Source organism: Plectropomus leopardus, chromosome 7 (genome assembly GCF_008729295.1).
Source record: "Plectropomus leopardus isolate mb chromosome 7, YSFRI_Pleo_2.0, whole genome shotgun sequence".
In the NCBI taxonomy this organism is placed as follows: domain Eukaryota; kingdom Metazoa; phylum Chordata; class Actinopteri; order Perciformes; family Serranidae; genus Plectropomus; species Plectropomus leopardus.
The window spans coordinates 26,516,311-26,725,826 of NC_056469.1; the positions used below are offsets into that span (position 1 = coordinate 26,516,311).

At 39.3% G+C, this 209,516-nt stretch overlaps 11 protein-coding genes and 2 long non-coding RNA genes across 21 annotated transcripts; 2 read left to right on the forward strand and 11 right to left on the reverse strand.

The window, feature by feature from the left end:
• Nucleotides 1-331: 331 nt before the first annotated feature.
• On the reverse strand, nucleotides 332-78,639 carry kcnn3 (potassium intermediate/small conductance calcium-activated channel, subfamily N, member 3). 3 transcript variants are annotated; one of them, XM_042490034.1, is made up of 10 exons: nucleotides 78,598-78,639; nucleotides 61,500-62,638; nucleotides 48,617-48,712; nucleotides 32,360-32,656; nucleotides 31,157-31,278; nucleotides 29,385-29,526; nucleotides 20,051-20,161; nucleotides 7,366-7,493; nucleotides 3,831-3,900; nucleotides 332-2,373 (listed from the first exon to the last, which is right to left on the reverse strand). In XM_042490034.1, the coding sequence occupies exons 2-10, from the start codon at nucleotides 62,610-62,612 to the stop codon at nucleotides 1,948-1,950; spliced, it is 2,505 nt and encodes an 834-aa protein (XP_042345968.1). In that variant the 5' UTR covers nucleotides 62,613-62,638; nucleotides 78,598-78,639; the 3' UTR covers nucleotides 332-1,947. The 3 variants fall into 3 exon arrangements, with proteins under 3 accessions (XP_042345968.1, XP_042345967.1, XP_042345966.1); XM_042490033.1 differs by lacking the exon at nucleotides 78,598-78,639 and adding an exon at nucleotides 63,232-63,337; XM_042490032.1 differs by lacking the exon at nucleotides 78,598-78,639 and adding an exon at nucleotides 63,225-63,337.
• A 3,353-nt stretch (nucleotides 78,640-81,992) lies between these two features.
• Nucleotides 81,993-102,526, reverse strand: adar (adenosine deaminase RNA specific). Of its 3 annotated transcripts, none has more exons than XM_042489509.1 (16): nucleotides 102,435-102,526; nucleotides 96,465-98,227; nucleotides 95,210-95,535; nucleotides 93,590-93,785; nucleotides 92,751-92,953; nucleotides 92,174-92,309; nucleotides 91,334-91,572; nucleotides 90,611-90,767; nucleotides 88,685-88,853; nucleotides 88,328-88,421; nucleotides 88,116-88,232; nucleotides 87,800-87,927; nucleotides 87,492-87,674; nucleotides 85,687-85,799; nucleotides 85,071-85,198; nucleotides 81,993-82,974 (listed from the first exon to the last, which is right to left on the reverse strand). In XM_042489509.1, exons 2-16 carry the CDS (start codon nucleotides 98,097-98,099, stop codon nucleotides 82,650-82,652), a joined length of 4,149 nt encoding a protein of 1,382 aa, XP_042345443.1. In that variant the 5' UTR covers nucleotides 98,100-98,227; nucleotides 102,435-102,526; the 3' UTR covers nucleotides 81,993-82,649. The 3 variants fall into 3 exon arrangements, with proteins under 3 accessions (XP_042345443.1, XP_042345445.1, XP_042345444.1); XM_042489511.1 differs by lacking the exon at nucleotides 102,435-102,526 and adding an exon at nucleotides 102,171-102,249; XM_042489510.1 differs by lacking the exon at nucleotides 102,435-102,526 and adding an exon at nucleotides 100,229-100,576.
• A 1,517-nt stretch (nucleotides 102,527-104,043) lies between these two features.
• On the forward strand, nucleotides 104,044-113,974 carry LOC121945979 (neuronal acetylcholine receptor subunit alpha-7-like). Its single transcript, XM_042490367.1, has 10 exons — nucleotides 104,044-104,115; nucleotides 106,314-106,453; nucleotides 106,965-107,009; nucleotides 108,272-108,381; nucleotides 108,458-108,537; nucleotides 108,743-108,910; nucleotides 109,300-109,494; nucleotides 109,990-110,076; nucleotides 110,174-110,283; nucleotides 112,998-113,974. Exons 1-10 carry the CDS (start codon nucleotides 104,064-104,066, stop codon nucleotides 113,871-113,873), a joined length of 1,863 nt encoding a protein of 620 aa, XP_042346301.1. The 5' UTR covers nucleotides 104,044-104,063; the 3' UTR covers nucleotides 113,874-113,974.
• An 8,406-nt stretch (nucleotides 113,975-122,380) lies between these two features.
• snx27b (sorting nexin 27b) lies at nucleotides 122,381-137,668 on the reverse strand. Of its 2 annotated transcripts, none has more exons than XM_042490764.1 (13): nucleotides 137,237-137,668; nucleotides 131,194-131,425; nucleotides 130,834-131,026; nucleotides 130,601-130,665; nucleotides 130,395-130,499; nucleotides 130,191-130,269; nucleotides 128,839-129,002; nucleotides 128,657-128,746; nucleotides 126,675-126,824; nucleotides 126,462-126,590; nucleotides 123,764-123,823; nucleotides 123,623-123,671; nucleotides 122,381-123,493 (listed from the first exon to the last, which is right to left on the reverse strand). In XM_042490764.1, exons 1-13 carry the CDS (start codon nucleotides 137,566-137,568, stop codon nucleotides 123,426-123,428), a joined length of 1,716 nt encoding a protein of 571 aa, XP_042346698.1. In that variant the 5' UTR covers nucleotides 137,569-137,668; the 3' UTR covers nucleotides 122,381-123,425. The 2 variants fall into 2 exon arrangements, with proteins under 2 accessions (XP_042346698.1, XP_042346699.1); XM_042490765.1 differs by having other exon boundaries at nucleotides 123,609-123,671.
• Nucleotides 137,669-144,160: 6,492 nt separating this feature from the next.
• On the reverse strand, nucleotides 144,161-144,997 carry LOC121945160 (ictacalcin-like). The gene is made up of 3 exons (XM_042489193.1): nucleotides 144,941-144,997; nucleotides 144,525-144,661; nucleotides 144,161-144,430 (listed from the first exon to the last, which is right to left on the reverse strand). The coding sequence occupies exons 2-3, from the start codon at nucleotides 144,654-144,656 to the stop codon at nucleotides 144,311-144,313; spliced, it is 252 nt and encodes an 83-aa protein (XP_042345127.1). The 5' UTR covers nucleotides 144,657-144,661; nucleotides 144,941-144,997; the 3' UTR covers nucleotides 144,161-144,310.
• A 5,567-nt stretch (nucleotides 144,998-150,564) lies between these two features.
• LOC121946236 lies at nucleotides 150,565-152,300 on the reverse strand. The gene is made up of 3 exons (XR_006106000.1): nucleotides 151,784-152,300; nucleotides 151,034-151,178; nucleotides 150,565-150,902 (listed from the first exon to the last, which is right to left on the reverse strand). It is a non-coding gene; the product is annotated as an uncharacterized LOC121946236 (long non-coding RNA).
• Nucleotides 152,301-163,962: 11,662 nt separating this feature from the next.
• Nucleotides 163,963-165,475, reverse strand: LOC121945331. Its single transcript, XR_006105953.1, has 3 exons — nucleotides 165,376-165,475; nucleotides 164,276-164,409; nucleotides 163,963-164,166 (listed from the first exon to the last, which is right to left on the reverse strand). It is a non-coding gene; the product is annotated as an uncharacterized LOC121945331 (long non-coding RNA).
• Nucleotides 165,476-166,530: 1,055 nt separating this feature from the next.
• On the reverse strand, nucleotides 166,531-200,062 carry LOC121945326 (protein S100-A1-like). Of its 3 annotated transcripts, none has more exons than XM_042489451.1 (8): nucleotides 199,972-200,062; nucleotides 199,003-199,168; nucleotides 198,726-198,800; nucleotides 196,140-196,258; nucleotides 189,768-189,864; nucleotides 171,827-171,904; nucleotides 167,021-167,160; nucleotides 166,531-166,911 (listed from the first exon to the last, which is right to left on the reverse strand). In XM_042489451.1, the coding sequence occupies exons 4-8, from the start codon at nucleotides 196,236-196,238 to the stop codon at nucleotides 166,792-166,794; spliced, it is 534 nt and encodes a 177-aa protein (XP_042345385.1). In that variant the 5' UTR covers nucleotides 196,239-196,258; nucleotides 198,726-198,800; nucleotides 199,003-199,168; nucleotides 199,972-200,062; the 3' UTR covers nucleotides 166,531-166,791. The 3 variants fall into 3 exon arrangements, with proteins under 3 accessions (XP_042345385.1, XP_042345386.1, XP_042345388.1); XM_042489452.1 differs by having other exon boundaries at nucleotides 198,993-199,168; XM_042489454.1 differs by lacking the exons at nucleotides 198,726-198,800; nucleotides 199,003-199,168; nucleotides 199,972-200,062 and adding an exon at nucleotides 190,670-190,755 and having other exon boundaries at nucleotides 196,140-196,224.
• Nucleotides 174,652-183,694, forward strand: LOC121945328 (protein S100-A11-like). Of its 2 annotated transcripts, none has more exons than XM_042489457.1 (3): nucleotides 174,652-174,665; nucleotides 183,084-183,220; nucleotides 183,352-183,694. In XM_042489457.1, exons 2-3 carry the CDS (start codon nucleotides 183,092-183,094, stop codon nucleotides 183,529-183,531), a joined length of 309 nt encoding a protein of 102 aa, XP_042345391.1. In that variant the 5' UTR covers nucleotides 174,652-174,665; nucleotides 183,084-183,091; the 3' UTR covers nucleotides 183,532-183,694. The 2 variants fall into 2 exon arrangements, with proteins under 2 accessions (XP_042345391.1, XP_042345390.1); XM_042489456.1 differs by lacking the exon at nucleotides 174,652-174,665 and adding an exon at nucleotides 182,359-182,419.
• LOC121945330 (protein S100-A1-like) lies at nucleotides 177,833-178,328 on the reverse strand. Its single transcript, XM_042489459.1, has 2 exons — nucleotides 178,197-178,328; nucleotides 177,833-178,066 (listed from the first exon to the last, which is right to left on the reverse strand). Exons 1-2 carry the CDS (start codon nucleotides 178,326-178,328, stop codon nucleotides 177,908-177,910), a joined length of 291 nt encoding a protein of 96 aa, XP_042345393.1. The 3' UTR covers nucleotides 177,833-177,907.
• On the reverse strand, nucleotides 191,775-193,003 carry LOC121945327 (protein S100-A5-like). Its single transcript, XM_042489455.1, has 3 exons — nucleotides 192,894-193,003; nucleotides 192,369-192,523; nucleotides 191,775-192,244 (listed from the first exon to the last, which is right to left on the reverse strand). Exons 2-3 carry the CDS (start codon nucleotides 192,513-192,515, stop codon nucleotides 192,056-192,058), a joined length of 336 nt encoding a protein of 111 aa, XP_042345389.1. The 5' UTR covers nucleotides 192,516-192,523; nucleotides 192,894-193,003; the 3' UTR covers nucleotides 191,775-192,055.
• A 1,987-nt stretch (nucleotides 200,063-202,049) lies between the features above and the next one.
• Nucleotides 202,050-204,740, reverse strand: s100a10b (S100 calcium binding protein A10b). Its single transcript, XM_042489458.1, has 3 exons — nucleotides 204,633-204,740; nucleotides 202,415-202,569; nucleotides 202,050-202,310 (listed from the first exon to the last, which is right to left on the reverse strand). The coding sequence occupies exons 2-3, from the start codon at nucleotides 202,550-202,552 to the stop codon at nucleotides 202,149-202,151; spliced, it is 300 nt and encodes a 99-aa protein (XP_042345392.1). The 5' UTR covers nucleotides 202,553-202,569; nucleotides 204,633-204,740; the 3' UTR covers nucleotides 202,050-202,148.
• Nucleotides 204,741-206,746: 2,006 nt separating this feature from the next.
• krtcap2 (keratinocyte associated protein 2) lies at nucleotides 206,747-208,600 on the reverse strand. The gene is made up of 4 exons (XM_042490375.1): nucleotides 208,445-208,600; nucleotides 208,160-208,223; nucleotides 207,394-207,460; nucleotides 206,747-207,277 (listed from the first exon to the last, which is right to left on the reverse strand). Exons 1-4 carry the CDS (start codon nucleotides 208,535-208,537, stop codon nucleotides 207,157-207,159), a joined length of 345 nt encoding a protein of 114 aa, XP_042346309.1. The 5' UTR covers nucleotides 208,538-208,600; the 3' UTR covers nucleotides 206,747-207,156.
• Nucleotides 208,601-209,516: the final 916 nt, after the last annotated feature.

Below are 209,516 nucleotides of genomic sequence, written 5' to 3' on the forward strand. Positions count from 1 at the left end.
TCTCTGCCTCTCCAAAACAACCGGACACAGTAATTAAAACCAACAAAAGCACTGAATAAAGCAGATTCACGTTAAAAATCTGTGTTTCTCTGATGCTGTCTGGCAGACGGGCCTCTGCCCCAGCAACTGCTAATGTCTGCTCCCCTTTTTTCTCTGATAACTTAGGATCCAGACATTCAAGAGGTTTTTACAGGGAGCCAAATTATCTGCAGAGGTCTCGTCCTCTTCAAAACATATGGACCTGGTGATTTAAACTGGTAAAATCATTTAATAAAGGGGTTCTATGTTTAAAAAAAAACAGTGTTGTTCTGACGCTGCTTGGCGTGGAGGGGCTGCTAACTATGGTGGCTGAAACTCAAATGGCCCTATCTGGAGCCAGTGTTTGGTTCTTCTGTTCTGGGCTTCTGTGGAAACATGGGATTGCAACATGGCGATTTCTGTAGACGAGGCACTGCTTCCTATGTAGATTTTAACGGCTCATTCTATGGCAATGCAAACACAATGATTCTTATTTTCAGATGATCATACACTAAATGAAACATACTCTCTATTATATTCAATTTCTGCCAATATATCCCCCTAAATCTTACATACTGGACCTTTAATAAATGTTGTGTTGTCATCTTCCTTCCAACAACCATCCCAGTATTAATGCACTTGATACAACTAGAAATCATTCTTTTTCTGAGGTTTTCACAAAAAACGTTCACAGAAATTAAACAAAAACAAACTCTTCAAAGTCTCATCTCAGCACAGCACATAAACATCAGTTCAACTCAACCTGTAATTAAATAAATGCAGTAATAAAGTCCTGCTGCAGTTGTGTTGGATTATTCTATCATCTTCGACCGTCTTCCTCGTCACAAACAGATGCTGTGATGACTCATGTTCCTTGGTGTCATACCAACTTATTTCGACCTCATCTGTAATTGGTGTAGTTCAGTGAAGGGTTAAGATTCTCCCGACTGAGTAATCAAAATGTCACAACTATGCATTGTAAGTCTAAACTACTGCATTAGCTCACACCCACGAAAGATAAGTCGTTTGGATGAACATTTTTTACAGTGTGTCTACATTGCTTGGCAGTGCTCTGTGGAGATTGACAGTGCATTGAGTGCTTGGCAGTATAGGCTTAAGTATTATCTTGTGGGCACACAGTTTCTTTGTGTGAGTGTAAATAGGGCCTGCATTGTGAAAGATTGTGTATGTTATTATGTTTGTGCTGTGTTCACTTGTATTGCGTGGAGGGTGTGTCGGTATAAGTTGTGTGTGTGTGTGTGTGTGTGTGCAGTGCATGCCACTAGTTTTTTTTTTTTTTAAATATCATGGTCGTATTGATCGAACCTTCTGTTAAAGGGATGCTCGTTAACACACAATTAGCATTCAGATAGAAAATACATCATAAGGATAAAAAGTCATGGTCATTAATTCCTGATGAAGGGAGAGAAAGATTGGGAGAGGGGGGAGGAAAGAGAGAGAAAGAGAGAAAGAAAGGGAGAGATAGAGAGAGAATAAAAGGCCCTTTTCAGTAATTGGAGTGGATTCCATTTAGGAGCTCTGAGTTCATATAATTATTCCTCGTTATTTCTCCTCCTCTCTCCTCCCCCCTCCTCATCCTCCCTACCTCCATTTCTCACCCTCTTGACATTCTTCCTCCCCCTCACACATTTTAGTGTCTCCATTTTTCCTCAATTTTTCTTCTCCTTTGCTCGTCAGAAAGGCGCCCCAAAGTCCCTTACATGTCTCATCATTCATACCGGCCCTCAATCTTAATCCTATTATTTCTCCTCATGGTCCCGTCTTCATCCCTCCCTCATGGAGCAGTGTTAGTTTCAGAGGATCACCTCACATTTCTTTCCTCCTCCTCCCTCCTTTCTCTCCTTTAGTACCCCCCCCTCCCCTTGTCTCCCTGTTTCCTTTCCACATATGTCCTCTCCTGAGCTGTCTTTAGCAGCTAGAAGTGCAGGTGTTGGGGTTGGGACTCGCCTCCAGGCTCCCCTCCGGGCTCAGAGGTGGGGGCGACAGAGGGGACTCCAAGGCCAGAGTAGGGACCTGGGACGGGGGCGGCGCTGGAGATGCAACCTGAACTGGAGAAATTGAAGCAGCGGTTAAAGACGCAGCTGGGGACAGTGGCACCACAGCGCCTCCCACTCCTCCACCACCACCACCTCTACCGTCCCTCGCATCCCTCTCACGAAGCAAGTGGACCAGGGCTGCATGCTGGGCGCTGAGGGTGGCTGAGAGGTGGGCGGGCAGGGTGTTGAAGCCGGCGGTGAGCTGTTCAACCCGCTGCTCCAGGGATAGCATCTGGCGCTCCAAGTCCTCACTGCGGTCATTAAGCTCCGACATGAGCTCATACATGACGCTTTGCATCTGTGAGAGGAGAGGAGAGGAGAGGAGAGGAGAGGAGAGGAGAGGAGAGGAGGACAGAGGTAGACAGATTGCGAATGTGTGCACATGTGTAAACAGTATTATGAGGGTTGCTTTATTAAAGATTGTTTAAGGAAGTATTTCACCAATATTAAAAGACGTTTCATTCGCTTTAGGTAGGGATGATGTTTTTCTTTAGGCCAACCTGGAAGCTAATAGTGCCCTGGTTCCCTGGTCAAAAAGCCTATTGGATTTTTTCCACTGGATTTTGGATCATTGCAGAAAATAATTAAAAAACTTTTGACTGAAATCTTTAAGCCTAAATGTAACTGCTACAAAAAACTACATTTTGGTCACATTGCCAACACTACGAAGCTATGAAGTCATGTTCCATGTGATGACTTTCTGTAGTCTCACGTAGCCACTTGTTAGCAACAGCCTTTTTTAAGAAACATAAAAGCTACAAAATTCACAACTGGGGTATTTACTGATGTTATTTATGTTGTTAAACAAAACGTAAAAACCTCTTAAGCTGGTGTTAACCACAGACCTTATTTATTCTGTGTCAGCGTAGGCAGCATGGGTGGCGTGCAATATGAAAATGTGGAAATATAGCCTGTAGCCCGAGAGCCAGCGAAACTCTGTCAGATGATACAAAGCCAGTTGAAAATTTAAAGTAGTATCTCTCTAAAGAAAATGATTGTGGACTAAATCAGAAGATACTGTGAAATGGGGTTAAAGAGTGCAGAAAAAGTGGAAAGAGGGCAAGAATGAGGCTAGATAAGAGTGAGTAAGACAGTGAGCAAAAAAATATCCAAGAGGGAGTAGAAGCTGGAGTGAAGAAGAGACTGGAGGGAAGTCTCTATGTGGGCGTTATAACATTGTGAAGAAAGTGAGAATAAGAGAGAGAGAGAATGAAAGGGAGGCGGCAGAGTGTCCCTGCCTTGCACATCCTGGCCTCGGTAACCATGGTAAACGCACAAGTGGCCAATTGAGATGGAGTCATTGAGATGGCATAATTGCAAAATATTTGGTGCTAAAGGCACTGCTCCTCGGAAAGACACAAACACACACACACACACACCCGCGCTTTATCTTTTTCTCACTTTTATTCACTCCCTCTCTTTCACAATCACACACACACACATGTGCACTCACATTCTCACTCAGACACCCACACAGTAACAGAAAAACATGAGCACTCCCCTCCCTCCTCTCATTTCCTCCTCGCTCTCTCTCTCAGTCATCCCTGTTTTAACACTTGTTCTGGTTGCTAGGAGACACAAAGCCACAGAAACGGGCAGGTCATCACTGAAACGGAGGAATGCTGTAGTATATTTTTTGGGGGCAAGGACATGTTCGGTTTGATGTACTAACCTGTGTGACAGGTGTGTGTCTGTGAAGTGGACGTCCCACATAATTGAAGATGTGTGTGTCACCTGTGTGTGTGTTTGACTTACCTTTGAGAGGTCTACTAGTGTGTTGGCCTGGTCACTGAGTTTCCTCTGCTCCATTTTTACACTGCGTAATCTGCAAACAGATACACACATATTAAATACACACACACAAAGTTGAAACCCGGTAAATACACAGTGGTCGGTCCAGAGAGCTAATCCCTGTGGGCCCAGACAACAACACAGTGGGGCGGTCACCTTGCTTAATTCGGCTTTATTTCTACCTGCATTGTGTCGCTGGATTTGACTGTACGAACATAATGTGCTCTAAAACACTGTAATTTTGTGATGCAGGTGAAAGTATACATATTTTTAATATTGAAATGAGACTGAAACTTTGCGCTCTAGAGTACATGAACAGCGTAGTTTTTAAGGTCCCTTAGTCTTGCGTAGCCAGACCTGTCTCAACAGTGCTGGCACAGCCCTGTGGAAATAGGTCTGGAAACACCATCTTAGCATTCTGATATAGGAGGAAAAATGCTCTGGCTTGTTTTGTTTCTCTAAACCAATCACAATTGTCTTGGGCAGCTGAGGATGCAATAACAGTTCCCTTGCAATATTTTCCTCGGGAAACACATACTGTGACAGGGCTAACTATTGGCATCACATGGATATAGTTACCAAACAGACTCAACAACAGAGGTGAGGCTTTTCGGTTTTGATGCGAGTTTGTTGGGACTGTTTAATGGCTCAGTGTTGGTTAGCGCTGCTAACTCTCTGGAAGGAGAATGGCTCATTTCGAAATTATAAAATAGTGCTTTTCTATCGGTGCTTTTGGTGTCAGTACACGATCCCAAAAGGAACCTTTCAAGTGCTCATGAAACGCTGCTGAAAATGCGTTTTTTACTATACGCTGGTGAAAGGCCGCATGACACCTGCTGTGTTCACATGATAGGGGCATGGGCAGCGTCACTTGGGAACGCTGCTGGACTTAGCCTGTAGCATATGCATGAAATGTGGCAGAATGGCATCAGGTTGAAACGCTGCAGTTAACAACATAATATAAGGAGTGTGAGGGCACCTAAAGGGTGGGCAGGGGGACAGGGGATGGGTCCCACAAACAACAGACTTTCATGGGGAAGTTTGTAGTTGATCTTTACAAAAATTTACCAGAAGAACAAAGTAGGCATTATTGCACAGTCCAAATCTTTGTCAACTTGCCTTTTTCAATGTGTTAAGTTGTTCGCTCAAAGGTTGTTGTTGCTGTTCCCTATACCGAAGGGGATTTTAAAATTGGTAAGATGTAGATAGCAAAAGGGAGGGAAAAAGACGGCCAAGATAGTTGGCCAATGGCAGGTTTATAGTCACAGTCTCATCCAGAGAGTCAGACGTTTAAACTAGTTGCAGCAAGAGATATTTCCATGTCTTTTCTTTTAATATAATAGAGAGGCGCTAAATTAATACTGCGAAAGTATCAAAATGCATAATCCACAGAGAAATGCACAGTCCATATTCAGGAACTGTGCCTTTAAATGAGACATAAAGACTTCTGTGAAGTTGTGATGTCACAACTATACAAAATAAAGACAGAAACTACCACTAAAGGGCCTTTACAGCCATTCCTCAGCGGCAATGTTGGTGCAGAGACAGAGAGATGTGATGTGGAAGACCCAGTAAAAAGGAGCAGACTGGGCCTTTTTGAGAGAGAGACTCAGTCTTTTTTTTTTTTTTTTTTACATTAAAACATATCCACATGTTCTAGTACAAACCCAATATACAAGAATGAACCGTGAAATGAGCATAACATGGGACCTCAAATATTAAGAGACCGTCAGGGAAATAAACTACACAGAATGAAATTTGATAAGATAAAATAATTCATCTTTCTTCAGTCCAATTAAAAACAGGACTTGGCCAACTCTCGAAAACACAATATAATTATTAGTGAACTAAAGGTCTAATCTGTGTTTTCATGAAATAACCCTTGTGACCTCCTCCATTATAATGAAGTGCAGACTGATTTCATGAAGCTGCACCTCCCGATGAACTTGTCTCCCCGTTAACAGGATTGAAGCAGAAAATGTTCTTTATCCCCATAAAATCACCCTGTTACTGTGTTTGCAGAGTCAGCCTCTCCTGCACACACCACATGCTTCGGGATTAGCCTTTCTATGTCACAATTAAAAGAGTCTTAGGTCTTTTGACTCTGGCTTTTGAAGGCACTTGTTTAATGTTCACAAGTCTAGACTGGAGCGTGCGAGATCAAAGGAGCGAGCGGCATTCAAGGGCCGCTTAATTGTGATGCTAGACAGAGGATAAACAAAAATCTTTGAGTAAAACAACCTTTAACAAGACAACTACCCTTGTGGCCATGCAAAAATAACCAAACAATGGCATGGAAGAACTGAATTACAATGCACTCTTAAAGGTCCAGTGTGCAGGATTTAGGGGGATATTTTGGCAGAAATGGAATATGATGAAATTATTGTTTTCTTTCGTGTATAATCACCTGAAAATAAGACGTCATTTACATTTACATGGGGAGTGGTTACTTGCCCATGGAGAAAGCCCAATGTAATTCTACTATGAGTGTTGTCTTTCTATTTAAAAAGATGATGATGATTATTATCTTATTTCTGCTGTCTGTTGTTTTATAATTTTGCTTTTTTTTGGGGGGGGGTTACAGCACATGGGTCAACCGTTGTTTTTAAATGTGCTTCAAACCTAAATTTGGATAAAATTAACATTTTTCCTCCGGCCACCAAAACTAGCAGCCCCTCCATGACAAGCAGTGTCAGTTAATTATTTATTTATTTTTAACATGAAACTGCTTTGTTTAGTGTTTTTTTTTACTGGTTGAAATCACTGGATTCATTTGTTTTGGAGAGGATGAGAACTCAGTGGAAAATTTGTCTCTGTGTAATAACCTCCTGACTGTCTGGATCTTAAGTTATCAGAGAAAAAAGACGCGCAAACATTAGCAGGTGCATGGCTAGATGCCTGGCTCCGATGTGCCAAATAGTGTTGAGAAAACACCGACTTGTGACGTGAAACTGCTTTATTCAGTGTTTTTACTGTTTTTAATCACCTGGTCCATTTGTTTTGGAGAGGAAGAGACCACTGTGGATAATTTAGTTCTCTGTAAAAACCTCCTAAACATAAACACTGAAGGGATTGTAACCAGAAGAAAATTTCAGCGGGTTGTAATCCTCACTGCTAAATGCCACTTAACCCCCCCCCCTTAAATCTTACACACTGTGCCTTTAAGTTCTGCTGTATGTATTTGTATCATCAACAACACTCCTAAGCAGAGTACACAATGCACCGATTATCCAGTCCCACAACTGTATTTGCCTGGAGTGAACCTGCCCTTTAGTAGATGATGATTCATTTTGTGTGTGTGTGTGTGTGTGTGTGTGTGTGTGTGTGTGTGTGTGTTAGAATTCATGCATTTATCTGATTATCAGCGTTGATTCAACTTGTGGGTGGATAGAAAGTACAGCTGATTTCAAAGGCTTCATCAGCTCAGCAGCACTGTTGTGTGCATGTGCTTGTGTGCGTTTTTGGTGTGAGTGTGTGGGTGCGAGGTGTGGCGTCTCACTGATGTATAGCCTGGAGGAACTTCCGCTGGTGTTTGCGGACTCTGGAGTGGTCGATCCTCTTCATCAGCTTGGTGTGTTTGTAGATGAGCCACGTTTCCCTCAGCACGTTAGCCGCTGCATTCTTTATCTGCGTGCAGACAATAAACACACATACGCACACGTTGTTAGCAACAGGTAGCCCTTGGCAACCGAAGCAGGCAACAGGTTTGCCCGGCCGTGGTGTCTCTCTCTTTTTCTCTCCATTCTCCATTGTCTCCCAGCAAAGAAAAAAAAACATTTTTTCTCCTCTTAGAGGCTGCCCTCATTCTCTCTGTCTCTCTCTACACATCGGCTTGCTTGCCAATGCTTTTCATGCGCGCATAAACAGCTCTCTCCTTAGGGAGATTTGGCAATGAGAACCAACGGGAGTCTCTCCCTCACACACTCTTCTCTCCTCTCTTGGTCTGTCTATATGCCACATTATATGTTAGACTAACTTAAACTGGCTGCATTATCTCGGCTGGCTAGGAGTAATTCACTAGAGTACAACTGTAGTTCATTAAAAGCAGTGATCTACCATTTAATTACGACAGCAACCGAAAGAAACAATGGCTGCATGAGTTGCTGCTCTTAAACTAGCTGTTAAAGATGATTCTCATCCCTGGAGGAAAGACATATAAGAGCCTGTGTAATGATGCTCACTCAAGGAAAGCCTGATAGCCATCAGAGTTAATAGCAAGATGGCCTATTTTTTTTTAAAGTGGGCACATGCTTCAGTTGTTTAATTTGCGCCATCTTATATTGCTGTGATTTAATAAAATACTCATTCAAAATGTCAGCACTTCAGGTCGATTTCTGTGGACAAGGATCAGGATTCTATTGCGTTAATTTATATCCATATCTGCTCCACTATGTTTCATGCGCTGTACATCTCTATAGGTTGCTATGTAATTACAACAAAAGGGTCTGACCAAAAAAAAAAAAAAAAAAAAAAAAAAAGCGCGGGTGGATACCATAGAGAAGGGAGAGAGAATCTGTAAGGACATAAATTGAATGAGAGACTTCAAAGAGATGCTGAGCACTGAACAAAGAACAATTATACCCCCGTCTGAGGAGCACAAAAGACTCCGGCAGCTTGGCTAATCAGCACCTATCCACCGCGGTCAAGGACTGCTCACACACATACACGCCTACATGTAAACACATGCAGACAAACACACACTATTGGCCACAGATGAAGAGAGTATGAGGCCCTAGGCCCTGCAGATGTGTTTTCAATGACATGGAGGAAGTCAAATCAAAAAGAGCTTATCCAACATACTATAGATAATATATAAAAACCCCTTCAGCTGTTTGAGTCATACAGCTAACTTGTCATGTTACCAATCACTCTAATGACAGCCAGCATACAAACTTATTCTTACTTTTATATAGTTGCTTACTGATTTAGTTAAATGTAGTATGCAAGTCTCATGTGACAACCTAACAAAATAAAAAATTATATAATATGTTCAGTTCACATGCCATGACCAATGGGATTTGGATGTAAATCTAGGGCTGGAGAGAGGTAAAGCCTGCCATCGCATGTTTCTCCCTCTGAGCCTCAGCCCCCAGTGTGTATCAACAGGATTATGAACTCCCATCCGTGTAGGAAGGACAGGCACCGACAGAGCTGCAAAGTTCCTGGAGAGGCATCATCAAAATGAAGACATGAGTTAGAGGAGCTATGGCTCTATACACCAACATTTTTGCTAATATCTTGATGGTAGCTTTGTGTTTTTTTAATTAATTTATACATTTTACAAATACAACATTAACAAAAGAAAAATATGTATATATGTATTTATACATGTCAAAATAAAAACCATGGACTGTATAAAGGACGTACGTCGCTATTGTGACATTACCCACTGGTTTCTGGACGCCTTAAGTTCAGCATTTTGTCTATGGCAATCTTGTTTTTTTTTTTAGAGCCAGAAGTGACCATTTTTTGTCAGTTATGGAGCTGTGGAGGAGCTGATGGGAATCTGACTCTTATTCCCCTTTCTGTCAAAATTAGCGTGTATGTCGTTTATTCAAACACGGGTAAACCAACTAAAAATAGCTCAAAGACTGCTTTCCCACTGCCAGTAGACCAGAACTGTGCACACAGCTCTGCAGCAGATTTGTGTGCCTTTCTGTGTGTGAGTGGGTGAGTGGGAGTGACGACACAGACAGTTATGCTGGTTACTTCTTTTGATATATCTCTTTCTTGTTCAGTCTCTCTTTCAAACTAATTTGGACTGATTTTTGCGTGCTGCATGGGTGGAAACAGATGGTATTTAGTGACGGCTCGTCAGTGCATCTCACCGGGTTAAGGGGCTACAATAAGCGCATTCACCTGGAAACTGTGTTTCCAGATCGGAGCTGGAGTTGATAAATACCCGTGACTACAGTAGTCATGTGATTTGAGGTGTGAATGCCAATTATTAGCATTCCAGTGAAGGAAAAAAGCCAGGTGTTAGCAGATATAACCAGGTTTTTTGTTCAGTGGAAAAGGGTCTATAGTCTGTGGTGACTCCTCACAGACAGCCTGTCACTTGGCAGCCTCTTTAATAATGTGTAACTTTAAGCCTTAACAATATGTAAACGTGTGTTATATAAAAAAATCTCCCTGTACAATTGTCATGAGTGGGGACATAGCTATAGAGACCAAAACCAGGCCGTAAACATGTTTAGTTTTGCTGTAAAGTTGGGCATTTTAGCATAGTGGTCTGCAGGGATTGACTTGAATCGGCAACCATCTTAAAGTTGTCATTTGAGGAACTGCAGTATTTGACACTTTCACACTGGCTCCAGAGGTTGCTGCTTTACATACACACACACACACACACAAATCCCACCCTGAATAGCTGCTGCAATATACAAAAATTAAATTGAAAGAAAAAATAAAAATATGTAAATATGTCTTTATACATTAACTGTACGGAAATGTGAGAGAAAATAAATAAATAGCATATCACATGTAGATGAAACAATCAGCCATTGCCTTCCAGTAAAAAAATAGGTCAGTCTCTGTAGCAAGGAGTGAAAAGGTTTCTAAAGTCTCCAGAATTTGTCTGATTATTGACTGAGCAGAGGGAGAAGAGCTGATATCGGTGATATTCATGTCGATCGTGGGGACCTGCAGAGCGGACATCTACTGTAAGATACACTTTTTAAGCCAAGCACATAAAAGAACTGTTAATAGAGATCTGATGTCCCTGTCAAAATGATCTCCCAAAGCATGGTTTAACAGGTAAAATAAAGAAGACACTGTAAACCATTTACCTCATAGATTACAGAATGAGCCTCTTTCCAAAATGCCTGGTTGGGATCACAGGACCAAATCAAATGCAGAATTTGAAATACATTTCCGAAGATTGTATTACAAACTTAGGTCCAATCTGCAGAATTAAATGTAACCTTTAGACCACGTTCAACTTCAGAGAATCACAAGATGAAGAATCAGAGTACTGCAGTAGACCATAAATCTCTGAGATTATTCCCATGACAGATTTTACTGAGACCACAGCAATTTCCAGTCCTGACAGTTTTAAGAAGCTCTCATTCGTTCTTAAAAGACATTCTGCAAAGTGATGAATTTTGAGATATCCGAAACATTCTTTCAATATCAAATTTAAAATCACAACTGCTCACTGTGTTGCAGAGGATATTTGCAACCAGACGTCAGTGATTGTAAGCAAAAAGTTAATTTGCCTGGATTATCTCTTATCTGCACTTCTTATCATGAGCTAGGTTACTGAAGAGCACATTTAATACCCCTCATATCTACAGGCCCTTCGGTAAATTGATATGTCAAATCCTATTTATCAGTTGATTAATCACTGCAGGGGGAGTGAAATATGATGAATGATGGCATCTTGTGTCTGTCCGGCCAACTCGCTGCGGAAGTTTTCACACAAACTCCCAAAATCTGGCCAGCAGTGAAGAGGGATCCTGTTGCGCTGCTTCAGGCCATTTAATTAAAGGATGCCAAAGCTTCACCCTTCATTTAAATACTAGGGACTTCTTCGCATGCAAACGGCAGGGACTGACAATACCAAACTGTTTGTCTTTTACAGGTAATCCCTCCACCAACCTCTTTATTTTCTTTCTCTCATCCTGAGAGTTTAAGTACTGCGTAAGCTGAGTCTATTTACAAAAATAAAAGACTCAACATGAACCACTAAGAATACTCCACAAGAAGCCAAACGACAGCAGCGGCAGCTATTCCTGGACCATATGGCCTGTACTTGGGCAACCATGTTGGAGCCATATGGCTGGTTTGGGTCAAAGATCTGTTCTGGTTGCTCCCCTACATGGCACACCTTATGGCAGGTACACAAAAAATCTGTTATGACAAGGGGTTCCCACACCTCAGCGTGTTGGGTGGTAGATGACATTATGGAGTATGAGTCAATCAGCACAAATAGAAATATATTTAGAAATGTCACATGTAAAACCACTATTAATAATATCAGTAATGTGTTTTCTTTTTAAATAAACAAATATTTAGATATCAGATAGAAAAAAATATGAATTTGGCTTTGACAATTTGTTGGGCAGTAGGTTTGGGCAGTATTATGGCATACTTGGGTATTTAGAATACAGGCGCTTCTTTTTCTATTACACTCATTGTATGTAGTGCACAGCACGCACCACTAGAACTCAGGCTCCGGTTTCTACAGGTGGAATAGGCAGCTAAGGTAAAAAAAAAAAACATTACACCTTGTGGTGGAGGGATAAATTACAGGACTGTAAACAGCTGGGGTCTAGCAACAACAACGATAGACCATGGGGAATAACGGCATGTTTTTACATACGGGGTTCCCACACATTTTCAGGGACAAAATTTCAAAACTTTTCCATGACTTTTCAAGGACCCATAAAAAAATTAAATTTTGGAAAAGCATGTCTTTCCACTGTGTCTGCAGCACTTGTCGACCCGGTTTCTTTACTTAATTACACACGCAGGAGAGTCTTATTTCCCATAACAAATGCTGCCACACTACATCAGACATATATATAACCTGTCTTAAAAACAAAGGCTTGGCCAGTCTTAGTCATGGAAAATTAAAACTGTGCAAATTTTCTGCAAATAAGGTGTTTTAGGTAATTTGTCTTACTTGACATTGTATGCCTTTCAACTATTGCACATTATTGATGAAACTACAGCAAAAAGTGTGAAGTCAACATAGGGACATTCAACTTTATATGGTTGTATTTTGTATTTATTTTAAATATCCTCAGAACCCGAAAACACACAAGTGGGTTTTAAAAACATGTTTTCTTAAAAAAAAAAAATCTACGAAATCACACCATTAATCATAGCCAGAGACTGTGAAATATGGCTCTTTATGATGGAAGGAGGATCATGCATTTTACCCAAGTCACTCAGGGAAGGTCAAGGAAAAAATATTTGTAGCTCCATGAAGGGTCATGTTAAAAAAAGAAACCCTACCAAGCCACCCCTAAACCCTACTCTGAAAATAAAGTACAGTCCCTTATGCCCTGGATTGTTTTCCCTTCATTTTCCGTAGTGATGGTGACAATTTTCTAACATCAGAGGAAAAGCCAAGGCGCCTGACCCTTTGCTACCCAGGAGACCCTTGATGACCTACGTATGCAATTAGCAATTAGGTGCCGTGGTGCTGGAGATACAATAGTGTTCTCTATGAGAGCAGAAAACATAAACAAACAGACCAATTACCTTGGCAACAACGTTCCACCTCATCCATGTGCCGCAACGACATGTGGCCTTACTTACTCTGACCTTCCCCTCACGGGAAGATGACACAGAGAGGCTCTCTCTCTCTCACACACACACACACACACACACACACACACACACACAGTCACATATTCATGAACAAACAAAAAGAGGGCAGCTCAAACAAATCAATGAAGTCATGAAAATAATAATTGGCTTCTTTTATACGTCATGTGTTTCCTGAATGAGGTCAGATCCAGACAGTGCTACATAAAAAAAAGAGTGTGCTCAAGTTCATTTGGTAAAAAACATCAGAGAGAAAAGGCAGTCACTAAGTGTCAAATTAATTTTCTGTCTATGTCACAATACGTCTGCATTAACAATGATGCATCCTGCTTGCGTGTGAATTAAAAGGCCGTCAGAAAAGGGAGTTATTTTTACTGTGTGGAGTGAAAGCTAGCTTCGTGGAGAAATCTTCGGGGGTTAGATTGCTCCCATTTGGCTAGTGGTGTAAACATTGGAAGGCATTGCAGCACCTCCTCCTTGGCCGAAGCCCAGAGTGCACTCTGAATATTCAGAGAGGGCGAAGCTCTGAATATGCCACAGGGACTTCTAAAAGTGCTCTGATTTAACCAATCGGCCAGAGTGGAGGCAGAATACACGTTCAGAGTGCAAATTTACAGACACATTTTCAACTTTGCAACACGACTTTAGAAAGCTTGAAATAAAAGCACTGGCCTCAGAGACAGCTATATTCACACACTCGATTTGTTTATTGCTTCAATGAATGGCATTTAATTGACATGGTAGAGCCGTCAAAAGAAAGGACATGCCACTTTGCTCCACAGACTTAACGCCTACACTAAGTATGTCCTGCTTTTTCAGCTTTGAGAGCATCCAGGGCAATTTTCAGACCAGATGGACTTTAGGTTGTCCAATATATGCTTTAAGTTAACCAATATATCAGCATGGAGCCACATTACACTGAACACAGTACACCAGTGATACTGAATGTGCAGCTAATTTTCTAGTCAGTTTCTAGCCACCTTTTGCAATTTGCGAGACATTTCTTGCAAAGTTGCTCATTCCCTTTACCCTATGTTCTCAAAGGAAATCAAACTGATTTTCTCAGGTCCCAGAGATTTAAATGCTTGTGAAAGGTGTAAACAAAACTACAGATATTATTGTATAAATTATTCCCCAATTCTACTCCATGAATGAGCTGTGCCTCGTCAACCTCAGAGCTTTTAAGGCAAGTGACGAAAACACATAGAAACAGTGCGTCTGACAAAAGTTAAGCTCCAAACAGCAGTGCTGCGTCCCTCAGGGCCAATTAAGAAATCTGAATAGAAAACAATAGTTTCTAACTGATGCTTGCTTATGTTGCATTCAATTAGGACACATGTTAGAGCAAATAAATGAACAAACAAATAAACAAATTAAGGATTCTGTTCAAGTTATCTATTTTTTAAGACAGTGACTGTATCCAGAGTACCACCAATTTCAACAGTAACAGTATACAGTTACTCATTTTTGTACCAAATACTTAATTTAGTTACTTGTATTCCATAACTCCCAAACCCTGCCTCTAAAACTGTGCATGAAAACAAGTCTTGACATCAAACATGAGTACTTACAACCTCACACACATGGTCGAATTAAGGGCTATGTTAACTGTTATGTAATTAACATCTGTATTAATCCTATCAAAGGAGAGGAAACACTTCACTTCACTTCACACTGCATGAAAATTAACCCTGCACACTGAACTTTAAAGGATGTTTTTTTTTGTAAAGCACATCATCCTCCTTGATAAGGTTATCAGGTCTTCCGCACCCCAATGTGCACCACACAAGATTTCAAGATTTCACTCATCAAAAAAAAATCTGATCTGAGGATGAAAGGAGAGAACACGCAAATGACGGAAAGCGAAAATATTTTGAAGTATGTGTCAGAGAGTGTCAAAAATACGGCACACATTTGAACTAAAAATGATCTGTGCGGTACACAGATAAGGAAGTTAGTTTGCTTGCAGTCTGAGGGCTCTACGACCACACCCATGACTTTTTCTTACACAGCACACATGTAAAAAATAAAGACACGACATCAAACACACATTACCAACAACATGGTCCACTGGCCTAGAGTGACACTGATTGGCATTTAATTGACATTCTTGGTAATCCTTCAAAGGGGAGGAAACGCCATTTCACTGATGTAGAAAGCCAGTGGGTGTGCTTGTGTGTGTGTGTGTGTGTGTGTGTGTGTGTGTGTGCACATACGATGACAGCAGGATGTAAAGTCTATTCCTGCATTATTCATTATAAAGCCTTGAGTGATTGTATTCTCTTGTTACGATGATATGGCAGAGAATGGCCCCAGCCATGTAAATCAATGTGCATACAACAGCTTCAATCATTGCTCTCTCAGTAATAGAGGGCATGAGACAATTACCACCGCATAAACCGGAGACCCTTTGAAGGAAATGTCACCAAGCAGCACGTCGCATTGTGTTGAATGAAACTGCTGTGTGGCGCCTCCCTTACTTGATGACGGGCTTTGTTAAGATGCTTCACTTGATTGAGGAAGACATCTGCTTTATAATTTATGGTATGATCTTCTCCTTTATCTGTGGGGTGATTAGCATCAGTTTGATCTATACGTATGCAGTGAATGGCATTGGAATTAATTAAAAAAAGAAAAGTACAAACTTGAATTACCGCCTTCCAGTTGTATGCCGTCGCAAACCTGTCTGGATGCAGTTATGATTTACATCCATATCTGTCCAAACTCATATGTAGCCATGACAGTAGACAATAGAGGTTGAGAGGTTATCGCCCAAAACGATTATCCATATTTGGCATTTTATAGATTATCTGTATCTGCGTTTTATTTTAATGATTGCCGATAAATTTAACTGAGAAAGTGTCAGCATGGAAAGAATTTTTACTTTGTAAAACCTCAGGGAGCTATTTTTATTTATTCATTTTTTATTTAAAATTTCACTTAACTTTATAAAAAAAAGTTGCCAAGTTTGCCAAAGGCATTTCAACAACGTTTTGTGTTGGAGTTTGTTACATTCCAAATTCTTAATCAATAAAAGATTTTAATTTTTATTGTATATAGGTTCCAAATATTGGTTATCAGTCTCATCACCTACTAACAATCAGTTTCGGCCCTGAAAGACCGATATCTGTTGACCCCTAGTAGACAATACTTGTTGCTGTTGATGTTGCTGCAAAGAAGCTACAAATACATCTAAAATCTGGATGCTTTACTCATATCTTTGACCTAGAAGCACAGAATCAGCACAGTTTCAAGGTGAACAAGCAAGATTAGTGTCACCAGTTCAGTATCTGACCACATGTCTCCCCTTCTGTTACTGAGATATGGCGGTGAAAAATGGACAGAAAACATTATGATGTCACGGTGAAGCTGACCTTTGACATTTTGGATATAAAATGTCATCATGTCATCATTTGCGTTTGAATTTGAATTCTTAAGTTCTGACCAAAAACATTTTTGAAAGGTTACAGTGACGTTTCACCTCCAAAATCTAATTAGCCCATCACTGAGTCCAAGTTGTCCTTTGTGCCAAATTTGAAAAATTCCCCACAAGGCTTTTATGAGATGAGTGCTCACAAGAATGAGATGGAACGGAAGGACAAATCTAAAACATAATGCCTTGAGCCAACAAAACAGACGGGGGACAAAACAAAATAAAAACCTGAATAAAACAACAGATATATATAAAATAAAGATACCTCTGTGCATCAGGGCTCAGTGAAAAAGGCTTTTTAACTGGGACTTTGACCCATGCAGATTTTCATTACCATTGTCAATTTAACCCTTCAAACCTGAGCAATTTTTTCAAAAACACGGTAAAAAGTTATCAGTTATGAGTTACAAGAAAATCACCTGAAATTAAACAAAAAAAAGAAAAGAAAAAGAAACAATAAATTTAAAATAATCAGTGTTTTTTCAATGCTCTTGTTAAAGAGAGGCTTAATCAACAGTGACCAACCAAGCGAAGATCTCACAAGACTGAAAATGAAGCCAATGCGGACGCGCCAAAAACTGCAGTTCCTTAAATAGTCACTCGAGGCTGTGAAGTGAGTAAATTCCCACAGACACTGAAGTTAAAATGCCCAGCTTTAGAGCACAAATAAACAACTGTTGACAGCCTGTTACAAAAAGTGCCTTTGGTCTCTATAGCTAATTTCAACATTCATGACAATTGTAGGGAGGCTGAATTTTAATACAATTCACCTTTTACATTTTATTAAGGCTCAAAGTTACACAATAGTAAGGATGGGCTACTTTGACGTCAACTCCTCGGTCAGATCAACTCCTTGCTCCTCCACAGCGTCAGCCTCTCAGCCAAAATTGGTTAACTTCAGGCTCCAAAAAACAATGCCAACAGCTGTAATGTCAAACTTAACACATTAAAACAGGAGTCCACAAACCAGTGGGCGATGTCACTGTACCTACACTCATTGTATTTACAGTCTATGGTTTAAACATGCGGCGCTGTGTCCTGTCCATGCTGGACCCTCTCTGGACTAAAGTGTGTCTGAGCGTCTCCAAGTGAGTAGCGGTGACGTAGGGTAGCTAATATTTGCTAATTAGCTCAAAACACAAATTGGGCTACAGCTGAAGCAACTTTCACGGCAATCCATCCAACAGCCGAAGATGTCCACCTGTTGGTGGATCTAGAGGAAAAGTCAGGGGATCACCATTAAAGCCATTAAGATTCAGTGTCTGGGAACCACAAACATCCTTAATATCATCCAAATCCATCCAGTGCTTACTGAGATATTTCAGTCTGGACCAGTGTTGGATTGACCGACCCTTGCACTGATAAAAAAAATGTTCCACTATCACTATAGTTACTTAAAAATACTGTAACAATATCCACTTTTATATAACTAATGTCTTTAAAATCCATCCATATGATAAATACACTGCATTTTTACAGCAATTTTAAAGTCGAATGTTAAAAGCACTTTACAAAACCATTCACCCGTTCACACACACATTCGTACGCTGGTGGGAGAGGCTACCATATGAGGTGCCACCTGCTCTTCAGATTAACACACTCACAAGCAATTTGAGGAATTTGGAGCAGTTTCGGGTTCAGTGTCCTGCCCAAGGACACTTCAACACATTTGGACACAAGGTCTGCAGGGGCCAGGGGTAAAACACGCGCGCAAACACACACACACGCACAGACACAGACACACACACACACACACTCACACACACACTGTTTAATGTGTTAAGCATCTTGTGAAAACACTTTCTGGTTGACCCGGCCCGTGCCCGCAGGAAGGTGAGGTGAGAGTCGGCTCCAACAGCGAGTCTATTCAGTTTCTGTGTCGATATTTTACCAACACTGAAATTATTGATAACCCTACCACGTTCTGTCACCCAGATACCCTGCTGCCATAATGTACCCTACATATTTGATATGGGAGCTATTTTTAAAACTTGGGTCTTTCAACTGTATGAAAAATTGAAAAGGAGCAGAGGAGGGAGGGAGGGAGTGAGAGATGGAGGGAAGGAGGCAGGGAGGGGGGCAAGGACAAAAAGGAAGGAGAGGAGAGAAGGTGACGGGGAGAAAGACGGAGAAAGGGATTTACTGTAAGAGAGACAAATGTCAGAGGAGAGGGGAGGAGGAAGGGTGGAGGGACAACCATGTGGGAGGTAAAAGACCGGATATGGGAAGATAGAGAGAGACTGTAAGTGAGGGAGCGGTACAGAGAGAGCGAGAAAAAGATGACCTTTTATTGCCGTCACTCACTCAAATAACATGGCACTCTGTCACAACAATACAGGGTGATAGTGTGATGTTGTAGTTGGGGAGGGTGAAGGAGGGACAGTGAAAGGGCAAGCTGTTTTGCTGGGCTCTCAACCACCTTGAAATTCACCTATATAGTCTGCTGGAAATTTATTGGACCCAAAATATTGTTTTCTTATAAACTTTTATGATTGAAATGTCATCTATTGGCTGAGTGGATGAACTTCAACTTGGTCGTTAAGAGTTGCATGTTGGGCAATTTGAGTAATTAGCATAACAAGCTAATGACAGGGTTCCTACAAATTTTCATGGACAAAATTTCAAAACTTTTCCGTAATTTTCAAAGACCCACATAAGGTGTTAGAGGACCAACAGAAATTTGAAAATCCAACAATAATTTATATCTTTACAGTTTCTGGCTATGATAAATTGTGTCATTTTGGTGATTTTATTTAAAGAAAACACGCCTTTCAAAAAAAAAAAAAAGTTAAAAAAAACAAACACAAATCAGCATTTTTTTCTATAGAAATCAACAAAAAAAAAAGAAATAAATTGCCAAGACCTTCTAAAACAAAACATGCTTTCCAAACCCATTTTCTTAAAAATAGAGAGAAAAGAAAGAAAGTTTTTTCTAAAAATATTTTCCAGAAAACAGGCCTTCAAAATTTTGAGAGATTAATTACACACAACACATTTCCATGATTTTTTCAAAAAACTTAATGATTTTTATGAATTCCATGACTTCTTTCAGGACTAGAAAATTTTTAGATCAACTTTCTATGTTATTAAAAAACAAAATGATTGAATGAATGAATGATGTCATTTTATTTTGGTAATTCACTGATTCGCTTATTAAGCTAATTACGCAAATTGCTTCACATGCAAATCTTAGGAACCAATTTAAATTTCATCCACTAGGCCGATAGATGACATTTCAGTAATAAAAGCAACAACACTTGGTTTATTGTTGGCTATATAGGGGCTTCCAGTACACTAATAGGATGATTACACATAAAAACTGTACTTTTATAAATGGAGTTCTGTTGGCGCTCCACATGTGTGTGTGTGTGTGTGTGTGTGTGTGTGTGTGTGTGTGTGTGTGTGTGTGCAGAGAGTGCTTTCTTTTACAAATGATAGTTTCTGTTCTGTAGTTTCATCCACACCACACACTCACCCTCTTGGTTAGCTGCGTGTCCATCATGAAGTTGTGTACGTGTTTCTCGGCCTTGGTCAGCTCCAGCTTCCTGGCTACCACGGCAACCACCAGAGCTGTACAGCCTGCACCCTGAGAGAGACGAGGGAGGGAGGGAGGAGGAGGAGAAAACAGAGCACTGAGTCAGTCAGTAAAGAGGAGGAATTGGTAAATCGGTGGCTTTTGGCCGGGGAATTAGCTCAGATGATTGAAGGGAACGAGGACAAATATGAGGAAGGGAGCCGCACGACAGAAGGAGAAGTGAATGGGAGAGAGGAGAGGATTAAGAGGGATAGCTCTGTTCCAGATCCACATTTCCTCATGTCGAGCAGCAAGCCAAGTCTATTTTAACTCCCAATCCATCTGGTGTGAGATCCCTTCTATATCGCTGCTATATGGCGCTGAAAAATATCTCCCTTATAGATAAAAAAATAATTATCAAAGATTGACACCACCTAATTTCGTTTAATTGGATGCTGTCAATCTGAATTATGTGGTGTCTGTCTTCTCCTGTCACAGGAGGCTTGAGGCCTGAAGGAAGTGTAAAAAGTACGAAACTTGGACCAGTTTGTCTGTATTCCAGCTCGAGCCACATGGGACATAACGGCAAATTCATTTGGGAGAGACTGACAGCGGTCTCTCAACCAAAAAGGCATGCTTGAGAGGAGAAGAGGAGCAGGAACACGGGGAGGAAGACAGACTTAATTAACTTTCAGATTAGACACTGTTTTGAATGGGGCTGTTGAGTGCTCACAGGTTCCTCTGAAGGGGCAGGCACCCAGAGAGAGAGAGGAAAAAAAAGGGAAGAAAAGATAAAGAGAGTGAAGAGCTATGAGTAAATATAAATGGGGAAGGGAGGAAACACAGAGGGAGGTTGGAGAGAGGGCCGAATGCAGGAGGCAAGGGTGTGTGTGCAGAATAGGAGAGAAAGATGGAGAAGAAGGCAATGTTAATGAGGTCACATATCTCCTGATAAGTAACGAATTAAGATTAAGAGTGTTTAATGAAAACGTATGAGTGCTCCTCCTTCCTGCGTCCAAGTGTGTGCAGAGAAAGGAAGAAAGAGAGTGAACAAAAGAGATATATAAAAGGAGAGGAGTTGGAGAGCCAGAGCGAGGGAGCATGCAACATTTTTGAAGCATGTAGGAAATAGCCAAGACTTCAGCGTGCACACTCTTGAACGATAAGACAGGTTTTCTTAAAATAACTTTGGCTGGGCTCAGTAAAATGTAACGCAAACAAACAGGCATTAGTGCCCACGTCTATACACTCATCCACTCTATTTGTGTTTATTCAAAAACTATGAATAAAATATGATGAGCGCCGATGGAAAACCCTTCGAGCGTTCATACATGTCTGTGCTTTAGGAAGAACAGCCTTTGATGAATTGCTACAGTACAGTATGTGCAAGTGCAGCCACATTGTGCACGCACCCAACTGTGTGTATGCTTTCAAAATTGTCCTCCTCGGTCAAAAACAGCAGGGTGCTGATTGGTTTGTTATGGCACGTTATGTGTGTATGTGTTAGTGAGTGAGTGCGTGTGAGCGCATGAGAGTTTGTTTGTGTACACGACCGCATCCATTTGATTTCAGCAGGGTTCCCTACGCAATCTCCACAGAGTGACACGGCTGATGATGGCTGTGCTGCTGTGATTTGTTTCCTACGCCGGGGTGTTTCCATCGCTCCCTCCACAACAGCAGCAGCCGTCTAACTCACAGTCGGAAAAAGGGGGAATCACCCATCTGTGCAACACCCACACTCTGCAGGTAAAAACTGTTGAGGTTTGTGCAGTGGAAAAAAAATTCCCAAAGAGGTCAGAGGGAACTCACAGAGGAAATAAACGGGGAGATTTAACACACAGAAACTGTGACATTTAATTTGCTCGATTAGAGTGCACACAACAAGCACTTAGAGCCACACAAAAGCATGAAGTGGGTTTAAAGGGAAAGCTACTCTGCATCTCTTTAATCTGATGACCATTAAAGATCAACACTGTATCAAGAGACTGCTGTAAATGAAACACAAGCACAAACACATGTTCATATGGTAATTCTTTACATTAAAAGTCCAGTGTGCAGGATTTCGGACTACATTGGCAGAAATTGAATATAATACAATAAGTATGTTTTTGTTTGCGTATATTCACCCGAGAATAAGAATCGCTGTGTTTTTTTTCACCTTGAAATGAGCTACTTGTATCTGCATAGGGAGCTAGTTCTAGTTTATGCAGATCCACATGATTTCTAGCCCAGAACGATGCACTATGGTGTGTAGCTTTTTATTCTGTGTTTTGTAGGTGATGTGCTTTTTGTGTAGTCACTTTATACAATATGCTACTGTGTGTTATTTGTCTTAAGTGTGTCTTTTTTTCTCTTGTACAACTTTATGTTATCATGTTATTGTGCTGTGTATTTGTTCTGACCTGCTGTGGGACTGTGGATGCGAATTAGTAATTAGTATGGTATGGTGTATCAAATGGTAACATTTATGAATAAAATAAATAAATAAACCAAACATCGGCTCTAAATAGGGACGTTTGCTTTTTCGCATATTTCGGTTATCGCACCAGTCACTGTGGTTTAGTAGCTCCTCTAAGACAAGCGATGTCAGAAAAAACACTTTTTTAAAAATGTGAAACTGCTCTATTCAGTGATTTTTACGAGTTTTAATAACCTTATCCATTTGTTTTGGAGACAAAAAGACCACTAAAGGTAATTTGGCTCCTAGTAAAAACCTCCTGAACAATTAAAACTTAAGGAATTCTACCAAAAAAAAAAAAAAAATCAATAAATCATTTTTAAATATATATTTTGCTTATACTTAATGATTTCTTTAAGAAATATACATGAAAGAAGTGTAATAATGTACAGAGAGCAGGTCATTGTTGCAAAAAAAATCACTTTGTTAAGGTTTATTTTGCAATAATGACCCCCTTCATCCTCTACATACACCAGCCTTCACTTACAGGTGCCGAAAGAGGGAGTTTTACTGCAGTTGTTTACAAAAATGTATTAATAATGAATCATATCTGCATACTACTACACTATACTGTAATATGTGTATTGGAGGGATAAAAGCACGTTCTGTAAACACAACATGCATGAACCGCATTATCTGATATAACTTGCAATTTAGATAACATACTTTTTTTGCATATAAAAACATTTTGTGGCCGTCTACCACCATCCACCCACAGGGACACACAAACGCACACATACACACGAACACCTGGCACACCCCCAGGTAGCCTCGGGGCAGTGGTATATTCCAACACTGTTGGCTTTCATCTGTTGTCATAGTAACAACGGTGAGAATTTCTCCTATGGAAGCTCATTACAATAATTCTCAAAGCAAGGAAAAAAACATCACATCCTGTTCTCAGCCTCCGACCTTTTCCCCCTTTTTAAAAATCTTCTCTTCTCTTCCACACTCTGCTTTCCCACGGCCTGCTGCACCTGCTTTCTCCCTCACCCATCACACCGCAAGCCTCGCCTTCTACCTGCATCCTCACTCCTTCTCTGATGATCAACGAAAATAAACCACTCTCAACACTCTGGAGAGAGTAGTGAGTGTGTTTGTGTGACAGGAGAGGAGAGTGTGTGTGTGGGAGTCACACTAAAGAGTGTATGTCAAGCTCTGTGTCAGTGTTGTGTGGAGGATGCAGTCTGTAACAGTGGGCTTGGGACGCTTTGTATCCACCCGCTGTTTTGTGTTTTTGTGAGTGTGTGTTAACATTACAGTAAGAGTTGTACTCCAAAACACCGATTGGATGATTCACCCAGCAAAAGGGGGTCTGTTGTGTGTGTGTGTCTTTGTTCATTAGTGTGTTTATTTACACTTTAAATGTTCGATACAGCGCAAAAAAAAAAAATAAAGTAGGTGAGCTGGTACAGAGAGGTTGGACTGATACAGTGAATTGGTTTTGGGGATGTCGGAGGGAAATTCAGGGCCCTATTTAAATATTTAAACATTTCAATAGTCAGTCCCTTCAGGATGTTGCAGTGTTACAATCACAACGCAAATTCAGCAAATCCCAATAAATTGTACTGTACTTGTATAATGCTTTTCTAGACTTCTGACCAGTCAAAGAGTTTTTACACTACGTGTCACATTCACCCTTTCACACACACATTCACACACTTGTGGCTGAGGCTACAGTACATGGTGGCACCTGCTACTTAGTAACCATTCACACGCACTCACACTCAGATGGCGCAGCATCGGGAGCAATTTGGGGCTCAGTATCTTGTCCGAGGATACTTTGACACGTTGCCTGGAGCCGAGGATCGAATCACTGACCTTCCGATAAGAGGACAACCTGCTCTACCACAGCCACCCCTCACAACAATGCAGTTGTGTCCAATCTCTGCAAATGTACCACAAATTGTAATATTTCAAATGGGTAAAATGCCGTCATATTGTAGAGCAGCATGCAATGTATTGCTTTGTTTGCCCTCTCTCTCTCTCTTTATCATTATCATTATCTGTGCAATTTCATTATAACAATGTGCAATCGTATTATTTCCATGTGCAATTAGTGTAATTTTTTTTAACTGTCGAGTTTTGTGTCTTGTTTTTTACTAATATATTGTTTTTTGCTTTATTTATCTTACATACATACATACATACCTGTTTTGTCTTCCCTTTGCTGCTGTAACAATACAAATTTTGCCGTTGTGAGACTAATGAAGGATTATCTTATGAGATAAATGCTGCATGATCGGAGCTCTACACCTGGGATAGGGTCTCACACACACACACACACACACACACACACACACACACACACACACACACACACAGTGACAGGGCTAACTGTAAGCATCACATAGCTATTGTGAGATGGTGACCGCTGCTGCGGGGCTTCTGCCCAAATGGCAAAATATTTAGAGCAGGAATCTGATCATGTTGTGCTGTGTTAGGTTATGTTAAACAGGAAGAGAGAGCAGGAGAAGAGCGATGGTCCTTCAGTGCTGCGTCAAAAGGTATCAATAGTTGATTGTTGGGCGATAAACTATTGCTGCCCCCCTACCATTGTATGTTGTAAAGCCCTCTGAGGCTAATTATGATTTGGACATTGGACTTTAAAAATCACATTGGAATTGAAATTAAAATGAAATTGAATTTTTTATGTGTCCTTTGGGGAATGCGGGGGAAAGTCAGTCGTTACAGGCTACAACAATCGCCACCACAGCCGGCGAAATCCTGGCGAGACTGAGTTTCTAAAGTGCATGCCGGAAGGGCATTTTGGGTATGTCAAAATACACATTTGCTGGTTAAACAGCACATAATCTGGGCGCAAAGTAAGGTGAATGGGTCAAAGGGGTTGTATTTAGTCCCTTCATTAATCATAGGTGTGTTTTGGGAATCATCAACCATTCCTGTTAAAAGCCAGGTGTGCCTGCACCTGGCACTCTACTATTTACATGGCACATTTGGCAAATTGCAGAAGCACTAAGAGCAGTAATGTCACGGTGCAGATATTGTGGAACATTTTAGCAGCAAAACCAAAATCTGTAGTTCTAAACTTTACAGAGGATGCAGAACTAAACATTAAGCTTTTGAAATAATCAGAAAAGTTACGTTGCTCCTTGTGTAAAAATGTGCACAGTGTCTCTCTAAAAGGGGAGTCGGACAGCAGCTCTGCTTTGATCTCTGCTATGTTCACATTTTAAAGAATGTAATTAATATTTTCCTCATTAATAATGTATTAATTCATCCACCCGCAACCCATCTGTGTGTGTCACATGCAGAGTGTATGTGTGTTGTGAACTATGTAGGCGCATCTTAATATCTGAATAACGTGCTCTTTAAATGCCATGAAAAGGAGACCTGTGCCGGGCTGCAATGAGCAATGAAAGCTGTGGTGCACTGTGCACTTCAATGTGTCAGACAGGGCTCATATACACAAAAATCATCTTTGTCACCCGAGTAGATGATCCAGCTAGTGCTACACACTCACACTACAGAGACAAATTGTTAGCATGTATTTTTAGGATGATGCATTCTCCATAGTTAGTTCAAGACTCTATGTCTACCTCAAGTAAATACCTACCTATATATGGTGAAGTCTGAGTGCCTGCAAGTTTGACCATGGATACCTGAGCTGCACCAGTGCCAGTAAATTTAGTTACACAAATACACGCCTCACTTCTCAAGGAACTCCTGTACCTGACATGTTAGTAATTGATACCAATCATCTGCGTCATGATGACTGTATAAATACCACTGTCTTTTCTCTGATCTATGTTGAACGGCTGCTTGCATGTTTCTTTTGTTTCTGTGTCGACCCGAGTGCTTGTAATAAGTTTTCCTGATTGAAGATTTAACTGGTGTCTCCGTTCCTCAGATTCATCACAGAAAATCATACTATCACTAATAGTGCAATAATTTCCAAAATGGGACTAGTAATCACATTAAAGGTCCACAGTGTAGGACTACTAGTTAGGTGAGGTTAGGTTTGTTTTTGGTCACAACAGTCTTTTCCTTTACTTTTTCTTTCTTGTTTTTTAAGGATATATCTCATGCAAAGTATTATGCAGGTTTCATATATCTTTGTATGCATGCTGATACACATGTTTATGTTTCTCAAATGTTACTAAATAAACAATATAAAAAAAAAGACTCCTCCAAATGCCAAACTTGTAGAACTATAGTGGCTTACGCAAAAGCGTGAATGGCCCTATCTAGAGCCAGTGGTTAGTTTGTATGTTCCAGGATACTGTAGAAAAACATAACAGACTCTGTGGGAAGAGAAAATGCGCCCTGTGTACATAATGAAATAATGAAAACACTAATGAAAACATAGTTATATATTATATACCATTGCTGCCAATAGATGCCCTTAAACTCCACACACTGCACCTTTGAGTGAAGTAACTCACTGATTGTGAAAAATATTAATGGACTTTTGATTTTCAGACTGATGTTGAGGGCTTCTCTATTCGTTCTCTTGATTTTTCTTTAACCATCATCGAGTAGTCCTTAAACTGCATCTTAAGGTACTTCTACACTGGCTTCAAAGCTCAGTCATGGTGGTTAGTGCTTGACTTTAGGAGCACTTCACTAAAATACACTCAGCACAAGTGCAAAACGACCAGCTGATGCAGCGATTACATTGGTATTATTGATATTTTCCCGATTAAACAAGAACGATTTAGAGGCACTCCTGCTTGTTTTTATAATCACTGAGCCAGTGGGTTACATTGTCACATTTCATGATATCTGACAGATCTGAGGACCATTAAAATTAAAATGTTAAGCAGTGTTCTTATTTTATATGAGAACATTGCCTTTATTTCTCATTAATTTCAACAAGCTTTACTACACAGCTGGCATTATTAAAGCTAATGCACAATCATTCCCCCATTTTTTAAAAACATAAAAAGGAAAAAAGTAGCATCATTTAGTTAATGTAAAATAACATTTAAACTGCCTCATGCAGGTCTCGTCTTCTTTTTATAGGAATGCCATGTTGAGAAACAGTGTTTAATGCATTACACAAGACTGTAATCCAGAGAAGAAAGATTATTACATAATTTATTTTTAAAACTACATTATCTCCATCTCAGGGGAGCACCTGCTGTGCAGCGAGATTCATCTTTTTTATCATCACATTTTTGAGTCTTATTTTTTTCTCTCCTGACCTTATAAAGAATCAGCAAAAGCCACCATACTTATTTGCACATTTCATTTGAATTTACGTGACATTTAGCTGTAGAGCTATTAAAAAAATCTATTTTTCTTGCATTTAAAATGACACTAATTTCCTCCCGCTATTCAGAACAGTGTTCGAGTGACTGCATGGAGAAAGATAAGTAGAGTCTACATTAAATTTTCTTAATGAGTTGACCGACTGGACTAATTTCCAAAAAAGTGTTTGGTAGACATAAAGGGGTACTTTGCTGACTTATATTAAAACAATGTGGGCAGTATGTGTCGATAAACTCTGGTAAACTTCCCTCCATCTAACCAGTGCCTAGATATCCCCCCAGGATTTCACCGGCTCTTGGGCTGTTGCTCGAACTCCATGCCGCCACGTTGAATGCAAAAAGTATAACCTTTAAAATGTGAGCAAATTTATTGTTTTGATTATCTTAAAAAAACATAGGTGAAGAGGAGATCAGCAACTTGGCATGACCTGTTCTGCAAATTGCAAAAAATTGGTAAAAGGTAACAAGAGAACGACCTGAACATTGGCTTGAAAAAAGAGAGAGAATAATTAGAAAACTATCAAATAACTAGGGTAAAATATCAAGAAAACTATATTTATTATTGTTGTTCTTGCTATTATTATTTGTAATTATTATTGTATTTATTCCTTTTCTTGTTCTTTTCCTTTTCTTTTTTTTTTTTTGCTAATTTCAGGTATTTTACTGATTTTTTGCTTTTTTTTGGTTAATTTCTTGCTCATTGCCTTTTTTCAATGCTTTTGAAAGAAATCAAGCCAATTTGCTGAGGTTTCAATGGGTTAACTTTAATATGAGACTGTTGGTACTGCCATTGTATAAACCGAATAACTTCACATTATGTCACCCACTTGCGGGAGCGTTTATAGGTCTGCCACGGTGCATTGCATTCTGGTAGTTGTAGGTTTTCTACCCCCTGAGCAAAAGCAAATGCCACAGCTCTTTTTCTCCATTTTCTCTGGTCATGAAGCAGATATATGCGTCATTTTTCTGCAGAGACAGCCTAGTTTTATGTTAGAAGCCTCTTTATATCAGTAAAAGACTTCTTTATGGACAGAAATGAATACTTTAAGGAGGGAGGAACACCTGTGAAGTGATGAAATAGAAGAGCAGTCGGCAGCTTAAACACTGATACTAACAGATGGACGGTAGATAGAAATAAACACATGGCCTCAGGGAAGGAGAGACGGACAGAGAGGGAGAGAGAGATAGAGGGATGAATAGAGAGAGAGAGACAGACAAGAGAGGGAGAGGTAGATAGTGGTACAGAAAGTAAATGAAAGACTGAGAGAGAGAGAGAAAAACAGTGAGTGGGAGGACATGGCACACTGAAAGGTGGGACCTTCATTATGCAATGAGGACAGACATGGGAATAACACACACACACACACACACACACACAAACCCCCAACGTGCTCTTGTTTGCACGCCTACACCCCTAAAACACACAGAGGCACAGATGCAGGCTAATTCAAGGAGGATTGCCCAAATTACACAAATGGCAGAATTTCTCTCGCAAACGACAGCATGCTCTCTAATCTGCTGACCTTTGAACGAGGCAAGGACAGCACCGAGGGGAGGGAGAGAGAGGGGGGGGGGGAGGGAGGGAGGGAGGAAACATACTGACCATGATTCCTGTGAGCAGACAGACTCCTTTGCCACAGTAGGTGTGAGGAACCATGTCTCCATAGCCGATGGACAAGAAGGTGATGGAGATAAGCCACATGGCTCCCAGGAAGTTACTGGTCACATCTTGGGCATCGTGATACCTGAAAAGAAATGTGTGCAGAGGATAAAGTCAGTCAATAGTAAGGTTATAAATACAGAAACCCAGCATAACTGGTCCTGTCTGCACATGTGGGCGTCAAACTTCAAACACATGACCTTTTTTATTTTCTTTTATTTTTTTGCTTGACACACAAACACAACACATAAACAGCAGCTCTCGCCGCCATTATTCCTGTGCACAACACTGTTGCCATAGCAACCAAACCGTGGTGCAGATCTGAAACAAAGTTGTTATCTCAAAAACTATTCAACAGAAAAACGTATCCTTGGTTGTTGGCATTGGATGTATTTGCTCTGAGTTCTCCATTCTCTGCCATAAAGGGACACACTTCTCAAATTCTTTCATTTGCACCTTGTTTGAAGCAAATTAATTGAGTTTTATGTCTTTTTTTCCTTCTGAAATTTGGTTTGGAGAGGAAACACCAATTAAACTTGGTTGTAGACCAAACAAGGGCTTCCCAGCAGCCGGGCGATGATGCATGTGATCAAGCTCCTTAACCAACTGACATTTTCCCATATTTCTTTGATTATCTCCCAAAGCACTCAAACTATTCGTATCAGGATGGCCACTTTTTGCTTTCCACTTGATTTTGCATCAATAGCATTATTTTTTTAATATCATGGAATTGTCACCTGCAAATTATTTGTACAAGTGTATGCACATTTAAACAATACATAATCATCATTATTCAAATACTGTACTGTGATTTTTGGCCATGTTATACTATGTTATCAATCATTAATACATAATGTTTATACTCCAGTTACAAATACAAACAGGAGAAGGCATGGTCAAATAAGAGTTTTCTTACATCTGCTTAAAATTACATTATAGTGGGCTTAAACAAATTAAGGGGTAAAGAAAAGTTGTTGTTATATCATAATCAAGATGCATATTCTTACTTTATATTATTAATGAATATTTCTTAATCTCTATGTCCTATTTTAACCTGAGTTTTTCAGTTTAGTTGATGACATTTTTAGATTACCGTGATGGGTTAGGCTGTCCTGCCCGGGGCAACCTGGCTTTGTCACGGAGCAAGGACATCTCTCGGATGATTTGGGGAATGGTGTAAAATCAGGAAGTGCGAACTTAGTATTTGTTGTGATTGGCATGTAAAAGGTCTCAGCCCCTTTTGAAAATTTATATTGTTATGTGAAGAATGATTTTTCAGCTAACTGTTTTTTGGCAAACTGACTCAGATCTTTGTTATTTTAATAAAGATCTTACCACGCCTCCGAGAAGTTTTATTAAGTTAAATTAGTTAAATAGTACACCACAAAGGGTTTGCATACTGCTTATAAATGCTGAGCGGCAGGGGGTTAAATAAAGTGTTGTCTTTCAGGACCCTTATTATATTGCAGTTTTATGAGACAAAATGGACAAACCAAGTAGCAACTCCATTGCCTGGATCAAATTAAGTGTACAACTGTTGAGAAAGCCTCATAAACTGAAGTCTAAAGATGGATTATGTTGCACACATGTCCCAGATTATATTTCCTGCCAATTGAATTTAATTGCTCAGTTGAATGCCTCGTCCAATCGCAGTCCGTCACTCTGTCTCATGCACACAAACACACACACATAGACAAACCAGCTTTGTTACTGACCTCTCGCACACTCGTACAGTCCAGGCAGCGATGATCCACAGAGAGATGCTGAAGACCAGCAGCACCGTTCCGGGGCAGATAGTCATGAGGGTTTTCATTACAAACCGTGTGTTAAAATGCACCTGCAATACACACACATGCACAGTCAGCATAGCAGCCGAATGACGCTGTAATACACATTTTTTCATGCGTTGTGCAGCTCTGAATCCTTATCCTGTGCACCGTTTCCCACACAGACTTGATGTTTTACTAATTAGTCTTCTGAGCAGCTCCTGATAGCGGCAGCACTCTGAGAATCTCCACTGTAATTGGAGTCAAGATCGGGGCTCGCCCTCCAACCTGGGTCAAGCGATACAGTGTCTTTGAGTAATTGGCCTTTTTCAGTGTAGTTTTTATCCGCGACTCATTTGTCATCAACTTCTGGTGGACGGATGATCTGAGAACAACTGCGAGCCCTGGAAGGGCTAAGCAGCTGATATATGAGTTGTCGCTTTAGAGCTGCTCTTCAATGGCAGCTTCACCTCCTCTCGCCATCACTGCAGCCTGAGGGTCAGAATAGAGCCATCGCAGATACACTCGCGACTAAGTCACCCGTCCAAAAATCTACTCCTCGCCTTCCTCCCTTTTTGTAGTTTGTATATTTCCACCACACGCTGCATCCTCATATTTTACAATAATGTTTGTCATTTAAAGTCATTAGAACGTGGCACAAATCATTTATTGCATGGCTTGTACACGTTTCTCCGCACTCGTATTGCAATCTCAATCGAGTCCTTTCTTTTCATGCCCCATTTGAGCCGTACGCAATATCTTGTTCTGATTTCACGCTCCCATCTCATATTGTATTATGAAAAATCCACCACAGCTTACATCTAAGTCTCCTTGTACGGCGATAACAAAAGGAGAGGAAGGGGATTTGAACTGGTATATGAAAAGGACCAGGGCGACTAGAAGGACGCTGCACGAGGAAGGACTTTAGATAGCTGGAGCCATAGAGGCCAGGAATGAAAGGGACGGGGTGGACACAGATTTAATTCTGAGGAGAGAGCTCTTGACCTTAATACCTTTACAACGCCCTCACCGCTTTCAGGCCAAATCTCTGACGACCACACTCTCTGAATGCACATACACACACACACACACACACACACACACACACACACACGCACACACACACACCTGCAAGCATGAAATGCTTCTGACCTTATTTAGGGCACCTATACTCCTGGAGGAGGCATCGGTGAAGAGTTTGCTGTGCAGAAGCATGACTCTGGCGATGAGGTAGAGGCGCAGGAACATGGGCACGCTCAGCACCATGTCCAGGTCGGCCTCGGCATGCGATGGCGCGTACGAGAAGGCCAGCCGCGCCCGCCACTGAAACTTAAAGTCCCCTGGCACTGGGTGCACCGCAGAAACCAGCAGCTCCAGAGCGATCAGCAGAACCCTCTCCATGGTCATGGCGATTCGCCAGTCGTCAGCTCCGTTGTCGATGACAAACAGCTGCGGGGACAGGAAGGAGAGTTAAAAGAGGGAAGGAGTGTTTTAATGTGTCGCTGTGCAAACTTTTCATCGTGATCCTCTGCTGGCACAGGCCACTCAACAGGACAGCTGACTGATCTGATGATTAAAGCAACGAGCAGCAATTTAGAGTAAATGTCTTTTTCCTGAGATGTAAAACACCATCCATCTAATCAGTAATCTATTCAGACTCCACGCAGTGCTATTGCTCATTTTCATATAACCTACAACTCTTACTAAAATTAAACCAAAGTCATCTGGAGCAGCTGCACTAAAGCAAAACAGGCTCCTAATGATCACAATGTTTTTCTAGAAGAAAAAGACCACTGTGCCCGTATTTCTGCCAGAGGCTCGAGCATGTGCCTAATGACGTTATCTTTAATTGCAGTTTTACCTCTCTGTTTGTTGATGTTTTGTTTTCCTATAATTGCTGTGGTTACTGCTAATATTGTCGCCAAAGCTGTAGTTATAAGGAAGTGGTAAGAGCAAGGTTTCATTAAAGGGTCCATCCTCCAGACGGTGCTGACAGGAAGTGGGGGGAGGAGATGTGGTTGATGAGAGGATAAGGCGGTGGAAAGAGATGGATGAAGTGCAGAGGAAATGAAGAGATAAAGATATGAATGAGGAAGTATCAGAGAATGGAGGATGCTGAAAATAAACTGCATCTTTTCATGTCATGCTGTTCTTGGTTGTTGATAACGTTCATATTTTTTTTTCATATTTCCTAAAAATGTTAAAATATTCACACAGCACTAAATACTACATATAGTCTGTGGAAAGTCATGCTCCTCTGCCTGCTATGTTGACTTGTACTGCTTCTAAAGGCCTTACTGCATTTAAAGGAAAACAACCTTTCAGAGCCGACGGGTCTCTAACGCAGCTGTCAATCACTGCTCGCCAACTGCTGTCAAACTGTAAAACTAGGCATTCCTGATCAAATATGAATCAAGATTCTGTTCCTGCATTGTTGCCACATGGTATCAAATCATTTCACCTGTTTGTTTCTAATATATCTTATCCTCTACAGCTCAAATTGTGATCTCAATAATGTTCAAAAATAATCGTGACTGTCATTTTGGCCATAAAAGTACGTCCTTACTGAACAGTACACTAAAATATGTTTCAGAAAACATTTGAGCTAAATTTCTGATTGTTTTTTGCTGCTGTGCTGCGCTCTGATTCGATCAAATGCCATTAAAGCAGTAGGAAGAGTGGGAGGCACATGTTTTTTTTTCAGACTATAAGTTTCATGTATTTCATCCAGAATATAGGGTCAAATTCTGCAAAAAAGACCCAAAGTTATTTTCATAAAAGTTACCAACAATAGATTTAAGGACATAAAGTACTTTTCCCCCTGAAATGAGGTATTCTGTTTGGACGGTCAAATTTTTTAACCATGTTTCAAGGGATTTTCTGGAGATTAATTTCTGTATCAAGCATCCTTTGGGGCTGAAAAATGAAGCCAACATGGAAATGCCAAAACCTGCACTTCTTTTAATGGCCACTTGAGACAGGCTCCGAAATCGAGTCAATCCCCATAGACCCCCATGTTAAAATGCCAAACTTTACAGCAGAATTAAATCATGTTTACAGCCTGGTACAAAAACGGTTTTGTTCTTTGTAGCTATCTCAGCCTTTATGATAACTGCAGGGGGATTAATTTTTATATAACTCACCCATTTACATTTTATTAGGGCTTAAAGTTTCGCATATTTAAGGGCAGACTACTTTGAGTGACAGACTATCTGCCTGTCCTTGGCTCCTCAGTCAGATCCACCCCTCACTCCTCCACAGTGCCACCCTCTCACCAAAATATGATCACTCCTGGCTCCAAAATACCAAGATGGCCAAAATGCCAAACTTGAGGCGTCTAGCATCCATATGTCAACTTTATTTTCAATTCTGCCATGTGTGTTAGACATACAAGAATCGAAAATTTGTTTCTCTTCAGATTGACGGTGCAACGAAAAAGTACGAAAATAAAGAGAAAATAAAGAATAAAAAATACACACATAGAATTAAATAAGTACCAAAACAGTACTAAAGACATACCAGAAAGAAAGTCATTTAAGTCAAAGTCAATATAAGACCTAATGTTTTTACATACACACGCTATAAATGTATTCACATATGTGCTATATGGTGCATGTGGTGGGTGCAAAGGGCAACATAATGCTTCAAAAAAATCAAGAAAAATGACTGCACTTGATTGTAAAATATTTCTCGGGTCATTGATTTACACTGGAAAGATGTTTGAATCCTGCAAATTATCTGTGCAACTGCATGTAGTAAAATAAAATCACATTCATAGAAGTCAGTTGTTAACAAAAAGGCCCGGTTTGGAGATCGTTGCAGTGGATAGAAAACGTTGAATAGAGAAAGAAGGAAGCACAACATACTGTAGTTCCTAGAGAGAGAGGCCGGGGCACAGTGAGAGAAATGAGGAACTCCCCTGCTGTAAATCAGCTCTGCCTCGAGTAACAGCCGGTGCTAACAATTGCTCTTTACCACATGATTCATCTCGAGGGCTTTTAGCCCACACAAACATTTATTTAGGAAAACAAAAAACTACAATAACAGGTCAAACGTCTGAACAAGCGGCTATGGCAGCTCGCCGCTCTGTGCCACAGCCAACTGGTCACTGTCAGACTGAAGTGCTGCCACTTCCTCAGCCACCTATGGACTCACACACACACACGCTACATGCTTCATTGCTATCTTTATCCAGCTCAGCAGGATGTATGTGTTTCCCTTGTTCTGCCGTTGTAACACGCGTGTGTGCACATGTAGCCGACATGTGTGCACACACGAATGAAGCCTACGCACATGCCTGAGTCATTGTGTAAGCTATCATTTGAACCGAGGGTCAAACGCTGCCTGTATTCTTTAATGATTTCAGTGAGCGTGCGTGTGTGTGTGTGTATGTGTACTGTACTTGTGTGTATTTGTGTATGCCTGAGTGAGTTTGAGAGAGAGTGTGCAGACCCAGCCTCGTCATGGTGACTGTTGCCAAGGCGACAACATCAAAGAGCAGCCAAGCTTAATTAGGATCCCCAGTGAGAGAGAGAGAGAGAGAGAGCGGGAGGAAGAGGGAGGAAGAGAGTCAAAAAGAGAGAAACGCAGTAAGAGACGAGGAAAGAAGAAAGAAAAAAGGGGATACAGGGAATAAGACGGAGAGGTGCGCGACAGAGAGTGAAGAGGTACAGAGAGGAGAGCAGAAGCAGGCTGTCGAACACTTGTAAAGGTTTGTGTGTGTGAGTGTGTAGTCACATTTTGGAGACAAAAATCGAGTCGCACAGTCACATTATGGGGACTCAAATTCTGTTTGGGGACAAAAAGCTCGTTCCCTTAAAATAAACTGCTGAATTTCAGGGTAAAGACTTGTTTCACGGATAAAGTTAGGTTTAGAAGTGGAGTTGGCAGTAGTTCTCCAGGCAATTAATGTAAGGCAATGCAATGTCCCAACTCAATTGTTAGGAAAAATGTTGGTATAATAATACATGAATTTAATATTGGTATTGTGACTTTCTGCAAACATTTACACGTTATTATGTAATGAACATGTTAAACGTCACTGTGGTTTATGTGTGGTTAGGTTTAGGCATGAAACCATGAGGTTATGGTTGAGGAAAACATCAAATTCTGGATCAAAGGGGGATATATTGTATGAAATTGAATATAAGTATGTTTTCTTTAGTGTATAATCACCTGAAAAAGGAATTCTCTGGTTTTTTAAACCTTAGAATGGTTTATATCTACACAGCAAGTTGGTCTTCGTCCACAAAGTCCATCAAATTGCATCGCAATGTTTCTAAAGTAGCCCTGAATGGACAAACCAAACACTTGCTTTAGATAGGGCCATATGAATTTTTTGCATTGGATACTGTAGTCAGCCCCTCTGTGACGAGCAGCATCGGAGAAACACTGATTTATAATGTGAAACTGCCTTTTTCGGTGTTTTCACCAGTTTAAAACACCATGCCCATTGGTTTAGAGGAGGAAAAGACCTCTGTTGATAATTCGGGTTCCTGAATAATGAACACTTAAGGAATTCTAACTGGGAGACGGTTCAGGTGGTTGCAATCTGCAATCCTTCATGCTAGATAGCACTTAATCCCCTCAATCTTACACATTTCTTTTTTAAAATACCTAACTTTGGGGACACAATCCAGGCTGAAAAACAACTGCTTTTCCTGTCTAAACAGCAACTGAAAACACAGCAACAGGACGCTACAAAACATCCACATTTGGTACCTAACAACAGCTGAAAACACAGCAATGACACACTAAATCTCAACCGGTTTAGTTATTTGTTGGTCTGAAACAGTGGTCTGCAGCTTTGCAGCAGTATTGTCTTGGTGTGTCAGGGCATCCATCCTCCGGAAGTCACCTCATATATTTCGGCACAAAAAATTGATATGCCACATATAAAACGTGCAAATGTGACATGATCTTGGTTTGCAAAGGCGTGCCATGCCAACATTTTCTTCTGTGCTCCCCTAGGTGACAAAAATAGGTTTCTGTATGTGTGCGTGCTTCTTTGAGCCACAGAGAAAGGCAACAAACTCCATGTATATTCATTCACACTTTCAGTACATTGCTTTTTGTCTGCAATTGAGACATCACTCCTTCTTTCACTCCTGTCATTCTCTTAACCTCCGTCTACCTTCTCATTTTTGTCTCCTTCCAAGCTCCCTCCCTGCGCTTCCTCCTTGCTCTGAATGACATCTCTCGAAATCATAACAGAGGTGATCCAGTTTCTTGCCACTGGAGGAAATGAGTGGCTCTCCCTTCCTCTTCCCTCCACTCTCCTGTCCCCATCCTGTTCTGTCCTCCCTCGCACTCCTGCTGTCGGTCTTTTCCTGGCTAAATCGCCATGAGGAAGGGATAAATAATTAAATTCCATTAGGAGAGTAATCTGTCAATGGGAGTGAGTGAGTGCCACTGCCCCAACAAGACCAGGACAGAGGGAGGGGATGAGGGAGGAAGAGGAAAAGTAGGTAGGGATTGTCTATGTGTGTGTCTATGTGTGTGTGTGTGTGTGTGTGCGAGCGTGCATGTGAGGGAGTTCAAACTGTCAAATCTATCAGGGGAGAAACAGGGAGTGAGGTCAGGGAGCAGCTAAACTAAATAACCCAGGACATAAAGAACAAGCCCACAGGGAAAAACAAACAAGATCATGGAAAATCTTCTGTTATTTTCTTAATTTTAACAAAATGTGGCATCGCAGGGCAGAGGGCAAGGGACGAGGAAAGACAACAGAGAGCCGACAGGACAGAAGGAGGGCAAAGTAAAAGAAACAAAACAAAACAGAAAAAACAGGCCAGTGGGAGGGAATGGAGACAAAAAAGGAGATATGTCTGAAAATGACAGCACCAAAGATTCGCTGAGGGCTCTTCACAGGTGGAGGTGTGAGGTCAAAGAAGAGTCTCTCCAACGCGACCATTCCCCTGTGCTACACCTGCAACCTGCTGGAGGAGTTTATCGCCTCTCCTCTTTAGCCATCCACCCGTGCCTCGACCCCTCCCAGTGCCCAGGGCCATCGTACCTTGGTAATCACGTTAAGACCCTGATTGCAGATGCCTCTCATCACGGAACCAGACACAGCACTGGGCAGACTCTGCCAAGCGTGCAAGCGAGACATGCAGAGGCAATTTCACACACATGCATGCGCACACACATCTAGACGGGGCTGTCAGATGCAGTACAGACTCTCAAAAAGAAGTAGTTGCAGGCAAATCAGCCTCAAGTCGGCGTTTCTCACAGGGGGGTAAAAAACTAACCTGGGACGGAGACGACCCTAATCACTGAGGAACACGGTGATGGAGTGAACACTAAAAAGCATGCACACATACTTTTACACACACACACACACACACAGTCGCACCTCTGGGAAATTTCTGCATCCTACAGCATGGAAATCCCTCGAAAAAAAAAAAAACTGGGGCGAGACAGACACACACACACAAGTACAGATTCGCAGATTCGTGAATATGCAGAGAGGGGTAACACGCTTTCCTTGACTGTAATTGCAGCTCTGAGGGAACACCCCTGTGGCTGTTTTTACACAGAGTAAGGAAGGGGAGAGAGGGTGTCAGCGAAGTGAAAAGGAAGCGTTGGAAGGTGCGAGAGATGAGGGAAGGTTCACGGCTTGCCACGAGAAAGTCTAAAAACAGCAGCTGGGAGACAGTGAAGAGAGGATTCCACCAGGAATCTCCTTTGTTCGATGCAAACACAGAAAGCAAACTGTGTTACTAAAAATGGCCAAAGGCTAACAAGACACAAATGGCATCTTATAAATTAACATTTCCTGGAAATATGTGAGTGAAATGCTTCCTTCATGTCAGTATAAGGAGGATGTTTTGCTCTACTTCGCTGTCATTTTCTCTTCCATTATAGTTCCTCGAGCGGATGTACATTATGCGCAATCTGCAGAACATGACATCATGAAATGAATGCCCAAGTTTTAGACTGACTTTGAAGAATCCTTTTTGGAAAACTACTGCGCAACACTTTATTTTTCCCTAATTCCATCTGCTTGTCTTTGAGTGGCTGAGAGTGCCAAGCTGGTGTCTTCGTGATCAATGCACTGCTTCTAAAATGCTCCAAAAGTAACCAAATAACACAGTTCACTAATGCTTAAAGTGCACTAATGGACTGGAGAAATATCCTTTTCTCACACACTCTCTCTCAGAGTTTCTATTTGATTAATTTCAACGACAATTCAATTTTGCCCTCTCACATCTGAATTTCTTGCAGGTTTACGAGCCAAAATGAATCCTTTCCTTTTAGAGTTTGTGTGAAGAAATGAAGAGAAGGCCAGTGGTGAGCTGGCAGTTAGAGTCACGCAACAAGCCAGAACATCAAATACAAGAACATGTATGCACGGACGTCCCTGGATGCTGCATGAAACACATGAAAAATACATTTGCAAATAGTTTTTTAAGCAAACTTTTATCCTGATTTTGACCATATGAATCATTTATCATCTGATTATTCACTTGGAAACTGTGGGTCATAATAGCAGCTGTGTTTTCTTGGTTTAGACCAATGAAATATTTAATCCTCCATCTCCATTATTCCTGACCAACCTCAGCCAATTGGACATAATGTTAACTCAAACTAATAGCGTGAGCTTGCACAGATTGGACAGTCAATCAAAGCACTCTCAAAATGTCTCCTGAGTTCACAGCGGTGATAACAATCTCTGCTCGAATTCTAATAATATCTGTACCATGATAGTCTCCATCTGTTTTCTGTTGTCTAAACATAGACACAAAGAATTATCTTTCAAAGCCGTACACAAAAAGCAAGGTTAAACCCAATTATAAGAAATGAAAGCAGCACATTGTCAACTGCCGTGATGAAACCAAGATTACAGAATCTCACAATACTGATTTATGTTGATGTTGCAGAGTTAAAAAAGCTAAGGTGTTCAAGCCGTGATCATTCTGTATTTATTCAGCTCTTATTCAGTGCTCAGCACAATGATCAGGCCAGTGTTCAGTGGCCCTTTTGTCCTTAAAATCTCTGCTAAGATGTCTTTTTCCGATCTAAGCTTGTGAGGGAAATTCTCAAATAGATTTTAGAGGTAGGTACACTGAATGAATTGTCACAACCCAAAAGCAAAGGGTAATTTTACATGTTTTAAAGAATGATCAGTCATCCAGATGGGTGGTAACAACATGACTGTTACATGAGTGCAGAGTGGTGGCATTTACCTAGCCAGTGGGATTTACACGCACATGCACACACATGCACGCACAGCCAGACCGTCTCTCAAAACAACAAAGAAGCTCGGATAACAACCCGCACTGTGTGATTTCAGGGAAGATGGGGCGGCAGTGTATGGACACAACAGCTTTTAGCTCTCTGATATGGTGTATTACCCTCTTTAATGTACATGGGCCTCATATTTTATTTGTTTGCATCGTTGTTTATATTTTTAATAGTTGTGCTGTTTCATCTGTAGCAGATATTTGTTATAGAAATGAAAAGAATTTCCATTATGAATCACCAATTAATTTTTCATTAATTTATAGTATTTAATACAATTGTAAATACCCCAAATCTAGATATTTTTGTACAGTTAATGTGGTAAAAGGTCTCAAACCCACCTGTGCTGCAACGCTGATGAAATCTAATGAGTAAATACTAAAAGATGATGAGATGCTCTTTTAGGGATAATATATTTTTGATTCAGCTAAAACTCCGGCTGCATTTTGTACAAGTTTAAAGAAGACTTTTTAGATTAGTTTGCTCAAAGAGGCATGTGAGTACAACCAGGAGAACGCAACAGACTTGAGAAATTTTGGTAAGAATCAGAAGCCATCCCAGAAAAATGTTGGAAAAATGTGGAACATGGCTGATAACTGTGAAAATCTAACATTTGGGTATTTTTTAACAGCAAACAAGTCACTGTTAAAAGATTAAGAGAATTTGGAAACACGCTTATTTCCTCTGATTTAATCTAAACCTACAGTAGACTAATGAAAATCAGTCACATTAACATTTTTTTCTTTTCCTTTTTGCACTTGTTTGAACTTTTTTTAACTTTCCAGTTTGCTATATTAAAAATGAAAAAATCAAAACAAAACCCAGTATGTCAATGTGGCTCAGCTGACTAAGCACAACTGAAAATGGCAGTGTTCTCACCCAGAATAAAAGACATTTCCTAAGTCTGATTTGTCATTTTTCACAGGGACAAACAGCTTTAAATCACACTTTTGATACTCGTTCATGTCATTTACAGCATGCCCCCACTTGTTTTACACACACAACAATTATCTCTCTTCCATTACAAGATCGTTCCTGTCTATGCTTAATAAGAACTCAAATTATTTTCTTTGATGGCAGTCTACATTGATTGGTTTTTTTCCTTATTTCATGCTGAGCTCAATTGGTTTGAGCCGACAGATTAGAAGAGACAGCGAAGATGAAGCGAGGGGAGGAAGAGGAGAGAACATCCACAAGAGGAAGGCAGAGAGGAAAGACGCGAGAGATGAATGAAAAGGGGACAAGATAAAAGTTTTTAAAAAAACCCAAAACAAAACAGTGAGGGTTTTTCAAGGGTGAGAAAAGCAGGCGAGTGCTGAAGTACAACAGGAGAAGGGTAAATAGGTGAGGAAGCTGAATGCTGAGTAACAAGGCAGGAGAAGAGTCAGAAAGAAAGGATGTGAAACTCAACAACGAAATTGAATTGAAGCCCGGTGGAGAAGAAGGGAGACAGATCTAATCTGATAATGACGAAGAAGCAGGAGAAGAAAGACAGAAAAAAAGAAAGAAAAAGAGAAAGACACTGATGGTGGTAAACAAAAAGTACTGCAAGATAAAAGACATGAGGAAGGAGAGAGAAATGGAGATCAGAGTGAGAGAGACAGAAAGGTGGTATAAATGCCAGCTAAACCAGATAACATCATTCTGATCTCTTGTGTCTCTGCCTCTCCAACATTTTGTGCAAATGTGTGTGTGTGTGTGTGTGCGTGCATGTAATATCCTGTTACATGCTGGGCAAAATGCTCCAGCAGAGTGTGTCGTAATCTGAGAATGAGATCTTTATTGAACAATGCCTTTCATTTCGCACAGCATTACTTCCCATGGTGTGTGTCTCGCTGTGTGTTTGTGTTCGAACCAGCCAACAATAAAAAGCAGAGACAAACTGGCACTTCTTATGCTGCTCATGTATATAAGCAAACCGGCTTTGCACCAGCAGGCAGGTACTCAATAACAAACTTAACACGCATGTAATGAAACATGCGTCTGGTTTCAGGTGGAGGCTGCACATATGAAAGTGGTTTTGCGTGCACTCTGGGATTCTGCACGCTGTCACTCTGCTGTTATCAAACTAAAATGGAAGGAGGCTATGCCTGTCTGTGTCTGTCCTTCGGTTTTCTCAACTGTTCATCCGATTGACTTCACACTTGGTGGTTGTTTTGCTGAGGACGTGCAGCGTTGAGTGTGAGCTCTTGAGATGTACGAGACATATCTGTAAGTAGAACATTATGTAGCCACACACTGTGCAGTGTATTGAACGGGGACGCTCTTGAACTGTTCTCGCTGTCCTCATGCACTGTTTGTATGCTTTCCTACGAATAGTAATGCACCAAAATTCAGTTCAGAGTTTTGGAAGGCTGCTATCATGTGACCAATGCATTTAGGTTGGGGCGATGGATGGATCATAAAAAACAGGACTTTTTGAATTATAAAATATATTAGTATAAATATATAGTACAATAGTTTAATATAGTATAAATAAATAAATTATTTTTATTTTTATTTTTTTTTAAAAAGGATGTCATTCGCGATTTGTGGGGTGCTAATTTTTAGGATATCATACGAAATGGTATGTGTGCACTTACATAGCATATCAAATGAACTGTGAGAAACACTGAGCTGTTACACTGCCGAACATATTGCTGGGTGAAGTAACTGGGACTGAGGCAGCGACGTGATCTGGACACCTTACCTACACATCAGTCCATGATCAGCCCTCTTTGCCTCTGGCTGTAAATAATTTGGGCAACAGCATCCCTGCCACTTCTGTAGCTTTGCTAACCAGCAAAGTATTTGCAAATGAAGCTTTTGAACACAGTAACTACACTAGCTTGTAACAGTAGCAAGTAGCAAATATTATGGAGTTTCTAAGCACAAAATCCCTACAAAACCCCAAAACAAAACAAAAAACTGTACTATGGCACCTGCCCGGCAACAAACAGCAGACGTACAAAGTTAGTGACCAGCTGATGAACATTATGGAGCTTTTAGCAGCTAAAGAGCCAGATGTTTCCCTCAGAAGTTGGTAGAGACCATAAACTGAGATAAAAGTGAGTAGAAACACAACTACAGATTTGCAAACAAATTTAAAAAATGTTACAAATGTCAATGTTGTGTCAAGAGCTTGTTTCTACTGCAAACAAGCTGCAAAAAAGATGCTAAATTCAGGATTAAGAAGCATTTTATTGAGTAACCAAACATTGTATATTCATTTCAGCTCATAGAATAATTACAGTTTACTCCTTTTAGGTTGTATTTTTGTAATCCTGGCCTTTATTCATGCTAAAAATTCTACGTTGTAGTCACAAACTTAATTTCTGAAGATAAATAGTTTCTGCAACGAGCCACAAGAGAACCTGTGGGCCTAATTTGTATTAAACATACTGTTTAAACTTTGACCAAAGACGATTTGTATGCACAGCTTTCCTGCTGCACAATGAGGAATTATAAGCAGCATTTCAGGTGTGCTCATCTTTGGTTTTATCTCCTAATGAAGTGGTTGAAAGCTGATTATCTGACTTCAGTGTCACCGAGTTGTGTGATTTTCATGAGCACAGTGTTATTATATCCAATAGAAATGATGGCAAGAACTAAGAAAATTAACACTCAAGCTGTCTGCTGCCCCAGGGTACAATGCTTATAAATAATCACCATCCTCAATCGAAGCATTATCTCCAACACCTTGCTGCAATTCCCTCCCATGCACTACCTTCAAAGCACACCTCCTCAAACTCCTCACTTCATTTAATCACAGAAATGATTAACAGAAGACCATTTTTCTCTCTATCGCAATCTTTCTTCTCCCGTCGGCATTAGCGTGCCTGTCACGTGTGGCAACCACAGTGCGCGTGGGAGGATGACTGACTCCGTATGCGAGTGTGACATCAAACTCGTGAGCAGAAACTGGGGCTCTTTTATCAATGAATGCTTAACTGTACGCACACATATCATTGTGAATCTTAATACACAGCAGCTGCCTATTACGGACTGATTACCAGTCTATCAGCCTCTGTGTATGACAGTGAATAAGCAACGGCCATCTAGCTATTGATCCACAGAGGGAGAGCCTGAACCTCAGAGCAGAATGCATCCATCGTCTCCATCACAGACCTGCTGGAAGTCTATTAGACATTTCCAGCAACATCTAAGCTGTGATGTAATAAAAAAAATAAAAAAAGTCACAGCATTAAACTAATATGTGGTGAGATGGATGAGTGTTGCTCCGTGGTTTAGTTGGTGGGAGTAATAGCTAGTGTGGGGGCACTCATTGGGTCCGATTCCCGCAAGGCTCCCATAAATAGTCAATGTGCATCGATTGCAAATGGCTTCAGATGAAAACCTCGGCTAAATGACCATGGTGCCATTATATTAGCGAAATGACAAACAGCAAAACAGATATCAAGAAGCATGAAAGCATTTCTGATTGATTGTTTCAGCCTTGCAAGAGGTTGAGGCTATTTGTGTTTGTGTGCCTTGCCTGCGTGTGTGTGTTTATGTGTTCATCGACTGAATGACAGGGTTGTTATTGTTTGAGTGTGTATTTAACATTCGGTGCGTATCTACCGATGCAAAGCCATGCAGACTGTTTTGTCGATCCCACTAAAACCCTCATTAAGGGTCATTAATTGGCTGGAGCTGACACACACCTGGGTCCCTTGGTCTGTCTCAGGAGCCTGAGGGACGACAACACAGTGTGTACACTGTGGACAGAGATCACATGATTCAATTTATAGAAAAATACTCCTCAGCAAATAGGCGAGGGCATTAAGGAAGTAGTAGTAGAAATATTCTTTCTAGCCAAGAATTGGATGAGAAAATTGATGCAACTCTCATGTCTGTCCACTAAATATGAAGCCGATATTGTTGGTTGCTGTTCTTCTTTGAGTTGGCTGCTAACCAGGGATGGGGATTGTTGATTTTTATTGATACTGATACCATTATCCAGACTCCTTAACGATCCAAGTCATTATCGATACTTTTCTATAATTTGGTGGAAAGGCGACAACACGTTTGCTTTGGACTGAGAGGAGAACTGGTTTTGCTTTTATTGCTTAAAAAATTACTGTTTCTGAACAGAACAAAACAGTTCACGCCTTCAATAATAGAAAGAAAATGTTTATTTGGGTTTTAAAAAAATATTTCATTTTCACACTTAAGTGTTGGTTATTGTCTCCTGTCACTTTTGGTCATGTTTTTAGTGATTAGGAAATAAATCATTGTATTTAAATTTAAATACTTTGAAAAATGATGGCATCAGTAGTTTTAGTATTATAAGATGATGAAAGCTTGTGATAGGACAGTAAACAGGTTGTAATTCCATCTCTACTGTCCATTTAATACTGCTGGGAAAACAAATTTCTCACCTAAACAAGATTATTAAAATTTCTCGCCAAAAACTAAATTTTCTTTTTCTTGATGGTACATTTGAACACATCATGATGATTCTTTTTTTTACCTTTGCCTAACAGTCATTTTTTGAGCCGACCTTGAACACATCACAATGAAACCTCACCTCACCTTTTTATTTAGCCAACTGGCACTTATCTCACCAGTTTCAACTTCGATTTCAACATTGGATTACTATTTTTAACTAACAGGACTTGCTACAAAGTTTGCTTACAACGGCTCCTTTGAGTGGATGATGATGAAGACGGTGCCGGCTGTGTTGCAGCAGCAGCAGACAGAGTTCAGGGAGTTTTTTCTTTTTTAACACGCAGACAGTCAGAGGTACCGTGTTTAGGTTAAATCTGATGTACAACTGATGTATGTGGACCAGTGATTGGATTTAAATGACGTAACTCGAGATGTTATGTTATGTTATAGGACCAGTGGGACTCGACAGCAGTATCAATGAGCTCAAACTTAATTGATTTTTGGGTTTTGAAATAAGCAGAACCAGGTCCTAAATAGAACCAGATTTCGATCTTTATCCCTACTGCTAACTGCTACTAGCTGCTTTTTTTTTGGCGGTGGGCTGCACACATCACATTGTCTAAACGTCACACCTGTCCTGTCCATGGTCTGTCCTGCGGGCTGTCCCTTCTATACAGATGCCCACTCTCTGCTGCCGAAATAAAGGCGAGACAACTCTGTCCCCCAGTTCCCCGATTTTACCTTTAGTAAAGAACTGTGAGGCGGAGTAACCGCTGGACATTTCAGCCTTGTAGAGGCAGTGTAAAAGGGGCTTAAGCTATCCTACTTTGTAGGTAGTTATGCGACCTACAAAGCTCATTACTTAAAGAAAAGTTTTTTCTTGGCCATCTATAGTAACTTCCTGTTTTCTTCACATCACCTGCAAATAACCTTTTTGCACCTCTTGCCTGCACTTTTGCTATTTTTGATGGTAATTTTAAAAAAAGGATATTATTCAGTAATTAATTTTACATTTTGGATCTTTTCTCTACTTTTTTTAAGTCACTATCCTTTAATATGTGTTATATTTCATTGCTCTGAAAAGCACTTTGAACTTCCAACTGTGTTGTGTGAAATGTGCTATACAAATGTAACTGCTTCGCCTTTCACACAGCCACAAATTGTTGTTCTGACATTTTAACTTCACTCCATAGCGTACTATAACTTTTTGTACGGATAAAACAAAGACGATTTGAAGTGTTAATTGGTGTTATGCTGTGTTCAGACTACTGGTGACATGAAGCTACAAACCGACGCCTGACACTCGCTGCGTGCTGCGTGAGCTGCTAAATGATTTTCAGCACTCCAATGATGCGGTGAAGTGTCAACCAATAATATGCTTTTGTTTCACAATTACCGTTCTATCCAAAAACAGAAAGAAAAACATATTCTCATCATTAACCAAAACGTTTTTCTCAGCATTAAATCGTTAATGAAGCAACTGACATTTTTATACTGTAGATTATTTCACATCCTCTCAAGGTGTTTGAACACACACAAAGGATCATAATGGCATAACTCCCGCTATGTTTACATTACAAGCAACTGTGGCCCAAATCTGATTCTTTTGCTCTTATGTGACACAAATCAGATTTTTAGATCTGGGTCACTATAGACGGTCCTAAATCCAACACATTACCAATCACTGGCTGTGAGATCACTGTGAGAACGGTTGTATCAGAATTCATGTGTGTTTTCCCTCCACAGCCTTGGTTTTTACACATCATACTTCGCTATGCAGGTGCAGATCATTCACCACACAATGTTGGAGTGATCTGTTAAAACTTCAGGGAACTGCTGTAACCGTACTGCTGCCGTGGTAGGCTGCCCTAGCCACTAGCCAACAGAAGCCGACTGCCAGATGCTTTCTGGTGGGGATAGCTTGAGTACATGCCCTTACAGTGTTGTCTTGAGGTGCTGACAGTAGGTAGGTTTCCATTACAGATTTGTGCAAAACTTAAGCGATATTTTTGAAATGTCGATAAAACACAATTGCAAAATGACTGTGCTTCAATTGGGTGATGTTATGCGACTTCTCCTCTTACAATAACATTCCAAGAAGCATGGCGTTGGATGCTGAAAACATTGGCTTTATTTCAGCCATCGCACCAGGCGTCATTATTTCCAATCGAAGGCAACATGGGTCTGTTACTTATATGTGGGAGCGGCCACGTATGAGGGATTTCTGGGAGGTGAAAGTCCACAGTTTCATAGAGGAATTGTGGATTCAAAATTTCTGGATGATCTGCTCAACTTTTGAAGAGTAACATTTTTTGTAGCGCCTGCTGCATCATGCCTGAGGGAACCAGTTCCTACCGACAAGCGCATAGCTAATAACTATCACGTGACCTATCAAAGCAAAAAAAAAAAAGTGTTTCCATTGCAGTTTTGTGAAATATGGCTGTTTCAAATCTCCTGAAATACCACCTCATGGGAGCGTAAAACCTTTTTTTTCCAAAACTGACTTGTTTCAATTAGCTGTATTTTATATTCACGATCTCAATTTGACCAATTTGAGGTTTAATGGAAACCCGCCTTGTGATATTGCAATGCAGCAGTGGACAGAAAGCCCATTTGTACGACAGCCCCAAAATAAACACCTGCTGCTTTAAAGGGCCATTTCTCAAGAGATACGCACATGGTTGTTTTGCAAATGTGACATTTTTTGTTGTTTTTCCAGCTGTGTCATGTTATAAGTTGGACGTGATGCGGCCCTATATAGAGGTAAATGTCTGCCCGTGGTTGCATGTGTTTTACCTGAACTTCCCGTGCATGGTATGCAATGATGAGGCCCAGCAGGATGACTGTGGACAGGCTGATCAGACACTTCAGGGCCAGAGAATACATGGAACTCTGCAGAGGGAAAATAAACACTTTTAGAAAACAAAGAGCACAAGCATATTTTAAGTGCATTTTGCCATGATGGTTGTTTCATGACAATCAAGAGCACAATGATAAAAAAGATCTATGAAAGATCCCACACTCATGATAGTCCACCTTCTGTCACAAGTCTGGTTCAACTTGTCCCAAACGTCACACCATGTCCTCTAATATGGCTTTTGTATTGTAGCTACACCTCCCCGGCACAGACAATAAGAACCAAGCAGACTTAAAAGCGCTGAGCAGAAGTAGAACAGTAGTCTTCCACCCGTCAATATCACTGCAGCCGAGCTTTAAATCCTCTGCTTGTCTGCTTTCATTTGGCTTATAATCAATGCACTGGGGAACTTTCAATCAATACAACTCATAGCACTTCAGTGGCTTCTTTAACCCTCTTACCTTACACATTCAGAACACAGCAACCAGTTATCATTCGCATGTACGCACATATACGCATCCGTATATAAGCACATTTACACAAGAAACACACAACTGCACACACTTGAAGATGTGCAGATGCACCTAATCTACATTAAGATACAAAAATGATACAGCAAAAAGAAAATGTGTCTTGGAGTGTTTTTCTTTTTGAGTTCATGTGTTCATTTCAGAATATATTATTTTCATAGCATGTTTGTTCATGTGTGAACCAAATGTGCATCGGGAATGAATAAATTAATGAATCATTTCAGGTGCCATTAACATCATCAGAGAGGAAAAGGAGCCAGAGCACCAGGTATCACAACTACAGAAAAAAAAAGGTGTTTAAAAGCTGAAATAATAAAAACGGCATGCACGTTAACAATTTAAACACAGCTTATCTCATTTCTTTGGCCACGGGGTTTGTTCATTCATGCCTTCTGAAACACCCTGGTGTGCAGACAAAAGAAAGATTTTGTGGGAAAAATGTAACTCAATTTCACCTTCTGTTATTTTCGCTTTCACCTAATCCATAATTGTCATGCATCAGGAAACCTTGTTAGCCATGCTGGTGGCATGGCTCTCTGGGGATGGCAATGTCAGTCTGTCTGACTGACTTTGGTCCATACTGAAATGTCTACAATCGAAATTTTCTACACACACTCATATTCCACTCAGGATGAATCCCACAGACTTCAGTTGTCCTCTGACCTTCCATCTAACACCACTGAGTCAAAGTTTTTACTTATTTATTTATTCTAGCAACACCAGGAGGTTAACATTTATTGTTCGGAGTGAAAAGTTTCGACAATTATAGGATGTATTGGCATGGCCATTTGTTACAGACATTCATGTTTCCGCAAGATGAATCAATCAGACTTAACTCATCCCTTGACTTTCCCCTTGCACCACCATGAGGTTGACATTTTTGGTTTTAATTTAAATATCTCAATAGCCATTAAAAAGATTATCGTAAAAGTTGGTGAAGGTATGCATCATCCCCAGAGGATTTCCTCCCTATTTAGTCTGTGTGTTTCCCTCTCTCTGTGTCAGTTTGTCTTTGTACTGAGTGTCAAGTGTTTCAGGAATTTTCCTGGTGTTAAGTGTTCCTGGTGTTTTACCAGTAACCTGTTTTTTTGAGTGTTTTTTTTGGCAAGTAAAGGCTGTTTTTTGGATCAGATCTCTGATTCGTGGTATCACGTCTTTTTGCCTTTGGTTTCTCAGTCGTTCCAGTATTTAAGTGTCAATTTTTTGTTTAGAAAGCTTTTTCAGACTGTCAAATATTTATTTGATAATTCAGATTCTGCATGCATATGAAAAATGTCAGAAATCAGCAGTGAAAGAAAAACAATAACTTTGACTCATTTTCTAAACTTCAGAAGTAAAACTCGCTGCATTCGGTGCTTTTATTTCTAAAAGCCACAACCACTTCATGGATTCATTTCTCTACATCGAATCAAGGACTGTGCTTGAATTGCAGAACACAATACAGCAAAAATCCAAAGTGCATTCCTATTCAAGATCACATCAACAGCCTGCTGCTCTCCTTGAGAGAAGAGTTGAGCCACCATAAAGACTGCAGCATCTCACATCAAATATTTCAGCCGTTAAGTAGGATGCTGTTAAGCATTCATCGCCAAACAGTCTCTTAATCGCAGGGTGCACACAGAGTTTAGACACATATTACTCAACTTTTCCTTCATGACGTTATTAAGCAGAATCATTGCGTTTGGGGTTCATGAATATATATTGCAAGTTAGCCTCCTGGAAAATAGAGTGTGTTAGTGTGTTACTGTGTCTGTTTAGTGTCTCAGTAGATGCTTCATGGCCTTAATGGTATTAATGGTATTAATTCAACATCACAAAACACTCAAACAGGCATGCACGCACACACACACACACACACACACACACACACACACACACACACACACGCAGTCCAGTTTGTTAATCCTCACAGTCACCCTCAATTGAGTATTGCTTTTTTGCAATAACTATCAAAATCCGAGAGGGCTGAAAATGAGACTGGCTGCCCTTTCTGCCATTTAACACACAAACACACCACAGACTCACAAGGCGAGCATTAAGTTACTGTTGTTCATTTGCTGGTCATATCAGTGTGGTTATGGGCCACTGCACAACACTGGGAAAATACCATCAAGCTTTAGCTCTCTGCTGATTCCCTCTATCGGCTTGCCCAAAGCCTTAGCTGTCTCCTGGTTTATTTTTTTTTGCTCGCACTCTTTTCATGTCTTGGTCTGTCTCTCCTCTGCAAACATCTCATTTGTACTCACTGAGGCAAACTAGGTGCTAAAGAAGCCAACATTGTTGTGCTAATGAGAAAAATGCAGACTTGTATTTCAGCAGCGTATCTGTTTGAACACACAGTCACACTGGTGAGCTGAAATGTGATTCGCTTGGAGTTTACTTCCCCTCTTTCTCTCTCGCTCTTCTCGTTTACCTCCAGCTGTCTTTTGGACGCTCACTTTTTTTCAGTCTTGCCCATCACACTGTCAGAAGCATTTTGTACTTCATTTACTCTACCGAGTATATAGTGAATGATTCAGCTGTGACAAAGATGTATGTACGCAAATGCTTGCCTTCTGTTGTTTCGTTCTTTTTATACCATGACCGCTGAGAATTCTCGATTCTAATTGGCTGGCAGGGGTCCATTAGTTTCTAGTAACTGCATCTGGTGCAGGTTTTAATAAACTTGGATTAAAGACAGCAAGAGTAAAGCTTAAGGTTTATGCATGCGTCAATGGGGATGTGGATGGCTGCAGACTTGAATGTGGACAGCAGATGCACGCAAGCTTCAATACAATCTGTGGCAGAAAACAAGATGGGACACGACAAGAAGAAGAGCTTTCTTTTTTTGGCTGAATATCAAGAAAAATTTTTATAAAAGACCAAGCATCCACTTTACTTTTCTTGCCAAGAGTTAGAGAAGAAGATCGATACCACTCTCATATCCTTGTGTTAAAGGGACAGTTAAGCCAAACACTGAAAAGACATATTTTTCCTCTTACCTGTAGTGCTATTATTTAATTTAGATTGTTTTGGTGTGAGTTGCAGAGCGTTGGAGATATTGGTCATAGAGATGTCTTCCTTCTCTTATACACATACAATACACATGCAATATTGTGGAGCTAAATGGCACTCAGCTTGTGGTGCTCTGAAAAACTCAATGGCAATGTCTCTTTCCAGAAATCATCACCCAGTTACTCGAGAAAATCCAAAGATCTTGTTGAGTGCAGTTTCTTTTCATCAGTTTCTTCAAACTACACCCACCAACTATATCACCATGCAGAGTGAAGTGTGCATCTACTGCTTGCTCAACTAGCACCACTGAACTGGTGTTACAGCTCAGCCAAGGAGGACGCCATTAATGTTTCCAATTCATGTTGTCAAAAGGCAAGTCTCTCGTCCATTTGATGCATGCCTCCCTCTGCGCAGTAATACGATTTGTGGGTGTAGCTCGTGTAGAAAATAGTTCCTAAATGGAACTGCTCACAACAAGGTCTGTTGATTATCTGGAGTAATTGGATCATGATTTAGGATCTCTTCCGTCGATTTCACATTGAACACCACAAAACAAGGTCTGTAGATTGTAAGACTAGAAGCAGGAGTAAAACAGCTGTCTTGCTTTGTCCAAAGTTAAAAAATAAACCTACCAACACCTCTATAGCTCACAAACTACTACTTTTTGACCGTGTGCAGAGATTTCATTCCTTGAAAACAACAATATGTGCTTTTTTTATGGGTGAAATAAACAGTATTAACTTGTTTCTGATGAACAGCAGGTGAGCAGGGCACCCTTTCGGAATCTTATTGTCTCATTGTGGTTGCCAGGCAACCAGCAGTGTACAGGTAAATAATCTAATCAATAAAGACTGAATTGTATTGAGCATGCTGGTTCATTGTCAGACTGTCACGGCTTACTGGGACACTTGAATAGAATATTATGGGAACAGAACAGAGCCACAATTCATTTTATTAATAACACCTGTGTTTTTCCCACTATGACAAGTCCAAATGTCTGCGGTGAAAATGGCTTAGTGCTGTGCAGACAGGCAAAATGTTGGTTATCAGGAAACAGCAAAACAACGTGCAATTCCATTAAAACCACAATAAAAAGGTAAGTAAGAGCCACACAAATTTAATCTTGACGTAGTTTGTTATGATGATTCTGCAGGAAAGAAAGACTCTTCCAAAAAGAGATAGATTTAGATGCGATCCCTGACATATGCTGTGTATGTTGCATACGTGTGCATTTGTTATGTGAGTGGAGTGTGTCACTGCTTCAGGATATCGGTATTTTTAAAAGTAAATTAAGGACCTAACTTTTCAATCTGCCTTTTAATTTGGGGTAATTTTACAGTCCTAATTTCTAGTTTTGATTTCTACTTTATTTTATCTCTGCTTTTGTTTCACTTTATTCAATAGACTTTGACTTTTTTTAAAATTTTTGTTTTATTATATATTTATTATTTAATTTTTACTTCGTTCTTTTATGTTATCGGTTATTTATTGTAATTTTCTAGTCTTGCAAAACTTTATGTATAGTCGTTTAAATCATCATTTAAAATGTGTCTGTGCTGTTTGAGCACTTTGAGCTGCTTATTTGTTATAAAAATAAAGTTGAGTTAAGTTGAGTGTGTAAGTGTGTGTCTTTTCCTGCTTCTTTTTGTCCAGCTGTGCATAAGTGTGATTAGTGTGTATTGATCAATGGCTTGGTGGACAGCATGCAGAGATAATGAGGTTTTTGAACTTCTTTAGTTCAATCAGCAGTTGCAGGCACGCACACGCACACACACACACACACACACACACACACACACACAATATACACAATATAGGCACACATACAACCACACAAAACCAGGTTGTATGTACATGAGGATTCTCCCCAGTCGTCCCCACCTCACCCTTATTGACACAGATGTGAGAGCAAATACACGTCTCCTACCAACACACTACTCACGTAGTGATAAGTCGTTCACTACATGTGTTGGTGCTGCCTATGAAGGTGTGTGTAGGTGTGTACTTGTGTGTGTGTGTGTGTGTGTGTGTCCTGTAATGAGTTAGCCTTGGGGGGCTCTCCCTGTCAGAGTGATGCCTTCTTGCAATCAGTCTCCAGGGAAACAGGCAGTAGACAGAGGAACCATGTCACCTTACTAGGATAAACACACACACACACAAACACTCACCTGCACATTGACACACACCATTACGGCTCTACACACTCAATTAAATCCAGACAAAAGGAAATGTGAATGCGCACACACACACACACACACACACACACTAGCAGGTGCATCCATATGAGGACTAATATGAATGAGCTGACTACATGAAGACGTAGATGCCTATAACATGATCTATAGGTGTGTATACACAGAGGACATGACGTTTACTGACGTGAGTGTTTATGTATCTGGTGGATGATGCAAGCTCGAACACTCCCATGACAACCGATACACACATGCAGAGAGAGGTAGCTTAGCCTTGTTACACTGAAAGAAATGAGCATATTTGTACCTGTTAGTGGCAAGACCTGTGGGATCTACCGTCCCTTAGAAGTCTGTGATCTAGAAGATGAAGGGAGTGTGGAGTGGAGTGGAAGAAAAGAGAGGAGGAGGAGAGGAGGGGAGGTGCGGTGCAGAATTGCTGAGATGGCTGATAGCTCCTTTAGAGAATATGGTGGCAGTTGGTGAATTTAATTCCCTGATGATCACCATGTACTGTCTGAAAAGCAGCATGCAGTAAGTGTAAGTGGCCTTGCAGAGAAAGGTCCGGAAAGGTCTCACAGTAAATGCTGCGAGAAATGTCATAGATAGGGGAGCGAGGGCGGGGAGGAGAGATGGAGAGAGAATATGGTTGTAAGCCTGCTGAGATGGCAATGACCCCCTTGGGGAAATGCAAACGTATTTAAGACTCGCCAGGGGAGGAACATAAACACCCTCCGTATGTGAGAAGCAGGAAGGCAGGAAACGGAGAAGCGAGAACTTCTGCTAATCTGTGAAACTATCGATTCTTGCGGTGAGAAGTCAGTGGGTCCACACTCACACATGAAACCCTGTCCCTTTGCCTCTCAAACACACGCTAACAATGCTCATCCTGTAGGTGTCAAGTGTACGTATTGACAGTGTGACAGGTGAAGTTGACAACAGCTGTGCTTTCCCTCAGAATAGCCATGTTCCATTGCAGGCCTGAAACCTGGCGTGGAGCCGGGCCCCTGAGGTTCCACCGGGGTCTTTGTGAAATGATCTATTGATCTGACAGTGACAGGCCACATGCTGAGGTCCCAGGTGTCCGGGGGTCTCAGTTATTCTCAGATAAAGACACATGTCACACCGGGACTCCCTCCCCTTCGACCTGTTCCTTATAAAGTCAATAATAGAAGCTCATAAAAGAGTTTTTAAGAGGAACTGTCCTCATACTGCTGTTAACACTTCAAGTGTCAAGGTCCTGGGTCAGCGGCAAACTAGAGGCACTGATCATGAAAGAGGAAAATGTAGTTAAAAATAAAGTGTGATACTTGACACTGAAGATGTACAGTGTAGAGATTCTATAAGTCATTGTCTTGGAGGCTTTTTATTTCTGCCTACGGAGTAAATTAAATTATTTCACATTCATAAATTATTTCATCATCCAATATCCTCTGTGCATAATCTATCGCAGCTCAACAACTGGGATTGGACATTTACAGTACAGGAATTTAATGCCACCGCCTGGAGCGCTGAATATTACTGGTGGAAGAAGTATTTAGAATTTTTTATTAGAGTCAAATTTACTTAAAGTATCAAAATAAAAGTGTTTGTTTTGCAGAAAAAAATGGCCACTGTGTTTGTGATACATTATGCATCATATTTTTTTGGTTGTTAAGAGTAATGCATCAATGTGCAAGTTTTGTTTTGACTGGTTGAGGAAGAGCACATTTAAACTACTTTATATCCCATTGGGTATTTTAAAAAGTTTTTTCCTGCTGGAAAGATGGTCTTTTCATAAAACCAGGTTGTCTCTGCAGTAGAAAGATGGAAATAATTTTGAAATTTGGTGCTACATGACCAAAGGAAAAGAGCTGTGGCATTCAATTTCGCTAAACAGGTAGAAAACCTACAACTACTAGAATGCACTGCAAAGCACTGAACCAATAAACGTTCCCAGTGGTGGGTGACCAAAAATGAGATTGTTCATTTAGACACAGCAAACAATACAGAGGCTGGTTGGTAACAAACGGTCTTGAATGACAGTTAAACAATACGCTAAAATATGTTCCTGAAAACACTTTAGAAGAGAAAAAGGCATCATAGTATCAGAATCGTGGTTCATATTTTATCAGCACTGCTTAGTTCAACTGTTTGTTCTCTGATTTTTCAGCTTCCAATTTTCCAATACAGGGAACAGTATTGCGACCACTTCCTGTTCTCATATTCTCGCATTACAGCTAAACAGTGCACTAAAATACTTTTCTGAAAACATTTTGGTTAAGAAACACGCAATACAGATGCAGAATTTTGATTTATAATCGATCAGCACTTCATTCAAGAGTCAGCAAAAATTTGAGCTGAAAGATGAGTGGGTAGATCTGTTGCCGGATGGAGTAAAGTTAACCCTTGCTCATTTACTCATATTACCAGTATTGTTATGGTTAGAGATGGGGATTGAATCCCAGTTCTATTGAGGATCTGGTTCCGTGTTTTTCAAAACCCAAAAATCAACAAATCAATAAGCTTATCAATACTGCTGCCAAGAACTGAGGGTCCTATAACGTAACATTGCATCTCTAGTTGAGTCATGTCACTGAAATCCAATCACTGGTCTGCATACATCGATTGTGCATCAAATTTAACTAAATTTCAGGACCTTGGACTGTCTCCATGTTAAAAAAAAAAACTCCTTCAACTCTGTCATCCACTTGAAGCAGCAGTGGTAAGAACACCCAAACTTTGTAGCCCGTCATTTAGAAACAGTAATCCAATGTTAAATCTAAGTTAAAATTAGTAGGATGAGAGCGTATTAACAACATAAACGAGGCTCCATAAAGTTTCAATGTGATGTGTTCAAGGTCAGATCAATAAAACGACTATTGGGCAAAGGTAAATAAAACGTCATCATGATGTGTTCAAATGTAACATCAAGAAAAATGTAGTTTTTGGCGAGAGAGTTGAATAATACAGTTGTTTGGGTGAGAAATTTGTTTTCCCAGCAATTTAAAAGAAACTTGTTAAGCAATATCTGCAAAACCAGTTCTGTTAAAAATGTACTGTTGTCTCATCTTTCCACCAAATAACAGAAAAGTATTGATGGGGTATCAATAAAGACTCAGATCATGAAGGAATCTCAATAATGGTATCAATATCAATAGGAATTAACAAACCCCATCCCTAATTATGGTGCAAAGTTTCACTTTAATGTATATAATTCTCACGGTACTCTACAAGATCATCTTGTTTTATTGCGTAAAATGTTTGTTTAAAAAGTAACTTGTAACTAAAGCAGCCCAAAAATGAAGTGAAATCGTAAAGTAGAAGATAACAGTGGCATTAAAAATCCTAAAAGAATATACTTAAGTACAGGTAGTAGACAGACTTAGTTGCTTTTTCACCAGTGCTTAATATAAAAACATAACAGTTTTCATCTGCATCATACCTCGTGCTGCTGATGTCAAATGTGGCCTTGGTCACGAACTTTGAATAGAAAACACAATAACCGAAAATAGAGACTGTAATACAATGAATGGAACATTTTAGCTGTAGCTACAGTGTGTGCTCACAGGGTTTAAAATCTGTTTCTGCACATGAATAATGCTTACTCACTATACCCACAGCCATGAACACCATGTCCTCCTCTGTTAACCTCTCTCCCTTTATCCTTCCAAACACACACGCACGCACACACACACACACGCGCGCACACGCACACACACCATCCATCCCACCCTGTTTAGTTCCATTCTTATTCTTCATCTCTATTTTTGGGAGCAAGATCGAGCAGCTGGTTCTGTAGAAACGCACACACACACACATGCAGTGACATTTAGTTTACAGCTATTGTCGAAGACACAAAGTCTTACAGTGCTGTTAAGAGGACATGCACACACGCATATACACACATATAAAATGATCTGTCCCTATCATATTTCCCCATAAGCTCAGGCAGTATCCATTTCCAATGTGCGAGTTTGTACGGCGTGTGTGTGCCGGGTTGGATGGCGCATGTGTGGGTGAGTGATTATCAATAATCAATACAAGAAATCATTCAAGGCCTCCCCCTTAGACTGGTTTAAAGCACCGCACAAGCCTCTCCACTTCTCTCTGCGTGTCGTCCTGGCATCCATCTCCATCTCGCTTTACCGTTCTCTCTTTCATCCTCCCAATCTCGATATCCATTTTTCACAACAACCAGCGGGCTTCTTTCCACCTCAATTATCTAAGTGAGGGCTTGAACTGTCTGATGGAACTCCAGTATCTGTTGGAGTCTGACCAAATCTGCAAACCATAAAAAATGAAGGAAATATATAATGTGGCAGTCCGCATTTAGTGATGAATTTTGATTAGGTTTGCTGAAGCATGCTTTTAACCCTGAAAGCAGAAAATGAGGCGTAAAGACATTTACATACTATTCTCCCTCAACTTCAAACTGAACCAGATACCTTAATGAACATAAATTACACAATATAGCGACAGCACAGGCAAGCAGAGTGTTCGGATTCACAGCTGTCCATCAATCCTTATTGACGGACAGTGCCGCCTGATTCAGATGAGGACTGTATTGGTTGTAGCTTAAGAACCTAAATCAGGCTTTTCATTATCGCCTTTCCTTTTTTCTCTCCTTCTACAGCCTTTCATTTCTCGCCCAGCCGCTTCTCTCTTCCGATCACACTCCCCCAGTTTGACGCCTACTGGAAGAGCAGTGGAGCAGAGGGAGAGAGAAAGTGAGGGGGAAAAAAAAAGATGAACGAAAGAAAGAAAACAGGATAAAGAGACAGGCGTGGAGTTGAAATAGAAAGGAGACAGCCGGAGAAAGAGAGCAGAAAAAGTGTCCGGCGTCTCCTTCAGGGAGGAGAATAGGTCGGCAGAGAGGAAGAGAAGAGACAGGGAGGGCTTGAGAGAGAGAAATCCTGTCCATGAATTTTCATTAACAAAAAAGACTCTAAAACTGCGGTTTTCATCGAGTAATGAGTCGGTCAGGAGAAAAACAAGCAAAGACAGCGAGCATGAGGAAGACTTTTCTAGCAATAACAAAACAGAAAGACCAGGTATCAACTGGAGACTACAAACAGAAACAAAAAAGGGAGGGAAAAATGAGAGACACGCCCTGCTGCCCTATTCTAATAGCTTACCTGTAAACCTGCGCGCTCACATGATCCCATACCCTCCTTCACATGACCAGTGATCCATGTATGACAAGCCGATAAGTGGAAGTAATGTTTCCACCTTATTAGCTAAAGAAACCCAAGCCTCTGTGACATGTCAAACTGAGAGACGGGATGGAGCAGAGGTATCCCTGCGTCAGGAAGGTGAGCTCAACATGCTCCAAGGCTCACTGGGACCATGTGCCACACATACACACACAACCAAAATAAACAGACAATAGCAGCCAGGGGCCAATTCAGCTTATTATACTCCCCATTACACAGACAAATGAGATCCTGGCCTCCTACTGATAATCTGCCCCCCCCATGTCCTCTGCATTGTTGTATTACATCATCCAGAAGCGGCAACTGGCATGCCTGGTCATTACAGTACAGCCTCCGACAACATGGTCAGGCTGAGTGGGGTGTACCAATCATGAATGAGGTGATTAACCGGTGAGAGATGACTCTGATTATCTGGCCAATGACCCGTCCAAAACAGGCAAAGATTGGGTGTCCCGAGTTGAGGACGTTTACCATTTAACTGCCTGGTTTGAATCTGGCTCGAAACGCAGAAATGACCCAATAATGGTCCAAAATAGTGGTGTAATGGGGAGTATGCACAGGTATATCCAATTATTTTTCTGACCTTTTACAGTATTTTCGCCTATCAGCCAAAAACCCATTGGAATATTTAAAAGAGTACCCACATCCTCCTCACAATAAAAGCAAAAACGACCCAATAATGGCCAAAAACTGTGGTGTTATTGAGGATATATGAGGTATACCTAGATCTTTTTCTGGCCATCCGCATCATATCCAACAATTAGCCAAAAGCCACTGGAATAAGTGTTTGGGTACACTTACTTTGTCCTTATTAACCTACGCATCTACCTAGCAGTAGACCCATTTCATCATCTACCACTACATAATTGCCCAAATATGCTTAAAAAGAGCCAAAGTTAACCGAGGAGATGCCTGTGCACAACACTACAGCCATTAAGACAGCCTGCTGTAAGATTTGTGGACTTTGTTTATGTACTGAGGCGTTATTAAAGGAGCAATCTCCCAACTTATTATTGCACATCCATAAAGTTGAAAGACTAATGAGAGACAGATTAAAATAGAATGGTAAAAACTGTAGCATCAGAGGCAAAGATATCCCAACTTTTAGTCATTAGTAAGAATCAAACTGCAGTAACACTGGATCGGACATTTCCCATAATGCAACTTGTACTTCATTAGACCTTCTGACTTGGAAATCATGTCTTTTAGACTCAACACATGCCCCTTTCCATCAACATTTAACCAATTCTGTACCGGTTCCCGCACCTAATTTCTAACCTTTTGGCACATTTCGACCAAAATTAAATTGGTTCAGAACCTGAAAGTTGGTTTGCAGGTGGAACCAAAAAAGTAGCCGGTTTCTCTCAACCTGAAGTGCAAACCGTGAAGATACCTGTGGGTGTGTCATATTCTACAGGCTGGAAAGAGTTTTGCATCATTAAGTTGGTCCATGCTTGTTTTTTGATGGAACCAAATGTCTGTAGAAACAAAGCAAAAGTTTGCAGGTAATCAATGCGATCTGCTATTTTGCTCCTATTGTTTACTTCTGTTGCTCTTTGTGCAGCACCTTTCATTGATGACACACCCTCGATTACAACTGCTGTGCTAAAACTGGTCGAAATGGAGTCTGGTTCATAGTGCCAAGGTGCCAAGAGTCCTGAACTGAACTGGTTCAAGAACCAGAGCTAATTTGGTTGAAAAGGGGTGGCGCTCAGTTTGTGGCTTTCTTCTGCAAATTCATAGTCTGGAAGCTCGAGCTGAGATAACCCCAGTGACATCACTATGACATCATCAGGGTTATTTGCGCCTCCCGAGCCACAAAACACATTTTATGTCAACCATGACTTGCAGAGAGATCTTTGAGTGTAAAATCAGTGGAGTGCCCCTGTAAGTGTCACTTGTAAGTCATCTCACCTTGGTGTACACGCCCCACGACAGCTCCGTCTCAATCACCATGACGACGATGCCAAACATCCCGAAGATGAGCGCATAGTCACTCAGCCTCTTCCTCTTCTCGAACAGCGCCCTGCGATGCCCCAGTTTATAGCCAATGTTTTGGTTCTTCCGTTTGGGGGCCTTGGAGGTGCTGCCCCTGGCCCCGGCGCCCACCGCCCCTACCCCTCCCTGCCTGCTCCCCCTCCCCGTCTGCGCCCGCCTGCTCTCCACCAGCGCGTGGTTCTGGTGGTAGATGGACATCTGGTTGGATGTGGAGTCTGTGATGTCATACCCTGCTCTGGGGTACGGCGAGTCTTCTTTGGATGAAATCACAATCTCTGGCGGGCTCTGTATTGGGGGTTGATTGGTAGAGGACTGGGACAACGAGGAGGTAGGAGGGGCCTCTCGCTGTCGGTCATGCCCCCCAGCTGCCGTTGCCCCAGCAACAGCGGAAACGCCACCCTCTTTGGTTTCGCTGCTGCTGTCTGATTCGATGAGGTTTCTGCGGGAGGCGCTGAGGCGGCTCAGGGGCTTCATGACCCCGCCTGTGTACTTACAGGAGCTCATGGCGATCTCCGTGAAGGGGTTACTGTCCCTGCGGTGAACCAGAGGGCTGGCCTGTCTGTGTTTGCAGCCTCGCTCTCTTTCCCTGTCCCTCTCACGCTCTCTGTCCCTCTCCCTTTCCCTTTCCCGCTCCATGGAGGGCGAGTGGGAGGAGTAAAAGAGGGCGTTGTAGACCGGCGAGTTGTCCCCGCTCAGGCTGTGCTGCGAGCCCAAGCACGAGGACAGCGGCGTGCTAGTGGGGTGCAGGGCATTGGGTATAGGCGGGGGCAGAGGCTGGGCTCCAGAGGATGACAGGGGCAACTTGGGGAGTGATGTTGGAGGCAAGTTGGGCGTGGCAGGGGACGGGGACGGGGTGCTGCCATTTAGGCGGTCGAGGCTTGATCCTCCCATGTGGTTGGAGTGGTTTGATCCTGGCTGGTTGCCAGTGGTGGAGGGATGGGATATACTGCCCAGGGGAAGGAGGAAGCGCTGGTCCTCATCCTCGCTCCCTCCTAGCAGCGCCAAGCTCAGAGAGGGGGGAGGCTCCATGGTCACGGCTGTGGCCACGCACCTGTCTACAGACAAAAAAGAAGAACTGTCAGGACAGACACAGGAGACACATATTTATCATGACAGTAGCATCACAGGCACAGAGGGCTGGAGGGAGGAGAGCGTGAGCGCTGTGATGGATAACGGTTAGTTAAAACAAATGAGGCAACTCAAAAAGCTGAAGATGTGTGACAAAGAGGGGCAGCAGAGTGAAGAAAAGTGGTCGTAATTGGGGAATATGTTATTCCTTGAGTCACATTTGAGTCAGCTGCCCAGTCAGCCTCTCTCTCTCTGTTTCCCAGTGTCCTCTCCATCTCTCACATCCCACATCGCTTCCAGCAAGCATTGCCATAAAATGTCATCTGTGTTACACTGATGTTAGCCAGAAGGATGGTGCAGATCTGTCTTTACACCATGGAAATGAGATCAGGCTCAAAGACTGGAGGATGATAATTCCACATCCGAGAAGTGCTGTGACTGTGTGCACCCTTCAGTTAACCATAAGTTGGCTGCATTTCGATTGATCCAAAACAATAACCTACTTTCAGTGTGACATAACCAGACACCTTCACGGCCACCCCCCCCCTCCTCCCTGTCTGTTCCTCTACCTACCTCCTACCTCTTCTCTCTCAGTCCCTGTCCCCCAGGTTAGTTGTGTTGAATCACTGGCTGGATGAAAATAGACCACCACACTTTTTCTTTTTCATGTTGTTACGGCCATCCCATCATCTTTTCGCTTCGCCTCCTTTCGTATAGGTCCCTCCACAGGTCCCCCTCGCTTGTCTCTCTCGAAATTACGCGTCGCTCCCCACACAGATGTTGCCTCCGTCTCTTGATTATGATCAGTTCGTCTCCTTCTCAATCAACACTGATCTCTCGACGGAGCCCATTTCGATCCCGTCAGTGACAACCGATTGAAGAGGAATAATCCATACTGGCTGGATTAAAATCGGTCAACCTGTTGTGGCTGCACGTCAAAAAATAAATAAAAATAAATAATGTGCGGCGACATCAAGCGAGCAAAAAAAAAAACGCAAAAAAAAAATAAAGGAAGCTTGGCGTCAAGTAACAGTCCTCAGATGAGCAGTGAAGTCTGTGATTTAATATGTGACTCCACCGACTCCAGCACTATATATGTGACTCCACTCCCCGGATCTGTCTCTCACTCTCTCCTCCAACTTCTCTGCCTCTTTCTCCGCCTCCAGACCTGCCGTTCATTCCCATTGGACAGAATCAGAGGAGCCAAAAAAGCGCTGAAAACAGGTGGCAGGGTTTGTAAGATGTAGGCGCCAAACAAATGTCTAATTTATCATACCCGGGCTATTTGGGGGTTGCTATTCTATTTTATTTTATTTTATTTTACTGTAGCGCCAAAAAACATTTTATCTATTTGTAGCAGCTGCTTCTATATTGACTATATGGCCTATTTGGTCGGGCATGGCACCTGTTACACCCTTAAAAGACTGCTGGAGCTGGCATCTTACATGGGCGGATTGTAACATAAGCCCCCACCAACTGTTAAAACGGGAGCAAGACATACAGACAATGGTGGCTTTGCCTCTCTTATAATAATACTAATAATAATAATAATAATAATTTTTATTTCTACCCTATAGCACTTTTCAAACTTTATCACAAAGTGCTTCCCAAATAAAAATGTTTACAGATTAAAATAAGATGTCAGTAATCTATATAGCCCCTCCTCTGTCCCCTTATAACTTAAACAAAATTGAGAACATTAAGAGCACTAAAGCATGATAATAAAATAGCATAACATATGGGGGTGCAAGTTCAAAAATACTATTTCATAAATAAGTAAATAAAATGTGGAAAAGATAATTAACCTCAGTTAAGCAGATAGAAATTAAGATCAAAAGAAATGACCATATGTATAAGCAGATAAGACGCTAATAAAAGAAATGATGTCATGTCATTGTTTTTTGTCTCTTTGGGTGATAATATGTCTTTTTTTGGTTATTTTGTGACTACTTGTGGTTGTTTAGTGCACAGTGTCTCTTTGAGGTCATTTTGTGTCCAAGTTCATTTCTTGGCATCTTTGAGATCATCTTTTGCCCTTTTGAGATAATTTTGTGTCTTTTGTGGTCATTTTGTGTCTTTTTGTGTGGTTGTTTGCCCTTTCTGTAGTTGTTTTTTGTCTTTTTACAGCTCCTTTATATCTTTTTGTGGTCATTTTGTACATTCTTGTGGTGTTTTTGTGCATATTTGTAGCTGTTTTGTACCTCTTTTATGTCATTTTGTCTCTTTGAAGTAATTTTGTGCCTTTTTGGTCATTTAGTGTCTCTTTGTGGTTGTTTTGTGCCTCTTTGTGGTAATTTTGAGGCCTTTTTTGGTCATTTTATGTCGATAGTTGTTTTGCACATCTTTGTGGTATTGTTTTGCCTCTTTGCAATCATTTTTTATCTCTGTGCAGTCATTCTTGCTGGTCAGACATTAAAGGAATACATTTCACATTTATCACAAAGGGAATACATTTGCATAAGGAAAATACCTCTTGCTATTGCAATGATGTACCATAAAAACCTGGGACACATGGCATGGAGGAAGGTGTGGAAGCAGGAGCTATGTGTTACAGCTCTGTGCGCCTTCAGCTGGAAACCTCTCTGTTTTATGATTAAATTGAGTAATGCAGAAACCCCTTGGAGAATTGATGGTTTAGACTATGATAAGATGTTATAGGATAATATAAAGCCTCTAACTATAATACATTTTTCTTTCTTTCTTCTGTAGATCAGGAGCTGCTGCACAGTTGTCCTTGCAGGGATAAATAAATTTGTATTGAATTGAATATTAGCCCTAAAATTAAATAAAAAAACTCATGCATAATTAACAGGAGACGGATGTAACCACAGTCTTTTGTTAGGGAATTTCTGATGTCATTCCTAGAAGACTAATAGATTTATAATTCTACTTTTACTGAGTCTATATGGCATAATCCTGCATAATTAGACTATTCTACCTGTCCTAATCGGTTTAACATTGTGGTTCTCTGTGTGCGTTGTGTGCACACTTAATCGGATGAGCGCTAACGTGGAATTGTGTGGGAGCGGATTAGACTGTTTCCTTATAACAGGTCAGCCTATCCTGCGATTATGAAACCTGACAGACATCAATAAAGCAAATCATATCGTATGCAGGATTATTCAAAGTGTTTATCCAACACCAGCCATATGCCAACGCCTCACTTAGACGGCTAATGTGGAGGGAAGACAGACAGTGATCCAATAATGACAGAGAGAGAAAAGTCCTCCATCCATATGTTTTAATCTGCTGTTAGTGTCATATTTATTTGTGTTTTTGTTTGTTTGTTTTTGTATTACTTTATTCCCTCGGTGCTCTACATTTATTCCCTTTGAATTTGAGTGGATTGTTAAATCTGTTTCTTCCTCATGAGGAGGAAATAAACACAGTGATGTGCTGTTTCCGCCCTTGGCTGATTCGTGATGGGTCAGTGATTGAGAGTGGCGGGTTCAACAAGCGGTAAATTCTTTATAGACAGGCCCGGGGAAAGGTCAAAGGTCAGGTCTGCACCAACACAGATCAAAGCAATGTATTTAGCTTTACTGGGGATAATGGGACAGACAGAAATATATATATATATATATATATATATATATATATATACGTCTGTATATGGACCTGACTTTAGCTTTAGGGACTAAATTGTGAGGATGTTCTGTTTTTCTGTTTGGTATCATTCTAAACGAGATATTTTTATATTTCTTTGTCAGACAGAACAAAACACTTTAACAGTGCAGCTGGTATTAAATATTCAAATATGCTTAAAATTCAACAACAACAAAGAAGCTATTTTACAACGAGCAACTACACAACGCTGTCTAAAATAATCATGAGCAAATGCAATCATAATCAGGGGCGAATTATTAGACCATGGGGCCCTGGGCAGAGATATACAAAAGGCCCTCCCACCTCCCCTACACAGGAACACATACACATTATAGTTGTTTTGCCTCATTTTGTGTCGTTGTTTTGCATCTCTTTGTCATTCTAATGCATATTTTTGCAGTTTGTGTCTTTTTGTCTCTTAGTGTCTCAATTAATTTATTAATCAAAGGGATGCTTTGCTGATTTTCAGCCAGCTTTGTATCATAATGGTGAGGGTAGTATGTGCAGATGATCTGTGGTAAACTTCCCCATATCTAACCAGTGCCTAGATCTCCCCGCTCCCCTCCCAATGAAACACCATCAGATGACATAAAATGCATTTCTCTGGCTCAGGCTGTTGCTTGAACTACAGGCTGTAATCCTGCATCCAGACACAAAGAGTATGGAAGTGGATCAAGAGATAGACCCGCCTTTCTCTCTCTCTCACACACTCAGACCAAAAAGTAAAACTTGGCAGTGATGATTAAGCGTAAATCAAGATTCTGCTACTGCACTGCCCATTTCTCTCCTAAAACAACCACATTTTAGTGCCCTGTTTAGCTGTAATAGAGTTTTGCAAACAGTAAGTAGGTGCCATACTGCTTCCTGCATGGTAAGAAAAGGCAGGTTGAAAAAACGTAGATGAAACAGTAAAACAAAGCACCGAGGATCAAATATAAACCAAATTTCTGTTACTGCATTGCCTATTTCTCTCGAAAAATGTCTAACAGCGGAACTGTGTGCTAGGGATCAGTTAGTCAAGAAAAATTGTTTAATTGTAATATGAGAACATTTGGCCACTTTTGTGTCGAATGGAAAAGTTTGTATTATGTCAAGAGGGGGACCATTCATTGGTTAATGCGGTGCAATGATTTCTGGTAGTTGTAGGTTTTCTACCTCTTTTTTAAAAAGTATACATGTTTTTCTACTGCATAGACAGCCTTATTTTATGAAAAAAAAAAAACACCTTTCCAGTGGGGAAATGCTTCTTTAAGAAAATCATGACGATACATTTTTCAGTTATGCGAGTTTAAAAACACAGATGTGCATGTGATTGTGAAGGGGTAGCCTAAGTGGTTTTTATCACACCTACACAGTTGTCATATTCCTCCCATTTGTGTTTTCTCCTAAAAAAAAAGATGCAAATGAATTATGTAAAACAATAGTCATCGGGGCTAAACTTTAATGTTCTGGCAGCCGTTTCCTCACAGCTGTTCTGCCAATAAAACACAGGGGAGAGAGAAATAGAGAGAAAGAGACTCGACAAACACAACACAACAAAGCACAGTAAATGGAAAAAGGGGGCTGCCAAAGGCCCAGAGGGACATTAGGACTGACAAAATGTAAGAATAGTGGTAGGCCACACAGTATATATCTTTCACAAGTCTTAATATTGTCGACAGAGGTTAGGGGGCAGCAGAGAAAGATGGAGTTTGGAGCAATGAAAGCAGAGGGGAGTGACAAAGAGGAGTAATGATGGGCCCAGTGAATGAAAAGGTTAGCCCATAGCTCTGCCCTGCAGCATACGTCAGATGTATGGTGTGAGAAATATGTGAACGAGAAAGTGAGTAATAGAATACAAAGAGGAATAATAAAGTGGGATGGCAGTTGCTATGCCAACGGAGTAGTATACAGATGAGTCCTCACTCCACCTGATCTCTCTCTCTCTCCTTCTCTCTTGTCTCACTCCAAGTTTGAAGCCAAATAAAAGCTTGACTACAGTGAATTATATAGTATAAATCACATAAAACTTCTATGTGACACAACAGGAGGGTGGGTGGGAGAGAAAATAACCGTGGAAAGAAATGTGTGTGTCGGACAAGGGGAAAAAAGATGTAGAGGAAATGTGAGAATTTGGACAAGGAGGCTCAGAAGTGAAAAGAGAGAGGGATCGATTAGATACTGACCAAAAAGAACAAAAGCACCTCCCACCACACACACACACACACACACACACACACACACACACGCAGTCATTACATTTCCCACACAGTTCTTCCATTCACCATTTCTTTCAAGCCGTTTCACACTTGCCATTATGTCATTTCACATTGAATCGCACACTGTTCAGTCATTCAGAAAACATGGGTTACTTTTTTCTTCTGTCTCCTCTTAGCTGGAAAGCCCCTCTTAATAACATCAGGGGGTGGTAAAAAGTACCACAGCTTTAATTGAAAGTCTAATGTGTAGGCTTTAGTCACATCTATTTTTTAAAAAATGGTTTAAAATACTCATTGCTGTATTTGTTTACCATCTGAAAACAAGAAGCAGGTTGTTTTTTTTTTTCAACCACAGAATTTTCTTTTAAATGTTTTTGTATTTTGAAATAGAATTTAATTTTAGTTTATGGGTGTTTCTGCAACTTCAGTCACCTTCACACTTTCAAACAAAAAGTGTTTTACTTCTATGAATTTTCATTTTAACCACCAGTTTGTAATAGGCTACATATAAACAGGTACACCAAATTGCATATAAGATTATAATCTGGAGCATGTTTCTTTTTAATGTATTATGTATTTCAGCCTTTGAAAGTTATGCGATGCAATAACACCTCTTGTGGCGCCTGCTGCATCATGACCGAGGGGCAAGTTCCTACCGACAAACACACCGCTATAGCATCATGTGACCTATAAAAGCAAAAAACAAAAGGGTTTCCGTTTCAGTTTTGCAAAATATGCTGTTTTCAATTTGCTTAAAATACCCCCTCATGTGAGCGTACCTCATGCGAGCAAACTGTTTTTGCAATAAATGGGAGTTTTTACCAACTTAACGTGTTTCTATTAGGTGTATTTTATATTTGCAATTTCACTTTAAGCATATTAAGGGTTTTTAAGATTCTGCCTACTGCAGCTAAGTCCATTATTTTTTCTTTTAAGTGTATGGATCAGTCTGTGAAGAAAAGGAAATGGAGAAACCGATATTTCTCTTTCTCCACATAGACACCTGTTGTCCAGATTTATGATAAATGTTGGAGAGGTGATGAGTAAGTGCATTGCATAGCTGCACGGCTCTTCTTAATAGACCACTGGGCTGGCCCCACTCTATCAGACATGCTCTAATCGCTGCCCTTCACTGGCTCCATTGTATCCTAATGGTTCTGATTGCATTAGGGGCCTGGAAGTCGTGCGGACCAACCCACAGCCTAAAGCCCACCGCTGTATGCAGATGGATCTCTGCACAGCAAACAGCACTCTGATCTGACTGCCTCAGAGAGACTAATCAAATACAGAGCGGGAGACTACAGGGGGTAAAATATACAGAGCAGGAGGGGAGGAGGGAACGGTGGAGCTCGCAGAAAGCTGTGGGTAATGCGTCCACTCTCCCATTTAAGTGGCGAGCAAGCAGTGCAGAACAGCTCGCCTCCAAACAACTGTGCCCTTTTAATGAAAGAGCTGACACACATGCAGACATCCAGGAACATACACACACACACAGCGTATTGACACAGCTTTATTAGACAGAAGCTGTATCAAACACCAAACAAAATACTTGCTGCTTATGGGGCGTTGATTGTAAAGTTGTGCACTCTCAAAGAAACAGCAACACTTCTCTGCATTTAGCTCTAAAACATGCATAAAAAGAGGTGTGAATTTTTCAAAGTCACTTTTTAATCACATTTAGAGCAATATTTGCGAACTTTGTTAGATTTGTTCTTTTGTGAAAAAATATGTTCAAGATAATGTCACTGTAAAAAAAGAATGTTTACAATTAAATCCAAATGTTAAATGTTCAATTTAAATGTTAAATATTAAGTCTTAATGTTGAATCTAAATGTTAAATATTAATTCTAAATGTTATATGTTAAATCTAAATGTTAAATATCAAATCAAAATGTTATATGTTAAATCTAAATCTTAATGTCATGATTCTAAATATTTAGCTGATATGCAAATTCACACTGCCACGTGGTAGAAGTACCAAAATAAGAGCTCTGTGCATTGATGTTCTGTGTACATGGCGACCAACCGACTGCTCTCCTTACTGCAAAAGTTTCTCAGATAAACCAGGAGTGAAGCACAGTTGAACCGCGGTGTAAAAACTTGTTTCCCAATTTAATTTTCTCCTTTTAAATCGAAAATCTGTTGGTCAGTCGTCATGTTCACGGAACATCAATACATTGAGCTCTTATTTTGGTATGTCTTCCGCCAAGTGTAAGTGTGATTATGCATATTAGCTAAATGTTTAAAAACATGACATAAAAAGATGGAGAATATAACTACAGTAACATTTAGATTTAACATTTAGACTGAACATATAACATTTAGATTTAAGATTGAACATATAACATTTAGATTTAAGATTGAACATTTGGATTTAATATTAAACATTTTTATTTCACAGTGACATTATCTTTAATATATTTCTTCACAAAAGAATAAATCTAACAGAGTTTGCAAATAATGCTCTAAATGTGATTAAAAAGATGATTTTGAAAAATTAACATCTCTTTTTAATTTTGTTTTAGAGCGAAATGTGGAGAAATGTTGCTGTTTGTTTTAGAATGCACAACTTTACAATCGGCGCCCCATGGCCGCTTCATGTCAGGTCTGGTTTTATAAGATAGTATGTGGAGGCCAGTTGGTTGGTGTGCTGCTCACACGTGTCATGTTAGTAATATTTGGAACTGTTTGAAGAGTTCAGAGGCTAACTGCAGTTTCACAGTGTCAGCATAACAGCAAAGTGTATGCTGTGGCAGTGCAGATGTACTGGATGTGTGTTTGTGTCAGCTTTCTGCTGACTAAAAAAACACCCGTCAGCAGACTAGTGATACCGCCAGATTTTCACTCATACACACTTTTCCTGTCACGCTTTTTTAGGTTGGATACTGGATAGCCAGTCTTGTCCTGGAGTCCCAGAAACCCACTGGTGCCCAGATAGATCAGCTCCAATATCTTTGTGTCAAGTGGCTTCAGTGAGTTTGAGAAATGCTTATTCAGTCTTCCAACCAGGTGAGCTTGGCTTTTGTTGAAGCCACCATCACATCACAGGGCGATGGATGGTGGCGACATCATGTCCCCAGCTGCCAATCATTATCTGAGTGCTGTGGTCAGTGCTGCTTTGCCTTTCAACATCCCTCATTCCTTCCATTCTCCTGGTCCAAATCCTCTGGAACAACTTCTTGCTTGCTATCCAGCCTGATATCCAGTGTGTGCATGAGTGTTTTGATGTGCTTTTCTCTGTTGCTTATCCAGGTTTTGTTGCACCAGATACCAATGGAGCCACAAAAGTTTGCATTATGCATAATGAAGGGCATAGGCTCCTTAAGTGGCAGGTAATCTGCAGTCATGACTAGTCTGTGCGTCAGCTCAGCTCCACTGTCTAGTCCAAAAATTGTCACTTTGGATTCCAAAAATAAGGAGGCCGCAGCCAAAATGCTTGATTTGAGGCACTAATGGGTGATGTCACAGAGACTTTGTCCATTATTTTTATACAGTTTATGCATGACACAAAGTCAGACTCAAACCATAGCTGTTGCTCTTCATGGTAAAGCCCTGAGCCAGACTGTATGGCTCTTCCGTTTGCAATCCCGTCTACTGTGCTCTAATTGGCCATTTGTTTCTCCAAAAGGCAGAAACAGACATTAGTGAGCACAACACCCCACTGATTTAAATCCCTCAAACAAATTTGCAATGTGCACAGCAATTTAGAGGACTACCCAAGACAACCATTCCCCTTCTCCTGAACCTTCCCACTAATCAACTGCACAAAGCTGTGTTTCCTCATCAGCCACCAGCACTCTGTCTTCTTGTTGATAGAGATAGTTGCTGTAATGTGTGGACTAATGTGAGAAATCTGTGGCCTGCTCTGCATCCTAATAGTTCTGAGAAACTGTGTCAAATTTAGGCCTCTCTTAATGTACAGGTAACAGGGAGTCAAGGTCTCAAGCCTTTGCACCAAAGGAATGCTTATATTGTATGCTCTGTGTCACTCTTGACTGAAGAGGCAATCTGCTAAATATGTCTGCATGTGTTTGCAGCTGTCCTGATACAAACATTCAGGAGCATTCAGAAGCTAATTACAGTTTCAAAGTGTCAGCATGATAGTAAAATTTAAGCCGGGTTGGTGTTTGTGTCTGAGATGAATGGAGTCCGACTGAGTCAGCTGTATCTTACATCTCAGCTAAGTGTCCTGACAGACTTTTAGTGACACTGTATTCTTAAACAAGTACCACTGTAAATTTAATTTTAGTAGAGTTATTGAACTGCGCCATCATGGTGGTAACCAAATGACCACTGTACTTCCATGGTGCCACAGGACTCTAAAGTCACTGCAGTGTGTCCAAATTTCAGTCATTGCAATTAACACAACTGCAGCATTACAGAAGCTCTAGCTTTGTGCGGAACAACCACCATCACATTTAACTACCAGATGTAAACAGGGCAACTATACCTTAAATGTTAAATTATGTGGGTAATACGTCCGCTCTCCCATTTCAGTGGCAAGCAAGCAGCACAGAACATCTCGCCTCCAAACAAATGTGCCCTTTCAGTGAAAGAGCTGACACACATGCAGACATTAGGAACATACATACAGCCAATTTACACAGCTTTATTAGACTCTGTGTCAGAAGCTGTATCGAACACCAAACAAAATAATTGCCGCTTCATGTCAGGTCTGGTTTTATAAGATAGTATGTGGAGGCCAGTTGGTTGGTGTGCTGCTCACACGTGTCATGTTAGTAATATTTGGAACTGTTTGAAGAGTTCAGAGGCTAACTGCAGTTTCACAGTGTCAGCATGACAGCAAAGTGTATGCTGTGGCAGTGCTGATGTACTGGATGTGTGTTTGTGTCAGCTTTCTGCTGACTAAAAAACACCCGTCAGCAGACTAGTGATACCGCCAGATTTTCACTCATACACACTTTTCCTGTCACGCTTTTTTAGGTTGGATACTGGACCATCCTCCTGGTCCAGCTCCTCTGGAACAACTTCTTGCTTGCTATCCAGCCTGATATCCAGTGTGTGCATGAGTGTTTTGATGTGCTTTTCTCTATTGCTTATCCGGGTTTTGTTGCACCAGATACCAATGGAGCCACAAAAGTTTGCTCACCATGTTGGTTCCAAATCAATAGTCTTTTCCCCCTTTTCTTTCAAGGCAACTTGTCAATCTACAAAATCTTACTCAGGCCCTGTTCTTATTCCACAGATGTCAAATATTGCAGCTCATGCAGTACTTTTGACATAAAATCCTGATGCCATAAGCCACCTATCATATCTTCATGTTACAACGCTGGACGTCTTCAGGTAAGAACGCGACCAGACAGAACTGTACGCAGTGTTATTATATGCCACTGAACAGCCAGAAGGCATCGGCCACAGCAGCATGATAGACAGACAGGCACTGTCAGATTGAAATGCTACTGTTATAAGGAGCATGGAAGGTCCTTACAGGACAGGCAGGAGGTGGAATGGTTGATGGATCTGATAAACCCTTGACTTTCATGCCGTCAAGTCGCCGTTGTAGTATCTTTTCAATCACATGGTACCAACACCCTAGAGCATACCCTGTTTAAGAAGACCTGGGACTAGCAATTGAGACTGTAAACTCATTAGTAAAACATATACTGAGGAAATAAATCAAGGACGATGTACGGTCATTTTTTAGTGATTTATATACAGTCAGATTTTTTGCAACCAGTGGAGTCACCTCCTGCTGGCCATTAGACAGAATTCAAGTTTAAATCATTTTCACATTGGCTTCACTCTCCCGAAGACTAAGACCCCTTTTTTTTTGTTAATACGGTATATGACATGGACTGACGAAGTTGTTTTGCTTCGTTGGTTGGGAAAGTTTTGGGCTGCTGGCAGACGGGAATCCTCTTTATTCACGTGATGTGGCGTTTAGGGCGCTTCTCAGTGTGCGACCCAAATAGTCTACCTAACCGCTTTTAACAGTTTTGCTTGTTTTTAACGTCTTGTGTGCATGTAGAGTTTATACCAGAGACTGAGTAAGTGGGTTCGGGCTCATTTCCACTATCATTTGCACTTCTGTGTGTGATAACGCTGTCACTGGACCTCCTCAGTTGTGGTGTGGAAGGCTACCATAGCGGTTCTGGAGGTCGAATCACTCTTGGCCGTGAGTTTGTCCTCTCACTACAGACCTCAACTGAGGACACACCAGGGAATATACTGAGGGAGCTGTATGTACTGTTCAGCTTAGTTAAGAGGCCTTCTTGTTGGACTTGCCGTCGGAAGGGGGGGAGGGTTACCTGGTAGGCTGAAAGCCCTCAGTCTTGACAACCATCGCTGGCTCCCCCCCCGCTCCCCATGTTCCTGCTAGAACAAGATAGTGAGCTTGAAGTGGTAGGCCAAACTTAAAGGTGAGATTAAAAAAAGTGCCTCTTGCTTTCACTGAGACATGGCTCTGAGGAATGGACCATGACGAGGACCTATCACTAAGTGGGTGTGGTAGCCCATTTTGGCTGGACCGGTCAACGGAGATTACCGGCAAGTGTCGAGGAGGGGGAGTGTGCCTCTTCGTAAATAAGAGGAACCCCTGCACTAAAATGCCAAACTTTACAGCGGAAATAAATGTTTTATACCCTGTACAAAAAATGGTTTTAGTCTCTGTAGCAAATCCCCCTTTCATGACAAGTGTGTGAGGGGTGAATTTTTAATATATCTCATAAAGTTATGCATAATGAAGGGCAGAGGTGCCTCAGGTGGCAGGTAGTCTGCAGTCATGACTAGTCTGTGCGTCAGCTACACTGTCTAGTCCAAATAATTGTCACTTTGGATTCCAAAAATAAGGTGGCCAAGGCCTAAATGCTTGATTTGAGGCACCAATGGGTGATGTCACAGAGACTTTGTCCATTATTTTTATACAGTTTATGCATGACACAAAGTCAGACTCAAACCATAGCTGTTGCTCTTCATGGTAAACCCCTGAGCCAGACTGTATGGCTCTCCCATTTGCAATCCCCGTCTACTGTGCTCTAATTGGCCATTTGTTTCTCCAAAAGGCAGAAACAGACATTAGTGAGCACAACACCCCACTGATTTAAATCCCTCAACAAATTTGCGATGTGCACAGCAATTTAGAGGACTACCTGAGGCTACCCTTCCCCTTCTCCTGAACCTTCCCACTAATCAACAGCACAAAGCTGTGGTTCCTCATCAGCCACCAGCACTCTGTCTTCTTGTTGATAGAGATAGTTGCTGTAATGGTGAGGACTAATGTGAGAAATCTGTGGCCTGCTCTGCATCCTAATAGTTCTGAGAAACTGTGTCAAATTTAGGCCTCTCTTAATGTACAGGTAACAGGGAGTCAAGGTCTCAAGCCTTTGCACCAAAGGAATGCTTATATTGTATGCTCTGTGTCACTCTTGACTGAAGAGGCAATCTGCTAAATATGTCTGCATGTGTTTGCAGCTGTCCTGATACAAACATTCAGGAGCATTCAGAAGCTAATTACAGTTTTCAGTCAAAGTGTCGGCATGATAGTAAAATTTAAGCCGGGTTGGTGTTTGTGTCTGAGATGAATGGAGTCCGACTGAGTCAGCTGTATCCTACATCTCAGCTAAGTGACACTGCCTGAGTCCTGACAGACTTTTAGTGACACTGTATTCTTTAAAAAGTTATTGAACTGCGCCATCATGGTGGTAACCAAATGACCACTTTACTTCCATGGTGCCACAGGACTCTAAAGTCACTGCAGTGTCCAAATTTCTATTGCAATTAACACAACTGCAGCATTACAGAAGCTCGAGCTTTGTGTGGAACAACCACCATCACATTTAACTACCAGATGTAAACAGGGCAACTATACCTTAAATGTTAAATTATGATTTAAAGGTCTGGTGTGTAGGATTTAGGGGGATATATTGAAAGAAATAAGTAAGTTTATAAGTAACTTGGTCTGAAATGTTACACAAATTGCAAAAAAAAAAAAAAAGTAGATTTATAAAATTCTTTTTTTAAAAGCTAGGGATAAAAGGGTAGAGGAGAAAATAAAAAAGCAAGGGAAAAACTAGATTTTTACATTATTATTATAGTTACATATTTGAGTTTACAGAATTATATACTTTTTAAGCAGTTTCCTCAGGTCATTTCCTTATTTTCTTTTAAACTGTCTTCTTTCTTTCTTTCTCTCTCTCACAAACTGATTTTACAGTAATTTTCTTGTAATTTTCACAAATTTCTTTCTAATTTGGGGGTAATTTCTCCCTTTATTGCTCATTGCCTTCTTTTTTGGGGAGAAATCACTTTGCTTAGTTTCCAAAGGATTAATTTGGGAAGATTATCTTGCTGAACAAAACATGTAAGCATCATAAACATTTGCTCTCCACAGAGCTTATTTTCTGCAATAATCCAAAAATCTAATGGAAAAATTACACAGGCTTTTTGATGTGGGAATCAGGGCACAGTGTACAGGAAAACGTCATCCCTGAAACACTGTAGTTTGCACACTGAGTAAAGTGTATTTTCTTGAGAATATAATCATTTAACCACCATGAGAACACCATCCATTCCCCTCACAGTACCATGGCACTTTTTCAGAGCCCCTCTTTTCCTTTTCGATGCTTCACAGACTTGAGTCTCCAACCCTCCTGTCACACCCTTGATGGCCATTATAAATTTGCCCCAGACTCCACAGGTTCTCATGATCTCTTATGTTTTTTTGTCTTTTATCTCAGCTTCTAAACCATTTCTCTCCTCACTCTGCCTTCACGTATTCCCTCCTTCCCCTCTCTCATTTATTTCCATTGGAGAACATCGATTGGCTCATTTAAGCCCCTCGGTCTGGACTAATATTTCACTCTATGCGGCCCCGTTCCGCTCGTCCACTCCTTCCCTCCATCGTGCTTTACCCCTCTCCCTCTATCATTAGTCCTGCACTCCCACCATCCAAATACTTGACAGGAGAGACAGCAGCTTGATGGGTGGAGATCCTGATTGAAACAATCCCTCGACACAAACACGCATCTATATATATACACAAATGTTTATATCATTAACTGGAAGAGAACCTCACTGATAGATTCACTTGTACACTAATTAAGTCTACAAGTATTATCATACAACTACTGCATGCCTTGAATTTTTAATAATGATGATTATTTTAACAGAAGTTGTTGGTATTCCACCTCTACACACACCCCGTTAATAAAACGGGCTGTTTGGGGGGGCATTACAATAAAATCCTTTATGAGGCACTGCACTGATTGGCTGGCAACATTACTGCCATCGTCCCATCGCTAAACAGAAACGATTGCCACTGAACTGGAGATGAGACCGGATCTAATGCTACGCAGAGCTGATTCAGAATTACACACTGAATATCACTGTTTGTTCCCAGTGAGACATCACACAGAATGACAGCTCAGTGTTAGAGCGTCACATTAGGACGCTGCTGAAACACTGTCGAGTATCAGAGCAGTATCTGAAAAAATGCACAGAGAATCACAGCACTGGAACTGGAGTACATTTACTTATGTACACTTTTAGGTATTTGAACCTCACTTGAGTCAGTTATTTTGATGCCACTTTAAACTTTAACTCCACTACATTTCAGAGCATTTTCTTTTTTTAATAGTTTTTTTTTGTTTGTTGTTTTAAGGATTTTTTTTATTTTTTGGAATAGTTTTGAAATGTATTATTATTAATATTATTTAGGTTTTTCTGAATTGGATGCTTTTACTTTTTATACTTAAAGTACATTTTCCTAAATTTTACTTGAGTAGCATTTTCAATGCAGGACTTTAACTCTCTGTATCAGAGTATTTTTAAAGTGTGGTATTAGTACTTTTACTTAAGTAAATGAAGTGAATACTCCGTCACCATTGAAAAATAGACATACTATGTTCCATAATACCCCCTTTTTATTTTGATCCTTACTCTCGTCATCATTAGCTGCTTTACATTTTTTAAATATGACATCCCTGCTTACTTCCCCTACCACATTGGTCCACTCATTTATTTATCTTTATCTATAAAGATAAATAAATCCTATATACAGTTTTGATGCCACCTGCATCTGTTAAGATACCACTTGCTGCGTGTGTTGAAGATACAGCATACTAAGTTACTAAGTTGCTGATGTGCAAAAACAAACCTGACTGAATATAACCAATACCACTTACCTGCCAATGCTTCCTTCCATTCCCCCTCGGATAAGCTTTTGACCTGCAAATAAAAACACAAAATATGATAAGTACTATTTATTTGCGTCAATACCTACCTGCAACATGCCCCTATCTTCTCCTTTGTTAGTGTGTTTCGTTTACATATTTCTGGTTGTGAATTTTTAAATAAATGATTTGTGACGGTGCTCCTGAGAAGACGGTCACCTTACTTTAGCTAACTTGAACTCAAAAGGGCAGTTCACTCCAGAATGAAAAAAAAAATACTTATTTTCCCCCTTACCTGCAGTGTTATTTATCAATCTTGATTGTTTTGGTTTGAGTTTCTGTGTTGTGGCACTCGGCTCGTGGTGCTCAAAGCGCCAAAAAGTATATTTGATAAAGTCAACAGCAATGTCTCTTTCCAAAAATCATGACATGGTCACTCAAGGAGAAGGAAGCGTGCATCGACTCGTGGACGAGAAGCTGGTGGCAGCGTTAAATGCAACATTAATGGCGTCCTCCTCAGCTTGTAGCGTTAGCTCGCTCAGTAGTGAGCTAGCAGCTAGCAGTGGATGCACGTTTCCTTCTGCACAGTGATACGTAAAGTGGGTGTGGTTCGGTACACAGAAAATAGTTCCTACATGAAACTGCTCACAACAAGGTCTGTGGATCATCTTTAGTAACCGGGTCATGATATCTGGAAAGAGACATTGCAGTTGAGTTCTTCAGATGTATTTTTTGCCGCTTTCAGCACCTCAATCCAAGTGCCGTCTGGTTCTGTTACACGGGAGAAAAGACAGCCACCTCCAGCACTCTGCAACTCAAACCATAACTATCTAGATTGATAAATAACAGCAGATAAGAGGAAAAATTTGTGTTTTTGACTTAGGGGTGAGCTGTGTCTTTAAAGTAGTCTATAGATGTTGGATAAAATGTTCTCACTTTTGAAGGTCTAAAGCTAAAAAAGCAAAAAGGACCAGGATATCATTACTGTGAAGAGCTTACACAATATGTACTAGTCTAAAGATTAAATAAATGTCAGCGCTGCACAGATTTTGTCAAGCATCCACTTTGAATATCACTAGGGGATGATTTCATGTAGCCTCTCTCCACATGCACACAGCCTGCTGCCCTAAGGTGAGGACATGTTTCCATCTGCTGATCCTTTGGAGCATTGCAACAGGCTCCACAGCTATTTGGATGCAAGGCTGAATCTAAACACCATCCTGAGGAAAGCAGCTGCTGCTGTAAAAATGTGCATCTCATACTCACTCAAACTTTCAGTCTGTAAAATCTCTTTCCAATCATCAGTTTACATAAATGTAATCCAAAACTTTGTCTTGGATGATGGGCGGCGCTGCTACACATTCTTGTACACAATAAACATCCATAATTCCCCCCAAAAATGGCAAAGCACCTGAATCACCTCAACCCCCAGGTGGAGGAAGTTCCCATCTGGAGAAAAAAGTAGCAGTTAAATAAATATAACAGTTTAAGAGACTCTGATACAAAGAAAATACCAAAAACGCACCACATCACTCAAACACTGCTAATTATTTTAATTTTTTGTTTTTTTCTGCTTTCCAAACTTCACCGGTAAAAAACAGCATATTTCATTGCAGTTTAATTAAAACGTAAGGAAAAAAGAAAAATATAGAAAAGCAACTGTAGATGATTTACAAAATATATACATTAAACCTATACATATACATACACACAGACGTATATACAACAATAAAACATCCATTTTTGCAAACAGTGGGGTCCAAAAGTCTAAGTCCACCATTAGAACTGTATGTTTAAATGACAAAAACTACAAAAACTAATACAAAAGTTCTTTCAAAGAGTCATATTAAAATACATTAAGAGCTGGCATAAATCAGAATAATGTAATCCTTAGAGAATTGCATCATACGCTAAAAACTATTTCTATTTTTCTGTATTATTAGGTCTTGTGTGTGATTATTATTGCAATGAGTTAGTGAAACTTGTGAATTTATGAATCTTAAGAGCACCCAAATAATATGGATTCCCAAATTCCACAAAAAAAAAACACAGATTAATAAAGATGTCTCCTTCTTTCTGCATTACTAATAAAATGAAACATTTTGCAGTATTTTGAGAAATAAATTACTAAAAAAAGTTTCTAAAAGTGGACTCAGGCTTCTCGACCCCACTGTCACATCTGTGTGTTCATGTATTTGTATATACTCGATGTATATATTGCACCATCCATCTACATATATAAACAAATCAAGAACAGACTACACACGCTCCTTAGACAACAAAACCGTCCTCACCTCGCAGTCCTCAAGAACTGGCCATGCAAGAGAACCCAAAAGCCTTTTATTTGTATCGAGATGTTCAAAAGAAAACGTAATGCAGGCAGGACAGTTGAGACTTTGCAGGATTTGCTAGCATGGCCAACTGCTGATGAACTTTTTGTCAGCGGTGAAGAAAAAAGGAGAAAGTACTCAAGTACTCACACACAAGTAACAACAACAGAAATAAAGTACCTTTTGGAGGTCCTGACATCAGTAATTCTATATAAATGCCTGAAAGCACAGTGAAATTATGGGATTGGTCAAGGAAGCAGCTCTGTCCTATGCTATGCTAATGGTATCCATGGCAACAACATGCAGATGGATGGACAGCTAAGGGTGTACAGTCAGTTTAGATTTGACTCCGAAAGGGTCCTGATCAAAGGCTTCAGGAGCGACAGCCTCAAATGTTGGACAGTGAGTGTTTGGTTTGCCGCTGGTCAGATCTGAAGCCGATGTTCTTATATACAGTGAATGCTGGGTCTGTGTGTTGAGCAAGGAATAATTTCCAACTTTACTCGTGACATTTATCTAAGGCGGGTGCAATTTTCAAAAAAATCAAGACTCCTGCTGAGAGTGTCCCACTGTTTCCGCTCGCTGCTTTAAAATCAGCTGCTTGTATTTTCCTGCAGGAGAGCAAAGGGGAGCAGAAAAATAAACAGTTCATGAAAGAGGACTTAAACTCTAAATTAACTTCATCACAATTACAAAAACTGCTACAATGGTGGGTTACATCAGGCCGAATGCAAATGAGCAGCTCCTGTCAGCCACTTAAATGGTAGGTTTGGTAATTTTTGACCTAGACCTTAGTTTTGAAACTGGTCCAGAATTGAGCGAGACCGACGCAACCGGCAGCAAAAAAGGCTGCTATGTAACCATTAAGGGTGAGTTCACATCATCAATTAAAGTTCACTAAAAGTGCTTGATTTTCCACTGACGGGGTCACACAGCATCATGGAAACAATCCCTATAGAACTAGTCATTTTTGTTAAACCAGAAAAACTCATAAATCGCTATCGCCAAACCCACCAGACTCCTTTTAAATAAACAGTCATTTTAATTTTAAAGAGCCGCATTTTTTTTTTTTTTTTAAATCTATCTGGGTGAATATGTTTTTTTTCCCCAAACAAACCAAAGTTAGTGACTGTTACAACAGTGAAAAGATTAATCAAAAAGATGACTCAAGATGGTTATTGTGAAATTTACTTTGTTTCTGTCCACTTTGAATAAAGTGTGTTTTATAATGATAAAATTAACGTTTAATTTAAATGGAGTTTTGGTGTTAGCTCTTTTTAGGTCCGTTTCTGATTTGACAAAAAGGATCTTACTCTTTTACAAAGACGTCAATCTCAGTAGCGTTATAAATTATCATACGTTAAGAGACGCCTTTGCAAACGCATCCCAGATTTGTAGCAGTGTTACCGACTTCAAGCTAATTCCCTTTTTCATGTAGTGTTTACATTATTCTGTACACCCCGTGGATCTCTCCATAGCTCTGTCTATCTACTGTGACCCCACTCATCCTTCAGGCTTTGCCCTCACCATCTTTCTTCACTCTGTCCCTTTCAATCGTTCTTCTTCTGCAGCCTTTAACCACGTCGCATCAGATGATACAGTTCTGGCTGCCGGCTACACATTGTCCGAAAGTTGTCCTTCCCTTCACATCCCTCCGCTCAGTCTGCCCCTGCCTTGTGCTTTTCTCCCCCCGCATATTTATATTACCCCCTTAATAATGCACTCTGCACTCTTCTATGCCTCGTCTTGCTTGTACTCCATTGCTCCTCCGTTTCTGCTGCTGCCAAATCCCATTGGAGCATTAGCTCCATTGTTCCCGTTTCCCTCTCCCGACTCAAAGCTCTTCTCTTCTAGCGGCTTGCCGATCCAGGCGCCGTAACCGTGGCCGCTGAGAGCTCGGAAGAACTGCTGCTTGGCTTGCTGGAAGTGCATGGCCGACATCTTGGCCTGGGCGTAGGAGGGAAGGGAGAGGAGGTCTGTGCGGCCGCACCGCTGGCACAGTGATCGGAACAGACAGAACAGGTTGGATTTGGACACTCTAGATACACTCAGTTTGTTCCTAGAGGGAAGACATGAGAGAGCTGCGTGGTTAGAGTTCATTAAACAACAAAAACACAACAGTTTGTCTGGCAAGCTGGCATGACTCTGACCACACATTGTTTCCTATTTAACTTTATCAACTGCCTGCTGCTCACAGTTTTTAATTAAAAATGCATTAAGCTTGTTGTTACTTGATAGTTTTTGTTGAACACAACAGAGCACTTGAGATTATTCAAAATAAGAAATGCTGCCAAGAGTTCTCTCACCTTGTGTGTGTTTTGTTAAGTGTTTATTGGTAGTTTGCCACAGGACCCCCTAAAAACTTGCGTTCTCTTTGGCACATCTTGTTACTTTTGTTTTGAGTAAAGTAGCAAAAACGGTAACCTTAAAAATTGTTCACTAACCTAATATTTGCCTTAACCCCAAGATTAAACCTTCAGGATGCCCAACTGTAATGTCAAACAGAGATGTTTTTTTTAAATTATTTTGTTATTCTCCATTTATGAAGCTACACTTTTTGCCCCTTATGCTGCTTACATGGTTACAACTGTAACAACACTTTCCTCCTTCATTTTGCTTGATAACTGATAAATTGAAGATCACATTATACTGGAAAATGTGTAGAGTTAAATAGTGCTAAAATATATTGCCAATTACATGGATTAAATAGAGTCAAACACCAAAAAAATACCCAAGAGGGGAGGGGTCTGTATTGTGATATGAATGTAGTATCCAGTTTCCAGGGCTTTTTTGGGGATTGTTTTGGCCTTAAATGCCTGATTTTTCAAAAAAATGTACAATGTATCTTGTGGTTTTGTTTTTGCAAAGAAATTGTGGAAGCAAGTAAAATAGCAAAAATGTTGCTTTTTTGGCATAACTCATTAAAAACTGAAGGCAACTTGTTTCAGTGTTAATAATAACAAAATTGCACTTTTCACGTTATTACGATTCTTTTAGCATGTGCAATAGATCTGATGCAAGAGTTTCTATCCTGGTCATTTGTTTCGTATTTTGTTGTGTCTTGTGCTGAAAAATACTTTTCAAGCCGTGTTGTTTGTATTCCACTTCAGCGCTGCACATTACACAAAACAGTTTACCCGTGCTTTCTTTCAGGACATCATGGAATTGCCTCGCACAGTCTACAACAGTAATTTTTGTTGGTAAATGTGAGACGTTCGTGTTGCACATCACTGCATCTTCACAACCACAAACAAGGATGTGAGTTTGGTGACTTTATGCGTGGGACTGCACTCGGACAAAATTGCAAGGTCAGGAATCCACAATGCGCAGGAACTGGCTAAATTTGTGTTAACTGTTGTGACAACATCCTTTTTTAAACATCCTTTTCCATGCAACTAATTGTGAGACCAAATATACAAATTATAGGAGAACATGAATTGTATATTATGTAAGCTATGTTATTTGTCTGTGTGTATTATTCAGTCGAAATTGCCTGAATGTTTAGAAATAAAACTAGACCATACTTTGCAACCTAGTCCAACTTCTCCTTTTTTATTAAAACCAAATTAATTAAGGATTTTTTATCTTTATTTGTTTTGCATTTTCAAAAAGGTGCACGGTTGAGAGCTCGCTAAAATGCGCCCTGCTGCGTCCTGCAAAACCACGTCCATCCTGGTGAAATACCATGTTTTAAGAAAGTCCTATTTGCCACTTCTCATATTTCTTATTTATTTGGAGCAGACAGTACTAACACAAACTGGATATTAATAATTGATTGTGATAGCTTAAAACAGTTCCTCTGCGGACAAATTACAGGGATGTCTACTCACAATAATATGGTGTTTATTCCACGACACAGTGATCAATAACTCATAAAGTTGAAAAAACAAATTGCATTCCTGCTAAGCATTTTGGAGGAACACTGAGCAGCTTGTGGGTAAATTGATCTCTGTTTGAGCAAAGAATTGACTTGAATCTGTTGTGGGTTAACACAGTTATCGTTCCCCACGAGAGAAAGACAAAAACAATGAACAGCAGCACGACACTGCTTAAATAACGAATTAAGTGGACAGTAACAAACTAAACAACCCAAAGCTATTAATGAACAATGTGTGTTGCCACCAGTAGTGACAGGAATTTGGCTTCGTTACATACCCGTCCAGTTTGCCTTTGGTCCCATCAAGCACCTCTACGCTGTTCTGGTCTGGAAAGCTCCAGTTCACACTGGACTCCTTGGTCTTGCCTGTGTGCCGCGTGGAGTCGTACACACTCACCCTGCCCACCTACACGCCAACCAGGTGGTCAGGGAGAAGGGAAATGGAGAGAGAGACCATATTTTGTTCAATCAGGCTAATTTAGCCCTTCAGTGTGAGTCAGCAATTCCAAACAGAGCGTGTGAAATTAGTTGTGTAATGCATGTGTCAGTGTGACGGCTGCGTCGATTAGGGGTGATACACTCAACCAATTCCACTAATGCGTAAATGAAAGCCAAGAAAGTGTTCAAAAAAGGGATGAAACAAGGAACAAGCTGAATTATGCTTAACCACCAATTACTGCATTTCACAGGCATCTTGGCCGGCGGTGTGAGAGTGACCTACCTGCTTTTTCTTAATTGATGGATGAGCTAAATTTAAAGAAGACGAGCGATGAAGAAACAGTTGTGCAGGCGTAAATAGAGTGTTGGCAGCTTAATTGATTAATTTTGTGAGAGTGACCTCAATAGTTCTGATTAATCTCCACATACGACATTGCCAAAAACTTGTGCGGTTACCTCAGGGTGATTTAGCATGAAGGGAGGAGGGAGACTTTGGGCGAACGCTTCACCATCTCTTGCCAGTCGGCAGCAGACAGCACGTGTGAGGTGCCCGTGGCTGTACAGGTAACCTGATAAAGACACCGACAAAAATTTAAAACAAGACACAACATAAAGGTGGGAATACATCCAACGTCACTGACTTTACAGGCCTTTGCATACCAAATCCATATTTTTTGTGTGCGTCATTTAATAAAAATCACTACGAACAAAGCCTTGCACACTGAGTCTGACGTGTTCATTTGTTCCATCCGTTGCAAAAATTTACAATACGTGGCAAATGTAAAGACACATTTTCTTGCTTGATTCTATCCACCGGATCAACCTTCCTGGCTATTGCAACTCTCTGCCCACGACTTGCATTTGGCACCGTGGCTACCTGAATTATAAAATGATACCGTGTCGCTATAAACTGCACTCTGCTGAAAGCATCATCATTCCCGTTATGCATTTCCTTATAGATAACTTCTTTTTGTTGTGGAAGTTTCAAAAACTTTGATAATGGACAAAGTTTTGAAGTCAGATGCAGACTTGGAAAGAGTTTAGGTGGAAATAAGTTTATTTTCTGCTTCTTAGAAATTGAATCTGGGTACAAATAGTTGTCTTGTTGTCTCAAATTAATTATTTATGGTCTCAGAGTGAGATTTTGAGCTTTTCAAATAATGATTAGTGATTGTGTGCTTTAATTATCCTTTAAACTTGTCAAGAATTCTGCTACAGAAATTCAAGTTTAAATGTGTAGAAATGATCTGTAGTTGTAGAGAATGCCTAAATGAAATATACACACACTCGATACAACCTGATACCTGTATTCACCTAACTGGTCTTGGTTTTAAGAGAAACAAACATTTTGACTCAAAGTAGTGACTTAAATTTGACTAAAACATTCTGAGTTGTCATCAACTAAACTGTGAAGGATATTTATGATTAAAATGGAGTGAAACTAATTAACATTGTCGACTCAAGAGTAAGACTAAATCCAAAATAGCTGCCAAAATTAACACTGTAAATGTGATTGACACATTTGGCTGTAATTATTTCTAAACGTGCAACAATTCTGGATGAAAAATGCAGACTTGGTGTGCAAAAGTTTTAACTCACATTAATCAGGGTTTTTGCAGCTTAAGTCAAGGTAGATTTAAGAATTCAAGAGATTTTTTAATTCCACAGAACTGAGTTTAAGACCGATTTTCTATTAATAGAAATTGATGGATTTTATTTTGCCCAAATATTTATAGCAGTATAAAAGATACTTTTGAAAAGAAAAAGTAGGATTATTTATGTCAAATGTTGAAAAAACAACCCTTGTGAAACACATAATATCATCATAAAAGTATGTATTTAGTTTAACAACAGAAATGGGAAATATTTTGAGTTTCTAAATATGCATCCGAGATTCTACTATTTGGATTCTTGTCACTGAGTTTAAGAAAAGGAATTTATTAAATCATTCAACAAAAATGAAAATAGTAAAATGAAAAATGTAAATAGATGTTACTAATTATTTTAATATTTTATAATGCAACACCAAAAAAAAAAAGATTAATTAAATCTTACTTCCAACATCTGAGGGTTAGGGTTAGGGTTAGGGTTAGGGTTTTAATTATTCATTTAAGTCAATGTAGTTAATTTAGGTCAATTTGACAGCAATTAATGCCTTATTTTTAGATAACTGATTTCAATGCCTTATAAGACTTCTGAAGGGTCTACAGGAACCCTGATGAGTATTTGTTATCATTATACCCTGCAAAAGTATGTTTTACCAAGCGTGATAGACTTCAGGTAGATGGGATTCAGGAAATGAGTGAGCAGCGCCCCCTGCAGACCCAAAACGTTCCAGCGTAGGATTTTATCACTGCAGCTCATGGTTCGCAGCCTCTCCCCGTGCTGGATGCCATCCCAGGTGGGCACAATTGCACTTGACTCCACTGGGATGGTGCCCTCACCTGGCACAAACAACACACAGACAAAGGTCACAGGTCTTGCTTTCAAACCAGCGAGTGGAATCATTTGCCAACATGCACTGCGCTGATATTTATGAAGACAGATTAATGTCCGTCTCATTCCTCACCGTTCTCCACTTTAGTGCGGAGCTTCCCCTGCTTGGCGTTCTCAAACAGAGGCTGATGACCCTCAACTTCATCCCCTGATTCACTGCACGACTTGTCAAACAGAGCACCGTCCCCACAAGGTGCCGTGCTGTGCATGTGAGAGAAAGACGAGAGGTAATGTATTGATATGACACGCGGACAAAAAGAAGAAGAGGAGGACCACTTTGATCCACACATGAAACATTGATGCATCTGAGTGGTGGACACGACAGGACTGAAAGAAGAGAACACGGAGGGGAGGTGAACGAAGAGTAAGAAAACACCTGACACTCCCACCTGATGTAGAGGTGAAAGGTGATGTCAGATTTGATTTGCAGTTTGTTTCTCTCCGCTGGCTCAAATATACTGTCTTCTGTGCCTTCGTAGTGCTTGATCAGCTCCATATACAGAAACCTGAGAAGAAAGGAGACAGGGAGCGAGACTTGCAGGCTAGGTCTTGGAGAAGAGTGTGTTAAGAAAAACTGATAACGAACAAGATCTGTTTCTACCGAAGAAATCCTCTTCTGGAGATGATTTCAGCGTGGCAATCATTAACAGTATCCCCTTTAAGGCTCAGTTCCTCCCCTTTAACACAGCGATTTCCTGACAGGAAAAAAGACACACAAGAGAGACACATTCAATGTCAAAGTACACGACAATGTAACGCCTCTTGGTTCTGCAGTGACCCAGTTCTGTTATAGCTTTCCGACAGTGCATGCCTCTGAGCACAAAAACCATAAAACTTCCTCAAATCATGGAAAAAAATATAGTGACAATGGAATTTTAATGTGCACATTTTCTTATACTCCCTGTTGTTACCACCTCCCCTTGCTTCATATGTTATATGCTTAAGTTAATGGAAATACCAGTTCCCAGGCTGACAACAGTCCCCAGGCCCTCCCCTCTCCTCATGACGATGGTGGCCAGAATCTTGCGTCCCAGGAGGCTGTGCTGGATCCGTGTGGTCAGGGCGTTGAACCGCTGGTGACTCAACATCGCTATCTGGTCGTGCAAAGTGCTGCCACTCACTGGGAGCTAGATAGAAAGAGATGTATACAGAACAGTGGACTAGTTAATTTTTGATATGTGAAATTAATTTGACTGTGCAACACAATGATACATCTCAGAATAACTCCCACAGTAAATTATCAAGGTTTGTGTATGTTTAATGATTATATGGATTCCACACACGTGCAATGTATAAAATGACTTTATCTTGAACATTGAGTATAAACTGTCACATTGTTTAAGATAAGATAAGATAAGTTAATCCTTTATTAGTCCCACAGTGGGGAAATTTCCAACATTGCAGCAGCAAAGGGATAGCAAAATAGCAAGATAACTGCAAAATAAACTATATTAATAAATAAGTACAAAAACGTGCAGGATGAAGATGAAGGAAATAAGCACAGAGGACGACATAAACAAACAATATATACAGTATTTACAACGCCGAGAAACTCAACAGTTAAATAAAGAATGTTCACAGTTGCATGGGTTTTTATAAGCCACTGGCATTTGGGTTCTCTTGCTCTCTCCTACAACAACACTTACATTTTTTATTAAATGTACTTTATTAAATGTAATGTATTCAACTTTATTTGACAGTAGCTACTTATTTAACTTTATTATACTTCATTTAGCTTGTTTGTAGTTCATTGATTTTTTTTTATATTTAAGTGGTTAACAATAGTTTAAAGGACATTTATAAATACTGCAATATAGCCTTAAATATTGTGAGAATATTTTAAAGCCATATTGCCCAGCCCTAGCTGCTACAAAGCTAAAGCCTCCTAGTGAAGAGAACTGATTCAGTGACTGTGAAGTGCACGGAGTTAATAGACTCTGGGTGTAGATTACTTAACATTTGTTGTGCTTTAACTGAGGTCACGTTATTCTGAGGTCCTGATCCAACAGATCGCATTTTAGCAGCCCGGGCAGCCTTTTGTAATGGTTTTCAATGAGAATGAAGCGTCTTGCTTACTGTTTTTGTGTTGCTGTGTGAATTGGGTTTTTTTTGCTTTTTATACCTCACATTTTTGTAGTCGCGCCCTAATTGCCTCATCTTGGAAAAAGTTTCAACTCCAAGTGGAAAAAGCGTCATTGGCGGTTTTTCTCATTTTCCAATCGGATGAATTGTGAGGTGGACAACATGGTACGTGTGAAACCAATGTTAACTCACTTTCAACGTTGCCCTCGGCAGCCTGCAAGTCATATTTCTAATTACCAACCGCGATTAGGTCCCATGATTGACAGCAGATTGTCAAACTGTTCCTGAATCATCCTAAAATAAGTCTTGAACTGACCATCATCCAGGCGATGTTCCTGGACCAGCTGGTGCTTCTCCCTGTGATTTCTCCTCTTTCTGAGGGTCACATGCAGCCACATGGATCTCTGTTTCCCTTTGAATAATGCACTATTTGGGAACAGCCTCTAAACCTCAATCAGAGCCAGATAATGCAAATTTTAAGGTGCACATCTGTAAGTTAACCTCACAGCAAAAGATCACTTAAGACAAGGATGGGTGATTATGTGGTTGCCTAGCAACAATATATAAAAGCAAACTGCAAAAATGCTCTGTTTGATGGAGCCAGGCTTCAACAACAAACCAGACAGCCTGAGAAACATGCTGTCTGTTCAGGGCCTAAGTGTGCAAATGTTGTTATTTTTTAGTGAAACAGATTTGCTCCACTGAGGAGGTGAGTCAGTTGCGTTGTGTCCTGCCTGATTCCCCTGTTGATCCATACAAGGTTTACGTTTTATGGTAGAAAGCGTGAACCACTGAAAAGTACCTCAGCTGGGATGAGCTCTCCAGTGCGGGCCGCCCTCTCTGCCTCTCCAATCAGAACCCGCAGAGCAGCATCTGCTGCCTCCTGTTTTCCTTGCTTCTTGTTTGACGCACACACTGGAGGGAACCAGCGCCCGCCAAGCTTGGCCTGGTAGGTGAACCTGAGCAGGGGCAAAGAGAAAGGTAATCGGAGGAGGATCAACAGGGTTTTCTTACTCACTTTGAGAACAAAGGATTCAATGGAAACATTTGGGGAAAGAAACAAAAATAACCATTTAAGCATTTTCCTCAGAATGTCATATGTTGCTTCAACAACAGAGAACCTGAGAAATTAGGCAAAAAAGGCCTTCATTATTGTCTTAAAAAATGTTTATACACAGGAATCCTATAGCTCAAGGCAAGTCATATTTGAGACTTTTTAAACACTTTTTTTAATGTCACTATGAATATAATTTAAGAGAAAAATTTCAGTGGATTCTCTGCGCTGAGCATCCAATTCGGAAACATAATGACTTTTGTTGGTTTCTCTAACATGATCTGCGATTTTATACACATCAGAAACAAAACAATTCATAAAATTCAACTTTTCATGCTATGCTAATGATTTTTTTCCGAAGTACACAAAGAACATATATTTCCAAGCTGAAGGTAACCTGGACAGCAAGAGATTTTTTTTATCCAGTGTGGTAATTTTGTATTTATGTGCATTACTGCAGTTCACACGTACTTCGGTTCATGCGGAGGCCCCGACTGCCCCACCAGTCTGATCTCAGCGGCAAAGCCGCGGGCTCTGGCGTACTCCAGCAGACCTGACACTGCGTTGTTGTTCAGGTGGTTAATGAGGTCCCCAACACCTGCCTCGTGTGCTGCTCGCAACTCATCTGCAGTCAGAGGCGGCAAAGAGGGACAAGTAGTCCCAGAAGTGCTGCCATTGCTATCACTAGAAGAGCCCAGGGGCAACTGAGGCTGGAAAAAAGAGCAAGGGAGTAGGAGAGAAAAAAAAGATGTGAATGATATTGAGCAGAACAATGGGACAGAGGAAACAAAATGATTTATTTCAGCCTGATTGATCTGCTCTTCTTTGAAAATGCATCACACTCATTCAGGGCTCCTACCGTTTACAGTGAGTGGAATTTAAGATTTTTTAAGATTCTTCAATGCAAAAAAAAAAAAAAAAAAAAAAAAAAGACCTGACACCAAATACTTAAGGTTAAGGAGAATTTCTGCCCAAATATTTACTTTAAAATAAAACACAACTTTTAGGTTACAGCAATGCAAATGGTATTCTGTGAATTTTTCTTTTTTTTAAGTTACCTTTTATTTTTAGATCTAACAATTCAATATCAGAAAAAAATATTCATAAAATCATACCTTTTGTTTCTTAGCACTTTTAATACTCATGAAAAATTAATTCAAGACCAATTAAAACCTTGTTTTTTGATTGATAAATTCAATGCCTTTTCCAACTTTTCAAGGATATGCAGGGACCCTGCTCATTTTGGGGATATGAAAAGCCCTTCTCTTTCCTCCAAAATAAACAAGTTACTCTCTGCCTCCGACTCCTCACCTTGTTGAGCTGTAGTCTCCCGTCAGCCATTAACTCTTTGACGGCCTCCTCTGCTGCCAGCTGGCGGGCTGCCTTCTTGCTCGGAGCAGAGGCCTCTGCGAACAAGCTCTCTCCAACCTTCACCCGGTACATGAACCTGAACACAGGGCATAGATGTTTTAGAAAGGTGGAAAGGGAAAGATTTTTTTTTTCTGGTTTTGCAACTCAGATCACACTTTGAGTTACTTTTCCAGCCTTCTGATTTCTAACATGTAGATGAGAAGATAAAACACAGTAGAGCCTCTGGTGTACCAGTGATTAGGACAGATGCACTCAGCATATTTAGAAAATGACTTAAGAACACAAAAGTTTTTATTGTATCTACCAGCCGGTTGCCTGAAGGGGTGCATCATAAACAGAAAGAGAGGCAAAGAGTGAATGGACAGAGGCAGCATTGTGTCTTTGTCAGATGACTACATTACAGAGGACAGATTGAACAGAAATAGCTGATCAACAGCCTCCCCAAGGAGAAACTTGCAGTGTGGGGGAGATCAACATCCAAAAGCATAGATTCAGAGAGACGAGAAGGAGCCATTACCTTGGGTCATGTGGTGGGCCTGCCTGCCCAGTGATGATGAATTCGATGGGGTTCCCGCTGCGCTGGCTGTACTCCATCAGGACAGAGACCGGATTCTTCCCACCAGGCAGAGAGCGGGACAGCGGCTGGCGAGGTCCCTCCACTGTCCCCATCCCTTCCACACTACTAGACCCAAAAATCCCACCTGTGCCTTCAGTTGAACCCTGGTAGACAAAAAAATATATTTCAATTTAAGCTGCTTTTTACGACTGTAGTTTTGTATAAATTATCCACTTATTTATTCAAACTGCGAAAAAATCACAACAAAATGTTGGCCTCCTACTCTGATACTCTGATCTAAAATAATATTATTTGCAGATATTGAATTAAATTAAATTTGCAGGTAATAAAATATGCTGAGAACTACACATAAATTATATCAATATAAAAGTCAATTCCAATATTATAAAAAGTCAAAGACCTTCTGAATCAGACTTTGTTATACACCAGACCTAAACTGTTCCTTTATACTCCCATATATAACTTACTGTGTGCAAATTTTGAAAATACATATGAAACAAACAAACACTAGACTAGTTTTACTAGTTTTGTTGATAACATTTTTTAAAAAAGAAAAAAGGGGAGGATTTGGTAAGTATACACTTCCTCCTACTCCTATTCGGGAATGAAATACTTATGTTGTTTACTGAATATATCTGATGGTTATTCTGGTGGTGTTTTTCTTACTTAAATTTAATTCTAGTCTTAAGCCTGACCAATCTTATGTGTTAAAAGCACATTAGGCTGTCTTTAGATGGCTAATGGGTAGCTTATTTCCACGCCTTCAAACAAAAACTTACGCTGGAGTCTGACATCAGATCCATCGGTTGGTCCACATTGGCAGTGTTTCCCTCGTCTCCCGTGCTCGACCCTCCCTGCATCTCCCCGATGAGAATGCGCAGAGTGGCCGCAGCGGCGTCCTTTTTTGCAACCTTCTTACTGGAAGCTTCTGCTACAGGAAACAGCCTCCCGTTGAGCATCACCTGCATACGAAATCTGACAGAGAGAAAATAAACGTGAGACACGGTCAATACATGAATAAATGAGCAGCTACAATTTTCAAAGACTTCTGTGTTGCATTACAAGCAGTATAATTTTCATCCTTAATTGGCAGCATCATATGTCTTCATTAAGGCAAATTTATTTCTCACAGAGTCTGAATCAATAGGTTTGTCTCAAGGTGCTTTACAGAAGGTAACAACCATGTGGATTGAAAAATAAAAATGATGCGTATCATATAATGAAACAGACAGAAATTCAACAGCCCAAGTCTGTAAACTTGTTACATTTACGGATGCACTGATCCAACTTTTTCTTTCCTGATACCTCAACTAAGACCATCTGCTGATACAAATTACTGCTCTCTTTTCCCCAAATTTAGAGTGTACATTAAACTAACTTCTTATCAAGTTTTTTGTCCCCAATCTGACACATTTGATACCTGCATAAGTACCTGCAGATACCAAGTCGCAATCCAGCACTCCAGCACTTCCTACATAATACAACAGCACAATACTCACTTAAAGTGCATTAAAGGTATTAAAATCCAGTGTACATGCTTGACAATCTAATAGCTCCATGAAGAGAAAAAAAATCTCTGAATCCAAGCAATTCCTTAATGGGTTCTTTTAAGAAAATGATAAAGAATAAAGTAAACCTTCTCTGTAATCTTTTTGGCCTTGTTGCTGTCTCAATTTTTTATCTCCCTTTAATTAAGAGTTTTCTCCAGTTGCTTTGATGGAGCCTGAGTTACCTGAATCTGAGTGTTTAATTTCGTCCTCTGTACATCCTTTGTAGATCACATTCAGAAATTGGTCTTATTGGCTTTTTGCTCATGGGGCTTTTGTTACAATAATAACAATACAATAATAAAATAAAAAGTCTCATACTGAGTTTTGCTGTCGTGTATATGTGTTGCATAATTTGTTAATTGCTTCGGTATTCAGATATTCATTGTTGCTTTTTTGCAGAGGACGAACACCATTTCAATGTTTGCGAGAAATACATCTTATATCTCTCCCCCAAGCGGCCAACCGAAACATTGATTATTGCTGTTGATCAGTGCCGAAGCTCTGAAGTCCAGAAAATGGTATTTAGGACAGTACCGACAATACCGACCTTTAAAAATCAGTCTGGGACATCCCTACACTGTACTTACTTGGTCATTTCTGAAGCACTAAAAGCACAGTTTGTACCTCATCATGCCTTAACGAAGGTTTCCATTATAAGGACATTGACAACCACAATGTATTTAATGTGGACTAATCAATACCTGATCCAGGTTGTAAAGTCAGTACTGACCCTGCATTCCCAGCTCGGTCTCAACATTACAGCATGATTACACAGACAATGACCACAGATTCTTTCACTTTACTCAATTAAAACTTTACAGTAACAAACAGAGTAGATTATTGACTAACCTTGGGTCGTGAGAGGGTCCCGACTGGTCGAGGAGCAGGAACTCACAGTTCTGGCCCAGATACTGGGCGTACTCCATGAGGCCGCTGACGGGGTTCTTCAGCCTCACCTCCTGTAATTTGGCCCACAGGTTCTGGGGCGGTGGTGCAGCCAGTGACACAGCTACAGTCCCCACCGAGTTGGCTTTCTCTGCTGCCAGTTTCCCAGCATCTGTTTCTCTGCGAATGGCGTTGAGAAATTCTGGGATGTCGTCAGTGGCCCACTCTCCTTCGTTGTTTTCATCGTCTTTGCATGTAGTAAGGAAGGGGGGCTGGAGTGAGGACTGGGCCTTGAAAGAGAAAAGCGGGGGTAAAAGTGTTAATAAAATCAGGGTAGACCTCATCAGCAGGTAACCTTAGCTGAAAACATCTAGTATAAAGACAATATTTTAGCAAGAATCCAACTTTTTCACTCAAATTCTTAACACCAATATCGACATCAGTTTTCTTGCACTGTGTTCAGATGCCTTTTGCAAGCATTTCAACATTGGGAAACCTGAGAAAATTGGTTAGATTTCTTTTGAAAACATGGAGAAAAAAAAATAATGAGTAACATTGATTAGTAAAAGGTCCAAGGAAATGATCTGAAATAACCCTGAAAATTAGCTGGGGGATAATATTATAAATTGTCAATACACAATAGAAAATTGTTCAGAAAACCATAAACAATTAAAATTATACTTAAGAAAGAAAAAAAAATATATATACACACTTTTCTCAGGTAATTTTCTTATAACACTAATACTTTCTTTATAATTCAGGAGAAATTTCTTATCAAGTTGCTCATTGCCATTTTCACAACTCTGAAATAAATCAAGCCAATTTGCTCAAGTTTGAAATGGTTTAAAGAGTAGTTTAAATATAAGGCTACTGCCTGACCTGTTAGCTTAGCATAAACACTAAAAATAAAAATCTTGAACTATTCCTATAATCTTAGCAATGGCCGTGCTGAATTATTCTGTGGGAAATATTTTGATTGCTGAGAATGTTTTTGCTCGTTGTCGAACTATCCAGGTCAACCAAATTCCAGTGTTATTTCAAGTTATGTTATGAAATGTAATTCACCTTTAGATGAATAAATCTTAGCTCTTAAATTTTGCTATTGTGGAAAATAGTCATTCTTTATCCATATGAATGTATTCGCCTCAAAATAATAAACTAAATTAAATAAAAATTAAAATTAAATTAAAAAAATACAAAGCACAGAAATCTTACTTACCGATTCACTGCGACTTTGCTCTGGCATCCAACCCTCTGGGAGCGGCAGTGGCTCGAGGCCTGGTATTGGTGGAAGCGGAGATGACGGCATGAAGTTGGATGCTCCTCCCTGCTCACCTCTACTGGGTTCCTCCCCCATCCACTCCCCCTCAACGCGGGGGCTCTTTGCAGCTTTAAGGCTCCTTTCCATCCTCTCTTTGCGGTGGGTGGAGAGCTCCCACGTCGGAGGGTTAACTTCACCATTCTTAATGACGTCACCCTGCTTCTCCATCGCGTAGAGGGTGGGGTTGACCTGCTTGGCACTCCTAAGTCCCAGATTTTTGGCTATGACGAGAGCAGTAGCCTCCCCTGTCGCGAGGAGGTACTGCAGAACTAGCTCCTTCTGTTCTGCCATTATGGGAAGCGCAAGTTCTGGATCAGGGGAGCTGGTAGCGCTGGGGTCTCGTCTCTCCTGATACTGACTTTTTGCTGGTGACGGGGAATCTTCCGAGTCAGACGACTCTGAAGAGGAGCAGTAAGAAGAACTGGATTCTGCGTCAGAGTCCTCTTCTTTGGCTTGTCCCCTGTTTTCAGCTGTTTCTGTTTTTAGCTCAACCTTGGCTTCAGGTTCTGAAGTGTGTCCTCCTGGGCTGACACACAGATGGGAAGGTGGACTTTGTGCTGAGGAGTTTTGATCTTCCTCGCCTCTGAGAGCTTCTCTGTAAAGACTCCACACGGGAGGGAGGAGTCCTTGCTTGGAGGCTTTCTGCAAGCGTTCCAACAAGTAGAGAGCCTGGTTGACGATCTTTTTGGGCAGATGCAGCTTTTTGCCCAACAATCTTGCAGAGATACTCTCACTTGGCTTCAACGTACCTAAAGCTCTGTAAACTTGATCCTGGATCTCAGGAGTGAGAGTGATGTTAACTTTAACCGTTGATTTTGTGGAGGCTTTGGATGCAGAGTGTCTGTCAAACCTTTCTCCTCCTCTGTTGGGCCTGTCTCGATAAAGGGACAAATTCTGAAATTTATTACACACAGAGTTCGTCTGACCACGCCATTGATTGTTGGAGTATTGGTTGTGGCCTGTGCCTTGGTGTGGATTCAGGTGTCGAGGACCTGGGGCACCTCGCGGGGCTCCTGGGTATACAAAACCCAGCTCCTGACTGTACCCCCCTCTACCCCTTGGGCTGTTGTTGGGGTGCGAGTATCTACTGTAGCCTGGTTTGGGCTGGTATGAGGAACCAGGCAACCTGTCGGGTACCACTCCCCCTCCACGTAGACTGGTTCTGAACTGTGGCGCCTCGGAGCTCAGTCCTCTCAGAAACTCGGCCTGTTGGTACTGAAAGGAATTGGGAGCAGGACTAGGGCTGTAGTCCCGACTATGTGAGCTGTTCAAAGCCTCTAATTTGGGGCCGGTTATATTGTGCTTTGATAATGGTGGAGCAGAGGGGATGACTGGAGGAGCTGGAGGCCGCTGTATAGGCACTACGGGACGGGGAGAACTGTTGTAGTAACCCGAATACGGGGTCAGCTGTGGGCCACCTCTAGGGTAGAAAGAGGCCGCGCCAGGTCTGAAGTAATTCTCTTCGGCCTGGAAATCAGGTGGTGGATGCCTGTAGTAGTGTTCTTTATAAGGCCCTCCTCTACCTCTGCTCATAGCGCAGGGGTGGGGCGTAAAGGGGGCCGGTGCAGCTTGATGTGCAGCTTCTGTATGAGTGTACGTCCTCTAGCACAAAGCAGACCCTGGTGAAATGTCAGGCCAGGTCAAGTGCACACTGGGAGTGCCTGAAATTCAAACAAAGGACAATGTCAGGGGAATATTAATGAGGAGACATAAATAACAGTTAAGATAGTTGAACGGTGTGAAAATGAGCAGCAGCATGGAGGACAAGAGAAACTGTCATTCCAGCAAAAAACACAAGTTTGGACCCTGCTGGCAAATCTCCAACCTGCTAAAGCGCCCTTGGATAAGTCAGTGAATCTGTACCAGCTTCAAGGACACACTTTTAACATGATCCTAAACTCTTGCCATCTTGAAATGCAGTACAAAATATACAGTGGCAAATGAATTTCTGGGTATTATGAAAAAAAAAGAAGATTATGTGCAGAGAATAAGCTCTTATGTACACCAGCGCTGTTGACGTTGCTCTGTATATCATCAGATTATACCGTAGCCTGTCTACAAGGATACTGCAGGGTGACATACTGTCTCTCCCAGTCACACTGAAACTTAATCCCAAGGTAAAAGGATGGTGATTAATAATTCAGACCTTCTTGTGACTATTCTGTTTTATTTCTGGCCTTACAAATTATTGCTGGATCTGGATCCATAGCGGAGAGGAAAAGTGAGACACTGATGCAGACAAAAAGGACAGCTCCAAGGGCACAAGAACGTAAAGCGCTGCCTGTCAGTGAAGAGCTGTGGACAGAAAAGCATGCAGTTGCTAACTGACAGTCCTGACTATCAAGATGAGGATTTGCAGAGCTGGTTTTATTCCACCCCCCTTAAAAAAAATAAAATAAAAACACACATGAAAACATTCAATTAGTAGAAATATAGATCCTGAACTGCATAATCCAGAATTCCAATATCCTTCTTTAGTAAAACAAACATCGATTCAGCCTCAAGTGTCATATCTGACAACACTCAATAATGTCTATATCAGTGAGACTGACAACAAGGAGACACCCAATACTGAGTCAGGTTTCATCCCCTCTGGCCCAGTCAGCAGCACTGGTCTGTCACATAGAGCTGACCAGGCCTGAACGCCGCCACATTAATAGAGAACACCACAGTGTTGGTTCATCACAGTAATAGGGGCCGACAGGGCCGGCAGCCCAGGGGCCAAACGGGGCTGGAGCTGACTCATCTTGACCCTGATGCAAGGCAACAGTTGACAGCCAAAATAACAACTCTGTGTTTTTTAGAAGCCACTGTCATTATGCTCCTCTCCGCTTCGAGCCTGAGGAGAAGCACGGGCAAGACAACCCATATGACGACTGATGAATCAACTCTTTTGCACACTTCATGCTGTTATGTCAAGACACAACTCAGTACCACTGATGCACAGTCTGGTCTTCAGTGTGACCCTTTCCTCCATTCCTGAGACCTCCGTGTCAACTTCGCAGTGCAGAAATGAAACATGCTACAGATTTGTTGCAAATACAGTACTGTGCAAAGTCTAAACCACCATGTATTTGTTGTTTTAGCAAAGTTGTAACAAGCAGATATATATTTATATCTCAGCCTCTTTATTAGGATACAAAAGAATACAGAGAACGCGTACAACACCAAAAAAATTAAGAAGAAAATAGCATCTTCAGACTGAAATCAATATTTAGTTTGAAACATGGAATCATACAACGATAACAAAAGGGAGCTCAAACAATCAATATTGAGCTTTGAACATGCCTTGAATGCAACCTGATGTAATACACCAGAAAATTATATTGTCAATCTCATATTGTCTGCCCAAGACTGTTCAAGACATGCTAGACGGAAACAGAGGTCACACTAAGCACTTGCAACTTTTGCCTGTTGAAATTGTTCTATTCTGAAATATCTGCGTTTTTAACACTCTATGCATATTTCCTCTATGTTGTGGTTGTATTTTAATTGAGAGACTTCTCAGAATTAAATAACTATGATCATTATAACTTTTCTAAAAACAAGAAAGTTTAAGGTATCCTAAGACTTTTGCACAGTACTGCATCTGGACATGTGCAGGCAACACACCACATGTATTGCTACTACAAGGCCGCCGGAGGCTGTATTGCAGTTCTCACCAACAGTAGATGAAATGACAGAAGCAGCGATGAAAAAAGAAGAGTTTTAACGTTGCTGATCCTGTAGCCTCTTGATCAGATAACTAGAAAATTACAAGTATAACGACTCTGAATGCACAAAGCAATGCGCAAAGCAGGCGAGAAACCGGTTGTAGATGTTATTGTAATCTGTGAAACTGCAAAAATGTTTCTTTCCAGCGCGCAGGGTCTTCCGTTTTGGATGAGCGATGTCTTCTCTGGAGGCTCCACAAATGAAAACAGCAGTAATGTCGCTCGTTTATAAATGCTGTGATAATGCGTTGCTAACTTTTGCACAACTAAAGTTGAGGGAAAATCCACTGCGTTTCAGTAAAAGGAAACAGAGACTAAAAGACACATATTAAGTTTCGATTTCATTTCTGTGGATAAGTTAGGTTTCTATTGTCGATCACGTGACCAACAGAGACACACCGAGGGCGGACACACAGACTGGTGCACAGACAGACACGTGTCTCTAACGTATAATACGTTAATAAAAGTAGAGCTATTCTGTGATTCATGCTTGAAGAGGTCACTCTGCGGTCCGCCTCAAACAATCAATGTGTTATTGTAGAGCTACAAGGACATCCTCTCTTGGATGCATGCAGTGAGCTCTACAGTACACAGAGGAGACATGACATGCTCAGATCAGATTCTCACATTAAAAATAAAACGGAGGGGAGAGAATGGTGGAGACTGGTAGTAATGTAATACATTTTGGGAGATACAAATATCGCTGGAAAACGCTGAGATCTTGTTACGAGATTGTGATAGAAGGGTGAAAACAGCGTAAGAGTACTATAAGGTGAAGGTCACTATCAAAAACAAGAGTAACACAGGCACATGTTGTGCCTAAAAAGAATAACATAGTAACATTGTTGTATTCATTCATCCGGTTAAACCCAGAAAGCAGTAAGGCTTTCACTCATGGAAAGATATGACTCCACCAAAGTCAAATTAACTAAAAAATACCAAAGCATGAAAACAATAGAAACTATTTAAAGTTGTTTAAATTATACTCGTTTGTTCTGTATTATTTTGTCTTTTTTGTTTTAGACTTAGACTTAGACACGTTTATTTATCCCACTTGTGGGAAATTAACTTGTCACAGCAGCCGTGTGTACAGAAAAACTATATAAAAATATCAATATATACAAAATATAAAATATAAAATATACAAGAGTGCAAAAATAGGCATGTATCAAAGAAGAAGAAAAAATGTACAGGTTTTAAATACAAAAGTCAAAGATATACCAGAAAAAAAAAATCAAAGATATACAGATTAAACAAGATGCAGGTAAGAATGTGTTTAACTGTATAACAATTAAAATTTGTCTAAGTAAATTTTCTCAATTGAACATGGTACAATAAAGCTTTTAGAAAAGTATCTGTAAATGGCCCAAACTCTGCAAATATTAGCACATTTAATAATAAATCAGTTAATATGTTTAAATAAATTTAGTGTGTGTTTCAGTTCTAGTACACATGTACAAAAACTCTTGATACATAGTAAATATTCCTAAAACTATTTGGCCATTTAGCGTCGTATAAAAACTGCTGTCACACAGTTTCACAGAAAGTTTCAGTTTAACACAAAAGTAAACAAAACAAAACGACAGAAACTCATCGACAACGTCTCCTGAACATAACCTTCCTCATACAAGTTACATCTAGCTATTTAAAGCCGTGAATACATTTATTATCGGGATTTGTGCGCCTCAAAATAAATGTATACACTATAACCCATTTTAAAAAAGGCTAATATCATTTTAGGACGTTAAATGTCCAGGTCAATGTTTGTTGACCGTTGCTTTTGCTCTCGTTGTACACTTTGAAGCTCAAACTTTAACAGCTACAGGTTATACGTGTTGCTTTAATTTTTTTTTTCCTAAAACCACAGAGACGCGAGTGTTCAGACTTTTACCTCTCTGGATGTGTTGCGGTAAAGCCGTTAAAGATGTTCAGCAGCGGGCATCGGCAGCTAACTGAACATCGGTCCTCCTCCAGCTAACGTTAGCTCGCCTGCTAGCTGCTCACTGGCAGCGGTGCACCGCACTGGCACTGCACCATTTCAGACTGCCGCCTGCAGCACAGCCGCTTTACTGCCCGCTAACGCGAAACACTCACACTACACTCCGCACAAGCTATATGGATTATTTAAAGAAGCTTAATGGCGTAAGCTGTTTACCTTGACTCGCAGTGTTTCGCCTCAGCGGCTCTTGTTGGTGTGTTTTTAATGCGGTGATACAAACAATCAAAGAAAGAACTGGTGCGCCAAGAAGTGACGTTTATCCATTGCGACCGACGTAACCGGTTGTGTGTCGCATGTGGGTGACTCAGGCGTATGGGCAAGGTTCGACTATTTTTCGCATGTGTCCTTTGCACGCTTTTGGCATCTCGGGTTGGATATCTTGACAGAGAGACATGCACTATTTTTTTTTTAATTTCATAGTGATACTGCTGTAGTGTGTGTGTGTGTGTGTGTGTGTGTGTGTGTTTTATAAACGGTTAAATAGTACATGCAGTGAATACAAACATTCAACACTCAATATAAATATTTACAAATGCAAATAATTTCTCACAGCATGCTAAAATAATAATAACAATGAAAAGCAATAAAAACAATAAAATAGACACAATTATGCACACAAGTAGAGGATTAAGATTTAGATTCAGAAAACTTTATTGCTATGCATAAGATTTGCATAAATTAATAGTTTTGATTAATTTTATTACACTTTTTTTTACTTTTGGAAAGTAGTTTATGAAGGCAATTTCTTATTTTTTAGATATAAATATAGATATCCAAAGTATGAAAAAAAGTAAAAATATAAAATAAAACCAAAAATATTATATATATATATATATATATATATATATATATATATATATAAATATTGTATATATATATATTTATAGGATACATTTAGTTGTCAGAATCAGAATAAGATATCAACATTTAAAATAAAATATGAAAAAATCATATAAAAATACTATAACATAACAAATATGTATTAAAGGGAGGAGAAATGTTGAGGAATTTTTGTAGATCTTGTGACTCACAATAAATGTGTTTTGCAGAGAGCCTTTGAGAAACCACAGATTATATCTGTCAAGAGTTGCATTTCACTAACACATCCAGTGGGTGTCACCATCACTCTGTGAATGTACTGATGCCTGATTCTCCCAGTTAAAAAGGTTTTAAACATTGCTGGCTGGTGTAAATGAGAAAAATAACACAATGTAATAATAACTTACAACTGTCACTTGGCTGATTTCAAAATGTTTGATGTTTCCCTGTAGTGTGTTTACACATACTCCCTGTGTGTGCTTGCTAAGCTTTTAGATAAAGACACTGGACTCCCAAAAATGCAAAGTCCCCCTTGAGATCTTTACAAACACCAAGGGGCAAAAAAACACAGAGCAAGTCAGTGGTGAAATGACAGATAAGTGATGTGATGACAGATGAGTGCATATCAGAGAGTCTGCATGAATTGATGCGCAGAGAGGCATGAAGGGTGAGGTTTGAGCTGCTGGTCTGGGAATGCCCAGCTCTCAGTATCTGACAGACTCCGACACACGGCTTCTCCCTCTTCAGAGGAGTACTGGTTTCACTGCATCTCTCCCTCACTCCTGCGCTCTCTTACTCTCCCTTTCCCCTCCTCTCCCTTCTCTGCCACTGCCGGTATCACACTCTCTCCACTTGTTTTGTACAACCTCTTCAGACCCTGCTCTCTCTCTCTCTCTCCCTTTATTTCCATCCTCCCTCATCTTCTCCCCCTTCCACTCTTTCTCTGTTTATACAGAGGAATGCAGTATGTGGCAGGCTGTGGCTCTTTGGCTGTTGATACTTGCGACTCTGCTCCGGGGTGAGTGACTTTCATCGGTGCTTTGAGTGATGCTCGAACTAGTGTGTGTGTGTTTTTTTGTTTCTGCTGTGCAGAGTGTGTGTGTGTGTGTGTGTGTGTGTGTGTGTGCATGTCTGTTTCTGATATCTGTGCACTCAGCAGCTCATTTCAAACACCGGCAGAGAGTCTGATGGTGTGCAGCCAGACTGAAAGAAATTTTTTTTGTTGTTTTTTTTTTTTTTATATAATGAGCAGGCAATAGAGTGAAATTTAATCATCTTTACTGCAGAATACAAAGCTGAGCTGTGCATTTTTGTGATAAGACAAATAGATAGATAGATATGCTGAGAGAAAAAAAAAGGGTGATTATGGGGCAACTGGTATATAATTTACTACGACTGGAGATTATGGACACTTGGAACTATTAATTTGAATTACAGTCATACCATCTGTGGAGACATATTGATATTAATTAAGGTCTAGTAAATGAATATAGATTTGACACTAAGTAGTAAGTGCATTAATCTTCGACCTTTAGCACTGCATGTTGTTTTTATAAACTGTTTTCCTGCAGGACAGGCACAGCACAGCTGTTTAAAGTGTTTATTACTTTTTCATCTTATTCAGTGTGCCTCCTCTGTCCACCAATAATAGCTCCCTCCACATCAAAGTGATTGCCTTGTGGAGAATGAATCTGAAGTGAATCGAAGCCTTGTGGAGGAGTTATAGGGCGAAGAGAGAGACAGTTCCCTGCTCTCATCGTCGTGAGTGCAGTGTGTATCTGTCTGGGGTGTTTCAGTGTTTAATGGCCTCACTATTTCCTGCGTGAAATGAAAGTGACATTTTTACAGCGGTGGGAAAGACTCGGACCGTCTGCTGGTGATCAATCAGAGACGTAATTGATTAGGTGGAACAGGGTTCTTGCTCTCTGGTTTCCTGCCTACTTCCCCCTCTTTCTCTCCCACACATTTTCATCGTTTGTCCTGTGTGCTTAAAACCAGTGGTGGATCAGCCTATAGGCCAGAAAAATAAAATGAAAATAAAAATAAAATAAAATAGAACAAAATAAAATAAACTTAAAAAAATAGTCAGTCGAGCTCTTTTTCATTCTGAAGTTGTCAAATACTACCCCTCAGTGATTTTGGTGGACGTTTTGGACACCAAAAGCTAACTTTCGTGGCGGTATATTATGCCGCCAGGCCGAAACCTTTCATGATGTTATGATGTGCCACTGCTTGGCCGAATGGCACTTGGCAGTATGACACGCTGATAGATGGTGTCAGTTGATAACGTGGCTGGACTGAACCTGTTGCGGTCATATGATGCACCATTAGATGGCATCATGTTGAAACGCTACTGGTAATGACGTGATATGAGGAGCTCAAAGGTGCTTATAGGGCAGGTGGAAGGGGAGTTACATTGGTCCAACAAACCCTGGACTTTAATCTGGGAGCCCAGCATGTGCTTCCTGTATGAATGTTGAGCCGAACCATGATTTTTTTTCCTGAACCTAACCACATGTTTCTGTTGCATAAACCTAACCACATGTCCCTTTGTAGCGTACATACTTCCTGTAAGTACAGTCTGCGAGATCACAAAACATGGGAGGCATGCATGTCTGGTATAGGGGTGCGTGCGGACTCTTGTGGACCTGGGCGGGTGATGACATTTACATCACGCAGACCAAAGTGGACCATCGCAGACACAGGGATGTGGAAAGTATGAAGGGATTAGGATTAGTTAGAAAAAATGGAAAGGAAAAAGCCATCAAATGTGCAGGACAAAGTAAAAAGAAGATGAAATTTGCAAATTTGTGGAGGCTGGTGTTGGAGTGGGTGGAAGTTTGCCTAAAGCCTAAAATGCGCTAGGTTCGGCACTACTTAAAACACTACGTTTTCTCACACCACTAAAAGCCCACACTCTCTTTTATCTCCATTGGAGCATGACTGCTTTCCCTGTGTTAGTTTGTTTCTCCTTCTCTTTTTCATTCACCTGGCCTTCAATTTCTACACCACTTTCCCCCAAACAATCCATCAATCATTGTAATCGCACCGTTTTTCTGCTATTGCTCTCTCTTCAGTGCATTCTCCTCGTCCTCCGTGGCACAGCTTTCTCTTTGTAACAGTCACTTTTTCTCTTGCTCCTCTTTTGTGATCTGACTCTCCCATTTTTTTTCATCTCATCCTCTCCCCTCCATTGAACTCCCCTCCCCTATTCAGTATCAGTGCAGGGTCCTCACCAGCGCTTTCTGCTCAGGGAGCTGCTGCGGGACTACAACCCCATGGAGAGACCGGTCGCCAATGACTCTCAGACTCTCACTGTCCAGTTCTCCTTTACTCTAATACAGGTCATGGATGTGGTATGCACGGCACAATTACACAAAAAAAACACAATAATACATCCAAACAATACATTTAAACATCTCCCATTAATGTAATTCCAATGTAAAAATGCATTATAAAGTTCAGCCAAAGCTATTGAGGCCTCATCACTCTGAATTTAAAAAAAAATAATCAAATGTTTATCTCCCAAAATTGAAATAATGTAAGCATGTGTTTTTTTGGAAAGTGTGTTCTTGTTGAGCGACTGCGGGGGGATAGGAGAACACTGAGGGAATTCATGAAAGGTTGTTAGTTCGGAAGAACTTGATTTTTCAGACTGCTGAAGCCGTATATTAGCTTTGATGCATTTTTACACAAAATGATGACTGTGGATTTTGTCTCCCATCATCTAAATTGGGATTACATCAGAGGGATCTCTGTGTCTCTCTCACTGTGCTGGAACTGTTTGGAGACAGACATGGTTAAGTATGAGACGATGCTTACAATCATTAAATCACCTCTTGTCCTATATGTTTTGTGTTATGCAAGGATGAAAAGAATCAGATCCTCACCACGAACGCCTGGCTGCAGATGGTGAGTATAATAAATATTTTAAATGATGTTATATTAATGATGGGGTGTTTCTAGGATTTGACGTTGGGGGCTCAGCTTAGACCTCTGTAGGGGGGTCTAGATGGACCATCCCCCAGGAATCTTTTTTTATGAACAAGCTCTGCCTTAATGCTTTTCTTATGCACTTTAGCACCCTATTTACCCTTAAAAATTTGTTTTTCTCTTTCCAGAAAAATGACAAATTTTGATGTTTAAATTATTAGTCATCAATAGTACTGAGGAAAAACAGAATACTTTGCTGCTGTTATTAAAAATGATTTACTAGAGTTGGAAAAAACTTACATGTATCAATTTATGTTCATTTATACAGGTACAAATATGAATGGAATGACAGATTACAAGTTCAGGACAATTTATAGAACATTTGAGGCTGAAGCTTCAGACACCTAGGCTTTGAAACGTCACTGTGTGATCCGAGTTGCTAAAATCTTTTTTTTTTTATGCCCCCCATTACCTGCAAAATCAGTTACACAGTTCCCTCCCAGATGCTGGTTGGGCTTCAGTGTTGTGAGAATGGGCACATCAGCAGGGTGATATCTGATGTAATTTGGACCTGCGTGCAGATTCCTCCATTTTTCTGTCCAAAACATAAAAGAACAGAAGAATAATTTCTTTACAAATCTCTAAGGTGAAATTCAATTGGACTTAAAAACATGGCCTGGTTACAAATACCAAAAGCGTAGAACCAGCTAGTTGTCTCTTTCAGGTCAATGTTATTTATATATCCCAAAATGAAAAGGGCTTAATAATCAATTTTTTGATAAGGGTATTATGTTACAACATACTAAGATAAATAAGGCATTGCAGCCTACAAATCATTTTCCAAATGTAAGGGCACACGCTTTTTTGGTATAGACCCTAACAAAATCACATCATGCTTTTTTTCAATTAAATGTAATGCAAAAATTGTTATTCCCACTAAAATCGTAACCATATTGATCACAATATGTGTCAAAAATAATTGTAGCCATAAAATCTGTACGGCATACATCTTCTATCCTTAAACCCTTGACTTGAATAAGAAAAAAATGCCCAAAAATTCCTCAAATGAAGAGCAATAGTGGATGGACAGACATAAAAAAAAACATGTTATGTGTAGACTGAAATTATAAATAACAATATTGAAAATCAGAATAAGATAGTGTGTCTTGTCTATGTGTGTCCATGTATTTCGTAACACTTTTGTTTATATGTAAAACCAGTGTTGTACTTGTGTCTCCCAGCAGTGGTATGACCACTACCTGCAGTGGAACCAGTCAGAGTATCCTGGAGTTAAAAACCTCCGTTTCACCCCCGATCAGGTCTGGACACCTGACATATTGCTTTATAACAGGTAAGTGCAGCATATACACGCATAGTGTTGCAGCTGAGCTCTGAAATATCTCCTCACTGTGTTTTTTATGCCCCAGTGCTCACGATAAGTTTGACGCCACCTTTAAGACCAATGTGCTGGTTAACTCCAGTGGCTTCTGTGAGTATCTACCTCCAGGTAAGTTTTTATGTATCAGCATTTTGTCCTCAAAGAAAAATGTCTTCAGTCATTCTGCGTGCATGCAATATTACTCTCTCTGCAGCAAATTCATCCTAAGAAATTTTACGGCAATCTAAAATTTTCCTCCACCCTTAGTCCCAGGTGGCTGCACCAAAAACATATTTTTCCCCATTTTACTGTAACCTTTTTACTTTTTTTCAAGGAATATTTGTCAGCACCTGTAACGTGGATGTGCGATGGTTTCCATTTGACATCCAGCGCTGTGAACTCAAGTTTGGCTCCTGGACATTTGATGGCTGGCTGCTGGACATCCAGATGAAGGATGCAGACGTGTCAGGATACATGCCCAACGGAGAGTGGGATCTACTGGGTGAGACAGGCTGTCAAGGCCCTGGAAGACAAACAGTGTTGCTTAGTAACAGTGCTTACATTACCACCATGGAGTCCTGCAGTGTAATTAGATTTTAGTAGGGGAAGTTGGAGTATGCCTCGTGAACATTTCATCGAGAAGAAATACAACTACTTAGTAATATATAAACGACATATTCTGCAGACACCGTCCTTAATTTTCATGAAATCAGATCTTTTCTTCTACACTCTGCTTCAGCTGTGCTCAATTATATCTTTTTATGGTCTTTTCAGACTCATTTCACAGCACTATACAACCCATTTATGTGTTATTTTCTAGTTTTCTCAATCCTCACTGATGTGTTCTGCATTATTATGCCGTCGTTGCTGCACCTGCGTCTGTGTCCTCAGAGGTCCCCGGAGGTCGTCACGAAGTTTTCTACGACTGCTGTGCTGAGCCCTACCCCGATGTTACCTTTGTAGTGACCTTACGAAGGAGGACCTTGTTTTACGCTCTCAACCTCCTCATCCCCTGTGTGCTCCTCTCCTCCATGACCCTGGTGGTGTTCCTGCTCCCTGCCAACTCGGGGGAGAAAATCAGCCTGGGTGAGGAATAGTAATAAGATAAGGGTGGAGAGGAACAGGGGCGAGGGATGCTGTTACAATAAGAAAGGTTGAGAAAATATGAGATATGGAAAACAAGATCTGAATCTGAAAGAAATAACATTTCTTGCTCTATATTCTTCACTTCTTCCTGGTGAGAGCTTGGGCTTGTTTCACTCTTCTTGACTTTCTCTCTCTGTTAACATTATTGGAAAACCTTCAATCAGCTATGCATGAGCTTTGGTTCGGTGTCAGGAGGGCTGAGATATAGAGACAGAGAGGAGACAAAGACGGAAAAGGCAAGAGGAAGATGAGAAAGACTAAAATCGAATGAGTTTTCTGCTGCGTGTCAGAGAGATGTACGATTGGGACGGCTCAAGTGCACCATACCAAATATACTGTTCCAATAAGGGGACTGGCATACTCTCTTCTTTTAAAGACTCTTTCTTCTCTTTCTCTGCAACCCACTAATCCCTGGTGTCCTGTTTCTGCCTCCAGGCATCACGGTTCTGCTTTCTCTGACAGTCTTCATGCTGATGGTTGCAGAGATTATGCCCGCCACTTCAGATTCAGTACCTCTGATAGGTCAGTGTCTTTTTCTGTAGGCACATGTAGACATGTGTTCATTGTAGATTGTCAGCAGCCTCATGGGTAAAATGTGCTCCACTTCCTCCTGTCTCAGGTCAGTACTTTGCCAGCACCATGGTGATTGTCGGGATGTCTGTAGTGGCCACGGTCATTGTCCTCCAGTTCCATCACCACAATCCAAACAGTGGGCATATGCCACGCTGGGTGAGTTTTTAATAATTAAGATAATATACTTAAATCCTGGAGCACTCCTGTACACAATATCAAGGACAGTGTTATTAATACTTTACAATGAAACAAACAAAAAACAAATTGTACAACAAAATACAATATGAAACACTAAAAAGATTGCTTAATTAAAACAAATGAACTTTTTGTTTTTGTTTTTTTAATTCATTTATAAATATATGTTTTCATTATTATTATTATTATTATTATTTTTATTACTATTTTTTCATACTCATTTATTTCAATTAATGCCTTGATTTCATTTTAAGTTATTGCACATTAATTACATGTGTGCATGTCCTATGCTTACATTCAAGTGATGTTTGTTTTGTCCCTCAAGGTTCTTGTGGATGGGAAGGACTGGTGTGAGGTTTAGACGGGTGGGATGTTGCAGGGAAGTAAGAGGGAAGGGCGGGAAGGAGTCGCGAGTGATGTGGGATGTGGGTGATTGGGTAAAATCAGATTTAAAAATAAAGTCTGCTCCCTACATATGCTGTTAACCATTTATTTCTTCTAACACAGTGGTTAGAAACAACTGGATAAGGCTAAAAATGTGTTTTAAGTGATGTTTAAAAGACTAGTGTGAAGGATTTAGTGGCATCTAGTGGTGACGATTGCAGATTGGATTCAGCTGCTTACTACAGTGCGAAAATACGAAAGCCCAAATGACCCTGTCTAGAGCCAGTGTTTGGTTTGTCTGTTCTAGGCACCTGTACAAACATGGTGAACTCTGTGGAGAGGACACCATAAGATATGTAGATATAAAATGACTCATTCTAAGGTAACGAAAAAAACTATGATTCCTTTTTTCACGACATTATACACTGAACAAAACATACTTATTATATTCAATTTCTGCCAGTATATCCTCCTAAACCATACACACTCGACCTTTAACGGAAGGCACATATTCAACAAAGCAAATCTTCTCGAGCAGATTGCTCCAGAGTTTTGGGGCTTTAACAGAAAAAGCTTAATCACCCCTGGTGTTTATCTTTGACTCTGGGGCCACTGCTCCAGGATCTCATTATATGAAGGCTCATAAGGACTTCATCATGCAATGCTTTGAAATTTAAAAGTAAAAGTTTTAAATCAATTCAAAATCCAACATAAAGCCAGTGTAGAGAAGCAAAAACAGATGTAGTAGTATTTCATCTCTAGTTGTAGTTAACGCCTCAGGGCTGAGTTCTATAGCCTGTCTAAGAATATTTGATCAAGGCAGGTGAAAAGCGCATTGCTATTATGTGACGAAATATAGGCTTGTGTGAGATTTTCAGTTTCTTTAAAAGCAAGTAGGTCAAATCTTTGAAAAGCTCCTAACAAGACTAAATAAGCTTAGTGACACGATAATGAAAGTTCATACTGGGATAAAATGTTAAACTGAATTTAAAGGTCCACTGTGCAGGATTTAGGGGGGACATATTTGCAGAAATTGAATATAATATTCACTATGCTTGTGCTGTGCTTCACTATGTTTTCCTTTGTGTATAATCACCTGAAAAAAAGAATTGCTGTGATTGCGTAACCTTAAAGTGAGCTATTTACATCTACATACAGAACGGGTCCAATGGATATACTAAGAGACGTGGATACAGCATTGGAGGTGGGCCCCGTTCGTTTCTGTAAAAGTTATCGAGTGGCACATGAAACAAAAAAGGCTCTTATTTCCGTGGTATTAAAATGTCCTTGATCTTCTGCATTATGGGGTCCATACAGCATGTCCACTGGAGACTTAAAAGAGCCAAGCACGGCAGAGGGCGCTCGAGTATCCAACTTCAGCTGACCGAACCGCTAACTTCAATTTACGTGCTCCAATAACTAACATGGGTTTAAAATGATCTAATCTTGCGGCTCTCCTAGACTTTTGAAATGTATCGGGTAAAATCACGATATCTTTCTCAATGTTAATCTAGGAAAACGGCCCGTTCTCATTTCAAACTCATAAAATAGCGCCGCTTTGTCAGTGCTTTTTGCTTAAGAGCACACTGCCAAAAGGTATTGTTTGTGTGTGTATGAAACGCTGCTGAAGGGCATCAGGTGAGAACGCAGCTGCGCAGAACCAATCAGGGTGTTGCAGCTTCCATGTCTGTCTGATACAGGCAGGGGCGGTGTCACTTGAGAATGCATCCAGGAGGAACCTGTCATGTGTGTAAGAAACAAGGCAGGACAGCATCATTTTGAAACGCAGCTGGTAAGGGTTTAATGAATTTATAGAGCAGACGCAGAATGATACCTAAAGCGTAATATTTAGATGCGGAAGTCCAAATCTGCAATAGGTGATGACTTGGGATGACAGTGTGTTGGGGGAAAAAGCTTTTGGGGCTGCATGGCATCACGTGATGGACCCAGATGATGTAATTCCACTTTTGGCCACTATGTAAAATTGGCCTCAAATCCAGGCGCTGTTTCTCTGGGCTTGGTAGCTCATCTTAAACGGAGTCTCCCATATTGTTTCTACAGCATTCCAGAATGGACAAACCAAACACTGGATCTAGATAAAGCCAATCCTGTTTTCGTGTTTTTGCATTGGCCAGTTGATTGCAATCTGCAACCGCTAGATGGCATTTAATCCTAAACACTAGACCTTTAAAGTTAGAAGTTTAATGTGGGAATTTAAAGGTAATAATTGTGGTTGAATATCTGATATGTGTTCATGAGTGGAATTTTGCATGTGTGTTTCTGTGATTCAGGTGCACTTGGTTCTGCTGCAGTGGGTTCCTTGGTTCTTGCGGATGAAGCGTCCAGGAGAGGGAGCAGAACCGCCTCTTTCCAACTCCCAGACAGACTCTCAGAGCAAGACCCTGTCCTCTCCTACCACTACAGCTACCACCACCACCATCCCAACACCAGTGCCCCCCATCCTCCCCCACAGCCTCAACTCCCTGCAGGCCAGCCTGGCTCAGTTAAACCACCCTCTGTCGCACCCAACGCCCCACCGGCCCAACTCTCAGGTCGTTATCCTCCCTAATCCAGTCCACAGAGAACCCAGCTTCAACCCACATCCACAACCCAACGGCCACCTGGTTTACATGGGCTTCCAGACAACCACAGAGCTGGAGCCAGTTCAAAGAAGCAGAGCCACAAGTCATGGCAGGGTTAACAGTGGACCCGTTGGAGGGGAAGCTGAGGGAGCAGCAGCAGCAGGAGGAACAGCTGTAGACACACCTATCCATCACCACCTCCCATCTTCTAAGTTTGGGAGCCCACCACAGGAAAACCAACTGTCCCCGGATCCTGACCCTTCAATCACATCCTCTGGACCCTGCGGCATAGAGGCCGGGACCGGAGCGGGGAGACTGTCCGCTATACACACCCACAGCGGTGTGATCCGATCTGTGGCCGTGGACAACCAGCTGCAGGCTCTCCTGGTGGAGGTGCAGTTTTTAGTGGAACGTGTTAAGGAGCAGGACCGGCAGCTCAGTTTGGCGGAGCAGTGGCAGTTTGCTGCAGCTGTCATCGACCGCCTGTGCCTGGTGGGATTCAGTGTTTTCAACATCATCTGTACCATCGCTATTCTCATGGCTGCACCCAACTTTGGAGAAGCGCTGTCAAAAGACTTCCTCTGACAGACCAAAGAGAGAGAGGGATTTAAGAGAGATGATAAGGGAAGATACAGATCAGGATTTGTCGGAAGCACAATTGCTGTTAATGAAACTGGGACATGGAACAGCAGATATTTCCTATTCAGTACACTGGAGAGGCCCATGTAGAGATGACTACGATTTGTACACATTATGGTACGATGTTGGCATTTTTCATGATAGAGTACACTTGATGATGCTCACATTTACAGTTCACACATTCTTTTTGTAATGATTTGTATGGAAGTTTGATTGATGTTTGTTTTTCTGAAAATGCTGCACTCAAATGTTAAAAAGAGTGAAAGAATCATCTCATGCATTGATCATTTTCGTGTATTTTCAGCAAATGGACTATCAGCTGAAACCTTCAGCAGAGCATCAGATGATTCGTTTGAATATGGATGATGGTTGTGGATTTCTTTTTAAAGTTTGAACGTAAAATAAAAAAATGAAGAGTTTTTGGAAAAGTTTTGTGAATGAGAATCCTAATAGAAAATCATCCCTGAATTTATGAGAGAACTGGGAAGCATGACATGACATGACTATTAAGTTCATTATATTTGTACTGCCGTCTTTGGATGCTACATGAAGATGCTCTACAGAGAAACTGGACACTGACGTGCTGCATGTAAACCTGAATTTCCTGACAATACAGACTCAGAGTCTCTGTGTGCTCTTTTGTTACACACTTCCTCAAATATTATTTATACTGCAGCACACACATTTTATTACTGATTAGTTTCTTTGAAGACTATTTTACAGAAATTCAAGCAAATTTTCAATCTCATTTAGGTTTCCCCAAGGTTTCCTTTTCAATAAGAAGCCCAGCGTCATTGTGATCACTATTTTCCACATGAATGCTCTTTATCATAATAATACCGCCTGAGCATCATCTGTGTAATGTGATGATGACACTGGTGACTCATTTCTGCAGCACCTTTCATAATCACGTCAGCGTCATACTATGCTGTAGTATACTATGAAAAAGAAACATCCACCCAATGGCTTGAGGTGTCAAGGGCCCCTCTGGCCTTCATCTGCAAAATGTCACACAAATTAACACGTACTGATCAGGTAGACTCAAAATGACAACAAAAAGATGCAAAGGAACTACCATGAGGCACAACTTTACAACAAAAAGGGACAAAATAACAACAAAGAGACACAAAATGAGTACAAAAAGACAGAATATCACATAAAAGAAAAAAATGCCCTAATAGAGACACAATTGACAACAAGGAGACACAAAATAACTACAAAGATACACAAAGTGATCCCAGAGAGACGCAAAACAACCATAAGACACAAAATGACTTTAAAGACACAAAATGACCAAGAAAGATATGAAGTGACTTCAAAGAGTAACAAGATAATCCCAGAGACACACAACAACGACAAAGAGTCCACAAAAGTACCACAAAGAAACACAAAACAGTGACAAAAAGACGCAAAGTGACTAAAAAGAGACACAAAATAGACACAATATGACTTCAAAGAGACACAAAACGACCACAAGGAGGCACAAAATAACTACAGAGACACAAAATGACTACAAAGGGACACAAAATGTCCTCAGACACAAAACAACCACAAGGAAACACAAAATTACTACAAAGAGACCCACAATGACCCCAAACAGACACAAAATAACTACAAAAAAAGACACAAAACAGCCCACATGGTTACAAAATGACTACTAAAAGACAACAAATTCCCAAATAAACAAAAAATGACCTTAGACATGAAACTATAAAAAGAGACATAAAATAACTACAGACTCAAAAAACAACCTCAAAGATACACAATACAACCACATACCATTGATTATTAGAACTTGGATGTCCTGCCTGGGCCCTTGTAAAGTTTAATTTGATGATTTATGATATGTAAACAACTGCTATATTTCCTGTTGTTTAATTACAACATATGTTTGAAAGCCAAAATTGGCCCTAAATGTATACAAGAAGACACAAAATGGCCAAAAAAGACAAGAAATGCCCTCAAAGAAACACAAAATGACCACAAGTAGTCACAAAATAACTACAAATAGACAAAAATATAACCACCGCAGCACGCTCATTAAAAACCCCTGTCAGACGAAACTAAAACTCACCCATGAAATGCTGCTGAAGTCCACAGATCAATAGTGTGCCAACAAAATACTTCATACATTTCTTATACACTCCCAAAGGTCCACATGATCTCAATCCAGCGAAATAATTAATCCAAACATATTATTACATCCACTGATATCCAAAGTTGAGGCTGAACTCCTGACCTTTTGATTGACACCTCATTTGAGCCAATAGATAGATAGATATACTGACAGTATAGGTTTCAATAGGCAGAGAGGGCCTGTTTTGGAGGACGTGCCGACTCTCTGCAGTTCCTGTGAGCTTGCAGCCAATCAATCGCCAGCTAAAAAGCCTGATGGCTTGTGGGTCTTGTTGTAAATGACACGTTTCACCCCAAGAGAAGTTTTTAACCTCTATTGTCATTAACTGTTATGAATGTAAATAAATCTAAAGTGAAAAAAAACAACTTTATTATCAATTTAGGTTTTCTAGAAGTGTTTTTTAAAAGGTTGCAGTGAGCTCCTAAATAGACGTTTTGTGTCTTTGTTGACTTATTTTTCACTTACATACACACATTCAGTACATTGTTTTACCCTCTTTTTATTGAAAAGTCCTTGGACACCACCTGAGAAAAATTTATTTAAAATGTTTATTTTATGTGATATTGATAGGTGAGGCTTCATGCTACGGCCCTTTTGTGTTAACCAGTTAATAAGTCTCAGTTATAGTCATCTCCACCTGTTTGTTTTTTTTTTTTCAAGAAAGTACTCAAATGAAGATTAAAAAGCAAAAGAACAAAAAGCAAAAAACTTTTATTTTAGCTTGTTGAAACTTATAAAACTCAATGACAGAAGCACTTATAGTGACAGCTTTAGGTATGCCTTGAATGTGTTTTAGGTGAATTTTACAGGACCTTGTAGACCTTGTGGACCTTGACCTCGTTTCTGAAAATGTACATGTGCTGTATATATTCATATACACTTTTGCAAGAAAAATATTTCAAAGCTCTAGTTTTATTCATAACGTGGAACAATATTGTCCTTTTGTGCAGAAGTAGATAAGGTTCAGCCTGCAACATGTCGAAGAGCAAAGAGAAGGTCAGATTTCCAAGAATCCTTTCTTACAAGGCGTTTATCTTATAGACACACTCTGCGGCATATCTCCTTTCACAGACTCACATGCTTGTGTATGCAGATAAACATAATCTCTGTGACCCTGAATTTGAATGTAAATTTCACAGTACATTTCAAAGAGGTGTTGGACACTTTCAATGCAAATAGGTTGTGAGGGATGTAGATTTAAAACGATTTGAAATAAGCAGCCCTGTCTTTTCTTAAAACATGCATCTGGCTGCCCTCCCTTCGATCGGAGTTTAAAAAGGACTCAGAAACAGAGGGCAGGGGAGTGAGGAAGAGAGGGGGGCATGAGAGGAAAAAGAGCCAGAGAGAAGTCAAGATGGAGGTAATGAAGCGCAGAAATAAAGAGGGCAAAAGAGAGATAGAAGGGAGTGCGATGCTGAGGCGCAGGGACGGAGAGGATGCAGAATGACAGAAAAAGAACAAGGTGGTTGCATGGTTGAGAGAAGCTGAGGAGGGAGGGAAAAATGTGCTGAGAAAGCAAATAGGAGCCGATAAAGTTTTTAACTGATTGCTCATTAATGAGAGAGGGAGATGAGGAGAGGAGGAGCGAATCCCCCTCCTCCTCCTCCTCCTCCTCCTCCTCCTCTGGGATGCTGCTGCTGCTAAACTGTACTTAGACCAGCATTTAGGGGTGACTGTACATATATTCTGAATTGGCAAAGAATATCTTGGCAAAGGTTCCCATGTGAAATGATTGACTATGAAATAATGCAAACACTTTATGATGATTGAATTTGGCTAATTGCTGTTTTGGCACCGAGGTACACAAACCTTCAGCTCGCAGGCTATAAATTAGGTTTTAAACATTTTCATTGTATATGTGCAGGCAGGACAGTTTACTATTGAAACAATTCACAATGAATATCAATGGCCTACTGAGCTCCTTTTGTCTGTGTGAGTGCTGGGGATGCACAGCTGAGAGATGCAATACAGCACAGGTAATAAATCTAAGATACTCCCCTCCGCCGGTGACTCAGTCATCCACCTGCTCTGTGTCGACAGCTCACGCAGAGCTGTTTGTTCAGAGGAGAGGCAAACCGCGTCATACAAAACAGTGGAGCGTGATGCAGCGAGCAGGCGTGTGGGATGCAGGAATCTTTGAGGGGCCTCTGCAATATGTGGCAGCATTTGTCGCACAATTTTGCACCCACATCCACAAACCAGAAAGCAGTGCAAGCACAAAAACCCACTCATGCATCAAGTGGTGAGAGTCAGGACCCTGCTGCAGACCTAATGCAGTAACCATGCACACTCCCAAAGCTCTTTGTCTCTTAATGTTTTCTCTCTCTCTCTCTCTCTCTCTCTCTCTCTCTCTCTCACACACACACACACACACACATGCGGTTCACTTACACTGCTGCTTGTGCAGCCCTGTCAGTTCTGTATTGTGTTTAGCTCCTGTGGGAAAAAGGAGAGAGGGAGAGAATATAAAAGCAGGGAGTCATAGTTCATAAAAATTGGCTGCATTTTAAAAGAGTTTAATCATACTGAAATTAAAAAAATAGATCTAATGCAGCTTTTCCCACTTTAAAGGTCCAGTGTGTATGATTTAGGGGCATCTATTGGCAAAATGGTGTAAAATATTCATAACTATGTTTCATTAGTTTATAATAAGAGGCAGCCTCTGGGGTTGTAAAATAAAGCCAGTGTATAAGTGCCAGTAACTGCAATTCCATGAACGGCAACTTGAGGCTGGCTCAAAAAAAGTGAGTCAATCCCCACAGACCCCCGTGTTAAATGCACAACTCTGAAGCTTTTTTTTGGTTCTATAAAACTGCACTATAAACTGTAAATAATATATTACCTGGTACAATGCAACAATCCTCCTGCCTTTTGCACCCATCAGCCCCTTAATGTGATCAAGCTGTGGTATGAAACTGATCAACACAGAGGTTGGATCATTTGCAAGACGTCTCTCAGGACAAGTTTCTGTCCCAGAGATGTTAGCGTTTCAAAATTCAGACATCCCAAGATAATGTCCCAGACCACAACCAGTCAATATGTATTAATTACTGGGTACAGGCCTTCGATGCAGGTCGATATGGTACGGCCATGTTGGGTAATTGTCTCCCAGATCTCATTAAAAGACGGAGTTGTGGAGCAAAGAAGACGCAGGAGAGAGGAAGAAAAAAACAGATGTGGGTACACAAAGTGAGTGTATACGAATCTTGCTCTGCTCGTGTGTAAAGTCATTATCTTTTCGACTCCCAGCTCCACGAACAAAACACAAAAAAACCCTAACTTTGCATCAATAAATCAGTTTATTTAAAAGAATATGTTACAATTTATTACAGTAAGCGACGTAACCAAACACTCTGTCTTAAATTCTACATTTCAACATGTCAAAGAATCTGCAGGTTTTCAGTCTCCGTCCTCTTCTTCTTAACGTGACTCTTCAGAAAGCTAAACCATATCATGTGGAAAAACTAAACAACAGAGAAGCTGAATTTAACATAGTATCTTACTGAAATAAATAAGAGACACTTTATTCAGGATGAGAACGAGAAAGAGAGAGAGAGAGAGAGAGAAAGAGAGAGAGAGTGAAGGGGGTGAGCGCACACTTGAAGGCGGGCAGATCAGAGACAATCGACCACCTCGGACACGGTCCAGTAAACAGATGAGAATCCTGGGACATGTGTTCAGCTTTTAGGATTGCACATTCAAGCTCTCAATTCAAGGCTCAACACATTCAATTAAACCTCCTTTAGATGCCCACGAGTGTCTGTTGGAGCTCATTAATCACCTGAAGCGGCTTTTGTGAACAGCACCATCATTATAACAAGCACTCTCAGCAGGAGCCACTGATGCCAGTCTACGACTCTTTACTTGCATGTTGGAAAATTATTGTTGATATTCTCATTACGAGCTAAATAGGAGTTAGGCCTGGGCGATAATGAACATTATGGTTTACTGGCATTCGCTAATTATAAACTAGGAAAATTAGGTTTTGTTCTGGACATATTAAAGGGATAGTTCAGTTTTTTCGGAGGGTTGTATGTCCATAGACAGCATATTACTGACAGTAGATGTCAGTTGGCACACCCTGTTTGGAGAAGCAGAATAGACAGTGAAGCTGAGCGATCTGCTGCTGTGGTGGGGTTAGAAACAAAATATATTATCTGAGCGATAGGGTTCAAAGGTGGAGATAGTAACGCACTGTATCAGAAAAATATACATAAATAAAATAAATAATATAAATATTTTAGCCACCTAAAAAAAAAAATCACTTTAAGTGTACACTATATTGAAAATATTTTCGCTGTTTTACCTTTATGTCAGACAGTACAGCTTTGCACAGCAAGTCCCTTTTTCCACCGAAATTATTGCAGGTCTAAAAATAAATATGACCTCACATGTCAATCATGTTTTCACCATAAACTGTATATAATGATGGACAACATGACAGTTGCCCAAAACATTTCAAACTCGATTGCTCCCTGGTGTCTGTCTGCGGTGTAGGTCATAAAGCCCGCCCCTCCGTGTTAGTGAATGGGACATAGGCCTAACTAAAAAGTACACACCAAAAACATTTTTCTCAAAGGTTGTTTCTGTTACTGAAGGTAGTTCTCATCAACCTGATGTTTGTTCAAGTGATCGTTTTTCTGATAAGTTTGGTTTTAATGTGTTATTCAATTCTACAAAAAGGGGATTTTCTGCCATGATTGACAGCCGTGTAAGCCAATTGGTGCACTCACATTCAATGGGGCTGCTCGCGATTGGTCGGGTGTTTTGACAGGAATTCACCCACCATGGATATTGCTACTGCGCAGACTCAGGCTCCGAATGACTTCACCAGCGCAAGACGGCAGGTGGATCGCACACAGACCCACTTCCCTATATTACATTCATGACAGAGACAGAGAGAGACAGAGACAGTGTGGAGACAGAGACGGAGTACGGCTCAGCCCCTTTAGGTAGCCGCGATGCCAAATGCAAGACACAGGCAAAGAGTTGAGACATCGACGGAGGTGACTTCAATGGAGAGAAACAAGGGAGGATCGTGTCTTTCAATTTTGTCTCATATTGCAGATTTTCGCAACAAATAGAGTAAAACACATCTGACCCAGAGTGCACAGTTTCTCTGAGTTCCATTTTTTTTTTTTTTAGATGACAGATTAAAAAAAATGCATCTGAAAAAAAAATGTACTCAGTGTGCAAAGGCCTTGACATCCAACAGGAAAATGATTGAACTTATTTTAGGTGGCGAAAATACATTTTGTTTGATGCTTAGCTTCTGTGTTGGACTCCAGCCTGCTTTCAAACTGTGGGTGTGCCAACTGACATGTATTACACACGGACTATGAATAAATACCCCATACAACCCCCAAAATCCAAACTATCCCTTTAAGTTTCATCTCATGTAATGCCTGAGAACGCAGGTCTTCACTTTTAGTAGTTTGATTTATCCTACACATGATTTTGCACAAATTACACATGTTACAATACAAAGTATATTTCTTTTGGAAAATATTCTCATTACCATCATAATAATCAACTGTAATCACCCAGCACTAATACGAGGGCTCATTGTGTAAACGCTAGAAGCAACCTTATAGTATCATGTCTTTCTGATAAAGTTTCAAAATGTCCTCCTTCATGAGCTGATAATGCAATAAAGGCAAGTTTGCTGAATAAGGTAGTAACATCACTATATTGCACTGAGCAATGATTAACATTTAATGTCAGCACATGATCATGTTTTAATGATGTAATATCCTGTAATTACATTAGTTTGTTATTTATTTATGTCAGCCTGAAGTCACAATTGCATCATCAGATAATCATGTTATACCTTATTATGTTATTATTATAACATTATTCTCGGGATGAGGACATTAACTGAGCTCATGAGGGACACTGAATTACACTGTTTCTTACATAACACTACAGTTCTGTGATCAGTTGCTACAAAGCCTTTAGTGAATTATTTTCATATCTATCATATTGATGAATGCAAGCTGCCCTTTTTTTTGCGCAAAGAATTCCTCTTCCCACTTAACCTGAATCTGGAGTGCATGAGTGGTTCAAAAGTACAGCGAAGTGCCAGCTACGGAGATAAATAGTGCTGCAAGTGGAAAGACCCTTTGAATTACATGGCTATTATAAATCCTGTGGGGAGCTTTCAGAAACAAAGTAATCAGGGCCTGCAAGAGAGCAGACAGGAGGAGAAGGACCCCTGCTGTCTCTTAGAGGTAATGCACACTAAACATACTGTTCTCCATTGACTGATCAGTGCTCCATTATGACCCTAAAACAATTGCATGGAGCGTTTACATAATACTATAAATACATAAAAGTTTAATGCATGGCTCTGCAGCCGTTTGATGATGCAGCACATAATCATACTGTCGTCAGTCAGTCAGAAATGAATGTAAACTAAGCACAGGCTAGTTCCAGTATTTTGCAGCTATCTGCTTCCCACATTTGGAGGATGTAAATACTGTTGGATAAAGTGCAACATTAGTCAGAAGTTTAACATTGTTCCTGCTCATCAAATCATTACAGCTGTCTCTCTGAATGAAAGAAAAAAAAAAGTCTACAAAATGTTTGCTTTCTCTCCCCTTTCTCTCACTTACCACATTACAATGTCAAAAGTTCTCTTCAATTAATGCAAAATGATCTGCAATGTGTGTATGCAATTCAGCTGTGACTTACATTCGGAGGGCCTCACTCTGGTGCCTTTTGACCCCCCCCCCGGCACACATATGCACAAACACATTTGCACACTAACAACTGGCCAAAAAAAAGATAAAGGGGGACACTGCTGCTATGATCCGTAAATGGAGAAACGACGTGTCTTCCTGCAGTCAATCCTCCAGTATCACTCATTAGTGTTGTCTGCGTTCCCCTTCGACAAGCACTATCAGCTTCCACTTGTTAGTCCAACAATGTTTCCTTCTGCACGTCAGCTCTCTCTTCCCGGTAGGATTATTTCTGAGGAGGCTAAACACCTCCTCATGTACAAGTCACATTCCACTTCAAGTCCCTGCCAGTAGGAAGAAGGCTTGCATGAATCCATGACTTTAAGGTCATAGAGGCCTCATTTCTTTTCAACAGAGCACTGCTCAATGCATGATTATGGTGCACTGGGTTCAAGAGTTCTGTTTCATGTGTCTGTAGCTTTTTATGGTTCCATGTATTTGATTTGTTCATTTGCAGGTGCTTGTCGGTTTGCATGTATCCGAGGGAGGGAGGGAGGGGTAGCTTCTCAGATTATAGCCGATGGAGTGTAAATGATAACCATGTAGTTAATAGCTGAGTGTTGCTGGGTCTGGGGATAGATGAGGGCCAAACTCAGCTGAGTTGGCGACGACGGTGTCTAATTAAGAGGTAACGATCTCCCTTCCTAGGTGCCTCCATCCCTTCTGTGCCTCAGCAGCTGGAAAATATTCTGAAACAGAAACAGCAATCAGGGGGAAGACACAAAAACTCAGAGGCAGGAAACAGAGAAATTCACCCTGGCTGCTGATTAATCATAGAGCGGACAGAGGCAGGCAAAGCCTTACCTTGCCACACATACCATCTTTACTGCAGTTCTTATTGTCCTTGTCTGTAGCCTCCTCTTCCACCTGAAGAAACGCACACACAGCTGGTCAGAGTGAAGATGACAGATAAAAAGCTTGTAATAGAGTAGGCTAGTTTATTTGTAGATGGTCCTTACCTCTTTTCTCCACTTCAGCTCACAGAATACTCTCTCGAAGCACTCATGCATGTAGTTAAACTGAAAATCGGCCATGCACGGCGAACACAAAGAGAGAAACGTGGATTTAGATTTTAAAAGCAGATGAATGTTGATAGGTTAAAGCAATAGTTTGGTATGTTGGGAAATACGCTCGTAAACGTTCTGTTGGAGAGTTAGATGATGAGATAGATATCACCGTCATGTCTGTACTGTAAATAGATGGTTACATTCAGCAGCTTGTTAGCTTAGCACAAAGAAGGAAACAGCTAGCTTAGCTCTATCAAACTGTGAGAAATGACACCAGCACCTGTAAAGCTCACAGATTAACACGTTATTATATCTAAATCTGATGTCATGAGGCACAAATGATTCCAGCTGCCTCTCTCTCAGCTCTACTAAATCTGTGCTTTATGTATGTTTTGCAAGTCTTGGTGGTGCCTGGTTGGTGTTGGATGGTGGTAGTGTGTGACTGCAGGTCATCATCAGGATGACGAAATCAACTCACCAGGCAGTAAACGCTCCTCCTGCCCACTTTGAGGTTTTTAAATCAGTTAAGATCAAGGAAGATGGAGAAAATGGACTCCAGGTAAACTAACGTCCTGCTAGTCATTGTACAAAATAAACTGGACGACCTCCACGCTAAATTTGTTTCTATGTCGACCGACATTGTTATTTCAGGGCTGATACTATATTAGTAGTTAATGAGACCGATTACCAATATTTGGAACTGATATGCATTAACAATAACAATGAAAATATTTCTGTCAGTATTTAGAATTTGGGATATAACAAACTACAACACAAAACTTTGTTTAAATGCCTTTAGAAAATGTTCAATCAAAAGTGAGACTTTCACCATTATGTTCAGCAAGTTTCCAGCAACTCTTTTTCATAAAGTCAATTGAAAACTCAAATTAAAAAAAAGAATAAATTGAAATAGCTCCCTGAGGTTTTACAAAGTCAAAGTTCCTTCTTTGCACTTTTTGATTAATTGATTTCATCGGAAAATACATAATCAGCAAAATGCAAAATATCGGCCCTGATAATCAGCCAGTCCGATAACCTGTCGACCATCAGGATATCAGGAACTGTAAAATCCTTTGATTTACCAAAACTTGGCTTAATCCGCTTGATGACTTAACTTGGCTTAATGACAGCACCAGTCAACACGTTGACTTTCTGTATGCCGAACCTGTCGTGTTCCTGCTGCGGACTGCAGTGGGACACTGCTGTGTTTAGGAAGAGTGACTGTGCGGCTATCTTTTTGGGGTCGGGATGTGCGGGCAATTAAATCATTCCAAACAGAAACCATGTGTTTTACCTTGTCCGCGTGACAAATGAATTATTGCTTTACTGAATGATTGATTGTTTAGCTTTGCACAAAGACTGAAAACAGCAGGAAACAGCTGGCTTAGCTCCATCAAACTGTGCACCTACCCGCACCTGTGAAGCTCACTAATTAACATGTTATATCTACGTTTAATCCGTATAAAACCTGGAGTGTAAAAGGGAATTTGCAGATTTAGGGGGAGTTATGTGCCAGACTATTTCTTGGCTAGAAGCTTTAACTTCCTGGACTTTCTGCTGGTTGCTTGGCAACTGCTCACAGCCAGGAAACAGTGTAACCGGCCAACACTTCGGTTTTTGAATGGATTTAACAAACGAGAGGTGAGATGTGCAAGTGTTTTTCCTCCACTCTTTATGCTTGGCTAAGTTAGCTGGCTGCTTGCGGCAGCTTCATATTTACTTTACAGACACAAGAGAGGTATTGATCATCTCAAGTTAGAGGCCAAATACAGATATTTCCCAAAATGTCAAGTGACTCCTTTAAATTGGTGATTTAATTTTTATTTGACTTAGTTAAAGGTAAGCAACAGAAATTAAGATACTGTATATCTGGACACTTTTTTAAGGGTTCCTACAGTTGAAGACAAGTTAGATTTTAGACATTTTAATGCCACTTGAAATGAAATTTAAGAACAATTTTAAAATAACAAAAATTGAAGAAAAAATACATGAAATTACATTTATTAATTAGAGTTGAGGACAATTTTGTCAAAATATTAATTATAAGATAAAACATGTAGTTTTTGAATTTTCTTTTTTTTAAGTTAGATAATCTACTTCAAATGTTGAAAAAAATAACACCTTCAAGACTGAAGCACATGGAAAACAATCAATATATTATCATAAAAGTATGCATTTGATTTACCTTGAAAAAAAACTTTGTTCTTTTGTCATTTGATCAGATGTTAAATGTATTTGAGTGTTGTTGGTTCCACTATCTGGATCAGCATGACGTTAATGCGAGAGGCATTCTGTATATTGTCTACAAAAATAGATCTTACTAATTATTTTGAGATTTTATAATCCAATGCAACATTTTTAGATAGATGAGTTCGATGCCTTTTGGGACTTAAAGGATCTGTGGGAACCCTTCTTTTTTTTTCTTAATTAAAAAGCTGTTGCAGGGGCAGTAAAAAACTAGTTATCTAAATCATTATTCCATAAAGCTGAACAGATGATGAAGATTACCTAAATTAAAATGCCTTTCCTTTACATCATCATGTTTTTCTCATGAGATGTAGTTCCAAAATTCCGTAACTTTGTGTTTTTATGACTGTCAGAAAACTCTGGCACTATGGCATATGTGTAACAGTGTGCGTGTGAAACTCACATAGGGTGTAAATATCTTGACCCAGCGTGGTTTCTTCTCTCCTCGAGCATATTCAAAGCAGAAGGCCATGCCCTCTTCATCCGTGTCCCACCTCTGCATCTCTCCCCAGTCAAACGCAATCACCTGGTTCTGGAATGACATGACACTTTAGTACACTCACTCTGTACATACAAAATATGTTTACACACAAACACTAGCAACATTCGCCCTTGCCTCCAGTGTCCCTTCCTCGGTGCAGGCGTGCAGCTTGAAGTGGTGAATGCTGATGGCTGTGATGACGTGGCCTTTACGTCGGGAGTCGCAGGAACAGTGTGGGAATATGATCTCATTGTAGCCCTCGCAACCCCTCAGCAAGCTCAGATACTAAGAAAGAAAGAGGCAGAGGACACAGGACAGTGTTTTTGCTGTGTACGTGGTTCGTACAGTCAGGGGCAGGTCAAATTCAAGGACTATCAAGGACTTTTTCAGACAGTCATTTTTTTTTATTTTAAAGGATTTAAGTGTTTTCTCCTTAACCAGGGGCAAATATGTTACCAAATCCTAAATTAATGTATTATTCATTAACTGGTTAAATAACTCAGACATTTGACTAGCAAAGGACAAAAGATCAGGAAAATACACGTAGCACGGGGAAGCAGATATCTTAAGTTAAAAGGTCATATTTTCAGCGTATTCCAGGACTTTTATTTGAGTGTCTGAAACTTCCCAGAGTTTAGATGAAGGATGCACCTTCTGAGGTTTAAAGGGGTCTAAGGTCACGTACACACAAATAAGCTTTCATTTTAAAAATGCATTTTGAGATGGAAACGATCTGGAAAGTGTTTTAGCACAGTTCCAGAAATAATCTCCATTCACACTGACATATCTGAAAACGCATATCAAATGTACACTGGGCATGTGCATGCTGACATTGTCTATGCTGCGGTTAGTTGCTTAAGCTATGAGAAGGCGAACATAAGAGTAGAGATTTCTTCGCTTGGATTGACCACCAGGAGGGACTGTTACTAAAAGTGAAACAGGCCACATTGCCTGAGTGAGCAGAGTTTGACGGGAAACTCTACAGACAGAGTCGTTGCTGTGGTGCTGCTGCAGAGCTGCCTGCTAGTGTAACAACTGTACTCCACTCATTTTAGAGCTGTGCAAGTCACTGCATTGTCAACAACACAGTCCTGCAAATATTTCACAATAAAACGCCTTGTGTTGAAAAATAAAGGGATTCTCGCAACAGAAACACTGTCAGAGGGCTTTGATTTTGAAATGAAAAGGTTGATAAAACAGATATATTTGCATGTTTTCATGTCTCTGACAGATAAAGACATTGCAACTGCAGTGAAAGGAGATATAATGTCTGTTTGGTTATCAAAAATCATTTTTAGTCTATTCTTGATAAAAAGTGCAGGGAAAAATATGCCTGACTTTAATTCTGCAGTTGAGCTGTGCCTGAGCAGTGCTGCTCACCCAGGCAGTGTGAATGCTCAAACCTGCAGGAGTGGAGAGAAAAAAAAGCCCAGTGAAAGGAGCACTCAAATATAAAGAATAAAAATCACAAAAGCTTTGAAGATCTAGCTGTAGTGTTTCGGCTTGATAAGACATAGTGGGAACGTGAATGTGTCTGTTGTTTGAAAACTTTGGGGTTGTGTTCTGGACGGGCAGAGACACAATCTTTTCCAAACTAAAATGAGGTCTGCAGTATTTCAGAGGGTCTGTTTCAGGGGTTCCAAAATGCCAGCAGTGGAGATGCAATGCATGAACATATGAGAAGTTATGCATTTTAAAACAAGTGTAGTCTAGGCTTTGCAGTCACAAAGCAGAGTACAGTCAGACACTTTATTCTCTGCTGCCCAAATGATCTGAAAATAAGGTGCGAGTATTTACCTGCTGGGGCAGGTTTAATCTCCCTTAACACTAGGCAATCTATTTATGTTTCGAGACAGAAGAGAACTCGCTCGCTCTCGTTGTGCACATTTTCCTCTCCAGTCAAACCTACACTTTCACTGTTAGACAACCTCCACCCCCAGAGGACACTGCACCTTTTCCACTTTGTTATATCACACACTGAGAAGGGAGACAGGTGGGAGAGAGGGGATGACATGAGCCACACTGAACTATAATGAGTAACTATCTATCTCGGTCTGTGTGAGTAGAAGCAGTAACAGAGTAGCTGTGTCTTGTCTGTCCACGTGTGAGAGACTGACCATGGACATCTTCTTCTGCTCGGCCAGCTTCTGCAGCTGGTAGGACTTCTGCTCTGCTTTAATGAAACCTTTCTTCACGTCATCCACAGCCTGCGAAGACACGACCAAAAGAGGGACACTGTTAGAACAAAACCCACACAAAAAAACACTGATATACACACACCACAAAGAAAGACACACACCTGGTGAAAGAAATAGTTGACAGCCAGCTGGTTGTCATTGAGCAGAATTTCTTCTTCTGTGGTGAAGAGCCACTTGCGCAGGGTGAGACAGGTTCCTGGGATGGCTGAGGTATAATTTTGTACATACAATTTGTGGGGGAACTCGTTGGGGGCAAGTTTACGCACTGAAAAACAAAAAAGAGAGATAAAACAGGAGAGAGCGATGGCCCATTATTATGTGGCATGTGTATTGACATAATACCTGTTTTCTCCAAGTAAATATATCAAAAAGTTAATTTGCGAAAAAGTTATCCACTGTAGCTTTAAACATTAGTGTGAATCATGTTAGATACTAGATGCGTTGCTTAGTGCTCTCATCTTGATGGTATGCAGTGGAAAAAGAAAAGAAGGAAGCGGATACAGGCGCAGAGTGTGTGTCTAAAACGGATCAAAAAGCCATTTTGCCTCTTCTCCACACTCCACTTTACAGATGAGATGTTGCACATTCATGATGCCCAGAGGATTAGTCCTACTGACTATTGTCATCCCCCGATTTTTACTTTTGTGCCACCATGAAATTAGCCTTTTGTGTGTGTGTGTGTGTGTGTGTGTGTGTGTGTGTGATATAAAAGATATTGTATTAGCTTATACAGAACAGATAAATATAAGGAAACATAGCTTCAAGTTAACCTCAAATTAAAAGGTAACGAATGTGGAAAGGCTGGAGGAAGTGTGGCAATTAATCTCGTTTTTGTTCAAAGAAGAATTCTCTGCCTTTTCCACAGTTTGTAAATAAGAGAAACTTTGATGAGCATAACGAATTCAAATATTTCTGATAATCTAATCTGCATGTGATAAAAACATGACTTTCTGCACATGGCTGAAGGATAAAAAAATGCTTCACTCCTAATTCTCTTCTTTGGCTGAAAGGAACAATTCTGATCTTGTGATTTGTGCTTCATATATCTCTCTGTTTTTTTTTTTTTTACTGCTGCTGTTCTGCCGCTTCTGTCTTTGCAATAACAGAGACCACACAGGTTATGGGGAATGAATTCAGCCACTAAAGAGAACTACTTCTGATATAGATTCATTTAGTCGTTATTTAAAAAATCTGAAACACGCAAACCACACTAGCCTTGAGAGAGCGAACGTCACAGGTTGAAGTGACGTTCATGAAGATTCTTGCACAAAGGTATTTATCTTAGATTATTTTAAAAGGTATTTTGAAAGGATGGCTGTTGAAGACTCATAACACTCATTAGCTAATACCACTTACAACAAATGTAAAGTATTTTAAACATGGGAAACATTCTCGGCATAGACAAGGAGGATACACACAAACTCAAAACCCTTAATTACAAGCTCTTACTAACCAAAGGTGTGGTTGATGACCTCAAACAGAGCAAAGTAGCTCGCTGTTACGCTGTCCATCCCTAGTTTCATAACAACAGCCTGAAAGAGAGAGAGACAGAAAAAAGGAGAAAAGAATGTAAAACATTTGAGAGATGACAGTCAAAAGTCGTGGTTGTAATGGTTAACATTTACTCAGGCCTGTGTGTGTGTCTGTGTGTGTTTACCTGGTAAACCTGGTCTGTAGTTGAGTTTTTGCGAACTCTGACGGTGAGTGTGGTTTTGTCTGGCATGGCTATTCTCAACTCCACATCTGACACGCCGTTATAGTTCTAGGTCATGAGAAAGAGGGAAAAATTGCAAAGTGAGTCACAGGCAAGAGACACAAAAAAGGACCAACATTAAGGTTTTTCTTTTCTTTTTTTTTTTTTACCTCATCTGATTCAGACAGGAATTCCTGCATGATGTCACTTTCTCCAATTACCCGTACAGAGCACACTGCAGATTTAAGACAAGATACATAGATGATTTTGTGTGAAATAACAGTGGTTATTAAATGGAGTGGACAATATTATTTTTTTTACCATATTAGTATGGCAGAATAAATACTTTATTCTGACTTTCTAATTTTTACAGAAACTCTACATCTCCTTCTCTGTCCCTGACCTTTCTCCAGGTATTCTTCCAGGCCTCTGCGTCGTGCGTCTAGCTGCTGCTCCGACAGGGAAAAAGGCCATTTCCCTGGCAGCTTTGGGAACGTAAAGTTAGCAAACTCCCTCTTCAGGTTTTGGTGTAGGATCACAAATTCACGGTAACGCTTGGAGCACAGCTGCCTGCCTGCCATGTACACATTATAAACCTGGAGAAGAGAGAGAGTGCAAAGGAAGCAAATGATGCAAATGAATGGCACAACGCAATGACAGGGAATTCAAGACCGATCCTCCCATATGAGCCTATATATATAAAACCATCTACTCATGCTTCCAAGTTCAAGCTGTTTATGTATTCATCCACAAGTGCACCCACCACAAACTTTTCCTGATTGAGCTCAGTGTGTTTGTAGCTGGGCACAGAGATGGGGACGGCCTGCTTGTCGGAGTAGTCGTAGCAGGACTGGGCTGAAACGTCATCTCCGGGATCCAAGCAGTCGGCCTCCTGGGGTGGGACGGACAGCACGGCCAGGACCAGCTCCCTCTCTCCAGCCCGGATCAGGTCCACCACCTGCTTGTGGGTCGCTCCCTCTACATTCACCCCATTACTGTTTAAAACATGAAGGATGAGATTAGATGAGATTAATTTTGGTTTATGCACAAAAATACCAACAGATCATTGGTATTGACAGATATAGGCTTTAAAAGAAAAATTTACAAAAATTGATTTTTTAAATTGACAAAGTGGACATGTACAAAACATCAACCCTATGCTTAAGTATTTTTCTTTTTTTTGCACAATGTATGAACATTACATACACTGAAAAGAATTGTATTTCATGTCTCCATCTGCTGGTGGGCCATCACAATAAGAGTATGCATAATTTGATCTTAATTCCACAACAGGAGAGACCTGATGGTCACTTAAATCAGGTGCGGAAAAAAATCAAATATTGTGCATCCCTAATTACAATAAATACATTGTTGCTTATAAAAATCATTTTTTAAATAAGAGTATTACTTACATGGTAAGATTCTATGGCACATTCTGATGCTGAGTTTTAACTGGGCCAATATATGGATTGATTTTATATTCTCAGGAGAAAAAAAATACAACATAGGGGCTCAAAATACCTCTTGCATAGGCACGGTAATGTATGCAAAATTTGAGCTGTGTACATAATTTGTGTGAGGGTGCACAAGTGGGTCTATCAACTTTCACACACTGACTGTTAAACGCAATTGAAGCATCAAAGTGTCAAGTAATGTGTGTCAAATAAATGTTAAATAATATTGTTACACATTGAAAATGTCCTCGTTTTTAGAGTTCATTGATTTAAAAAAAAAAAAGTTTTCTTTGCTCAAATTTTCAATTCAGTCCTGTTCCGTATGACCTTGACTGTGACCATGGATTAAATTGTAAAGCTATTTTAATGGTCAGGCTTTGATAAAAATCAATGGGAAATTCAACTAAATTGAAAATATAACATTCACAATTTCCTCATATTTGAAACAAACCCTTCGTAGATTAGCTGACTATTAATAGCCAAACTGAATTGAAAAGTTGTCAGTCCAGCTGTGCTCACAAAGAAGGACAAACACACCAAATGTTGCATTAAAAAAAAGTGCAAGAAAAAAAAATGGAGTGTGTAATTTTAAAAGTTACATGAACCAGTGAATGTAAGTATTGAAGGCCCCTTAACAAATATCACAAAAAAACAAAATCAAATATAATACTAAAAGTGACAGCTCCAAAAATAGCCAGACTTGAATCATCAGGTTTCTGACACACCAAAACCAACAATGCTAAACTGGCTAGTTTTGCAAAGGGAGCATTTACAGAGGACTGTTGTGTTTAGACAATTAAAATCCATCAGTTTGCCATGCAGGTGAATCTTATGGGGAAAAAGTGAATCATTAAATAATGAAAACAGAACGTAATTCTGAATGACATGGCAGAAAGTGAATTGTTATGAAGTAAATCAAGTGTAACAGCTTTTTTTTAAATGCGTGGGTGACAGAGTGACGGAGGATTTGTCCTCAAAATCGCTCACTCTGGGCTCTCGTCTTCCCCCTCAGGAATAAGACCTTTGGTTTATGTCATTAGCACAGCTGAGCATGAGCAACACTGGGTGTGTGCCCTCTGGCAGGCATGTGTCAGAGGCATGACAGTGCTGATGACAGCGCTGTAGCAACCTGACCTATAGTTTACTTTACTCAAAACAGCCACAGCATCTCTTCTAAAAGGTCTCAGCATCACTTCTAGCAGTTTGTTTTGGACACTATTTAAAACAAATTCCAAAGTTATGGGAAGGTTGGCAAAGTAAGCCAGTATATGTGCCAGAATGAGATTCAGCAAATTGCATTATTCTGCGCTTCACGTTTTATGCTTATGTAACAGATTTCCACAATTTCAACAATAGCTTTCAAATATTAGCATAAATGTGGCAAATGTTCAAGTTGGCACTTGAAGATTTTCCAAAGACAGAGGCCAGAACTGCTTCAAATATTATTTGTTATTCATTTGCATAACTTCAATGCAAACCAGTCAATACCTTGGGGAGAGTCTTACAATATGTTTGGCATAAATTGGTTGGTAAAAGCTTGCTCTGATCTTCTAATAGAATGTTTTTGGGGTTTTTTTTGGAACATCTAAGACTGATAAAACACAATTCTCAAGTCCCTGTTCTTCATTTACTCTCAGGCTGCAACTTACAATTATTTTCTTTAATGAATAATGTGAAGCAATTATTTTCCCAATTAATCCTTTGCTTCATAAAATGTCTAAAAATTGCTTGAAAAATTCTCATCACAATTTTCCAGACCCCAAAGCGACATCTTCAAATTGTTTCTTTTGTCCAACCAATGGCTCAAACTCCAAATTTTCATCTTTAACAATGATAAATGACAAAGAACAGCAGCAAATTATCCAATTTAAATGTACAGTGTGTAGATTTGCAGTGTATGCTATGCCACACCTGTAAGAGGGATGGATTATCTTGGTGAAGGGCTCATTAATATGGACTTTAATCATAACTACAACTAAGATTTTAGAGAAATATATCTAATGAGTGCATAAAAAATATATCTTCAACTTAACCTTAGCTTTTAGCTTTAAAAAAATAATCAAAAAAATCATAAATGTCCAGAAAACTATATTTTATACATATTTACAAATACACCTCTGCACCTTTTCTACATTATTTTCTTGTTTGTTTCTGTTTTTTTGCTTGTTTTTTTTGTTTGTTTTTGTTCATTTTTAAGTAATTTTCCTCTCATTTTTTTTTTTACTACTTTTCTGCTAATTTTGGGCAATGTCTTGATAAGTTTCTTATTGCCTTCCCCCTTTGTTTTTTTCAAAAAATAAAATCAATTTGCTCATGTTTCAAAGGGTTAAACCTGTGTAACTGGGAGTAAAACAACATATTTTTCTTCAGTGTAGGTAGAACTTGTGACTGACAGCTGATCTGTTATGTCAGCCATTATGTCATGGCATGGCTTACGCTAACAGGGCGACATGTGTCTAAAGCTCTCTGATACTAATAACTCAATGGCAACAGATAACAAATGAGCATGTAAGCAAGCCAAGGGAGGCCCCCTGAGTTGGGGTCCACATACTAAGCTGACAGATGAATATAAAAGTATTTACAAAGAGCGATACAGGAGACACAGTTCAAACTATCTTGCAGGTGCAGTAGAAGAAAGAACAGATGTCTCCTACATCACAAAATACAGACTAAGCATTTTGGCAGCTCTTTTATTCTAGCAGCTTTATGACTACATAATAAGCACCTGATGTAGTGGCCTTTGCACTTGCACCATCAGCACATTGAGTGTCATAAGTAGTTTTTAAGAGACATCTACCTGTGTAACATATTCAGTTCTTCTGTCTTTATGATTAGGTAAAAGTTAAGTTGTTTATTTTGCTGCTGAAAACACTGCACAGTTTTAACATTATACATAGCCTGCCTTTATTATCACACAGGCAGCTGAAAAACAAAAGCAAGGCAGATTACTCTGCTCCAAAGCAGCAGTTGTTTGCAAATGTGCAAAGAAGTATTGATTGCATAGATAATAGCTGAGGCTCTACACCACTGCAGCTTGTGTGCAGGCACTCCACTGTCTGCATACTTAGTTACTGTGTACATTGACAGGAAACGGTCCATGCACCATGGGCAGATCTTCAGCTATATGTGTTAACTATTTGGGTCTGTCTTATCTACTGCATGAGAGACACAGGAGATGAGACAGTCCCAAATGAGGCTGGTAGAGCATTATTAGTTGAAGCCTATAATGAGGCAATATAAATTAGTGCAAAGGCACAGCATGAATAAAAACCTCCCAATGAAGACACAAGGGATGTACCGATCAGATCGGAAAGATCGTTATCAGGCCCAATCAATGTTTTTTAAACTGACTGGGATCGGTTATTTTGAGCATGTGCCTTGCCTGGTCCTTTGTTTACATCCGCCGTCACACAGGTGTCATAAACGAAAAGTATAGGATTTTATTTTGATGCGGCAGAAACTGATATTTTCCATGTTCAACTTACATTGCTACACTACTTTAAGTATAAGTGAAATTTATGTTTATTTTTAGTTAGTAGCTACAAAACTAATTTGAAATGAAAATGTGATTATATTACTCATTTATAGTGCTCTGTACTTTTATCACAATGACACATAAAGTGGATTTGAGAGAAAATTTTTAAGACCAATTTTAGTTTGTTTACTTTGTTATTTTATTGAAGAAATAAATGCTGCACTACATGGAGATGTGATATTTAAAAAATTAACTTTGTTATTGTGTAAACAATTTAAAAACCCTGAGAACTGTTTGGATGTAAACATTTTTCTCATATTGCATTGCAGAGCTATTAAACTATCAAGCATATACACTGGATTGATTTTAATAACTTATCCAGGTAAATAAAAGTATTGGATCAGGACTCAATATTAAACGACTTGAACTGGGATCAGGGTAAAAAAACTGACGGGGACATCCTTAGACAAAACTGACAAAAAATTATACAGGGTCAAAATAAAAGGACAAGCACGTTGTCCTTTGTATACAATATACAACAAAACCCACACATACATCCAAATGCTTGCATACCAGTGTGCAACAATAATGGGGTCAACAAACTGCCAGGTTACTGCAGGCCATCCATTAACAAAGCAGTGTGCAAAAGCCAGCCAATGAGATACTGAACTTTAGAGAGCGAAGCCAATCAGAATTGAACTGAATGCATCCCTCCCTTTCTGCATCACCTTATTCCACACAAACAGACACACTGAAGCACCAGTGCTGATGCTGAGCTGTGCTGCGTGTTCCTCTCCATAGCAACAGAGCCTAACATCAGCAAGCAATCTCCATGCATACTAACGTGCCAGTGAGGATGGCCACCGCTATCCTGAATGCAGCACAATCATCAGTGACAGTAACAACGCATCCGTGTGTGGTTAACTGACCAAATCCAGTGATGCTGATGATAATGATTCGCCTTGTTTAAACCTTCATGATTAACCCCTTGAAACTTTTATGCCAGTTGTCTTTCACAAGCTATTTTGAAACCTGAGCGAACTGGCTTGATTTCTTTCAAAAACATGGGCAATAAAGGCAATGACTAACTGGGCAAGAGATGGCACATAAATTGCAAGAAATTAGGAAAAAGTGACAAAAAATGTTTTAAGAAAGAGGGGAGGGGAGAATTGTCCAAAAAGTACAGAAAAATGACCGAAAAATACAGTTAAAACAATTTCATATTTACAATTATGTTACAAACACACACACACACACACACACACACACACACACATATATATGTATAGAATCTTAAATATTTTTATCAGCACTTTTTACGCTTCTTGTTTTTTATAATATATTTTCTGGTGATTTTCTCGTTAACTAATCTTTTTTGCTATTTTTCTGACCATTTCTTGTGATGTTGCTCATTGCCCTCTCCCCATGTTCTTGAAAGAAATCAAATCAATTTGCCAGGTTTTATCAACGTTAGCAAAGCACGCTATACTAGATGAAGCGTGCCATGCAGAAATATTGCATACTGCATCTGATTGCACAGATATTAATGTGTACAAGGGGTGACTTGAGAATATTTGGCATGCTGTGGATTAGTGGGTCCCAGTGTGACGGGAATTGCTAATGATTCCTGGATCTGCTCTCCCTGACACACACAAACACTCCTTTCATTGGGATGAACGGCTATTCTGCCCTGCAAGACCAGTATGATAGTGCACGCTCACACAGGCTTTTTGGTGGTCGTCACTGGTCCCAGTTAAAGGTGATTGATGCTCTCAGGTCCTGCTAGCCTCGATTTTCATTCATAATAAATCTTGCATGAAAGACTCATTTGTAACTCTTGATATGCTTTGGGTTAAGCTAAGACAGTAGCCACTTACACCTCAAGGATCCGGTCCCCCTTCGAAATACCGGCTCTGTCGGCGGCACCTCCCGGTAGCACAGCACTGACATGCTGCAGTGGAGCGTACAGTTCCCCGTTAATGCTCCGTAGTTGCCCGCCTTCACTAACTTGTCCCCGAACATTGAACCCATAGCCCGAGTCAGACTTTACTATCCGGACTAGCCGTGGGCCTGAAGTAACGGTGGTGGCCGTCTGGCAGCTGCCGCCGGTGCCCGGTGTAACGTTACCGCTACCGGAGCCGTTCCGAGAGGAAGGGTGAGGCAACGGAGGGACCGACGAACAAATTCCTTGTCCCTCGACGTCCGCCATTTTTCTACACTATTTCTATCATCCACCCCAATTCGGCTCACGGTTAATATCCTACAAACATTAGCTCGTTGTAGCAGGCTAATAAGCTCTGCTAGCTAACTTGACCGAGATCACCGGAAAAAGCCGACCGCGTCCGATGATTCGCGAGACCGCCCCAGGATGCGTTCCATGTGGGTCACTTCAGACTCCTTAGCAGGGGTGAATGAAGTGGGGTGAGGTCAGGTAAATTTGAGACACTTTTGTTAGTTTATAAAGAAAACTACCTTAAGAGTTACTTTCACACCGTGTTATTGTTTTCTGCTATATTTCTATAAAGGAAAATATGATGAGTAAAATATTTTAGAGATTGTGGACCTTCAAGCATAGAGAACCCGAACCTCACTCTGACAGCGTATTTAGGTAAAATCGGACATCTGGAAAAGTTAAATTGGACTATCATGTTTGCTTTTTTTTAACCCTTTGAAACCAGAGCAAATTGGTTTGATTTATTTCAAAAACAAAGGGAAACAGCAGCTTAACAAGACATGGTCCAAAAATGAGAAAGAAATTAGTATAAAAAAAAAAAGTTGAAAAAAAAAAAAATAAGAAACAAACAAATGCATGCAAAAAACAAACAAACAAGAAAACGACCTAAAAACTGCTTTAATCACATACACACACAACCTTCCTCAAACTTCAAAACTTCTGGGATAATCAGGAGGCATCTTTTTTTAAAATACTTTATACATGAATTGTGCGGTTAAAAAGTCCACCAAATCTCAAATTGCATGTGAGTTTATAATTTGTTGTTTCTTGACAGTCAGCTTTATTTATGATCTTATAGCTCTTCTAAAGCAGAAAAAATGATTTGTAAAGATTGTTTTAAATGTATTTCCCCTACCTGCATGCAGTAGGCAATGTATGGTATTATTTTTAAAAAAAAAAAAAAATATATATAATGAATTTAGATTGAGGATGTCGTTTTTTGAAATTTTGCTTTTTTTTTTTTTTTTTTACTTGACATGATTTATGTGATATACAACATAATTTACAACTCACAAAAATATGTTTTGAAATGTTTAAGACCTTTTTTTTCAACACGACCTATCATAATTTATAGTGGAGTGTTGATTTTACATCTCCAAATATTATGAATTTGGTTTTATTCAAATTCAGTTACAGCTTATTAATATCAAACTGAAACTTAAAGTTTTTTTTTATTCTGTCTCCACGTTTTCCAGAAGCTTCCCAAAATCTAACTGTAACTAAATACATTTGTATTGTACAATATAAATTAGTAAGTCCTCCTGCTGTAGGAATATTTGGAAAATACTGTTCACCCCTTATTTTTAGTAGGCTGATTGATTTCAGACATGACATGGATGCCTCACAGCAAACACAAGGGGGCGGCATTGGAAAAGCTGCTTAAAGCATCTGTGGTTGAACTGAAAAACAAGTAAACAGAACAATTACTGGGATGTTTACAACATGCATAAAGATTACTGCAAGATATCGTCTCACTTTTATGGAGATGGAATGAGCTGCTTTTTAAGGTTTGGAGATAACTTTAAACATAAAAGTAACTAGTTTTCAACACACTGCCTCTTAAGGACCACATGCAGATATAAAGTTGTGACTTAAAACGGTCCCCATCAGTGTTATTTCCAACTCCATATGCATTACACCAAAACAATTACATAAGAGTAAACATTTAATGGGTACAAGTCTTCGAATTAGGACCTAGGAGACATTTTAGTTTGAAAATGTGATAAAAAGACAGCCAAATTTTTTAATGAACATTTTAAAGGCATTATTCTGCCTGGCAAATGTGGAGTAACATTGTTGGAAGAAGTAGCAATACTACAGTGAAGAAATACTTTGTTACCAGTAAAATTCCTTCATTCAGAAACTTAAAAGGTATTGGTGACAAAATATATATAATAATATACCGAAAGTACCACTATTAAAATGAATTATGCAATATGGCCTATTTTAAAAAAGACAAAAAACATGTTATTGCATTATAATTGTTGATAAACATCACTTTCATTTTGTGGCTGGCAAAGGTGAGGCCAGTTTTTTTGTTGTTTGTTTTTATTATATACTTCTGGATAGTCATTCAATTTAACCAAAGGGTCAATGAAGTTGTCTTTATAATACATCATGTTTAATGTGTTGATTACATTTGTTTAAGGGGGTTCAGAAGGAGAAATGTACCACCATGGGCATAGGTCAGAATGCATCAGCCTTGAAACTTTACTTTTCCAGGTTTATTTCCAAAACTCAAGCAACTGCAACATAAAAGGGGGAGAGAGAACACACATGGATTGGGAATCTGAAAGAACCAAATGCAAAAATTGGAACTTAAGTTAAATTCAACAGATGTATATCTTAGAAAGGATAAACAAATCATACACAGGATAAACTAAAGACAAAGAATCCCTGCTTACCAGCGATGCAGCCCCCCCTGTGATGATTATGAAAGGATGAGTGAAAGGGTGTGCAGGGTTACAATAGGGAGTGAACAGATGAACTCAATCAGGTTAATGAAGAGGGAGCAAAGAGTGAAAGGAACTAATCAGTGCAAAGGAAAGGGAGGACAGGAAGTGAGGTAAAAGAGGAAAAGGAGTATCAAAACAAAAAAAGAAAAATAGGAAACTTTACAACAAACTGAGTCTCCAGAGTAACTATTGATGTAACAAATTAGCAGTGGAGTACAAAGACACAGAAGAAAATGCAGTCCTCAACTTTGCACGAGATGTCTGGCAAACTGCAAAAAAATGTAAACGTATTCTGCAGGGCAGCTTGTCAGTTTCACCAAGGAATCAAAAAAGTTTTATTTTTATATACAATAATACATCATATTTAATTTGTTGATTATATTTTTGTTAATAAACTGAATCTTCAGATTAATGTTGTGAAATAATAGCAGTGGAGTAATAAGTACATTATTGTCTGTCCATAATACAGTGGAGCAGAAGTATGATGTAGCAAGAAACTTAAATAGGTAATGTCAAGTTAAGTACAAGTACCTCAAAATGTACTAAAATTCAGTACTCAAGTAAATTTACTTTGTTACATTCCTCCACCATGCAGTAGAGAGGGTCAGGTGCTTCAGTTTGCACAATATCTACATTTTGTTAAGAAACACACACACAACATTCATGAAATGTGACACATTTATTTTTGTTTCTTTGTTAATCACTGACATTCAGAATCAGTGAGACCCACTCAGTCAGCACATGTCAAGTCTGTCGAGTCCCTCAAAACTACAAAACAAGCATACATCTTTGTGTGTTTAACCAAGTTGTCCTTGTCTGAACATTTAATACTGCCATTTTTGTTTTGATAGATTTAACTGTAGTGCGATTTAGATTACCCAGTTATTATTTCAAAGACAAATTATTTATAACTGAAGAGCCGAATGAAGATATTTATCAGAATCTCGTACTCCTGATAAGTAACAAGACCATCCTGATTTTTATCCAGTTCTCCAAAGAAACCTTCCACTGCTGAGTTAGGAAAGGCCTGAAAAAAGAAAAACAGTAGGAGACATAAAGAGATTGTTAAACAAACAAAAAAAAATTGCCTAAGTGTCAGTCACAGCTTTTTGTTGCAGTACTGCTACACTTTTTCTATTTACTTCTCCCAGAGAAAACTCAGTGCGGAGCAGGTCAGCAAACTGTGCCTTGGTCAAAGTCTCTGGGTCTCCATCTCTTCCAGCATACTTGTCGAAGATAGTCCGTGAACCGATCCTGGCAAGGTCGTCTGTCATGATGGCTGGAACAAGAAAATGGTTTTGACTGTCTAGTCCAGTGTTTATTATATTTATTCATCCATTCATTCATTTTATGTTGCTTTAGTAATGCAGTAATTTGGTAATGCTTCATACTACTTTTAAACACAGCTCGGTAAGATCAAGAATGTTGTTGCCCAACTTAATTTGTCTTTTGACGTATAAATAAAATTGACCCTTTTTTAAAATATTTAGTGCAAGCCAAAATTCTCATTTTCTTATTAAGTCTTGCCCTTTTGTTAGCTTGTCCTCAGGGATAATAATACTGTATTTTCAGTTATTATTTGTTTTAAAATAGAGATAGGATTGAGTATGGGCGCAGCAACAGAGAAGCATATAGTTTTAATGTTACAGACAAGTATGTTATTTCTATCTATCTATTTGTCTATATATATATATACAGTATAGCTATCAGGTATCAACTATTTACATAAATTACAATGAAAAATGTTGTAGCTGCATTTCAAAAAGAATGGAAAACATATTACCATGTACCAAAATGGTATGAAATCTTGTGTAGGTAGAGAGACTCGAATGGGGAAGAGAGTGATTTGAGCAGAACATACAGACACAGACCTGATAAGCATATTTATATGTTCACACACCCTGTCCCAAAGCCACTACACCTCCTTAAACATCCAAACTGAAACTTTTTTCTTTCTGTCCTCTCTCCTGAAATCTTACAAAAGGTCAAAATGGCAATAAGAGCAAATGACACTTTCTTGCGTTTCCTTTTGATGTAAGCTCCCTGTCATACAGGTGATACCAGTGCAGTAAAGCTATAAATCACACTTGCATATAAGCATACCAATAGATGATTGCATGTCATGTCATGCCACTATAATCTCTGTTCAGTGCACAACAGGGGGATATCAACTTCAGCAGATATACATGTATATTCATAACCATTCATATTGTTAACCCTTTAAAATCCTCACCAAGAAATAGCAATGAAAAACCTTTTCTTTGCATTTTTTCAATGTCATAATAACAAAACCAATGCTTTTATTTCGTGGTATTTCATGCAAACACATTGTTACATCCATAGATATCCACAAACTGGTATTGAATTCTTTCAATTGTACATATTTTTCCACATATTATCCATAATTTCTTGCATTTGCATGGAAACATACCAACTACTCTGTGTCAAAATGGAGGCTTAACTCCTGACCTTTTGATTGACAGCTCACTTGAGCAAATAGGAGCTTCCATACTGACAGCCTGCAAAAGGCGCAGAGAGCCTGTGTTGAAGGAAGTGCCTACACTAACAGTTCCTGCAGCCTTTTAGCTATTCAGTTGCCAGCTAATGGCCTGATGGCTTGTGGGTCTTGTTGTCAATGACAACATGTCTCCTCTAGAGCAGTTTTCAGCCCCTTATTGTAATAATCAGCTGTTATAAATGAACATAAATGATAAACAGATGGCTCCTCTGTTTTTTTTTTTTTCAAGCAAAAAACAGTCCTTTATATCAATTTAGGTTATCTAGAAGTGTTTTATATACAGTAAGCTCCTAAAAGACATTTCTGCCTTTATTGACTTAATTGTTAGTATATTCACACATTCAGCATATTGTTTACCCCTCTTTTAATCAAAAGTGCCTGGACAAAACCTGAGGAAAAATGTGTAAAATTTCTATGTTCTGTGATATTGTTATCTACTTTGAATTTGGACTTGTTGAAGCTTGAAATTTACAGGACCTTTTTATTACATGTAACATGTAGTTTTCATGAAGGGAGAAATCAGCTGTAGAGACCAAAACTGTTTTATGTAATAATGGGCCTCATGCAGCACCATTTTCATTTTCTGAGTTAGAGAAAATATAAGAGAAGTCAACTCCAAATGCACCAAATGCTCTTAACCATCCAAATCTGCTCTGACATAGGTGTGTTCAATGCTGGATGCCACAAGTCACTGATTAGCACAGGTAACGCCCCCTCAACATTTCATAAGGGCAGGTTTCGTGCCATGTGCAAAGACTCTGGCACATGGCCAAGATGGGAGAGATGGCACCAAAACAAGGCTGTAAAAAGAAGAACTTCTGCCAAGTGAAACTGATGTGACTGTTTAAAATGCATGAAAAAATGATTATAAAAATAGTTGCAAAGTATTTTTTTAATTAATTGACTAACTGTTCAGCTGCACTTGTAAACTTTCATATGGTCTGTGCGCAAAATCTTAGTTCAAAGTGGTTTTCAAATAATAGTAGTGGGGAAAAAAGTAGCAAAATTTCCCTCTGAAGTATAGGGCGATAGAAGTGAAAAGTGGCATGAGATTAAAATACTCAAGTAAAGTAAAAGTTTCTCATTTGTACTTTACTACAGTACTAGAATAAATGTACTTAGTTGCATTCCAGCACTGATCAGCAGAGAGATGCACAGTAGCTGAAATCACAGTCACTGGAATCATTGCACCCAGTATAGTAGTATTTCTTTAGCCCTGAAATGTAATTAACCAGTCACTACAATTACCTAAATCTTTTCTAAATTTGATTAAATGATAATTGTGCAGTTTTTAAAATGTTCCTCAATGGGTACTAACAAAATTAGAACAAATCGTGGATATGACCAAAAAAACTAAGAGAAAATTTGTTGTATATCGTTTCTGGCATGAGGGTCATTGACTTCGAAAATGTGGTGAAGTAGAAAAAAATGTATAATATAGCAAAAGGTGAGATATTCAAAGAAAGTACATTTACTTAAGTTTAGTACTTGAGTAAATGTACTCAGTTCCATTACTCCACCCTGCAGTAGAGGGTCAGTTGCCTTAGTTTGCATATTATCTATATTTCATTCAGAAGCACACACAAAACATTTATAAAATGTGACAACATTTATTTTTGTTTCTTTGTTAATCACTTATGACATTCAGAATCAGTAAAACACACTCAGAGACAGCACATGTAAAGTGAAGTATACAAAACAAGCCATGAGTCTTCTGTGTGTTTAAACAACTTTTCATTCATGATTAACCGATGAGTTCAAACAAGATATTCACAATCTTTCTATACTCATCAAAGTCAACACATCCATCATGATTGGCATCCAGTGTACGGAAGAACTCATTCACCTTCACATCTGTCAAGTTCTGAAAACACAAATCCAGGAGATGTAAGTAGATTGTAAAACAAAATGGCATTCACAGCTTTTTGTTGCATTACTGCTACATCTTTTCTACTTACTGCTGCCCCAGGAATCTCTTTGCGGAGCATTTCAGCAAGTTCTCCTTTGCTCAAAGTCTCTCGCACTCCGTCTTTTGCAGCGTAGTGGTTGAAGGTGGATCGCATAAGTAGTTTGGCATAGATCTCTGCCATGTTAGCTGGAATGAGAAAATGGTGTTGACTATCTAGTCTGTTTATCTACTCATCCATTGAATCGCTTTATGTGGCTTTTGTACTGCATAGATTTGGCAGTGCATCATGCTACATTTTAACACAGCCTGGTACAATCAAGAACATTATTGCCAGACATAACGTCTACCTTTTCATATTTATATTTATATTTATATTTATATTTATATATAGCTTTCAGGTATATTTACATAAATTACAATTAAAAAGTTTAATGCTGTATTGCAAAAAGAATGTAAAACACTTACCAAAATTGTATGAAATCTTGCTTCGTTTGAAAGGATGAGATGGTGGATGAGAGCAATCTGAGCAGAAACCACAGACATATGCACTTATATCGAAAGGATAACACACCTTCTTGCAAAGGAACCACACCTCTAAATATCTATTTCAAAACTTTTCTCTTCATGTCCTCTCTCCTGGAAAATTACAAAATGGCAATGACTTGGATAGACACTATCTTGCTTTCCCTCTGAGGAAAAGTAAGCCCTCTTTTTATACCAGAGATACTGGTGCAGTAAAGCTATAATGCATATCTGCATATAAGGATACAACAGATAATTGTATGTCATGTGGGAAGTAACTTTGGTCAGTTTAATCTCTGTTTAGTCTGCATGACAGGGTAACATCAAATTCTGCAGATATACATGAAGATCCATCACCTTTAAGGACAACTTGAAAAAAAACAAATTAGCTTTAAGAATATATATGTGTTCTTATTTCACTTTTAAAATAATTACCTTCATTAGTCAAACTTGCACAGCTGGTTTTGCAGGATATTGGCAACCACATTAGGAGCTGGAAAGCAGTAACGGAAATTGGCACTGGTTTTATTATCAACTGACTTTGATTTATAATACTGCTTTGATTAGTATTTTGGTAGGTATTGAGTCATCTCTACGGAAGCCCTGAGGGGTAAGCGAGATTTTTTTTTCTGGTGTTCCATTTTCAAGTCCAAAAACTTTTTTGTTCATGTGTGAAATAGAGTGGAAAAAAATTGGATTTTTTGGGGGCAAGAAAACAAAAAATATTCTGGAGGAAAATAACGCTCATTTTTCTAAGTGTTTTTTGTAATGCTCATTTTGACAACAAGAGGCTGAAGCATATGGAGCCCCTAAAGGGACATTGGGAGAAAAAAAAGACAGAAAAAAAAAACCTGGAGGGAAAAAAAACCATTTTGTTTGTGGTTACCATGACAATGGATCATGTGTGCACCAGAAAGAAAATGTAAATGTACTCAGGTACATTCCTACAACATGCAGCAGAGAGAGTCAGGTGCCTCAGTTTATACATATATATTTAGTTAAGGAACACACGCAAAACATTCAGAAAATGTGACATCGTTTATTTTTGTTTCTTTGTTAATCACTTATGACATTTAGAATCAGTGAAACACACTCAGAGTCAACACATGTCAAAGACTACAAACAAGCCATCTATGATCCATCTGTTTGTGCTTAACCAAGTTTTCCATGTCAGAACATTTGATAATAACTTGTATTTTATAGATGTCACTGTATTATAGGTTGGATCACTATTAACTTTTTTTAAAAAGGCATTATGAGACTAGCAAGTTGCACGACAAAAAAAAAAAACTCCTCGTAATCTACACTTGCAGAATTGTCCGCATCCAGTGCACTGAAGAAGTAATCCATTTCATCTTTATTTGTGATCTAAACCAAGAAAAGCAGAAAGAGTTGTGAGTATACTGTAAAAAACAACAAAAAAAACCCAACAAAAAACAAAACTATGTCCAAGAGGCAATCACAGCTCTTTGTTGTGATAATAGAACATTTTTTCTACTTACGTCCATGCAAAGTTCTTTGCGTAACATTTCAGCAACATCTTTCTTGCATAGATGATCTGGGTCTCCGTGTTGAGCAGCATACTCACGGAAGGCTCTCTGAATGCTATTTATTGCTTCAAAGACTCCACCTTGTTTTGCCATAGTGTCTGAAATGAGAAAATAGTTGACAGTTGTAGTCCAGTGTTTTATTTTTTAAAAGTTATTAACTCAGTCATTCATTTGACTTGCTTTGGTAATGTGATAACATAGTAATGCCTCAGCACAGCTTGCTAAGATCAGCAATGTTATGCAATGTATTTGTCTCATGAATAAAACTGATTTTCCATTTCTTTAAACTCTCATTTGCTTGCTTGTCATCTTTTCTCTGTCCCTCTGGGTTAAATACTCAATTATGGGTGGTGCAACAGAGAAGCACATAGGTAGTTTAATGTCATGGACAAGTCTGCGTTTGTCTAAAACAAATCAAAGCATATAAACACTGCCTGACAACTCACTTTCACAGTTGTTTCCTCTGACCTGCTTTAGTTCAGCATGGTCCTACACTGTCCTCACTCACTATTTTTGGCTCCTTGGGCTTCTCAGCCTACTGTGTGCTTGTAGATCTTTTGAAACAGCTTTTCAATGTTTTTTTCCTTTTCCAATTCAGACGTCACACTCCACACAAGCTGCACCCATCTCATGCCAAACAATGCATCAGGTATCAACTGTTTAGATATATGAAAAGCAAAATGTCTAGTGCTGTATTTCAGAAAGAATTTTTAAACACTTACCAAAGTTGTATTAAGAGTTTTGTAGGGTGAGAAGATGAGATGGTGAATCAGAGCGTTTTGAGCAGAGAGCATGGACACAAACCTTTATAAACAGAGGCTGACACACCTTATCAAGCCTCCACACATCTTAATACCTTTCCACCTCCTGTTTTCTCTCCACGTTTCCTCCCAAAATGTACAAGTTATCGAAACTGCAATGACTAGAGTTGACTCTTTGTTGCATTTCCTCTGATGTAAGCCCCCCTTCATACCAGTGATTGCTGTGTGGGAAAAGCACTGACAAACTGGCCAGGTGCTCCCAATTACACCTTTTTATTGAGCCTGCCTACCAGGATCTGCAAGACAACAGCGAGACGAGCAGAGGAAACACACAGAGGGCCCTGCTGAAGCAAGAGGGCCGTCACACTGTTTAATGACTTCAGTATTTTGTGAGAAATAAGTCATCCCTGTTATGTAATAACATTTGTGTCCCCATGTATTATTTATTCATTCATTCATTGTCCGTGACCGCTTGTCCTCATAAGGGTCGCAGGGGCCTGGAGCCTATCCCAGCTGTCATTGGGTGAGAGGTGGGCTACACCCTGGACAGGTCGCCAGACTATCGCAGGGCTGACACATATAGACAGACAACCAGTCACACTCACATGCACACCTACAGCAATTTACAGTCACCAATTAACCTGACCTGCATGTCTTTGGACTGTGGGAGGAAGCTGGAGACTCCGGAGAGAACACATGCAGACACTGGGAGAACATGCAAACTCCGCAATCCCCATGTATTACTTCAGCATATTTTCTTGGCACATGGCATCTGGGACCCTGTAAACACACACAAAGTATTTACAAAGTGAAATGCATTACAAATGAATCAGTGAGGTGAGTCTTTGTAATTACAGTCCTATTTAGAATTTTTTTTTATTAAAAAAAAAAGATAATCTGGATATTGATTGTAGCGTTGGAACTACGTTATTCCACTGAGATATTTATATACAGTCTATGGTTTTTATATGTGTCTTCCATAACTGTGATTTCAACATACACTAGTGCTCTCACTCACTGCAGTTTAGGGTACATGTTAATTAAATTTATTATTCTGGTAGGAGATGCAGCTCTTCACACCACTTCTGACATTCAGATTCAGAGATACATGCTCAAAGTCGGCATATCTGAGGAGTGCCATGTCCTGTGTGAAGCATGGCATGTTGGCTAGAATGAGAAAAATATTGTTGATTATTTTGTTCAGTGTTTGTTTATTAGTTTATTTGTTTATTCATTTCACATGGCTTTGGTGATGCCATAGTGTTGTCATGCTTTACATTACAACTAAACACTTGGTTTAGACTTTACTTTCTAATTTGGAACCTACAGTTAAAACATTGGGTGAGGTTGCATTAGCAGCTTTCCAAGATCAGGAATTTTACTGTTGAATACACTCCCTCATATTACTCCCTCATAACGTCTCTCAAATTAACGAATTCTGACTAGGAAGAGACACAAAATGACCACAAAGAGATGCAAAGGAATTGCAAAGAGACGCAAAGTGAAGAGGTGATTATTTAAAATTTTAAAGAATCAGCACAAGCAACATGATCATCATGCAAAGCAACCACACTTCTAAACATCTATTTAAAAATGTTCTCTCTTCATGTCCTCTCTCCTGGAAAATTACAAAATGGCAATGACTTGGATAGACACTATCTTGCTTTCCCTCTGAGGAAAAGTAAGCCCTCTTTTTAACCAGAGATACTGGTGCAGTAAAGCTATAATGCATATCTGCATATAAGGATACAACAGATAATTGTATGTCATGTGGGAAGTAACTTTGGTCAGTTTAATCTCTGTTTAATCTGCATGACAGGGTAACATCAAATTCTGCAGATATACATGAAGATCCATCACCTTTAAGGACATTTTGAAAAGAAAAACTTAGCTTTAAGAATATATATGTGTTCTTATTTCAGATTTAGAATAATTACCTTCATTAGTCAAACTTGTACAGCTGGTTTTGCAGGATATTGGCAACCACATTAGGAGCTGGAAAAGCAGTAACAGAGAATTGGCACTGGTGTTATCATCAACTGACTCTGATTTATAATACTGCTTTGGTTAGTATTTTGGTAGGTAATGAGTCATGGCTATGGAAGCCCCATAAAAGAGAGGAAGAAAGCCTGTTTAGATTTGGAGCAGGGCCACTATAGACTTTAATTAAACCATTTGTGTGGTGTTACTCTATTGCATTGTGATTGGTAGGTGTATTTATCGTTTAAAACTAAACCCTAAACAGGAAAGGAAGACACTGCAATCTTAGCAATTACAGTTGGTACGGGTAATAGAGACAAAAATAGAAAATTAATGCTAAACTGATGTGTGTGCCCACAGCAGCACTACTACTTTATGCAGCCCCTGCATAAGTTAGTTCTCCACTTGAGCCACCCCTGTGAAAAAAATCTGGACATGTCACTGCAAAATAATTAACATGAACTCTAAAAAAGAAAACAGTTTGTTTTTTTTTTCTGACAATTTTTTTATCTATTGCATGTTCCTAAAGTCTTTTTTTCGATCCCTTTAGTAATTTTTTCATTTTTTTTAAGAGAGAGAGACAACAGTTCCATGAAGAACCTTTTCAGGAAGAGACATTATATTTTTGGAGGGAAATGCAATGAGTTAGGTAGTGTTAACATAAAACTTTCATTTGTGTGCTTTCCTCCACATTTAATGTTAGTCTCTTTACCTAGCTCTTAAAGTTCCACCTCAAAAGCCCTGCATGCAAAATCTTACTTACGTAAAAGTACAAAAGTACACAAATACAAATACACTCAACTCACCCAGAGTAAAAGTACTCACGTGCAGAGCAGCCCCATTTGAGAGATGAAATGTATCATATTATTGAATTTTAATTGATGCAGTAATTTTAAAACATTAATTTTTCAGCTGGTAAAGATAAATATATATATATTTATTATATATACTGCTACATAGCTTGTGAGTTCACCAAGTGAACAGTAATGTTTTGTCTTAATAATACATATACATACATAATACATAATAATAATACATCATGTTTTTTACTTGTTGATTATATTTGTGTTAGTGAACTGAATCCTCAAAGTAGCTAGTGTTGTAAAATGAATGGAGTAAAAGTACAATATTGACTTCCAAAATGTAGCGGAGAAGAAGTATAATGTAGCAAAAATGTAAATGTACTCAGGTACATTCCTACAACATGCAGCAGAGAGGGTCAGGTGCCTCGGTTTGTACGTATATATTTAGTTAAGGAACACACGCAAAACAGTCAGAAAATGTGACATAGTTTATTTTTGTTTCTTTGTTAATCGCTTATGACATTTAGAATCAGTGAAACACACTCAGAGTCAGCACATGTCAAAGACTACAAACAAGCCATCTATGATCCATCTGTTTGTGCTTAACCAAGTTTTCCATGTCATTTGATAATGACTTGTATTTTATAGACGTCACTGTATTGCAGGTTGTATCACTATTAACTTTTTTCAAAGTGGGTTCACAAATTTCGCCAACCGAAGGACGAGGTAAAGAAACTCTGAATTCTACAAAATTAGTAGCGTCCATATCCAGTTCCCTGAAGACCTGATCCACATCAGTGCGACTTAAAGTCTAAACCAAGAAAAGCAGAAAGAGTTGTAAGTATACTGTTAAAAAAGCAAACAACAAAAAACAAAACAAATCTATGTCCCAGAGGCAATCACAGCTCACTGTTGTGGTAATGCCACATTTTTTCTACTTACCTCTTTGTCAAGCTCTGTGCGGAGGAGTTCAGCAACATCTTTCTTGCACAGATGTTTTGGGTGTCCAGATTTCTCAGCATACTTAGTGAAGGCATCATAAATGCTAAATACTGCTTCCAGGTCCACCTTGTTTTGCCATAGTTTTCTGAAATGAGAAAATAGTGTTGACAATGTAGTCCAGTGTTTTGTTTTGTTTTCATTCAGTCATTTGACTTGCTTTGGTAATCCAGTAACGTAGTAATGCCTCAACACAGCTTGCTAAGATCAGCAATGTTATGTAACAACACACCATTTGTCTCATGAATAAAACTGACTATATCATGGATTCAGTACAAGCTAGTTATGATTTTCCATTTCTTTAAACTCTCATTTGCTTGCTTGTCATCTTTTATTTGTCCTTTTGGGTTTAATACTCAATTATGGGTGGTGCAACAGTGAAGCACATAGGTAGTTAACACTGCCTGACAACTCACTTTCACAGTTGTTTCCTCTGACCTGCTTTAGTTCAGCATGGTCGTACACTGTCCTCACTCACTATTTTTGGCTCCTTGGGCTTCTCAGCCTACTGTGTGCTTTGTAGATCTTTTGAAACAGCTTTTCAATGTTTTTTTCCTTTTCCAATTCAGACGTCACACTCCACACAAGCTGCACCCATCTCATGCCAAACAATGCATCAGGTATCAACTGTTTAGATATATGAAAAGCAAAATGTCTAGTGCTGTATTTCAGAAAGAATTTTTAAACACTTACCAAAGTTGTATTAAGAGTTTTGTAGGGTGAGAAGATGAGATGGTGAATCAGAGCGTTTTGAGCAGAGAGCATGGACACAAACCTTTATAAACAGAGGCTGACACACCTTATCAAGCCTCCACCCATCTTAATGCCTTTCCACCTCCTGTTTTCTCTCCACGTTTCCTCCCAAAATGTACAAGTTATCGAAACTGCAATGACTAGAGTTGACTCTTTGTTGCATTTCCTCTGATGTAAGCCCCCCTTCATACCAGTGATTTCTGTGTGGGAAAAGCACTGACAAACTGGCCAGGTGCTCCCAATTACACCTTTTTACTGAGCCTGCCTACCAGGATCTGCAAGACAACAGCGAGACGAGCAGAGGAAACACACAGAGGGCCCTGCTGAAGCAAGAGGGCCGTCACACACTGTTTATTGACTTCAGTATTTTGTGGGAAAATGAGTCATCCCTGTTATGTTGTTGCTGTTGTTGTCTCCAGTGCCATCTTCTTCGCTGCTGTTTGTTGGGGTAGCAGCATCAGAGCCAGTGACACCAAGACTTAATAAAATCATTAAGAAAGCTGGCTCTGTGGTGGGTTTCAGGCTGGAGACCGTGGAGACGGTGGTGGAGAGGAGGACACTTAAAAAACTGCTCGCCATCATGAACAATGCTGAGCACCACCTCCACTGCACACTGGACCGACAGCGGAGCACCTTCTCCAACAGACTGATTCAGCTTCGCTGTCGAAAGGACAGATACAGGAAATCTTTCCTGCCACAAGCCATCCACCTGTACAATAACTCACCTCTGTCTGCACTTTAAGCCTCCGGTCTTAGCTCCATGTCATTCTACACTGCTGACTTTATTTTTATTTATATTTATTCAGATACTGTTCCGCACTTTACACATGTATATATGTATATATATACAGTCTCTTAGTTTTTTAGGTTTTTCTTTTAAGCATATTCCTTTATATTCTATTAATAATGTGTGCTCTTTATTCTCTGTTCTTACTGTATGGCGCTGCTACATCCCAATTTCTCAGTTTTGAGATCAATAAAGTATATCTATCTATCTATCTATCTATGTAGCAACATTTGTGTCCCCATGTATTACTTCAGCATTTTTTCTTTGCACATGGCATCTGGGACCCTGTAAACACACACACTGCAGCCAGTCTAGAAACATGGACAATTTAAAATGAGGGGAAAATGTCCGGAAAACTATATTTTTAATTGTGTATTTAAAATTATGTTACAGAAAAAAAGAAAAAAGATTATTTAGTTTGTTAGCACTTTCTCGATGTCATTTTCTCTTACTGTTCTTCTTTTTGATTTTTTTCTTATTATTTTCAGTTATTGTTTGTTTTAACTTTCTACAAATATCTTGTTAAGTTGCTTGGTGCTGTCTTCCCATGTTTTTGAAAAATATCAAATCAATTTGCTCAGGTTTCAAAGGTTTCATCAGCTTCTTTGTTGTACATGCACCTGATTTTATCACGTTCCCACTGAAAAATAATCAGCATCAACTCTAATCAGTAAACTGTCACTCGTGTTTTTTTCCCCATGCTTCATAATATTAATGTCTTTGCCCTAGTCCTAAAGATCCACCCTAAAAGTCTTTCATGCAAAGTCGTATTTAAGTAAAAGTACAAAGTATCTACAATCAACCAATGGCCAATTACAGATTAATAAACTGCATCATAATTGTATTACTAATCTAGATTTGCAACATAGTGTTGTAAAATAGTTGTAGTGGAATAAAATGCACAATATTGACTTTCAAAATATAGTGCAGTAGAAGTATAATGTGGCAAAAAAAAAAACTACATCAAACTACAGAAGAATAAAGTAAATTACAGGTAACTCAAAATATACTAAAGAACTTGAGTAAATGTACTTGTATTGTAGTTACATATCCCCACCATGCAGAAAAGAGGATCGGTTGCCACAGTTTGCACAATATCTATATTTTGTTAAGGAACACACACAAAACATTAAAAAAATGTGAGATTTATTGTTTGTTTCTTTGTTTATCAGCACATCAAGTCGCTCAAGACTACAAAACAAGCCATCTATGACTCATCTGTGTGTGTTTAACCAAGTTTTTACATGTCATAACATTTGAAGACGATACTGTACTGCAAGTTGGATCACTCAGTTGTTTTCATGTACAAATTAAACAAGGCAATAAAGCTGTGAAGCACTGTGAGCGAATTATTATTTGAACAGGATAGCGAGGGATACAACAAAAGTGACATACTCCTCGAAATTGACAACTCCATCACCGTCATCATCCAGCAACGTGAAGAATTTATCCACGTCACAACTTTTCGTTTGCTGAATAAAGAAAAACAGTGGATGTAAGTGGATTGTAAAACAGATAAGAGGCATTCACAGCATTCTTTTGCAATACTGGTAGACCTTTTCTACTTACGCCTTCCATAGGAAACTCAGCGTGGAGCAGGTCCCTGAGCTCTTTTTTTGTCAAAGTCGAGCTGTCTCCTTCTCTTCCAGCGTACTTGTCAAAGACAGCCTGTAGGATCGCTATTGCCTGTACCAGTGTCATTCCGGCTGTAAGGAAAAATATTGATGACAATGTAGTCGAGTGTTTATTTTATGCATTTATTCATTCAGTCAGTAATTGATTTTACATGGCTGTAGGAATGCAGCAATGTGACAGTGCTTTGTGTTACATTTAACCCTTTCAGACCTGAGCAAACTGGTTTGAGAGGGCAATGAGCATCTTAACGACACACAGCCCAAAAAGATAGCTGGAAATTATTTTAGAAAATAAAGATACAAGGAGATTACCTGAAAATAAGCTAAAAAGAAAAGTGAAAAAACAAAAAATAAACAAGAAAATGATCTGAAAAAAGTGCATAAACTTAAAAAGTTTTTTTTTCTCTTCTGTAACATAAACATAATTAAAACATATAATTATAATGCTTATAAATATAGGTTTCTCAAAATGTTTCCCCTCCTTTTGGATTATTTTCTAACAAGTTTCCCCTCTTTTTAAAAGCCAACTCAGGTCATTTCTCCTCCTCGTTTTACAAATTTCTTGCAATTTGTGGGACTTTTCTTGTTAAGTTGGTCAAAGAAATGAAGCCAATTTGCTCAGGTTTCAAATGGTGAAGTGGCTTGTGAGAGATGTCTGAAGCAGCATAAGACAACTGGTTTTGGACCAGGTTTTAAAGAGTTAAACACACAAGCTGATCTCTACTGTTTGAACATTAAACCACTGGGAGGAGTTGGATGAACAGTCTGTGTAGATCAGGAATCTTACTGCCAAACACACTTCCTCATTTGTCTCATGAACACAACTGATTCAATACAAGAAAATCACTACAAGTTAAAAACATGATTTAAAACAAAAATCTCTCTGTTTTGGGTCTTTGTCATCTTTTCTCTGTCCCTCAGGGGTAAATCCTACATTTCTGGTGACCACAGGTTTAAAGACGAGACATAATCAAATATGGGTGTGGCACAGTCTGCCAACTCATTTTCCTCGGTTGTTTCCTCTGGTTGGCTTTGGTTCAACACAGTCATACACTCCTCACTCACTAATTTTCAGTTCCTCTCAGGTTTCTAAACCCACAGCATGTCTGTAGATCTTTATACATAGCGTTTTATTGTTTTTTTTTCTGATAACTTTTCAGATACAGCACTCCACACAGCACACACTGACTTACTCATGCATCTCATGCCACATCATACATATATCAGAAATCAACTTTACTTAGATACATTCAAAGAAATGTTTCATGCTGTATTTCTGGGAGAATTTTAATACCATATTTTCACTTACCAAAATTGTACGAAATCCTGTAGGTCTGGAAGTTGAGATGGTGGAAGAAAGGGATTGTGCAGAGAGCTTGGACACAAACCTTTTTATATAAAGAGGTTGACACACCCTCTTTCCAAGCCCCCACCCCTCTTTGCAACCCCCTATCCCGCCTTCCTTTTTTTCCCCTTCCTTCTTCTCTCCCAAAAACTTCCATAAAGTCAAAATGACAATGGTAGAAGGGATTCTTTCTTGCTTTTCCTCCAATATAAACCCCCTTTTAATACCAGTGATACCAGTGCAGCAAAGCTACAAGTGCCACATTTCCATATAAGCAAAAACAAACTGAAGATTGTACAGTATATCATGTAAGAAACAGCTGCGGTCAGTATAATCTCCATTTGGTTGGCACGAGGATGGAAAATCAAATCCTGCAAGTTCACATCGATAGCCATAACTTGTAAGAACATCTTTATTTCTTTAAACTCAACCTCAAATATCAGTATACTTAGGGGCAAATATTGACAATTACCTTCGAGCTACTTTCCTCCTCTGTAAACTAGCACAGCTGGTTTTCAGGGTGGATACCCAGGAATAATTATAACCCACTAATTAACCCTGACAAGTCAAATTAAGACCTGGAAAGCACTTATGGATATGTTTTTACTGACTACAGTTTAGGGAACCGTTAACTGTAATTATTGTTCAAGTTGAAACTAACTTTTTACACCACTACATTTATCTCGCATCTGCAGTCACTCCAACATTCAGAATCAGTGATACATACTTAAAGTCGCACACTTTATTTCTTCAAGCCCACATAATAGCCCAACTACGATTTATCTGTGTATAAACCCAATTTCCCTTCTCAGAACATTTGATACTGAGATACCATATAATATTACACAACAGTTAGTCCTGACCAGCAATTTCATTGGACAGAAGGCGTTTAATGTGTGCAGTTACAGAGCTGGGACTTTTTACTGTGTGTGTGTGTATCACTCCATTTTACAGTTGTTCTGTGCTGTTAATTATGTTTACCATTTAGTATAGTTTAGTTTAGTTTCTTTGCACATACAGATGTAAAAAAAAAAGAGAAAAAGTTAAAAATTAAAAAGTTTAAACACAGGGGAGGTTAGAAGTCAGAAATAGCTTATGGAGATACCGCCCCTATTGAATAACTACAATCATTCTTGAGAAGAAAGAAAGAAAGAAAGATAAAAACAAACACTGCATTACCAAATTGCCTGTGCAGAGTATGGCAAGTCCTGATATGTCAGCTGAATGGAAAGAACAAGGTCAAAGCCATAAACACACATACACTGCCAGTCATCAGATACATCGCTGGTATAATAACCTGGCCAAAGGAGGAGATATCAAGACAAGAAAACCCCTCACAATGCATGGTGGGTTTCACCCCAAGTCCAGCACCCTGTGACTGTACTCTAAGCAAGGAGGGGGGCCGAAGACTAGTAAGCATTGGAGCCACTGTCCAGGAAGAGCTAAAATCCAGGAGTACATCAGGAAGATGGCTCAAGCCCAGTGATGATGATGATGATGATGATGATGATGATGATGATGATGATGATGAGAAGGAGGAGGAGGAGCTGTCTTGGAAGGACAAGCCCCTGCTTGTACCACGGACAACAGCAGTGGCTGATATCATGAAATCCTCAGTGGCAGGAAAAGGCAGGTCTGAAGGACAGCACGGAGACACTGATCATGGCAGCACAAGAACAGGCACTCAGGACAACAACGATAGAGGCCGGGGTCTACCACGCCAGGCAGGACCCCAAGTGAAGACTGTGCAAAGGGGCAGGAACAGCACATGTGGCTGTGTGCAGGAACATCTGTGTGAGTTTGGGTTGGAAGTCCCAAGTACCAAATGGAAGACATCTACAAAGGTGGTGGAGAATGACAGGGCCAAGATCCTATGGGACTTCCAGATCCAGACTGACAAACTGGTGGTGGCTAACCAACTGCACATAGTGGTCGATAAGCACCATAAGAAGGCAGTAGTGACAGATGTAGCAATCCCAAGCAATTGCAGCATCAGGAAAAAGGAACACGAGAAGCTTGAGTAATAGAGAGAGGAGGTAGAGAGGGCGTGGAAGGTGAAGGCAGCAGTTGTAACAGTGGTTGTCAGAGCACTCGGGGCAGTAACCACCAAACTGGGACAGTGACTCCAGCAGATACCAGGAACAACATCTGAGATCTCAGCTAAGATACTGCGCAGATTCCTCAAACTCCCAGGCCTCTGCTAGAGGACCCCGAGCTTGAAGGAAGAGACCGGTCAAAGGGGATAGGGCGAGATGGGAAGATTTAAATATGGTGTGTTATAGACGTACATATAGATATATATAGTACATATATATATAATGCAAATGTATACCTGCATGTCATGGTGATCAATATAATCTTAAGGGAGTTATGTTGCAACAGAGGACTATCAAATCAACAACTATAATAGAATATTACGTCTCATCTTTATGTCATCTATATAGATTTCATAGGATTAATATTTGGGTGCCTGAGATTGCCCAGTATGTTTCCCTGTAGTAAAACATGTCCCTATTTTTACATAGTATTGCTCTATACCATGAAGTCCCAAATATATCAATTTACACTGTTTCTTTTATCCATAATTATATGAAGTAAAAATTAAATAAGAAAAGAGGGTAGAGAGGCAATGTGGCCATTTTTTTATGTGCTGGTGCACATCTGTAACTGAGGGCTGTTACTAAAGAGACATACTCCTGAAGAGAAACAATTATTAGCATTATCCAGATTCAAGGTAATGTGGCCAAATCACACAGATTCGTAAGTTCTCAGCAGGTCGTACTCTGTTATGATGTCAATAAACAACTTGAAATATTGAGGCAACGTGGCCAAAATATTTATTTATATTATTTATTTTTATTCTGAAGCAGTTAACTTTGCGACGTAACTGAGATACTCCTCAAAGGTAACAACACCATCACCATCTTCATCCAGCATCTTGAAGAATTCTTTTGCCTCAGTTGGGTTTTTGGGCTAAATAAAGAAAGGCAATAGGAGCATTAATTAGAATGTAAAACACACAAAAAAAAATGTAAGAGACATTCACAGCTCTTTTTCATTAGTTTTACATATTTTCTACTTACTGCTTTGTCAGGAAGCTCGCTGTGGAACAGGTAAGCGAGTTCTCTCTTGGTCAATGTATCTCGGTCTCCTTCACGTGCGGTATACCTCTTGAAGGTAGTCCTGAGGAGTTTCATTGCCTTTTCAAGGTCTGACATGTTGGCTAAAAAGAAAAATTGTATTAACCATTTGAAACCAGAGTATATTAGCTTGATTGTATTCAAAAACATGAAAAACGTCAATGAGCATCTTCACAAAAAATTACTCAATTACTCTATTATTCAGCTTTATTATAACTCTTATTCAATGACCTGGGAAACAGGTGCAAAATAAAATAAAATAATATAAAATAAAATAAATAAATAAATAATTTCTGTAGCTATTTATTCAGAATTTTCAGAATGTGGCAACATTTCTGTTCCAATGAAGTAATTCCTCATATTTCATTAAAAATATTAAAAATGAATGGCTTGATTTATAGAATAATATGTTCTCCACCACATAAACAAAGAAAAGGCACTTTTTTCATTCATTCAGTTATTTACCTTTTTGAGAATTTTAGCTTGTTTTGTGCTTGATTTTATTATGTCTCAGTGCAAAGGAATCAACTTCTACAATAACTATACAAATACATTTGCCATGGTAGGCAAGAGGAAGATGAAAATTTAAACAAAACTGATCGGTTAAAATAGAACAAATCTCACTTTCATTCATATATTTTTCTGTCTTCTACATTACTGAAATCCTGATTAAAATACTCGTGGACACCTCTAATGCTACATTTTAAGAAAGACTTTTAAAACATATTTTCACTTACGCAAATTAGCTTCAAGAGGTTAAGATATATACAAGTATATACATACATAGTACATATCATGGAAATACACGACTGCATGACATGGTGGTCAATATAATCTCCTTTTTGTTAATTTGACAAGGGAGTGATGCTGCAACAGAGGACAACAAACGGTTGTCTTTATTTACAAAATCCCCACCAATTTCGTGATTGTTGTTGTGATAATATTTAAATTTGAATTGTTATGATCTTACTACAGATTGACATGCTGATCCCATTCAGAGGTGGCACTCCACACAATATACAAATCACACCCAAATGCTCACTCACTAGCTATAAATCAGGTATTAACGCCCTTAGAAAATCCAAAATAATTAAGTACATTTAAAAACAGGATAAAAAACAACATATTTTTACTTACCAAAATTGTATGATAACGTTGAGAAGTTGAGAATTTGCAGAGAGGGATTTGTAGAGAGAGCGCAGACACAAACCTTTTTAAATACAGGTTGACAAACCCTCTTCCCAAGTCCCCAGACCTGTTTGTCTTTTCTCTTACAAAATGAGAAAACTGGAATGTACCCTTTCCTGCTTTTCCCCTGATGTAAGCACCTTTTCATACCAGTTATGCCAGTTTTTGAAAGCTAAAATTCATTCAAATATTCTCATGCAAATAGATGGTTGTATGTCATGAGTAAGTAATGGGGGTCAGTATTATGTCCTTTCAGTCTGCATGATAAAGGAACATCAGATCCTCTCAATGAATGTTTATCTTTATTTATTTTACAACAATACTGAGAACATGTCTTAGAATAATTTCATTTATGAGTCAAACTAGCATGGCAGGTTTTGCAGCGTGGATGTCAGGGTTATCAGTTTCCTCTTTTGTCACTCCCCTCATCCCCTGTCGATGGAAACCATATAATAAACAAGTACTTTGTAGAAGCCCTTTTGACTGTAATTACTGCTTTTAGTCTGACTGGTTAAGTCCCTACAGGTTTGTGAAATCTTGATCATCTCCCTGTCAGATTGTCTCTCCCAAGCACTTAAACTTTGGTTTTCTTAATTTGTTTAAGAACTGTAACTCACCTTATCAGCTGCAGCCATTTCCCCCTTTCCTTCTCATCAAGAAAAAAACAAAATAAAATGACAATTGCTGGTTTGTGTGGTTTTTTTGGACTCTGATTTGCGTGTCTAATACAAAGTTTGGACCTGGAAAAAGTATTTTGAAGTACATTACGTTACAACTTAAAGAGCAGATACCCTTGCCACAATTCTATTAACTGGGTCAACAGAGAGTTTCTTTAACTTCTTGGGATGGTTTTTATCCTGACATGCAGTGTGAATTGTCAGGCCATGCGTGTGCCTTTCTAAACTTGTCCAATCAATTCAATTTGCCACAGGTGGACTCCAGTCAAATCCTAGACACAAGGATAATTTAAGCAAACAGGATGCACCTGATCACAAGCTGCAGTGCCACAGCAAAGGATCTGAATACTTAAGTAAAGAGAGAGCTTTCTTTAAATTAAAAACTTCTAAAACACGGTTTCACTTTGTCAATCAATGATACAGAGTGAAGATTGATGGCCACATATCCGTTGAAGAAGTTTAAAATTTTAACTATGTATGGTCTGTAAAGCAATAAGAACCAACCTCAGCAGAGGTGTTTATTTGAGTGCCTGAGACTGGTCGATATGTACTCCTGAAAGTCAAACATGTCACTATTTTTATATAACACAGAAGCATGGTTACGATGCCGAAATGTTGCTGCATTCTGTGACTGACCCAAATATAGTTTTTGGCAACACTACTTTTATCTCACAGCTGTAGTCACTGGTTAAATTGTCACTTCTTACCTTCAAAATCAGTGATACATGTTCAAGTGTACATATTTCACATCGCTAAACAATTACCCATCAGGTGTTTAGCTAAGTTTTCCTTCTCATAACATTTGATGATGACATGTATTATGGGTCGACAGATTGTTGGCCTGGCTGATCATTGAGGCCGATATTTGATATTTTGTCGATTATCTGTACTGCCATTTTATTATAAAGATCTCCAATAAAATGAATGAAGTTAAAAAGTGCAAAGAAAGTGTCAGCATGGTAACAACTTTTACTTTGTAAAAACTCAAGACATTTTTATTTATTTATTTTTTATTTAATTTTCCACTTCACTTTATAGAAAAAGTTGCAGGGAACTTGCTGTATATGATGTTGAACGTTTCAATTTTGATTAAACATTTGCATTCAAGGTATTCAAATATAGTTTTGTGTTGGAGTTTGATTTATTACAAATATTGACAGAATTGGCCCTGAAAAACCAATATTGGTCCACAGCTAACATGTATACTGATTGACCGTGATACTGCAGTAAGTTAGATCACTTTCAGATTTTCCATTTAGTGTAAATTATATGAGACAAGAATTTAATTTTTTTCTATGTGCGCATCACAGTGAGCGCTGTAACAAAAGAGACACACTCTTGGAAGGAAACAACACAACCAACATTGAGGGATTTGTGAGGAGAGCAAAGACACAAACCTATTTAAAAACAAGTTGACAAACCTTCTTTCCAAGACCCCACCCCTCTTTCTGACTTTTCTCAGTTGTCAAAAACAATGGTAGAATGAACCCTTTCCTGCTTTTCCTCTAAATGTAAACTCCCTTTTACTTCATACCAGTTATACCAGTTTTGGGAAGCAATAAATACCATAAGGTTTCTCGTGCAAATTTAATGATTTCATGTCATGGTGATCAATATAATCTCCTATCAGTCATTGCAATACAGAAATTATGCTGCAACAGAGGATGTCTGTCCTAATTAATCAACTTTTGCCTGAGTCCAGTAATAATTTGCCAGGTTAAATCTTTAGTTCTCTGCCACTATATATCAGTATTTGAACCAACTTTTTAGGAACTTTTCTATCTATATTTTTTACCACTGGTACACCTTTTATGCCACTTCACCCATTTAACATTCATCAAAATAGTTGCTCTGTTTTAACAATCAACCACATTAACACCTTTCAGTTAGGTCGACCTCTTCTCACTCTCTCACTGACTCACATTTGTCACATTTTAAAACTCAGTCAGCGCTTTTGGCATGACAGTGTGACGCAAAAAGCCACCTTCAGACAGATATTAATGCTGCCGGTAGCCATGTAATTTAAGGAGCTTGAGGGCGCATATACGGTGGGAGGGAGGTGGAGTGAATGGGTCCCACAAACAACTGACTTTCATGCCAGAATCCAGAGTTTGCTGCCAGTGTGAGTTTTTTCTACACTTTACAATGTTCATATTTTGCCTAAACCTAACCATCCATGAATTTGGTGCCTAATTCCAACCATCGTGACAGTCTGTGTCCAACAGTTAAAAAAAAAATAAAGGTCAGTGTGATCTCAAAAAAACATGTCCTTGGCCAAAACACAACAATTCATACACTAATTATAGCCAAATTGCACAGAAATGTCTAAAAGAATAAAATAATGACATTATATATCCAAGGGGTCAAAGGTACAGAAGGAACAGACCAGAGTACACTTGGTGAGATACCAAATCGGCGACACTAGTCTTATGTGTCTACCTTGAAACTGTGCAGATTGTATAGAAATCCTCTGTGCTGCTGAGGTGGTGTAGATGTGTTTGAGGGATCTGTGTTTTCTGAGACATGGATGTGAGCAGTCAGTGCAACTTGAGTGGTGCGCGGAGGCATGCAGACACAAGGTGATATTCATTCATTCATCCATTATCCCTGCTGGAGCCTATTCAAGCTGTCATTGGGTGAGAGGAGGGGTACACTCTGGACAGGTCGTCAGACTATTGCAGGGCTGACACATATAGACAGACAGACCAGTCACACTCACATGCACACCTACAGCAATTTAGAGTCACCAATTAACCTGACATGCACATCTTTGGACACGCATGTCCAAGGTGGTAATTCTAGTTTTTAAAAAAAGGCTAGAATGTATTTTTTTCCTGTTTTTTAGTGACAAATGCCTCCTCTCATATCAGTAATACCAGTTTGAGAAGTTGTGACATGGTGGACAACATAATCATTTATGTATCCACACAATAATACTTGTGATATATTGATATCCACAACCTGTTAGAATTATTGTTGACTAAGTCTGAAAAAAAGTCTGCTTTCTATTTCAGGGCAAATGTTGAGTATCACTTTGAGAATCTTATCCTGCATTGGTCAAACTTACACAGCAAAAAGAGTTATGATGATACAGTTTTGCTGCATAACAGGAATGACATAAACACTGCCTTTTACAACACAACTTTCTTTTTCTCACAGCTGTAGTTACTAATTGACTTTTCACTTCTGACATTCAGGATCGCAGATGCACACTCAACATCAGCACATTGTGTATTGATCTAAGTTTTTCGTTCTCAGAAAACTAGATAATGCTGTGATTTAGATGACTGGGGGAGGTTGGATCACAAAGTTTGCACATTTAGTAAAAATTAAATTACAAAAAGTTCATTCAGATGGTCAATCAATGTATTTATTTTTCACATGTCATCATATAGGGTACAATTCCAGTGAAAAGTGACCAAATTATTTTTTTTTAGAGCACATCACTTTGATGTTGGTTACAATACTGACAAACTCCTTGAAATCAACAGTACCGCTGCTGTCCTCATCCATCTTGCAGAAGAGCTCACTCACTTCTGATATGCCTCTGTCCTAAAGAAAGAAAACATGGAGTTGTAAGTTAACTGTATGACAACAAAAAAAATGTAAAAGAGACTTTCACAAAGCTTTGTTGCACTGTTGTTTCAGATTTTTCACTTACTGTGTCAGGATATTCTTTCTTGAGCAGTTTAACAAGCTCTATCATGGACAGAATGCTGCCTTTCTCTTTTCCAGCATATTCTTCAAAGACAGACATGAGGAGATCCATTGCCTGTTGGATCCTTGCCATTTTGGCTGGAATGAGAAAAAACAATGTTGACTGATTATTCAAGTGTTTATGAACATATATTTCATGGCTGTGGTCATGCAGTAATGTGGTAATGCTTCATGCCACATGGAATAACGGGTTAGGCTCTGCCTCTTTGGAACATTAAACTACTGGAAGGAGGAGTGGGATCGGCTTGAGCCAGATCAGGAATGTTACCGCCCAACACACTTCCTCATTTGTGTCATGGATAGATCTGCAACTAAAAAAGAAAAACTAAAAAAAAACAAACAAGCTTAAACTCTGATTTTTAGATAGATAGATAGATAGATAGATAGATATACTTTATTGATCTCAAAACTGAGAAATTGGGGTGTAGCAGCGCCATACAGTAAGAACAAGAGAATAAAGAGCACACATTATTAATAGAATATAAAGTAATGCGCTTAAAAAAAACTAAAAAACTAAGAGACTGTATATATATACATATATACATGTGTAAAGTGCGGAACAGTATCTGAATAAATAAATCTAAACCTTGCTCCATTGTTGCCTTGTCATGTTTTTTCTGTCCCTCAGGGATAAATAATTTAATCAAGAGACAAGATCGAGTCTGGCAACAGGGTTTTTTTTTTTTTGTGACAAGCGAGTCTGTAAAGCTCTTCTTTAAACAATTCAAGGCATCTAAATGCTGCTTTCCTACTGACTTAATTAATTGTTTTTTTCAGAAATGCCTTGGCTTGGACTTGTCCCTCCTTTTATTACCCTGAAGTCTTGCTTTTTATTTACTAAATTGTCACAGTTTTCACTTTTATAATATTCATATTTGTTATTATCTTAGACAAGGTAATACACAAACCACACCCAAAAGCTTACTCACACTTCTCCTGCTGCATATTATAATATATCAGGTATCAACTTTTTAGTTTAATAAGACACAAAATGGTTAATGTTGCATTTAAAAAAGAATAAAAAAACAACATTTATCCACTTACCAAAGTTACGTGAATACTTTGAGAAGTTGATAACCTGAGATGTGTCAGAGAAGGATGTGAAGAGAGCATGGGAGTAAACTTTTTTTATATTACAGGTTAGCAGATCCTCTTCACAAGCCACCACCCATCTTTCCCACTATCTTTTTTTTTTTTCACAAAATCTCACACTGAGAATACTAGAATATATTCTTTTCTACTTTTACTCTTTACTATTTTAATCAAACAACAACAACAAAAAACAAACAAGATGCATTACTTTTCTCATCTCAAATACTGACTGTAAACTTTAGAATAATTTCTTTCGTTAGTAAGACTAACACCGCTGGTTTTGCAGGGGCGGATCCCAGGTCTATTACAAATTTCTGCATGCAGTAACTTGCCATTGTAATACCCACATTGTCAGAAGAGCTGGAAAGCATCTACAACATTCACTAGTGCTTTACCTGTACCTGCCTGTAATGTTGGGTACTGTTTATCGACTTCATTATTTTAGTGGAAAATAGGTAATTTCTGTTAAGTAGCAACATTTCTGTCCCCATCGATTACTTCTGCATATATTCTTAAAATGTGTCTAAAATGTAAGACAATTGGCTTTAATCATAGATGCCCTTTTTTAAACACACAAACATAGAATAATACATATTTAAAACATTTGAATCCTGTTTCTTGACTGTGCTTTTTTTGGGTATATCTGGTGGATTTTGTGTGAAATAATAAACTTTTTTGTTTGTCACAGTCTTAAAGGTTCACCCTTTCATCATAAAGAAAGACGGTCCGATTAAAAAAAAAAGTAAAAACATATTTGATATATGTTATATTTATGTGTAGAAGATTAGCTAGCTAAATCTAGATACTCATACTTCACTTAAAATGTTCCACCCTGTTAAATCTGTTGAGCCAGTCGAACCATAGGTATTATTATTGGAGTGCCTTAGACTGGTTACTTTGTTTTTCTGACATTACACGTCACTATTCTTACATTAAAAACATGAAAAGCCCATTTCTTTTCCAAAGTTAAAATACAGAAATGTTGCTGCATAACAGGAATGACACAAATATAGCTTTTTACAACACTACTTTTATCGCACCGCTGTAGTCTCGAGTTAATTTGTCACTTCTTACAATCAGGATCAGTGATACACGTCAACACATTTTAAGTCAGTGGCCTTTTTAATTCAGCTGTATGGACTTAACCAAATTCTTCCTTTTTACATTTGATATTGGCATGTGTATTAAGTGAGTGTGGGGCGAGTTCGATAACATTTCATTTCTTTTAGTAAAAATACAACAAGGCAAAGCTCTGAGGCAATGTGGCCACAATATATATTTGCACATAAGAATGAGACACTCTCCTGAAAAGTAAAAGCACCACAGATATTATCCTGGTCTGTGGCAACATGGCCAAATTATTCATTCTTAACTGCACATAAGGTTCATGTCTGTCACAATTCTGACAAACTCTTTGAAATCAATAACACCATCCTTGTCTTCATCCAGCTTGTGAAGTATGTCATCCACGTATTTTATACTTCTGTCCTAATGAAAAGAAATAAAAGAAATCATAAGCAGACTATAAAACATTAAATATATGTCATAGAGGCCTTCATAGCTTTCTGTTGCAATAGAGGAACATCTTTGGACTCACTGCATTGGGAAACTCCTTTACAAGCAGCACATGCATTTCCATTGTGGCCAAAGTTTGTTTTTCTCCATCCAACTTAGCGTAGTAGTTGAAAGTATCTCTGAGGAGCTTCATTGCCTCTGGGATTGCTCCTGTCATGTTGGCTGGAAGGACAAAATACTGTTGACTGTGCATTCCACTATATTTCACATGGGTTTGATAATGCAGTAATGTAGTAATGGACTCTACTGCTCTGCCACATCGAGCAAAAAGGCTGGAAGAAGTTGAACATGCAGCTGGCTGAGATCAGGAATGTTACTGCCCAAAACACTTTCTCATTTGTCTCATGAATTGAGGTGATTATTTTAAAATAATACAACTAATAATACTGATAATACTATCTAAACTGTTTAATCTTAAATGTTAATATCTATGTTAATATCTAGATGAACCCTCCAAATAGTACACAAACCACACTCAAAAGCTCACTCATGTATCTTATGCCACATGTTGCTATATATCAGGTATAAATACTGTGATAAATTGAGATAATTCTGCATCTAAACAAGGATTTGAAAAATAGATTTCCTCTTACCAAATTTGTATGATAACTTCGATAGACTGAGAGGTTGAGATGGTCACAGAGAGGGATTTGTGAAGAGAGCATAGACACAAACCTACTTATATACAGGTGGGACAAACCCTTTTTCCAAACCCCCACCCCTCTTTCTACCATTTTTCCTATAAAATGTCCAAAAAAAGAATGCAGGAATGTACACTTTCCTGCTTTTACTCGTAGCCCCCTTTCATACAAAAACTAGTTTGGTGAAGCGTCGGTGCTCAACATAATCTCCTTCCAGTCCTCATGATATGGACACATCAAATCCTCCAATCAACCCAGAAAAACATCAGCAAATGCTAGTTTTGGGATAATTTACATCATTAGTCAAACTAGCACAGCTGGTTTGGCAGCGTAATTCCAGGTTAAACACAGGTTTAACTAATATAATGGCAGTATTTGATTTTGGAATGAGGAAAGGCCTGAACAGGCCATTCATGCACTAGTGCTTTCAGTACCTGTACCTGAGTACAATCTAGTCTTCTGTTAATAATAAGCACCAATAACAAAGCACCAAATGGCACCCCTGTAAACTGAGTATTTTTAATGCATGTATTACATATACAATATTTTCCTGTAACTGAGTATTTTTTTCAATGTGGTGTTGGTCATTTTTAACAAAAGAACATGATATCACTTCCAACACTATATATCAGCAAACTCTGGCAGCATTGTGTCCAATCAAACACCAAACTGTAAGCTTTCCTTTTTCAGAGCCTTTAATTCAATATGTTACAGGTGCATGTACTGTGCCCCTTTTCTGGTTGTTGTCCCTTGTGTGTTTCTGTCCCTCCCCTTAGGCGTTGTGAGTTATGCATGAACGTAGCCAAACGTATCAAAAAATGCTGATTGGAAAGCCTAAAATGCACCAAACAGGCCCAAAGCGGGCAAAGAATATTGCGACATCCTCCACTGTTGCCTAACTTGTTGTTATATAAGACCTCTGGCCCTGCCCTTTAGTTCCAGCTACCTGCTCTCAAAAACAAGTTGATACATATTCCAAAATAGAGAATTAAGGAACTGCATGCTGACATACTGTCTTATTTTACTGTTAATGTTACTAATTATCCAATGTGCATTGTGAAAGTAAGTAAGATTACACTTTTACATGCTTTGGCTTCTAAATATCATCTGCCATTTACTCCTTGTATGCATAATGACTTATAATTTCTTGCTGTCAATGACCTTTAATTCAGATATCGGCTGTTCGATAAGCTGATCACAGTCAGCTAATAGCAGAGTGACACACCCTCTCTGTTAGCCTATCGTCTTACTACTTTTTATTTTAAATATGGTTCTCTTCATGCCTGCTGTTCCTTCATGCTGCAGTTGTACACTCGCTCCACCGCTTACTCTCTAGATTCATCACCCTCACCAGTCTCTGAATCATCAGATAACACTTTGTTATGTCAGAAACTTGGGTATCCTGATGAAAATACCAGTATGGTTAACATTTTAGGTTCCACTACAACCTTGTTTTATTTTTTTATGTATGTATATACACATTTATTGTCAGCCCTTTTCCTTTAAAAAAAAACAGATTTACAGGTTTAATTTGAAGAAGTGAATTGACAAAAATGAACATTCAGTGACAGCAAGCATTTTCAATTTTCGGGGAGACTTTTTATCTTTAGGTAGGAGTTCAACAAACCCCTTTGAAAATGCCCATGCCAGTTGTTCCCTTGCTAAAATTTATCCCAACTTTAGAGCATTATTTAGACAATCTATGCCAAGACAGTTGTTACAAATGGATGCCTGAGGTTATATTGCCTCATAAGATACCTTAAAGCTAGGCTGAAAAATTAGGGCACCACACCTAGTTAACCTGAGAAATTCAGATGCAACTGTGTTCAATATTTTTATAACTGTAACCTCACAAGTTCACGACACGTAGCCGGGAATCAAAACAACGAAAAAAAAACAAAGGATGGGAGGGTCGAGTGTGTCCTGCATCCTGCCTGAGGCGTGATTGCTCAACTTAGTGAAACTCTATCTGTTCTCGGAAAAATTATTATTATTATTATTAAATTATTACAACTACAGTCTTAAAACTAAAAAAAAAATCTTGTTTTAAGGCAAAAAAAGTATCACTTGTGAATAATTCGCTTTTTCAGCCAAACTAGCATAGCCGGCTGTGCAGTGTGGACGCCAGAGCTCTTGCATGCAATAACCCGGAGAGACGTTTTAAGGTAGTAATGCAAACAGTACTGTTACGCAACATATTACACACAGCTCTGTCCAGATTTGTGATGGTACGTGCCGGAATCGCAGTATCTCCACAACAAGGCTCCATAGAGTCAGTAAAAAGTAAAAGCATCTTGTAAATGGAAATACCAATGAAAAAATAAATCTCTGGTTTTACTTTACAATTGAAGCCTTTCATGTAGTTACTTTCCCATATGATTTTGATCTATTTCAGCTGATGAATGTTTTATTTATTTTCCAGTCAGATGTCACTTGATTACTTCTAAATTATTTGACAGATCACCATGCAAGTCCCTCTCTAACACATTTCTATGTTAATAATTAAACATTTACTGGGATTTTTGTAAACTTAATATATTAATACATGTTTTAAGTATACAAGTAACTCCTTCCCTCTCAAGGAATATTCTGGTTTCATATCAACAGAGCAAAACAGAGCAGTTTTTCCAAAAACTGTAACAGCATTTTGTCTGACTAACACCAAACGGCAACCTTTACTGGGTCACTACAGCAACATAGTTTGGCAAATGTAATCCCACTTTCAGCTACTTCTGCTCTGTCTGAATGTCTGTCTGTAAGACTCTTACTCCAATTCACTCTACTCCTCCATGTCAGCTAAATTTTGTGTCTGCATCCCTTGCAGCTTTTGTATTCAAAAATGTGTCCTAGGAGATGAATACTAACAATTATGAACAAAGCAACAAGAGCAAAACATGTATTCTGAGCGAGGAATTCAACCAAACAAGTTGGCTCTGCATGTGCACACACGCACAAGCGCGCGCGCACGCACACACACACACACACACACACACACACACACACACACACACACACACACACACACAATATGTTGCAACCTTGTGTTGTTGATCTCATCAATCTGCTGGCTGTGTGGTGAAAACATGTGATGGTTAGAGGGAGTGGGTGGTGCCAATGTAATGAGAGACAGAGACATAAAGAAGAGGACAATAGCAGAGAAAAGGCGTGTTCAGTGATTCACTGGTGGAGAATGTTTGCGGACACCAAGTATGCCGAACCATTCTGTATGGTTCTGTCTTTCCTCCACACAACAACAACAGCTACTGAAAGCTACTTTGTTGTCAGGATTAGTTGTATTTTAGGAGCGCTGTGCCTATGTGAACCCTAGAGAGTTGCAAGTGTTGCTGCAGACTTTTAGTTAGGAACATTTTGAAATCATCCTAAAACTGGAAAAGTGAGCATGACACACATCAGGACTAGTATGTGCAGATTTTAAACACGCAGAGACTTGAAAGCAACTAAAACAAGTACAATAACAAGTTATTTTGTACTATTAAGTACAACTCCAGCAATTCTAAGCATGTGAACAGTAGACTAAAAATCTATCATTTTTGTGAGTTGATGAAAGCCCGTAGTGCAGTACACTAGTGTTTAGAGCAGGGCTTTTTTTGTTTGTTTTTGTTTTTTGTGAAAACAGGCTGCTCCTGTTGGCTGTGTAGTCTCCGCCTTTCCTGTGGCAGCATCACCAAAATAATTTTCCACTACAACCCAGTGGTTGTTTGTGTGTGTGTGCGTGTGCACAGGAATGCTTGTTTACCTCGAGCTGAGGATTTCACAGAGGAAGTAGCTAAATAGCCGCCCTGTTCTCTTAATCTTTTCTTAAAAGTCTGTTTGATTCAAACATGCACAGAAAATGCAAAGTTGTGTCTCGAATAAATGATTCCCTTCCTGATTTCTGTAATTCAACAAACATCATGTGCATCCAATTATTGCAACTTTATTTAAAAAAAAAAAGAAGCCTGCAGCCGTTTAGCAGCTCCACTTGCGCAAGAGTGTGTCATACCGCCGTTGAGTTCATTATAGTTTATGAGCTACGGTTTGGCTGAATGTATCCCCGGAAAGGAATGATAGCTCAGAACTGGAGCTCAGTTCTCCTTTGTGTGGTTTGGGCAAGAAAAACGCAGCAGCTACCATGCAGCTCGGTTTACAATGAGTTACTATTGAACAGCAGGAAATTTGACACTCACGGACACAATGGAGGTTGTTCTGTGTATGGCACTCCTTTTTCTTTCTTGCTTTCTGAAGCAGTCGCTGACAATGTGCTCCTGTAAAACAAACAAATCGTGAATAATTAGACTGTTTGCAATGTATTATTAAGTACTACCCCTCCTTTTACATGTGCACATACAGTTTAACTCCATTATGAGACGATGGGCACTTGAGCAAAGATATGCAAAGGGCCTCACCTAAAGACTGAAAAAATAATGGACATACTCATGGCCTGCCCTTAAATATGGCTTACTTTAAGCCTTAATGAAATGTAAATGGTGGGCTTCTTTAAAAATTCACCCCCGATGCAGTTGTCGTGAATGCTGAAATTAACTTTAGAGACCAAAACTGTTTTTTGTACCAAGCTGTAAACATGTTGATTTCTGCTATAAATTTGGGCATTTAAATACGGGAGCCAATGGAGAATGACTCCTTTCTGGAGCCAGCCTCAAGTTTTTGGCATTTCTGTGTTGGCCTAATTTTGCCACTTGGCCTTACCACCTCTCCTACAAAACTGGAAGACAAAACAGAAATGGTGATGGTTGCTTTGCATCTGCTTGTGATAAAGTTATGTCTCTTTGTGGTTGTTTTTTTCTGTCTCTTTGAGGTATTTATTTGTCTTATTATGGTAATTTTGTGTCTTTTTGGTCGTTTTGTGTTGCTTTGTGGTCATTTTGTGTCTGCTTGTTGCAAGTTTTACAACTATTTGTGGTCATATTGTGTCTCTTGTGGTTGTTTCATGACTCTTTTGGGTCATTTCAACAATTTACAGTCTAACAAACTGTCAAACTTGCGAAATAAATTTATTACAGCATTTCGGTAACTAGACCCTTATCAGACCTTCAAATGATACACACACTGTTTACCTGATGGTCTAGTTACACCTCAATAAATGTATCGTAACTTGTTCTTAACTGTAATTCAGTGACTCTTTCTCCCTGTTTTTTGATGTATTATTTCATGTTCACCTCAGAATTTCAGTTGGAACCATGATACCATAGATGGTTTTGATTACTTTAACTTTAAAAGACACAGCTTGCAGCTGGGAATCAAATTAAAGAACAAACAAGACATCTGGGTAGGGTGTGTCCTCCTCCCTGCCCCGAGGCGTGACCACCCAATGCTATCTGCTCTCTCAGAAACTCTTTACCACCACAGTCTGCAGAGTCACACCATAATCTGGAGATAGATTCTGGGCAGAGTCTACAAGTGACCCACTCACTAAAATATACTTTCATCTTCACTTATACCTATTTGTGTCTCATCTGGTCTCCAGGATTCATTAAAATGTCTTTGTGGAGTAGAACAGGCATTGATGTTAGTTTATGGTAATGACTGATCATAGATGCAGACTTTGTAGGTAAGGTGCTATGAGGACGTCATTAGAGGAGACTGTGTGCTGTAATCTAGTTTGGGCTCCTTTATTGGTAGTTATCACTGTAATAGCTTGCAGGTGCTGGGAAGCTTAACTATCAACACCTGTGTTGTCTGGTGCACCTAAACACTGAAGGCCTCTCCTTTACGCTGGTGACTCTCTTTACAGCCATCTGCAGGTATCAGTTCCATCTGCAGTCTCTAACTGGAGTGATGTTGTGCGCAGTCGAAAAGTAATTACACACAGTTGCTTACACTACTTTTGGTACAGCTTCTATCTGCACCCAGTAATTTGGGTCCCTTGTAGATCACTTAGTAACTTAATCTGTTTTAGTGGATTTACACAAAAAATATGTTAAGTATCTGGAGGTTTAATGTCATAAAGACATACATTTCACCAACAGTACATTTGAACAGTCACTTAGGGACATGCATTTTAAAGCAGGATGATTTATCGTCTATAGTGTGCTAATAGGTGTTCTTTTCTGTTGCTCCACCCGGCACAAACTCTATCAACACTGTTGTGATACACCTGCATATTCATGCAAACGGGTTTGGCACTGTATCATCTAGATAATAGATAATACAATTATATAATCATGTCTGTGACAGCCTGCAGCTGCACCTTTAATCTGCTGGAGTCAAGTCAGGTCAAGTCAGGTCAGGTCAGTGGGCTTTACAGCATACCACATCCCTCTGCTCTTACACCCTCACATTGTCTAAGGAAAAACTCCCCCAAAAAAACCCTGTAACGGGGGGGGGGATGGTCGAAACCTCAGGAAGAGGGCCTGAGGAGGGGTCCCTCTTCCAGGACAGACAGACATGCAAGAGAGAAAGAGAGAGGGTAAGAGAGAGGGAGAGACGGGGAGAGATGCAACAGCAGTAATGGTAATAATAGCATGCCATAACAATAGTGATAGGTGTAAAATTACTAAATGCACTCTATGATAGCGTCTCATGCAACATGCATATATTGTTGGTGTTGATAAGAGTCCCATGTGTACGCACGAATGCTCCGTAGAGGCAACCGAGTTAGTGTAATGCAGTAAATAGACATGAGTGTTTTCGGATGGAGGGAGCAAAAGAAGGAAAAAGGAGCTCAGTGTATGCTAGAAAGTCCCTTGGCAAATTAAACCTACGTCAGCCTAACTAGGGGCTGGTCCAGGCAACCTGAGCCAGCCAAAATTTTAAACGTTGTCAAAGGGGAAGGTCTTAAGCCCACCTCTAAAAGTGGAGACCGTGTCTGCCTCCCTGACCAAAACTGGAAGATGGTTCCATAAAAGAGGAGCGTGGTAACTGAAGGCTCAGGTTCTCATCCTACATTTGGAGACTTTGGGAACCATGAGTAACCCTGCATTTTCAGAGAGCAGTGATCTTGAGGGTTGATAAGGAACTATGAGCTGCAACAAATAGGATGGAGCCTTACCATTAAGAGCTTTGTAGGTAATGAGGAGGGTTTTAAATTCATTTCTGGATTTTACAGGTAGGCAGTGCAAAGAAGCTTAAATAGGAGAAATATGATCCCTTTTCTTGGTTCCCGTTTGTACACGTGCAGCAACTTTCTGCACCAGTTGGAGGACTTGCTTGGGCAACTGGATAATACGGGGTAGACAGATACAGTTGCGTATCATCCACATAGCAGTAGAAATTTACAGAGTGAATTCTAATAATGTGCTTAGGGGTGTAATAGTGTAAGGAATGCAACACTAAGGCTACAATTATTAATAATATCGACATGAATGTTAAAATCACCTACGATAACGGGGATGCAGTATACTATAATAAATAGAATGGGCTGTAGAGTTTTCCAGGATGGGTAAGAAAGATTAAGAAAAAGGCTTTCAAATGAATTAGAATTTAGTTTAACTTTAGGGTGAATTACTAAGCTTGAATCTTAAGTAGCAGCGACTCCCCCTCCTCGGTCAGTGGATTGGGCAACATGAGTATTTATTTAACGAGGAGTGGATTCATTCAAGCTAACATTATCATCAGGACACAGCCAGGTTTCTGTGAGACAGAATTATTCAATATGAATATCCAATATTAAATGTTCTGCATTTAATTCTCCTGTCAGATGCTCTTTGACAGCAGATGTGTTAATTTTTATTAGGTTTTCTTGCACAACTCCCCTTTTGTTTATTTTAGATTTAAACAATTTAAGTGGTCAGAGGACAGACACTGTTTGTGAGTTAACACACAGTTTGGATGGAAATCCATGTGACTTCATGTAAAAGGACAATTATATGTAATCAGAAAAGTGGTATGGACACATTTCTGCAGATACCTGCTGCCACAATATCTCAATGGCTGGTATTGTTTTTAAATTGTGCGTCTTTTTGTGTTTGGCATCATGGAAAATGTTGTCACACCTATTTTAGTGGAACTACCACATAAGCTCTTTTGCATATTTTGGCAAGTGTTACATGTCTGTTTGTGTTAAGATATTTTTCATTGTGACAGAATCCAAACTGGGCAAAATACTTAACTACTGCATAATAGAGATCACAATGAAGGCAGAGTCTGAAGATGGGCGTGGACCAAGCAAGGTGCCAGAAATACAGGGTTAGGAAGTTGACATGAGATACTTAGCAGGTGGACCCGAGGGCAGAGAGCCAGCAGAAACTCAAAAGGTCCCTTATTATTTCAAGGAAACAGCCACTGAGCACTGAAAAATCAAATCAAGGAACCAACAAAGACTTAACTCTGTTTAGATACAACTGACAAATGTGTAGATTATGTATGTAATTTAAAAACACAATCACAAACAGCATTAATTCAATATTATTAAAGTAGAAAAGAAAATAGACCATATAGACCAAATCTATCAGCACTACATCAATACTTTCGGTTTGCTGATGAGCCCACAAAGCTTCATGGCCGGCTTCCCGGCTTTTGCGCATTTTGCAGCACTCTGGCCTTCTTTATGAACTTGGCAGCTCCGTGAAGCTCCACTGTCTACGCAACAAAGCAACCTGAGGTCAACAGTGCAATCCTGCAGGCAGCTTAATGGCTTCTGGGTGTTTTCCAGTGCTTCTGCATTCTCTCTAAACTCTACTCTTAGCTTAAAGTCACAGAGATACATATCGAAGCTGGGGTAATCCCATCACAAGATGGTCTATAGTTTGAATTTAACTTAAATCCCCAGAGCAGAGCAAGTGTGCTATTGAAACTTAAAGGGATTAGTTTCCATTTCATTACATTTCAGTAGCTAGACTTTTCATCGTGCAAACAGTCATCTGATGAAGGTTTAGTTACTGAAACGTTGCAATACATTAATTTGTTTCGTAAGTTATACAGTGTGCAGGAGCTAGTCTACAAATTGTGTCCTATTCGTACCTCTCCGATGCACCCAATACCATGTGAGATTTTAATTTAAAAAAAAAAAAAAGACTTTTACAACAGTTAGCCCTCTAAATTTTCATTCATGAACCACTACAAGTGTGTGGTTGTGTATGTATCTGTGAGACTCTACCTGCCACCTGTGTTTTTTTAATTGTCTTTTGTTTTTTGCTGTGTGCTGTGTTTTGTATGCCTCTTTTTATGGTTATGTAGAGTTTTGAATCAGAATGCCCTCTGTAATTTGTTGTTGACCAACTACAAAAATTTGACAAACAAATTAAAACTTCTGTGTAAAGCTTGCGTTTTCCATCAAAGAAATATTGCCAGACTTAAACCCATCCGTCACGAATGCCTTAACGACCTCTCATCTGAATCACTGCAATGTTCTGTATGTGGGAAAAAGCCGGTTGTCCTTACACTTGTACTGGTATCCCTGCATTGGTTCCTGGAGTATAGGACTGATATTAAGGTCCTATTGTTTGTTTTTAAAGTCTTACATGGCCAGGCACTACATCTCTGAGTTACTCTGTCCCTTTTCCAACCCCAGATCGCTGAGAATCTCAGACCAGCTTCTCCTGGCTGTCTGGCGATCGAGGCTTACCCCAATCCTAATTCTACATTTCATTTTTTGGGGATATTTTTCACTTTACTCCTCTGTGCTTTATTTTATTTACTGGTTTATTTGTGCATGCTTTGTTCTGTTATTTTCTTAATTTTATTTTATTGCATAGCACATTGGTCAGCTCTGGTTGTTAAAAAATGTGTTTTTTGATTAAACTTGATTTGATTTGATATATATTAGGCAATAAATCCAGTGTGAATTCAGAGGTTAAGCATTTTATAGCTTTACAAAAAAGGAAAAGGAGAAAAAGAGTTGGTTCACTTCATCCCCTTGTTTTGATTTACATAAACGATGGTTTGACCATTCACACAGACACCACACCAGGTGCACTCTGTTTATTTAGCTTGAAATCGCTGACAGATTGAAGATGGTGCCTCCAAACAAATCGATGCAAATCAGAAAAGATGAGCGCTTTTACACAAACACAAAGATGGAAAGGAGAAAGTGAGAGTGATACATGGAGTTGTGATGGCTCCTACTGGGGAAAGAAAAGGATGCAGAAAGGTATCAGCCAAAGTAACTCTGCAAGTGATTGCCATAAACAGATGAAGATGGCCACATATATTTCAGCTGGACAGCTTAATTTATTCTCAGACAGTACTGAGAGGACACCACTAAAAGCCAATTTACCGAGGCAACGAAACTCACTTTCTGTACCCTCTGTTGTCAGTGTCGGCAGTGTCACTATTAGTTTTCTTCAGAGGTTTTATATTCAGTCTTCTGTTCAGTTTTCATCTAGTTGTCCTTTACCTGTCTTCTTATGGTAGTAGCATTTGGCCATGAACCCGGCACACTTAACAAACTCTTTAAACTCGATCTCTCCATTGCGGTTTTTATCAATCAGCCCCATGATCTTGTTGAAGTCAGCTCCCTCGAAGTGAGCCTGCAGAGCATATTATTACAGCACAAGTTACATCTGATTAATGATATATGAGTAAGACACATGATGTTATGTATAGATGCACATGTATTGTAACTATATCATGTTAAAGTGAATGAGTTAAATATCTTACCTTAGCCTCAGGGCATGCAATCTCTTTCTCAAACAGCTTCTTTAACTCCTCCTGCGTTAACTTGCCATCCTCGTTAGCGTATGCCATAAAAACATCAACAATGTTTTCAACGGCCTGTTCCAAACGAGCCATAGTTGAAGCTAGACAAAGAGATTGATACTGATTTTGTGTAATAATTAAAGAAACACACGATTTACTGCTTTTGAAACACAGAGGATGAAGAAAAAACAAAGTTGTTGCCAAGAGTTGTGCAGACACTATATAGTCATGTCTTGGGGAAAACTCTTTATATTGGTAAATTAGAGTAATTTGCTTTTAGACTAAAGTTTAAAGGGAAGAGCTATAGAACAATGTAAAAGTCAGAGGTTCACATTCAACACTATGAAGGAGGATGACAAATGCTCAGAGCAACTTGTTTTTTCAGTAGCACAGAATAAAGCTTTTGTGAATTTAGGCAACTGCTCTCTAGTTTCATACCTCTAATAATGCTACCAGTTTACAGAAAATATTTTGTCACCTGTGTTGCATGTATCAGGCTTTGTGCAATCATCATGCTCACTCTCTCAACATATTCCAGATATTGTCTTTCCAAACACAGAACTCCCTCCCTCCATGATGCTTTCAAATGAGGACTCACCTCAGAGTTTAGGTTTATCAGGTGAAGAGAGAGATCACATCTGCTTGGTCCCAGAGCAGATTGGTGTCAGACTGACGGGAAAGCCTCCTTAAATAGGAGTGGACACAATCTCTGACACATGTAAATACATACATGTACAAAAGAACACATGGTGAGTCATACTGGAAATCTAGCCCACTCCCCACAAACCAGCTTCACTGGTCATTTTGTGCCAAAGTGTATAGACAGAGAATTTATCATTGCTAAGAGAGTGGACGCATGCTTGTGTTGTCTATAGAGAAAATGTTTGCATACACTGACATTGATGAAATGTGTATTTATGACTATGCATTGATGAGTGAAGTGTTTTGGTTACAGGTGGAGTATACCGCTGCAAGGTGCAGCCAACTGTGAAGAAAATGTGTACACGGAAAACACTAAACTGTGTAGATGTCTTCCTTGCCAAAAAATGGTAACTATAAATTCCATTCAGATACAAAAACATGACATATTTTATATTAATACAAGATTACTGATTAATTTACCAAGTGTCTAAAAGGAAACCCAAATCACTGACCACAGAAGTAAAGCCATACCAATAGTATTGTAAGCCTAAAGAAACCTTAATCATTCTACTCCACGAAGACACAATTATTCCCAAAGACCGAAGAAACTACTTTTCAATAAAATATGTTTTATGTAGAATTATACAGAACTTGTCATTCAGCTATTGTACATCAGTATTGGACACACAAATAAAAAATAATGATGATGTCCTCATCCGTCTTTGTAACACTCCACCCAAAATGCATCTTTGGTGTCATATTGTAAACTGTGGCTGTAAAAAGTTTCTCATCATGTGATTAGTGAAGTTAGACCTTACACACATGACAGTGAAAAGGGATGAGGACCTGAGCACAGCAAGGGACAGTCGACAAGGTAGCATTCAGAGCTTTACTTTGGTCCGTAGACGGCAGAAATTAAAAAAAATATATACATAGTATAACACAACACACAACAAGGGTCTGCTACACTTCCACAGGATGACTGGCTGAGTGAGCAGGGCTGTGTGAGTGGGCTGAGGATTAAAAGCGGACAGAAGTATATTTGGTAAATGGACCAGCGCTTGTATACCGCTTTTCTAGTCATTTGACAACTGAAAGCGCTTCTGCATTACGAATCACATTTACCCATTCACACATACACTAATACACTAGTGGCCGAGGCTACTGTTCAAGGGGCCACCTGCTACTCAGTTTTTAAAACACTCACACACAGATGGAAAAGCCATCAGGAGCAATTTGGGTTCAGTATCTTTGCATTTGACTTAAGTAGTTGAGGATCAAACCCAAACCCTCCAATTAGTGGACAACACACTCTTCCCCTGACACACAGCTGCCCTGCATTTGTATTTGAGGTCCATGCAGGTCGTATATGGGCCAAAAAATTGTTCCTATATGGGATTGCCAATTGCACACGAGTGGGTTTACCCAAATTGTCCACACATGGGTTATGCTAAGGCTATCTGGGTACCCAAGGGCATCTTGTCTAGGGCCCACTGGTTGTTTTGTGGCATACTGTATAAATATGGTGTTTCTATAGCTCAGAGGATGGACTCATGTTTTGTGTGTCTAGAGAGGAAAGTCCACTGACACTGATGACACGTGTTGGTATGTTCATGCACCATGCACTGATGCACGAAGTGTTTTGAATACAGGTGGGGAAGAGGTGCAAGGTGCAGTCTATTGTGAAAAAAAGTGTAAATGGGAAAACTACTCCACCTAACCCCCAAAATGGTGACTTTAAACCCACTTCCTGAAAGGAAAACTAAATTCATCAGTGTGTGGGAGTGGAGCAGACCCTTTTCTCCTTCAGACTGTTTGAATGTAATTACTTTGCCACAGGGTTCCTGCCTTCCCTTTTTACTTTTGCTTGTATTTGGTTTATAGTGTTTCCTGTTTGTCTGGGGTTTGTTTTTGTTTTCTTGATTTTTGCCTGCTGCTGACCAAAGTAAAGCTCTCAATGCTGCCTTGCTTCTTGTCTGCTGCTATGCTCAGTTCCTCATCCTCTGTCAAGTACCATTGTGTGTCTAAGTTCTGCTTAACTTATTATCTTAATTTGATTCAAACATACAACTGTTTACAGCACCTGTTTACAGTGTTAACTACATACTTCTAAAGGTAGATTTTTGGTGGAGTCTTATCAAGAGAGATGAGAAGATTAACATGATTTTCGATCTGCATGTGTTCAATACACACTTAAGCACTGCACGAAGACAGGATGCGAGTAAAAGAGCAAATAGCAAATTTCCCATAATGTTACACATTTTAAAGGTCCAGTGTGATTTTGTGGTTTATGGTGATGAAAATTTCAGATTGCAACTTGATTTCAGCTGGTTAGACTTACTTCAGTTCTCATTATTCATGAGGTTTTTACAGTGAGTCATATTATCCAGATGTCTTTTCTTATCCAAAACAAATGAACCAGGGGATTTAAAGTAGAAAAAACACCAAATTAAGCAGTTTCATGTTAAAAATCTGTGTTTTACTGATGACCTTGTTGCCGAGGGGCTGCTAACTGCAGTGGTGATCATGACAATACTTTGCTCAGGTGTTTGGTTTGTCCGTTCTGGGCTACTGTAGTAACATGGTGGTGCAACCTGGTAGACTCTGTGGACAAAGATTTGCTGCCTATGTAGATATAAACTACTCATTCTAAGGTAAAAAAAAACCCCAAACAAAACACAATGATTCTTATTTCCAGCCTATTATATACTAAAGATGACATTCTTATTGTATTATATTCAATATTTGCCAATATATTCCCCTAAATCCTAAACGCTGGACCTTAAAGGTATGGTCAATAAAGAAATATATAAACTTTGAGTTTTCAAAGGGTTCGAAACCTAACTAAAACATGGATACTCATAGTTAGGTTAGAGTATTCTCTTCCATCTTCAGGATCAATTTTATCTCGTTGTGGAGTAAAATAAAGATTAGGGTTCATTTGTGCTTAAGAAACGTGTGGTATAGCTTTGCTTCTATAATCAATGATTCAGTTTTCCTTTCAGACCACTTATTCGATCAATTAGTGATTATGAATTTACATAAAAACATTGCATTTTCAGAGTAAAAGGGGGGTTTAAACTCACCGTTCTGGGGCTGGGATGAAATATTCTCATTGTGTATTTTTCCATTTACATATTTTATCCACAATAGGCTGCACCTTGATGCTTAACTCCACCTCCAACAACACTTCATTCATCAGCGCATTGACTTAAATACACATTTCATCTATGCCAACAGATATAACACTGTTATCATTAGACAAAAAACAAATGTGAGTCAACCTTCTGAACTATAATAAGCACCATGATTACACAAAATGGCACAGAAAGACCAGTGAAGCTGGTTTGTGGGGGGTAGGGCAGATTTCCAGTACATGAATCACTACAGGAGTGTTCCTTTGTGCATAAATGTATCTTAATGTACTCAACATTGTATGTCCACTGTTATATAAGGAGGCTTTCCCCTCAGTCTTACATCAGTCTCCTCTGAGACCAAGCAGACGTGATCTCTCTCTTCACCTGATAAACCTAAACTCTGAGGTGAGTCCTGATGGAAAGAAAATGACAGAATTGAGTTTTGTGTTTAGAAAGAAAATATTTGTAACATGCTGAGACACTGAGAAAGATGAGAGCAAAAAAAGCCTGTTACATGTGACAAAATATTGCCTGTAAACTGGCAGCATTATTATTAGTATGAAACTTGAGAGCAGTTCCTTATATTCATGAAAGCTTTATTCTGTGCTACTGAAAACACAAGTTGCTCTGAGCGTTTGTCATCCTCCTTCATAGTGTTAAGTGTGAACTCCTGACTTTTACATTGTTAGCTGTTGGCTGTAAACTTAAGCTTAAAAGCGTTAAGAATCTAATTTATCAATATCAAGAGATTTCATATAACTTGACTCTTTTCTCTTCATCTTCTTTGTATCAAAAGCAGTAACTCATGTGTATTTCTTCAAAATTAAAATCTTTTAGTTAGTTAGTTAGATCTTTATTTTGAACATGGCAAATAAAATAGGAGGAAGTGAACAATGCTTTTTTTCTTTTTTTTAATTATATGGTAGATTTATATATATATATATATATATATATATATATATATGCACCTGCATACACATATACATATTCACCATACATACCTTCATCCAATCAAACACTCTGAATAAAAAAATACACACATGCATCACAAATCTGTCTTTTTGTCCAGCTTCAGCTATGGCTCTGGAAAAGGCCATTTCAGATCTTGTGGAACTGTTTCTGAGTTACGCTGACGGCGATGGTAAGCTAAGCCAGGATGAGCTGAAGAAGATGTTGGAGAAGGAAATTGAAAACCCTGAAGTCAAAGTAAGTAACTCAAGATATTCACGACATTCTTATAAAGTACATGTATAGCTATGCATAGCACATTCACTTGTAATCCTGCTTCTTATTCACCATTCAGATGCATTAAATGCTGTAATAAATATGTTCTTCAGGAAAAAATGACTAAAGGTGACTGTGACAAGATCTTCGGGAAGATGGATAAGAACTGCAGTGGACAGATCGAATTCAGAGAGTTCGTTATGTGTGTGGGCAAGATGCTCAAATGCCACTACCACAAGAAGACAGGCAGGGTCCAAGATGATGATGGAGGCTGTCAACAAGCTTGCAAATGAAACCATTAAAGAACTGCCATATAAAAATGTAAAACAAAAAATGTACAAATGGCATATGTGACACTGCCTACTTACTGCCAAATCTATCCTGAGTTAGAAATTCCAAAAAAAGTGTCCATTCAATACTTACTGAGAAACAAATAAAAAAAACTATTAAGTTTAATTTGATGTGGACTTCTCTGTCTTTTCGTGGCAATAACTGCATGTGTGGATACATTCACTTCTTCTTTTTCTCTTCCCTTCTGTTTGTATGAAACCACCTATTTGCAAAAATTTTAAAGTACTGTCTTTATAAATTGAGGGATTTGTGTCATTCTTACACAATGTAAAGCTAGACACAAGAAATTAATTTTTACCTCCACAGCCAATAATACAGCAAAATAAGTTAAATATTCTGTGTCTGAAAGCAGGTGTGACAATGTTGTACAGGTAACGCACATAAGTAAAAAATTTCTTAAAAGAATGAGTACTTCTCATGTTTTTGTATTTTTTTAAGCTGCACTTCTACTCTTTACCCCAGTAATTTTCTGAGCCAGTAATCTACTTTTTATTTAATACATTTGCTCTTCATACCTTGGTTATAAGAAGTCTGCTCTAAATGCAAGGATTGAGTGTATTAGGGAGAGCATATGATCACACCTCTTCTGCAGATGCCAAGTTACCTGCTGGAAGCAAAAGAAGCACCACTTGTTTTTTGATTAAGATGCAAAGCAAAATCCAGAACAAGAGGCAGCCTCGAGAGACTTTATCAAACCACATTGGGCCAGACAAGTGATTTACTAACCTGTAATTTTACCACTTTCACTTAAGAGTTGAATAATCATTTTGACTATGACTTGAGTCTTTTTTTAATGGGAGTAATTGTACTTTTACTTAAGCATAGACTTTCAGTACTCTGCCCACCAACATCCCTTACATCTGTTTTTCAACACAAATGAGTACATTTAAAGTCACATGACATGCTTGTACAGCCAACAGTGTGCTGGCAGGTGCTCTCTTCTTTGGGGACATACAGTATACTAATACACTTGCTTCACCTGGCAGGCAGTAAGGGGAATGAATTATATAAGACATGGGTGAGTAATGGGTGTGACTCAAGTGGTAAGGCCACTGAGTGGATGCCATTCAAAGCTCCTTCTTCATAAAAAAAACACTGAATTTGGTGGCGACTCAAAGCTTCTCAAGGCAAACCTTTGTATGCAGCTTTAAAGGTTCAGTGTTTAGCATTTAGGGACATCTAGTGGTGAGGTTGCAGAATTGAAAGTTCTCCCCTGTGCCGAGCGTAGAGAACTACAGTGGATGATAGGGCCAGAGCCAACAAGTATTCGCATTATGGATCAATCTGCCAATTTTATATCTCAATGGAACAATTAATTGTTTGGTCCATAAAATATCAGAAACAGTGAAAAATGTCCATTCCAGTTTTCTAGTCCGAGGTGATGTTATTTTTTTGGTCAAAATAAAATCCAACAATATTTACATAGTAATAAATTATATTTAGTTAAACAGAGGAAAGCATATTTGAGGCTCTGGAATTTGCATTTTCAGCCATTTTTGCTTGAACAATTACTTTACCGATTATTCAAATAGTTGTTAATTATTTGTTCGTCAATCAACTTATAAAGTAGTTAGGATCATTGCAGCTGTAGTGGGCGACGTGAAAAAGTGAAAATGTGTATAGCCCTAACTAGAGCCAGTGTTTGGAGTATCTGTTTTGGGCTACTGTAGACACAGCATGGTGGACTCTGAGGAAGACGACCCACTCCATGGGTTGATATAAATAGCTTATTCTAAGGTAAAGAAAAAACTAAACAATTCTTATTACTTTACTAAAGGAAACATTATTAAATATTCTATTAATAATATTTTTTACCATCTCTGCCAATAGATGCCCCTAAATACTGCACACTGGACCTTTAAAATGTATTACTTATCAGTGTACATATGTACTCTGCCACTGAATTATATCAGTAAAACGTGACAATTAGATTTACTTTTGTCACAATTACATTAAAATAAACTGCAGCCATGCAGACATTAATCTTCTGTTAGCTGACCACACACTGTTAAGGAATAGTAGGTGGTGTGCAAAGAAAACAATCTTGGAACAAATTAACTACTGAAACTAAAATCCTTGTGCTGCTTGTACTAATGCTTGTGTTTAGGTCTTTCTTACACAACACTAATTGTTAAGCTGCAACACATGTTCTGATTGTCGAGCAGCATTTTTTCCATGCAGACATGTGAGACAGGGACTCGTTTTGTCGCACAGCTGCCTGCAGCAGAATTTCTTCGTGGACAAACAAGTCACTCAGTTAATCACAAGTATCTCACAGGGAAGCAAATGAGAACCAACAGAAGTGCATGCTCGTTTCTAGTAGAAAAGCAGGAATGTGAATGACTCATACTTGGTGGAGAGAATGAAAATTCACTTTGACTAAGGCAAAATTGAATATGAATGTAGAAAACACTAAGATGAATTGTTGTTAGAGAAGCTATGGACATATTTATTGCAACTAACTATCCTTGAGCAAAGCAAGCGCTCTTATCGGGCTTCTGCATGAATTATTGGGCAACAACAAATGTGTGGTGATTTGGTACAAATATATCAAAAGACAGAACAACAGAGATCAGTATTTTTCAGTGATTATGACATGGAAAAAATCTGATATCAGTCAAAGTTTAATCCAGTGGAGGACTTTTGTCAGCAGCTTTGGAAAGAATAGAGCATAGAGACATTTGGGATATGTGCACTGAGTAGCAGGAGATGACTGTTTAATATTTGATGTGCAGCAGGTAATTTGGATCCATACATTATTCAAAGCTTCTAAACTTAAAGTTTGGATTTATTGTATCCATTCTGTTTAGTCAACCATGAAATTTAGGTTAAGTGGTACATTAGGATGCCCATCTTGGAGATTACTTATTCTATTTTAAAGACAGATCATTTTGTCTTGTGCATTTTATGCTAATAGATCCCGTGTTAATAGCTTACTAACCTGCTGTAGACAGACAGGCATGTTCAGGTGCAGGAGGGAGTTGCTGGAGTCAGAGTGAGTGATTGGGCTGCAGGTGGAGAGGTCAAGGGCATTTGGTGAACAGGTTGAAGACTGACATGAACAGATTTGGAAAAGAAGAAATGTGGCCGGAAGGTAGGGGCAGAGAAAAAGATTGTGACATTTAGTCCTTTTTAGACTAGTATCTTTCCTCTTTTGGTGAGGGTTTATGACTGCACAACCTGTTCTGACAGATTTGCAAAATAAAGCATGTAGATAGCCTAACAAAACTGAGTACACACCTTTGCAATATCACTTAAATGTTAAAAAATATTTTTTTAAAACAACCTGTCCATTTAATACAGCTCTGTTTTTAACTAAAATCCTAAAAGAATGAAGCTAATTAATCTGAAAAACAGAAATGTTCTCCTAATTAAACTATGATAAAAGGCCCATATTTAAGAGCCATCTGCAACAACAGTCATTACAGACATGATTAGTGAGGTTTCATCCTTTCATTTATTTTAATATTTTGCTTGTCTGCCTATTTTTGTTGAGGGATTCGATCCATCTGGGCGGGGATGATACCAGTCTGCAAAAAGCTGTGGAGAAATGTTAATAATTTAGGAGATTTTTTTGTTAAGAGGGGATTTTGTTGCTCTACCTTTCACTTTAAAATGCTCCAAGGGGACATGTCAGGGGACATACATGACTGTGTCATACTGTGCTTTTCCTCTTTTTCCTTTTTAAACTTGAGTGAGTTTTGCAGTGTGCTTAGACTTATTGTCATGCTGGAAAGTCCCTCTCCTGCTGAGATTCTTTAGACTGGCAGTCATCTTTTCATTTAGTTTTTGGGTGTACTAACTTGCATTCGTGGTGCCGTCTTTGAATGTCATCTCCCCTACACATTTTTCCCGCATGCAGCTCCATGTCAGCACACTCACACCTCCAAGATTGACACAGTTACAATATACCTACATGTCTAGAGCACAACAGTAAGGCAAGAGAGGTCTAATGAGGTAAAGAGGAGGTGATTGAAAATAAAACATTTGTTTGGCTACTGCTAAATTCACTCAAGACATTACTGGCGTTTGATTTTTTTTAAAATAGGATACAGACTTTTTTAATTAATTTCCATTCAATATTAATTGAGAAAAATATAAACTACGGAGTTTAATTTGATGGGCTTCTTGGTGTTTTCTATTTGTATGAAACCACTTATTTGCATCAAATTGCTTGAAAGCACCAACTTTATGAATTTAGCTGTTAGGATTAATGTTAATTTTTACACAATTTATAGCTACACACAAGGAATATCTTGCTTCCACAACAATGTGTGAAAGTAATTTAAATCTTTTGAATCTGAAAGTTTATAAAAATGCCTCTACCTCTCAATTTCAAAGCAAAGGAGCACATCTGAAGTCACTTTCAGTACATGAGACAAGAGGGCATGCTTGTACAGCCAACAGTGTGCTGGCAGTTCCTCACCTTTTAAATACAGTATTTTAATGCACTTGCTCCACCTGGCAGGCAGTAGTGAGAATGCAGTATATAATACAATATGTGTGTGAGCCATGGGTGTGACTCTGTTTTAGGAAGTGGTGAGGACACACACTGCAAGTGAGTCAGTGGTTCCTCTCCATAAAACTAACAGTGAATCACTGAGTTTCCTAAAGCATTAAATTACACTTCAACCATTCAGAGGCTCTAAACAAAAACTTTTGGGCAAAGTTTTAGAAGACATTCTTTGCAGCCATACTGATCTGTATAACTAAAACATCTGTCTTTATAGGTCCATATATTTAGTATATATTAATCAATTTTGATTAACTATTGCCACAACTAGATATGTAAATAAAAAAACTGAAAATATAATGTCATAACATAGTTAACATCTCAGACATCCATCCTTTTGTTTGCTAACCACATACTGTAAAGGAAGAGGACGTGGTATACTTAAATCGATCTTAGAACAAATTCGGTATCAAAATCTAATCCTGTTGTTACCTCTACTGCTTTAGGCTGTTTTTACCATTAGTTGGACACTTATGTTAAACCTGCACCGCCTGTTCTGACAGCCCAGCTATCACACAGCCACCTAAAACTTCTTAACTCATTCTGTTATACAAAACAAAATGAGATCCTTTGGCCAAATTTTTTGTGGACGGACTGGCTTACTCAGCCAATCACAAGTGCTTCACAGGGAGGCAGGAGCATGGCAAACAGGAGCCAATAGAAATGCGTGTTTGTTTGTAGACACGCAGGAATGTGAGTGAGTTAACACTTTGTGGAGAGGATGGAAATTCACATGAGGTGAGATATGTTTAAATCGAGATTAGAAATGACATGGTGGTCTTGAGCAAATCAAGTGTGCCAATCAAATTTCTTATGGATTAATGGGCAGCAACTACTAAAACTACACAAATGTAGAGTTTAATTCATGTGATTTGACACAAGAGTGAAAGACTGAGAAGACAGAGAGGTTGATATTTTCCGTGACTCTTATGACATGACAAAGATCTGATGTCAAAGTTTAAGCCTGTGGGGAACTTTAGTAAGTAGTTTTCGAAAGAAGAGAGCATAGAGACATTTAGACTGAGGAAGCACTGACAGCAATAGCAGGGGACATTTGTTGAATGTTAGATGTGCAGTGGGAATGTGGGTCCATACATTATGCAGCGCTTCTAAACTTGAACTTTTTTGTCTTTTTGTATATATTATATTTGACTGAACACAAAAAGTCAGTGAAATGTTTTGCTGTGATGTCCATTGTGGAACAAATTCAATCACATTCTCCAAGAAAGTTCAAATTAGTTTATATTAGGTTTTATACATATTCTTCATAATCATACATGTTCACATAATGTGGCTATGCATGTTCTTTATATTTATACTATGTAATATCTGTGCAATTTTCACTTGTTATGCAACAATATTTTTATTATCTATCTCATATTATATATTATCTGTACAACTATCAATCATAACCTTACAGTATCTGTATAAGTGAAAAGTTTATTATTATTTTATCTAATTTGTACTTTTGAATTCCCGGTGTGTGATTAATAAAGTCTTATTTTACCTTCTTACTTTATCCAAATCACAATGTGACTCACATCATTTTAGGATAAAAGCTCTCAATTTAATAGCTTTCAAACTTAATGTGTGGATGCATGTAGTGGTATAGGTGCATGTGGCCATAAAACAAAGGCATGAAACAACAAAAGGGTATGGACTTACTGTGGAGCAGGAGGGAGTGTCTGCAGATGGAAAGGTCAAAGGGCATTTGGTGGACAGGTAGAGGACAACCATGCATGTTTGGAGATGTGAGAATGTGCTGGAGGGAGAGATAAAAAAAAAGACAGCTGTCAAATTAGCTTCTAACTTTTATTCACTACTCCATGTTATGGAGGCAAAATAGCTCAAATTCTCAAAATTGACTTTTCACAAAATCCCAAGTAGAATGCAGATAATGGACTGGCTACTCAGCCAATCACAGATGCCTCACAGGGAGGCGGGAGCATGGCAAACTAGAACCAATAAAACTGTGTTTGTTTTTACATTGGCAGGAATGTGAATGAGTTCACACTAAAATCTGATAAACTGATTTAAAACTGGTATGGACACATTCCCATGATTGCGCCAAAGTGTTCTGAGCAGACCGATTTTGCATATCAAACTTTTGAATGGATTACTGGACAACAATTACTATAACTGCATAAATGTGGGGTTTAATTCATGTGATTTGACACAAATACACGAAAGAGAGACACTGACAGAAGACAGAGAGATCTTATTTTCATTGATTATTATGACATAAAAAGATCTGATATCAGTCAAAGTTTAAACCTGTGGGGGACTTTAGTCAGTAGAATTGGGATATAATAGAGCACAGAGATATTTACACTGAGGAAGCACTGACAGGGATATGTGCCCAAGACTGAAACGGATGTCTGTTGAATGTTTGATGTGCAGCGGTAATTTGGGTCCATGCAATATGCAAAACTTCTTTACTTTTTTTTGTCTTATGGTATCCATTGTATTTGGCCAACTACAAAAAGTCATTTCAGCTCCAGCTTAAATCCCTTTATTACTGTGTCACTTTGGGCTAATAGCTCTCATGTTACTCTTTGCTGTCTAACCTGCTGTAGGCGGACAGGCAGGTGCAGGTGATGGTTCAGGTGCATGCAGATGGGAAATACTGCAGAGCAGGAGCTGTAGGGAGAGGCTGAGACAAAAGTTGTCACATTAGCTGCTTTAGGATAACAGCTTTCCACAGGTTATGCAGGTTTTTAACCATTATAAACTGCTCTGACTGTAAAGCTGCATTCTCACACAAACACTATTATTCAAGGACCTGTAGAGCTGGTACTGGGCCAGATTAGCAGCACAAGAATCCCCCCATGATAACATGATACATATAAATAGATAGCATAGACATATTCCCATTATTGCACTTAAATATCCTTGAGCAAAGCAAGTGTGCAAATCAAACTTCTGAATGGATTATTGGGCAACAACAGACTACCTCAGGAATGAGTACCAAAACCCAGAAATGATTTGACTTTTCTGAAACTCTGTTTTTTTCTGAATGGGTTTAGAAGCCTATAAGTCCACTAGCTCAAGAGAATTTTGTTAGTAAATACCCCACTCATTAATTTTGAGTCTTTTGTGTGTTTTGTGGCTAAATGAAACTACAGGATGTCATCACACCAAACAAGGCTTTACAGCCTCATTGTGGTGGCAGTATGACCAGTGTAGTTCATTTCTAGCCTTACATGGGCTTTTTACTTGTGCCAATTGCCTTTAGGCTTTAAAAATCTTAAAAGTGGATTGCCTTGCTGAATAAAATGTGTACTCATCCTAAAACAATTATTTGCCACAGACCTTATTTTCTGCAAAATCCAATGGAAAAATCCCACAGACTTTTTGATAAAGGAACCAGGGCGATGCCAACTTCTGCGTTGGCCTACTTTGGGCATGCCATTATACAACAATATAAAACGAAGTTTAATTAATGCGATTTGATACAAATAAACCTGTGGGGGACTTTTGTTGGTAGTATTGGAAAGAACAGAGCATATAAGCCACTGAGGAAACACTGACAGGGATGTGTGCACTAGGGGACACAGCAGGTGATGTCTGTTGAATGTTTGATGAGCTTGTTTCCTTCCAATGCTGTGACACCTGATACCTATCAACTACACTGGCAAAGATTGCCATAAACAGACAAGGAAGCCAACAACCTCTACTTCACTGTTTTTTATTCATCTTCAGGAAGTATCAAATTGATCTTTGAAAACCAGTTACAGAGGTACGAAGGCGACACATTTTGCATTTACGTTTAAAACACAAATTACAGACTTGTGTTTCACAAAGGATGTTAAAATTGCCTAACACCAGCAGCATCTGTTTTCAGGGTCAGCTGTGTCACGTAACATATACATACCATAAAGTCATACATTTACATCTTTTTTTAAATCTATTGTGGTGCCACAAACATTTTAAGGGTTTGCGGTCAGTCTTCCTTAATCTTCTGGTTCATCATCATGCTCTTTGCCCTTGCCTCTCTTGCCACCCTTGCCTGTCTTCTTGTTGTAGTAGCATTTGGCGAGGACAGACACGCATCGGCAAAACTCTCTGAAGTTTACCTGGCCATCGTGGTTTTTGTCCAGCATCTTAATGGCATCCTCAATGTCAACTGAATTAATTTTCTCCTGGAAAACAAATTCTCACAGTTACAAAACTAAATATCTGAGTGATGAAAAAGAAGCAGAATAATGCATTCATTTTAAGAATAGATATGCTTATCATGCAGACACAGTGTGTTGAGTCTCTTACTTTAAATTCTTTGCTTTGTATTTCTTTCTCCAACAAAGTCTTTAACTCTTCTTGGCTTAACTGACTTTTTTTGCCCTCATCACCAGCAGCATACTCTGTAAATATATCCACAATGTTTCTAATGACAGATTCCAGACGAGCTTCCATGGCTGTAACTGGAGAAAATAATTGTTTTTGATGGTAAGTAAATAGTTTAAAACAAAGTGGAAAAACAGAAAATAGATTCCTGCCAACACTATTGTCAGATACAAGTGTAAGACTGTAGACATTAGCAAAAAGGATGTAAAAGAGATTCAAAATCAATACAATAAGGTCGAAAAAATGCTTAAAGCATTGAATAAACCAGCTGCTTTAATAAACAGATTAATATTGTATCATTCTCATATGCCACACAAGTAATAATACTACTGCTTATCTACATTATGGCATTTCCGTTGTATATCTCATGCTCAGCATCTAAATTAAATGCTGCTATATCCTTTCCTTCCTGTCATCCCTGACATCTTGCTTTTCATCAGTACTCACCTCAGAGTTCCCAGAGTGAAGAGATTACGTCTGTCCCAGGTGAGACTGTTGTCAGACTGGGGGAAAAGCGTCCTCTTAAAGGGTAAACACACGCCCACACACACATGGGCAGGGGCTTGTACATCAGCGGTGACTCATGCACAGGAAATGTGACCCAATCCGAAACATGCTTTACCAGTTCTGTCTCAAAACTCTGCCACACCGAAGAAGTTCTGCCAGAACAAAGTTTATTTTGCCTTGTATGGCAGAAAGCCTTTATTGACATTGTGTGTCTGTGAGCATATGTGTGTGTGTGTCTGTGTCTGTGAGCATGTGTGTGTGTGTGTGTGTGTTTTGCTGAACTTTTGGCTCAGATCTTCTGAGGTGGGGCTCTTCATTGAAGAGCTGCTCAGTGTAGCCGTCGGGAGAAAATATGTCAGAGCAAATGGAAAGTTACTGTGAGTGGGTTTCAGCTCGACCCAAAGTGGTGAGTTTAGAGCCATGACTCATCGCTGTGTCTGTGTGTTTGTGTTTGCAGTAACTCGTCTCCATGTCTGCACAGGCGTCCGGTCTATCCTAGAGTTTTACTCATGTTCTGTATTAATAAGGATATTTAATTTAATATTTTCATGCCTTAAGGCAACATTGTGTACGATTCGGGGGGATTTAGGGGGCATCTAGCAGTGAGGATTGCAGATTGCAACCAGCTGAAACTGAATTTCTTCAGTGTTTATTGTTCAGGAGGTATTGTTTTTTTTGGTTGTTTTTTTTACCAGGAGCTGAATTATCCACAGAGGTCTCTTCCTTTCCAGAACCAACAGACTAAGTGATTAAAACCGGTAACAACACTAATTAAAGTAGTTTCACATTACAAATCAGTGTTTCCTCTATGCTGAATCAGCTGTATCTTAGATGGGCAGCTTGCCCAACACCTGATATGTGTGTGCACCATTTCTCCGACCCAAAAGTTCAGGAGGTTTTTACTGGGAGCAGTATTACCTGCAGAGGTCTCTTCCTCTTCCAAACAAACAAGGAGAAACACTGAATAAAGAAGTTTTACTACAAAAAACAGTTTTTACAACATTGCTCACTGCTTTTGCAAAAGACAACAAAAAAAAAATGCAAAAGGCCCTACCTAGAGCCAGTTTTTGGTTTGTGCAGTCTGGACTACTGTAGAAACATGGCGATGCTACATGGCGGTCTCTGTGGAAAGAAGCCCACTCTCCATGTAGATATAAAAAGCTTATTCTAAGGTAATGAAAACACGATGATATATTCATATATTCCATATCTACCAACATGTCCCCCTTTATCCTACACACTGGACCTTTAAGTTTTGCGAAACTGGGCAGTGATAACCCCTAAACAATTTTTCATGCAACTGTAGCATCACAATGTTAAAACACTTTATTTTGCTTTAAAAACTCTGAACAGCTAAGAAGTGGGCATGTTTTCATGACAGTTTTAAACTTGTATTTTGTTTCTTAAATTGATCTGTGGTGGCTAAATAATTAAATGCACCTTTGGAGGCATAAAAGATCACTATGGAAATAAGTTATATTTTGCAAGTATAACTGTGAATTTGCTACTTTAGTTAAAAACTAAAGATTTGTCACAAGTCTGCTGCTTATGAGCCTAAAAAATATGTCAGTGTAAGTGTCTTGACTGTTCTGATACATTTTTCACTCCCTATTCATGCTGCTAACTGGTTATGTAACCCAACCTCCATTTTCCACTCATCTGTTCCAAGGCAGCAGAGAGGCAGCCTTTTCTTCCTCTTCCTCTCCTCCCCTCTCCTGCCCCCTGCCAAGTCCCCTTTATAGGTCAGTTCACACTGCTCAGCGCCAGCCTCACTTCACTTTGGCCATATTACTTTCACTTATTGAATACGATCAGATTCTCCTTGCAGGGGAGGAAACGAAAAAAGAGACGCAGGATCATGTGGTGTTAATTACAAAAAAAAGTTCATCTCTCCACACTCTGTTGGCTGGGGTACCAGTTACAGTTTCACTGCTGGAGAGCTGCTGCACCACAAACATGAGCACTGTATAACAACATGATTTAAAAAAAATTAAATAGCTTTGAACACTTTGTTTTAACATCCAGTCTCAAAGTTATTTGTTTTAAAGATGGATATTATTTTTTGTAATATAAACAAATCAATGTTTGCTACTGAGACTCTGCTCCCTTCATTATCACTTCAATCCATGAGAAAACAAAAAGCTAAGCCATTACCTTTCCCAAGTAAAAAAAACAGCAGAAAAAGGTTGTAAGAGTGGTTAACATCTTGACAGCAATGAGAGGAGTTCTCACTATATAACATGAGCATGTTTTTTCCTGAAATGTATGGGTGTGGGGTACAGGTTTTTCTACATTTCAGCATACACAAAGGTTTAAAGGAATTGACAGGTAATACTGTAGTCACCTTCAGTTATACACGGGCGAAACTGTCAGGTGAGAAAATATATATCATGATTTAAACGCTCTTGTAGTAACTATAGTCACATGTAACTGCTGCTCTAGCCAACTGCTCAGCTGCACAACAATAATGTGTCCATCACATCTCCTGCACCATCATCAGCACCACACTAATGCCACACCCCAGTCTGCAACACAGACTTTTTCATGTATAACCTCCATGTAACTGATGCTGTTTGTCAGGATAGCAAACATTGTAGGGCACTGACATTCAACTTGCCACCTGTAGGCAAAATCCGACCCATGATAGATGAAACTAAACTGATTCATACTGGATTTTTTTGTATTTTGATGTCAATAAGGTGCAAGAGCACATAAAAGCTTCAAAATAGAGCTCCAAGAATTGCCCCTGTGACATCTGACCTGTGCAAGGCTGCTATCGGGGTTTTTCTTGTTTATTCATTTTATCTGAAAAAAAGACTATACATATATATATATAATATATATGTGTGTGTGTGTGTGTGTGTGTGTGTGTGTGTGTGTTTGTCTGTTAACTGGCATCCTGTCATTCTGCAAAAGTGGCCCCCATGCAAAGCAAGTTCAGTGTCCCTGTTTGCAGTGCAATATGGGGGAAGATGTGCCCTTTGAGAACAAAGACATTTTGCTCTAAAATTAGAAAATATTTTGATATGAGTTTAATAGACAGGATTATGATGCAGAAACCATCACACTTGGGAAAAAATCAATTTGTAGTGAGGCCAATTTTATTGTCGCCTAACAGCACAGAATTGTAAATCTTGTAAAGAGGCATCTTGCCCATTCAATGTATAAAATAATAGATGCAGTTACCGTGACTTTATCCATTGGTTTGTAGACTCCTGCTTTGAAGCCTCGAGTTCTGCACTTCAGCCGTCGCCATCTAATCATTTTGGAGCCAGAAGTGACCATATTTGGACGAGAGGCTGGAGCTGTGGAGGATCAAGAGGTGAATCTGACTGTGTGCCGAGGACACTATCAGCAGGCAGTCTGCCACTCAAAGCAGCCCGCCCTTAATTATGTAAAACTTTAAGCCTTAATAAAATCTAAAGTGGTGACATCTTGGGAAAGTGCTCACAAAGAGGAAACTCTATGACCAAAATTTAGGATAAATGACCTATTAAGTGCATGTAATAAAGTCTAGAGTCTTTAACTTAAACCAGTGAAAAATGGGAGTAAAAACAGATCTGCAGATATCAAAGCTTTTTATGTGCAGCTTATTATAAAAATATAGATCACTGTTATCCGGTAAATATTTGATCAATTTACCCTAAAACAGCACTTGTGAAATACATTTCAGGAATGGAGCAATTCTTATGAAAAGTAACAATATCATTATTATATAAAATATGGTTTTGTAATGTTTTATAATGTGTGTGCTCCTGGAGGTGATACAAGCCATAGGCTGCTATAGTCTATGGAAAACACCCAAACCAAACATTTAAAGAGGTGCTGTGATCACCGTGATACCACCAAAATCCTCAGAAGTGCTGTGATGCAATTTTTTGGTTATATCCCCCGGCACTACTGTATCTACCCCCGCTGAACTGCTACACTTGGACCCTAGATTCCTTTTTTGTTATTATTATTCATTATCATAATTCATATTTTACTTTATTTACATGGTCTTGTTCATTTGTTTATGTATTTGTCTACATATTTTTATTTGTTAATTTATTTGTCAGTATAGTTTTGTTTAATCAGTTATAAAATAGTGAACAGTGTAAAACTGCTTTTTATTTGAATGAAAAGAAAATACTGAAAAAAGAAATGTCACAGTTAACTTGCCATTCAACACATGTTTTTAGAGGAGATTCAGCACCATCTGTTGGTCACCAAAACAAGCAACATTAACGTTCACAAAAACAGTGTCTGTTCTCACTGAAGTGGTGAAACTGGACAGAAGCCAGTGGGGAAATTCCTGAGTGAGCCTCTAAATGTTTTCTAAGCCTTTTGTGACATCTAGTGGTGCCTGAAAGACAATGCACGCTCTCTGTTTAACCCTTTAAAAGCTGGATCAATATCAGTTTTTTTTAATTTGTGCTGTGTTCAGATGTCATTCACAAGTTATTTGAAATTTTAAAACAAAGCTTGCAAAAATGTCTATATATATATATATATATATATATATATATATATATATATATATAATTATCATATCTAAAATTATCTTACAATGTCATCATACTTTGTACATAACTTTTTACAAATGTCATTCTTACACCACTTTTCAATGTTATCTCCTTGTTCAGCACTTGTTAAAGGCTGACATGTTGACCAAGCTGTGACCTCATCCCCAAAAATTATATCTTGATTACATTTAGATTTAACAGTCTCTTTTTATATTGTCTTATTGTGGCACCTAACTTAGTTGTAAAATTTTAAAATAGGTAGGTAAAAGTAAAATTACTCATGTAAAAATGAAAAATACTTAGATCAAAGTCATATATAGGTCAGCTAAAACAGTGGGTGGAAAAATCTGGAAACACTTTATTCGAATAGTTCATCTATACAGATAGTTTGAGATTATTTGTAACATTTCAACAGCTAATGGGTTGAGATTCAACAGTTCCACTGTTTCACTTTTTAGAGGTTTGACGGATCCTCTATGTGACAATTCACCACATATTTTGGAGTAATTCAGTTGAACTTGAACTATTCATAGGTTGAGTGAATAGTTCAAGTCTGGCTAAAATGTTCAGAGAGTATGTGGGTTTATTAAAGATCTGTTAAAGATCTACAAACAAAGCAAAAACAGTTCACCAGCACCACCAGGGATTTTGGGCACCATGAAAAGATATAACATTGGGCCCCACCACCAAATCCTGCGCCAGTACTGTAACCACACCTCCAGAACCCAAGCGACCCATTCAAATCTTTAAATGACTATTTTTGCTATTTTTACTCACTAAATTTATTTACACATGCAATTTTATTTAATAAAAAAAACATACACCATATACACACGTACACGTATGTGTGTTCTGATTATATGGTGCAGTGTAGTACTACCAATCCCAGCAGTATACAAAGTATCTAAAACTGGCTCCACATTGAAAAATTAAAACATTTAAATACTCATGCAAACGAAGGAGCTCATGTTAGGGTCATGGAAATAACATTTGTATTGTTATGATACTTAGAAAGGAGCCATTATAAGTGCTTTTTTTTCCCACTTTTGATACTTAAGTACATTTTGCTGATAATAACACTGAACTTTTACATAAGTAACATTTTGAATCCAAAACTTTTTCTTGGTGTATTTGTCGATTGTGTTATTTCCACTTTTAGTCAAGTAAAAAAATCAATCTGAGTACTTCTTCCACCATTGCTAGTAACATCATAAACAGACTTTGAGTTAGTATCAGCTGACATGTGATGTGACAGAGTGCTGCTCACCTGCTGCAGGTGGGGGAGCTGCTGGTTCACTGCTGGAGGGTGTTTTGGGAGACAGGGCTGCGTCTGTACTTTGGCCTGATACCAGGCAGGGACAGAGACAACTGATTTAGTGTGAGCAGCTTGCTTAGGGTTAGTGTGCATTGATTAAATGACAGGAGGAGGAAAAACATTAACACTCCCAGTTTCTGTTAAGATATTAACTAATGCTAGGAGAGCAAATGTAGCTCATTTGAATACGGACTAAACAGGTTAATTTCCAGCACTCACAGTGACACACCTGTCTTTGTGGAGAATTTGGTCGCCCTCTCCTTTCTCTCGCTTGTTTCTTGTCGTTTTTGGTTGCCAGACTTTTCTTCCCGAGACTTTCTCTTCAGGCACAGCTCCACCAACACTCCTCCACCGACGAAATGGGCCCAACGTTTGCGCCAGGTGTTTGAGCAGGACTGAGCCATTTCATGAAAATAGAGGGGGGAAGGGGCAACAGAGACTCTTTGGATGTTTACTTTTCTAAATTAAATTGAATTGAAATTTGTTAAGAACATATTAGAAAAAACGAAAGAAAAGAATGAACATATAAACATATACAAATATACAGACATATCCAAAAAGGAGTGGGAAGAAGTGCAAATTTATCAAATTCCACCCCTTCTCCATCAATTATTGAAAAATAATTGACTATTCCGTTCCTTTAGTTTTTGTATAGATTGAATTTTCTTAAACTACATGAACTTAATGTCACTATATATAAACTATAAAGTATATATAAATATTTGTAAAAATATTTATATTGGTTATGTGCAGGAAAAAAAAGAAGAAACGATAGAAAAATGAAAATAATACTACCAAAGTAGTAAGAAATAAATAATCATACAATACTGTGCATGCGGACTCCCTGGAATAGCTTTACTGCACACTTAATAGAACTGAGCCATCATCATTTTATCAGTTTTCCCTGAGTTTTTCCTACTGTGATGAGTCGCTGTGAAAAAGTACCATTGATTTGTGCAATATTTGACATTGTTTCCTTTGTCTTTCATGGTTTCTCTCTTATTGTAAAACAGGAAGTGATATGTTGTCTGGCTGACCTGTGGTACGCTTCAGGGCTTCTACTCTATCATCCAACAAAAAATCCTTGGTTATTGATTCAGTTGCTACCTTCATTAGTTTTGTGCAGATAAGCCAACACATGCATTCACATTCTATACTGTCTGTAAGATAGTAATGGACAGCATGTTTGATTACTTACGTTTTGATTTTTAAAGCTGGAGAGCACCGGTGTACATGATTAAATGAATGATGACTGAATTTCACTTTGCTGCTTCTTTTTCATACTCTTCCACCTCCCTTGTCTTGGCTTACTGTGATGCTTGAATACAACAGAGCCATCATTAATGTTATTGGTAACACCTGTGTTTGTCCAACCATATGATGTTAGAAGTTAAAATGTTTGCTGTGGAAAAGTCTTTTTTCAAACACTTGTACCCTAATGGCCTAAGTGACCACCCACTGGGTTAAGCACTGCTTTTAAAATATTTTGCATATCTTATAGCATTAGAGGAATGCTTTTATTTCTCTGCCATGATTTTAAGAGTTTATGTGTCCTCTTTTCACAGCAAGGTCTCTACACTGCTGAATGCCAACTATCCCAAGAATCAGACTGAACAAACAGAGAGGGCTTTTGTAATCATTGCCTGCAGGCTTTGAAATATTATTTCCTTGAAAAACAAAAACACAGAGTATCTTTTATCCCTTATATTACTGACCTTAGGTCTATGGGCCTCATAAAAATGTACACGTTTAGACCTCATGCGCTGACGTGTGCAAAATCCTTTGGCTGCACCATAACCTTCTTTTTAGCTACACCCAGAGGCGTTGTAATAGAGGTTAAAAGTGGGATTAATTACCCAGGGTCCCATTGGGAGGGGGGCCTCGAAAAACCTGGAATTTTAAGATTGGTTTTCTTTGCAATTTTGTAATAGGCACCATATTTATATTAAAAATTATATTGACCTTTGTATAAAAGCAACAGTGGAAGCTCTCTAAGGCCTCTCTCACCCTTTAAATTAAAGTTGCAAAATGGTTTAGTCCACCCCTGCACTCAGATTTGTCTCTAATTGCAGCTATTGGGTGAGTGACTGCTCATGCTGCTGGAGCACTATTGTACACTGTCATGTCTTTCCCCAAGAAAGGGAAAGGACAAAAGCAAACTTACATTGTAAAAAAACATGAAAACAAAATTTGAATAAAACTAAATAAAAATAAAAGTGTGAGGGAGAGAGGGAGAGAGAACGCTTATGTGCTACATCCCCGACTACTTCATATATGTTGCATCTGTGTCAGTTGGTTTTGTTAAATCCCCTCAACAATGTTCATACTTGTAATAAAAAGCCTGTTAGCCACATGTGAGATGACAGAAGAATGTGCACGTAAGTTGGACACACAGGGGAATGAAGGATTTGGCATCTAAACTTAAGGAGGAGGGCCATGACAGAAACACAATCACCTCCAAAACTATGAACCTTCCACCAAACCCAATCTCGTAAGCAGTGATAAGCACGCATATTTGGCATAATCCCGATTCAGTGCATAAAGGCATGCAGGCTGCACCCAAAGAACATCTGAAGCACATTCCCATATTGAACTGTTTACATACTGTATAAAAACCGCTCCCTCAACTGAACCTTCAAGGAGTATTTATGGGTGTGATGATGTCTTTCAGATGTTAACTCATCAATATTCTCCGTGCTTTTTGAGGTATTTCTCCGGCACAGGCAGAACTCTTCTCGGCTAATTGTTCCATGTGCAGCCCAGTTTCCAGAAGAAAATGCTGGCCTTGCACATTTCTGCAAACCACAGGTACATTACGTTTGTGCATTTTATATGTAGCATATCAACAGTACTAAAGTGACATAATTCTGATCTACATGCATATGAACCGACTTCGTCATTGGGAAGTGATGAGGATTGTAGAAGGCGTCACACCTGGACGAGACGTCTGCCAAGCTGCAGACCACTGTTCAAGACCAACAAAACCAACACAAGATATCGCTTTATTTCCAGCCATGATTGTGGGACCAAAATTGTGTTTTAAGCCAAAACAAGATCTTTTCCAAACTAAAATCAAGTTATTTGTGTGTTTAGACATAGAGATATGGTACCCATGACATTACTGAAACATGAAGAAATGTAAATTTTCAAAGTATCTGTTACATAACAATGCACAAATCCGTTGTTTGCAGAGACATACATTCCAACATTTGAGACCAGAAAAAAAAGTATTTTTGTATCCAACCAAAAGAGTAATTGAACACACAGACTGTGAAATCTTGTCAAAGGTAGTTTTTACTTGTGAATACGGCACACATTTGTGCTTTCCTCTAAAAAATAACAATCTACACCATTTTTCTCCCTCGTGTTTGGCCTTCACTTCTTGGTTGCCTTCTGTTCATGGAGCACGTAACACTTCTCACAGGCCATCGAGAGTCCAACGATGAGGGGAAGAAACTCTTCAAAGTCCAGTTTATCATCTCTGTTTTGGTCGAGATCTTTCAAGATGCAGTCCACAGTTTTGGGGTTCTTCTGGGTCTGAAAGAGCAAATTCAGGATGCAGGTTTAAAGTAAAAACAAGTTACATATAAATCTGCACTGACGATAGAGACTAGTTCTGACAAAAGGCAGAAGATTCTTACTGCAAGGAAGGTGGGTAACTCGTTCTCCATTAATTTTTTCAGTTCCTTCTTAGTGAGGGTCTTTTCGTTACCATCTTCTTTGGCGTATTTGTGGAACGTCAAAATTAGGGACTCCATGCACTTCTCCAACTCAGTCATGGCTGCAGAAATTAGCACTAAAAGAAGGAAAAACAAGTCAGGATAAAAACCTCACTGGACATACTTTCCTCTTCACAACATTAATATGACAGCTGATAAATTAAGGTGCAAAATAGTATTTTACACACAGATAAAAGAGTGATGTACCTTTATAGTTTTAACTACCAAACCATAAATAAAGTAGGCGTCGACCTCTAACTGCGCCTACAACATTAAAGCAGCCTACTTTTTATATTACCATCTAAATGAACTTGGACATGAATATTAATTTTAAACTCTTGCTTCTTCTGTAAAATGTTTAACTTTTACAGATAACTGACATCAAAGGCACTGCCACAATGACATAAGTAAACAATAAGGCAGCAATATAGTAATAGGCTACTCAGTGATGGAAAATAACTAAGTATATACTCAACCTATGTAGTTAAGTAATTTTTTAGATACATTACTTTTTATATGTATTTCCATGTTCTGCAACTTTATACTTCTACTCCACAACATTTCAGAGGCAAATATTGTACATTTTATTTGCTACATTTAATTAATGTGTTTACTAATTATTACTTTGCAGACTTGATTGATAATATAAAATACAATCAACAACTATGAGGTGTTATTATTAATAAAGATAAGACTTTATGGATCCTTTGGTGAAATTCACAAGCTACCAAGCAGTATAGCTTAGCCCCACCTTTATGTTAAAGCAATGCATCAATAATTATAATTACTGTAACTGAATTGAAATTGGTGTGCTTTTATTTTTAGCACTGATGCCAATACTCCTGTGCTTTTATGACAGAAAATTCTGAATGCAGGACTTTACTTTTAACAGATTATTTCTACACTTTGGTTTTGCTTGAGTAGAAGATCTATATATTTCTTCCAACACTGTGGCCAGTGACAGATCTTCGTCTCGGTGACACAGGAAGCCACCTAAGGCGCCAAGATTTTTTAAATATAAAAAAACCCAAACATTAGGGAAATAGTGCATTGGAGTGTATGTGGATGTTTTAGTGATGTTGAGAGGTGACAGAGATTATAAAATACTCTTTTTTTATATAAAACATTCCCACAATGTTACAGGAGAACAAAGAAGGAACATTTTCAAAGCAATGTTTAGAACATGTTATTGAGATCACAGTCCTTTTTAATGTTATGTAATCTGATATGTTATAATAAAAAAAAAACTTTTAACATTTTCTTATGTTTATAGAGAATGTTTGGGTCAATGTTTCCCTAACTTTAAGGAGAATGCTGTGGGAACTAAAAGAAAACTTGCCGTGAAAACATTACTAAAACATTGCACGGGTTGCATTGTATCATTCCCAAAACACTTTTAGAAACAAAATTTAGGTGCCTCCCTCATTGTGCACCACGCCCTCCCCTCTCATAAGTAACAAACAGTCCCTTATTGTTAACTAAAGCGTCTATTTGTGTTAATTTATTGTTCTTGTTACTAATAAATATTATCCATATAGAAGATGACAGGGTGTGTGTGGGGGGGGGGCTTGCCTAAAGCACCCAATGTGTCAGGTCCGGCCCTGACTGCGGCTGCTTCATCTAAAACTAACATATTGTTCAGAGAGTGAGGATGTGGGAGTTGCTCTTACTGGCACTGGAAGCAAATTCTTGCCGTTAGACATCATTTTCTGGCACATAAACTAAAAAATCCTTATCTCAAACCCTCCCACACTCCCTCTCCTCTTTGCCTTTCCCTTCCATTTCACCATATTCAGTCTGAGTTCCCCCAAAAAATGTTAAGAACACAGAAACCATTGACAACAAAGAGTGAAATAACTTAAGGTAAAGAAAACAGACGCGGGACGAGCCGCTACTTGTCAGAAGTAGTGCGTAATGCACCAACAACGCCCGAGACCACCCAAGAAAACATGTTGAATACAGACTGAAAGCGAAAAAAACAGCTTTTACATAAAGCCTCAATCGAGAAAGACATACTGTGAAGAAAACTTTTCAATCTTTATAATACATTATCAGTTTTCTGTCCAAACAACTTACAAGAGAACGCAAGACAACAGTGAGAAGAGAGATATGAGTGTTAAAGTAATTAAAATGGACTTACCAGGACACGCAGAGGCTGAAACGGTAGTTTGGGGGTAAGTAAAGAGTGCAGGGGCTCTGTAGAAGTTTATTCAAGAATTTATAGTCAGCTAAGCAACGCCCAATGTGATGGGAGGGAGAGGGAGGGATACAGACTCAGGCAGAGAGAGTGCGCAAACAGCGCTGAAAGGCCATGAGCAAATACTATCCCTGCCCATGTGTTCCCATGAGACCATCATCGCAAGAGATATAGAGATGAGCCCATGTGTGACACTTTGTTTAAATTCCAAAATAGCTGTTCATGGTTATTTTGCCTTTGGGAGTTTTAAGATGATGTCATCTTTGCACACAAATGGCGAAAAAGCGTCCATATCTGGAAAATCTAGAGGGAGAAAAATTTCGGTCGTTTATTCTAATATGAGTCACAATCAAAGTGGCAACAGCACATCAACATGAAGCAAACACACACATCTCCCAGTGTGACACACAGACATGTTAGGTTTGAGCAAGTCTGGGCCCATAGATGGCTTCAGACAAGAGCTCATAGCAACATAATTGTGTTCGAGGATCTGTTGGCTTCTGCTGATCCAGTCATCAATAGTTTGTTTTTCCTTACAAAAACATAAATTTGTGACCCCAAAATGTACACACAAAATTTGCAAGTTCTGTTTTTGAAATCTGATATCCTGGGTTTAAATCGTGTATAAATTTATTTTTTTAAATTCATATTTAACTCATCTATGCACTTTTATGTCTCTGTGCTTGTATGTGTATGGCTGTCTTTATTAATTGAAACCTGGAGCAGAAATACTTAAACCCCTGAAGCATAAGAAAATTGGTGCAATTTCTTTCTGGAGGGTAAAGGCAACTTGGTATAAAATGTTCAACAAATTGAAAGAAATTAGAAGAATTTAAAAATATATATATATTTTTAAAGCCAGATAAATGCCTCAGTAAAAAATAACTTTAATTACCATAATTACATATTTAATATTAAGTTAAATCATTATTTTAATTTGAAGCACTTTTTCCAAGTCTTAATTGCCTTGTTTGTGTTTTTACTTTTCTTCCTTCTTTTCTGTGTACTTGTTATCAATTTCTTGCAAGTTTTCTATTTTGTTTTTGTGTTGATCATTGCCTCCTTCCCTTGTTTTTTAAAGAAATCAAGCCCCATTGCTCAGATTTCAAAGGATTAAACACTATGATGCAAAACCGGTTTTGCATCATAGTGTGCTGTAAGTGCTATATGAATTAAATAAACTTGAAACTTGTAATATTACATACATTTTTCATTTGCTAACAGGCCCTTTCAGATTTTAAACAGCTGACACACATAACATTGATAAACTCTGACTTTGAATGAAATACAGGTTGACCGTTATGCCGTATAAAACATCTTTTTAAAAGCCTTTGTTTATCTAAGGAAGTTCCACTCTCTTTGTCAGGAACGCCCTTCTCACACTGACACACACACACTGACCAGGAACAACCTCAGTTTGATCTTTTTGGCTGCTGTGCAGCTGCACTGGAACAGTTGGAGTTTTAATCTTGCTCAAGGGAACCTCTGTGATTTTATCTTTCCTTTGCACGTTTATCCTGCCGGCCCAAGCCCTTTATTTCTAACCTTTGGGCCATCGTTTCACAACAAATAAAAAAAAAAAAGTACAAAATCTAAAAAATCTACATTTTTTAAAATAGGAAAATCAATGGTATATTGGCTTTTAACCACCCCAAAGAATCACCGTGAGGAAAAAGTAAAACCATCACTCAACCCCCTTAAAGGCAACCCTTACATTACCTACATGTACCTGCATGTTCACATCTCCAGCATTTTTAACATTCCTGTCATTACGACCCTGCACACATTTACACACATGGGTCAGTGCATCACCAGTCCATGAACCATGAACCATGACCATGAAGCAGCTACGGCTAAGTCACTATGTCGAGGGCATTTTTATCACAGCTATCAGAGTAAGAAGCTATGGTGTGGCGTCTTCCCTCCTGTCTCTTCCTAAACAGAACAGTAGTGCATCAGCTCACGGACGCAACCACGCCCGCCTGACCAAACAGACTGACATTTGCACTACTAACTAAATAAAACTGTTGTTTTACAGAACAAAAAACATATTCATGGTCTTTTACAGAATTTAATTACAAAAAGAATTCAACAAAAAAAGCAACTTCATGTGCTGATGAATACACAGATGGTATTTTGGGATGTTCGAATCTCTTTGCAATCAGTGGAAAAAAGTGCTGAGAAAAACGTTACCAGTGGAATGTAGATAGCGGTTTTGCAGGGTTTTTTTTGGCCTTGATTCAATTTTAGATCATTGTAAAAAAAAAATATTTAAAAAAATTGTGGTTATAACAAACTTGTAGTAGCTGAACTGATTACCGACTTTCCAAGTATCTTTAAAAAAGCCCACATTAATACACCAGAGATTATGGATTTAAGACAAATGCAACTGCTGTGTTACACTGACCATCAGCACACTGGTTATATTGACTGATTCACTGGATGCAAATGGGATCCAACAGATTCATCAATTCTTCCTTTTGCCCTTGCTGGCAGCTTTGGCTGGTGTTACTGCGGGAACAGCTGCTTGGTAGAGCGCCGCGGATACTTTGTTGATGTAGTACAGGGCGAAGAGGGAGAATATCAGGCTGGAAGAGACAAACAACAAAAGCAATGGAGAGAAAAAAGGTTTAGCAAGTACTTTTAACTGTGTGTTATGACAATGAAGTAATTATTCATGAACTGCAAAGGTACTTTCACGTACCATGTAGTGACGCAGACGCGGTGCACCAAACCTGAGGCAAACAGCGACAGGCACAGGCACAGCAGAACTGGAAGTTGAGAGAATGAATAACACGAGATGATCAGAGTCTGAGTCATATATCAAAGCACTAATACTGTGGGCTAAATCCAGATTAAGTGAATATACTGTTTGTATCATGGTTGTTAAATCACTGATTAAATCACTGACCAACTGTGCATCAAAGGCTGACATGGTGATGTTCAGATAAGCTTTAACACTCAAGAATGCAAATGTTTCAGTGTAAACAGGGCTGCGCATGACTCGCTTTAGACTGACAAGAGTTTGATTTCGGTGTTGTCACTAGGGATGGAAAATCGAGAAACGGTGCTAGTTAAGCACCCATTCCACATGATCCAATCCATAGATTGTTTACCTCCAAGCTCATCAATTCCTTTTATCAATGCAGGCATATTTTTCCTGAAAGTTGCACAGTTTAAAACAGTGACATGAAACTCATGGGTCTACCCTGCTGGAAACTCGCAACAAGACGGAGTCATGGTGGGGAGGAAGACACAGTCCAAAGCGTGGCTTCACAAAGATAGATAATTCAACCATTCTACTCTGTTTCTATTCTGTATGTATTCAGACTCGAATAAAAAAATTGCACTGACGCTTAAAACCTGCACGGGTGTACTTTTGTTCCCCCACACAGAAAATGAATCAGGAATCAGTAACAAATTAATTAAGCATCACACCGACAAGCTGAGAATAAAATGTCACTACTTACTCTCTGGGAATATCTTGGCTTGGAATCCCTTCCCAAAAATCAGGTTTTCCAGATTATTAAATGCCTGGAAATATAGTTAAGGTGGAACATTCCTCAGTGGTATCTGTGCATTTACATGAAAGCAATAAAGCAGGTTACTCAATGAAATCAAGCCAGGCAGACAACAGGATGCAACATTTTGCTCAAGAATTTGAACACAACAGACCGCGTGGTAGCTTCGTTTACAAGAAGCCATGTAATACTAAAGAATCTCGCAACAAGGATTAAAACAGTTCAGCAGGATACAGTGAGGGAGCAGAGGAAGAGGATTGAGCCCAGGAAACCTCCCAGGATGGTGAGCCACTCAGTGGATCCCAGCTGCTTACTGAACATCTGCATCCCGGCAAACACCAGCACTGACAGCAGACTGGACAGCACTAAAGAGGTGCCGGTGTTGACCGCTACAAGGCACAGAAAAGGTTTATTTGTATAAATCAAAAAAGTATGCACAGTCCTTCACAAGGGCAAACATTGAGAACAACTGAGGCCAGTCTCGACATAAACAGAAAACTATGGTGCAGTAATCAAGGTTCCTACATCTTAGTGCAAGTGGGATTTAAGACTTTTCAGGACAATTAAATGCCACTTAGAAAATTGAAGACCAATTTTACAGAAGCCAAACTAAAGGAGATCATGTACTAATATTAATTACATTAATTACTTGAGATTATGGGAGAATTTCACTGTATTTTTCCACTATTTATTATATTTATTGATGATGTTTATGCAAGAGGCATTCTGTAAATTATAACTGTAATTATTATTATTAATATTATTATTAAAATGTTACCCAAATACTTCCAGATTTTTCAATGCAATGTCAGACAGAAAATTAACTAAAAATCCAACCTCCAACGTCATCGCATTTGACATCGCCTTTTGAAAATTTGATTTAAGAAATTTAAATGCCAATTTAGGCCTTATTTTAACATGAATGAATGCTGAAGGGGATAAAAACATGTATTAACATTAATAACTTGAGGTTACGTCACAATTTTTTAAAAATATTTTTCTAATATCTACTGTAAAATAAAACATGAATCTTTGGTATTGTAAATGCAAAATGCATTCTGTAAATAATATTAATAACTATTATTATTGTGATGTAAATAATATTAACAATGACAATTAATATTATTATTATTATTATGTAAATGTTATCCAATTATTTAAATAATGTAATGTCACAAAAAAAAAAAAATTCCCACCTTAAATGTCTAAGCATTTTTAAGACTCTTGAAAACTGACTGAAGAAATTTTAATGCCAGTTTAGGCCTAATTTTTACATGAATAAGTGAAATGTCCTTTACGACTTTTT

Coding starts and splice junctions, on each gene's coding strand:
- kcnn3 (XM_042490034.1), bottom strand. CDS start 62,612: ATGGAGCCTCCCCCCTCTCTGAGCTTGGCGCTGCTAGGAGGGAGCGAG. Junction 31,279..32,359: donor GTATAGGTGCCCTAAATAAG/GTCAGAAGCATT, acceptor TGTGTATTGCAG/GTGCATTTTAACACACGGTT. Junction 29,527..31,156: donor ACTGTACGAGTGTGCGAGAG/GTCAGTAACAAA, acceptor ATTTCTTTTCAG/GTATCACGATGCCCAAGATG.
- adar (XM_042489509.1), bottom strand. CDS start 98,099: ATGAGCAGAGGTAGAGGAGGGCCTTATAAAGAACACTACTACAGGCAT. Junction 88,854..90,610: donor GAGAGCTCATCCCAGCTGAG/GTACTTTTCAGT, acceptor CTTTCTATCTAG/CTCCCAGTGAGTGGCAGCAC. Junction 85,800..87,491: donor CCTGAAGTCTATCACGCTTG/GTAAAACATACT, acceptor TGTCTTTATCAG/GTTACCTGTACAGCCACGGG.
- LOC121945979 (XM_042490367.1), top strand. CDS start 104,064: ATGTGGCAGGCTGTGGCTCTTTGGCTGTTGATACTTGCGACTCTGCTC. Junction 108,538..108,742: donor CTGTGAGTATCTACCTCCAG/GTAAGTTTTTAT, acceptor CTTTTTTTCAAG/GAATATTTGTCAGCACCTGT. Junction 110,077..110,173: donor AGATTCAGTACCTCTGATAG/GTCAGTGTCTTT, acceptor CTCCTGTCTCAG/GTCAGTACTTTGCCAGCACC.
- snx27b (XM_042490764.1), bottom strand. CDS start 137,568: ATGGCGGACGTCGAGGGACAAGGAATTTGTTCGTCGGTCCCTCCGTTG. Junction 131,426..137,236: donor GGGGACCGGATCCTTGAGGT/GTAAGTGGCTAC, acceptor TGTTTTAAACAG/TAATGGGGTGAATGTAGAGG. Junction 130,270..130,394: donor CTACAGACCAGGTTTACCAG/GTAAACACACAC, acceptor TCTCTCTTTCAG/GCTGTTGTTATGAAACTAGG.
- LOC121945160 (XM_042489193.1), bottom strand. CDS start 144,656: ATGGCAGAGATCTATGCCAAACTACTTATGCGATCCACCTTCAACCAC. Junction 144,431..144,524: donor AAGAGATTCCTGGGGCAGCA/GTAAGTAGAAAA, acceptor TTGTGTTTTCAG/AACTTGACAGATGTGAAGGT.
- LOC121945330 (XM_042489459.1), bottom strand. CDS start 178,328: ATGGCTCGTTTGGAACAGGCCGTTGAAAACATTGTTGATGTTTTTATG. Junction 178,067..178,196: donor TTGCATGCCCTGAGGCTAAG/GTAAGATATTTA, acceptor TATGCTCTGCAG/GCTCACTTCGAGGGAGCTGA.
- LOC121945328 (XM_042489457.1), top strand. CDS start 183,092: ATGGCTCTGGAAAAGGCCATTTCAGATCTTGTGGAACTGTTTCTGAGT. Junction 183,221..183,351: donor TTGAAAACCCTGAAGTCAAA/GTAAGTAACTCA, acceptor TATGTTCTTCAG/GAAAAAATGACTAAAGGTGA.
- LOC121945327 (XM_042489455.1), bottom strand. CDS start 192,515: ATGGAAGCTCGTCTGGAATCTGTCATTAGAAACATTGTGGATATATTT. Junction 192,245..192,368: donor TACAAAGCAAAGAATTTAAA/GTAAGAGACTCA, acceptor TTTGTTTTCCAG/GAGAAAATTAATTCAGTTGA.
- LOC121945326 (XM_042489451.1), bottom strand. CDS start 196,238: ATGGTCACTTCTGGCTCCAAAATGATTAGATGGCGACGGCTGAAGTGC. Junction 189,865..196,139: donor AACCAATGGATAAAGTCACG/GTAACTGCATCT, acceptor CTCTCCCTCCAG/CACATTCTCACATCTCCAAA. Junction 171,905..189,767: donor ACACTCCCTCCTGCTCCACA/GTAAGTCCATAC, acceptor TTTGTTTTACAG/GAGCACATTGTCAGCGACTG.
- s100a10b (XM_042489458.1), bottom strand. CDS start 202,552: ATGACTGAGTTGGAGAAGTGCATGGAGTCCCTAATTTTGACGTTCCAC. Junction 202,311..202,414: donor AGTTACCCACCTTCCTTGCA/GTAAGAATCTTC, acceptor TTGCTCTTTCAG/ACCCAGAAGAACCCCAAAAC.
- krtcap2 (XM_042490375.1), bottom strand. CDS start 208,537: ATGCAGATGTTCAGTAAGCAGCTGGGATCCACTGAGTGGCTCACCATC. Junction 208,224..208,444: donor TCTTCCTCTGCTCCCTCACT/GTATCCTGCTGA, acceptor CTATATTTCCAG/GCATTTAATAATCTGGAAAA. Junction 207,278..207,393: donor CGCGTCTGCGTCACTACATG/GTACGTGAAAGT, acceptor TGTCTCTTCCAG/CCTGATATTCTCCCTCTTCG.